Consider the following 288,358-nt stretch of genomic DNA (forward strand, 5'->3'; position numbering starts at 1 on the left):
GCTTATGGCTTTTTGTTCTGAACCAATTGTGACCCTGAACCAGTAATATTTTAGGGGTGTTGATGCTGAACCAGTAATATTTTAGGGGTGTACAGAGCTATTATTCTAGTTCAGTATTATTCTCTCAGAGGAGAACAGAGCAGTCGGCCTTTTGGCCCCTTTTCTACCCTCAAGGTGGAAATTTTAGTTTCCCTTGAAGATGAGTGGGCAAAGTTGCAGCAATATCTCTCAATGCCTTCCTTGGAATCTTCTGTCTACACATTTAGACAGCCTGTACGGACACATACACTATACACAGACAACACACACTTTATAATGCCAACAGTTATTTGGTTCATTTGAAGCTGTCACCAGCAGATTATCATTCTTATAAGCCTCAGATTCTTTATTGAGTTTTATTTCCTCACCCACTTTCACAAATGACATAAATTGGTTATGTCTTTTCTGAAGGAAAACGTTCATAGTACTCTTAGAAATGCCTAGCAGTGTAGGGCTAACATGGTCACGATGCTCCCCCTCCCCCTCTCTGATCAGAGGCCAATTCTTGCCCCTTTGACGTACTTCACAACTGTCTCTACCCACAAAGCTGCCTCATCTCACTTATACTATTCCAAGAAGCCTCCTAACTAGTCTCTCTGATCCATCTTTCATGCAGCTTATACAATTATCTTCCTAAATTACACGTTTGATCATGTGCTCCCCTGGCTAAGAGTATTCACTGGTTCCTCTTGACTCTAGGACTCTATAAGTGGCTTTGTTTAGCATTTAAAGCCACCAACAAACTGGCCCCAGTCATTTCATTTTTCTCCCCTTTACACATTCTAAATGGGCCAGCCAAACTGGCTTATTTACTATTTCCCCTAAATGAAATTCCACTTCCTGGTTTTCTGAGGTCCCTCATGCAGGAAATATCCTCCCCCATCACCTCTGCCTCTTGGAATTCCAAACTTCTTCCAGTTCTTAGCTCCTGGAGAGGGCGATTCCTAATCCTCTCAGTTTTGCCTCCAGTTAATTTGTGCTTACTTTGAATTTATTTGTCTAACTACATGTTGTACCCTGCCCACCAGAATATAAACTTGACTACAGAAGTGATTTCATTTCTTGTCTATTACAGTGCCTGGTATTTAGTAGGTGCTTAATAAAGTGTGATTATTTTGTTAGTTGAATGAGTAAATGAATGACCTACCTCTCCAACATTATCACCTCCTATCGGCAAATGGGTCCACCTGTTTCTGTGATGTAGCAATGCTTATTAAGAGGGACAGCAAACATTTTCTATGGAAAACACATGGGAGTTCTTGGCTCTCCCCTGCCCCCCAACTGCTACCCTTTGCCTATTATTCTAGATATCCTGGGGACACCTGAAAGTTAGGAATTTAGGACATCGACTGAGTCTATGGACCCACAGGAAGCACTGGAACAGGGGAAAGGCACATTATACAAGTGCTGGCGGGCAAAGATCTTCTGACTCCATAATCAGGGTTCTTTACCCTGGGCCACATTCTCTCCCCTTTCTACCAGGAGAAGCTAGTACTCAGGTTTTCCCAACTATGATCCTAATATAGTTCTGTGAAGTAAGTTGAAGCATAATGGTTATTCATTAAAATAGGAAAAAATGCTCCAAATTGCTAATAGAGAAATACAAATGAAAGCAACTCTGAGGTTCCACTTCACACACCTCTCAAATCAACTTTGTAATTCATGATCTGAAAAGAATAAAGGAAGTAGATAAAACAAATTCAGGTGTGCGGGAGAGGAGACCATCCAGGACACTGTCCCTTGGTTAGGGGGGAGACAAAGACTAGGGAAGCAAGCCCATACCGGGTTGCTGTTAAGGGAGGCTGCTTCCTATCAGGGAACAGTATGAGATTGAATCAGGTAGGAGCTCTGTCAAAGAATGGGCCGCTGGAGAAATGGAGGCATTGCCAGCTAGTAGCTTCCTGGTTTAACTATTCTTGCTAACTAGGTGCTATAAGCTTAGTTGTTTTGATGCTGCTGAAAGAATGAAAGAATTGTCAAAATGTAAATGCGACAAATAAAAAAAATACATCCTCGTTTTGAATCGTCATTTAGAAATATTGCACCCTTTACATTTCAGTGCCTGAGGACAGAGCCCCGGGCACTCTATCCTCATTACAACTCTGCCACTCTCTCTTCAGTATTAGAATCATTATTATCTGTGCCATAGTCTTCATTCTGTCTTCCACCGAAGTTCTTAAAATGTCATGGATGCAGCAACTAGGGTTGTACGCTTTTGTTGGCATGATTTATTCATTCAATATTCAGTGCCCACTACATGCACAGCCCTGTGGGAGTAGCAATCAGTTATCAGTCAACAAGAATTTCTTAAGCATTTACTATGTGCCAGGCACTGTGCTAATAGCTTTATAAATATTATCTCACTTGATCCTTTCAATAACCCTGGCAGGTAAGTGCTATTATCCCTATTTTACAGATGAGGAAACCGAGGGAAACAAAGGTTAAGTGACTTGCCCAGGGTCATATGGCTAGTAAATACGAGGCTATGTTTGAACTCAGGTCTTCCTGAGTCCCTAGGCCCAGCACTGTAGCCACTGAGCCACCTAGCTGTTCCCCCATTCTGGAATAACAGAACAATTACTTGTTAGTCCCTAGCAAATAGGGGGTTTCCCCAGTCCATCAAATCAGGAGTTTCCCTGATCACCACTGCTTCAACTGTATAAACACTAATTATTATGTTTAGGGATGGGGCCTAGACCCATGATTCCATTGGCATAGGGAACTCAAAGATAATTATAATTACTCCGCCAACGTGGGTCTGCACCTATTCTGCCAGCTCCTGAAGAGTTGCCTAGGACATCAAGAGATCAAGTGATCACAGAGCCAGTAAGTGTGAGAGGCGGGATTTAAACTGAGGCTAGTTCTCCATCCACTTGGGCCCATCCCACCTTTCCAGTTTTCTTAGACCTCTCTAGATGCATCATTTTCCAATAACGCTGAGCTACTTTCTGTCCCCCCCACACAACACTCCATCCTCCTGTCTGTGCTTTTTGTATTAATTGTGTCTCACACCGGCGATGCTCTTGCCTTCTCATCTTCCCTGGCTTCTTTCAGGGCTGTTCAAATCCCAATCTCCCCAGCTGCTAATGCCTTCTGATCTCAAAGTGTCTCCCCTCTCCTCTGTGCAAATCTTGTATACTACTCCTTCCCCATTAAGCGAGAAAAGAATCCCTCACTACATGCAAATATACTCTGTCAAAACAAATCCTCCTATTGGCCATATATGAAAATACATGCATATATAGTCTGTCAAAACAAATCTCCGTATTGGCCATATCTGAAAATGTATGTCTCTTTACATTTTAGGTTCATCACCTGTATAGCATGAGGTGAGTATCCTATTTCATCTCTATTCTTTTGCACTCATGGTTCATCATTGCATTGATAGGAGTTCTAACATCTTTCAGAGTTATTTTCCTCTCTAATGTTTTCCAAACATTTTCTCATGGATTGTTTTGCTCTTTTTACTCTGCATCAGTTCATAGAAGTCTTTCCAGAATCTTCTGAAACTGTTCATTTTGTCATTTCTTCTGGCAAAAAATAATCTTTTACATTCATATACCACAATTTGTTTAGCCACATCCTTAGTTTTCAGCTTTCGGTTACCATGAAAAGAACTGCTATAAATAGTTTTGTACACATAGGTCCTTTCCTTCTTTCCCTGATTTTTTGGGGATATAGGCCTCGTAGTGATATATCTGGGTTAAAAGGGTATGCAGTTTGGTGTCTTTGCAGGCAAGTTCCAGATCACTTTTTAGAATAGCTGAACGAATTCACAGTTTCACCAACAATGTACTTGTATATCTATTTTCTTACATCTTCTTTGATGCAATTTCTATCATTTCTATGATTTGTTTTTTGACCAACTAGTTCGTTTAGAATTGTATTAGTCTCCAATTTATAGAAATCATCTTTTTATCATATCTATATTTATTGTAGCCTTACCTGACATCATGATTGCTATCCTCTGCTTTTTTCTAGTTCAGCTGAAGCATAATAGATTTTGCTCCAGCCCCTTATTTTAACACTTTGTGATTCTTCGTGTTTCAGTTATGTTTCTTGTAAACAACATAGTCATTCTGTTTTCTATTCCATTCTGTTATCTTCTGCCATTTTATAGGTGAGTTCATCCCATTCACATTCACAGTTATGATTACTAACTGTGCATTTCCGTTCATCTTGTCCTCTGGTCCTTTTCTTTTTCTCTTTGTTTCCACTTCTCCTTTACAAATAAGAAGGTGGTAAAAGAGGAAATTTGTTGGACAACTGTGATGTTACAAGTGAAACAGCTGGTTTCCTCTCAGTCATAGCTTTTCTTTCCACCTTATCCTGTGCTCTTGATCCCAGGTACTCAGTCTTTCTTCCTTTTCTTTTAATCCCCTCTTCTTTGCAACATCTGAGTTTCTTTTGCTTATGACAATTTCTTTACAGATCAGGCACTCCCCGTTAGACCCCTCCCTAACCCTTCCTTGTCCATGTCTTTTTAAAAATTGCCTTTTTCAGTTTAATATATTTGTAGATTGAGGTCTCTCTCTCTCTCTCTCTCTCTCTCTCTCTCTTTCTCTCTGTAATTCTGTTCATTCTCCTTTATCTGATTCAGATGAAAGAGACTTTGATGGTAAGCCCATTCTCTCCCCCCCACCTATATATTCTCCATTTTATATGCCTCTATTATGCAATAGTGATTTCCCTTGTCTTCTTTCTCCTATTTTCTTCAATATAGTTCCCCCATCCCTCATGTTTTTATATTCTGCTAAGACTATTAAAACAGAACAAAACTACCTGCAGAACCTCTACCATTTTTTTTACCTTTCTCTATGATCCTTAATATCTGAGAGGATGTATATTTCTTATCCTTCTGCTAACATATAAACAATTCATCCCCACATATTCCCTTTCAATTAAATAAATGAGCCTTTCTATGTTTCTCTTGGTGTCCGCCTTTCTATTTCAAAAATCTATTCAGTTCTGACTTTTTCATCAGCAATGCTTGGAAATTCTCTATTCCAGGAATCAGCAAACTATAGCCCAGGGGCCAAATCTGGCTCACTGCCTGCTTTTTGTACAGGCTCCAAGCCAAGGGTTGCTTTTACATTTTAAAATACAGGTTTATTATGTTTAAAATGTAAAAATGTAAGAACCATTCTTAGCTTGCAGACCATACAAAAACAGATGGTGGACTGGACTTGGCCCTTGGGTCATAATTTGCCTATCTTTCCTCTGTTCTGTTAAAGATCTATCTTTTCCCCTGTAGGATTATACTTAGTTTTCCAGGATTGGTTATCTTTTATCTTAAACATTTATGGTATTGCAATTCCGAATTACCTTCTCCTTTAAGGGGGCAGATGCTGAATCCTTACTGAGATTCTCAGGGCTTGAAATCCTTTTTTTATTACTACTTGTGGTATTTTTTCTTTGACTTGGCCACTCAGGATTTGGCTATGGTGTTGCTGGAAGTTTTAATTTGAGGGTTTCTTTCCAGAGGTGATCAGTAGATTCTGTTCTCACTTCATGCTCTGGTTCTAATGTCTCTGGGCAATTTCCATTTATAATTTCTTGAAATATTGTATACAGTAGATTTGTAAAACCATGTTTTTTAGATAATTCTTATTACTCCTTGATTTATTTTCTAGATTGCTTTGATACAATGTTTCTTATATTTTCTTTGTTTTTCTTTCAATCTTTCCAGCTATTTCCTGTTACCTTACTGATCCATTGTTTTCTGTTTGGCCCATTCTAATGTACAGGGCATTTAGTTCTTAGATGAAGTTCTTTTATTTTTGGAGGAGGGAAGGCAGGGCAATTGGGGTTAAGTGACTGTTGGATGAAGTTCTTAGCCATCTATTCTAAGACATTAATTTTTCTTGCCTTTCTTTCCTCCCTAGACTTTCCACTTTGTGTCTATATAATTTATCTCAGACACTCTTGCAGTCCCCACGGTCAGGACATTTTTTTTCTCTGAGGCTTAACCTAGACTTACTATTCTCCTTGGGGTCTATCACCCAGATTTTACCAATGCTGACTGAACTTAAAAGTGTACCATGGGAAAACCCAGTTGTTAAACATTTACCAACATATCTTTGGTTAAATCACATATGTAGAAATCCAACCATTTCTTTTTTTTTGTCTTCAGTTTTATGAAGAAGCTTGTATCTTCTTTAAAAATTTTTATTGATAGCTTTTGTTTTTAATCATCTAATTTTTTTCCTGTAGCCTTTCCCTTTCCCCCTCCTGGAGAGCCACCCCATATTAAAAAAGAATATATTTTAAAAGAAAAGAAAATAAAGAGAAAAATCATCAAAATGGATCAATCCACAGGAAACAATTTGAAAATATATGCAATATTCCATTCCCAGGGACATCCTACCTCTCCAAAGGAGTCGTTGGCGGAGGTATTTTCTCATACCTCTTCTTCGGGGCCATGACAAACTTGCTCATTTCTGAGTGGCTCTGTTCAACTGAAAGTTCCCAGAAAACACCTGCTAACTGAATCACTCCTACTGGGCCAGGTAGGTGGAGTAGTGGATAGAGCCCTGAATGGGGAGTTAGGAAGATCTCAGTTCAAATGTGACCTCAGGCTTTCACTGTGTGACAGATCACTTAATCTTTCTCAGTTTTCCCATTTGCAAAATGGGGATAAAAGCACCTATGTCACAGGGTTCTTGTAGGACTCAAAAGAGATAACATATAAATCACTTTGCAAACCTCAAAGCACTATATACATGCTAGCTATTACTATATAGCCTGATAGTTTTTAAACTTAATGAGTTTTCCAAAATTCATTTCAATCTTTTCCCCCACTTGTCTGTGATCCTTAATAAGTTTTTTATTTAAATTTTTTATTTTTAATAAGTTGTTTTGTTAATCTTTAATGTCTTTTTAAATTACTAAGAGGAATTTAAATTCTCCTTTTTAAGAAAAGTCCTGTACCAACCTTGCATCCATAATTAAATAAGCTTATAAAGCTTCCCATATTCAAAACTGGAATACAATGCTTATTTAAGGCTGACAAGTGAGAACAAATTTTGCATCAAGACTAGAGGTTGTCTAGTTTAAGCCCTTCATTTTTATAGACGAGGAGACTGAGCACAAGTTTGAACTGTCAAGTGAGCCAGCCTACCTCTGCCCCATGTCTGAAAGGATGTCACCAGAGCAGGGGGGAGTGCTGGGAGTGGAGGGAAGGGAACTTTAGGTTCTAGGGATCTCAAGCTCTAAGCCTCCATCTTTCCTCTCGGGGTCCCTTCCCTCCCCCAAGACTGATACAGCAAGAGCCCTCAGGAAGAAGCCAGAGGGGAATCAATGTAAGAAAGGAAGGAAATAAAGCCATTGCTACTCAAAGAGATGTCCAAAATCATTGAAGGAGTTCCTTTAATTCCTACTAACTCCCTGTGTATCAAGTGAATGTTGGATGACTTGTATCTAAGAATTTCAGATACAGCTAGAGAAAATCCAAATGGAGTTCAATATATATAGAAGTATACTTGAATGTTTGAAAAATGCATGGGATTTGATTTAATTTGACAAGCATCTAAGTGCTTGCTCTGTGCCAGGCATGGTGTTGGGTGCCAGGGATTCAAAGGAGCACACATCCTATTGCAGGGGGTGGAGGGGGATCTAAGTCAATTTACTGTATATAAAGTAAATGCAAAGTGATTGGGGAAGGGGTGAGGAAGGAGAGCAGCAACAACCTGGTGGGTCTGGAAAGGTCCAGGGACCAGGTGCCTCTTGAACTGAGGCTTGATGGGTGCCAAGAGGCAGAAGTGATCTAGTACAGAGAGCATTCTAGGTAAGAGAAAACAGCTCATGTGGATGCACAGAGGTGAGAGAGACTAAACTCATCACATCCTAACAATATTAAACAGTCTAATACCATTCATTATCTATTTTGAGGGAAATGGATGTCTATGTAGGAATAGCATATATGAAGATATGAACTAATACGGAAATCTCAAAATGACAGGCATGAAATTTGCTGCAGAGACCGTGAAACACAGAAAACTTTCCCAAGGAGGCCAAGTCAAAAATGATGTAGCATCAGAAGCTGAAGTGATTGTTGGACATGCTTTTTAAAAACAAGCCTGATTTTCATTTTCTCTTATCAGTTTGAGCTGATAAAACAACAGGCTCAAAAGATCACAGAGCCGTAAGCATCTCATCTAAGTCTCTGATTTTGCAAATGAAGAAACTGAGGCCCAGGGGTATTAAATGATTTGCACAAACATTTAAGGGAATAGATGGCAGATAATCAAGCTTTTGTAGATAACGTCTAAGGTGGGATAGACCAATTGAGATTTGGAAGATACTCAGGGAGGTGGCTTGGGACAGTGGGTAGATTGCTGGAATTGAACTCAGGAGCCAAACTGCACTTCTAACATTTACTAGCTGTGTGACCATGGGCAGATCAATCAATAAGCATTTATTATGTTCCAGGCACAGTGCTAGGCACAAAAGATACAAATCAAATTGCAATACCACCAACTGCCTTCAAGCAACTTACATTTTTTGGGCAGTGGGAGGAGGAAATGCCATATATGCTTATAAGATTATGGGTTCCTGATTCTTCAGCTGGTAGTGCAGGGCTCTCCCCTTATTTTGTAATAATAATAGCTAACATTTATATAGGGCTTTAAGGTTTCTAAAGTATTTTATATGTTATTTTATTTGATCCTCATGATAATCCTGTGAGATAGGTACTACTATTATCCCCATTTTACAGGTAAGGTTAACTAATCGAAGGTTAAATGAGTTACCCACGGTCATATAGCTAAAAAGTTTTAGCATTTGAACTCAGATCTCCCAGTCCAGTTCACTATTCACTACCACCTAAGTGACTTTCATATACTTGCATGTTCATATCATAGATGTAAAGGGGGCTGTTGCCAGTGAGATGTTAGCAAAGGCTAAAAGACTGTGAGATACCTTCAGATACAAAAGAGACATTTCTCATCATATGCCACAACTTATTTGGTCGTTCCCCCATTGATGGGCATCTCCTCAATTTCCAGCTCTTTGCTACCACAATCCTTATCCCAGAAAGCATGAGAGGTGTGAATACCATAACTGTACATGAAGAGGCTCTGCCTCCAGGGCACAGATGGCATTCATATCTTTGCCCCAGTTACTCATCAACATAATATTCATTTTAAAATTTAAAAATTAAGTTTTATTTTTCCAGTCAATGAAAATTCATCTTCTCTTCCAACACTTTCCTTTGTTTCTTTGAAGAAAGAAAAACAAAATCCCTATGACAGACATGTCAAGCAAAATAAATGCCCACGTCTGCCATGTCCCCCCAGAATGTTTCAATCTGTACTCTGAGTCCATCTATAAGGAGGTGGGTAGCACGAATCCTCTGGAATTGTGATTGGCTATTGCATTGATTAGAATTCCTAGTTCTTAAAAGTTGGATGCTTTTATACTACTGTTGCAATTGCATTAATTATTCTCCTGGCTCCACTTACTTCACTCTGCATAGGTTCATACAAATCTGCCTAGGTTTCTCTGAAACTCCTTCATCATTTCTTATAACACCTAAGTTTTCCATCATATTCTTATACCATATCTCAGTCAGCCATTCTCTAATTGATGGGCCCTCCCTTAGTTTCCAATTCTTTGACACCCCCCAAAAGTTGCTATAAATATTCTTGTATATGTGGGTCATCTTTCTCTTTCTTGGATCTGTTTGGAATATAGACCTAGTAGTGTTATCCCTGTGCCAAAAGGTTTGCACAGTTTAATAACTTTTTTGAGCATAGTTCCAAATTACCTTCCAGAATAGCTGGGCCAATTCACAGCTCCATTAACAGTGCATTAATGTACCTGTTCTTCCACAGCTCCTCCAGCATTTGTCTTTTTCCTATTTTGGTCAACTTTTCCAATCTAATGAATATGACGTGAAACTTGGATTTGTTTTAATGTGCCTTTCTTTAGTTAGTGTTTTAGAGCATTTTTTTCATATTGCTATTGATAGTTTGGATTTCTTCCTCTGAAAACTGCCTGGTTACAGCCTTTGACAATTTTTCAATTTGTGGAATAGCTCTTATTCTTAAAAATCTAAATCAGTTCTCTATATATCTTAGAAATAAGACCTTCATCAGAGAAATTGGCTGTAAAGATTTTCCCCCATTTACCTACTTTTCTTATTTTAGTTGCATTTTTGTTTGAACATTCAGAGTTGTGATCATCAATTTTGTGTTTTCCTCTATTCCATTCTCTTATACTTTTTATTCTCTTTATTTTATACTCTTATTTCCTCTTTATAAAGAAGAGGGTGGTGAGAAAGAAGTATGCTCAGCATAGGGTTCAAGATTTGGTATAATCTGCTTCTGTTTCCTTGCCCCCTTTCCTTCACCCAGAGCCCAATACCAAAGTCTTATATTTTTTTTTCAAACTCCTCTTTCAGATCCTCCCTAATTTGAATTTTTTGCTTAGGACTGATCCTTCCTTTAATCTGCTCTCTTTTTCCTCCCTTTCTCTTCTCCACTTTCCCTTCTGTTTCCCTGTTTAATGAAACCTATTTCTGTCCTCATCTCTCTGTGTGTGTATTTTCCCTCCTTTGACTAGTTCAGATGAGAGTGAGTTTTAAGTGTTTTCTGCTCCCCCCCTCCTCTTTGTATAGAGTTATACTTGCACGCTCCGATTATGTAAAATAATTTCTCCTATCCTTTCTCTCCTTCCCTCCTCTCAAATGTATTTCTCTTCTTTTCCCTTTCTATTCTTTTAAAGATAATCAAAGCATAACAAAACCACTCTCAGGACCTCTGACTGATCAGACTCCCCCTATGATTCCTGATGATAAAACTTTGGGGGGACACAAGTATCATATTCCCATATTAGAATGAAAGCAGTTTGTCCTTGTTTAGCACTTCATGATTCTTCGATTGTGTCTACCTTTTAATATTTTCTTAACTCCCATGTTTGAACTTCAAAGTTTCTAAACAGCTTTAGTCTTTTCATCTGGAATGCTTAAAAGTCCTCTATTTTATTAAAGATCCATTGACCCCTCCCCCCATAGGATTATACTCAGTTTTGCTGGGTAGGTTATTCTTGATTGTAAGTCTATTCTTTTTGCCTCCAGGATATCATATTCCAAGCACTCCACTCCTTTATAATGAGGGCTGCTAAACTGTGTGATCCTGACTGTTGCTCCTCAGTCCTTGAATTCTTTCTTTCTGATTGTTCATGGTATTTTTTTTTAAATCTGGAAGCTCTGGATTTTGTCTCTACTGTTCCTGGGAGTTTTCAATTTGAGGTTTATTTCAGCAAGTGACCAGTTAATTCTTTGATTTCTTTTCTAATTTTTCCTCTTGTGCTCTCATTTCATTTATAAAAAAAAATTTATTTTTTAAAAAGCAACTCTTGTTTCATCCCTACTAGATATTCTAGTTAAACTTGTGCCCAAGCTGTGTTTTTCTTTAAATTTTTTCTTATTTTGGATTCATTCTCTTCTTCTGGGTTTGTGTCTTGACCATCCCTGTCACCATAACAACTCTTTATGGTGGGATTCTTTTTTTTTTCCCCTTTGTTCATTCTTGCAATATCCTGACTTTGTTAGGGTCAGGCTCTATGCACTTCTAGAGGTAATGTCTGGATTGAGCTTTTGAGTGTTGTGTTATTCCAAGATATTAGGGACAGTTCAGACTGGAAATGTATAAGCTAAAGTGCTCCCTCAGTGGTCTGATCCAAGTCTGATCACCACCCTTTTGGTTTGAAGTCTTCCAGCTCCTGAACTTGGTTTGGGTCTGAGAAACATACCTGTGGGCTTGCCCCTGGTTGGAGTTCCAGTAGACTGCTGCTGCCCTTAGTCAACTGGAAAACTTTGTTGGTTCAGTGACAAAACCGTAGGCTTCCTTTTGATCTGGGTTTCCTCCCCTGGTTATTTGATTGCAAGACTCAGACTGCGCTGGAGGCTGAAATTGACATGCTGCTCCACTCCTGGAGTAAAAGCCACACAGTTACTATTTGGTTCTTAATTTGTACCTTGCTTCATCGTTAGCTTATGGAGCATTATGACTCCTTGCCTTGGACCACCATCCCTAGGTACAGGTCCCCTTTTCAGTCCTCCCTGGATCTGTGGTCTGGAACTGGGCAGTAAGCAACAGAGTAGTCAATGAAGAACCCTTGTTCCTGAAGGCTTCACAAGGTCAGGCAGTTCTGGATGGCTCCAAGACCCCTTCTTTTCCTGTGTACAACCCTGGGTTTCTTTTAGTCCCTGAATTGGAATACTTGGTGCAACAGTTTCTAACTATTCTCCATCCCCAGTGTCCATAGATCTCTCTGTTGACCTGTGCTGGAAAAATGATTCACTGAGATCTTTTCTTGTATTTCCCTATTAGGACTTTGGTTCTTTTTCTAGATCTTTGCAGAGGAGTTTAGGGGAGAGCTACATTTTACTTTTTCTCCCTGCACTACTATCTTGGCTCTGTGGAATTAGGGTTAGAAATAGAATTGATAGTATGCAAAGTGAAACTGATTGAACCTAGGCACTCATTTGCCATTGCTAAAGTAAGAGTCATCATCCTAGCTGACAGAGCTTTGTAGGACTCCCAGTCAAAAAGAGACACCTGTGTCCTGACTTAACCCAGTGACTTAACACCCTGCCCAACTCAGAGGATGCTCTTAAAGAGGCTGAACATCCACCAAGTGCCCTGATTGACCCAGCCCAACAAAAGATTGACCCTGCCAGGTGAGACAGGGTGCCCAAAGGGGAGCAGCCCAGCAGAGTGGCTGGTTCATTGGAGATGCTGTACCCTGCAAGAAAATGGCTCTTCAAAGAGCCATCTGAAGTCGAACAACTGTGGAGCAAGTTGAAGGAAACTTTCTTGGTGAGAAAAAGAAAATCCTGGAATTCTGGAGTTGTAAGTGGCTTTGGTTACCCATGGCTCATCACCACCCATCTTTAAGTTCATGCCCATTATTGCCCTTTCCTGGCATGTGGGTGTGTTTGTGGGAGAGCAAGCCCCTGATAATTGGGGAAAATGCTTGTAACTACTGTCCTTGCTGTGCTATTAGAGTAAATGCCTTTGCTGAAGACCAGACTCCATTGGCTAATTAGGGTGACCTCCCTGCTACCGCTGCCACCTCCTCCCCCCTAATCTATCATATAGGAGGACAGCAACCTACAGGGTTACCCTTCAAACTCTGGGAGTAGCAAAGGCCACCCTCCTGGGGACCTACAGCAGTGCTGGTGTGAGTGAACCCTAGGGTGGGGTGTGTGTCATGTAGGGGGTTGGCCCCCCATTGAGAAGTCACTTCAGCTCTGAGATTGAATTAGCTCCTATGTAAAATGAGGAAAATAGGAATAGGGGTAACTACCTCCTCCTCCAACCCTAGGGTTATGGTGAAGGTCAAGCTTATAGTTCTTTCAGATGCTGTGTCCCAAACCTCCCCCCTTTAGAAGGCATCGCTAGTGATTCCATCCCGGGTCACAGACATCCTTTTTGGATAGAAGAGGACCCTCAGATCTAGAGAGGGGAAATGACTTGGTCATGGTCACTCCGCTAATCAGGAGCAGAACCAGGATTCAAACTCTGGTCCTCAGAGGCCTAGATCCAGGGTTCCTTCATGCTATCTGTCACTTGACCCTCATTTGTTTTTCAAGCAAAGATCCCCAAAGTCTCTTTGGGCGTCCCCTTTCCTCTCGCATTCAGACGCTCTTCTGTGTAATCTTAGAGAGTGGAGTTATCTGGTCTGTAAAACCAGGGGGGGGATGAGATGACCTCTGAGGTCCCTGCCAGCTCCAGGCTCTGCTTCTCAGTCACTTTCCCGGCTCTAGGCCTTACTTCCTTCTTCTGTTAAAGGAGAGAGAGGAGCGGGAATGGGACCAAGTGGCCTCTTAAGTCTCTTCCAGCTCTTGGTCTGTGAGTCCTCAGAGGCAAATACTGTCATATGAGGAAGGGGCCTGATTGAGAGTCCCCACCCCGTGGCCTCTTCTTTCTCCGGCTCATTCCTCGTCACCCTTCTCTCCTTAGGTTGCCTCTCCTTCCTGGGGCTGACCCTCCCTGGCGGCCCCCGTCCTCCGCCCCCGCCTCTCTCCTCCAGGCTCGGGGAGCAGATGTGCCCCCTCCCCTCCCCTCTCCTCTTTCCCCCTGCCCTCCCCATCCCTGCCCCTCCTGCCGCTGCCGCCGCGGCCGCTGCAGCTGGTGATGCGATTCGCCATTGGATTAAAAATAGCCTGGTCCCCCTCCCTGCTCTCCCGCGCCCCGCCCCGCCCGGGCTCTGGCCGCCTCGCGCCGCCCGCCTGCCCCCGTCTGCTCGGCCGCCCGGGCCCCGCAGCCCCGCTGCCCTGCCTCCGCCTCCTCCTGCGCCCGTGCCGGTGCCACCGCGGCCGCCGCCTCCTCGTCCTCGTCGTCCTCCTCCCGCCCCCAGCTCCCGCGCCCGGCCCCCGCTCTCGCCCTCCCTCCGGCCCTCCCGCGCGCGCGGAAGCATGCAGCGGGCCGCCCTGTTCGGCAGCCCCGGCGGCGGCCCCGGCGGCGGCAGCGGCCCGGGTCCTGGCCCCGGCCCCGGGAAGATGGCTGCAGGAGACCTCGGGGAGCTGCTGGTCCCTTATATGCCCACCATCCGCGTCCCCAGGTCCGGGGATCGCGTCTACAAGGCAGAGTGCGCCTTCTCCTACGACTCCCCGGTGAGTGTCGACCAGGCGCGGGCTGGGCGGTGGGGGAAAGCGGAAGAGGTGAGGGGTGGGGGGCTCTGCCCGAGAGAGCCATCGATCCCGGCAGCCAGCCCTTGCTAGGAGCCGGGCTGAGGGGACGCCACCCGCCCCCACTTCGGCTGTGCACCCACCGCGCGCGTCCACTTTGGGGAGCTTTGAAACTGAGCACCCGCCCCTCCAAGTCTCCAAGCGGTGGGCTGAGGGAGCCAGGGAGCTGAGGCCGGGAGCTCTCCTTCCGAGCCAGCAACCCTAGTGCCCTTCCTGCAGCTGCCTTTCCAGGCTGAGGTTTGGGGCCCCCCTCACCCGCCTCTCAATCAGGTCCCAAGCTGATGAACCCTCCCAAGTGCACAGTCTGTCCCCCGCCCCCAGGGCTGCAGGCAGTGGATAGCACCCAGACACACACAAGCAGCACCTTCTTTTTCTGGGATTGTCGATTCAGTATAGGGATTCCTAGCCTCTGGACCAGCCTTCCAGAGTTTTGAGTTCTTCTGTGATTTTGGTGGTTCCCCTCCACCCCCCTCCCCTTGCTTCCTTTCTGAATGACAGGAAAAAACAGTGCTTTGGCACAAGTAGTCCTAAGGTTTCGAGTGCATCATGATTACTTTTACTAAACTTCCTTCCCCTCCTTCTCCCCCAATGTGAGGTTTGGGGCTTGAGACACACCAACACAAATTTGAAAAACTTTAGCCCAAATCTTGGCCTCAGTGGCTAGAGGAGGAAGTGAAGGGTAGATTACAGTTATCAGGGCCAAGCATGAGTGGTTGGCTGGTGGCGTTCAGATTTCCATGTTTTTTGTGCGTGTGTAAAATTAAAAAAAGACCCTCCAAAAACAACTGAGTCCTCCTTTGAGGAGTCAGAAAGCACTTCCCAAGTCACTCAGCTGTGTGGCGTTTATCATGTCTTTTTGAGGACTGGTTATTTTTACCCACACCCTTTGGAGCTCATATGTCATCCAGCAGGTCTCCCTCTGGCTGCAGCGGGAGTTGTATTGGGGAGGGGGGTGGGTTGGCTGAATCTCTCCTGCGCTCAGCAACAAAGCACTGACAACCTTTGTCATACAGTGCATCGGGGAGGCAAACCGGCTTGTGGGACACTCCAGAGACATGTCTTACCGTCCTGCTAGACTTTCTTTTTTTTTTTTTTTATTTCAAAGTACTTTTTGCTCCCTGGCTAACTAGGGACATTCATAGGATCACAGCTTAATGATCTTGTAATTTAACCCTCTTATTTTGCAAATGAGAAAAGTGAGGTCGGAAATAGTTTTTATGGATGCTGACAATTTGTGAACTGTTATCTATTTTTCTTCTATGACTTCTGAGTGAGATCACAGGATTATGGCTGATTATAGGGACTGTCTTTGGCCTTTCTTTGTGTCCTTAGTATAGTGCTTGGCACATTGTAGGTGTTTAATAATTGTTTATTGGCTAATGGACTAATGAGCTGCAAGGGACCTAAAACCAGTTTGGTCCAAATGTCCTCATTTTACAGGACAGGAGCCTGACATGTAGAGAGGTGAGGTGGCTTGTCACCTAGTTATTCTCTAGACCTAGAATTCTCTGACTTGAAATCACTTTTCTCCTTCCATCCATATAAGCTGCTCCTTTTATTTTAAACTTGACAAATCTTTCTGAGCCTTTCTAGGACCATCCCTTGAAAACTTGATAGTTGTTCTTTTTTGACCTTTGGGACTCTATTGACCATGATGCCTGAGCCTACTGCCAAGAATGCCATTACAATTTCCTACTATCAACAACATATTTTAAAATAACAGATTTTGTGTCCCATGATTTTGTGTTCCTCACCCTACCTCCTAAAACGGTTGAGATAGATGGTGATGCCCACGAGGCAAAAGCAACTGCTGACGTATTATAAACTACTGAAAAAAACCCAGAATTTTCCGATTTTCTTAGAATATTAACTTGGTGGGAATGTGAATTGGAGGGAGCTGGATTTGGATTCAGAGGCCCTGGGTTCCAATCCTAGCACTGCCACTTCTTACATAAGTGGCCTTGGGTGAATCATTTATTTCTTTGGGATTCACTTTCCTCCTTGTTAAAATGGAGGATTTGAATTAGATGGCCCCTGAGTCTCTTTCCAGCTTTCAATATTCTGTATAATCCAACTTATATATTTAATGTAGAATAGGATGCTCACAAATGAGTGTTTCTTTTAATAAAAGAGTTAGTTAACAAGCATTTATTAAACTCTGCTTTGTGCCAAGACTGTGCTGAGTGCTTAGGATACAAATAAAGACAAAAAAACTCAGGCTGTTCTCTGAAGTAGCTCACGGCCTAATGGGAGAGACAATATGCAACCAACCATGCACAAACAAGATATATTCAGCATAAATTGGAGATTATTTTAGAAGGAAGACATGAGCATTAAAGGGGGGGGTTGGGAAAGGCTTGCTGAAGGTGGGAACTTAGTTGAGACTTCAGGGAATGCAGCAGGGAGGTAAGGAGAGAGAGAGAGAGAGAGAGAGAGAGAGAGAGAGAGAGAGAGAGAGAGAGAGAGAGAGATACTGGCAGGCCAGGCTTGGAGGATAGCCAGTGAAAATGCCCAAGAGATGGAATGTTGTGTGTAAGGAGGCCAATGTCACTGGATTGAAGAGTATGTGGAGAAGTGAAACAGCTTGAAAAGGTAGGAATGGGCGAGGTTATGAAGGGCTTGAAAAGCCAAAGAAGATTTTGTATTTGATCCTGGGGGTGACCAGAAAACTACTGAGGTTTCTTGACTAACAGGATGCCATGGTCAGACTTGAGCTTTAGGAAGATTAGCTTGACAAGTAAATGGAGGCAGGGAGACCAGGCAGCAGTCTGGGCACCAGGCAATGGGGACCTGTCCCCAGGTGGTGATGGTGTCAGAGAAGAGAAGGTAACAGAGGAGATGTTACAGAATCAACTAGAATGATACAATATAGCAAACAGCTGTCTTGGAAATAGGCACTTTAATAATTGTCCTGTTCTGGTTAAAGAGAATATTTACATGAGAAAAACATGTTCAATTCAAACTAACAATTATCTTTCTAGCACCTACTATTTGTGGGACTATCTTGCTGGTGGTAGGGATACAAAGAGACATAAAAATTGGCCCCTGCCCTTAAGGAGTAGAGTGGAACATGTACATAGATAAGTAAATACAAATTGCATGCATTAATTGCCCAGGACGGATGGAGAGGGAGAGAGGGCTAGCCAACTGAAAGGATGAAGAAAGTTCTCCATAGGAGAAGGAAGCTAGGAATCCCAAGATGATGAGGGGAGGAGAGTATTGCTCTACTTTTAGTTCAGAGTATGGGTTAATATCAAGGGTGGCACAGTGGATAGAGCTTCAGACATGGACTCAGGAAAATTTAAGTTCTAATCAGGCACTTACTAGTGGTGTGGATATGGGCAACTCTGCTCTCAACCCCAGGTCCTCATCTGTAAAATGAAGATAATAGCACTGAAGTCATAATAGGGTTGGTGTGAGGATCCCATGAGAGAACATATACAAAGTACTTGGCTAACAGTGAAGCGCTATATAAATGCTAGCTATTGTTGTTCATATGGGCTTGGAGCTAGAAGGGACCTCAGAGGCCATCTACTATAGACCAAGGTAGTAATAGTAGTAGTGGTAGTAATAGCTAACATTTATGTAGTGCCTACTATGTGCCAGGCACTGTGCTAAGCTCTTTAAAATTATTATTTCATCTGATCCTTACATTAACCCTATAAATTTGGTGCTGTTATTATCTCTAGTTTACAGATGAAGAAACTGAGTCAGATAATGGTTAGTGACTTGCCTAGGGTCATACAGCTAGCAAAGTAGTAGAGCTGAGATTTGAACCCACTGCTTCCAATTCCAAATATGGTGATTTTGCCAACATCCCACACTCTCTTCCACTTCCCATCCTTTGACAAGGATGGTGAATCAACATATTTTGTCAATCTGTAGGACAAAGAGAAAGAGAAAGGAGATTTTTGTTGTTAAAGCAGGGGAGGTGTGGGGAAGAGGATTGAGAACTAGATTTTGTTGCTGTTCAGTTGTGTCTGACACTGTGACCTGTGGACCATAGCACTTCAATACTGTCCATGGGGTTTTCTTTGCAAAGATACTGGAGTGGTTTGCCATTTCCTTGTCCAGTGGATTGAGACAAACAGAGGTTAAGTAACTTGTCTAGGGTTACACAACTAGTTAAGTGTCCTAGGCTGTATTTGAATTGGCCTTAGAATTAGACAGATCTAAGGGTACCTCTGAGACAACCTGGCTGTGGGACTCTGGATAAGTGACTTAAGTTCTCAGTGCCCCAGGAAGCTCTTCCAATTCCAAGTTGTAGAGCAGTTACCAGACCTACATTGGTGGAACAAGGTTCCTGACTGGGAATTCCCTATAAATCCCAGTTCAGTTCAAAAAGATGAAAAAAAGAAAGTGACATAGTACCTAAAAATAGTTCAATGTTCGATAAGGTATTTTTTGATAAAGACAGCTTTTTATGATACTCTTCAACTCTAGAGAACTACTTGGAATCATATTTCCCATAAAGATTCCTTGCTCTGAAATGGATTGTTTTTGAGGTTAGATAATAGGCTTTAGTTATGGGAGGGACCTTAAATATGACCTGGTCCAACCCTTTCATTTTTATTGCTGAGGAAACCTAAGCCCGGAGAGATGGCAGGCCTGGTAATAAGTAGCCGAGATTCAAACCCTAGTCTTCTGACTTGAAATTGATCACTCTTTCCTTGACCTCCTGGTACCCTAGAGAATGTGAGTGCTGCAATTTTGGACTGGTCACCCATCGTCCCAAAGAACCGACTATCTCTTGTGTCAAATCATCTTGTGATTTCTTAAATAAGAGCTCGGCTAATCTATTTAAATGTCACTAAGATCAGTAATTTTCATAGCCATATTAAGCTATGGTCTACCCCAACTACCCCTGTTCATTCTCAAGATGTAAATTTGGAATGGCAAATTTGTTTTTATTAAAGGTTGAAGTGTGTGTGTGTGTGTGTGTGTGTGTGTGTGTGTGTGTGTGTGATCTCCAGAGAAAACTTGTGATTTCTTTAAGGTGTGTACAGCTGTTTCTGCTTTCAGATACAACTCTTAATTTTATGCGCTAATAGGAGAGACTTGTGGCATACTACTACTATTATTATTATTATTACTACTGCTGCTGCTACTACTACTACTAGCTAGTATTTATTTATATAACACTTTAAAATTTGCAAAGTGCTTCACAAATATTATCTCATTTTATCCTCACAACAGCCCTGGAAGGTAGGTGCTATTATTATCCTTATTTTACAGATGAGGAAACTGAGGCACAGAGAATTTAAGTGATTTGCCCAGGTGTCACATTGTAAGTGACTGAGACTGGATTTGAACTCAGGACTTCCTGATTCCAAGTCCAAGACTTGACCCTCTGAGCCACCTGAAAGCTATCAAGCCTATAAAACTGTCTGTGTGGCCCTGATGTTGGGAGAGGATGTGATATCAGCTTGATCAGTGGTTGCCATTAAACAAGAGTCCTTCCCACCAAACTTGATTTTTCTAACTTCCTATAGTTCCCCCTTTTCACCCTGCAGATGATTTTTCCTCCTGTCCTAGCCTTCTAAAGATTTTCCCTCTCCATTTAAACACTTAACTGAAATTCCACCTCTTTCTATAAATAATTCTGGGGTTGATCAGAGAACTGATCAATTCTTCATCCCTGTTTTTGGTGGATATGGATGGCTGATATTCCCTCACCCATAATTCCATCAGCAGAATCATAGTATTGGAAAAGGACCTTAGTGGCCATGTCTTACCCAACCCAACCCATGTCTGAAGAAGAATTCCCTATGGGTAGAAGGGAAGGTGCTGACTCTGGAGACAGAAAAGCCCCCTATGGCATGATCTCATGAAGTTTGTCAGTCAGTCAACAGGCTTTTGTTAAGCACCTCCTACCGTGCAAAAATGGTCCCAGCCCTCTGGGAGTTCACAGTCTAATGGGCCCGACAACCTGTGAAGAACTGGGTACATACAAGATCTAACCAGAAAAAATGGCAGGTAATCTCAGAGGGAAAGGTAGGGAAAGACCAGATTATGAAGGGCTTTGAAAACCAAACAGAAGACTTTATATTTGATCTTGAAGGTGATAGAGAGCTGTTGGAGTTGATTGGCTAGTGGGATAACATAGTTAGCCCTGCACTTTAGGAAGATCCCTTTGGTAGCTGAAGGGAGGTTGGACTGGAGTGGGAAGAAACTGGAGGCAGGGAGCTCAACCAGTAAGCCATTACAAATGAGATGGTGAAGGCCTGCACGAAGAGTTGTGGTTGTGTGAGTGTTGAGAATGGCCAGAGTGCAAGAAATGTTGGGAAGGTAGAAATGACAAGATATGACAGATTAGGTATGTGAGGTGGCTGTTGGTCCCTAATCCTTAAAGTTGACTCACCCTTTATATTCAGTGTCTAGGGTAACAATTAAGTAGCTTATATTTCGCAATGGAGTATGAGCTATAATAAATGAAGGGCTTGGAGTCAGGAATCATAAGGTCACAAATTTAGACTAGAAGAGACTTTAAAAGTTATTTCATCCAACCATGTCATTTCCACCCCCGCAACAGTTAAAAAAAGGAGGCTGACTTACCCATAGCAGCATGGGGATGTTCTTTGATGGTACAGTTGATTCAAGTGAACAAAGCTTTCTTGTCTTGATGTTGGTCTATGGCCTACAGTCTGAGAAAAAAGCTCAGGTCTTGGATGCCAATTTCCTCATTTTACAACTGAGGAAACTGAGAGTGATGGAGGTGAAATTATTTGGCTCAGAGTCACTCAACTAGTGCCCAGTTGTTGTTTTTTGGTCTTGTCTGACTCTTTGGAGGTTTTCTTGGTAAAGATGCTGGGGTGGTTTGCCATTTCCTTCTCTAGCTCATTGATTTTTTAAAAACATTTTTATTTGAAGTTTTAAGTTCTAAATTCTATTTCTTCCTCCCTCCAATCTCCCTTCTCTGAGGTGGTAAGAGATCAGATATAGGTTACACATGTGCAATTATGTAAAACATTTCCATATTAGTCATTTTGTACAAGAAGACTCGAATAATAGAAAAAAATGAAAGAAAGTGAAAAATAGCATGCTTCAGTCTGTAGTCAAACAATATCAGTTCTTTCTCTGGAGGTGGATAGTATGCTTCATCATTAGTCCTTTGGGATTGTCCTTGGATCATTGTATTGCTGAGAATAGCTAAGTCATTCACAGTTCATCATCGAACAATATTGGTGTTATTGTGCACAATGTTCTCCTGGTTCTGTTCACTTCACTATGCATCAGTTCATGCAGTTCTTAACAGGTTTTTCTGACATAATCCTGCTTGTCATTTCTTACAGCACAATAATATTCCGTTATGAACCACAACTTGTTTAGCCATTTCCCAGTTGATGGGGATCCTCTTGATTTCCAATTCTTAGCTACCACAAAAGAGCCACTATATATATGTGTATACACATGAACATATACATACTTATATATAGTGTGTATGTGTATACACACATATGTGTGTGTATACACACACACACACATACACACATATATATACATACATATATATATACACATATATATATATATATATACATACATATATATAAACAAATTTTCCCTTTTTTTGGATGTCTTTGAGATATAAACCTAGCAGTAGTATTGCTGTATCAAAGGCTATGGACAGTTTTATAGCCCTTTGGGCATTCTTCCAAATTGCTCTCCGGAATGATTGGGTCAGTTCACAACTCTACCAACAGTGCATTAGTGTCCCAGTTTTCCTATATCCCCTGCAACATCCAACATTTTCCTTTTTTTTGTCACATTAGCCACTCTGATAGATGTGAGGTGGTACCTCAGAGTTATTTTAATTTGCATTTCTGTGATCAATAGTGATTTAAAGCATTTTTTTCCATATGACTACAGATGGTTTTGATTTCTTTGTCTGAAAACTGCTTGTTCATATACTTTGATCATTTATCAATTGGGGAGTGACTTGTATTTTTATAAATTTTACTCAGTTCTCTATGTATTTGGGAGACATTTTTATCAGAGATATTTGTCTCAAAATTCACCCCCGCCCCAGTTTTCTGCTTTCCTTATAATTTGGTTGCATTGATTTTGTTTGTGCAAAAACTTTTTTAATTTTATATAATCAAAATTATCTATTTTACATTTTGTAATGCTCTCTATATCTTGTTTGGTCTTGACATCTTCCCTTATCCATAAATCTGACAGACAAACTATTCCATGCTCTCTTAATTTGCTTATGGTATCACCCTTTGTGTGTAAATCATGTACTCATTTTGACCTTATCTTGGTATACAGTGTGAGATGTTGGTCTATACCTAGTTTCTGCCATACTGTTTCCCAGTTTTCCCAGCAGTTTTTGTCAGATAATGAGTCTTTGGGTTTATCATATATTAGATTACCATGGTTACTTACTATAATGTAATTTGTAACTAATCTTCCACTGATCCACCACTCTATTTCTTAGTCAGTATCAGATTATTTTGATAATTACCACTTTGTGGTAATTATCAAAGTACCAGTTTGAGATCTGGTACTGCTAGACTACCTTTTTTCCCATTTTTTTCCATTGATTCCCTTGATATTCTTGAGCTTTTGTTCTTCCAGATGAATTTTGTTATTATTTTTTCTAGCTCTATAAAATAATTTTGTGATAGCTTGATTGTTATGGCATGGAATAAATAGATTAATTTTAGTAGAATTGTAATTTTTATTATATTGGCTCAGCTTACCCATGAGCAATTAATGTTTTTTCAATTGTTTAGATCTGACTTCACTTGTGTGAAAAAGTGTTTTATGATTTTGTTCATATAGTTCCTGGGTTTGTCTTAGCAGGTAGACTCCCAAGTATTTTATATTGTCTACAGTTATTTTAAATGGAATTTCTCTTTCTGTCTCTTGCTGCTGGACTTTGTTGGTAACATATGGAAATGCTGATTATTTATGTGGGTTTATTTTGTATTCTGCAACTTTGCTGAAGTTGTTAATAATTTCAAGCAGTTTTTAGTTGATTCTCTATGATTTCTAAGCATAACATCATATCATCTGCAAAAAGTAATACTTTTTTCTTTATTGTCTTGTCTAATTCCTTTCATTATTTTTTCTCCTTTTATTGTTGTAGCTAACATTTCTAGTACGATATCAAATAACAGGGGTCATAATGGGCATCTTGCTTCACTCCTGATTGTATTGGGAAAGCTAGCTTATCCTCATTACAGATAGTGCTTGCTGATGACTTTAGATAAATAGAACTTATCATTTTAAGGTAAGCTCCATTTATTCCTATGCTCTCTAGTGTTCTTAATAGGAATGGGTGCTGTATTTTGTCAAAGGCTTTTCCTGCATCTCTTGAGATAACCATGTGATTTCTGTTAGTTATGTTATTAATATGGTCAATCATGCTAATAATTTGCCTAATATTGAACCAGCCCTGCATTCTTGGTATAAATCCTTGGTATGATCCTTGTGATATATTGCTGTAATCTCTTTGCTAGTATTTTATTTAAAATTTTTGCATTGATATTTGTTAGGAAAATTGGTCTATAATTTTCTTTCTCTCTTTTGGATTTTCCTGGTTTGGATATCAATGCCATATTTATATTGTAAAAAGAATTTGTTAGGACTCCTTCTTCACCTATTTTCCCAAATAGTTTATATAGTATTGGACTTAATTGTTCTTTAAATGTTTGGTACAATTTACTTTTGAGTCTGTCTGGTCCTGGGTTTTTTTTAGGAAGTTCATTGATGGCTTTTTCAATTTCTTTTCCTAAGGTTGGGTTAAATGTTTTATTTCTTCTGCTTTTAATTTGGGTAATTTATATTTTTAAGATATTCATCCATTTCATTTAGATTGTCAATTTTGTTGGCATATGATTGGGCAAACAAGCTCCTAACAATTTCTTGATTTCCTCTTTATTGGTGGTGAATTCACCCCTTTCATTTTTAATACTAGTGATTTGGTTTTCTTCTTTCCTTTTTAAAAATAAAATTAACCAATAGTTTATCTATTTTATTAATTTTTTTTTCATAAAACCAGCTTCTACTTTTATTTATTAGTTCAATGGTTATCTTACTTTCAATTTTATTAATTTCTCTTTAGATTTTCATGTTTCCAATTTGGTGTTTAATTGGAGATTTTTAATTTGTTCTTTTTCTATTTTTCTTAGTTGTATCCCCAATTAATTGCTCTGCTTTTTCTCTATTTTGTTGATGAAAGCAATTAGAGATATAAAATTTCCCTCAAGTACTGCTTTGGCTGATCTCATAAATTTTGGCATGTTGTCTCATTGCCATTTTCTTAAATGAAATTATTGATTGTTTCTATAATTTGTTCTTTCACCCATTTGCTTTTTAGGATTAGATTATTACATTTCTAATTAATTTTTAATCTCTCTTTCCATTGTTTGTTATTGAATGTAATTTTTATTGCATTATGATCTGAAAAGGATGTGTTTACTATTTTTGCTTTTCTGCATTTGGTTGTGAGGTTTTTATGTGCTAATACATGGTCAATTTTTGTGTAGGTGCCATGTACTGCTGAGAAAAGGGTACATTCCTTTCTATTCCCATTTAATTTTCTCCAGAGATCTAGCATATCTAACTTTTCCAGAATTTTTTTTTACCTCCTTAACTTCTTTTTTATTTACTTTTATTTAGATTTATCTAGTTCTGAGAGGGGAAAATTGAGGCCCCCAATAGTATAGTTTTATTATTTATTTCCTCCTGTATCTCATTCAGCTTCTTCTTCAAACATTTAGATGCTATACCATTTGATGTATGTATGTTTAGTATTGATATGACTTCATTATCTATGATACCTTGCAGGAAGATATAGTTTCCTTCTTTATCTCTTTTAATTATATCTATTTTTGCTTTTGCTTTGTCTGAGATCATGATTACTACCCCTCCTTTCTTTGCTTCAGCTGTAGCATAATAGATTCTGTTCTAGCCGCTTACCTTTACCTTGTGTATATATCTCTTTGCTTCAAATGTGTTTATTGTAAACAACATATTGTAGGATTATGGTTTTTAATCCATTCTGTTATCTGCTTCCATTTTACAGGTGAGTTGATTCCATTCACACTTATAGTTATTAGGATAACTGTGTATTTCTCTCTATGTCAGTTTTTGCATTTTTATCCCTGCTCTGTCTTTTACTTCCCATCCTTTCCCTCCTCATAAGTGTTTTACTTCTGCTTACCACCTTCCCCAATATTCTCATATTTTATTTTTTTGTATACAAGTCTTACATTTGTATTTATCTTTACTCCTTTCTTGCAGTCAGCAAAATTATCTGGCCTGAAAGATGTGCACCCTTACACTTATAATTGTCAAAACTCCCCAAGATTTATACCAGTTTCTTGTTAATTTCTTTGGATCTTAATTTCATCATAGGTAAAAGGATATGGCTGGCTTTTTTTGCCTTTTAAAAATTTATTTAGTATTTTATTTTCCCCCAATTACACGTAAGAACCATTTTAAACATTTAATTTTAAAACTTTGAGTTCCAAATTCTCCCCCTTCCTCCCTCCCATTGAGAAGGCAAGCAACTTGATATAGATTATAAATGTGTAGTCACGCAAAACCTATCCATAATAGTCATGTTGTGAAAGAAAACATAGACAAAAAAACTCAAGAAAAAGAAAGTAAAAAAAAGTATGCTTCAGTGTGTATTCAGACACCATCATTTGTTTCTCTGGGGATGGATAGCATTTTCCATCCTAAGTCCTTCAGAGTTGTCTTGGATCATTGTATTGCTGGGAATAGCTAAGTCATTCACAGCTGATCATCTTATAATATTACTGTTACTTTGTACACAGTACATTTCACTTTGCATCAGCCCATACTAGTCTTTCCAGGTTTTTCTGAGAGCATTCTGCTCATGATTTCTTATAGTACAATAGTATTCCATCACAATTACATACCACAACTTAGATTAAATGGCCTTTGAATTCTTTTTCAACTCTAAATATATAATCCCTTGAATCACAGAATCTTAGAGTAGAAAGGGCCTTTAAGAGCATCTAACCCAATCCATATCTGAATAAGAAATCTATTCTACGTCTTGTAGAACAACTAGTGGTTGTCCAGCCTTTTCATAAATAGCTTTATTAAGGGGGGACCTGAGGCAGTCCATTCTCTTCTTGGACCCCTCTAATTGTTAATAATAGTTTTCCCTACCATCAAGCCTATGTTTGCTTCTCTACAACTTTCATACATTGCTTCTAGCTCATCCTCTAAAAATGACTTTAAAATAGTGAATCCTAGCCTTTCATGAGTTTTGACACCTTACCACTACTTGATTTCAAGATTCACTTTCTGTTTTTCCCAAACTCCAAAACTTTGATAGACCTAGGATTTCCTTGATGTAGGTAGTCTGTTCAGTGATGCAAATCACAACCCACCCATGCTTGCCATTCCTGGGTAATTCTCCTCCATGTTCTCCAGCAAATCCTCCACTTGGGGGTGCCCCCTCCCCTGTTGGAAGTCACCCTTCTAGTTCACTTGATATTACATAGGTACCAGTGAACACAAAAAGATTACCTATTGTGTATCCTTTACTCTCGCTTTGTGACCCATCGCCTTTTATGGTCCTATACATTTTTCATGATATCTTCTATGCCTCTTTTGATGTACAAATCTAAAATATTTGTATTAATACACATATATAGTCAAAACATTAATTTTATTTCAGCTATTGAGGAATTAAAACAATTGAAATTATGGGCTTTGGAACTCTCTATACAAATACTACTTGGTGAAGATGGAGACAGTGCCATATGGGAATTGATTGAAAAAACTGGGTGATTAACTGGAAAAAAAGAAGAATCAGGGGATATATATATATATATATGAAAGCTATGGTCAAATATTTGAAAAACTGATACATCAAAGCGGGATTTGATTTGTTGTTTGGCCCCAGCATTGAGTGAGGAGCAATGGGTAAATTGTGGAGAGGCAAATTTAGGCTGGCTATTAGGAAAACCTGACACTTTGTTGGCTTGAGCTGTCCAGAGGTGCAATGGGCTACTTTGAGAGGTGGCTGGCTTCTCCACCTTGGAGGTCTTCACATAGAGGCCAAATGACCACTTTTGGGGTATGTTTTAGAGGGAATTTTTGTTCAAGTAGGGGTTGGAAAGGCTAGGCTCCAAGGTTCCCTGAAATTCTGTGACTCTTTCGTTCTGGGCATATCACTTAGAAAGGACATTGATAAACTGGACTTGTGGTATGGTAAAGGGCCTTGGGATCATGGCTTCTGATAATCTGTTAAGTGAACTGGGAATGTTTTACCTAGTAAGGAGAGTTTAAGGGCACATGGTAGCTTTCTTCAAATATCTGCATAACTGTTGTGTGGAAGAGGGATTAATTAATCTCTTCAAAAAAATAAAGTTGATCCTTTCCCCCTTCCCTCTAGCCTAAAATTATCAGTGAATTATTTTAATTAGACAGTTTCTGTCCTCAGAATGGGGCTGCATTTCCAAAGTTAATCATTTCATAGGCTCATACACTTAGTTCTGAGACCTAAAAGTTTGATCATTTTTGGCCTAGAGCACTTGCCCAGGGTCATATGGCCAGTGTGAAAATTAGGTAGATTGCCTTTGTAAGTCATAGATAATTAGATTTTGAACTGGAAGGGCTGTTGAAGTCATTTAGACCAGAGGTGTCAACTGTGGCTCACAACACTCCCGAGTGGGGTGCCAGATTAGAATGTGATTGGGAAATATTTATTTAAATAAATAAATAAAATAATAAATAAACAAAACTAAATAATATAAATGACAAATAAATAAAATAATAGATAAAACAAATAAAATAAATTTTATAAATAAAAAAGATAATAGGTTGCATATAATGTTAATATGTGGTTTTCTAAGGCAATCGGTGGCTTGCAGGGATCCTTCTGTCTGGTTTTAATCACTCTGGTTTCTGTTTGTTTGACATCACTGATCTTGGCCACTTTCCTTATTTTATACGTATGGAAAATGAAACCTGGAGGGAAAAGTGACTTGTTTAGGATTACTCAAGCAGGTTCTTTAACTTCAAAGCTTTTCCACTAAAGCGACCCTTCCTTGAAAGTCTTCAGGCAAAGTCTGGAGGACCCTTGTAAGGCATGTTGGATGTAGAGAGGGGCTTCTTGTCCACATATACATTGGACTAAGTGGCCACCAAGGTATCTTCCAGCTCTGAGATTCTCCTGTTATCTTCTTGTGTTACTAGGTTCCATCTTGAAAGAGATAAAGTAGCTACCTGTGGCTATGTTGTTTGGAAAGTTGGAAGCCTGACCTATGAATGAGTGAATGAAAACATTTGTTAAGGGTTTACAACGTGTTAAGGATACAAATAGAAAGCCAAGACATCCCTTGATCTCAAGGAGCTCTCACTCTAGCTGGGAGAGGAAGCAAATACAAGAGAATTGAGCTGCAGGGTGGATGGCAAGGACCAGGGAATCTGAGACACACTAGCAGGTCAAATGGCAGGGCTTGGAGAACTGGAGGGCTTTTACCTGACTAGAGGGATTGTATTTGGTGACTTCCAGCCTTTCTGAGCAAACATGTCACTCTTGGGCTGCTGGCTGCTTCCCGCTTCCCACATCTGGCATCCCATAAAGTCTGTGGTGCCCTGGTGGGCTAGGGAGGGGTGAATGGAATGGAGAGCCAGGGACCCTTGCCTGGGATATATTTTTTGAAAAATGAATCATGACGTTTCATGGATATTTTTTAGAGTTTAGCGTAATATGTTGCCTAAAATCACTTTGTGGTTCCCAGCTTGCTCCCCTTGCATTCTTGGGGCACAATTACTTGTGTGACTTTAGGCATCTTCCTCTTGTTGGGCTTAGTTTACGCTAGGTGGGGTAGGGGATGAGAGTTAGGAAGATTTCGGTTCAAATCTTGCCTTAGATACCTGTTAGCCATGGTGTGACCCAATGTTAGTCACCTAACCTCTACCTGCTTCTGTTTCCCCATCTGTAAAATGGGGATAATAATAGCACTTATCTCTGAGAGTTATTGTAAGGATCAAATGATATAATATATGTAAAATTCTTTGTAAACCTTAAAGTGCTACACAAATGTGAGCCATGATTATGATGAATATACTAACTATAATAATTATAACAGTTGGCAGAGCATAATATATTACCTATCAATATTATATTTATATAATATTTAATAAATATATTATATAATATTATATGTAACTAAAATATGACATAGTTACTATAATTTAATATTATAACTCTAGCAATAATAAAAACAAAACTGCTAAGATCCTTTCCAGTTTTAAATCCATTGATTCTGTGAAATCTCCTTCTCAGAATCATACTTTTCAACAATATGAATATTTTCCTGGCTGGCCTGCTTTTTTGTCAATAGCATAATAAAAATGTAAATGGGAGTACCTTTTCTTGGTGCATTCTCTCCCAAAAAAACCCTAAAAAATATAGACTTTGAGAGGTACCATGAAGATTTAGGTTCAAATCCAGCCTCAGACACTTGCTAGCTTTGTGACCCTGGGCAAGTCATTTAACTGTTCTGTTCCCCAAGCAGCTCTCTAAGGCTGTGAGATGCAGAGCTGATATTGATCTGCACTGGTAGGGGAATTCTTCATCGGTGGTTTTCTATCACAACGAAATCACAGATCTGTTAAAAAAAAGCCAAATAAACTAGTATATGATCATTGAACATTTATTAAGCACCGGCTGTGTGAGAGGCACTGTGCTAAGCACTTTGGACACAAAGAAAGGCAAGAAACAATCCCTGCCTTGAGATGGGACTAAGGCAGGGGTGGGGTGGGGAGAGACAAGAGGCAAACAAACTACATATAGCATAAATTGGAGATTATCTCCGAGGGAGGGCACTAGATAGAGGCATCAGTGGGAACTTAGATTGTGACTCTCAGCTTCTGTTATTCATGACTATGTTTAGTTGTCAGTGTGTATGCAGAGCAGTACCTATTTTTAGGGGGAGGTATGACAATGGCAAGAATTCAATGAATTTGCACATGTCTGGAGACTAGGGAGGTTGGCCAAACTTCATAATGTCATGGATCAAATGAGATAATGTATGGAGGGTCCTTGTCCAGCCTTAAAGACCTGTATGGATAACAGTCATTATTATAATTATTAATTATTATTATTATTATTGCTCCTCCTCCTCCTATTCCTACTTTAAGTAGCTAACATTTTTATAGCACCTACTATGTGCCAGACACTATATACACTAAGCACTTTACAATTATATTTCATTGGATCCTCATAACAAACCTAGGAGGTAGGTACTATTATTCTCATTTTTTGGGTTATCATTCTGTCATTTCAGTCATGTCTGACTCTTCATGACCCCATTTGAGTTTTTTTTTACAAAGATACTGAGTGGTTTGCCATTGCTTTCTCCAATTCATTTGACAGATAAGGAAACTGAGGCAAACAGGGTTAAGTGACTTGCCTAGGGTCACACAGCCAGTAAGTGTCTGAGGCTAGATTTAAACTCAGGTCTTCCTTACTCTAGGCCTGGCACCATCTAGTCCAGGAGAGCTTAGGTAGGACTTGGAAGTACCCTGAAGGATGGATAGGATTTGGGTAGACTGAGAGAATCTTAAAGCCACAGAATTTTACTGTTGCAAGGGGTCAGAGGCAGCTAGTGTTAGAGTGATCAGGAACGCCCCAATTTCAAATTCTGCCCCTGACACTCCCTGGCTATGAAGCCCTTGACCAAGTCTTTCGGCCTTTCTCACCTTTGGTTTTCTCATGTGTAAAAAGGAGTTAATAATAGCACTTACCTCGTAGAATTATGAAGATCAAATGGGATAATATGTCCGAAGAAGTTTGCAAGCTTTAAAGCGATATATAAATATGGGCTACCACTCCTGCTATCCAGCACCACCATACCTAGAGAAGCACCCTGGCTACAGCATACCCAGATTAGTGGTCATCTATGGTTTGTGTGATTGGCTGACCCGTCTTTTTGTCAATAGCACAAAGGTAGGGGTGTGTGTGTGTGTGTTTGTGTGTGTGTGTGTGTATGTGTGTGTAACAGGAGGGAGAGGGGTGACACCGAGCTTAGAATGGCATTCCAGGTGAGAAAACGGTATAAACAAAGAAGCAGAGATTGCTGGGACATCATGTGTGTATTAGGGGCCATTGGGGTGATTGGCCCAATTGAAATTAAGAGTTTTTGCTGATGTTTCATGGGAAATAATATTGGGTGAGTAACTGTTACCAGGTTATGTAGGCCCTTGGAGGCCAAGACATAAGGGATATTATTTTTAATGCACTAGGCAGTAGGAGAGCATTGTATAATTTGAGGATGGAATGGGCCATACTGAAAGTGGTATTGAAAGACTCCTAGAAAAAATTGTCTATGCTTGTGGCCTCCATCATCTTCTCTCACTCATTCCTTGACCTTTTGCATCTGGCTTTCAATCTCACTGTTCATCTGAAACGACTTTCTCTAAAGTTACCAGTAATTTGTTAACTTCAAAATCTGATGGACTTTTCTCAGCCTTTCCTCATCTTGATGTCTCTGCATGACTTGATGCTGTCAGTTACCATCTTTTCTCCTTGAGTTTTTGTGACCCTGCTCTCTCTCCAGGTTTCCCTTCCCTCTGCCTGACTGCTTCTTACTCTCCATGGCCAGATGATTATTCATGTGTCCCCCAAGGGGGGACCTCTTGGGCCCTCTTCTCCTCTTTCTCTATACTCTCTCCCTTAGTGATCTCTTGAGCTTCCAAGGGTTTAATGATTATCTCTATGCAGATGGCTCCCAGATTCATATATCCAGCCCTTGTCTCCTTTCTGAGCTCTATTCCTGTATCACCAACTGCCTTAGACATTTCAAATTGGATGTCTGTTAGGCGTCTCAAACATAATTCACTCTCTTTTCCCCCAAATTCTACATTCTTCTGAACTTCTTTATTTCTGCAGGAAACACTTCCATCATTCTAGTCACTGAGGTTTGTAAAACACCATGATGTTGTCCTTGACTCCTCCTCACTCTTAGTCACTGCACAAATCTTGTCCATCCCTTCTATCTATGCTCATAGCCACCCTCACCACCTCTCACCTATGGCTGTAGGCTCCTAGCTGGTTTCTAGACCTCATGTCTCCCTTCCCTCTAGCACATCCTCCACACAGCTGCCAAATGGATTTTCCCAAAATCCAAGCCTGGCCTTGTTACTCCTCTCCCCAGTAAACTCCAATGGTGTCCAGTTGACTCCAGGATGAAACACAAACTCTTATTTAGCTTTTAAAGTCCTTCAGTACATGGAACCTAACCTACCTTTCCAACCTCATTGTAATCACTTTCCCTCCAGGGCTCTATGATTCTGAGAAAGTGGTCTCTTTTCCTCACACAGGATGCTCTATTTTCTGCCACCTTGTACATGGCCTTTCTTGATTTCCCCGACTGCGAGGACCTTCCCTCTCATACTATCTTGTAGTCACCAGCTTTGTTTCTATTCTTATATTTGTTATCTGTGTTCCTATATATGTACATGTTGTCTCCACCACGGGAATGCAGGCCCCTTTGTGGTTAGGGATTGATTCATTCTTTGTATCTTCAGCACCTAGCACAGTGCCCAGCACATGGTAGGCATTGGATAAATGATCTGGAACAATGACTACAACATTTTAAATGGAAAAAACATCAACAACAAACCTATCAAAACTGAATACTGTGAAATTATAATGACCAAGCTTGGCCCCAAGGAAGAGATATGAGAAGGCACTTGCCTCCTGTTTTTGTAGAGGCGGGGATAATGGGTGGGGAACACTACAGGTAATGTTAGATTTTTGGGGGATATATTTTTATTTTCTATTTTTACTTGACTGGTCTTTCCCCCTTTGTCTTTTTTGTTCTTTGTTATAAGGAATTGTTCTTTGGAAGGGGAAGGGAGGATACGTTGGGAACTGTAGGGGATATAAAAATAAATGACATCAATGAAACTGAATGATTCCTATTTCTTATTCATGCACTAACCACACTTCTTCTCCTTCTTATACCTCACCCTCTAAAAAAGAAAAAAAGGCACCAAGATTATTACTGAACAAAGCATAGTTTTCTAAATCAAGTTAAATAAACAAATGAATTAACAACAAGGACATAACCTATATGGCTTAAAACCCCCCCCAAAGTAGTACTGGAAGATCCCAAAGTGATTTCTTTGGCAGAAAGGAAGGGAAGAGGAGAAGCACTCCATGGATAATCTCCACTTCTCTTCCTCAGTTAGCTCTCTCAGTAGCTTGGTATGGAATCTTGGCCCGCTGAAGATTTGGATTTTGGCATGACATTCAAAGGCCTTCAAATCAAGTTCCAGGAGTATAAACCTTGGGCAAAGAACAGCAATTAAGTTTGAGGCTTATATCCAAAGTCCTAGATGCAGTTGGGTGATGATAGAAAGTTCTAAGGATTGACCTGGGGCATGGGAGCAAGATTTTTGGTTTTCCAGGAATATCTATTTATTTTTAATATAATATCTGACTCTTTGGCCAGGAGTGACATTTTCTGAGTTATTTCATGGTATTTTTTGAATTATCATATTGGTATTTACACCTGTGATGGCTTGTTGGGCTGTAGAGATGATCCTGGATTCCCTAAGGCTGAACAAATAAAGGGCAAGCCCTGAATGGTCCTTCCAAACTGGAAAGGCTTCAAGTCCTGTCCCCTCTGGTAATACAGTCCAATGATGTGGTAGGGAGGGCTCATTACCCAAAGAGTGGTCACTTGGGATGCCTCTTTGTGTGTGTGTGACCACAACTTTTGACAGTCCTTTTTTTCTACTAAGGCCTGAAGAGGCTGGAATCTACCTGAGACTGGAAGTTAGCAGTGCAATTGGGACAAAAAAGGTAGATTTGAAAATCATCAGCATAGAGGTGGTAATTAAATGCATAGGAGTTGATGAGATCACCAAGTGAAGTAGTACAGAAGAAGAGAAGAGGACCCAGGACAGAAAGGTGTGATCTGGAAGAGGATCCAGCAAAGTAGACAGTGGAATGGTCAGATAGATAAGAGGAGGGGTGGTATTCACAAAACCTAGAGAGAAGAGAGTATCAGGGAAGAGATGGTGATCACTAGTATTAAAGGCTTCAGAGAGGTCAAGGAGAATGAAAATTGAGAAGAGGTCATTGGATTGACAATGAAGAGATCATTAGTAACTTTGGAGAGAAGTGTTTTGGTGGAATCATAAAAAATCAGAAGCAGGATTGTAAGGAGTTAAGAATAGAGTGAAAGAAGAGAAGGTGGAGTCACCTATTGTTGATATCCTTTTCAAAGAATTGTGTTGATCAGTTTGGATATCTTTCAGTGTTATTTTCCTTTACATTGTTGTGGTCTTTGTGGAAATTGTTTTATTGGTTCTGCTTACTTCACTCTGCATCACTTCATGGAAACCTTCCTGAATTTCTTGAATGCTTCCTATTTATTGTTTCTTATGCTGCATTTCAATTCCATTAATATAGCAACTTGTTCAGCCATTTTCCAATCGATAAGTGCCCACTTGGCTTCCAGTTCTTTGCTACCACAAAAAGAACAGCTATAAATATTTTCATACAAATATCTTCCCTATGTCTTTGATGTCCTTGGGATATGTGCCCAGTTGTGGTATCTCTGGGTCAAAGGGCTGCACTTCCTTTACATACAGTTTGGAAATGAAAATAAAACACTTGTCTCTCCTTGGGGTTATATGACAGATAATTTCCCTCTTCCTTCCTCAGTTGCTTTATATATAGCATAAATAGGTTAAAATGAACCAGTCGGTGAGTTGACCCCTTGGGTAGAGGTGATGGAGGCCTTTGTTTAATTGTCAACTAGTTGGTGGCTTGGAGGATAATCCTTGAAAAAAAAATAGAAAGTGATGGAGGTCATCTTCCTCTGTCTCCTTGTTCTAGCCAGAAGAGGGTTCATTAACAAATGGGATGAAAGGCAAGGTCAATGTAAAGGGCCCTGGAATTATGTTTAGGAGAAATTGAGAATTTTTCTAGCTCTGCTACTGACTAGATTATGACTGGTCAGTTTCTTTAACCTCTGGATAACTCAACTTCCCATTGGAAAGGTGATAAATATTTTTCCCTTTATAGCTCTGAAGATTTACTTGGTAATTTCTCTGTAGGGTTTTAAGTGACCATTGAGACTAGCCTTATTGTGTATTCCTGTAAAGGAGTATTCATTCATTCATTCATTCATTCATTCATTCATTCATGTGCTCTCCTTTCCTGAAATACCCTATTTTATGCATGTATATTATGTATTAGATTTTAAAAGCACTTGGCTTGGCATATAGTAGGTGCTTAATAAATGTGTGTTCCCTTCCTCTTTTCTTATACATGTATATGTCTCCCCTGATAGTCAGGATAGAATGTAAGCTACTGGAAAGCAGGGACTATTAGCACCTAGCACAATGTCCGACAGGTAGTAAGTATCTAATAAATGCTTATTGTACCATTGATCAATTCGTATAATATGCAGTATTAAGTATCTAATAAACGCTTATTGTACCATTGATCAATTCATATAATATGTAGTATTAAGTATCTAATAAATGCTTATTGTATCATTGATCAATTCATATAATATATAGTTATTAAGTATCTAATAAATGCTTATTATAGTATCATTGATCAATTCATATAATACGTAGTATTAAGTATCTAATAAATGCTTATTGTACCATTGATCAATTCATATAATACGTAGTTATTAAATGCTTATTATGTGCAAAATGGCAGAGTTCTTAATTTTGGAGAGGTCCTGGACCCCCTTGGCAGAATGGTACGTGCTTTTAGTATTCCTATTTTACAGTTGAGGAAACTGAGGTAGAGGTGAACTTTCCTAGGGTCACACAAATAACATATGCCTGAGGTTGGATTTGAACTCGGGTCTTCCTGACTGTAGGCCCAGTGCTTTGTCCACTTTGCCACCTAGTTAAGAAAGTATTTGGGAAAGATAATAGTTCTGGTTTTGCTAAGTCCATTTTGATATGCCAACAGGAGCCTTGGGTTGGAGATATCTAGCAGTTGGTGATGAAGGACTGGAGTGTTGAAGAGCCACTGTATGTGTCCATTTAAAAATCTTGTTGGTTCAGTTTAAATCTTTTGAAAAGACTTGTTTTGGGGTAGGGTATAATGAGAGGAGGGGTACATAGAGTACCAAAGAGGGGCTTGTCAGAGTCACACCAGAGGGTTGTGGAGAGAGGCCTGGGCTTTGCATGAGAAGGCTTGAACTTGGGTCTGTTCTTTTCTAGTTCTATGACACAGGTGTGTGCATTCTGAGCCTGAGTGTCCTCAAGAGCGCTGCGCTTGATCATAAATCCAGAGAGGGAAAGGACTTTGGAGGTCATATAATCTGATTTCTTCATTTTTTAAATCGGGTCCAAAGTCCCACACGTGGTAAGGGACAAAATCTGGATTTGAACCCGAGTCCATCTCGGGAAGGACCTCTGAGGTTAAGTAGTCCTATTGATTCATTTCACAGATAAGGAAACTCAGGCTGAGAGGTTACCATTCAAAATCCCACCATTCTAAGAGTTGCAGTGCAGCTAAGAAGGAGACAGAGTCAATGTCACCAGGTGACATTCAGGATGTTATTTTATCCTAGAGACAGATAAAGATTTTTGACCAGGGGATAGAGAAGTTCAAGCCTGCGCTTCAGGAAGATTATTTGGAAGCTATGGAGGGGTTGGGGGGTGGGAGGTAAAGAGAGGTGAGTCATAGAGGGGAGGGACTTAGAAGCAAGAAAACCACTTAGGATGCTGTTGTAATCGAGCTTTTTGAGGAAAAGTTTGGTGCTTAAAGCTGCCTAACTTATAGGATTTTTTTTTGTTCCAAAGCTAAATTCACCCAGCTTCTTTAAGGCACAGTGGATAGAGCGCTGGGTCTTTTACATCCAGCCTCAGGTACTTACTGGTGTGTGACTTTGGAAAGTCACTTAACTTCTGTCTACTCAGTTTCCTCAGCTGAAAAATGGGGGTAATAATTGTATTTACATCCCAGGGTTGTAGCTGGAGAAGGACGTGGCAAACCATGCCAGTATCTTTGCCAAGAAATCCCCAAATGGGGTCACAAAGACTTGGACGTGACTGAAACGACCAAATACAACAACTCAGGGTTGTTGTGAGGATCACAATAAGTGCTTAGCACAGTGCCTGGCACATAGAGGGAGCCATATAAAGGCATATAGCCTTCTCATTCCCCTAAAGGAGAAAAAATGCTGTGAAATACTACAATCCTTCTTTATTTCCTTTTTTTCCATTTTCCAAGAGAGAGGCAGTGCGGTGCAGTGGATAGAAGACTTGGGTTCAAGACTTCACTGTGATGTTTCTTAGTGTCTCGTGCTCCCAAATCTCTAACACTTAAAGTTTCAGACAAGTTGCCTCACTGCCTCTGCGGAGGCCTTTTCCACACAGGGAGTTCCCAACTCTGCTGAAATCTAAACTTAGGAACCGTAAGAAAGTGACTTTGTTCTCTTGGGGAGCAGGAGGGGCAGGGTGGGTCCGTATCTAAATCTGACTAAAAATCAATATGCTGGGCCTCTTTGCATGGCCCACATCACATTTCTTTTTGCAGAGATGTCTTTACCATGACAGTTGTTGCCTAGCAACAGTGCTTCCTCTTTGTGTGGCGCTCACTCCCTCACTCCCTCTCCCCTCCTTGCCCTCTGCTTGGAGTCTGGTCTCTAGGAACACAGAACCATAAATAGGGTTCTCCAAATACCTAGTGGTTGACAATGCCTTGTATTTTTATTTAAAGGGAATGTTCACTTGTTGCATTTAAACAGGATGTGACCTTGACCTTTATAATTCTTGCAGTAGGAGACTTTTTTTTGTCAAGATGACAAATATACTCTGGAAAAGCAGGGACTGTCACATCCAGGTCACTTCTGAATAGATATATCTCTAGTTAGAGGTTGTGTAGTGGAAAGACCTGGACCTGGAGTTAGCAGAGACTTGGGTTCTGTTCCCATCGCTGACACTCATTTTGTCACATATGTGACCCTGAGACTTTCTCAGTCTTTCTCCCCATCTACAAAATGAGGATAATATGTTACAAGCTCACCTAATTGTATTGTTATGAAGATCCAATCCAACAACAATTTGTCAATTGTTTACTGTGTGTAGGACGTGCAAGAAAAAAAAAACAGTCCCTACTCTCAAAGAGCTTACATTCTGTTAGGGGATGTAACATGTACACAGGCAAATATATACAGGGTGGTGTGGAGAGGAAGTGGCTAGACAAGAAATCAAGGACTGGAGAGCTGAAGTGATATGTCAAAGGTCACACAGACAAAGCTGAGATTTGAACCTTATTTTAAATTCATTTTTATTTTATTTTCACCTTCAAGTTCTCTCCTTCTTCTTTACCCTTGTGAGAAAGCAAGGAAAACAAAATCCTTTATAAACATGTAGCATCAAGCAAACTGTATTCCCAAATTAGCTGCATCCAAAAAAATTATCTTTACTGAATCAATTACCTCTGTGTATAGAGAGCAGCATGTTTCATCACGAGGCCTCTGGAATTGTTGTTGGTCATTGTGTTGATCAGACCTCCTAAGTTTTTCTTTTTCTATTTTTTTTAGAGGGGGGAAGGCAGGGCAATTGGGGTTAAGTGACTTATCCAAGGTCACACAGCTAGTAAATGTGTCAAGTGTCTGAGGTCACATTTGAACTCAGGTCCACCTGACTCCAGGGCCAGTGCTCTACTCACTGCACCACCTAGCTTCTCCCCTCCTCTAAGTTTTTCAAGATTGTTTGTCTTTACAATATTGTTATTATATACATTGTTCTCCTGGTTCTTCCAACTTCAGTCTGTATCAGTTCATACCAGTCTTCCCAGATTTTTCTGAAACCATTTCCTTCATACTTTTTATTGCAATTTTCCTGTAATAAGGGAATATTGTGATTCCATCACGTTCACATATTATAACTTGTTCAACCATTCCCCAACTGATGGACACTCCCTCAGTTTCTCACTCTTTGCCATTACAAAAAGAGCTGCTATAAATATTTTTGTACATATGGTCCTTCTCTTCTTTCTTTTATCTCTTTGATGTATGGACTCAGTAGTGTTATTGTTGGGCCTTTTTGGGCCTAGTTACAAATTACTTTTCAGAATGGCTGGGCCAATTCACTGCTTCGCCAACAGCACATTAATGTACCAGCTATCCCACAGCCCTGTCAGCCATGCCCTCATTTGTCATTTTCCCTTTTTATCAACTTGGCTGATCAAATAGGTGTGAGGTGGCACTTCAGAGTTGCTTTAATTTACATTTCTCTAGTTATTAGTGATTTAGAACATATTTAAAACTATGGATTTTGATAGCTTGGGTTTCTTCCTTTCTTCCTTCATTTATTTGACCATTTGTCAATTGGAGAATGGCTCTTTTTAAGATTTGAACCAAGGCCCTCTGATGCCAAATTTAGTCCTTTTTTCAACAGTCCTAGCTGGTGAGCTAATATCTATAAAAGGGAAATGTATGGTAGGAAGAGAAGATGGGCTTGTCACCTAGTGAGGGTAAGAGATGACTGTTGGGCAGATGCCCTGCTGGTCTCAGGAGTAATCGAGAATGGCTTCTAGCAAGTTGAGCTTATGGCAGAACGTGACAAGAATCTCACAGGATGGGCTATGATCTACGTCCCCAAATAAATGAATGAATGAAAAAACATTTACTAAGTGCTTATTATGTGGCAAACCCCGTGGTAAATACCAGGAATACAAAGAGAAAAAAAACACTTGTTCTTAAGGATCTCACATTCTAATAGGGAGAGACAATTATATGGGAGTTCCAGTTTAGGAAAGCCCCCATGATTCTTAGGGTTCAGTGGCAAACACATTGGTAATTCATCTTCTTTAGTGTCAATCCTGTTGATAAAACTGTAACTCTTCTGAGAACCATTTGACAAGGACAGTGGTAGTGAGGACTTTCTTTTCTGAGTCTATTTTGACTGGCTGCTGCAGAGGAGACTGGACAGCTCCTGCTCATTGTGTGTGTGTGTGTGTGTGTGTGTGTGTGTAATATTTGTATCAGGATCACTCCCTTGCACTATGCCTGGGAAGTCTGAGATGGAAGCAGGGCTGATTGTTTGGGGAGTGGGGAGGAAAACTGCTATTATGTTTTTTGTTCTATGTTTTATGTGTATAAAGTGTTTTATAAAACTCAAAGTCTTCTCACTTTACATACATATGAATACACATAAATACGTGTATACACATACAAATATATATGCATATGCACATGTACATGCTTTGTATATACATACACACATACACGTGCATGTATATACATGTACATTAAGGATCTGTGATGTCGTTGAGCATGGATTGAAAGCTGGTTTTTGAATCAGGAAGTCTTGGGTTCGGTCCCCCCATCTGGTACATCCTGGCCATGTGACCCTGGGCCCCAGACACTGAGGGGTAGAGCTGGTGTTGACCAACTTTGCTAGGGGCAACTTCCTTCTCTGGGCGTTGCCCATACCAATGAAATTACTGGTACAGTTCCTGTCTCCCTTTTACAAATTAAAGGTGGTTCCTCTCAACCTTGGTACCCACTGGACCTGCTCTTTTCATCTTGTTGGGGTTTGGTTCACAAAATAATTAATATTAGCATCAGGCGATGACATTTTAGGCCATGGCAAGTCATATCACCTCTGAGTCTGTTTTGTCTTCTTTAAAATGGGAACCATGCTTGTGGTTGACATGTGTAAAGGGTTTTTTAAAGGCTATACATGTACAATCATATTAAACATATCTCCAAGTTAGTCATGTTATGAAAGAAGAATCAGAACAAAAGGGAAAAACCACGAGAAAGAAAAGAAAGAGAAAATAGTATGCTTTGATCTGCATTCATTCTTCACAGTGCTTTCTCTGGATGTGGAGAGCATTTCCCCTCATGAGTCTTTTGGAATTGTATTGGATCATTGTATTGTTGAGTAGAGCTAAGCCAACTGGTCATTTCAGGGTTTTGCAAGCCTTAAAACACTGTATAAATGCGAGCTGCTGCTGGCTGCCGATGCCACCACTTAACACTTATTAGGTTGTGAGGAAATGACTTTGTAGAATCTTCAAGTGTTAGAGTAACGTGAGTAACCAATCAATTGAACATTTATGAAGATTAAGTGCCAGGCACTATGATGGGCATGGGAGATTCAGATGCTAAAACAGAACTGTCCTCAGGGAGCTTACATTCCCTACTGGAGGGAAACAGCTTGTAAACAAACAAGTAAAGGTAGAAATATGTTGTGGTAGTTTCTGGGGTTTCTGAGCTAGCCTCTGGTCCAGGGACACTTGAACTGAAATCTTGCCTTTGACACGTACTTGTTATGTGACCCTGGAGAAGTCATCTATCCTATCCCAGAAGGTGCTAACCTGTACTGGTGGAGGGAGCTTTCCTCATCAGTCGTCCCCTCTACAAATGAGCCCACAGGTCCGGTCCCAATCCTTCTACTTACATATGAACATATTGTTAGAATATAAGGTTTTTGAGAGTAGATAGATGGTCAGTAGAGTGTTGGACTTGGAGTCAAGAAGACTTGAGTTCAAAACCTGCCTCAAACACTTACTAGCTTTGTGATCCTGGGCAATTCACTTACTCCCCATTTGCTTCAGTTTCCTTTTCTGTAAAATGAGAGTAGTAATAGCACCTACATCTTATGGATGTTGTGAGAATAAAATGAGATCATATTTGTAAAATGTATATTTAGACTTCCATCTAAATGCTAGATATTATTATAAGGGATTGTGTCCTCCTTTGTGTTTGTACCCCCAACACCCAGCATGGTAATTGGCGTACAGTAGGAGCTTAATAATTGCTGATTGACTGTCCTCTCTCCTTGTTCCTTGGTTTCTGTTTTTATAAAACAACCTTAATCACAGCAGAGGATAAAATCCTGAGAACCTAAATTCTGGGTTTATTTAATCTATGTTACATCTTCCTCCCCCCACATTTCTTTATTGAATTATTCTTTTCTGATGGAAAGGGATGGAGTCATTGCTTTCTCTGCTCATCTTTTTTAATAGCTCATAATGGTTTATTTTTTCCCCTCAAGAACTCTGTCTCCGCAAAGGAACATAATTTTAATTTTTTCCAATTACTTAGAAATACACATATTTTTGAGGTTACTTCTCTGTTCCTGGAACCATTTAGTGTTCCAAGCAGAAACCTTTATAGTATCTCCTAGGAGCAGCCAGGTGGCTCAGTGGATAGAGTGCCAGGCGTGGAGTCAGGAAGACCTGAATTAACAGATCTTTACTAGCTATGTGACCTTGGGCAAGTCACTTAAATGCTATTTGCCTCAGTTTCCTCATCTGTAAAATGGGGATTAATAATAGCACCTACTTCCCAGGGTTGTTGTGAGGTTTAAGTAAAATAACAATTATAAAGCCCAGCATTTGGCATATGGTAAGGTCTATGTAAATGTGAGCCATTATTATCCCGAGTCTCTTTTCATGTCTTGGCTCAGAGAAATGGACTTTTTGATGTGGTTATGTACGACTGTACTGTTCAATGAGCTATCTTGGATGTTTTGAAGGCCTTATTCCTCTGTTTGACATTTAAAAACCTTCACAACTTGGGATGAATGTGCTTTTCTAGTCTCTCCATGACTTGCTTTCACCTGCTTTTTTTGCTTTACAAGCTCTCTCTCAACTCTGCACTTTTGCCCGTAATGCCTTCCATCCTCACCGGGGTCTCTTCAAAGCTCAGCTCCACACTCCCTCCCATGGGAAGCCTGTCTTGATCCTTCCTGGCTGCTAGTTCTTCCCACCATCCCATCCATTACCTTGGATTTAATACATTTTTATAAGCTTATATGTCTAGATGTCGAGTCCCCCTTCAGAACGTAAGCTCCTTGACATCATTTTTAAATTTGCCTCAGTGCTTAGCACATAGTAGGTGCTTAATAAAGGCTCGTTGACTGATATTTGTGGTGCTGTGGAATTCATTGTGCGATATATTCAAATAAAAAATCCAGTGGGCTTTGTAGAAGGCTGTGCCAATGGAGTGTTTTCTTTTGTAGGGGAGTGGGTTGGACGTGGGTACCAAAGTGATTCCCTGTGTGTGGTGGACAGAGGCAAAGAAACTGAGATGGGTGAGATGAGTGAGAGAGCAGGCCTAGGGTGGAGCCTAAACACCTATCTCTGGACAGAAACAACAATAATAGCAAAATGAATCCTTGTAACAAAATCATAGCTTTCTTTGTGTACTTGAGCCCTGGGTCTTTTTACGTGATCTACCAGTTTTTTGAGAGTTCTACACTTTGGTTTAAAGAATCTACTGCAAAAGGAAAACAATGGGGCAAGGGTGCCTAAGCAAAATGAAAAAGACCTGGGGACCTTAGTGGACTGCAAGCTCCATATAAATCAACAGCATGACCTGTCAGCCCCCAAAGCAGATGGAATCTGTAGGTTGCTTTAAGAAGGGCATAATGTCCAGAACATGTGAAGTGTGATTCCTATCGTACTCTGCTCTCTTCAGATCCCATCTGGATTGTTGTGTTCATCGGTATTAGATTCTGGCAAAGACATTTGACAAGTCCCTGAAAAGGGTCAGAAATCATGCTATAGCAATTAGAGTGACTTTCAAAGTGCACCTTTCGGTTGGAGAATAGGCAGCTTGGCGGAGCAATGGATAGAATACTGGACCTGGAGTCAGGAAGCTGTTGTTCAGTTGTGTCTAATGTTGCATGTCTAACGTTACATGACCCTATTTGGGGTTTTCTTGGCAAAGATACTGGAGTGGCTTGCCATTTCCTTCTCCAGGTCATCTGACAGATGAGGAAACTGAGGCAAACAGGGTTAAATGACTTGCCCAGGATCACACAGCTAGTAAATGTCTGAGGAGAGATTTGAATTCAGGAAAATGAGTCAGGAAGACCAAAGTAAAAAAACTGGCTTCAAGCACTTACCTGTGAGATCTTGGGCAAATCGCTTAACCTCTGTTTATCTCAGTTTTCTCAACCATAAAATGGGAATAATCATAGCACTTACCTTACATGGTTGTGAGGGTCAAATGATATATTATTTGTAAAGTGCTTAATGCATAGTAGGCTCCATATCAATTCTAGCTATTATGTTTATTATCATAGGAGACTTGGCAGGAGGGGATGACTTTGAGTGTTTGAAGAGCTGTTAACATGGAAGAACAACCATAGGCTTAAAGGGACCTTAGATGTCACCTGATCCAGCCCCCTCATTTATTATTATGATAGCCAATAATAACAATATTATTAACAGTAGTAAGCAATAGCTAGCATTTATGTAGCACTTTAAGGTTTGCAAGGTGCTCTCTGAACATTATCTCATTCGACCCTCACCACCACCCTGGGAGGCGGATGCTATTATTTTTCCCTTTTTACAGACGAGGACACTGAGGCTGAGAGAGGGAAAGTGATTCACCCGGGGTTATATATTGGCAAAAGGCAGAGCCAGGATTTAACTTGTTCCAGTTAGCTCCAGAGGGCCAAAGTAGGAGTACCAGACAGAAGCTGCCAAAATATTTGAGATATGAGATCTTTATCTGAGAAACTGTCTATAAATATTTTGCGTACCTCATCTGCCCCTCCCCCCCTGCCATGCCAATTTTCTGCTTTCCTTCTGATCTTGGCTAATTGTTTTGTTTGTACAAAAAATCTTAATTTAATGTAATTGAAATTGTCCATTGTATATCTCACACTGTGCTCAATCCCTTGTTCATTCATAAATTGTTCATCTACCCATAAGTCTGATAGGTAATACGTTCCATGTTCTTCAAATTTTCTTGTAATATACAATAACAGAAATATTGTTTTAAGAACAACCTTGAGCAACTAAGTCATTTTGACTATTATAAATACCTGAATGAATGAATGACAAATGATCTATGAAGGACTATCTGCATCCAGAGAAAGAACTGAGAACTAGAAGCATATATAGAATGATTTTACACACACACACACACACACACACACACACACACACACACACACCAGACATATATACACACACATAGTTGTGTCTAATGGTAGCTATCTCTAGGGGAGGGGGAGGGGAGGGAAGAAAAAAAGGAAAAAGAAGTTACGTGATAACTGAGTTACATATTTAAAAGGAATAGCAAGTTATATATAATAGATTTGCAGCTTTATGTGCAATCATCTTTTTTCCTATTCCACTGTGTTATAGATATACTTGATTTATTTCTTAAAACCAGAATAAAAAATATATATACATATATACATATGTGTGTGCATATAGAGAGACAGATAGACAGATAGATAGATATAGCGAGGCAATTGGGGTTAAGTGACTTTCCCACACAGCTAGTAAGTATCAAGTGTCTGAGATGGGATTTTAACTTAAGTCATCCTGACTCCAGGGCCAGTGTTCTATCCACTGTGCCACCTACCTGCCCCCAAAATAAAAAAAAATTTAAAAAAGTTGCCAAAATGCAGATTTGACGTCAGGAGAAGCTGCTTCCTGATTAGGTTTCTAGAAGTGGGATGGGCACTGCCTTGGGAGATAGTGGGCTTCCCTGATCATTAGAGGCTAGTTGACTGCTGGTCAGGGATGTTGTTGGGGGGATTTGGTACAGGTTTTATGGTCATAGATCCAGAACTGGAAAGGACCTTGGCAGCTGTCCAGTTCAACCAACACCTTCATTTTACAGATGAAGAAACTGAGGCCCCAGGAGGTGAAGGCATTGTCTTGTAATTAGCATGAGAGGTGGGGCTTGAACCCCAGCCCTCTGGCACCAGAGCCAGGGCTCTTTCCACTGTAGAAGGGGCACAGGGGTTTTTTTTTTTGGCCGCGCTTTCTTCACTCTTCGTCAGGTTGTTGTAGGAAGTCTCCATATTCGTCATTCTTCATGGCACAGTTATGGTCCATTACACTCATATGCCATAATGTGTTAGGCCATTTGCCAATCTCAAAGCAAACATTTTGTTCCCAGCTTTTTGTTATCACGAAAATTCTATAGGCATTTTTGTGCATATGATTCTTTTCTTATGGTCAAGAACCTCCTTGGGATGTAGTCCCAAGGCTGGAGGAATCTCTGAGTCAAAGGGTATGAACAGTGTATAACTCTTCTTGCATTAATTCCACATCATTTTCTAAGATGGTTGATTCAGTTCCCAGCTTTGCCATCCTGTGTTCCCGAAGCCCCTCCAACAGTGAGTTTTCCTTCTTAGCTCGATAAGTAGGAAGTGATAGATACCTCAGGGGTGTTTAAATCTTCTTTTATCTGATTATTAGTGATTCTGAACATTTTTTAGCTTGTTATTTGATAGTTTATATTTCTTACAAAACTTATTTCTTCATGTCTTTTGACACTGAGTCTCCATTTTGTTTGATTTATTTTTGAAAGCTTTGTTGATGCTTTTGATATTACATTCCTTTTCTTGTATATTCATATGCCATTTATTGAACCATTACTCGTAACACAGCAAACACAATTAACTAATAGTGACTATGCACCATATTTTGTATTTATGCTTTGTGTACATACTATATGTAAAATAAACAGAAAACATGAATAATTCTATATTATTATAAATATATACTTATATTCATTTATAATAACAACATTTATAATGTATATTTATGTAATTGCAATAATATATTTGTACTTGTAAAAATCTGTTGATATTTAAATGATTATATACACATACAATACATGTACATATATAATGTTGTCTTGCCCAATAGAACGTAAGCTCTTTGAGAGAGGACGATTTCATTTTTGTTTTTGTATCCCCATCCTGGCCCTTAGTAGACATGTAATCGATGCTTGTTGATTGATGACTGGTTGATGGCATATACAGTATTCCCTACTTGTAACCTCTTCTTCTGTACTATGAAGAAGGAGGAATATTTCATCATATTTTTTTAGTTTTACCTTTGGGCTTTCCTGCAGCCACTTTTGAAATGCTTAATATTTAAGTTAATCATAGAATAATAGATTTACCTTCAAGGTCATCTAATCTATTCCCTCATTTTATATATTAGGGAAACAGACCTAGAAAAGTGGGGTGACTTGTTCAAGGTCATCCAGGGGCCAAGGTTGTGGATGTTCCATTTTAGAGGGCAAATAGATGAGTCTACAAAGAAAAGGATCAGTCACAGAAGAAAGAAGAAAAACAACTTAAAGCAGGAAAAAAAATTTCAATTTCCTCACCTGAATCATTTTTAACTTTGCTTCTAGTTCAGAGTTCTTAACCTTTTGAGTGTCAGGGATCTCTTTGGCAGTCTGATAGCCCCCTTCTCAGAAGACTATTTTTAAATCAAATATAGAGGATTACAAAGGAAACCAATTATATTGAAATGCAGTTATCAAAATATTAAAAGCAAAACGAACCCTCTCAAATCTATTCTCAGAACCCTTGGGGCTCCATGGGCCCCAGGTTCTAGGGTCCCTTCATCTTTGTTCATATGTCTAGATGGGTAAGTTGGCTTGTCTTTGTCTTTCAGATTTCAGAAGGAGGTCTCTACGTGTGCATGAATACGTTCCTGGCCTTTGGAAGGGAGCATGTAGAAAGGCACTATCGGAAAACTGGGCAGTGTGTGTACATGCATCTGAAAAGACATATAAGAGAGGTAGGTGAGAGCTGGCTTGGCCAGGGTAGTCTTTTATTGGGTCTTGATGAACAAGATGTATGCATGTGATTTTCCATGGATTATCTGACTCTTTTTGGCTAGTTCCAGATTATCTGGTTTGGGGAGCTGAGGATAACCCTGTCATTGAAATCTATTGATAATCCCAAATCTGGATTTCAGCCATTAATTTCACCCTCCCCTCTCTCTAAAGTTTTGAGTGCAGCTGTTTGGTGCCCTCTTAGATCTGAGGATGCATTGACTTACAAGCAATGAAATGTTCCAAAGCTGGATGGATCATGGGAGATAGAAGGAAGAGACTCAAGGGGCCTAAATAGTCTGTAAGTTGAATGGACAGTTCTTTGAAAGACTGAGAGTTGGCTGTATTTTAACATAATTTCCATTCACTAGAGCCCTATTTTTCTATTAAAGCCCTCCTTTCAGGCCTCACTGTGGTGTGGAGACAGAGCTGAGACCTTTGTCATGTCCTGCCATGTTGAAACAGCTTCAAGGATGAAGGTCTGAATGCCTGTCATCCAGCCTTGCTGACTTTGAGCAAGTTCGTTCCCATGGTGGCCATAGGGTGGAAAGGTTTTTGCCCATAACAACTCTCAAAACCCATCTGCTCAATTGTAGGAGGTTGTAATAATCAAAGGCCATTTCCCTGGGGAGGCAGTGAATATGCTTATTTATTTCCAAAGAGCTGAGGGAAAGGGGGAGGAAGTGGAGGAGGAAGAATCAAATATATGATTGATAGCAATCACTGACATTTATATAGTTCTTGAAACTTTGGAAAGTACTTTATGTTTATATCAGATGAGCCTCTCTATATCCCATTGAGATTTATTGTTCCCATTTTCCAGATAAGGAAACCGAAACTGAGAGTGGTAAAGTGACTTGCCCAACATCACACAACTGTCAAATGGCAAAGGGGGGATTTGAACTCAGGCCTTCCTGACTCCCAAGCCCAGCACTCTACCCACTAGGCCACACTGCTTTATGGTTTATGCCACTTGGAAATATAGTTAGTAGGTAAGAGAGCAATATGTTTTGGATAGAAAGCAATATGTTAGATAAACAGTATATTAGAAAACAAGTTTGGTTCTTTAGTGGAGGGTGGTGTGGAATCTTGGCTTTGGTCCATCTTGTTTATTGGGAAACTTTCCAGCAGTTGGAGAAAGCCATTCTGTCTTTGCCTGGGGGGAGGGAGCACCCGCATTAAGCCAATCTCTGTTCTTTGAAATAGTGAAGAAAGAGAACCCCTGTAAACCTTGATCCTTGTGAAGTTCAGATCGGGCCTTTGTGTTTAGGTCAAATACACTGAAATGTGGAAGTGCAAACAGGTTAGAATCACCGAAGTTTTGCATTTTGGAAGGTTAGTGATTTGTTTGAATTATCTTAGTTTTTACAAACGGAGGAGATTAATAAGGCTCAGAGATGTGGTCACTGGTATATGACCTCTGGGACTCATCTAGGTTGGAGCTCCAATTTCTGCCCCTCTTGAGCAAGCAGGGTGTTGGAGCATGGTTCGATTTGGGGTCTGGTTAGCCCTGCTGATTGGCAAAGAACTCAGGGACACTCTTTGGAATAGAGCTGTTCATATTCTTCATCTGAAAGCAAGTATTTGTGATCCCCAAGTTGGGGGTGGGGGGCTTTGTGTGGTGGGCAACCTATGGACTACTCCCTTTCCAATAAGAAGGAGCTCCTCTTGGTCCTCAGAGGTCCATGGCCATTCCGGACACCTGACTTGTGAAGAAGAGGCTGTAGACTTAAGAAGAAATTCTTCTAGCTGTTCTACCAGGGCAACAGGAGAGGGCTTGAGGGTCCCATCAATCCAATCAATAAACATTTATTAAATGCCTCCTATTTGCCAGTCACTGTGCTAAGTTCTTGGGATACAATCCCCAAAATAAAATTTCTTGATTCTTCCTAAGGAACTGTAGGGGGGCAAGTCAGCAAAGTACTTTGATATCCAAGACTGGATCAATACCATTGGATTGGAGGGGAAGGGAATTTGGTTCTAACTTTAGAAGGTGAGGCTTTTAAGCTAGGCAGGCTTGAAGTTTCACATCCCTACATGTGATTCAGTTCAGCGGGTACCTACTGTGTGCTAGACAAAATGAACGAAAGGAAAAAAATGAAGCAGGTCCTACCATTAAGGAACTTGGGAACTGTAAGAGAATTATGAAGATAACAGTCAAACCCCAAAGGAGTTAATCCTTCCATGTTGAATAGTATAAAGCCAAAAGGGGGCTTGAGTCAAGTGAATGGGAAAAGAGAATTAATAACACTTCAGAACTGCCCAAGAGCAGAAGAGAGATGTTGGGGCCGATTTTTATTCCTTGGCCACTGGAAAAGAAGAACAACAGAAATATGCTAATGTCAAGTCCAAAATTTGCTCTTTTTAATGTTTCTAGAAGACAAAATATGTTGGAAATAACATGTGTGATAATCAAGATGATTCCACCACCCCACCCTTCACCAGAAGGTGTCCAGCAAAGACTCGACGGCCCCCCGTTGGCAATGTTGTTGAGGGGATGCTTGTTTGGGTAGCAGCCAGACTAGATGGCCTCTGAAGTCCCTTGTACCTCTGAGAGGCTGAGTTGGATTCCACTTGGGACTGTGTTGGAGGCCAAGAGAAATTTTCAAGTATAAGAGTGGCTTGCTGCTTGGGTCCTAGATCCTAGGGGTCATCTTTCATGTTGCTCTGTCTCTTTCCAAATGGAGAACTGCTGGCTGGCTGTGAACACTGGGGTAGTGACTGATTGATTGACAAAACAGTCTGATGATAAAACTCCAGATGGAATGTAAGAAGATATTCTATAAGGTAGACATGAGTCAGACTGCTTCTATAGATGTGGAGCTCATGGGACTCTGGGGATTAGCCCTGATGGCAACCTTGAACTCTGTAGTCCCCAGAAGCCTAGAGGTCCATTGGCTAATTAAAGGGCAATTGGAGTGGTGGGGGAGGAGGGGTGCTGATATAATTATAGTTAATGGTGGTTAGGGATGGGAATGGTTGGTTGCTTTAATGTACAGCCTATCACTAGACCCAGGTGAATCCCATTGGAGGTGTGGGAACTAGCCACTACACCTGCTGATGTTTGCTTAGAGTTCAGAGATTTTTAAGTTTAGAATTGGAAGGAACTTTCAAGGTCATCTGAAGAGATCTAACCCCTTCCTTTTATAGATTAATTCATTCAAACAATATTTATTAAGTAATATTTATTACTATGTGTCAGAGACCAGAAAGACTAAGACAAAAAAAAACACAGTTCGCTGTCCTCAAGGAACTTATATTCTCTTGGGAGGAGAGTGATATGTATTCAAAATATTATATACAAAGTAGATCCAAAGTAACTTCTGGAGGAAGGCACTGTCATATGGTGGAGTCAAGATGGGCTTCCTGTAAGAGGTAACATTTGAGTTGAGCTTTGAGGCGAACTAGAAGTATTTTGACTTCTGTGAGGCATCAGTGCATTTTAAGACTGGCTGCTTAACGTCAAGGAGCTGGGTGCTGGAGTGTGGTGTCTTAGGAGTAGCAAAGAGTCTGATTTGATTGGAATGTAGATGCATAAAGTGGGATTATGTGGGGTATTGTTAGAAAGCTAGGCTGGAGTTTTCATTTTATCCTCCAGGTAAGAAGGAGCCACTACAGATTCTAGAGAAGGGGAGTGGCTAAGGAATTTGCCCAAAGTCTCATACTTTGCAAGTGGCAGTTGAGATTCAAACTCAAAGTTCTTTGGCTGTCCACAATGGCACACTAATCCAATGACCTCATTTACAGAGGAAATGGCTTGTTTAAGGCTTTACAGCTAGGACCTGGTAGAGTCAGTATTTGAACCCACACCCTGTGACTCCAGAGCCAGCCTTCATTTCCAGTCTAGGCTGTTGCCTTATGTTGATCTTTTCTACCTCTCCCAGTGCCTTCCAAAATAGCATAAAGATAAATAAAAATTAAAAATAAAATAACATAATAGATTCTCTAGTTGTATTATTATTATTTTTAAAAGCCTGTATTTCCCCCTGAGGACCGAAATCTAGTCCAATGTAGTTCTTGTATCTTCAGTTACAATTTTTTGAACTTTTATTGAGTGTTGGGGGAGGGAGCAGGGTTCCAGGAATGAGAGGTGGTGCCTTCTGGTGTCTGTGACTCAGTAGCTACCTCCTAGTGAGTTGCCAGAGGCAGAGACAGAAGAAATCTTGCTCATGTCATGTAGCTAATACTTGTCAGAGTGGGATTTGAACCCAGTTCTTTGCTGACTCCAAGCTCTTTTTTGACTCTTTCCCCCCTACACAGGTGCTGCTGCCTCATGGAGTCTTCGACCTAACAGTATTTGAGATGGTGTAGAGCAAGTTTGGTTGGGTATTGGAGTGTGGCCAGGATTCTTGTCATGAGTCTGTTTTTAATGGAAAACTTTCCCCCAGTTGGTGAAAGCTGACTGTGTCCTCTGGCAGTGATGTTAGCCTTGAACTTGTTAAGATGGGAGCCACCCCCGCTCTGCAGCTTCTTTGCATTCCAGCTGCTGGTAGAAACCATGGGAACTTTCTTAAATCTGACAGATCCTTGGCTAGACTTGATCAAACTTTCTTGTGTTCTGAGTTTGTGTCAATGGCTATAGAGCCGAACTTTTAATCTAAACAGACAAATTTGTCTCCCTAAAATCACTAGAAAGCTCTTATAGTGATTAATTCAATCCAACCCCCCCCAATTTTAACAACTATTTAAGTATCTACTGTGTATTTTGGGAAAGATAAAAAGATAAATGTGACATGGACCTAGTTTTTGTGCAGCTTCATCTAAAATGGGGGACAGGGAGATAGGGACATAAATAACTAAGATACAAGAGAGATTGTGATAAGGAGGAGGCCAGGGGAGAGCCTGAGAGGAATGGGAGGAGGGAGAGATCTCTTTCATCTGGGAAAAGGGGACAGGTCTAAGAAAACTGAATGGGGAAAAGTGGCATCTGAGTTGGGCCTTGAAGGAAGAGAGCATGGTATGGTGGAAAAGAGGTTGTATTTGGAGGCAGAAGACCTAGGTTCATATCCTCGCTAACCCCCTTTGCCACCTTGGGCAAATCACTTCACTTTGGCCCTCTGTTACCTCAACTGTAAAAGGAAAGGGTTGACCTAGGTTACTGCCAATTCCTCTCCTTGCTCCTGAAATTCTTTTAAATTAGTTTTAAATTATTAATATTTATTAAATAATATTTATTATAATAATATTATTATTAATAATTGATTTAAATTTTAAATTAAATTTTTTTAAAAGGATGAGGGAGAAGAGGGATGTTAAAATAGCAAGCAATGCCCTTTCTGGGCCTCAGTTTCTTTATTTGTAAAATAAAAGACTTGGGCTTGATGATCATAAAGTCCTTTCCAGTTCCAGCAATTTCTCTATGTTCTCATCTTAAATTCCTTTAAAAATCCCAAACAAACCAATACTGAAAGTTGTAATTGCCTTTGGAACTATTGCTTTTTTTGTGGAGTGAGGAATTTTAGGGAAAATAGAATACCTTTTTATTTTTGCAGGAAGACATTAATTTTGAGTATGTGATATTGAGGTGTTCTTCAATATCACTGTCCTGGCAATTTGAAATTTTGCCAGGAAAAGCATTACGCTCAAAGTACAATGTGTGGGAAGCAACACTGGACTTTGTACTCGAGCATTTGGGTTGGTATAGGCATAAAAGGCTGGCCTCAGGAAGACCTGAGTTTAAATCTTCCCTCAAACCTTTACCAGCTTGGTAACCTTGGGCCAATCCCTTAGCCAGTGACAGCTTCAGTTTTCTCATTTGTGGAATGAAGGGATTGGACTCAGTGGCTTCTATGGTCCCTTCCAGCCCTCAAGGGGCTGTTAGGATCCTATGAATTCTACCTGCTTGAACTTAGTCAAGTCAAGAGAATTCTCTGAGTCTCCATTTCCCGTTCTATACAATGAGGTGATTAGATTATATAAACTGTAAGGTCCTCACCAGTTCTAAGTTCTAGCATTCTATGATCCTGGGTCAGGCCAGTGAAGTCATCTGCTATGGACCCAGAGCCAGGTCTGTGAAGGTGCCTTGGGGTCATTCCATTGAGGACTACCTTCATCTAGATTTTCACAAGTTTGAGTAACTTAGATGTCCTACTCATCATTCTCCAACCTGCTCATTTAATACTATAGTATAAGATAGTCTAGTGCCCCTGGAGGATACCTGAATGTCTAGCAGTCAGTAGTCTGATGTCTCTGTGAACAGCGGGGGCTGTGGAGTCGGGAAGACCTGAGTTCAAACCTGGTCTCAGACACTTATTAGCTGTATAGCCCTGGGTAAATCACACTGTGCCTCAGTTTCCTTATCTACAAAATGGGGATAATAACAACACCCATCTCCCAGGGTTGTTGAGAGGATAAAATGATATTTATGAAGTGCTTTGCAAACCTCAAAGTGATATATAGATGTTAGCTATTATTATTATTAATACAATAATGATAATAATAATAATAGCTATCAGATCTCAAAGAGCTGCACGTGTCTGAGGAACATCCCAACTCCTCATCTGTCTGCATCTTAGTTACTGTACAACCATGTAGTCATGGGCATGCGTTATCTAGGTCCCGGGTGTCAGCTTTTTCTTTCATCTGTTCCTGTTTTCAGGCAATTGGCTTTTCACTGTCACCATCCCTTCTATCCAACAGCAAGTGGGCTTGTTCTAGAAATTTTTCCATGGGAGAAGAGGTTGCAGCTAAAATGCATTAGCTGTGTATTTCATTTCCCTCTCTCATCCCTGTTCTTGATTTATGAGCTAATTGAGAGATGACTGCAAGTGTAAAGAGCTGAGGAGTCACGATGCTGAGTTTCAGAGGTTGGAGGCTCTTGAGAGGGAATGTGAAAAGAGGGACTGCCCTTCCATCCTACCTAAGATAGGCTTCTTGCTTGGGGTGGGGCAGGGCGGGGTGGGGATCTCTCAAGCTTTCACGTTTTTACTGTCCTAGGCTCCTTTCCCCTTTCCCTTCTGTATCCTTCACTATTCCGGGCTTACTCAGTGCCTCATTGCCCAGCAGATACACTAGACGTGTGCCCAAGTTTAACAAAAATAAGGTGGGTGATAAGCTGAAGCCAATTTGGCTCCTATTTGTGGACACCAAACCCTGCCTAGTATAACTCGGGGCAAACCACTCAGTTTCCTCATCAATCAGGAAGATGAGCCAGATGGCCTCAGAGGTGCTTTCCAGCTTGAGCGCTGTGATCCTATGAAATAAGAAGAATAGTTTCTATTTTACACTGCGCTTTCAGGTTTGCACAGTGTATTGCATGTAGTAGGTGCTTAATGAAGTGCTTTTTGAATGACTATGCTTATCAGAAACCTGAGGCAAGTACTGCAGATATAATTATCCTTATTTTATAAGGAGGAAACTGAGGCCCAGAGAAGTTCAGTGATTTGCCCATGGATGACACTGCAATTGAGTGTCAGAGGCAGGATTTGAACTCAAGTCATCCTGGCTTCAAGGCTGGCCCTCCAGCTTTTTAAACTGGTGCTGCGTGTGTAGGCCGTATTAGAAACTATTTGAGTGTGGCAGCTATGTGGTACAGTGGGTAGATGTGGTGCCTGGAATTAGGAGGACCTGAGTTCAAATCTGGCCTCAGATACTTACTAGCTATATGACCTTGGGCAAGTCACTTAACCCCACTTACCCTCCCCCTTTTCCCCTGAAAAGAGACCATTTGTTTCTGTGCATCAGGCCATAGCATCACATCTTGTGTTTGTGACCTCCCCACTTTCTTTCTGTTTTAGGCTTTCCCAAGTTAAATTTTATGTATAGTTACACACAACATAACTATATGTAATAAGGTAAAATTCTGTTTAAAATAATTTATGTAATGTTAAGGAGATAGTAATCCAAAAGAAATATTTGTATCTAAATATTTCAATCTAAAAAACCCCTGGCTGTCCCAAATTCAATTTTAAGCCATGAAAGCTGTATTTGTAGCATTTTAAAAAAACCCCAAAACAAACCCCAAACCTTTTCTATGTTTGAAATTTATGTGGAAAATATAAGTAGTACTTTGATATATTTGAACCAGTATTTAATAGAATTTATTTGTGGGGGTAGTGTGGCAGGATGGTGATATACCACCTGGTAGATTTGAAGTCAAAGGACCCATGTTCAAATCCTGGCCCTTATTACCAGTGTGATTGAACAAATTACTTTGGCTCTCTAGTCCCCTTTTATAAATCAGAGGTTTGGACTAAATATTCTCCAAGGTTGATTTCCAACTCAAAATCTATGACCTCATATCACCCACTATTTGGGGACATATTGGTTTTAATGTCTTATAACTTTTTTTCTTAAGTATTTTACAGCTGAATGTAGCTGTTATTTTATATATCTTATCAACAAATCAATCAGTCGCATCCATTGCCTGGCACGCAATAAACATTTAATGTGTGCCTGTTGATTGATTGATATGGTTTCCTCTTTTTTTTTTCTATTCCCTTCTTTCTCTTCTGTTGTGTAGTTAGTATGTGAAACTATTATTCACATTTTGGGGGAAAATAGTCTTGTGTCAACATTTTAAAATTTATTTGATAATGGGCTTTTATAAAACAATTCATTTTCCTTGATTGTACATTTATGTTTTCATTCAGATTATAATTGATGAAATTCAGGTAACAGAGCAGAAAGGGAGTAGGATTTGGTATTGGAAAGACCTGGGTTCAAATTCTATTTCTGTTACTGCTTATCTGTGTAATTTTGGAGAAGTCACTTCCTTTTGCTGGCTATCAGTTTCCTGAGGGGATTGAATCAATGGAATCAATACTGAGGGGATTGAATTAGAAGCTATCCCACTCCAAATCCTACACTCCCAGTTTTTGTATTTTCTGAATCCAGTTATTCTTCTATATCAAAATCCTCTGTCTCTGTCTCTCTCTCCTGTCTCTGTGTGTCTCTCTTAATATCTCTCTTTGTCTGTCTCTGTCTCTCTGTTTCTCTCTGTCTCTTTCTCTATGTCTCTCTCAAAATCTGTTCCTCCCTCCCTCCCTCCCTCCCTCCCTCTCTCTCTCTCTCTCTCTCTCTCTCTCTCTCTCTCCCCCCCCCCTCCACCTGCTGTCTCTCTGTCTCTCTCCCTGTTTCTCTCTCTGTCTCTCTCTGTATGGGGGTGGAGGGTAGTATGGATCCGTGATTTCATCAGTGTGGGGTACTCCCTGCTGTAGAGATCAAAGACTCATCAGCAACTCAGTCTTTAAAACTTACAGTCTTAGAGAGTTGGATTATTAATGATTTAAAAGCACTAGACTTGGAGTCAGGAAGACCTATGCTTAAATCCCCCTTCAGACACTAGCTGTGTGAGCCTGGGTAAGTCACTTTTCTGTGTTTCACTTTCCTATTCTGTAAAATGAAGGTGTTAGACTCGATGACCTCTCAGTTCCTTTACAGCTTTTTATTTATGATCCTGGGACTAAGTTTTATATTTTAATATTTACTACTTCTGTGACCTTGGGCAACTCACTAAGTCTCAGTTTCCTTATTGGTAAAAGGAAATGACTGAACTAAACTCTGAGGTCTCTTCTAGCTCTAGATGCATGATACGGTGCTAAAATGTAATTAAAATATACAAAGCAACAATATAATAATAGGAGGAGGAAAGAAGAAAGGAGAAAAAAAATTGTATGTAAATTATATGTACATATATAAATTTATTATATATGTTAATGGAACAGGAAGTTGTACATAATAGATTTTAAGTTTCATGTGCAATCTTTTTTTTATTATACTGTTATAGAAAACAAACTTATCTAAAAATAAAAAAGAAATGGTTTAATACTTAAAAAGAGAGGTGGCAAACCAGGCCTAGTTGGCATTGGAGCCTGCAACATTCTCAAGTGGGGCCCAGACCAGATTAAAATGTAATTGGGAAATATTTAATAAAATAAACAAAAATACAATAGAACATAGTGTTAATATGTGGTTTTCTAATTCAACATACAGCATGAAGGGATCCTTATGTATGGTTTGGTGGCCCTGTTTCTAGTTCAGTAATGCACCACTGCTTTAAAACACTCATATGTTCCTTATGATACTACTAAAAAATTGTCAATTATATGGAAAGGCCCCTAAAACATTAGTGTTTAATGGACTCAATTCCATCATAGGGTTCATTCCTATTTATTAGAGACAGGAAGTCATCTTAGAATTTAAAACCTAGGCAGCTGGAATGCATTAATGGCCCTCTCTTAGGTCCCCAACAGCTTGGTCAAGGGCTGGACTGAGTGGTCTCTTAAATTCCCTTTTGGTTCTAAAATTCTGTGAGTCAGCTCATTCCACTCACTGGCTCAGGATCCTCCATGACCCCTGCAGCCCTCCCTCACCTCTGGAACATCTCGTGTAGTGTAGGTGTTTCTTCCTGGTCTTCTGTAAAGTGTTACGTCTCCCTGAGCTCGTCTGTGTTACTTAAACATTGTTTGAACCATAGGCTGGATTTCAACTGTGTATCTTCTCACTTTTCTTTTTCCCCCCCAGAAAGTAACAGGGGCATCTGGTGGCGTCTTACCCAAAAGGAGGAATCCCAAGCTATTCTTAGGTATTGTAAATGGCTGTTTTCCCATAGTCCTTCTAAGCTGTCTTGTGTGTGCCTTTTATTTGAACTTGTGTTATGGCCATTGCTTTGACATGTATGGAGGAAAGAGGCAAGCTTCATTCTTTCTGCTGATTTGACTCCATTCACCTTTTGGTTCCAATCAGTGGGGAAGGGAGCTTTATGCCATTCTCTCAGTGGAAGTAATAATAATAATAATGATAATAATTATTAATAATAACTCACACTGATAAAGTGCTTTAAGGTTTGCCACGTGCTTTTTGTATTTAATAACAATAACTTGCATTTATATAGAGCTTTAAGGTTTGCAAAACACTATGCACGTGTAATCTCATTTGATAGCATTTAACATTTGCTAAGTATTTAATAATTACTGCTCTGAGAGGGATTTGAGCTGGCCTGGTTACAGTTTGTAACTCCTTTTAAAGAGGGCTCTGGGAGTTGCTACTCACCAGACCTGGTTTCTGATGTGTGTAATCTTGGCCAAATTCAATTTGCTTTAACAGATTTTTTATTTAATACCTCTTCTGTATGAGACACTGCTTAAGCTTTTCCTTCAACTTCTCCCGGTATAGTTTTCCCAGGGCATAAAATGATGAGATGCTTTTCTGTCAGGACTTAACTAGGGTGGGGTGCGTAGGGTTCTGCCCCAGAAGGTGGTGACAGGGTTTTCAACAGTGAATACACAACAATGCTTAGCAACTGGTTGGTAAGGATAATTAATTAAAATCAGAAGCTAGTAGATGATATGCTAGGGTGAGCTCTTTCTTTGCCCTGGCCTGCTTCTTTCTCAAACCAACACATTCCAGCATCTTAGGGGCTCTGATCCCTCCCTGCAGGGCAAGGTTCTGCCCCGCCCCTTCTGACTGAGGGGGCATTTTACGCTTCTTAGCTGGGGTGTGGTTTGTTGTGATTGCTTCAGGTGCAAAAAATGGATAATTATACCTCTATTTGCAGTCTTCTTAGGGCCCGCTGTTTTGGGAACCAGTTAATGTACAAAATACATTTTTTGGACTCTTGTTTGAAAGGCATGGTACCATGAAATTTCAAGGACCTTCACTGGGCACTTTTTTCCCACCAGGGAGATCATTAAGGATCTCATTGTTGAGCCTTACTTTCCCCTACTAATTCATTCTCTTTTCTTCTGATTTTTCAATTCTTAGTTGATGTCTCAATGATAAATGGACGATTCTCCCATGGTACGTTTGCTTTCTGTGGTCTGAAGTCAGCATTTCAGTGTGGGTCAGTTTTCCTCCCCCTCATGTCCCCCACCTCCGTCTCATATCCCTCCATAGATTCCTATCCCCTGACCAGATGTTCTGTATTTGGACTGGTCAAGTAGTGAGAATGAGAGACAAGAGGTGGATACCCCAAGCATTCCATTGGCACCCCTAAGTAGGTAGGAACCAGAGGAGGGCTTTGTAGGAGGATTTACAAAAAAAGAAGTGGATGAGAATAAAATTGAGGAAGGGGGAATGTGGAGGCTGTGATTTGTACCCAAAGTCACAACTAGGGAGGGACACTTTGGATCTTGTGCCAGGACACCAACTTTATGCATAGAAATAACTGGGCTGAGCAGGACCTGATTAATGAGAAGAATTAGTTAAAGTAGGAATCTAGAGATGGTAGTTATCCTTCCTCTCCTTCCCCACCAATCTGTGGCGGTACCGCAACTGAACTCTACCCAAACCTTCAGCAGGGACCACAGGTGTGCTTTGTTATTTTTTCCCCCGAAGTGTCCTGGGAACACCCAGGTTGATAGTAAGATCTTTTAATGTGGTAGGGTAGAAAAAGTGATGGTTCTGTCTCCTTGTTTGTAAAATAAGGGGGTTTAACTAAATTGCCCTAGTTTGTGATTTCCTGCTAAATAGCCCTGAGGGGACCCCGATGCCCAAATGAGCTTGGGAATACCTGTTACTGGGGGTCCCCATTACCACCAATAATGGAAGGTTAGCTTTGCGATATAACCTCAAATCAACTTTTGGACCTGTGACTTACTTCAGATTTGTTATGTGAAATCTAGGACACTGACAGGCTGAATTTGTCCAACTTTTGGACCCACGTTTATCACTTCCCTTGGTTGAATCAGGTCAATCAAGGACCATCAAGTGTAGAAGAGCCTGATGTTCTTTGTGTGGAGTGTCATGGCAGGGGATATTGTTCTGGTGCTCCTGCCTCCATAATATTACAGAACTAAATACTGGGATAAACACCTTATAAAGCCAGTCTCTAGGAGTCATGCTCACTCTGTGCTGGTGGGTCAAGGATGAGCTGCGGTGGAAGCTCAGGAATTGATATTTAAAATGATTGTGCTTATCATTATCATAGACTAGAAGTCAGAGGAAGTTGTGGTCAGCCTAAAGTATAGAATGAAAATGAAACTGCCACTGAGACTTTGTCCTTATATCCTCTTCTGCACACATTTTTTTAAGAACCCTTTGGGCACCAGGGATTGTTTTCTTCCTCTTTTCTGGGCAATACTTTTTATATGATTGTATCTGTATTATTTTTTTCTTTTAAAAATGTATCCACCTATTCCCTCTGTCTCTATATCATGTTTCCTTCCTGGAGAGAGGAAACAAACAAATCCCCCTCCTCACCCACTGAACATTTCCCCATGACCAAAAAAATCAAGCTCAAACATTTAACAGTGCATTCAGCCCTGCACCATTCTCCTGTGAGAATGGAGGCATGTTTCGTGATCATTTTTTTCAAGACAGGATCAGGTTTTATTTTCAGTTACTCAGATTTCAGCTTCCTATTCTCACAAATTATTGTGTGTATTTTTCCTGCTTTTTCGTTCTGCATCAGTTCATATAAGTCTTCCCATGCTTCTCTGAATACTTTAGAGTCATCCTTTTTACTGCACAAAAATATCCCATTACATTCATATGCCGTTGTTTGTTAAGCCCCCCCGCCCCCGTCAACAAACACCCACTTTCTTTCTGATCCTTTGCTAGCACAAAGCACTCAATTCGTTTATTTATATGCCCCTACTGTGGGCAGGCACCATTCTAGGTGTTGGGGGTATAAACATAATAAATGAAACAACAGTCACTCTTAAGAAGGTTATTTTCCATTGGGGAGATAATATACATATATATGTGTGTATGTGTATTATATATATGTACATACACACACATATGTATATATACAGAAACAGAGACAGAGACAGACAGGGACAGAGAGGGAGAGAGAAAGAGGGGAGAGACAGACTGAGAGAATAAATGCAAGACAAATAGATACAGAATTAAATATGAACCAGTCTGGGAGGGCAACAGATGCTGAGGTAAATATTGCTTGGAATATGATGATATATATGTATTTATAGGTATATATTATATATGTACAACTATATTTAGTACACACAATATATATATACACAAATGTATGTATATATACATTTATGTTTCTATATTTGTATGTATTTATATGGCTCTATCTATCTATTTATCTATCTATCTATATCTTTTTTTCTCTTTGATTTTCTTGAGCTACTTTATCGCTCTTTCTACTGTTGATGGCTTTTCCCCCATTCTCCACTTTAATGCCCAGCACTCAGCACCCTCGTGCAGATTCCTGGCTTCCCAAGCCCTTCTGTTGTACCTGACAGGCCTCCCTGAGCTGTGCCTTCTCATTTAGGTCTTTCCCTGGTTCCCTTATCTAAGCATATCTAACTTGTGTCCTTTGCTGAAGGGCTCTGGTACCAGCTAAGCCTTTAAGAGAAAACAAGTGGATTGAGCTAATTAATATTAGGGTATTAGCTGCTGATTCTTTGCCATATGTTTTCATTTTAACTAGGGACAGAGGGGTGGCTCTTTTAAAAAAATAAACAAGTTGGCAGGTTAGTGGGAAGGGACTTTCTGGCATGTTTCACATCAAACCTTATGAAAACATCTAATAGCTTATAACACTGAGTAAGGTTCTTGGAATATTAGAGAAGAATCTGTTCCCCAAACCTACACCATTTTGACAGAGTCATGAGATCACAGAATCTAGTTTTCTCTTGGGACTTTTCTGCAGTCATCCATTTGTGGTCGCAGAGAATGAGGACCAAAGTATTTTCCCTCTCTTGACATGAGTGATGCCATTTTAGAATAAGCTGTCATTTCAGTGTACACGATCACCCACGTTTTGCTTTCTTCTACCTCGGTTCTTATCCAAGGCCACAACAAAGAACAAGGAAAATTTATATAATTTCAGGCTCAGTCAGTCAGTCAACAAACATCTATTAAGCACTTCCTGTATGCTAAGTGTAGAGACTTGAGGCAGCAACAGTTGAGGCAAAACGTTATGAGAACCTGAATTAGGATTATGGTTGTATGAATGGAGAGAAGGGACCATATACAAGAGATGTTGTAAAGGTGGAAAGATTTGGCAATGAATTGGATTGTGTGAGGGTGAGGATTTGCCCAAGGTTACTCAGGCTCGGCCCAAAATGAATAGAGTTAGTATTCGAACTTGGGCTCTTGAATGCCAGATCCGATACTCTTTAGATTGCCCAGTACATAGCCCGATGTCCTGCTAAGATCAAGCAATTAATAATAGCTTTAGTTACAACTGAATCACTACAAAATTTGAAGGACTATTTTCTATTACTTCACAGAACTCTGCTGTTTAGACTTTTAAAAACAAGATACTTATTCAAATCCAAGTTTACACCTTTAGCTATGGAATCCCATGCCTTCATTCTTTGCTGAGTGCTTCAGATCTTCTCGAGGTGCCAGGTATTTGGAACACCATCCTACCAAGGAGAGGCAGTGTGGCACTTTGGTGGGAACACCAAGATGGGCAGAGGATCTGGGTTCCAATCCCGTCTCTATTTCACAGCTTCTCTGGGTTTCATTTAGCTTTCTTAACTGTAAAATGATGGAGTTGGGCTTGATGAACTCCAAGGTCTTTTCCAGCTCTAATAAAATAATTATTCATATTAATAACAATTTTAAATTTCTTTTCTGCTTCCCTCCCAACTGAAAAAAAAAGAATAAACATAGGAAGGCAAAACGAATTCCAGAATTGACCACGCTCAAACACGTACATCTCATTTTGCACCCTGAGTCCATCGTCCCCTGGAATCTTGGTTGGTTGTTATGTTGATCAGGGTTCTTAATTCTTTCAGAGTTGTCTTTACAATGTTGTCAGTATTATCTACATTGTTCTCCTGGTTTTGTTCACTTTGTTCTGCCTTGTCCTAATCATGTATGATTCTAAAGTTTGTCACACAGATACTATGTCCTTTTAACATGACTAACTTTGAAGACATGATCTCCCTCTCTTCTTACATTATTTTAAAAAGATAAACCCAAACAACTGAAGAGATATCTGATGCTTAGTTCAGTTGGCATTATATAAATCATTCTTACCATTCCCCTACTTCTTCTCCCCCAGCCCCCCAGCCATCTTCCCCCACCCAGTTTGCTTTTACCACTGGGTGTGTCACATTAGACTTTAAGCTTTCTCTGAAAAAGTTCTGTTGATTTAAACATCATTGACCTGTTTGGCCTCTCTGTAAAGTCCTCCATCCTTTAGAAAGGTCCGGGCTTTAGTTGTGACTTCTCAAGGCACGGTCCATAGGAGAGTCAAACAGCATTTCCTTGGGGCGAGGCTTGAAGGGTGAAAAAGAAGAGAAGACCATAGTGCCCCCTCAATACTTCAAGTATCTCTGACTTCATCCAGTGGCAGTTCTTGCCTCCGACTTAGGTCTTATCATCTCTGAAACTTAGTAGAAGATCTCCGGGAGTTGGTGGAGTCAAAAGTTTCTGGTCAAGCTAGTACTGAACCTCTCCAAAATTATCTAGACTGGTCACCAAATGCCAGACCTCTAGGCTGTCACTGGGAAGCCATTCTAGTTTGATGGACCCTTCCAGAGGGTGTGTGCTGGTGGCCTAGACTTGGAGAACCTGGCATCATCTCTGGGCCATGATGTGTCCCCAGACATGGACTTCAGTGGAGGACTATGGGTCCTCCTGTGTTCTGGAGAACAAAGCTATCTTCTGAGGCTTTCTCAGTGGCATATCCCCAGGCTATTTACTTTGGATAACAAGATGAAGTGCATTTCTATAGGATCCTAAATGTGGAGCTGGAAGTGACCAGGGACCTCAGAGGCCAGGGAGTTCAACCACTTCATTTAAAGGGGAGGAAACAGGTTCAGGGAGGACGTGACTTACCCAAGGTCACACAGGTAGGAAGTGTAAGAGATGAGATTTGAATCTTGGTTCTCTGACTATAGGGTTGTTTGCTCTTTTCTCAGGACCTCTATGATTGAATTCTCTCCAAGAAGCAGGTGAGATAAAATCTCATAATGTCACATGGCTAGGGAGGCTTTCTCTGGGTATAGAGGGTATTGGTGATCTCTTCCCCCTAAGAAAACTACAGTCTGCCCTGCAACAGTGGGGCAGGGGATTTATTCATCTTCCCTTTGGGGGCTGGTTTAGCTCTTCCTGATAGGATTGTAGTTTTCTTTAGAACTGAGAAAACCACGCACAGCCACCTAGAGAAATAAGCCGTTCTCCACTGAAGCTGATTGGGGATCTGATTACACTCCTGTGGTTACCACTTTCCCTTGGTAACTCCCCAGGCACATCCTGTCAGGTGTTCCATCAGTCTGTCCTTCCTCCTCTTTCCCCTCCTGTCCTTTCAGCTGCTGTTTCTCATCATCTAATAGAAGACACTTTTCTGTAGTGGGGATGGAACAACCTGATGTTCAACCTAATGAAATTTGGAATAATGATAGCTGACATTTTCACAAGCTTTTTAAAACTGGTCAAGTGTTTATCCCCTTTGATCCTCGCAATAACCTGGGGAGGTGGGTGTTGTTCTTATCCCCATTGTATAGGAAATTGAAGCCTATGACAACACACAGGACGTGTGGGGCAGGATTCATACTCGGGTCTTTCTGACTCCAACTGCATCTTTTCTATCATCTGGGCCATGCTACCTCTCATATAAGGAGATAGAAGTTCTTGATTCTTCTAAAAGAAGATGCCCCTGGGCTTCCTTCTCCTCCTCCATGCAGAAGGGAACACTTAATTCTTTGCCCTCCTCTTTTACTTCCTCTGGTGGGGACATTGTATCCAGTGATGCAGACTGCAGCCCATCTGTGTCCTCCCTTCCCATTCTCTTTCTCCCTCCACCCCCCCATCCTGTGTGACTCTTGTCCATGTCATCACATGTTTATTCCTGAGGGGCTATCTCATGTGCTTGCTTCCTCTGGTTTTGACGTCTTGAGCATACAGGCTCTATCTGATAACTGTAGGTGCCCCCTAAGGCTCTACCCTAGGGTCTCTTCTCTTCTCCCTCTATGCTCTTTTACTTGGTGATCTCATTATCTTTTTCCCAAATCTTTGCCTCAGCCTAACTTTACATTACTGTTGAGGGCACCACCGTCCTTCCAGTTCCCTAGGATAGTAGTCTAATTGTTGCCCTCATCTCCTCATTCTTTCTCACCTCCCATATCTGATCTATTGCCAAGTCCTTTTGCTCCTCCCTTCCCAACATCTCTCCTCCATAGCCCTTTCTCTGCTTTGACACAGCCATCCCCTTGGTGCAGGCCCTCATTATCTTAGGCCTGGATTACATCAATTTCCCTGCAACGTCTCTCCCCAACTTGAGTCCATCCTTCACTCAACTGTCAAATGGACCTTCCTAAAGTACAGGTCTGACCATGCTATCCCTAGAGTTAATAAAATCCAATGGCTCACTATTACCTCTAGGATCAAATATAAAGTCCTCTGTTTGATTTTTAAAATCCTTCATAATCTGGCCTCTTCCTACTTTCCAGTTTTCTTTTGCTTTACTCCCTTCTGTGTTCTCTGTGATCCATTGACTCTGGTCTCCTTGCTCTTCCTCGAATGAGATGTTTCATCTTCCAATTGAGTTTTCACTGGCTGTCTCCCATCTCTAGAATTCTCTTCCTCATTATCTCTGCCTTCTGGCTTTACTCCCTCAAGTCTCAGATAAAATTCCATCTTCTGCAAGAAGCACTTATGCATCTTCCCTAATGTTAATCTCTTCTCTTTGAGATTACTTCCAATTTATGCTGTATATATCTTGCTTATACACAGTTGTTTGCATGTTAATTCCCTCTCTTAGATTGTGAACGCCTCCAGGTCAGGGACTATTTTTGTCCTTTTTTTTGTATCCCCGGCACAGTGCCTGGCACATAGTAGATACTTAATAAATACTTGTTGACTTGACTACATGAACTGGCTGTCTATGGGTAATCAGCATAGAACTTCATAAAAAATCCATATCCATAGAAGGCCATTACTTAATCATGGACAGGCCTCTGAATCATCAGTTTTTTGCCCTGGTGCTTAGAGATTATAGCAGTCTTTTAATTTAATTTTCCCAAGATGATCTTAGTCTCCTTTATCCATCTTTTAAGGGAAACCAAGGCCATTAAGTGGGATGAGACAGCTTGTCCAAGGGCATCTGCAGACCCATGAAATAAAGAGGGAGTGAAATCCTCCCTTATGCTAATAGTTCTTATGTGGTCCTCAGGGCTTCCAAGTGGTCCTTGACTTGGCATCTCATCTGTCAAACTCTAGGCTGCTCATGCTTGATATATCATTTGCCATACTGTGGGCTGCTCATGGCATCACGAATTAGTGATCTACAGATATTGTATCTAATAAAGACAATTATCATCTCGTTGGTGTCATTGCCCACAAATTAATCTTTCTGCTCTGATGAGGTTGGTGGGATTTTTCTGTTTCTCTTTCTAAAAAAATAGCTAACGGAGCCGAGAGATTGATCTGAAGACTTTAAAACTTGAGAAACACTGCTCAGGTCACTAATGTTAACTTCTGTTTGGTTTTCATGTACCCTGAAGGCTATTTTCATTTAGTTCTTGGCCTGTAGTTTATGTGAAACAGGTTGAAGCCTAAAATACACCATCAACTTGGCCTTAGTCATGTTCAGAAAATTCAGGAGAGCCCCCCAAATCTCAACGGTTCCTATAAATTGAGCTCTTTTTTCACTATTTGGGAAAATCTTTTTGTGATACTGAAATGGGAGAAAAAACTCAGTTGCCTTAGGCATTGTTCTAGCGCCTGCTCTTTAGATCAATAGAAAATTCCATTTCCCGCTACAAAAATAGCAGGATTTTTGCTTATCTCCAGCCAATTTAACAACTGTTTATCCATAATATGGTTTGTCCAAGTAAGCCCAGAACTGGGAGTCAGAACATGGAAGTACATTTGTGGATCTTTAACCGCATTGTTGCTTTCGGCCAGTTAAATGTTTGGGAAACAGATAGGACAGGACTCCAGTAGGGGAAGTTGTGAGTATTCTTGAGATAAACATTAGAATCATAGAATCTCACAGGATTGTATGGGACCTCAGAGGCCAGAATTGATATTTGAAAAAGAATTTTTTTCCTGATATAACTGCTAAGTCAGTTGTCATCCAGCTATTATTTAAGACACTCTAGTGTCTAGCCTGTTAACCTCCTGAGCAAGCCTGTTCCATTTTGGAGTACATTTTTTTTTTTGGACTGGGCCTATGATTTTGTTGGTTTGGGGAACTCCCTTGGGGAATGTTCTTGACCAATGCTGATTAGCATATGTTGATATTTGTAGTCTAAGTGAGTTGTCTGGGGGCATTGTAGAGGTTAAGTTACCTGTCCAGGGTCACATAATCAGGATGTGTCCGAGGGAGCAGTTGGTCCTTCCCAACTCCAAGGTTCTCCATCTACTCTGCTAAGCTGCCTCCCAGTTCTAGTTCTTGGAAAGGTTTTCCTGATATTACAACTAAGTCTTTGTCATTGCAATGCCCACCTTTTGCTCCCACTTTTAGTCTCTGAAGTATCCTTTTCTGCTTGACATCTCTAGATATGTGAAGGCAAGGTATCAATTCTGCCTGAAGCACAGAGACTAGGACATAGTTCGGACTTAGTAAGAGTATTTTGGATGAATGAATAAAGTCTTCCCTTCTTTAGGTGAAGCACCCTCAGTTTCCTTGCACATAAAAGAAGCACCTTGGAAAAAAGAAGCCTAGAGAGTAGAGCTAGATGTTACTAGCTGTTGGAGTGGCTGGTGGGAGAGATGGTTGTCAGGCTGACATTGGCGCTGTTTCATTGGCATTTGATTTCCCTCTGGCCACCTGGCTCCTCAGCCAACAGTATTTGGCCTCATGGTGGGAATGTATTCTATGAGATTTCTGGGAATTTCAGGGTCCGCCCCAGAATGCTGAACTGACGGGTTCCAGAATTAGCCCCGGTTTGCTATCTGGCTCTGGCTAGCTGAGGGCTAACTGCTGGGCCACATTGAATTTGCAATCCTATCTTTTGATCATTTGAAGTCTCTACTCTCCCCAGCCTGAAATAATTACATATTAGAGACTCTCCAAGTGATGTGCCCATTTCCCCCTGCACACCAGAAGCATTTTGAGGGGTTGCAAACCAGCAGCGCATCAGAGCTGGGCAAGCAAAAGGAGAGACACAAGATGTGTTTTGGTAAATATTAACTTTCAGTAATTTAGGGATCCTGACAGGGTGTTTCTTTCAGGTGGATAGGCTATGAAATTAATCTTGTCTGTAAAATAAAGGGGTTTTAGAAGCAAAATAAAAGAATTAAAGGAAGATGTAGTTTGGAGTTTGGGAAGGAAATTTGAGCTCTCTCTGCATGAAATAGATTAACTTTGCTAATATCCTGTGTAAATGTTCCATCCCTCCTGGAATGACTTTGTGTCCCCTATATGTTTCTATGTTGTGCCCCCCCTAGACTTCAGCACTTTGAGGACTGGGTCCATTTGTAATTTTTGGCTTTGTATCTCAGACACCTGGCATCATGCCTGGCACATAGGAGGCCCTTAATAAATGCTTGTTGACCTGAAGATTTGCCTGTAAAATGAAAGCACTTGGAGGGTTCTTTGCTCACTTTTAAAATAATTGCCTTTATAGTGTGACCCCAGTTCTCAGAATTTTCTTCAGAATATTTTTTCTGATTATATTGTACTCTTTTTTAAAGTGATGTTATATTTTTTCTTGGGCTCATAAAATGATAATGCCTTTCTTAAGTAATAACTCAGATTTATAGAGTGTTTTGCAAAGCACTTTCCCTCAAAACAACCCACTTAGATAGATTATGTAAATATTATAAGCTCCATTTTAGAGATGAGAGAACAGAGGCTCAAAGAGCTCAGGATGGTGTAGTTAAGTGGCAGTGCCAGGACTACCTGTCTACCTGTGTACTTTGGAAAAGTTACTTAACCTCTCTCAGCCTCAGCTTCCTCATCTAGAAAGTGAGTAGGTATGGACTAGATGTCTTCTGAGGTCCCTATTAACTCTAGATCTAGGACCCTATGATTCCTATGTCATTGTCTTTTTACCCTTCATGTCTACACCAAGGTGTCTATAGTGTCCTATAGACCCATCCCATTCATTTTTGAACTTCCCCTGCAGGTTGCAAGGGTGGTGCTGATGTTTGGAGTTGGGAGACTCTAGCAAGTCGGCACTAGAACCCATGCCTTCTGCTTGACCCTGCATGTAAAACAATTTGCCCAAATCTGGTGGGGAGGAGGGATTGTTTAAAATACACAACTCTGTGGCTTATCCCCACCCCTCCTAACATCTAAATATACAAACATGAGTTAGGATGCTGGCATTAAACCTTTCCTCATGTGTGGAAATGAACCTGAGAAGCCCCAGCATTGCCCCATTAAGACTTTTCCATGAGTCCTTTTCTCCTGGCCTGTGCCAGAGATTTGCCAAGGGAAGAGGCTGTGATTTCATAAACAAATAACAAATTAGGCAAGCTCATCTTTCTAACTTGAGAGTTCTCTGAAACATGATGAGAACATGTCTTTCTTATGTTCTGGTGCTTCTTTCTCTAGCCCACTGCCTAAGCTCTCCCCTTTGATTCTAAATGACTCATTGTCTGTTGTGAAAACCATTCCATGCTAATCTCTGTGAAGTTCCTGACAAGTGACTAGCTACTCACTCTCAGCCTCAGTTTCCTCATCTACAAAATGAGAAGATTGAATTAGATGACCTTTAAGGTCCCTCCCAGTCCTATTGTGTGTTCTAACATGTCTCTTAGCTCTAATGTTCTATTTTCAAAGGTCCGATGCAACCTTGCTGTTGTGTCTTCTTAGGTCCTCTCCAACTTCGATATTTTCTGTTCTGAGGATCCTTCCAGACTTCCTGGGGTGTGTGTGTGTGTGTGTGTGTGTGTGTGTGTGTGTGTGTGTGTGTGTGTGAGAGAGAGAGAGAGAGAGAGAGAGAGAGAGAGAGAGAGAGAGTCCCTTCCAGCATCGTATTCTGTCTTCAAAGTTCCCCCTACCCCACATCTGCATCATTCTATTCCGTATGGTAGTCATCCTGTTTCTCATTTTATTCCATAATATTAAAGATGTTTGTTTTCCAGAGATCATAAAACTTTACAATCCAAGTGGTTTTTTTTTGTTTTGCACTTTTTTGTAGCAACTAATTTAATAGACATTTGTAATCTTAGTTATGAAAAATGGGAGGGACTTTTTATTACTGGCTTTGGGCAAGTCGAGGGAAAAGCTATTGGAGGAAAACTTGTTGCACACATCACAAGTAGATAATATTAAGCTGCCATTTATTGTTTGGTCTTTATTGGGATTGTCTTGGCTGAGGGTCCTACTTCCCTAACCTTTTTGTATTTTTTCTTTTCTCAGATCTAGAAATGACTGGAGATTTAAATAGTGATGATTATGAATATGAAGATGAAGCCAAGCTTGTTATATTTCCAGACCACTACGAAATTGCATTGCCAAATATAGAGGAGTTACCTGCACTGGTCAGTGGATGTGGACTGCTGATAGATAGAGATGGCTATGTGTGATTCCGAACTTGAAACTGATCTTTTGGGAGACGTGTGTATGTATGTATGTGTGTTTCAGAGAGAGAAATTTCTGAGTCTTTTTCCTGTAAATTTTATTAAATCCAACAGGCATTTATTAAGTGCCTACTGGATACCAGGCACTTTGCTAGATTCCATGGCTACAAAGACAAAAAACCAAAACAATTCTTGCCCTCAAGGAGCTTATATTTTACTGGGGGGAAATATGGCCCAGAAAAATAGAATAAGATGGAAAAAAGATACTTAAAAATAAATGCAAAATATGCACCTTGTAACTTAAGAGAGGAAGAGAATTAATGAATGGAGGAAGCAGGAAAGGACTTGCATGGAAGGTGACACTTGAGCTGAATCCTAAAGGGAACCAGGGATTTGAAGGAATCCTTAGGAAGGAAGAGTGTTCCAGGTAGGGGAGGTAGCCTGTGCACAGTCATGGAGGTGGCAGATGGAGTGTCACATATGGTGAACCTAGAGTGGACTGGAACTTAGAGTGCATGATGGGTAGTTATGTGAAATACTTTTTTTCCCCTAAAAGGTCTTGGTAGCATCTGAATGTCAGAAGAAGCAAGACTTATCTTTTCACGAATTGTTTCTATTGTGGTACAATAGAAGGAACACTAGCTTTGGAGTCAGAAGACCTGAGTTCAGATTTTGCTTCTGATGCTTGTTCCCTCTGTGACCTTGTGTGAGGCACTGAACTTTGCCATCCCTCAGTTTCCTCATCTGTGAAGTGAGGGGGCTGGGCTGTATGGTATCATTGGACCCTTCTAGCCGTGGAGCTATGATCTGTTGATCTGTTCATTGAGAAGGCATTTTGTTTAGCTTCAGTTTCCTGGTTAAAGAGTCTATCTGAGGACAGACCCTGCCAGTCATTGCTTAGGACTCCCAGGGTTCCAGGTGGAACTATGACCATGCCCACCCACATGCAAGAGGAAAATGAAAGCCGAGGCTTCTGCTCATCTCCCTTTCTTTTCCTTTCCTTTTTCTCCTACATAGGCACAATATGCTTTGCAAACTTTAAAGCGCAGTATAAATGCAAACTATTATCATCATGGTTGGATCCTTTCTCTGGGCATTGCCCTTGACCTAAGTCAGGTTTGAAAATGGAAGCCAACTATGCCTCAGCTTTAATTCCATTTTCCCACATCTGAGCAGTTGTGCTCGGCTCCAAAGAAAAGCTCTTTCAATTTGCTCCCCTCCTTTTCCTCTTCTTCTCTTTCTGTTCCTTTCCTCTTCCTCTTCTCAAGAGGCAGCATGATCCAATCAAAGAGAGCCAGATAGGAAATCATAAAGATCCGAGTTTCAAATCCTGTCACAGGCACTTAGTAGCTGTGTGACCCTGGCCAAGTCAGTTAACCTCTGGCAGCCTTAGTTTCCTCATCTGTAACCCTCACAAGGTTGTTGTGAGGATCAAATGAGATAACATATAAAAAGTCGTATACAATATACAAATGTCAGTTATTATTAACATACTTTCTCCTGCTCTTTGGGTTCTTCCCCTTTCCTCTTTTTCTATCTTCTCTCTCCAAGGCCTAAAGGGGCGGTTGAGGGGTATGGAGGTTGGTGGCAGCACGAAGGAATGTCAGAAGTCCACTGGACTTAGAGTTAACACCTGAATTTGAATCTACCTCAGACTGTTACTAGCTATGTGTAACCCTGGGTCACGGCACCACTCTGTGCCTCAGTTTCCTCATCTGTAAAATGAGGGGATTGGAATTGGTTACCTCTCCGATCCCTTTCAAGTGTGAATCTATGCTCCTGTGATTGAGCCAAATCTTTCTAGTTCTTTTTTTTTCTTTCCCTTCCTTCCTTAGAGTCCTGCTTAACCCAGGGCCATGCCTGCCAGGGCCTAGAGTTTTCTGGACAGCATTTCCCAGCATGCTCAGACACCTGTTTGCTCCCACTTGCCAGGAGGGCAGATTTTGTAAATCTGGGTTTGTTAGAGACTAGGTTGGAGCCGGTCATTCACTTTCTTTTTGCCTTTGACCTACTTGATAAGGAAAACCAGCTCTGGGGAGAGCAAAGTTTGTGTGGTTTGTTTAGTTACTGTTACCAAGCCTTGTTTTCTTTGTTCATTTTCGAATTAGACTGAACCACATATTATCACATATTACCACAGTCTGTCTAAGTACCACATAGTAGGTACTTAAATAAAAGCCTGCCTCAGACATTAGCCCTGTGACTTCCTGGGGCAAGTCCCTTAATGTCCCTTAGCCTCTTTCCTTTTTTTTTTTTTGAAATGAGGTTGTAATTCAAGGGACTTTGTTGTGAATTTTACATGAAATAATGTATCTAAAATGGAATGTAGCTAAATGTATCTAAAAATGGAAACCGTAAAGTGGTACATGATTGTTGGTTATTATTGTAATTGTTGAATTTGTCCTCTGATAATTCAAACCAAAGAATAATAGGCAGCTTTTATATAGAACTTCAAAGTTCGCAGATTGCTTTACAAGTATTATCTTATTGGATCCCACAACAACCCTGTGAAGAAGGTGCTATCATTATCCCTATTTTATAGATAAATAAACTGAGGCAGATGGGGGAAGTGGATGAGCCCGAGGTCAGACAGCTAGTATGTACCTGAGGGTAGATTTGAACTCAGTCTTTCTAACTCTGGGTCTAGCACTCTATTCACCGAACCACCTAGCTGCTTCTGGAAATAGATATCAGAGTTTCATGTACAATCATCTTTTTTTCCTTTCTATTCTACTATGTTATGGAAATGCCTGTTTTGTTACTTAAGTTCAAAATAAAATCAATAAAATAGAAAAAAAATATGTATGTATATGTCAATAACATAAAGAGGAAATTATGTTTGATAAAATGCAAAGATGTGTTTTTGTCTATCTTGGTATCATCTTTTTTTAAAATTTATCTTTTATTTTTATTTTGTAACACTCAGTTCCACAAGTTTTTGAGTTCCGAATTTTCTCTACCTTCTTCTCCTCCCTCCTCCCCCCTCAAGATGCATGTAATCCGATATAGGTTCTACATACACCTTTGCATTAAACTTATCTACACAATAGTCAAGTTGTAAAGAAGAATTACAATATCTTGGTATCATCTTGTGCTTAGCACAGTGCCTGGTATATTTTAGGCACTTAATGCTTGGTGACTCAATTTCTCTGAAGTAACACCAGGGCTCTTACATCATTGCAAGCTTAGTGTAAAATTTCTATGGGCATTCTTTAAAGCAGATTTTAAATATGGATATCTGCCTTTAGAAGAAAGGTGAAATAATATAAATAAATGTTATATTTTCTCTCATGTCTTCCATTAACCTCATATCTACAAGGAAAAACAAATTTGTGAAATTAATTGTGAAAACTTTTTATCCTATTTATATTTTAGGTTTAGATGTGAATTAGTTGTGAAATTAGTTGTGAAAACTTTTTATCCTAATTTATATTTTAGATATAGATCAATATCCAGCAATATGAGCAGCTAGGTGGTGCAGTGGATAGGGTGTTGGGCCTGGAGTCAGGAAGATTTGAGTTTAAACCTGGCTTCAGACACTTACTGGCCTAGGCAAGTCACTTAGCCCTGTTTGCCTCAGTTTCCTCATCTGTAAAATGAGCTGGAGAAGGAAATGGCAAACCATTCCATTATCTTTGCCAAGAAAGCCCCAAATGGGGTCACCAAGAATAAGACATGATTGAAATGACTAAACAGCAATAACAAGATGCAGCAGAAAACCTAAAGTATGAGAAATCATACTAACATCAGGCATGTTGGATAAGTCCCTATCCAATGAGTGATTTCAGACAAATTCTTTTGTATAAAAAGCATACCATAGTCCGGAAAAACTGCTAGTGATTATTTGAAAACTCGGGGACTTTTTGGGGTACAAGGTATGATAAAAGTGGCCCGGGACATTCTGACACATAACTAAGCGCAGGTTTTAGGCTCATCAGGTCATAGACTTCAGGTTGGGAAGAAACTTAGAGGTCCTCAAGTCTGACATTCTACTTTCGCAGATGAGGAAACAGAGGTCAAGGGACATCCAGTGACTTGTCCACTCAAGGTCATACTGTGTATGGCAGAGCTGAGTTTTTAATCCAGGTCCTCTAACGTCATATTAAGAGTATTTTTCTCCTTTTGCAAATGATTATTTGCTGCTTTTGAGGGTTTTGATAAAACTACTTTTGCCATTACAAAAATGAAAATTACTGAGCTTAAAAAGACCTTAACTATCCAACAGGGACTCCTTTATCTCTTGACTTCTCCATCTGGGATGCTTCTATCCTGTTAGACACTTAATGAAATGTAAAACTGAGTTTTTCTTACTGGGATCTGCCTTATGATAACTTAAGGTAGACAAGTATAAGATAATGAACTCTAGGGAAAATAATCCACATTTCCTTTTCAAAGTAATGGCTTAAGGAGCCATCCATTGTGATCTAGGAAAAGGACCAAATGTCGTTTTTCTGTTTTCTTGAAAATATTGGCCTCATATGCCACTATGACCAGGAACATGTTGGCCATCATCAAGAAGTCCATTTGAAGATATTATACCTTATCCTTGAACAAAATTGAGGCAGCAGAGTCTATAAAAAGAACACTGGACTGGGTGCTGGGGGATTTGGGTCCTAGGCAAGTAAAGTGGAAGCTGTTTGCAGACAGGGCCTATTTTCATTTTGGTCTTTGGATCACCAATATCTATCCCAGTGCTTTGAACACAATTGTTATTGAGTAATTTTTCAGTCGTGTCCGACTCTTCACGACCCCATTTGGGGTTTTCTTGGCAGAGATACTAGAGTGGTTGGCCATTTCCTTCTCCTTGAAACACAGTAGGTGATATCTTTTACTTAAAACCTGTGTTGAGACCTCCCCTTACTCAGTTCCTAGCACCCTCCCTATTCTCCTCAATTTAATTTGTATATTTTTTGTATATGCTTATTTATGTACCTATCTCCTCCAGTAGAATGTGAGCAGGGACATTTCCCAGGGACATTGCATTCCCACTGCCAGCTCAGTGTCCAGCACATAGTAGGTGCTTAACAAATTCTTGTTGATTGGTTAATAACTCTTTGTTGAATTGTATTGAGTTGTCAGATCTGCCCATGATACCTATATCTGTCTATCTGTCTGTCTGTCTGTCTATCTATCTATCTATCTACCTATTTACCTATATCTGCACATGAGATGTATAGATACACACACACACACATATATAAAGTGTATACATACATATATATATATATATATATATATATATATTTCAAATGAGATTTACAGATGGGTTTCATTTTTATATTTTAGTCATTGGATTCCACCTTTCCTCCTACCCTCCCCACCCCACTTCCCTCCTAGAATGGAACCTTTCCTTTTTGTCCACAACAATTTAACTGACCACTGCGATGGGGTGGGGGTGGGGAGAAGAGTGTAATATGGTAGGTTGGACTAGAATGATTAGGTCATTCAGTCTGGAAAAATGACAGCTTAGAAATATGTGTATGTATATATGTATATTATATATATGAATACACATGTATATGTGTGTATATTTGTCCATATCCTTTTCTATCTCTCTCTGTCTTTCTAGAAAGCATTTATTAAATATTTACAAGATGTCAGGGACTGTGCTAAGTGCTAGGGATGCAAAGAGAAGCAAATCAGATGGTCTCTGCCCTCTAGGACCTTGCTATCTGATGGGGGAAGACAGTTTATGAAAGGGAGGTGAAAAGCCTGAGGGAGGAAAGGGGAAAGAAGGGAAAACCTTGGGAGGAGGATAGCAAGGTAATTGGTCAAGAAGTCAGGATGGGGAGGATAATGAGTACAGGAAATGTAATCAAAGTGCATTAAATCAAAGATTCATTAATCCAGTGTCCAAGAGTCATATGATCACAGATTTAGAGCGGGGAAGGATGTTAGAAGTTGTAGACTTATGTCATAGGGTACTCTTAGAGACTTGAAAAACAGGAGAAGCAAAAGGAAGGTGGAATTAGTATTAGATGGGCATCTTATGAAATTTCTTATCTCAAGGCGATATAGAAAAAATATAGATATCTTTCAAAAAAAACTCTAAGAATTAATGAATAGCCTATCTATAATGGGTTATTAAGGAAAACGAAGAGGTCCACGTCCAGGGGAATAACCAGTGCAAAGTCGCGGAAACAGAATTTGCAATGTTGTGTGTGTGGAACATAGAATAGGCCATGAGTGTGTGGGTCATAAAAGTGTAAGAAGACTAGAAAAAACAGGAATGGAAAGATTGAGAAGAACTTTCTGTGTCAAAGAGGAGTTGGGGACAGCTAGGTCGCACAGTGGGTGGAGTGCCTGGCCAGGAGTCAAGAAGACTCATCTTCCTGAGTTCAAATCCAGCCTCAGACACTCACTAGCTTTGTGACCCTGGGCAAATCACTTAACCCTGTTTACCTCAGTTTCCTCATCGGTAAAATGAGCTGGAGAAGGAAACGGCAAACCAATCCAGTATCTTTGCCAAGAAAACCCCAAATGGGGTCATAAAGAGTTGGACATGACTGAAACCACTGAACAACAACAACAAAGATGTCCAAGGTAGGGGGAAGGGTTACCCCCTAATACTTGGAGGAAGAGAAGGGAAAACAACTATGCTTTCTGCACAATGGCCTTTTTGGCCTTTGACAGAGGAAGGTGGGAGAAGAGGGAATAAACATTTATAAGGCACCCACTATGTACCAGGAACTATGCTAAGCATATATATGCAAATATTATCTCATTTGATCCTCACCACAACTCTTCAATGTAGGTGCTATTATTATCCCCAATTTTACAAGTAATTTGCCCAGGGTCATACAGATAGTAAGTGTCTGAAGCTGGATTTGAATTCAGTCTTCCTGACTCCAGGGCTAACACTCTGTCCACTGCCTCACAAAGGAAAGATGGATAGAGTCTGGATCTGGGCCAAAATCATAGGTTTTCTCAGTTAGTATTGCTTATCTACAATATCCTCCAATAGCATATAAGCTTCTTTAAAAATCATTTTATTTTATTTATTTTTGAGAGTGGGTCTCCGGCGATCACTCAGACTGATTCCCCTACTGATTGGTGTGGAAGCTTGGACCAGCTTCATCTCTGACCTGGGCTGGTTTGCCCTTTCTTGGGCTACCTGGGGCTCACCATATTGGTGTCAGACTTAGTACAGACCCCTGAGTGGCTTTAGCCCTCCTGCAGTTCAGAACTCCCAAGCTCAATTGTTCCACCAGACTTAGCCTTCCCGGAAGCTGGGATTACAAGTGTGCCCCAATATGCCCAGCAGCATACAAACTTCTTAAGGGTAGGGACTGTTATGATTTTCCTTGAATCCTCAGTGCCTAGCACAGTTGATGCCTTAAATAAAAACTTATTGAATGGAATTTGGTGCTTTAGGGAATACAGGAATACTGGAAGACATGGTCCCTGTTCTCAGGGAATTTAGAGTTTAGTGTTTAGGACCATAGATTTAGTGTTAGAAAGGATATAATTTTCCAGATGAAGAAACTGGAACCCACAATGGGAAAAATAACAATAAAAATAAAAATTGATTCAAATCTAGGTCTTCTACCCCTGAAGTCTGCGCTTTTTGTTGGCAGTCATGAAATAGGAAATGGCATCAGTGCCACATGGTGTGGTGGGAGGCACTCTAGGTGCCATGGGAGTTTAGGAAGGAGATGGATGTTTGAGAGAAATGTAATTATGTTCTTACTGAGGTTTCCAGCTAATTAGAACTTTTGATTTCCTTGATGTAATGAAATTCCTTCAAGGTCCTGTCTGACATATGATGGGAGCTATGATCTGAGAGGTGTCTGTCCTTTTTGGAGCAGTAGAGGCAAAGATCAGAAGCCCAGTGGGTTGGTGCCAAGCCAGCCTTCCCAGGACTGATGATATCAAGCTGCCTAGGGTGTAAAGGGACCAGGGACAAGTGCTTCTATCCAGGGTCACATTTGTACCCATTAATAATTGGAATCGTGGCTGAACATTCGAGTCTCGGTGTGATCGAGAGCATGTGTTGTTCGCTTGGGGCAAGTTTAGGAAACCGTTCTGAATGCTGGAAATAAGATCTAGGTCAGCTGAAAGGGAGGAGCCTGGTTTGCTTGGTAAATCTGAGGACTGCCTGTTTTCCTTTTCACTTTGAGCATTGGTTGTGTTGTGCCTGCTGCCCAGGGCAAAATGTGATGGGGCAAAGACGGCCCTTGAACTTATAAAACGAGGCCAATAGTGAGAACTCACCAACTTGGGCGTGGTATGTGCTGTTCAGCTGAGCCCCCCTCACCTAGGTTCCCTTCTATCCGGTCATACAACCAACACTCTCCTCCTGGCCCTCATCACCTTTCTTCTGGACTATTGCAATAGCCTTCTGAGTGGTCTCTTTACCTCAAGCCTCTCCCCACTCCGATCCATCCCCCACTCAGACGCCACTGATTTTTCTAAAGCTCAACCTGACCAAGTCACCCCCTCTTAGTCAATAAACTCTAGTGCCTTCCTGTTAGATTCAGGATCAAATACACATTCATTCCTCTTTGACCCTGAAAGTTCTTCTCAATCTGGCCCCTTCCTATCTTTTCTAGCCTTCTTACACTTTATGATCTGCACTCTCTTTGATTTAGCAATGCTGGTCTATGCTATGTTTAATGCACACAACACTCCATCTCCTTCTCCGTGCACTGGCTCTCCCCCAAGCCTGGTATGCACTCTCTCCTTAATCTCCACCCACATTTTAGAATCCCTGATTTCCCTCAGGCCTCAATTTAAGAGCAGCTCTTTCTACAGGAAGCTTTCTCTGTTGCCTACAGCTGTTAAGTCCCTCCTTCTCAAGTTACCTTGTATTCATTTTGCATTAAAGACTTAGACAATACAATCCTCATCCATTAGGAAGCAAGCTCCTCTAGGGCAGAGCTTTGTACCCTTAGGGTCCAGCACATTGTGGAGCACAAAGGAAGTGCTTTAATCAGTCATTGTTCATTAATCGCTTCTCAATTAGAGTTTGGCTACTCTAACTTTCCCATTTTATACATTTGAGGAAAGTAAGACCCAGAAGGGTGACTTTTCCAGGATCACACAGCTAGTAAGGATTTTAGGCAAGATTTGAACCTAGGTTTTCCTGAATTAGAGTACAGCACTCTATCTACCGCGCCATCCTGTCTCTTTACAATAAATATAAAGTAATCCCCTGCAAGTCACTTACCCCTGTTTGCCTCAGTTTCCTTATCTGTAAAATGAGCTAGAGAAGGAAATGGCAAACCACTCCAGTATCTCTGCCAAGAAAATCTCAAATGGGCTCCCGAAGAATCAGACACGATTGAAACGATTGAACAACAACTTCTTCGGAATAAGGGGCAGAGGACACCAGTGACTAGGAGAAATAGGGACGACTTCTTGTAGGAGGTGGTCTTTTACTCAGTTGCTTTGGGTTTTTATGGGATCTAAAGGACATTTATCAATAAGATTTTCACTTTCCCTTTTGTAAGTTAATGGTTTTTATAGATCATATCTTGGCTTCTCTTGCAGGTAACAATTGCTTGTGATGCCGTCCTTAATTCAAAATCTCCGTATAGGAAACAGGAGCCGGATTCCTGGGAAAATGAGCTGCAAATCTCCAAACATGCCAATAACCTCATGCAACTGGACAATGGTGTCAGGATTCCTCCCAGGTGAGAGAGCTGCAGGTGGTGGGAGGCAGCAAGGGGAGGCAGGGGAGTTTCTGAGACCACCAGCCTCATAAGGTTGCTAGTCTCCCATTGTAAGGTACAGCAAACTTTCTCTAACTTTCCATAAATTCCACCCCTATCCTCCATTATTTACTTCTCTGTGTACATCTTGTACCTTTCAAAAGAGTGTAATTCCTTGAGGGCAGGGACAATTTTCATTTTTTTGACTTTGTTTCTCCTATCACCTAGCGGAGGGCTTTCAAGATAATAGGAACTTAATAAATGTTTGTTGAATATGAAACAAGTTACATTTGAATTTTTACTTATTATTATGAACAAAGTCTAAGCCTTTTGTTAAAGTTGCATGTAAGAAAGACTTAGGAATTCCCTGTTTTTAACAGAATACAACTCTCTTCAGAATGTTCTCATCCTACCTGATTTAGTACAAAAATTTGGTTCAATGCTTGTTTAGTAAGAGCCTGCCACATCAGCCAGTTTGCTGTATGCGTATAAGGACAAAAAGGAAACATTCCCTTCATCAAGACATTCTTCTTTGGGATACAACTATACATAGTGGCTGGATGTTCATGGTAGCAGTAACCTTGCTACTGATGGATTGCATGAGCTCAGGAGTTCTGAGCTGCAGTGTGCCCTAAATCTGGCACCATTATGGTGAGCCTCCAGGAGTTGGGGGGAGGGGCCACCAGGTTGCCTAAGGAGTAGCTTATTTACATGTATAGTCCCTTTCATGTTGTCTCCCCATTAGATTGTGACCTCCTCAAGTGTAGGAGGTTTGTTTTACGTTTCTTTGTAGCCGTGGCACTCAGCACAGTGCCTGGCACATAATTGGTGCTTAATAAATGTTTATGTTCATTGTAATTTTTAAGAATATTTTATTTCCCCCCAATTACATGTAAAACATTTTTAAAAACATTTTTCCTTTTTTTTTTTAAAGTTTTGAGTTCCAAATTCTATCCTTCCCTCTTTCCCTTCCACCCTCCCTGAGATGGTAAGCAATCTGACATAGGTTATACACATGCAATCATGTAAAACATTTCCATTTAATAAATGTCTATTGATTGACTGATTGCCTAAGGAGAGGTGAATTGGCTCAGGCTTGAAATGGGCCAAAGTTGATCATCAGTGTGCACTGCACCTCTAGCCTGGGCAAGACAGGGAGATCTAGCCACAAAAAACAAAACACCCCTCTCCCCGACACACAGATAAGTAAATACAACAGAATTAGAGGAGCAGTATGTAGATGTCAATAGAGAAATCAATCTGGAGTTAGAAAGATTGGAATGGCAGAAAGAGCCCTGGCTTCAGAGTTGGAGGATGCAGATTCAAATTCTACTCCTGATGCTTACTGCCTGTGTGACCTTGGATAAGTCATTTAATCTACCAGAGCTTTAGTTTCCCGGTATATTAAATTAGGGTGGTGGACTAGATTGCTTCTGAGATTCCTTCTTGCTCTAGATATATGTTCTCAAGACCTGAATTTAAATCCTGCCTCAGACATTTACTAGCTGTGTGACCCTGGGCAAGTCACTTAACCCTGTTTGCCTCAGTTTCCTCATCTATAAAATGAGCCAGAGAAGGAAATAGCAAACCACTCCAGTATCTTTTGCTAAGAAAACCCCAAATGAGATAACAAAGAGGTGGGCACAACTGAAAAACTGAGACCTAGAAGAACAGGTTTTCCTTCTTGCCTTAAAGACCAGGATGTCTTCATGTCCCTGTAAAATGAGGATTAGTTCTTATTATCACTTGATGAGATCAGGAACGAGACTCTTGATCCTTGTTTGGAAAGTTGTAGGACTACACACTGTGACAGGGCCAGCTCAAGAGAGTTCCTTAATGCTAATGTCCCCAGCTCTTCCATCCCTTCCCTAGCCCCCCAACATTCGATCCTTCAGGCATAATCTGTTGAAGAGAATCAGCCAGGGCAACCTTGAAGGGGAAAAAGAGGGAAGGGGAGGGCAGCCTTACTACTGCCTTCGATTTGGTGGCGGGATTTATCAGGTTGTTTGAAAATGGGTATTTATGAGCCTTGTGCCTTTTTAAAATCACTAGCTCTTGAGGGGTCTCCCCCACCTGCTGCTTCTCTGAGTCCTTGGCCAGCTGCCGGTCACTAGGGCACTGCAGGGCAGCAATTTTGGGTTACGGCCCATAACCCACCATGCTTGCTATTATTAAAGCACATTGGCTGAGGTGTCCACAGATCAAAATTAACTGACTACAAGAGCCAAGTGAACTCAACCTCTCTGTCTTGGTTCTTAGCCTAGACTTCAGTGTCACCACGTTTTATGACATTATTCAAAAATAAGGAAAACGTCACTTCCTCTCAGTTATTGAAGAAAGTCAATTGGGATGTCATCAAGAATTAGGAACAACATAGAAGTGAATAAGCATACTTATATGAGACCAGGACACACTGGATTTTTTGCTCCCTAAAATGATGAGGGATCATGACGGAATTCCGGATGGAGTGAGATTTAATTTATTTAAAAAATAAAATGGAAAAAAAATCATTACTTTCATTAGTATTCATTGCAATTCAGCAAACATTTATTAAGCCCCTACTATGAGCCGGGCAATGAACAGGGATCTGGAGATAAAAACACAAAAAATGAAAAGGACCTTGTGTTTATTAAGTACCTACGATGGCCAGGCACTGTACTGGTCCCTGGAGACTCAAAGGCAGGTGTGCGATAGTCTGTGCCTTCAAGGAGATTATATTGTACTGGGGAGACCTAACACACACACAAGCCTAGCACCAGGACAACTCAGGAAGGTGAGAGCCTTGGACTAACAGCGAGGAAGGGGTAGGGGGAATCAGGGAAGGCTTCACCTGAGCTGAGCCTTGATGGGGGACAAAGACTCTTAGTGGAAGAGATGGGGAAAGGGGACCATTTTAGGGATAGGAACAGTTTCTGCAAATTGGAAGAGGAGAGTGTTGGAGTAGATGGAATGGATGCAGCTGGGTAATATAGAGGATAGTCTGCTGTGCCTAGAGTCAGGAACACCTGAGTTCAAATCCAGCCTCGGACACTTCCTAGCTGTGTGACCCTGGGTGAGTCACTTAACCTGTCTGCCTCAGTTTCCTCATCTGTAAACCGGGGATAGTAATAGCACCTACCTTGCATGGTTGTTGTAAGGAAAATGAGGTAATATTTCTTTGTCGTTCACACATGGCACTTCATTCCCCGCCTCCACACCTTTGCACTAGCCATACCCCTGCCTAGAATGCACTTCCTCCTCACTTCCACCTCATAAAGTCTCTCTCTTCCTTCAAGGCATATCTCAAACACCACCTTGTACGTCAGTTCTTTTCCAGTTCTTTCAACTGCTAGTGCCTTCCACCTGAAACTGGTAGTTAATTACTTTGTGTTTATGTGCATTTTGCCTCTTTATACATTTATTCTGCATATACTTCTTTACGTACATATACATGTAATAGATTTGTATTCTCTCTATATTTTTAGGTGTCCTCCCATTTCAATGTAAGCTCCTTGCAAGTAGTTACTGTTTCATTCTTTCTGTTTGTATTCCTAGCACCCAACGGTGTCTGGAACATAGGTAACTAATAAGTGTTTATTGGTTGATGGGAGTAGTGTGGACTAATGCTGGCAGGTCTGGAGGGTGTTAGCCTGCAGAAATCCTTAAATGCCCCACTAGGTGTTTGTATTGGATCCTGGGGAGCAGGGGAGTGACGCGATCAGATTTGGGCCTTAGGAAGAAGTTAAGCATTTTTTTAATGTTAAAAAAAGGATTAAAAAAAACCTTACTCCTAGGTCTTGTTCCATATTTCAAATAACTCATTCCATCTGCTACATCATATGCTTGCAAAGCTTGGAGAGGCTGTGTCCAAATAAAGGTAATCAACCTGATTGTCTTGTTCTGGCTTCCCAAGGCGCACTCACCAGCCAGGGGGAGACAGTCTTCCATATGTTTGTCCTCAATGGTGTCCTTTACTCCTGTTCTTCTTTGGAGTTCCTCCTTGGTTATGCATCGCACCCTGATCGCACCCACCAGCCACGTCTCCATTGCCAACAGTTACATGAATGTCTATTTTACAGATTTCATGTACCACCTCCAGTTTCCAAGGGATAATTCTGTACCTAAACCTCTCTTCCTTGGGATGCTCAAGGAATTCAATTCAACAGATACTTATTGAGTGCCCGTTATGTGCAAGGGAGCCTGGTATGTGCTATATGGAACATCACCGGTTGTCCAGGCTGTCTGGAACAGAGGGTGTATGTACCCGGAAATTGTGGGACAATAGCCACAGTTTCACCTTAAGTGAAAATCCCTTTTGTTTCGACCCTTTTTATATGCTTCTTTATAAAATATATAAGCTGATTTTCCTGAGTTAATAACTAGAATATAATGAATATAAGTCACCTTTCTTTGCCTGAAGAGTAAGTAGTACCTCCCTCTTAATAGGTTTCTTATTTCACACTTCTATAGGTGGTAAAGGAGACTAGGCTAGATTGTAGTGCTCCCAGGCTATACCTTAGAAATTGCCAGTCCCCTGGAGACTGTTTTGAAGCTATTCCTGTGAACAGTTTCTGTCTCTTTCCCTTCATGGGTTATGGTTCTGTTTTATCTCTACAAAGTGGTTCTCTACATCTGCAATGCTCTCCCTCTTCACCTCCACCTTGTAAAATCCTTGGCTCCCTTTAAAGCACCACTTGGATGAAATTGATATACACTTTGTATTTAATTATGTATGTGCAGATTCCCTCAGTGAAGTTCAGATTAATCAAACAGGCCTTTTATTTGCATATGAAACTCTACAGTTATGAAAGTTACATAAAAATAGAGTCACCAAAGCAGCAGCTCTCCGATGGGGGCTCAAAACTGTTCCATCTTTGTCTTTGCATCCCAGCACCACACTGTAGGTGTGTAACAAATTTTTTGTGAATTAGTATCACAGATTTAGAACTGGGAATGATCCCAGAGGCCATCTAGTCTAGAGATTCTTAACCATTTTTATATTATGGCAGCTAGGTAGCACAGTGGATAGAATACTGGGCCTGGAGTCAGGGAGACCTGAGTTCAGATTTGGCTTTGGATACTTATTTATCTGTGAGACCCTGGGCAAATCATTTAACTTTTTAACTGTTTACCTTAGTTTCCTCATATGCAAAAATGAGAATAATAATTGCACCTGTCTCCCAGGGTTGTTGTGAGGATCAAAAAGCTTTGTAAACTTTAGAATGCTATTATTCTGTTATTATTGTACTTGTCATTATGGACCCTGTCTGGTGAAGCCTTTGAACTCCTTAGAATAAAGCTTTTAAATGCATAAAATAAAATGCACAAGATTGCAAAAGAAATTATATTGAAATAGTTATCAAAATAAAAAAAGAGTTTCCAGACCCCAGGTACAAAACCCCTGATAGTCTAACAGGCTTGTTTCAAATGTGAATTGAATACATGTAGAAAAACATGGGTGAGTCAGTTTTATTTCTCAGTGCTGGAAGCAGCTCTGTAAGATCATCAGTTATAGATGACTTGCTGATCTCTGTCGGTGGAAAGGGTTTTCACACTTGGGAATTCTCTACACATGAAATTTTTTTTGAGAAGTCAGGTTTGGAAGATATCCGGGCTCTGCTTAATTAACACATGGTTCTCTATTATCAGTGTTTCAGAACTGCCATTGTTTTGTCTCTAAGGCCTTTAAAACAGATGCTGATTTTATCATCTCTATTTTAAAACTTGACGCAACAGTGCTTGCCCTCAGGCAGCATTTTTGGCCAGTGGCTTTCAGTCTTTTCCACCTAGTCATTCCCCAGAGGACATCCAGGAATGCCCCACATACTATGTCATCTTTCCAAGGAAAGAAAATAAAAACACTCAGGACACCTGGTCTGCGCTCACTTTTCAGAGGGAAAGAATTAGGAGCCATGGAGCTGGCCTTGGGCTTCTAGCAGAGTATTGTAACAAAGAGACAATCCTGCTTGAGGCGAGGGAAAAATTGGACTCTAATTCTCTCCAGTCTTCTGCAATCTCAGATTGAGAAGCCTTGCTTTAAAGTGTTCATGATGGATAGTCTGGCACGGGACTTGGAAGTCAGGAAGACCTTGCTTGATTCAAATCCAGCCACAAATACTCTCTAGCTGTGTGACCCCAGGCTAGTCTCTTTAACCTCTCCGAGACTCAGTTTCCTCATCTGTAAATGGGAGGAATAATAGGACTTATCTCACAGGATTGTTGTGAGGATCAAATGAGGAAATATATGTAAAATGCTTTGCAAACCTCAAAGCACCATAAAAATGTTAGCAATTATTAAAAAATTCATGCTATCTTCTGTTTTCATTATTACGTACATTTCCCAGCGTATCCTCTGCCCTTCCCCTCCCAGAGGGCCAATAAAAAAAGAGAAAAATAAAACTCACCAACATATTGAAAAAGTCTGATTTATATGCATTGTTTCCACATCCATTGTCCCCCCCCCCCCATCTCTGCAAAGAAGGGAGGGAGGTGTCCCCTCATATCTCCTTTTTGGAAACAAGGGTGGTCATTGTATTTCCCAGTATTCTTTTCCCCGATTGTTTTGTGGTTGTTAATGTTCTCTCCATTTATGTTGTTGAGGTCATTGTGTACCTTGCTTTCCTGGTTCTACTTCCTTCCCTGTGCATCAGTTCACTGAAGTCTTCCTGTGCCTCTCAGCATTCATCAGTCCTTACAGTGCAGTAATATTTCATTTCATTAATGTACCACGACCTGTTTAGACAACCTTCCATGCACGTGCATCTAATTTGTTTCTAGTTTCCTACTCACTTTTTACACTTTTTCCTCTTTTGACATGTGTCTTTCTAGCGGCTGGAAGTGTGCCAAGTGTGACTTGCGAGAGAACCTTTGGTTGAATCTGACCGATGGTACCATCCTTTGTGGAAAGTGGTTCTTTGACAACATGGGGGGAAATGGGCATGCACTGGACCATTACAAAGAAATGGGCTACCCTTTGGCAGTGAAGTTAGGAACCATCACTCCTGATGGGGCAGGTGAGTCCTTCAAGCTTTGGGATTTAAGGAATTGGGGGAAGGGGTGATGAAGACAAGGGCAGGGCCTGTAAACCTTTTGGCATCGTGCCATGAGTGTTGGACTTTGGTTTGAGAAGATCTTGGTTCAAGTCTGGCCTCTGATCCTTAACCTGAGTGATGTCAGCCGGTGGCTTAACTTCTCAAAATCCCAAGAAACTCTCTAGGACTATAATTTGCTGGTAAGTTGCTGATCTGTACTAGTATAGGGAATTTGCTCATCAGGAAGTTCCTTACAGAAGTAAAATCATAGCTCTTGTCTAAAAACCATAAATATATATATATATATATATATTATATATATATGTTTAAGAAAAAGTGTGGTGTAGTTGTCCTATGCTGGCCTTGGAACCTATAAGGTCTGGGTTTAAGACCTGGCTGTGAAATATTCTGGCTCTGTGACCCCGGACAAATCACTTAACTTCTGTGTGCCTCTGTTTCTCATCTGTAAAATGGGGATAGATATAGCACTTGCCTCCTAAGGTGGTTGTGCGTACATGGCTCACAGTCTCTTGCTTTACCTGGTGACCTCTTTATTCTTACTGGGAACCCTTCTCAGACCTTGACATCTCCATTCATCAACCTTCTCAATTGCCCTGACTTCCATTCAAGCACTTGAATGACACATTTGTTGTCATCATCATCATCATCATTATCATTATCATCATCACCTCAACTTTTGCATCTCCCAAACCCCAAACTAAGACATTCTCTTCTCTGACCACCTCCTCCTTGCTATTCTATAACATCTCCTCTCTCACTCCTCCCAAACCTACCTTTTGGTTTAGAGTATGAGGCATCATGGACTAATGGGGCATGGTAGTAGATTCAGCATGCCTGGGTTCAGATCCTAACTTTGTGACTTTGGACAAGTCACCCTCTCTGGTGTTTGGGTTCCTTATCAAATGAAGGGCTAGAGCAGCTGACTTCCAAAGGGCCCTTTCCAGCTCTAAATCACTGATCCTGTGTCTTTCCGGTCCTTCGATTCCTTCCTGTTGTCTCAGGCCATCACCCCATTTGGGCTAATATTCTCCTTACCCCAGCCTGACTGATAGAGATTCTCAGAGATTTTGCTAAGCAGTGTCTCAGTCCCTGGCAGATTTTTTTATTTTCACATTTTGGAGAATCCTGTAGCTACTCTGCTTAGAGTGGACAGGCACTTTGTTTCATTCCTAACAATATCCTCAAATGTTGTCCCCCACCCCCAAATAAATTGAGGTATAACCTGAAGTCCTGAAATCAGGTTTTGTTCACTATTAAAATGAAGTGTATTGAATCTAGCCAGGAGAGCCAAATGAGGCCCACAGTCGCACATTCATATTTTGAAAGAGACAGGATCGAGCCGGCTAGATGCCATAGTGGGTAGAGCACCGGCCCTAGAGTCAGGAGAACCTGAGTTCAAATTTGGCCTCAGACACTTGACACTTACTAGCTGTGTGACCTTGAGCAAGTTACTTAACCCCAACTGCCTCTCAAAGAAAAAAAGAAGAGAGACAGGGTTGTCATTTGAGAGGCAGCTTGTTGGGAAGGAGAGAATACTGCCTTTGGAGTTGGCAGATTGTGGTTCAAATCTTAGCTGTACCGCTCATTACCCATGTGACCTTGGGTGGATCACATAAGCTCTCTGGGTCTCAGTTTCCTCATTTATAATATGAAGGGGGTGGACTAGTGGCTTTTGAGGTCCCTTCTTCCTAAGGTTATGGTCCAGTTGGGAATCTTTCCGATAAAAGATTACTGGAATTAGACTCGTTAAAATTTTTTTTTAAATTGTCTAACTTTGTTCTTCCCAAACTCTGGGCTGATTGTTGGGAATTGCAGATGGGAGAATTTAGTTCTTAAACTAATTAGCATACTGACATTTAAATCACTCAATAATAACACATAGTTTAATAGTTTTAAAAAGCCAGGTTTCCGGAATATTAATTTGTGCTTTGTAAAGAACAGGCATGTAATGTTGAATGGAATGCCATCTCTATTTATTGTTACATTTCTGGGACCTTTTGTCCCCAGGAATTCTTTTTTTGGTGTGGAGGAGGGTGAAAGGAAAGGAAGAATTATTTTCACAATGATCCTAATTAAGCTTATTTTTGGCTAGCATTAGTTTTCTTTTTTTGACTAAATCTCTTATTTATTTGGTCTAAGGGACTCCCAGTGAAGAATCTCTCTCTACCAAAGCAGATGGTCATCTTCTTTGTAATAGGACACTGAGGGACACTGATTGAGTGCTTGGGATACTGAGAGGTTAAGTTACTTGCCCATTTTCATACAGCTCAGATATGTCAGGGGTGGGACTTGAACCCAGGTCTCATCCGTTCCAAGGTCACTTCTGAATCCCCTACAACGCACTGTCTCTTGAATTAAACTAAGCTTTGTTTCTTCTTATTTAGAGAGAGTCTAGGAAATATGATTTTCAGTTTGCATAACTGGGAATTTAATATCAGTCAATCAACAAGAATTTGTTAAATGCTCAAGTTGCAGAGCCAGATTTTGAACCCAGGTCCTCTGACTCCAAATTTAGTGCTCTTTCCAGTGTGCCATCTAAGCAGGACGACTTTACTTTGCCTCCCATTGTTGTTTAGTTGTTTCAGTCGTATCCGAACTCGTTTGAGGTTTCCTTGGCAAAGATAGTGAGGTGGTTTGCCATTTCCTTCTCCGGCTCGTTTTACAGATGGGGAAACAGAGGCAAGTAGGATTAAGTGACTTGCCCAGGGTCACACAGCTAGTAAGTGTCCGAGGCCAGATTTGAACTCAGGAAGATGACTCTTCCTGATTCCTGGCCTCACAATCTGTGCACTATGGCACTACCTAGCCAACACTCTCAATTTTTTTCACTAGCTACTCTCTTACCATTATTTATAGTTGAGGGAAGAATCTGACAGGTTTCTACAAATCTTTCTGTTGCCTGAAAATGGTTTGTTCATATTTCAAAGTTACAGACCAGTAAGGGTGGCCAAATTCTAGTGAATTATGTACGTCCTGGATGCCTTGGGAAATTTATAGGTTTAAAATCACAGGCTTGTGAAAAACTATCTCACTTGTAATGACAGCCACCAGCCTGATCAAGGCTATAACCCCATCCTTAGAGCAATGCCTTCAAGGCATCCCACAATCCTATTTCCCTATGTTGTCTTTGAGATTTTAAAGTTTTTTTTATGTCATAAAGTGTACTTATTTCACATTTCTTGGGTCAAAGATTTGTTTTAAATATTGAGCTTATTTCTTAAGGTTTGTCCATTTAAGAATGGGGAATTTTTTCAAGTTAAGGACTTTGCTGATTAGGAAATAGATCAATTATTTTAAAAACCCTGAATTTAGGATGGTTAATTTTTTATTTGTGGATGAAGAAAACTATGATATAAATACTTTACTCATCTAGTTTTAAAATTAAGACCATGGATTGTCAACCTGTCTCATTAATGGAGCATTGACATAATTGGGAGAAAAAGAGTCTTAAGGGAGACATGATAGCTATTTTTTTCCTGTTTTGGGGACTGATCTTGTAATTTCATTGGTATTGGTGTTGTGGTTCAGCCATTTTCAGTCATGTCTAACTCTGTGACTATTTGGGGTTTTCTTGGCAAAGATACTGGAGTGGCTTGCTATTTCCTTCTCCAGCTCATTTTTATAGATGGAGAAACTGAGGCAAACAGGGTTAAGTGAGTTGCCCAGAGTCACACAGCCAGTATGTGTCTGCGCTAGGACTTGAACCCATATCTTTCTGACTCGAAGGCTTCCAATTGCTGTATCTTCCTTGTCATATCTGAAAAGTTGTTATATGGAAGAGGGCTTAGATTTGTTCTGTGTGGTCCCCAAGGTCAAAAGTAGGACAATTACCAGAAGTTGCAAAAAGCCAAAATCTTTCTAACATTGAGAGCTGTCCAAAAGGGCTCCAGCCTGCCTGGAGAGGCAGAGGGCTCCCTTCACTGTATCCAATTGGAGACTGGATGACCACTTATCTCTCGTTTTGGACTAGGGATTCCTTCAGGTGTGGTTGGACCAGATGGCCACTGCCCTCCCAACTCTAAAATTCTGTGAAAAAATAAAAATTTTTCTTTGATCAGAAAAGAAGGGATATTGAGGAAGGGGGAGGAAAAAGGGGGCAGAGGGGAAAAGAAACATGGAAAGGAAAAGCCATTGGGAAAAAGGGGAGGACACAAGATGGAGACAGAGGAGGCCAGCGACCATGTCTTATCTGAACCTCCCACCTCCGTTTTTGCCTTGCAAAGTGCCCTGTATGTAGCTGGCTCTTACTGAATTGAATTCAGGGCATAATAGTTCTTCAGGAGTGTATGGTCCTTCTGTGGGAAGGGAAAAAAGGAAGGGAATAAGCATTTACATCACACCTACTATGTGCCAGTGATTAGTGCTTTTTTTTTCTTAAACGAATGTCTTATTTGATCTTCACAATAACCCTGTAAGGTAGGTGTTATCATTACTCCTGTTTTACAGTTGCAGAAACTGAGGCAGAGGTTAAGTGACTTACCTAGGGTCACACAGCTCATAAGCATCTGAGGCCAGATTTAAATTTATATTTTATTATTTATTTAATATATTCAGTTTTCAGCATTGATTTCCACAAGATTTTGAATTACAAATTTTCTCCCCATTTCTACCCTCCCCCACTGCAAGATGGTATATATTCTGATTTCCCCATTCCCCAGTCAGCCCTCCTTTCTGTCACCCCACTCCTCCCCATCCCCTTTTCCCTTTCTTGTAGGACAAGATAGATTTCTATGCCCCATTGCCTGTATATCTGATTTCCCAATTGCGTGCAAAAACAACTTTTTTTTTGAACATCTGCTCTTGAAACTTTGAGTTCCAAATTCTCTCCCCTCTTCCCTCCCCACCCACCCTCCCTAAGAAGACAAGAAATTCAACATAGGTCACACGTTTATTATTATGCAAAACCCTTCCACAATACCCATGTTACGAAAGACTATATTTTGCTTCCTCCTATCCTGTCCCCCTTTATTTAATTTTCTCCCTTGACCCTGTCCCTTTTTGAAAGTGTTTGCTTTTGATTGCCTCCTTTCCCTATCTGCCCTCTATTCTATCATCCCCCCCCTTTTATTCCCTTCCTCCTTCTTTCCTGTGAGGTAAGATACCCAATTGAGTGTGTATGTTATTCCCTCCTCAAGTCAAATCCGATGAGAGCAAGATTCACTCATCCCCCCCTCACCTGCCCCCTCTTCCCTTCCAATGAACTGCTTTTTCTTGCCACTTTTATGTGAGATAATTTACCCCATTCTATCTCTCCCTTTTCTCTCTCTCAATATATTCCTCTGTCATCCCTTAATTTAATTTTATTTTTTTAGATATCATCCCTTCATATTCAACTTACCCTGTGCCCTCTGTCTATATATATATGCATATTCCCTTCAGCTACCCTAATACTGAGGTCTCACGAATTACACACATCATCTTTCCATGTAGGAATGTAAACAAAACAGTTCAACTTTAGTAAGTCCCTTTTGATTTCTCTTTCTTGTTTACCTTTTCATGCTTCTCTTGATTCTTGTGTTTGAAAGTCCAATTTTCCATTCAGCTCTGGTCTTTTCATAGAGAAAGCTTGAAAGTCCTGTATTTTATTGAAAGTCCATATTTTGCCTTGTAGCATTATACTCAGTTTTGCTGGGTAGGTGATTCTTGGTTTTAATCCTAGCTCCATTGACCTCCAGAATATCATATTCCAAGCCCTTCAATCCCTTAATGTACAAGCTGCTAGATCTTGTGTTATCTTGATTGTGTGTCTACAATACTCAAATTGTTTCTTTCTGGCTGCTTGCAGTATTTTCTCCTTGATCTGGGAACTCTGGAATTTGGCGACAATATTTCTAGGAGTTTTCTTTCTGGGATCTTTTTCAGGAGGCGATGGGTAGATTCTTTCAATTTCTATTTTACCCTCTGACTCTAGACTATCAGAGCAGTTTTCCTTGATAATTTCTTGAAAGATGATATCTAGGCTCTTTTTTTTGGGCAGGGCATTTGGGGTTAAGTGACTTGCCCGAGGTCACACAGCTAGTATATGTGTCAAGTGTCTGAGGCTGGATTTGAACTCAGGTCCTCCTGACTCCAGGGCCGGTGCTCTACTCACTGCTCCACCTAGCTGTCCCCTAGGCCCTTTTTTTGATCATGGCTTTCAGGTAGTCCAATAATTTTTAAATTGTCTCTCCTGGATCTATTTTCCAGGTCAGTGGTTTTTCCAAGGAGATATTTCACATTGTCTTCTATTTTTTCATTTCTTTGGTTCTATTTTATAATATCTTTATTTCTCATAAAGTCACTAGCTTCCACTTGCTGCAATCTAATTTTTAAGGTAGTATTTTGTTCAGTGGTCTTTTGGACCTCCTTTTCCATTTGGCTAATTCTACCTTTCAAGACATTCTTTTCCTCATTGGCTTTTTGGAGCTCTTTTGCCATTTGAGTTAGTCTATTTTTTAAGGTGTCATTTTCTTCAGTATTTTTTTGGTTCTCCTTTAGCAAGTCATTGACTTGTTTTTCATGGTTTTCTCACATCACTCTCATTTCTCTTCCCAATTTTTCCTCTACTTCTCTAACTTGCTTTTCCAAATCCTTTTTGAGCTCTTCCATGGCCTGAGACCAGTTCATGTTTTTCTTGGAGGCTTTTGTTGTAGGCTCTATGACTTTGTTGACTTCTTCTGGCTGTATGTTTTGGTCTTCTTTGTCACCAAAAAAAGATTCCAAAGTCTGAGTCTGAATCTGAGACCATTTTTTCTGCCTGTTCATGTTCCCAGCCAACTACTTGACCCTTGAGCTTTTTGTCGGGGTATGACTGCTTGTAGAGTAGACAGTACTTTGTCCCAAGCTTGAGGGGCTGCACTGCTGTTTTCAGAGCTATTTCTACACAGCAAGCTCTGCCACACCAGTGCTTCTCTTTCCCCAGGAACCACCAACCCTGACTGGACTCAGATCTAAGCAGTCTCTGCACTCCTGCTCTGATCCACCACTTAATTCCTCCCACCAGGTGAACCTGGGGCTGGAATCAACTGCAGCTGTAGCTCTGGAAGCAGCCTCAGAGCTGCACCACCTCTGCTGCCCCAGGGAGGTAGCTGACCGTGAACTCCTTTCACTCTGTCCCAGCAGCTTTTCCCACTAACCTGCTCTGTTGTCTTTGGTGTTTGTGGGTTGAGAAGTCTGGTAACTGCCACAGCTCAATGATTCAGGGTCCTACGGCCTGTTCTATCCGGCTCCTGTTCTGGTTGGTCCTGGCATGGCCCACACTGGCCTCTGCTCTGCTCCCAGCTCCGTGGGATAGACCCTTCCTGGCAACCATCCAGGCTGTTCTGGGCTGGAGCCCTGCTTCCCTCTGCTATTTTGTGGGTTCTGCAACTCTAGAATTTGTTCAGAGCCATTTTTATAGGTGTTTGGAGGGACCTGGGCAAGAGCTTAAGCAAGTCCCTGCTTTCTAGCCGCCATCTTGGTTCTGTCCGGTGAGGCCAGATTTGAACTCAGGTCTTCCTCACTCCAGGTTCAGCACCCCACTGTACTACCACCTGGATTAAATATATGAATATCTACATATACATTGGCAATTTTTAATACTTTTTGTGTGAGGCCTAGGACATACTTCTTAGAGATTTTTTTTTGCCATCAATGAAGATTTCAAGGAAGGCCAGGCATGGACTTGTGATTCTAGTAGCTAGAGAACTTGAGAATGGGAGCTGAGTTTGGGAATTCTGGGCTGCAGTGGGTTAGGCTGCTCTGGCATCCACACTATGTCTGGCATCAATATGGGGAACTCAAAGCAGTGGGGTTCGGGTGGGGATGGCGAAATGAGTAGGGGGGCAACCATATTGGTGAAGGAGCAGCAAACCTGACCAGTTTAGAAACACAGCAAGTCAAAGAGTCTGTGCCAGTCATCAGTGGGTCAAACCTGTGACTATCCCCTGCCCTTCTAACCTGGAAGAGATGGAGAAACTCAGTTTTTTAAAAAAAGTCAAGGAAATTTATCACAGATCCTAATGTTTGTAAATTTCTTTTCTCCTTTGCAGATGTTTATTCCTTCCAAGAAGAGGAGTCTGTTTTAGATCCCAATTTAGCCAAGCACTTAGCACATTTTGGGATTGACATGCTTCAGATGCATTCGGTGAGAATGCCAACCTTTCTTTACACCGGTATAGGGGGTGGGAAGGTGGTGGCAGTGAGATTGTTATATCTAATTTAAATATTTCTTTTCTTATGTGAATATTCATTATGACAAAGTGTGAAGTTTTTATGATTTATGTTTTCAAATCCAGTTATCTAGGGCCAATCTACCCATCAACCTATGAGTATTTTTCAAGTGCTTACTATAGGCTAGGCACCGAGAATATAAGTACAAAGAATAAAAGAATCCCTACCCTCAATGAACTTACCTTCTGATGGAGGAGACAAGAACCCATGTAAATATATACTGAATCATATAAAAGCAATAAATACAAAATAGTTAGATCCAAAGTAGTTGGGTGCTGGGAGAAGCATTTAGCCATTAATGGGGGGAAGGGTTCAAGAAAGGTTTTCTGCAGAAGTTGGTGCTTAAAGCTGGATCGTGGAAGAAGGGAAAGACTCCAAGGTACAGCTGAGGAGGGTGTGTTTTACGGGCATGGGTGACTGAATCTAACTTGTCATTGGATTTAAAGATTAGATTTGTTTATTGTAACATGAACGGAAAATCAGTATCGAATTTTGGAGATGGCCTTTTTTAATTCAATGAGATTGACTCTAGAATTTACCCTTACTGTACTGAGAACCTCATTTCCTGGACAGTTATATAATAATAAGAGTAATAAGAGAATAAATTATGACAAGAGTGATAAGGTAATAAGAAAAGATGACCTTTGCAATTGTCAGCAGCTTCAATCTCAAGAAGAGAGTGAGTTGATTTCACTTAAAATAAAAAGTTAAAATAAGCAGAGATTATAGCTGGATGGAGATAACAAGAAAATACATTGTTGTTAATGGAGAATTCTTGCCTTATTTTTACTCTATGACTGTTCTGTGGATGGTGAAATATCCGCCTTAGACATGAGGTCATATGAATATAGTATTTTCCTTGTGTTCAGACCTCATCTGAGGTCTTTATTCCATTTTTGGCCTTCTGGTTTAGAAGGGCATTGGTAAATGGGAGCATGTACTGAGGATACCAGCATGGTAAAGAGCTTCACATATATCATATGGTGATTGGTTGAACCAAAGAAGTCATTTGGTCTAACCCTTTCCTTTTATTGATGAGGAAGCTGAGCCTTGTACAGGCTAGGTGACTTTAGGTCAATAGTGAGCATCAGAGTTGGCATCTGATCTCAGATCCTATGATTCCAAATCAGATGCTCTTAAGATCATAAGAGGTATCTTGGTGACATGCTTCTGGAATTGCCATTGAGTCGTTTAATCTCTTAATTTAGTATTTCATTTTTCCCCAGTTACATGTAAAAACAATTTTTAACATTCATTTTTAAAACTTTGAGTTCCAGATATCAGCCTTAGTTTCTGCACCTGAAAATGGAAATAATTATAGCACCTCTTTCTCAGGATTGTAAAGATTAAAATGAGACAATAATAGGTAAAGTCCTTTGCTGACCTCAAAGTGCTAGTTCAGTGTGAGCTATTACTAGGAGATGACAGTAATCATTTGTTTTTATGCCTCTGTACCCATTGATTTGGCCATTTCTTCTATTACCCTCCTTCCTCCTCTCCCCCACCTAAAAGGGCAGAAAATTCCAGAAAGACTGAGGGTGTAGATAGATAAGTCCAGGTTCTCATCAGCAATCATTAATGATACCAAATTATGAATTCCATTTAAATTGTCTTTCTTTAATGATTTGACATCTAGACAGAGAATGGCACAAGGGACAATGATGTCAAACCCAGGATCAGTGAGTGGGAAGTCATTCAGGAGTCGGGGATGAAACTGAAGCCCATGTATGGCTCCGGATACACCGGGATGAGGAACCTGGGCAATAGCTGCTATCTCAGTGTGGTCATGCAAGCCATCTTCAGCATCCCTGAATTTCAGAGAATGTAAGTTTTGACACTCCTGAGAATGGGATTTCCGGTGTTGTCTCTTCTACATGGTGTAGTACCCACACTCCATGTCTATCTCTGGTACCTGCTCAAACATGGCAGATTACACTTGGCATGTGTTTCTGAAGCCTGGCAGCAGGGGCTTGAACTATTTTTCTAGAACAATGTTTCTTATAAATTTTGGACAGTTTTCTAAATATGATATACACATGAAGTTCTTTCTCAATATATGTTCTGATTTAAAGAGCTATAACTAGAGATGATCCTTGAAATTAATTTGAGAGTAGAGGGGAGAAGATCGAGTATAGTATCTATGGTCTAGGCATGAGGGGAATGATGCCAGCCTGTCTCTCAGAAGAAAGTCCAGCTCTTTCCCCTGCCCTGCAGGGTTTGGGGTGGAAAGTAGGACCTAGTAGAGAAGCACCAGATAATGGTACCCTGGGGATGATGGCCTGGGGGTACTTGGGCTCTGTGGTGTTATGGAGTAGCAGAGGGCTATAAAGTAAGTTGTGAAGGAGCAATCAGAAATCATTTATTAAACATCTACTCTGTGCCAGGCACTATCTTAAGGCTAAGGCTGGGATATAATATGATATAAAATAATATAATATAACATAACATACTATAACATACTATAACATAACATAACATAACATAACATAACATAACATAACATAACATAACATAACATAACATAACTTAATGACAAACGTGTTATAGTTCTTGCTCTCAAGGGATATTGGTACCCTGGGGCAAAGCCTTGTTCACCCCAGGCTAGTTATATCTATTATTATTGATGCTGTTAGCCTGCTGTTTTTTTATTTTTTCTTTTCTCCATGCAGAGAGAATGGGGAACAAGGACTCTACCTCCCCTTACCTGCCCCCCCCCCCATTGAAATGTCCTTAATTAAAAGCCATATGAAGGGGAAGAGTTTTTTATCTAGTGCATGCTCTGCACAGACATGTTGCTTTTCTGGCTTTCTTGGGCTCTTCTTTAGTGCAGACCATGGAATTGCTGCCTTTGGAACTTAGCTGCCTTCAGGGGTTAGAAAACACTGTCTGTGATGTTCCAGAGGTGAGAGGTTTCTCTTGGGAAATGTTATAGCTTGGAACCACAGAATCACAGAATTGGAGTGTTGGAAAGGACCTCAGAGGCATCTGGTCCAAATTATATCTGAAAGGAATCCCTCTTATAAGTAAGTAAATATACTTACAAATCCCCATCTGTAAGCATATGTACTTACAAATAGTCCAGCCTTGCTGAGGATATCTATATATCTTATCTATCTCCTATATATATAGTATTATCTATCTATCCATCCATCTATCCATCTATGTATCTATGTATCTATCTCTTATATATTACATATCTATCTATGTATCTATCTCCTATGCATATTACATATCTATCTATGTATCTATCTCCTATATATAATATTACATATCTATTTATGTATGTCTCTATCTCCTATATATAATATTACTATCTATCTGTCTATCTATCTGTCTATCTATCTATCTATCTATTTATCTATCTATCTAACCTATTGGTCTGTCTGTCTATTTATCTATGTATCTATCTCCTATATATAATATTACTATCTGTCTGTCTATCTGTCCATCTATGTATCTATGTGTCTATTTCCTATATCCATCTATCTATCTATCTATCTATCTATCTATCTATCTATCTATCTATCTATCTATCTATCTATCTATCTATCTTTCTGTCTGTCTACCTATCTGTATGTCTACCCATCTGTCTGTCTGTCTGTGTATCTATGTATCTATCTATTTCCTTTATATAATATTGTTTGTCTATCTCACTGTCACTGTTGTGGAGCCAAGACTGTCACTGCATTGTTCAGAGTTCACATGTCTTTCAGAGTTGTTTTTATTGTGGTTATCATGTGAATTAATTCTTTTGAAAGCTCACTAAGTGCAGGGACCATTTAATTTTTACCTTTGCACCCCAGTGCCTAGTATAGCATATGGTAGGCACTTAAAAAGTACTTGCTGATTGATTTATTGGCTCTTCTTAGTTCATTTTTCATCTTTTCATGCAAGTCTTCTGAGGTTTCAGTTGCTTGGATTGTCTATTGCTCAGGCAGGAGGAGATAGAGTCTCTCTAGGTCATAGATGATCTTCCAAAGCACCTCTCACCTTTTCTCTTTCACCTTTGGTGACTACTCTGTAAGTCAGACTCTAAGACTTGAAGCTAACTCTAGAGAATGTCCTTGTAAGGACTAAAGCTTAATTATTATTTGACTTAAATAATTATTTAATTTAATCTCAAATAGAAGTAAATGAGGGAGCTGAATTAGAAGACCTCTCTATTTCCTTCTTGGTTCTAAATCTTTGATCCTATGAAATTAGTCTCTTTTGTTGCTAAATAGGATTTGTTTTTAAGAAATTTCAAAACTACACAATTTTTAAGTCTTTTCATACTCAGAAAGGCTGAACAAGAATTTAGTAACTCATACCTTTTGCAATTTTTTTCTTGAGTACATTTTTTATTCCCCTCCCCAAGTTTCACATTCTTCTATTCTTAGTCGAACTTTGTGTTTGGTGAATTTAGACCCAATTAGTTGCTCACCAAAGGCTTTTGAGATCATGGAGTAGGGTGGGAAGAGCCTTGGCTCTGGAGTCAGAAGAGCTGGGTTCAAAACCTAGTGCTGATCCCACTTGTGTGACCTTGGTCATGTGTCTTAATCTCCCTGGCTCTCGGTTTCCTCATATGTAAAATAAGGGGGCTGGACTTCCTGCCCACTGGGGTCCCTTCCAACTCTAGATCTGTGGTTCCATGAACATTGGATAACTACAATCAAAAGCCACCTTACTTTTCTGAATCCCTCCCTGCCACCTTTTCTCCTACATCTCCCAATGCTCTCCAGCCTCTCCCTTCCCCATCTGCCCCCCAGAAATGCCAGCTGAGCAGGGTCTGCCTAGTCCAAGAGCTGCAACTGCATTCTGTAAGTAGAAAGAATGAGTCACAGTAAGATTAGGTGACACAAGCAAAGCCTAGAATGGCAACCTGATTCCTTGACGCTCTGCTTGCCTCTTGACCCAATCGGTTTTTTAATTTCTGATGGGAATCCAATCTGAAGACACAGTCTTACAAAGGGACAACCTCGAAGGTAGATTGTGAATTAGTTAAAATCACTAGAATAATAATATCCGCTAATGTCCTCACAGCGACCCTGTAAGTAGGATAGATGCTATTATTATCCCCATTTTACGTATGAAGAACCTGAGGCACGCAGTGCTTAAGTGACTTACCCAAGGTCACACAGCTAGTAAGTGTCAGAGGCAGGACTTGAATGCAGTCCTTCCTGACTCCCAGTCCATTGTTCTATCCTCTGCACCACCTAGCTGCCTATCGCTACAAATTACATAACACTCAGTGAGGTAGGAGATGGGGACTGAACCTGTGATCTAAATGAGGTGAAGAGGAAATTTCCTCTGCCAATGTAGGTCAGCATCTTCTCTGCAATTTAAAGACAGATCTCAAGAGTATTTTCTAAGTACAAAAACAAAACAAAACAAAGAACCTTTAAAAATTATTTGACCAAAAGTCCTAAATTTTACTTTGACTGCTGGAAAGATACCTATATTCATCTGTAAAATGGAGATAATTATAGCCACGAAAGGCAGCATGGTGCAAGTAGTAGAGACCCAGACAACTCTGCCCCACAGATAGCTGTGTGTTCCTGGGCAAGTTACTTGACCTGTCATCACCTTTAAGCATTTCCAATTTGCCATGGTGGAGGAAATTTCCTCGCTGGGAATTCCCCATGCCACTGAACTGGCATGTCCAGTCTCTACTCCTATTATTGTTACTGTTACAAGTCTGATAAAAAAAAATGGCACCTACTTCACAGAGTTGTTGTGATGATAAGATGAGATGATGTCTCTAAAATGCTTTGTAAACCTTGAACTTACATAGATGATTACAGAGATCAGAGCTGAAATAGATGCTCTAGTTTACCCTGATCAATTTAAAGTTGAGGAAACTGAGGCTGGCCAAACAACTTTCCCAGAGTCAGAGATAATAATATGCAATAGAGGTATAAGTGTCAACTATTTTTATTATTATTACTAAAATGTCTAAAGAGGATATTTACTCCCATGTCCTGTCTGAGAGCTATGTGCTTCTGAATTTGGGATCTGGATCTCTCTCAATTCCAAATCTAATGCCCTTTCAACCCTGCTGAGAGATTTCTACTAGGTCTTTCATACACAGGTTACCAAAAAGGTTTAGACAAGCAGAGAATAATGAACGGCATAAATGTAGTACATGAAGGACAAAATTATCGGGAGAAGTAGCAAGAACATCTTGCAAAGAGTAGATGATAAGAAGATGCCAACATTAGCTCCTTCATGGATATAGAAACTATTTGACCAAGAGGATTCTGGGGTGTTTCAGGACAAGGTGGAAAGAGCAAATAATTTGGAGATGACAGGAACAATATTGGAGTGAGAATTTGTTGGTCAGGGTGTTTGTGATATAAATATTTACCAAAGACTGGAGTGTTGTCCTAGCATTTGGCTGCTTGAGCAGGGCAGCCCAGGAGAAAAAAACAACAACAACCTTTCCATCAGCCCTAGGATTAAGTTTGACAACAGAGCCGGCCATAAGTATCGTGGTGACCCAACTAGGGAAGTATCTCAGAGGTCTTAGTGGGAATGTGTTCCTTTTATTTCGGTTTCCTGTTCCCTCTGCCCAACATTTGTGCTGTTCCCTTCTCATTTCTAGGTATGTGGGAAACTTGGCAAGAATATTTGACTACTCTCCTCTAGACCCAACACAGGATTTCAACACACAGATGTAAGTGCCAGGTCTCCATTGGAGAGGGTAGAAAAGTGCGGAACAGAATTGGAAAAATTCCCTAGCAATCAGAAGTAAATGACTGAAATAAGTTTTTGTCACAGCCCTTGATACCTAGATAATGGGATGGCCATTTTACTGACTGAAATGTCAAATGTAGTGGTAATTTGGGGAGAGGACAGCAACTTGGTGGTTCATTGTTTTGTTTGTTTATTTGTTTCTCTGCTTTATTCCAGGGCTAAGTTAGGACATGGCCTTCTCTCAGGCCAGTATTCCAAACCTCCCATGAAATCTGAGCTCATTGAACAGGTGATGAAAGAAGAACATAAGGTAAGTCCACGTGCAGGCACTTTAACTCTGGTCTGAAGATGCAGGAGCCCCAGAGCTCTGGGAATGAATGTGGTTGGGAAGGTCCTCAGGCCTTTTAACAAAGTATAAAACCAAAAAGTTTCATTCTAGGAGCTGATATTTTTGTTTACACATTTGAAATATTAAGGTCAAGGTTTTTATTTGTAGAGTTGCTTTCTCCATGTTGTTGATTTTTTTAGTCATTACAGTCATGTCTGACTCTTCATGACCCCATTTGAGGTTTTCTTGGCAAAGATATTGGAGTAATTTGCCATTTTCTGCTCCAGTTCATTTTATAGATGAGGAAACTGCAAACAGGTTTAAGTGATTTACACAGGATCACATGACTAGTGTCTGATTTGAACTCAGATCTTCCTGATTCCAGACCAGATACTCCATCCATTGTACCACCTAGCTGCCCTTTACATGGACCTTTATATGGTTAGGTTTATCAGAATAATTCAAAATGTCCTTTTCTGTAAAATGTGCCTGGACTATGAAAATATTCATAGTTTGGTCAGTGTGGGCCCACCTTCTGCCAACCAAGATGGCAGCCCATCTACAACATAGAAGAGAAGAATAGACCAGAACTGGGGAGTTCCTTGGGGCCCAGCGTGGTTAAGGTTTTTAATCAGGAAAGGCCTCATATGTGAGATGCACATGAGCTTAGTTTGGAGGAAACCAGGGTTTTTTCAAGTCTGAAGTGAGAAAGGTGTAGAGCATGTTCTGAGGTGACCATCTCAATTCTCACTCTGAGTGAGTCAGACCCTTTGAGCATGTCTGCTATATCCCCTTAGGGCCCTTGAGGTAGTTTTGAAGGATTGTAAGTTGTCTTCCTTTTTTAAGAAATAAATTTTTATTAATATCTTTTGTTTTTACATCACCAGAATTTCTCCCAGTATTCTTTCTCATCCCTCTTCCAGAGAGCAATCCCATATAACAAGAAAAAAAAGAAAAAGAGAAAAGAAAAAACCCAGTAGAACTAATCAGTATATTGAGAAAGTCTTAAAATATGTGCTTAAAATACTCTTCCCTCTTTGGAAGAGAATGGGGACTGAAGTGTCTTCTCCTACCTCTTCTCTGGGGCCATGCTTGTTCTTTGTAATGCAACATTCATTTTTGATTGTTTTATTATTATTCTTACGATTTACATTGTTGTCATCATTCTGCATATTGTTTTGCTCATCTTACTTCACTCTTCATCAGTTTATGTAATTCTTTCCATGATTCTCTGTATTCATCATTATCATTGTCTCTTACAGCACAATAGTAATTCATTATTACATTCATATACTAGAATTTGTTTAGCCATTGTCCAGTCAATGGGTATCTATGTTTTTTCCAATTTTTTTGCTATCACAAAAAGTGCTACTATAAATATTTTTGTGAGTATGGGAACTTTCTTCTTGTCAATGACCTCCGAGTATTTTTCTATTAGTGAATTCCATTGGTCAAAGGATATGGGCATTTTAGTCATTTTGTTCTACACGATTCCAAAATAATTTTCAAATTGGTTGAACCAATTCACAACTCCACCAGTAATCCATTCATATGTTTATTTTCCCAGAAGGGGGTTGTTTTTCTAATGTTCTATGGCTCACAAGCCCCTACCAGTATGCTTTTGCCACATTTATCAGTTGAGAATCATTTAGTCAGCTTGTATAACATAATTATGACTTTTGACATGTAATTTTTAGAAAGAGGGATTATAGTAAGGATAGTTGGTGCAAAATGTTCCTCCCTCCACCCCCCAAAGTCTGTCTATTTTTGGATTCAAGTCTCTTTTCTCTCCTTCTGTCTCCTTGTTTCTCTTCCCTCCTTTGCCTCTCTGTCTTTCTCTGTCTCTCCCCTCTCTCCTTCTTTGCATCTTGTCTCTTTCTTTCTCTCTCTTTATCTTTCCTTTCTCTTACCTTACCCCTAAGAGATTTTTTCCTTAGCTGTGTCTCTGTCTCCTCTCTACCTACAGACACTTGCTCAATCCCATATGTCTCTGTTTCCTGGACAGATATTTTGCAGCTGATTCCTAGAGCATGACCAGTTTTCTTCAGCCAGTCCAAATACCCTTCCTGTATGATGTCACATAGAGTTTCACAATTAGTTGGGATGCCTTTGATTGATTTGATTCAATTGACATGAATCTCCACCTTGTCAAAGTCCCACCTTGTCAAAGTCACTTTAGGTGCTCTGGGTAAATTTGATTGATTTACTTAATCAACTTTCCATCATTACATGGCACAGGGACAGCCTATACAAAAGCCTGGAGATAGGAGATGGAATTTCCTAGACCCTGGGGAAATAGCACATAGGCCACTGGAATGTAGAGCATGAGAATAGGAATAATACATAATAAGCCTAAAAGGGTAGGCTGGAGCCAGATTGGGAAGAGTTCAAAAAGCCAAACAGCTGAGATTATATTTTCTTCTAGAGGCTCATGTTTTAGGAATATCCCTTAGATTGGAGAAGGGAAAGACCAGTGGCGGGGAACCCAATTAGGAGGCCATTACAGTTGTCTAGATGAGAGGGATGAGGGTCTCTGCCCATATTAGGGGTATCCTTGATGAAAATATGGGAAGGAAACAGGCAGGGCTTCATAGAGGGGTTTGCCTTGGCAAGGAGAAGGGCCACCTCCTCATGAAGATCAGGGATGAAGGAGGAAATAGTTGGGGAAGATGTCTGAGTGATGTGAGGTGAAAAGGGGGGGAGAAGGGGGAGCTCTCATAAGATGGTCTCAAAATATCAAGGGAACCAAAGGACACTGAAAAGATAGTGTGGTGGGCTACAAGCTTCAGCACATTTTCAGTGGTGACTTGCCTCAGTTTCCTCATTTAAAATGAAGTATCTTGATGACTGCTAAGGTCACCACCTCTAAATCTGTGATTCTATTACTCTGTGAGAAGTGGAGTAAAAGACATCCGTACTGAAATGTGGGATCTGAAAAGGAGGAAGGAAGTCATCTAGCTGGTGTAAGAGGTAACATGGTGGGTAGTCTGAGTACTGTACTGGTATCCATGGAATATTAAATGACCAATCAGAGAACCCTGTTGCATCTGGCCAGCTTGAATTAGTAATATAAGTGTTCAGATTCCTTAAGAGTCTGGCCAATATGGTGGATCTTTAATAAACCTTGTTTTTCTTTGGCTGAAAGAAGGCTTGGCTAGAATTCATTTGGGCGGGACTCGTGTGTTGCTATTTTGGGGTCCCAGCACCCCTAAACCTCAACGGCTGCATTACTCAAAAACAGAGTAAAGACCATGCCTTAGCCCAATTCACTCTGGCTGTCATTGATTGGCCAACAATAGGTCCTTGCCAAAGCACTTAATGGTTATTTTTTGGGCCCTCATGGTTCAGAGTCAATGTAAATAGTATTGTTTCTCTTTGGGCCAGTAACCCTGAGGGTCTTCCCTGACCAGTTTGATTTTTTTTAAAGGGGCTATCCCTTGACCTACTTCCTAAATAGGCCTAATCTAATCATTGAATGGGCATTACCTCAGTTGAAGTGAGAACTCAGGAAAGAGCTTAAAAAGTCCAAGGTCTCCCACTGCATCCTGGGCCATCTCCGGTTGTCCTGATGTATATCTGGTCACTGGACCCAGATGACTCTGGAGGAGAAAGTGAGGCTGGTGACTTTGCGCAGCCTCCTTCACTCAAATCTAAGTACTTTTAATGTAGCTTTGTTGTAGCAGCTGGGCAGGGGAGGGAGGGAGCTCGAAGTATAAATCACCACTCACATTCCAACTTCTCCCAGGAATACAGGACTTTGTATTTGGTTGGGCATCTCCTTTGATCTCTGCACCGCCGTAACGCTCTTCTCTTCGGCGTTGTTGCTTCCTTGCTCCTTCATAAGGGTTATTTTAGCAATGGGCCAGGGTTTCCCAGCTTTCTTGTCAATAACTCTTACTATGGTATAATTGACCCCCACTATATGTACACCGTCCAAGTTCCATGGAGGAAATTCCTCATCCTGGTAACAGTTTTCACCGTGCAGTTTGCCACATGGTGTCCTTGATCCTGACCTCCATGAAGGTTTGGCCTTCCTGGGCCCTCCTGGGTGGGAGCCCCCTTTCTGCTGATGCCCAGGGATTCTGGCCTGAGGTTTTCCTTTAGGTCCTCAAATTGTCTGTACCTGTGTTGATGGAGATAAAGGAAGTGCTTTCGAATAACGCTAGACCATCCCAAGCAGAATGGAGGGCTAGCAAGGTTAATTTCTACATCCTTCACAAGCCCATCCTTGGACTTGGTCCAGCTGCTGCCAGAGCATTCTTCTTTCTCTCCCTCACCCTTTAGCCTTTCAAAACATTTTATTTCCAGCTACTGGCTTCCGCCACTTCTCCTGCAGTTTTACTTTAACCCTTTGGCTACTGCAGTGTAAGCAGAGAAGCAGGTACCTAGTTCAGCTGGGTTCAAAACCAACCTCAGATACTCTGTGACTGTCCTTCTTGACTTGGCCCCTTCCTGAGTTTTTGGTTGTCTAGGGCACCTGAGTGATAAAGAGGATAGTGCACAGGATGTGGAGTCAGGAAGACCTGAGTTCGAATCCTGCCTAAACACTTTACTAGCTTTGTCACCTGGGCAGATCCCTTAGCTTCTCTGTGCCTCAGTTTCCTTATCTGTGAAATGGGGATAATAGTAAGGCTTATCTTGCAATGACAGCAATTATTATGGTTATTGTTATATTTTATTCTTCTCCACTCTCTCAATACAGCCATGCTCACTTCCTTGTGGTTCCTCCAACTCAAGCAACTGTCCCTACACCATGCCTGGAATGCTGTGCCTCTGCAACTTTGCCCCTTTCCTTCTAGACTCAACTCCAATGGCATCTGCTGCAGGAGACCTTTGGCAGTCTCCCCCTCTTCTATTGCCCTTCCCTCTCAGATTAGTTTCCATCTGGTGCAGTGCATAGAGCACCAGGCCTGGAGTCAGGAGGATCTGAGTTCAAATCCAGCCTTAGCCACTTACTAGCTGTGTGACCCTGGGCAAGTCACTTAGTTCTTTTTGCCTCTGTTTCCTCACCTGTAAAATGAGACGGAGAAGGAAATGGCAATCCACTCTAGTATCTTTGCCCAGAAAACCCCCAAAAGGGTTCCCAGAGTTAGACATGACTGGACGACAACCCTGTGTATAAAATATACATATGTATCTATATCTTATGTACATTGTTATCTACATGTTGTCTCCCCCATTAGATTGTAAGTTCCTTAAGGGTAAGAACTATGTTTGCCTTTCTTTGCATCCCTATCACTGAGCACAGTGCCTGATACATAGTAGTCTCTTAATAAATGCTACTGATCTCTATCTAGCACATACTCAGTGCTTAGTGAATACTTGTTAACTGACTGGCAAACTCATCTTTACCTTTGTATTGTTGTTCCTGGGGCAGTGCCTGGCACATAGTCAGCACTTAATAATGTTTGTTGACTGACTCTGGTGATGGGGAAGTACCTATGCCAAGCTTAATCTTGGATCTTTAAAAGTATTGAGGTGTGTTTGCATGTGTGTATTTCAACTTCATTCAACAAACATTTGTTAAAGTGAATATTGTGTTCAACACATGTTGTGAACGCAATATTGTGTTTGACATCACTGTTTCAATCAAACAGTGATTGCAAAAACTTAGATCGACAGAAAGAAAAGCAAGTATGGTCTGATCTCAGGGACCAGAGCCAGGAATGCTTGATTTTTACTGTTAGTTTGAATCCTTAATGCTCCAAGAAGTTTTCAAACAATTCCCATCTCTGTGGTTTATTGTCTCCTCAAAGACAGTAATGAGAACACTCATCTTTTAAAGTAAATGAGTGAATATTCGTTAGCTATGAAAATGAAATTGTTCTGCCTCCCTGGTGGAAGGAAGAGTCAGAGCCTGGGGCTCTTCTGTCTGGTGGGGCCCACTTGTGCATTGGGTATTTTCTGTGTTATGGTGCTGATGTGGCAGAAAGGTACATAGCAGCATGTTTTTGACAGGCAGATGGGTCTTGGAAAACATGAGTAAGGAAAAGCAAGAAATTTAGAAGGAGAGTGAAATAATGGGAGGAGGAAAATGAGGAGAGAGAGAGGACAGATAAGAAGGGAAGGGAACGAACATTTATGAAGTTCTTACTTTGTGAAAGTGAATCATAGGATAGATTTGGAAGTCCAAGGGAGGTAATTGAGTCCCTGATTTTACAAATGAGGAAACTGAGACACAGAGAGGTTGCATGTCTAAGGCAGGATTTAAACCCAGGTTTATCTTTACTCCAAGTCTAGTTATCTATCTATCTGGTCTCCTTGGTTTCACATCCTTTTTATCTGCTGGAAAGAGAGATTAAGGGGCCAAGAGGAAATTGACAAAACTGCCAGTAACATGAAAGTGTTAGCTTACCCACCTTTATCTTAGAAATCAGTTTATCTCCCAAGTGCATTCTTGACATTAGCATCAGTCCAGAACAGATCAAGGAAGAATATGTATTGTTAGGTAACTTCAATGGGTCCGCTACAATGTCACCTTCCCTATAACCACTTTTGTTGCCAAGATCTAGAATGCAGAGACTTTTGTTCCTCTTAAATGAATTTCATCTGTAATGTAGTTAAGATATTTCTTGAAGGAAGGAGTAGCTTTTCCCCTACTCCAAACAGAATTCCTTGAAAGTTCTACCATTTACTGAGGCCATGTTCACTTTTGGATGTGAAATATTTAAATCGACATATTTAATCAAACCTCTGGATTGGCGACAAAACAGAATTCTTCAGCACTGTTACTGGTGCTTGTGTAGGATGTGATCCAAAGCAGCAACTTTGCCTCTCATTCATTAATCAATACGTTAATGCCAAATGAAAATGGGCACGTAGCATGTTGTGGTTTTGTTTAGTGAGCCAGGCTGGAAAATTGCCTATGTAAACATTTGAGGGTGATTTTGGATGGTGCAGTCCATTCTAATTTTAGCTGAACTGTTTTGCAAGGTTTAATAGGCAAAGCAAGTACAGTATTCTATAAATATGACCAATTCCTCAAATGCACGTCACTCTGGATAAGACTAGAATACTTAGGCCTTCAATATGGATGCCTGTTTTCTTAATTATAGATTTTCTCTCCCTAGATAGAAAACAACTTCCTAGATTGCAGAAATGCTCAAAGTCTCCCCTCTGCCCCCAAACAGAGCATCGCCAACAGAGAGGTAGTGTTAGCATGATGGATGGTGCATTGGGTCTGCAGTCAGGAAGAACTGGGTTCTTACAATGGCCACTGTGCTAAGCATTAGGGATACAAAGAAAGGTAAAAAACATTCCCTAACCTCAAGGAGCTTATATTTCAATTGGGGAGATAGCACACACATATGTGTGTGTGTGTGTGTGTGTGTGTGTGTGTGTGTGTGTGCGCGCGCGCGCGCGTGTGTATGTATATATGTATATATATAGAGAGAGACAGACAGAGATAGAGACAGACACACACACACAGAGACAGACAGACAGACACACACACACACACAGAGAGAGAGAGAGAGAGAGAGAGAGAGAGAGAGAGAGAGAGGGAGAGAAATCTTCTAAGGGAAGGCATTAGCAATAGGGGCCACTGGAGAAGCCTTCTGCAGAAGGTGCCATTTGAACTCAGTCTTGGGGGAAGGCAGGGAGGCTTAGAGGTGAAGGTGAGGAATGGAATATTACAGGCATGGAGGATAGGCACTATAGTTGGGCCATAGAGTGTGGGCAGGCTAGAAAGGACAGGGCCAAATTGTAAAGGGTTTTACAAGCTAAACAGGGGATTTTTACATTTAATCCTGGAGATAATAGGGAGCTACTAGAATTTATTGAGTGTGGGGTGGTGACATGGTTAGACCTCCACTTTAGGGAGATGATTTTGGCAGCTGAGTGGAAGATGGTCTGGAGTGGGGAGAGAAGCAGGGCTGGGAGACCAACCAGAAGGCTATTGCCATGGTCCAAGGGAGAGGTGATGAGGGTTTGCACTAGAGCAGTGGTTGTGAGTGGATGGAGAGAACGGGACATATACAAAACATGTCACAAAGGTAAAAATGTCGAGATAAGGCCATGGATTGGATATATGGGATGAATGAGAATGAGACAGTGGAGTGAGTGGAAACAGCCCAACTGTCTCACATCACTCTTTCACAGTTGGAAAAATAGCCCCAGACCAAGTGATAATCATTCAAGCCACAGCAAAACTACCATTAAATGCATGTTGCCAGCACAGGTCTGCATGAAGAAACTGCAAGAAAGCTTCAGGCCCTGGGGAGGGGTCTAGACAGAAAAGCCAAGTTACCTGAAAGCTTCCACCTTCCAGATACAGGGGAAACCAGGGAAGTGTGGAGTCTGAAGCCATGTACCATGAGCAGGGAGAGGGGAATCTGGATCAAGGTCTAGCCAATGATACCTAGAGCCTACAACAGTGTCACGGTCACCATAACTAGAAGTCAGAAGCCTGGGGGTCTCAGACCCAGAGGGCAATGAGGAGAGCACACTATAATATGTCTATAGTCCAAGCTCTTTGCTCTCTCCTGGGTCTGTTCCTGAGTCCCTTGAAGAACATCGTACTGTTTACCCTGACCCCAGATAATACTGATCAGGACCAAGGAAGGCCTGACTCATCCTTCTAGAGGTGCACAGATGTTGGCCCTTACATTTTAGGAAGTAAGATTCAAAAAATAAACAGAAGAAAACACCAGTAAAAAAGGAGTGAGGGGTCAAGATGATACTAGGGTTTGTGAAACTGGGTGCCTGAGCCTTCAACAGTATTAAGGATGTCAAGAAGAGAGGAGGATTTTGGGAGAAAGATAATGAATTCTTTTTTTACATTTGTCAAGTATGGGCTGTCTAGGATACATCCAATGGGTATCTGATGGTGTGGGACTATAGATCTGGGCATTATCTGCATTGAAATGATCATTGAGCACGGTGAGCTAACCAGGTGTGCTAGGAAAGAGGGAGAAGGGATGAGTGTTCAGGACAGAGCCAGGCATGTTTGCTGCTTGGTTGATCTTCTGATAACACAGAAGCATCAATGGCCCACAAATCCAGCTTATAGAAAAACTTAAACCCTGGCGTATCTCAGGGTGAGTTAAAAGAGGTTATTGATTGTGAAGACTAAGCAAGGTCCTTAATAGAGAGTACTAGACCTGAAGTCAAGAAGATTTGAGTTCAAATCCTGCCTCAGACACTGTATCTGACCCTGGACAAGTCTTAATCACTTAACTTTTCTCTGCCTCAGTTTCTTTAATAGTAAAATGGTGATGATAACAGCACCTACCTCTCAGGGTTGTTGTGAGGATAAAATAAAATGATAATTGTAAAGAGCTTTGGAAACCTTAAGGCACTTACATAAGTGCCATTATTATCATTATTACTAAGATTAAGGTCCTGTGTTTGCATATATTATGTTTTAAGAACGTATACATGACCTTTTTCCCCCTAAGAAACTGCACATATCACTTTAAAACAATGAACAGCTCTTCAGAGAACAGGGGAAAAAAATGAGTGTAATGGGAGAGGAAATACTTCTCTGTGGGGAGCGAAGGGAGGAAAGACTAGAGATAGAGTGTGGGTAATGGAAATGAATGTTAATTTGTTAACCTCAGACTCCAGAGTCAAACGTCGTGATTCCAAGCCAGCAGGGTTTCCATTATAACTTTCTCCTGCACTCATGTGGGTCTATTCTACTGACGCCATGCTGCAGGAATAGGACTGATTATGACTGAATATTACAGAAGAACTGAATTCTGTGACCATTTTAGGGTGATGATAGCCGCATGTAAGAGACACTGCTGAATCATGTTTTTGGAGAAATGACATTGCCATTCACTTTGTCTTTGAATGAAAAGAGTGATGATTATGCTTGTATCTTTTCCCCATTCAAAAGATGGGAGGGAAATACTTATCTCTTCCTATTGCCACTGTATTATTGAGAAAAGAAGAGGCAGACTGGAGTCTGGTATTTGTTCTTAGACTTATAGTCAGGAAGACCAATCAAATCCTGCCTCCCAACTCCTGCCAATTACATGATCCTGGGTAGTCCCCTTAATTCTCTGTTCCTCAGTTCCCTCTTCAGTAAAATGAGGATGATAATACCTGCAATTTCTTACCTCACAGGTTCAGAGAACTTTAAAAGCACTAATAAATCTAACAGTGAAATGTTGGTAATGTCTGGGTATGGATGTATGCACACATATATACACACATATGTATATATACACATGTATATGTACAGACACATAGGCATACATATGTATATACACATATATACATAGGTGTGTGTATATATGTGTATATATGTATGTGTGCATGTATGTATATATCTCCAGTGCCTGACTCAGTGCCTTACCACATTTATTGGTTTGTAGAATGAATGAATGAATGGAGTGTCTATCTTGGAAGAGAGGAAATGGACACAGGAAAAATTAAATAAACATCAGGAAGTATGTGCTGACTGTCAGTTGAGGAGCTTAAACCAATCAATACAGCAGTTCTTTTTTCTCTCAAATGCTAATATTTTATTTTTCCCAATTATATATAAAAACATTTTTAACTTTTTTTTTTTTACAATTTCTATTCTACTTCTCTCTGCAATTTCTCTTCTTTCCAAATTCTCTCCCTTCCCCCATCATTGAGAGGAAAGAAGTTTGATAAAATTTATACATGTGCAGCCATGCAAAACATATTTTCATATTAGTCATGAAAACACACACAAAAGACAAGAAAAATAAAGAAAAGTAAAATAACAGAGTCATTCCTAGGGTGACAAGCTCATTGAGGGGCAGAGTGGTTGGGACTGCCAAGGGAGGAACCAGTTGAGGAGGGACATGGTCAGAAATCTCAGAAGCTGCAGATTCCTTCTTGTTTCTTAGTAACTTACCTCATCCAGAGATGGTCAGTTTTCCTGATGTCACTTGTCTGTCTCTGCAAACATTTTTACCCATCAGCCTCAGCAGAATGGGATCTCCCCATGCATGTTCAAAGCCTTTGTCAGCAAGAGCCACCCTGAATTCTCCTCCAACAGACAGCAGGATGCTCAAGAGTTTTTCTTGCACCTGGTAAATCTAGTAGAGGTAAGTAATCTCTCTTTAGAAAAAAAAATTACAATTTTTTCAATTAAGAGTGAATATTCTTATTCTAAAAATGCTAAGATGAGTTTTTAAAAACTAGCTCACCCCGTTTCTGCACAGTAGGCTGGGAATGCTCAGCTCATTCTGCTCTGCCTGCCCAATCCCAAAATCTTAGCCTTTTTGAAACCTGGTTTAAAATTTTCACCTTCTCTGACCTACCCCATTTGACCGATTGTGACTTTCTGATCTGCTTATTTCTCATTTGTACTATATTAATTTGTGTTTTACAATATTGTTGCCCAATAGAATATAAGTTCCTTGAGAGAAGGGACTGTTGAGTTTTGGTCTTTGTATTCCCCAGTGCCCAGCACATAGTAGGTGCTTAAATACTTGTTGAATTGAAAGTAAATAAAAACTGAATTATATACTTAATTGAATTAAAAGTGTTCCATTACTCTAACCAGACTACAGGCTCCTTAGGAATGGTGTCCTATTTCCCCTTTCTCCCCCTCCTCCCAACCAATAATGAATCAATGAAAAAGCATTTATTAAGCACTTACTATGTGCCAGACACTATACTAAGAGCTGGGGATACAAAGAAAGGCAAAATCAGTTTCTGTCCTCAAGGAGCTCATAATCTAATAGAGAGAGAGAGAGAGAGAGAGAGAGAGAGAGAGAGAGAGAGAGAGAGAGAGAGAGAGAAAGAGAGAGAAAGAGACAGTGTGTGTGTAGGTGTGTGTGTGAGAGAGATAATACGCAAATAAACTTTGTACGAAGAAGTTATATACAGGATAAATTGGAAGTAATCTTAGAGGGAAGGTATTAGCATTAAGGGCAGAAAAGGCTTCTTATAAAAGGGGATTTTAGCTATTAATTGAAGGAAGTCGGGGAAGCCAGGAGATTGGGAGGTGAGGAGGGAGAAGATTCTAGGCATGGGTTGCAGCCAGTGAAAATGCCTGGAATCGGAAATGGAGCGTCTTGTCTGGGGAACAGCAGGGAGGCCGGTGTCCCTGGACTGTAGAATCCCGTGGAGGGGAGTAAGATAGAAAAAGATTGGAAAGGTAGGAAGGGCCAGGTTACGAATCTGAGCTTGGTTCTTCTTGACTCAGAGTTCAGCTTTCCATCTGTTGTGCCGCCACTGTCTCTATTATTAGTCTGCTGATATTTGAATGCATGAACTTGATCTAATCCATTCCCCAGAGGAACCGAATTGGCTCTGAAAATCCAAGCGACGTTTTCCGGTTTGTGGTGGAAGAACGGATTCAGTGCTGTCAGTCCAGGAAAGTGCGCTACACCGAGAGGGTCGACTATTTGATGCAGTTGCCGGTGGCCATGGAGGCGGCAACCAACAAGGGTAAGACAGACATAAAGACAGGCCCGGGTATGCGTGCACACACGCACACACACAAACAAAAACACAAACATACACGTGCGCGCATCCCTAGAATAGAGATCATTTACTTGCATCCTTACAAGAAAAAACTCTAAAATCTACCACGTGGGAGGCTTTGTGCTAGGTCCTGATGATACAAAGGTGTATTAAAAACAAAACAAAACAAAACAATGCTCAGCCTCCAGGAGGCTGCTTGGAGGATGCATTTCAACCGATAAATCTGCCCCCTTAATCTGGCAAGAAAATCCCCCAAATCTCCATGTACTTTTGCCAAATGATTCTAAAAGTAATTAGGATTCTGAATGAAGGTTCTCCTTCACTGGAGGAGCCGACAACGGCCGTTTCTAAGGTTGCTCATTTGATCTTGGCTGTCTTTCCTCCCCGCTCAGATGAGCTGATTGCCTACGAGTTGACAAGAAGAGAAGCGGAAACATCCAGAAGACCCCTCCCAGAACTGGTCCGAGCCAGGATTCCTTTTAGCGCCTGCCTTCAAGCCTTCTCTGAACCGGATAATGTGGAAGATTTCTGGAGCAGCGCTCTACAAGCAAAGTCTGCCGGTGTGAAGTAAGTGTATGGAATGTGGATATACACGTGTGTGTGTGTGTGTGTGTGTGTGTGTGTGTGTGTGTGTGTGTAAAGCAGAGGTTCTTACCTGGGGTGTGTGCATAGATTGAATGGGGGTGGAGGTGGGTCTGTGATTTTTATTTTCACTAATTCCTAAGTGAAAGCTGGCATTTCCTTCAATTATTGTTAGAAGCTCTCTACCAAATCAAATGCTTCAGTCCTGAGATATTGATGTATTTATCACAATGACTAAAAGCACTGAATGTCCATTCTGTCATTATTTCATTTTGAACCCAGCCTGCAAGGCACCTGCAATAATAATAATAATAAGTAGAATATATTAATAGTAAGCAGAAATATTTTAAAAGTTAATTTATATTGTTATCTTTTTTAATCCCCTAAACTTCTTCCTGTATTGCTCCCCTCCACCCTACCAGAGAGCCATTCTTTATAACAGAGGATTAGACTTTGATTTTACATTATAACATAAGGAGAAAATCCTAAAAATTAGCTTCAGGGAAAATACCCAGTTCATCTCTTTGTTAAGTTAACAAGCGACAATTCTCTACTATTAAAATGTAAGGTCCTGAGGGCAGTGACTCTTTTGTTTGTTTCTGTTTGTATCCCCAGCACAGTGCCTGGCCTAGAGTAAAGCACTTACCTGAAGCTTTGTCTATCTAGCAAACCCCAATGTAGACAACTTTCGCCAGTTAATCAAACAAACTGCTGCTTTTAGGATAGAAGAGTCAACACTGTAGACTTCTGGAATTTGTGGGCAGTTCATGGTCATTAGACCCCACTTGATTCGGAATGGTATTTTATGATTCGTGAATTTGACTTTGTTTCCTTTCACATAAGGGATAATATTCATCACTTCTTCTTTGGAGATACCTCTCCCTTTTCTTGGGGCTCACCTTCCTCAAACGAAAATGGAAGAATTAGATGAGAGGATTTGCTGTTAGGGGACTGCTCTGTAAACCGGCTCTGACATTCTGTGATTTTATGAAACCAGATGAGAAAAAGCATTTATTTTCGAAATTTTGAAGGCTAGGTAGAGTTAATAATAGGTCAATGGTGAATCTTCCCCTTTCCCAGAACTTGCATATGTACTTTGTCACATATAGTTTACTAAATCATCCTTACAAAATGGGTAGTCATTATGACTCTCCTTGGGGAGATTGGGGAAATTGAGTCAATTACATGGTTAAATGACGTGACTGTGACCAGGGTCACATCATTTATATCAATCGTCAGTAGACATTTATTATATGTTTGCTATATGCTAGTCAGCAGCTGGTGACTCAGTGACTAGGGCACTGGGCCTCATGTTAGGAAGACCTGAATTCAAATCTGGCCTCAGACACTTAATAGCAATGTGACTGTGGGCAAGTCGCTTAATCTTGTTTGCCTCAGTTTCTTCATCTCTTAATGAGCCGGAGAAGGAAATAGCAAACCACTCCAGTGTCTTTGTCAAGGAAACCCCAAATGAGGTCATGAACAGCTGGATATGACTGAAATGACCGAACAACAACATATACCAATCAGCCAACTTAAGGTTTACTATATCGGTGTTAGGGATACTAATCAAAGAAGCAAATGATCATTGCTGATAACAGGAGCTGATAACACTGAGCATGATGATGAGAATGTTGATAATAGTTAACAATTCTGTGGGGTCAAGGTTTAAAGTATTATTTTAAGAATTATTTTTTACAACTTTGCTGGGAAGTTCATAAATAACAGCTCAGACAAATCCCAGCTGTGTGACCCTTGGCACATTATTTAACCTTTCAGGTCCCAAAGCAACTCTGGATGTCTATCTTTTGTGAAGAAGGGGCTGCCCTGCATCAGTTGGAAGAGTCCCTCACCAGTGGGTCCTTGCCCTAAATAACAGTCTTATCCCCAGAAACATTTTAAAGAAGTAACAGCTCACATTGACATATCAGTCACAGAGCCTACAGATGAGGAAACTGAGGCCCAGGTTGTGAAGAGGCTTGCATGTTAATGGCAAAGCCAGGGCTTAAATGCAGGTCTTCTGTCTCCAAATCCAATGTTCTTTCTCATACCCATGCCCAATGCAAAGTCCTGATTTTTTTGTCTCACTGCCTCTCCAATGCCTACTTCAGCATGATTTGTCCAGAGTGTTTTGCACCATTATTTATAACTCCATCTGAATTGAGGCAGAGGGCAGCCTTGGGTCAGTTTATGAGGATCTCACGATGGCAGTGTAAGCAGTGGGGTGGCTCTGATGTCGCAGGTTGGTTATCCTCCTCCTTAGAGTTGCCAACCTCCTTCCTTCCCTAGCCCCAACCCACCCAACACAGCTTCCCAGAGGAGGTGGAGGAAAAGACTTGAGAACAAGGCTCCATTTTGAGGACAAAGTCCTCAAATTCAGCGAAGTAGGTGGTTGTTTAATGCAGTGGCCTATTGCTGACATCTTCTCAGGGTCCGGGTCACCAGGCAGCCGTGCATTAGGGGAAACAGTGTTATAATGAGGTCCTCATACTTTCCAGTAATAAGCCCTTGGACGACAGCTGCCATAACCCCTCTTATACCAACTTTCACACTAAATTAGAAGAGTTCCTATTTTCTTAGCAGTTTACAATTTGCAAAGTGCTTTCTTCACAAGAACCCAGTGAGAAGGACAGGGCGAATATTTTCTTCATTTTACAGGTCAGGAAACTGAGGCTGAATGAGGTTAAATGACTAGCCTATGGTCATATCAATCAGAAAACATTGATTAAGCACCATCTGTGTGTCAGGTGCTGTACTAAGCTCTGGGGATTCAAAGGCAAATATGAAACCATTCCTTCCCGCAAAGAGCTTATATTCACATGAAAGTGGGGTTTGGATGCAGAACTCCACACCAAAGTGCATAGTGTCCTATTTGGACTTTTCTATTTATGTAGAGAGTAAGTTTTATGATTGTTCAAAGGTCAGTGGTGATTTTTAAGTGCCTACTAGATGCTAATCTCTGTGCTGAGCTCTGGGGATATAAGACAAAGGGGCAGTAGCCCTTGCCCTCATGAAGCTTACATTCTACTGTCCACATGAGAATGCAAAAAATATAGCAAGTGTATACCAAGTAATTTTGGGGGTGGGCAGGCTGAATAAGCATTTATTAAACACTTACTATGTGCCAGGCATTCTGATAAGTGCTTTACAAATATTATTTCCTTCGATCGGGAAAGGCCTTGTGTAAGAAGTAGAGCTTGAACCTCGAAGGGATCCAGGGATTCCAAGATGCACAGCTGAGGCCGGAGATCATTGTAGGCTAGGGAGGACAGCTCACACTTAGTAGCACGGAGATAGGAGATAGAATTTCCTTTATGGTAAAGAGCCAGATGCTCAGTTTGACTGTAATGTAGAGTGTCCAAGGAAGGAGAAATGTTGAGTTAACCTTGAAAGATAGATTGGAGGCAGACTCTGAAGGGCTTTAAATATCAGCAGGAGGCATTTTTATTTTTTATCCCAGAGGCAATAGTGAGCCATTGACTCTTTGTGATCATCAGGCCTTCTTGTGTTTTAGGAATATTTGTTTGGTGGCTGTGTGGTCAATGGATTGAGGAGGAGAGAGACTGGAGGCATGGAGGATAATGAGAGGTGAGGAAGGCTCCTTCAGAGGAAATAATGTATGGTCACTTAGACTTAGATGATGGCCTTTAATTAGCAGAATTAGCAGAAATTTAAAAACTATACAAGGAATGAGGAGAAAAGAGAAAAGGACAGACAGGAACCTGAGTGACCACAAATAGTGGTTTGGAGTGGGATGCTTGATTTTTCTGTATTTGTTGCTTCTTTCTCAACAGGATGTTACTATGGGAATATAAAAAATGTATTCAGAAAAAGGGGGGGGGAGCAGCCAGGTGGTGCAGTGGATAGAGCACTCACCCTGGAGTCAGGAGGAACTGAGTTCAAATCTGGCCTTAGATTCTTACTAGCTGTGTGACTGTGGATAAGTCACTTAACTGTGATTGCCTCCAAAAAATGTATTCAGGCCAGATATGCTTCATGATATGGTGAAAGGTTCATTGTATTTTGAGTTAGAAGATTCGGTTTCAAGTCTGACTCTGAGGTTCACAGAAAGGTAGCATGTACAACGGACAGACATTTGTTTAGGACTTCAGAGAACCTAGGTTCTGATTCTCTCTCTGTTCCTTACTTTGAACAAGTTGCACAATTTCTCTGGTGGTGTAATATAAGGGAGCTGGACCAGAGGGGCTTCAGAGGCCTTTCCAGGGCCAGATTTAGGGTCCTAGGATTTTGGAATTCTTGAGTGGGTCACCTCTTTTCATCTCAGTTTCCTCATCTCTGAAATGGGGGCAATAACTATATAATCCTATAACAGAGCTGCTCTTGGAGAAGTGCTTTATAAATTTTAAAACACTGTAGAAGTGTGAATTATCATGGAAAGGAGAGGTGGGGACTGGATTGGGACTGGACCTGGTCAGGATCAGCATGAGGCTGTCTTGATTCCAAGGTCAGCTTTCTATCCACTGTCAATCCCACTTCTCACCTTGAGAGTATATGGCAGAAATACCCGATGCCACATATGCTGGAACAGCTAGAATGTCAGCTCGTAGAGGGCAGGGACAGTTTTCCTTTTGACTTTCTGTCTCCCTAGCATGTATTGCCTGGCACATAGTAGGTGATTGATTTAATACTCTTTTTTTTTTAAATCTGAAGGCATCAAACTGAGGGGACATCACCTCTAGGCTGGTTAGGACATAGCCTCAAGGTTTGTGCCAGAGAGGCAGACAGATAATAGAAAGTGTAGGGGTGTGTGTGTGTGTGTGTGTGTGTGTGTGTGTGTGTGTGTGTATGGTCTCCTCTTCCTTCTCATGGATGTACTTGGTTCAGGCCAGTCACTGGGCCTTTTGGCCATGGCTCCCATCAAGTCTGGGCAGCTTCAGAGGTCGTGTTCATGATTCTTGTTGCCTTATGTCATTGATCTAATTCACTTGTGTTTCCCAGAACGTCTCGCTTTGCCTCATTCCCTGAGTACTTGGTAGTACAGATAAAGAAGTTCACTTTTGGTCTTGACTGGGTTCCCAAAAAGTTTGGTAGGTATTTTTTTTTTTGCATTCTTTTGCTTGAAATGTTGGTTTTGAAACATGGCGCATGAATGAGCCTGAGCAGCTTGGGTGGGGAGACGTGGTGTGCCCCAGCTGGAGGAATTGGCTCCATGGAATTCTTTGGATTATATTTTCTTCCTTCCCTTTTTAAGCAAAGTGTGTGTGTGTGTGTGTGAGAGAGAGAGAGAGAGAGATAGAGAGAGAGAGAGATAGTGTGTGTGTATGTGTGTGTGTGTGTGTGTTTGTGCGTGCGCATGCGCATGTGCATGCATGCATGTGAAATGAATGTTAAACATTTGTCCTGAATGTTTTGCTCTATTTCTATTTTGTGGAATGACTGGTCTGAGGAGTGGAAAAAAAGGAAGCCCCCATAGAAAATAGAAACTGCAGTCTCTGGTCTAACTTCTTCTCTACCTTTGAATTTTACCAGGAGAGAAGTTAGCCTAGTTCAATCCATTGTATTTCTTAGGCTTACATGTTTATCTGTTTACATGTTTACCTATTGCCCTCTTCCTCCTCACTTCCCCAGAATTGTAAGGAAGGCCTGGGTTCAAATCCTGACTCAGACATTAATAGCTGTGTAACCCTGGACAAGTCACCTATCTTTCCTATGCCTCAGTTTCTTCATCTGTAAACTGAAGGAGTTGGACTCAGTTACCTTCAAGGTCCTGTTTAGATGTCCAGTTATGATCTTACTAAATTAATTCTATGATCTCCTAAGTCATAGGTGGTTTATGATCTGTATTGGCAGGGAGAGTTCCTCTTGCTGGTGAAATCACAGCCCATACACACAGAGAATACAGATAGGCATCAATTCCAGGTCTTTTTTTTTCTTTTCCTTTCCTTCATTTCTGAGGGAGAAAGAACAAGGGTGGTAGGCATTTTGGATGTTTGGCCATAAATTTTTGTTTTTCCTTAGAGTTGCCTTCACTTCCCTTGGAAGTTAGAATTGAGAGCAGTGTTTAGGCATTTAGCATCAAAATATTAGTCTTCAATACCAGGTAAACAACATCCCACTTAACTTTGCCCTGGCCAGCATCATTTTGTGATCCTCTTGGTAATGCCATATTCTAACAAAATCCCACCAGAACACCATTAAACTCTGCTGTAATGTTTGGTTAGTTGCCATGATATGCAAATCACTCTAGTTGTTCCCATGGTTCTTATGACCCCATGTAACATTATTTTACCTAATTTTTTCCCCTTCTGTAGCCCATACACAAGATTAAGCAGGACACATATTTATTTCACGAATCTGTGGTTTTATTGCTGTTGTTACTCAACCGATGCAGGTTAGCACCTTTTGCTGCCTCCAGAGTTAGTCTCTGGGAGTTTCTCTGGATGGAAAAAACTCATTACCTGCTGGCTAATCTGGTAGTTGGGCTGTTCTCCAAATTAGCTAAGCTGGAACAGAAGCATCTAGTCTCACTAGGTCCATCCTTGATACCTTTCTGGCTTGGTACACCTTGCCAGAGCCATTGGGAAACCAGGGTCAGCTCCATACCACAGTTGGAAGATTTGAGTGGAGAAACCCTCTATCTCTAAGGTTTTATTTTTTTGTTTTTACTACTCAAGAGATCAGTCTTGCTCTAAAATTTAAAGCCAAGTATTTTTCATACTGTAACTTAATAGGTTAAATAATGAAAAGCAGTGTGTCCTAGTGGGCTAAAGGACCAGCTATAGAGTCAGGAAGAGCTGGCTTTGAACCCTGCCACTCACACATACTAACTGGGTGGCTGTGGGCAAGTCCTTTAGTGTTCAAGTCTCTTTCTAAGGCTATAGGTTATGTGTGGATTAACAGCTGATCTGGATTGGTGGAAGGAGTTTTTATACTGGGAATTCCCCACATTGATGAAATGACAGAGCCGTCCAGAAGACTATGGCTCAGTGGAAAGAGTGCTGGGTTTGGAATAAGATAGCCTAGATTCAAATCTTGTTGCCACTTGCTACTGGTGTAACTTAGGGCAAGTCATGGAATTGGAGAGTTGGAAGGGACCTATCAATGGTTATCCCATCCAACCCACAAACAGAAGGGATCATGTGTTTTCTCCAAACCTCAGTTTTTGCATCTTTTAAATGGAAGGGTTGGACTAGATCACCTCAAAGTTCCATCCTGGTGCCATATCTATGATCCTGTGATCTCCCTCCTCCCCTCCTTGGGGGAAAAGTGAAAGAGGAAATAGTGGTGGTTTAGAAAACTGATATGTTTGTGTTAACCACTGCAATAACAACTGATTTGAGAACTTTGAAAACTGGGATTCATTTTTGAAAGATTCCATATCTAAAAGACAAAGACATTTGGTGGTGGTGGGGAGGTCATGAGTTTGAATCCTGCCCCAGACACTTTCTAGCTGTGGGATCCTGGGCAAGTCACTTAACTTTTCTGAACCTCAAGTCCTGTTAAGTGGTGGTGGGGTGTTGGGAGAAGATTGACCTCTAAAGTCCTTCCCCGCTCTGAATCTGTAAATCTATGACCCCATAAGCTACAACTAGTCAATATGCATGCTGAGTTGAGGATGCTCGCTTCACGCTAGGGGTGGATGAGGGCCTTGGGGAAATCCCTAAGTGAATGGTCCTTTTTCTTTTACAGATGTTTCCATTGACATGCCAGACCTCCTTGATATCAATCATCTCAGAGCCACAGGATTACAGCCCGGAGAGGAAGAGCTTCCAGACATTGCTCCTCCAATAGTCATTCCTGATGACCCTAAAGGTACTTCCCACGACCAGGAAGGTGTTCTTTCCCTCCCCTCTTACCTTACATCAGATGTCTCTGGTTCCCTGGCAGCTTGCTTAGGGTAGGGTCATGATTTGTACGTAGAAGGAAATATGAGAGATAGGTAAGGGAAGAGAAGATGCAGATGTGGCGATGGGTGGGCAAGATAAGCTGCTAGTAACATATTAGCCAAAAAAAATAGTCCTTCAGTTGGTTGTGGTGGAGTCCTGTAGCACTGGGAACTGGAGGAGGCTGAGGCTGGGGAATTGCTTGAGTTTGGGAGGTCTGAGTGGCATTCCAGTAAGCCAATCAAGTGTCCTCACTAAGTCTGGCATTATTATGGTGAGTCCCTGGAGAGAGAGAGAGAGAGAGAGAGAGAGAGAGAGAGAGAGAGAGAGAGAGAGAGAGAGAGAGAGAGACAGACGGAGAGAGAGACAGAGAAAGACAGAGACAGAGAGACATAGAGAGACAGAGACAGAGAGACAGAGAGAGACACACTGAGAGAGACAGAGACAGAGAGACAGAGACAGAGAGACACACAAACGCACACACACAGAGAAGAGAGAGAGAGAGAGAGAGTGTGTGTGTGTGTGTGTGTGTGTGTGTTCGTTATGTGTATGTGTGTATGTATTGGTGGGGGGAGCACTGACCAGCACAGAGCAGAAGCAGAGCAGGGCAGGGTCTGCAGGTGGCTGCCACATAGCCAGACCAGGTGAGATAGTCTTATGCCAGTCTCAAAAACAAACAACAAACATAAAAAGCCTTCATTTGTGTTGGTTACCTTCATTTACAGAAGCACATAAGTTCTTTGAGAGCAGAGGATTTGCCATTGTCTTTGTCATTTTCCCTCTACTTCCACTTGATATAATCCTGGGGCTATAGTCTAAGGCAAGGGTGGGGAACCTGCGACCTCAAGGCCACACTCTTGAGGACCTAGAGGGCCACATGTGGCCTCAAGGCCCCAGGTTCCCCACTCAGTCTAAGGAGCATGTATGTGGAGATGTAGAGGAGCTGGTGCCATTCTGAGGAAGGGGGGCGACAGAACTTGTAACTTGAAGTAGGAGGCAATGTGGGACAGTAGAAAGAGCCCTAGATTCAGAGTCAGAGGACCTGGGTTCAAATCCCAGCTCTGCCACATAATGGGACCTTGGGCAAGTCACTTTACCAGTCTAGCCTCAGTTTCCTCATCTGTTAAATCCATTTGGCCACCTTAACATAAGACATGGAACCTGTCTTCCAGGAGTTTGCAATCTAGCTAAGAAGATAAGATGAAGGTCCATATAGAATAATTAGCAAACAAGGTGGTATTCTGTGTAGCAGCATTGTGACCTGACCTACTCCAATGGACCCGTGATTTCATTGATGCGGGTATTACCTTCAGTGATGCAGATCGCAGCCCATGCATGCATGATTGTTCTTTGTAACTGTCATTCATGAAGTTTGCTGTGGAGGTCCACCCAGTGTACTGGGCACTTTATTCATATTTTATCAATATGGTGAGAATATTGTTAGAGCCTTGGGAACTGTCCATCAGCTATCTGTTCTTGCTGTGTGACTTGCCCATATTATTTTTGGGTCATACGTTTCTTTGATGATGCCCTTCGGACTAACTATCCATATAGAAGAAATATCAGACACTTAGCACAGTGCCTGATACATGGTAGGCACTTAGTAAATATTTATTGAATTGTTTGTGGAAGTGAATCAAAGAATGACTATTATCCCAACCATGATATGGATAACTTATAGAACTCAGCCATCAAAGAGTGTAAGTGTGCTTGTGTATGTGCATGCACATATATGTATATATACATACACACATGCAGACATATATACATGCATGTATAACATATTTTGGACATACTCTGCAAATAAACAATGATCTGGGCCCAGAATTCAGCAGCAGGAGGAAAGTGGGTTGGATTGCTTTTGAAAAGCCGTGAAGATTTTTAATGACCTCAGATTTATCCCTAGCACAAAACCTGTCTTGTATTTATTTGAAAACAATTTTTTCAATTAACAAGCATGTATTTTCTCCCCTATCACCTCCCTGCCTGCCACTAGAAAAAAGAAAAGAAAAAGAAAACTTTTGTAATAAATATGCATAGTTAAGCAAAATAATTTCCTGCTTTGGCCACATCCAAAAATGTATGTTGCATTCTGCATCTTGAGTTCAGTACCTCTGTCAGGAGGGGGGGTAGCATTCTCCATCATTGGTCCTTTGGAACGGTGGTTGCTTAGCACATTGATCAGAATTCTTAAATCTTTCAAAATTGTTTGCCTTTATATTGCTTTTGCTCTTGTATAAATTATTTTCCTATTTCTTTTCACATCACTCTGCATTGGTTCCTACAACTCTTCCTAGGTTTTCCTGAACCATCCCTCTCATCATTTCTTATAATACAGTGATGTTTTATTACCTTTGTATACCAGAATTTGCTCAGCTATTGCCCAATTGATGGAATCTCCTTAGTTTCCAGTTCCTTGACATCACAAAAACGAATTGTTACATATATTTTTCTACGTATAAGTCATTTTCCTTTCCCTTTGATGTCTTTTTGTTATCAGCCTAGTAGTGGTATCAATGGGTTAAAGGACATACGCAGTTTAGTACTCTTTTGGTCACAGTTCCAAATGGCTTTCCAGATTTGATGGACTGATGCAACAGCTCCACCAGCCATGTATCAGTATGCCTATTTCTCTGCAAGTCTCACAACACTTTTTTTCCCAATCTAATGGGGGTGAGGTAGAGCCTCAGAGTTACTTTCATTTTACAATTTTCTAATTATTAGTGATATAAAGCATTTTATCATATGGCTGTTAGATTTCTTAGAGGCCTATTTTTGAAACTTCAATATTCTCATGCAATTTTATAGCTGTGAGTGATGGAACACTGCAGTCTCTGCAGAATTTAGGTTGAAAATCACTCAAAAGGTAAATGAGAGATATATGGTTGTCCATGATTGGGCAGTAACACATTGAAAACAAGGATCCTAGATTTTTTTTAAAACATTCTTTATGCAACAAAGATTTAGTTGTATGGTTCTTCAAATGTTGTTAACACGTTCAGACTCTCTCTATCTCCTAACAACTCCAAGTGTGAAATGCAAAAAGAAGGTAGTTTATATTTACAAATATACACAAAATCAAGACAAATTCTACAACTTTATGCACATTTGTTATTTAGTCATTTTCAGGCACATCTGACTGTGACCCCATTAGGGTTTTCTTGGCAGAGATACTGGAGTGGTTTGCCATTTCTTTCTCCAGCTCATTTTACAGATGAGGAAACTGAGGCAAACAGGGTTAAGTTACGTGCCCAGGTAGGGTGTGAGGTCAGATCTGAACTCAGGAAGATGAGTTTTCCTGTCTCCAGGCCTGGTGCTCTAGCTACTTCATCACCTCTTCAAGATCCTTCACAGAATATTTCTGCTGACAATCATGTTTCAATTTGTAATACAGCAATCTAGATCAGAGGCCATCTAGTCTGTCCCCTCCCATCCTTTCATTTTGCAGATGAGGAAAATGAGGCCCAAAGAGGGGTAGAGATAAGATTATAGAATTGTAGATAAAACACGGGAAAGGAACTCAGAAGCTGTCCACTCCAACATTACAGAGAGGGAAACTGAGATCTGTATAGAGGAAAAGACCTGCTTAAGGTCATATAGGTATTAAATGGCAGGTCCAGAATGTGAATTCCAAATCTAGCATACTTAAAATATCTTGATTTTAAGGAAGTTAAATTGTTTAGCTCAAATGAAGTAAAAAGTAGGGCAGGATACAATTGGTTCTGATTATGTGGCAACCACAATCATCACAGGAATTAGAGAAGGAAGAAATCAATACAGGCTTTGGAGATATATAAGGTGGGTTAGCTATTCGTGTCCCTGATGACTATCTCTCCGGTGCTTACAGCAGAAACCTTGGTTCATAATTATGCAGAGTACTTAGAAACACTTAAAAGAGAGAAATTGTTGAGTTCATTAGCTTGTTCCTCTGAACACCGTGTTTGATCTGTTCTAAGTGCCCTAAACTAATTATTCTCACTCATTACCATAATGCCTTTATGTATTACCACGTATTACCATGAGGATTGTATTGTTGTTTGTATAGAATTGTGGAGAACTGTGTGGAAGCTTTAGGGCCTGGGCATTTTAATAAAGAACGTTTTGTTATTGACCTTTTCGTCCTTACACTTATGCATGATGGTGTGATTTGGTCTCATTTTCACCTCCCCTCCCCTCTTAAATTTCAGATCGATTGATGAACCATTATATGGAACGTAAGTATCTCATTTCCGCTCTATAGGGATTAGATATCTTGGCTCTTGAGCCTTATTTCTTTGAATTAGTTGTTAGTGGAATGTCTTGGTACTCATGAATATGTAGCTTTTCTCTTTCAAGGAGTTTTGTATTGCTGCCTCAATTGTATGTTGGGGTAGGTGCAAACTGCCAATCAGAAGTGTTGTACTAGAATATATGTATTTCCTCATGTATAAGACACAGCTTAATTTTGGGACCTGAAATTTGAAAAAAATATATTACATAAAGTTATTGAACTCTAGTTTTATTCATTTGCTCATAGCGTTCAGGCATCTTTTGGGCAAGTCTGGTGTGTGTACGCATGCTTAGTCCATTCCGTTTCATGAACCTGAAGCACCCATTGTGTCCTCCTTTGAAATCAGTAACTTCTTTTTCATCAGGAATTCTTCTTGCCTTGTGCTGAACCATCTTTGTGGACACAGGAATTCCAATCGCCCTTTGCTCTTCAATCCATATCTGCAATTCCCTCTCTAACTCAGGCCATTTTGCCGACTTGCCTCTCATGGCCTTCTGCCGTGGCGTTTTCAGTAGGGTTTCTTCTTCCCGTAGCCAGTCTCGGATTGTTTTCTCAGTTGGAGGAGGACCGAACTTATGTTCAGCAGCACAATTTCCGTTCACTTTTGCTAACTGGATCACTTTTAGCTTGAATTCAGCACTGTACAAAAATCTTTTCTGAGCCATTTCTGGGCAGAACGTGGCAAAATGTAACCTAACATACCGGTAACAAATGTGAAACAATAAGTGCAAAGACAAGAAGCACGAAAAAGATGGAAATGCAAGTAAAAAAATCTATAACAATGAGTGCAAAAACAAGCATGAGAAAGTGGGAAATGCAAGTGAAAAAATCTACAACCACTAGGTAAGACGCACCCAGTTTTTAGACCCCAAATTTTTCGAGAAAGGGTGTGTCTTATACATGGGGAAATACGGTAAGCTCCTTGAAGGCAAGATTATTTCATATTTTATCTTTATATCTCCCTGCCCAGATCAGGACCTGGCACATAGCAGGTACTTAAAAGTTCTTATTGAATTGAACACCTGATACAGCTCTGAACAATATAGAAACTATTTTAGTTTCACCTTTACAAGACCCCTGGCTCTATTGTTTCATCAATATGGTTACTCACCCTGGGGTATGCTGGAGCCAGTTCATACGGGTTTCTAAGGACCAATTTCTATGAACATTTACATTTCAGAAATCAACAAATGCTACAGATCCAGGGCTTGATTTATGGTTTTCTTGGTTGGCTGGAGCAGACATAAGAAAGTGCTGGAGAAAATACAGATTGAACACAAAATGGTATCCCATGCACTTCTTTTGAGAGCCGATTGTTGAACGTTTACTAGCACACCCCTGGTTACTCCTTCCAATGGTATAGCATTTATTAAATGTCTACTATGGGCCAGGCACTGCTAAACCCTGGAGATAGAAAGAAAGAACAAAGACAGTCCCTGCTCTGAAGAAGTTTACATTCAAATACTCATCCTGTCTAACTTATCCATGGTTTACCCATAAATTCTCCACATGGGCCCCACCTATTCTATTCAATAACAAAATTTTTAAAAATCCACGAACATTCATTAAACACTGACTGTATATATAGAGCACTGTGCAGGGTGAGGTACAGAGTTTTGATGACATATAGGCCCTGCCCTCATATAGTTGGTAGTTTAATATTGGAGAACAGAGTCTAGTACTTGATAGAATGGTTGCCCTTCTGTCCATGGGACAGCAAACCGTTTTGGGGTTAAATCTAATTACTGTTGAACAAGGCATGTCTCCAGTTACAAAATCCCTTCTTTGTTGAGGGAAAAATCAGCATATTCCATAGATCTGAGAAAGAGAGTTTCTGCTGAGTCAGTCTCTTTGGCACAACAAAAATTCTGGGTCCCTCTCCCCACAACTTGTTATAACTTATTTTCCCATTTCCGCTCCCTTCCCCCTGGTCATTCTGACTGCTATACATTTGTTGCTTTCTCTGCCCCTGGCGTGAAGCCTGCAAAATTGCGGAAGTCATACTGGTTGTCTACTCACATAAAATGTTGTGTGATTTCTAAATGAAAGGTTTCTATCAATTCTAAACCCCTTTCTTCCCTCACCCTCCACGAGCAGGCCAATTTCCTTTAATAGCATGCGCATAAGTAGGTTAAACACTCCTGGGGTTCCTGGCCATGGAGGGCCTCATGTGTTCTCTGAGCAGCTCAACTCATCAGTAAGGGGCAACTTAGATTCTGGGATCTGATGCCTGATTTATTAAGGATTGGGATAGGGGCTGAGCTTGTGAGTTCATTGGGGTACGGTTTTCCTTGTGAGGAACTAAAACCAGTGCAGGTCTACACTTTCTCCATGACTTCTAGGCTTAGAGTTTCCTAGAGGTTAAGTGCCTGGGGTTACATAGTCAATAGGTATCAGAGGTGGCACTTGAACCCAAAACTTCCTGGCTTTGAGACCAGCTCTCTCTTCACAAAGCCCTGCAATGTCTATATTTTTGCCCAATTCACTAGTTTTTTGAAATATATTGATTCCATTTTTAATATTTGTTAATGCATTCTATTTTTTGGTACCTTAGATGAGCTAATGCTCTTGGGTATTCTAAAAAAGAAATGCTTTAATTAGTCAAAGCATTTATGGTTAATTAGGAAGAGGAGCTGTTATTCACATAGTACTAAGGACTGTTTTTTCCTCTCCCTACAAAGCCACCCTGTGGCGTATAATTGTATGAACTATTTTCATTGCTGATTTAAAGGTCTGGGTGTTTACCACTGCCATCAGTTGAACATATGGACTACATAAGAAATTGGCCATGCAGGACCAAATCATTGCACTGTTTATTTCAGCTCCTTTCTTCTCTTCTCCCTCCCTGGTTTGAGATTTCAGAATTTAAAATGCTCAGAGAAACATTTTACCTGGAAGTTTTTGTTGTTCAGTTGTGTCTGACTCCTTGTGACCCCATGGACCATAGCACGCCAATGCTGCCCATGGGATTTTCTTGGCCAAGATTGGTTTGCCATGTCCTTTTCCAGTGGATTAAGGCAAATAGAGGTTAAGTGGCTTGCCCAGGGTAATACAGCTAGCAAGTATCTGAGGCTGGGTTTGAACTCAGGTATTTCTGACTCCAGGCTCAGTGCTCTATTCACTGAACCACCTAGCTGCCCAGACCTGGGAGTATTTTGATCTTATATTTTGCTACAAAGACAGTGTGACATAATGAATAATAGGTTGATCCTCAAGTCAGGATGATCTGAGTCCAAGTCATACTTTTGACACTCATTGTGTGACTGTGGGCAAATCACTCAACCTTTCTCAGCCTCAGTTTCCTCACCTCTGAAGTGAACAGAATGGGACTAGAAGGCCACTGAGGTATCTTCCAGTTCTAAATCCGCCCTTGCCTTCTTTGTCAAAATGGAAGAAGCTTTATAGATGTTTTCTGAGCCGGACCAGTGATTTCATCACTATCAATGCAGATGGGTGCCTTCTCTGCATTGTATCAGAGAGATGCCTCAAATATTGAGAGGTTAAGTGGCTTGCCCAGAGTCACACAGCCCAGTCCTTGTCAGGGGAAGGACTCAAACTCAGGCTGTCATGACTCTAAGGTCATCTCTTTATCTACTAACCGCATTGCCTTGGGATCACATGGTGAAGATGAAAAACTTCATTTTCAAACAGACGCTGCCAACAGTTCCATTTTACAGACCAGGGTGCAAAGGCTCTTAATGTTTCCTTGTTTGGAAAGGGTTGTTATTTTTTGTTCAAGAGCAGGGTTTGCGGTGGAAAGAATGTAAGTCTTGGAGTCAGGAAGACCACTCAAGTTGGAGTCTGGTCTCACATACTTATTAGCTGTGTGTGACTCTGGAAAAATGATGTAACATCTCTAAGCTTCAGTTTCTTTGTTTGTTTTTTTGGAGGGGAGAAGGGAAGGCAGTTGGGGTTAAGTGACTTGCCCAAGTCACACAGCTAGTAAGTGTGTCAAGAGTCTGAGACTGGATTTGAATTCAGGTCTTCCTGACTCCAGGGCCGGCGCTCTACTCACCGCACCACTTAGCTGCCCCTGAGCTTCAGTTTCTTTAACTATAAGTGTATAAGGAGAGCACCTATCTCATATGGTTGTTGTGAGGGATCTAATGATCATAATGATATGAACTCCCTAAGATTAGGGATTATTTCATTTTTTTTGTATTTGTATTCCTATTGCCTCATATGATGCCTGGAATATAGCTAAGTGTTTAATAAAATCATGTTGACTGACTAATGTAAAGTGCTCTATAAATATGAGCAATTTTTGTTGTTATTCAAAGAATCTCCACAGTTCCCCATTTCATACCAGAGGTATAGATGAGGTCCAAATAGTTCTAATAAGTGGCCAGATTTTTTTAAATTTTCATATTTTATTATTTAATAGTTTTCAACATTGATTTCCATAAGATTTTGAGTTACAAATTTTCTCCCCATTTCTATTCTCCCCCCCACTCCAAGATGGCATATATTCTGATTGCTCTATTCCCCAGTCAGCCCTCCCTTCTCTCGCGCCACTCCCCCCCACCCCCTTTCCCCTTACTTCCTTGTAGGGCAAAATAGATTTCTATACCCCATTGCCTTTATACCTTATTTCCCAGTTGCATGCAAAACAAGTTTTTTTGAGCATCCAGTTTTAGAACTTAGAGTTCCAAATTCTTTCCCTTCTTCCCTCCCCACCCACCCTCCCTAAGAAGGCAAGCAATTCAACATAGGCCATACATGTATCATTATGCAAAACACTTCCACAATAATCATGTTGTAAAAGACTATATTTCCCTCCATCCTATCCTGTCCCCCTTTATTCGATTTTCTCCTTTGACCCTGTCCCTTTTCAAAAGTGTTTGCTTTTGATTACCTCCTATCCCAATCTGCCCTCCCTTCTATCATCTCCCCCTTTCTTATCCCTTTCCCCCTACTTTCCTGTGGGGTAAGATACCGAATTGAGTGTGTATGTTATTCCCTCTTCAAATCAAATCCGATGAGAGCAAGATTCACTCATTCCCCCTCACCTGCCCCCTCTTCTCTTCCAACAGAACTGCTTTTCCTTGCCACTTTTATGTGAGATAATTTACCCGATTCTCTCTCTTTCTCCCTCTCTCAATATATTCCTCTCTCATTCCTTAATTTAATTTTTTAGATATCATCCCTTCACATTCAACTCACCCTGTGCCCTCTGTCTATATATATGTATATTCCCTTCAACTACCCTAATACTGAGAAAGGACTCATGAATTACAAACATCATCTTTCCATGTAGGAATGTAAACAAAACAGTTCAACTTTAGTAAGTCCCTTATGATTTCTCTTTCCTGTTTACCTTTTCATGCTTCTCTTGATTCTTGTATTTGAAAGTCAAATTTTCTATTCAGCTCTGGTCTTTTCATTGAGAAAACTTGAAAGTCCTCTTTTATTGAAAGTCCATGTTTTACCTTGGAGTATTATATTCAGTTTTGCTGGGTAGATGATTCTTGGTTTCAATCCTAGCTCCTTTGACCTCCAGAATATCATATTCCAAGCCCTTCAATCCCTTAATGTAGAAGCTGCTAGATCTTGTATTATCCTGATTGTGTTTCCACAATACTCAAATTGTTTCTTTCTGGCTGCTTGCAGTATTTTCTCTTTGATCTGGGAACTCTGAAATTTGGTGACAATATTCCTAGGAGTTTTCTTTTTGGGATCTTTTTCAAGAATCAATCGGTGGATTCTTTCAATTTCTATTTTACCCTCTGGTTCTAGAATATCAGGGCAGTTTTCCTTGATAATTTCTTGAAAGATGATGTCTAGGCTCTTTTTTGATCATGGCTTTCAGGTAGTCCAATAATTTTTAAATTATCTCTCCTGGATCTGTTTTCCAGGTCAGTGGTTTTTACAATGAAATATTTCACATTGTCTTCCATTTTTCATTCCTTTGGTTCTGTTTTATAATATCTTGATTTCTCATCAAGTCACTAGCTTCCACTTGCTCCAATTTAATTTTTAAGGTGATATTTTCTTCAGTGGTATTTTGGACCTCCTTTTCCATTTGGCTAATTCTGCCTTTCAAGGCATTCTTCTCCTCATTGACGTTTTGGAGCTCTTTTGCCATTTGGGTCAATCTATTTTTTAAGGTGTTATTTCCTTCAGTATTTTTTGGGGTCTCCTTTAGCAAGTCATTGACTTGTTTTTCATGATTTTCTTGCATCAGTGTCATTTCTCTTCCCAATTTTTCTTCTACTTCTCTTATTTGCTTTTCCAAATGTTTTTGAGCTCTTCTATGGCCTGAGACCAATTAATATTTTTCTTGGAGGCTTTTGATGTAGGCTCTTTGACTTTGTGGACTTCTTCTGGCTGTATGTTTTGATCTTCTTTGTCACCAAAAAAGATTAAATAGTCTGCATCCTTTTTTTTGCTGCCTCTTCATGTTCCCAGCCAACTACTTGATTCTTGAGCTTTTTGCCAGGGTATAACTGCTTGTAGAGTAGAGAGTCTTTTGTCCCAAGTTTTAGGGGCTGCACTGCTGTTTTTCAGAGCTACTTCTACTCCAATGTCACCCCAGGCTCTATCACAGCAGTGCTCCTCCTCCCCTAAGAACTGCCAACCAGGACCATGACCCAGATCCAAGCAGGGCAAAGTGCTCCCTCCACTCCTGCTCTGATCTGCTGCTTGATTCCTCCCACTGGGTGAGCCTGGGACTGGAAGCAACCACAGCTGGAGCTCTGGAAGCAGCCACAGGAGCTTTCTATTACTGCTGCTGCTTCACCTCCACTGCCCCTGGGGCTGGGGCTGGACCTGCAATTCTCTCTCCCCAATTCAGCAGTTTTCCCACTAACCTGCTCCATTGTCTTTGGTGTTTATGGGTTGAGAAGTGTAGTAACTGCTACAGGTCAGTGATTCATGGCCCCCAGGCCAGCTCTGCCTGATCTCTTCAGCGCCTGGTCTGTCCTGGTGTGGCCCACACTGGGCTGCGATCTGCTCCGCTCCCAGCACTGTGCGCTAGACCCTTCCCAGTGACTATCCAGGCTGTCCTGGGGTGGAGACCTGCTTCCCTCTGCTATTTTGTGGGTTCTGTAGCTCTAGAATTCATTCAGATCCATTTTTACAGGTGTTTGGAGGGACCTTGGGGAGAGCTTAAGCGAGTCCCTGCTTTCCAACCACCATCTTGGCTGTGCCTTCGAGTGGCCAGATTTTAAAAATTGCCTTTGGGTGGTAGGTAGTTAGGGAGTAGCAGGTGATGAGGTAAAGAAGAGATGCAAAGGGGAGTGAGAAAAGGGAAAAATTCACTCTTCATGCTGGAATAGCATGTGTTTTTTTTTTTTTTTTGGCAGCACCAGACATTGATGAGTCCTCTGTGATGCAGCTGGCAGAGATGGGTTTCCCTCTGGAGGCATGTCGGAAAGCTGTGTACTATACTGGAAACATGGGACCTGAGGTGGCCTTCAACTGGATCATTGGCCATATGGAAGAGCCCGGTAGGTAATTTTAAAATCATGAATAATAACACTGAAACCCATTATTGTGAAGTCTATTGCAAATATAGAGTCATTTTCTCAGAGCAGGAGTGGCTTTCCAATGGTTGATGCCACTTCCTTTCTCTAGATTCTGTTAGGGTTCATCCAAGAATTCCATTGTGGTTTGATACAGGTGAGCTTAGCCTAGGTAGTCAAAGAGAACAATATGTTCTGTGTTTTACCTTTGATTCCTTATGGTACCCCCTACCATAGATTTTGCCGAACCGCTATCCCTGCCTGGTTTTGGAGGAAGTGCTACTATGGGGGCCACTGCTTTTGGTGCTATTGGATTGGATAACCAGCCTCCAGAAGAAATTGTAGCCATCATCACCTCCATGGGCTTCCAGAGGAACCAGGCCATTCAGGCATTAAGGGCCACGGTGAGTAGTTGCATGGTTCTCTTCCTTTAGAGTGACTTGTTGGTCTTTTGGCAGCATTTGAGAATTTTAAGGAACCTAAGAATAATATTCAATAATTCCAAGTTTCCTGTTGGAACTCCTTTACTTCTTTTCTGTGGTCTTCAGTTTAGGAAATTGCAGAGGGAAATCTAATACTAATGAGGCTATTAATGTTAGAAATGTGGAGAATGGAACCAGAGAGGTGGAAGGAATCCAAATCCTCTCCAAGTCAGTTAACATTTATTAGGCATCTCCTATCTGCAAAGCACTGTACTTGACATGAAAGATACAAAGACAAAATAAAAAAGTCTCTGTCCTCAAGGAACTTCCATTCGCCTTTCTCTTGTGTGATACTGGAGAGAGTGAGTGCTCATTTCTGATAACACAATTTAAATAAATATTGAATTTGGAACATCTCACATTGTAGATTCATCTTCCACTAAACAAACACTTATTGATCTCTGGATTGTTAAGGGAATGGAATAAAAATTCTCTTTCCCATGGTTTCCCAGTAGCTGCATATTAAGAAACTATGTGAGAAGAATTTTATCCACTTCAGTTACGATTCTGGTCTTTATTCCTTATGGCAACAGGTGCAAAGGAGATCTGTCTAAGGAACTAGGACTTACTTTTGGGTTTCTAGGAATTCCACATTCCTATCTTCAAGCATTTTAAGGAGTGTTCCATGAAAGAGGGCACAGACTAGATTAAATGCCTAGAAGGACTTGGAGGGGTCCTGTGTGATTCCAAGCCAGAATCAAGAGTAATGGATGGAATGTCACAGAGGCAAATTTGAGCTTTGTGATGAGGAAAATCTTTTTAGCAATTGGAACTGTCCAGCAGTAGTATGGGCTACCTCAGGATGTAGACCTCTGCTTACTGGAGGTCTTCATGTAGAGGCAGGATGACCACTTATTGAGTTTGTTAGAGCAGGGATTCCTTTGCGGGTATGGATTTGACCATGTGGCTGCCAAGGTCCTCTAGCCCTGAAGTTCTATGATGCTTGGTGACTCTCTGCCGCAATACAGTATACTTTTTGGCATATATCTTCTATATATAAACTGTGATCCTATGATCCTTGGCTTGTCCAACTCGTTGCCCAGCTCTGCTGCCAAGTTCAGGGTGGATCTTAGCAGTTGAAGTTCACTGTCTCCTTCCTTAGTAGCAGGAGTAGGAGGAGGAAGAAGAGAAAGAGGAGGAAGAGTTATAGTAGCAGTCATTGTAGTAGTAGTAGTAGTGGTAGTACTAGTTATTGTAGTAGTAGTTGTAGTAGTGGTAGTACTAGTAGATGTGGTAGTGGTTATTGTAGTAGTGATAGTAGTAGTTGTAGTAGTAGTAGTACTAGTTGTAGTGGTAGTACTATTATTATTCCTGGATTCAAGAAGACCTGAACTCAAATCCCTCCTCAGACACTTAATAGCTATGTGATCCTGGACAATTCACCTAACCACTGTCTCCCTCAGTTTCTTCAACTGTAAAATAGGGATAACAACACTAGTTATTTCCCAGGGTTGTGGTGAGGATCAAATGAAAGGATATTTGCACATAGTAGGCATTTAATACAATGCTTGTTTCCTTCCCTCCTCCAGTAGTTCTCTTTACATCTAGGAACAAATATAAACTAATCTGTTTGGCATTTAGAACTCTTCACAGTCTGGAATGAAACATACCTTTTTAGCCTTAATTTACAGTATTTACCATCATGCATTCTACATTCTTGTTAAATAGACTTTCTTGCTCTTTTGAATTTATGACCTCCTCCCCCTCATTTCCTGCATCTGAGCCTTTTTACTATCTCCCATGCCTGGAATTGTCTCCCTCCTCACCTATATCTCTTAAAGTTCCTTCAAGGCTCAGCTGAAGTTCCCCTTCTACATGAAGCCTTCCGTGATCTTTCCCAGTTGCTTGTGACCTCTCCTCTTCTCACCCTGCTCAATCACCTTGTATTTATTTTGTATGTATCTAGAGATGTACATGTTGTTACCCCTGATAAAAGGTAAGCTCCTTGAGGGCAAGGACTATTTAATTTTTGTCTTTATGTGCCCAGTTCTTGCTACATAGTAGGTGTTTAATAAAGGCTATGCTGATTGCTTTCTTGGTCCCCATTAGAGCTTTTGATCATGGAATTTCCTGGGTGGTGATAAATGTATGGTATGGGAAATTGAAAGGAGGTAAAGTCATCACTTCAATAAGAAGCAATCTGCTTAGTTACCCAAGGGTGAATGATGAATGATGGAGGCAGAGATACCTGTCTCCAGCTTCTCTCCCTTCCTTCTAGAACCCAGAGGAGGCTCTTAAAATGCTTAGATGGGACTTACCATCTGTTTCAGTTCAAAGCTTCATGGGGATTTTCAAGGTGCATTGCATGTGATTGTTGGTCTGATTTTACAAAGGGATGAATTTAGGTTAATGCTGTTGTCCTATTGGGCATTCAGCCATCTGTTAGTCAGTATTAACATATACAGTGCTGAACCAAGAATGATGTGGTCATTTCAATGCTGACATGGTGCTGGGACTCATTTAGCAAGGAATCTAATTATAGCTTTGCTCAGGAGACTCACAGAGTGCCTCTTGAACATGCATTCCATATATAGAATCCAACTTATTGCTTGAAAGCACTTAATGCTGATGAGTGCAACCCTTTCACCCTCTGTGGTCATCTTGTCTTTAAAGGTCATGCCTGAAGGTTCAAAGGAGGCAGATGTTATAGTAATATTTCTGTATTTTTTGATAGAACAACAATTTGGAGCGGGCCCTGGATTGGATCTTCAGCCACCCTGAACTGGAAGAGGATAACGAGTTCATTGCCCACATGATGGAGATGGAGAACAATGCCAATGCTAACATTATTTCAGAGTCCAAGCCAGATGGTCCCAGAGTGAGAGATGGATCAGGAAGTAAGTTGATAACAAAATGGAAGAGGATAGCTAGCATATTGGATAACAGTCGAGACCCCAAAAGATCTAGACAGGCTAGAACTTTGGACTGATTCTAATAAGATGACATTTAAAGGGATAAATATAAAGTTTTATGCTTGGGCTCAAGAAATCAACTTACTAAGTATGAGATTGTAGAGGTATGGCTAGAGCGCAATTTTTCTGAAGAAGATCTGCTTAACAGGAGACAAGTGCCTGAAAGGGGAACCAAAAAAAGCTAATGTGACCCTGGACATTAGGAAGGACACTCCTAAGCTGGAAGGGTCTCAGAGAAGGACCTTCCCTTCCTTTTTTTCTCCTCTCCTTCTTTTCTTTCCTTCCTCTCTTCCTTCCTTTTCCTTTCCTTTTTTCCTCCTTCTTTCCCTTTCCTCTCTCCTTCCATTCCTCCTTCCTTCCTTCCTTCCTTCCTCCCTTCCTTCCTTCCTCCCTTCCTTCTTCCCTTCCTTTCTCCCTCCCTTCCTCCCTTCCTTCCTCCCTTCCTTCTTCCCTTCCTTCCTTCCTCCCTCCCTCCTTCCTCCCTTCCTTCTTCTTTCCTTCCTTCCTTCCTCCCTCCCTCCTTCCTTTCTTTCTTCTCTTCTTCTTTTCCCTCCTTTTTGCCTTCCTCCTTTCTTCTTTCTTCTCTCTTTTCCTCCCTTCCTCCTTTCTTTTTTCCTTCCTTCCCTTCTCCCTCCCTATTTCCCTCTCTCCCTCCTCTCTCCCCCACTCCTTCTCATTAGGTTAGGGTGGGACCTGAAACTGCCTTCAAATAATTTAGAAGCTGTCATGTGAAAGAGGCATGAGGCTTGTTCTACTTGTATCCAGAAGGCAAAACCAGGAGCAAACAGGTGATGTTACAAAGAAGCAAATTGAGTCTTATCAGGAAAAGCTTTGTAACTTCAGCTCCTCTCCAGAGGAACGGGGCTGCCTCAGGAAGACTGACTATACTGGCTTTGGGACAATGGACAGTTCACTTACCTTCTTTATGCCCTAAACGGCTTTTTAAAAGTATAATATATTGGGTTACTTTTTCTGTTTTGACGTGTAGATAAATATATACTTTGACATCAGTATAGAAAAAATAGCCATATGCATAATATAAATGGAAAGTAATGTACAGCTAGGGAGGGACAACAGGAAAGGCTTTGTGTAGAAAGTGATGTTTGAACTGCGACTTGAAAGAAGTTGAGGCCGAGTTGAGGAGGAAGTGCCTTCCACTGGAAAATGTGGAGATAGGAGATGGAGTGTAATGTGTGAGAAACAGAAGAAAAAGCCAGTTTGGCTGGATCATAGATTGCAGGAAGGGGAATGATGCATATGGAGTTTGGAAAGATAAGTTGTGGCCCATTAGCTTTAAAAGTCAAATAGGAACCTAAATTAATTTACTTATTTAGTGCTATACCAATCAAACTACCAAAAATTATTTTATAAAGCTAGGTAAAATAATAACAAAATTCATCTGAAAAGAAGGCTCAGAATTTCAAGGGAATTAATGAAAAAAATGCTAGGGAAGGTGACCTAGCCATACTAGATATTACATTGTATTATAAAGCAGCAATCATCAAAACTACTTGGTACAGGCCAAGAAATAGAGTGGATCAGTGGAGTAGGTTAGGTACACAAGATGCAGTAGTCAGTGACTATAGTGATCTACTCTTTGATAAACCCAAAGAGTCCAGTTCCTGGGATAAGAACTCATTATTTCACAAAAACTGCTGGGAAAACTGGAAAATAGCATGGCAGAAACTGAGTGTAGACACCTTACACTGTACATAGACATCTTACACCACATACCAAAATAAAGTCAAAATGGGTTCATGATTTAGGTATAAAGGCTGATACTGTAAGCAATTTGGGAGAGCAAGGAATAGTTTATCTGTTAGATTTATGGAGAAGGGAAGAATTTATGACCAAACAAGAGATAGAGAGTATTGCAAAATGCAAAATGGATAATTTTGATTATGTTAAATTGAAAAATTTTATACAAACAAAGTCAATGTAACCAAGATTAGGAGAGAAGCAGAAAATTGGGAAAGAATTTTTACAACCAGTGTCTCTGATAAAGGCCTCATCTCTAAAATATACAGGGAAATGAGTCAAATATATAAGAATACAAGTCATTCACCAATTGATAAATGGTCAAAGGGTATGAACAGGCAGTTTTCAGAGGAAGAAGTTAAAGATATCTATAGACCTATAAAAATGCTCTAAATCACTATTGATTAGAGAAATGTGAATCAAAACAACTCTTAGGTACCACATCTCTCCTGTCAGATTGGCTAACATGACAAAACAGAAAAATTATAAGTGCTGGAGAAGATGTGGGAAAATTGGAACACTAATGCATTGTTGGTGGAATTGTGAACCGATCCAACCACTCTGGAGAGCAATTTGGAAGTATGCCCAAAAGGCTTTAAAATGCGCATACCCTTTGACCCAACAATACCACTTCTAGGGCTATATCCCAAAGAGATCATACAAGTGTGAAAAGGACACGTATGTACAAAAATATTTATAGCAGCTTTTTGTGGTGGCAAAGAATTGTAAGTACAGGGGATGCCCATCAATTGTGGAATGGCTGAACAAGCTGCGGTATATGAATGTAATGGAATACTTTTGTGCCATAAGAAATGAGGAGCAGACAGACTTCATAATAACCTGGAAAGACTTACATGATCTCATGCAGAGAGAGGAGTGAGGGGAGCGGAATCAGAAGAACATTATACATGACTACAGACACATGGTATCTGTGATGACTAACTTTGATGGACTTGGCTCTTCTCAGCAATGTAAGATTCTAAGACAGCTCCAAAAGACTCATGATGGAAAAAGCAATCCACATCCAGAGAAATAATTATGGAATCTGAATGCAGATTGAAGCAAACTATTTGTTCTCCCCTCCCTTTTTTTCTTTTTTGGTTTTGTTTCTTCTTTCTCATGGTTCATTCCATTGGTTATAATTCTTCTTTACAACTTGACTAGTGTGAAAATAAGTTTAATGTGAAGGTATATGTAGAACCTATATTGGATTATGTGCTGTCTTGGGCGGGGAGCGGGGAGGAGAGAGAGGGGGAGAAAATTTGGAGCTCAAAAACTTATGGAACTGAGTGTTGTAAACTAAAGATAAAAAATAATTTTAAAAAGTCAATAGGAATTTAACTTTGATCCTAGAGGCAATAGGGAGCCACTAGGGATTATTGGGTAGGGGATTGACATGGCAATATCTCTTTGTCAGCTATGTGGAGTATGGACTGGAATGGGCAGAGACTTGAAGGTGGAAGACCAGTTAGAAGGTCATTGAAATATGGAAATAGGAGGTGGCAAGGGCCTAGATTCAATTGCTAGCCATGTGAGTAGAGAGAAGAGTTTATCTATGTGAGAGATGTTATAGACATAGAAATGACAAGGTTTTACAACTGAGTGTCTATGGGTGTGGTCAGCTGGAGGGAAGAGCTGAAGATAATGCTGAGATTATAAACCTCAGGAGATTGGAAAGATAATGGTACTTTGTGATGTAAGAATCTTACTTGAGCCAACATGAATTTTTGATGTAAAGCTGGAAGAAGCCAGGAAATTTGTCTTAAATTGTTTTTATCTATATCTATTTCAATATTGCCTACAGTTTCTTTTGTATGACTCCTGCTCCCCTCCCAGAGAGTCATTCTATATGACAAAGAGGAAATCTCAATCTTCATATGAAATTTGACTTTTTTCTCTGATTGACACAGTTTTGATTCAGTAGTTTTAGACAAGGCTGGGGCATATTCCTACTGAATTCTATGTTCACTTCAGGGCTTTTGTGTTACTCACTGCAAATCATTGGTCCTCCTGCCCTGCTGAAAACCTTAATGGTCAAAGACTTTCCTAATCCATTTTGCTGGATTTATTACATACATTATGGCCCATCAGCCCATTGCTTAATCAATTTTTTCTCTAATGGATTTCCCTTTAGAGATTGGATTTTCTTGAAAGGGATTTAAACTCTTCAAACCACAAGATGGAGCTGCTGTAAAGCAGACAGAAGACGGGAGACAGCTAGAATGCTCTTAGAAGAGTACCCAGTGGGCTACTAAAGTGTTTTATTTCTTCTGAGGATGCCAGATGGCACCAACAAGTCTCCTTCAGGTTTTTAATAGTTGACTTAGGTCAAATTCCACCTTCTGCAAGAGGTCTCACCTAGTTCTCCCCACTGCCTGTGCCTTCCCTCTGCAACCATTTTCCATTTGCACTATATATACCTTATATGTACATAGCTATTTCCTTATTGTCTTTGTATACTCTTTGATGAAAGGGACTGTGTTTTTTTGCCTTTCTTTGTGTCCCCAGTGCTTAGCACAATGCCTAACACATAGTAAATACTTAATAAATGCTTATTGATGGCAATGATTACACCTATACCCTTTCTTTGTGACTTGCTAGACTCATAGCTGTCTGTAGATGGAAAGTGGTGTGGTACAAAAAAGCAGTAGATTTAGATCCAGAAGGATCTGGGTTCAGGATCTGGTGATATCACTTCCTAGCTGAGTGACTCCAGGCAAGGCACTTAACCTCAACTTTACTTATCTATAAAATGGAATAATAATACTTTCTTTGCCCATAGTTGTTATAAAGACCAAGAAAAATAATGTACACAAAGAGCTTTGTAGAATTTAAATGTTGTTGGTGTCCTACTGTGTGCCTCATGTGCTCTACTGAATTGAGAGTTAAGCATTTCAAAAAGCTTCACTAATCTTTTGAGTCCTGATGGTCTTTGTGCCAGAAAGCACCCTGGGTCAAATGCAGGGCACCTACAGCTTTACATTTCCACTCCATTGCAGAGCATTTATTAAATCCTTAGCATGTGCCAAGCACTGTGCTAAAGACATACAATACAAAAGCAAAAACAATTGTTGCCCTTCACCTTACACTCTGATAGAGAATGGGGGACCAGTGCCTTGATAAGAGAATTTTGGTCCAGAACTTTATAGGGATGCCATATGGAGTGGAGTCATTAAGGAATTAGATTAACATACCCTTTCCAGAAGCAGTGGCAGAGATGATTCTCTCTGTGTGTGTGTGTGTGTGTGTGTGTGTGTGTGTGTGTGTGTGTGTGTGTGTAGGGGAGGATTCAACTGGTGAGAAGTTGGCCAGGGGGTAGGGAGTGAAGCAAAGCATAGCTTGGTATTGCCTGAAAGAGTGAGTTGGTGGAAGCAATCAGTAACCAAAATTATGAGAGAATTCCAGGAAGACTCAAAGAAAACACCAAGGTTACAAGCCTTGGAAGCAGATACACTTATCTATTGTGATTAGAGAGCTCTTTCAGCATCATGGCCAGCATTTAGAGTGGGGTTTAGTGGGGTGTGATTTGGTCCTGATGCAACAGGTGGGACCAAGTCACACTCTGCTGAGCAGGAATGTTGAGAGGTGGATGAGGGGACACAATTACTGGGTATTTAAGAGGAAGAAGAGGTGTTCCAGGTCTATGTGTTTACTTAGGTTAGCCTGCTTTGATGTCTTTCATCAGCCTGAATTTATTTTGCAAGAGTAAGACCCAGGTGAGGCTCTGAGTTATGGGATAGGTACCAGTGCATTATTTGGGCTTCTGTAAGAAGAAGATTCTTTGACATGTGTGTACCTTTATGTCTTTCCGCCAGTGAAATGACTAGAAGAGAAATAGCTGGGTGAGAGATTGTGTGTCTGTGTGTTATTCCCTTAGGTATATAGGGTCTTATGACTGGTACTTGGTAGTATCCCAGCATGGGGGGAGGAGGTAGGAAAAGTCAGTAAAGGTAGAGATATACAATTATACAATCATACCAAGACTATGCTTGGGAGCCTAAGAATAACACTACTACTGGCATGCTGTAGAATCTAGCCCTCTTGTTGCCACAGTGGTAGTGAAATGCCCATAAGCTGAAAAGATTCTCCAAGTTGAACTAGCGGTTATTCTTTTTTTGGGGGAGGGGCAGGGCAATTGGGGTTAAGTGACTTGCCCAAGGTCACACAGCTAGTACATGTGTCACATGTCTGAGGCTAGATTTGAACTCAAGTCCTCTAGACTTCAGGGCCGATGCTCTACTCACTGTGCCACCTAGCTGCCCCACTAGCAGTTGTTCTTAAATGAGTCCTTAACACTGGCCATGGTGCTGAAGCATCTCTGATTCTCAAAATGCTAATAGATGTCTCATAAAAGTGACCTCAAATGCTATACTTATTCAATTTTGAATCATATATTTTTATCCTGCCTAGTATAAAGATATCTAATTTTTATGTAAATTTATTAGGCAGAGATATAATAATTCACATAAAATTTTATTAAATTTTACTTATTTAAGAGATTCCTAGGAGAGGAGCAGTACAGACTGGGAGAGGAGGAACTTTGGGACTTGGAGGGCACAGCTAGAGGCCAGGCATTGACAAGGCCTCAGGAGATGAGTTGTACAAGGTGAGATGAGGCTTTTTGCAGCTCAGAGTCAGGGAGATGGGGTCCAGTGTGTTGCAACATACCAGAGAGAAGATTTATGGGGCTGCACAATCCTTGTACTGCTTATTGTGAGTGCCATAATTATTAATCTGGCTTTAATTGTGTAATTGGCAGGGCTGTCCCAGGTAACTCAATAGAATTGCTGTAAGTCAAGGACTGCCCGAATTCCGAACAGTGGGAGACAGAGAAACTCATTCATCACTTCTAGTTTCTTTCATGAGGATCCTGTTTTCTTTAGATGGATGGTTTCTGAGTTACTATGATTTTTTTTTCTTATTGGGGGGTAGTTGTGACTTTTTTTTTGCTAGGGAGGGTAGGGGCTGGCGAAGGATAATTGCTGCTTGCTAACAGAACAAAGAATTGAGAAAAGCTTAGCTAGGGCTCAGCCTTACAGACTGCTCTTCTTGGAATATGAGTGAAGAGTACTCTGAAAAGAGCAAGAACTTAGGTACTTTAATTAGAAAGCCTCTCATAGACAGCAAGGAAAGATGGCATTTATTTCATGAAATTCTTCATTGGAGGGAATTCTCAGTACTAGCTCAAGAAAGTACTGTCAGTATGGACTATCTGTGTGATCACAGGATAGGTCTCCTTGTGAGTACCCCTTTCTGTGATGACATTCATTATGGTGGGATTTTGTATGTGCCCCCTGAGCAAAGGCCTGCCACTTATGCCTGGAGAATACCTTTTGCTTTCAGAGATGGTGGTTTCCTATTTCTTGCTGGAGAGTAGGGGGAAAGGCAGCAGAGAAAGGTCCTTCACTATTCATTGCCATTTTGCACTCATTTTGGGGGCAGCGCCGTAAGTTTCTTATAAGCAACAAGAAAAGGGTGGAAGGGTAGAAAGTGAGACATTCAAGTCTGGCCTTTCAGGGCTTCTGCCATTTGTAAAATGTGTTTCTTTCTTGCACTTAATGCAAGCTTTTTTTTAAAAGAAGGCACTGATTACTAATGCAGTTAAAATGTGATTAGGTTGTGATTAGTCAGAACCCCTCCTATGTTATTCTAGTCACATCTGTGCACTGGTTGTAGACCTTCTTTGTTAAAAGGAGGGCTTTCTAGTAAGGGAGAGGAATGCAGAATTCTTTTGCATAATATAGGAGCCTACTTTCAACAGATACCAGAGATGCAGCTTTTAGGGAGATTGATGGTGGTGGGGGAAGTCAGTTCTGAAATAATGCCAGATCCTGATTCCTATATGCAGAAACGGGGAAAGGAGAAACACCTGACCATTCCAGTATTATAGTACTAGCCTGATTCCTCCTGGCTTCTCATGTGGAGAAGGGCATTTAAAATTCAAAACTGGGGATATGATATTTTTCAATGTTTGGAGTCAGTTTATCAGATTTATTCTGTGAATTTACAATTGATCTTTCAATACTGAGAAGAAAAAGATGCTCTGATGGCTCTGTAATCTCTCATTTTGGGTAGTCACTCTAGTGGTGAAGATTACAATCTATCCATGTCTCTCATCCTATTCAGTTCTTTTCCATGGCCAAATCACCTACCAGGGGTCCACCATGAATGCTGTGGCCCTTTCTCCAAATGTTTTTTCACTGTATAGATATCAGTGTGTGCACAGGCTGTCCGAGAGTTACCTCTTGCTCTTGCTCTATGACTGGTCTGTATTTTTTTCTGGTTGTATGCATGATCATGGGTAATTAATTACTCATTGGTAATATGCTGCATCTTACTCAGTACACCCATTGCCTTTTGGGTGACTAATACCTTTAGTTCCTCAGAGATTGTATTATTCTGTGACTTGTAGAATAGCATTGTTGGAGGAATGTAGTCTATTATTATTACATATTATTTATTACATAATATTTATATGTAACATTCATTATATATTACTATTACTATTTTATTACATAAACCAAATTATCAATATCTTTTGTGTTTATATTATTTATATTTCCTAATATAACCCTCTCCAATATTCCTCTCAGAGACTCATCATATAAAACAAAGAATAAAAAAGAGTTCCACAAAACTAACCAATACATCAACTAAACCAAATGTTGTGAATTAATTAGATTGTGAGCTCCTTGAGGGCAGGGACTGTCTTTTGCCTTTCTTTTTTATCCCCAATGCTGAGCACAGTGCCCAGAACATAACAGGCACTTAGTAAATGCTTATTCACTAACTGACTGTTCCATACCCACAGTGCTCAATCTCACCAAAGAAAGAAGGAAGTTTCTTTTCATATGTGTTCTTTGGGGCCAAATTCATTCATTGTAATTCTATAGCATTGAGTTTGATTTTTGTTGTTAGTCTTTCTATTTATATGCTGTTTATATTGATCATCTGGTTTTACTTCACTTTGTATCAGTTCATGTAAATCTTCTCATACTTCTCTGTAGTTGTCATTTTCATCATACTTTTTGCAGATCTTCCATTTTAAAAATTAACTGTTTTTGATATTCTTAAGTTTTAAGTGGATATTCAATGATTTATAATATTGGTGAAGAGGATTGTCCAAGCTCAGAGACCAGGGTGGTAGTCTTGAGTTTCTGTACTCTAGGCTTTCTGCATGTGACCATAAAAAAGCAATACCCTGGGCAGGTCTTGAAAACATGGGCCCCCATTCTCTTAAAACCAAGTTGGAATAGGGAAGCTTTTATTGGAGAGTTATCCCTGAGAATCTAGACTAAGTGAAATTATGGGGCCAAAAAATCACATTAAGGTGTGACTGATTGATATCTCCTTAGGGGCTTCTGGAGTATTCCACATTTTTAAAGAAGGATCCTTGTTAACTCAATTGAATCTCTCTTTGGTGGAATTTTAGGAAGTCAAACACAAAGCAAAGTGAAAAATAACTCAATGTGAAGGAAGATGCTTTTGAACAAGGGCCAACATATAACAGCAGAACTGTTCTTCCTGACAGTCTGTTCTACCACTCCTGTTTTTTTTGATGGCTTCCTCCACTTATAAGTCCAAATCTTTAAAATTCTAAGTTTTTCCATCAGAGCTTATGGTGTGTGTGTGTGTGTGTGTGTGTGTGTGTGTGTGTGTGTGTGAGAGAGAGAGAGAGAGAGAGAGAGAGAGAGAGAGAAAGAGAGAGAGAGAGAGAGGAATTATGCCATGGCCCAGTAGAGTTGGCATGGCCAGTTGTGTAAGTAGGATCATTTGTGAACCAGGGGTTTAAAAGTCGGGGCTATCTTATTTTGTTTATGTGCCAGCTACAGGGTGTCCCAAAAGACTCAGTGTAGTTTTGAGCTTTAATGGTTATTTTTAAAACTAAGTCTATTTCTAGAACTATTTTAAAGCTTTAATAGCTTAAAATTGCACCAAGGTTTTTGGGACACCCTGTACAAGTGGGAAAGATTAACAAAGTGGAGACATCTCTTTTAAGTGAGGAATATTCCTGTCAAAAGAAATCAATCACAGTGTATGCCCTCCACTTTTTTTTTTCCTAATCCGGATCTGTGATTTTATTGGTGTAGTATTGGGAATTCATCCCAATGTGAAAACTCCCTTTACCAGTGCAGATCAGTAACTGGTCTTAGCAAGTTGTGAGGGACACTAAGAGATAAGCTGACTTGTCCAGGATCACACAGCCAGTATGTGCCATATGTGGGGTTTAAAACAGGTCGTCTTGACTTTTAGTCCCTCTTTCCATCCACTGTGCCTTGCATCTCTGACTTTAAATAGACTAATTTGGAGAGAAAACCTAGATGGGGGAAGGGGAACAGGGAGTCCTCAGTTGTATGTGTGTGTCTGTGTGTGTGTGTGTGTGTGTGTGTGGTGATGCGGCTTCCTTGATTGATCTGTTTTGATTTTCTTTTTGGGCACAGAGGTGCATTAAGATCTCTGGCGCCTGTGAAAGTCTTGGAAATCATCTGAGCTACATTCTCCTTATTGGGGCTGTCTTCTAGCAGGGGGTCTTGAATAATGCATTTGATGGTTGCTGGTATTGATAAACATTGTTAATTTTAATTATATGATTTAGATTTATGCCAAGGAAACATTTTCCTTTTAATTAGTTTGCTTTTATGATTGTCTGAGTGTGCCTGAGGTTTTGAACCAAAAGGGGAGAAAATGCATCTCAGGCTCACTTTTGATGTGCAGTGTTGGGTCTTTTGAGTCTTGACTGGTCTTGGGGCTTATCTGCCTGGCATGTTAGGTGATATTTGGGTTCAGGTGCTCTGCCCCAGAAATGTTGACCCTTCACCATATGCTGTTTGACAGTTCAAATATAATCTTCTGAAGAAGGCCTTTCTTGGTTGCCCTAGCTGTTGGTTCCTCCTCACCCAAGATTGCCTTGTGCCTATTTTGTCTGAATCTTGTATATACCTACTATATGTAAAGCACTATACTAGGCATTCTGGGGGATATAGAAGTATAGTCCAAGACTAAATGGAATCTAATAAAGTAGCTAGACATATACATGTTCTTTACTTTGTTAGAGTTTAAGTTCCCTGAAGGTAGGGGTTATTTCACTTTTTTTTGGTGTCACAAGTCTCCGTCTCCTTCCCTTTCCCTCCCTCCATCTCTCTTTCTTTGTCTCTGTTTCCCTCACTCCATATCTTTGTCTCTCTCTGTCTCTGTCTCTGTCTCTGTGTGTCTGTCTCCATCTCTCTCTCCCTTCTTTCCCCTTTAGAGGCAGCTTGTCACAGGGTATATGTATATACATATTTGCCTATGCAGATATTACTTTTAGTTTGAGCTGTGTCTTGGTGGTTTATGCTACATGTATTTCAATTCGACTACTGTTGAATTACAAATCATTCAGGTTGATTTTTTTGTATTTTGTGGGCATGGTAAGTCAAGTCTGTGGTTCTTTAAGAATTGTAACATCATTACCCTAATTTAAAAAAATAAGGAAATTGAGACTGTGAGAGGTGAAGTGGCTTGTACATTGTCATACAGCTGGAAAGTGCCTAAGTGGGCTTTGAAAACAGATCTCCTAACTGACTCCAGGGCGCTTTCCAATATGCTACACTACCTCTCTTAAGAGAGTGGCGTGGTGGTGGTGGGGCAATGTTGAGTGTCTGTAGAAGCTCATGTGATCTGTTAAGTATTTCATAGTTTGCTGAACATAGCTACAGGTGACTTCTGGGGATGTTGGTCCTTCAATCATGTTTATTCCCACTTGCTTTTTTCACAGGATATGAGCTATTTGGGTTCATCAGCCACATGGGACCGTCCACCATGAGTGGTCATTACGTTTGTCATATCAAAAAGGAAGGCAGGTGAGTCCATCTTGGAAAAGAAAAAAAGGGCTTAGCTCTCAGAAAATCGCTCCTGGCTCAGCCAAATAGCATTCATTATTGGGCAGTGTTGGTTATTTAGTGATGATGGATTTTTAACAACTTTTCTTCTCCATGAGCTTCTTCCATGATGCTTAATGATAATGATGATGATGCTAATACTTATATAGCTTTTTAAGGTTTTTGAAGCATTCTATATACATTCTTTTAACCCTCTGAGGTAGGTGTTATTCCCCATTTTACAATGGGGAAACTGAGGCAGACAGTGATTAAGCGACTTGCCCAGGATCACACAGTTAAGTGCCTGAGACAGGATTTGAAGTCAGGTCTTTCCAACTCATCAGGGCATTAAAATGGGTCTAGAATCTCCAAGGTTTTGCCTGTAGAGCACCAGGTCTGGTGGGTTCTTCCAAGATGGTCAGGTTTCCACGAAGGCCTTACATCAGGCATCCCTGGAATCCAACAACCAGCATGACTAAGTTTGAACATCTTGATCATCAGGTTGGCACTAGGATGACATATTTTTTGGTCACTTCAGCTGTGTAAGGCCAGCTTCTAAGAGCTAGAAGGGTTGTAAGTACCAACTCGTATGGAATCACACATAAAGTCGATCCTACCAGGCCTTGCCTTGTGTGTACCTAAATCCCCTCTCTGCTGTATCAAATAGCCTTAGAGGCTTGGGGCTGGTCTTGGAATGGGGCTGCCTTTTGTAAAGGCAAGGCCGATAGCCTCTTTAGATTGATAGTAAGGACTATGGGGAATTACTCACAGCAGTATGAGTACTATGAGGTTTGCCTCTGACACATACTTGCTTGTCTCTTAATCCTCCCTGAGGATTCCATGAGCATTGGATTAGATGGCTGATGAGGTCCCTCCAAAGCTTGAGAGTGACGATCTTTTCACCTGGGTTCAAATCTTGACTCTGACGTAGGACCCTGGCAAGTCCCCCAATTTTCCTAGACTTCAGTTTCTTCCTCTATGGAATGAAGAGATTGGACAAGGAAGCCTGTGAGGGCTCTTCCAGTTTGAAGTCTGTGCTCATTTTCCCCATTACCTTGTGTCATATAAATGTCGGCTATTATTATTGTGTGAATAATAACTTAATTCTGGGAGGAAAAACGTTCTCCTGATTTGAATCAACTGTAAATGCAATCATTGCTTCTATGTTTTCCTTGCAGATGGGTGATTTACAACGACCATAAAGTGTGTGCCTCAGAAAGGCCCCCCAAAGACCTGGGCTACATGTACTTTTACCACAGGATATCAAGCTAGGCCTCCGATATACTCCTTGCCCAGAAGATGCCATATGCCTTCATAATTTGCCAAAAAATAAAAAAAAAATTAGAAAAAAGAAGAAGAGGAAGAAAGACAAAGGAAAAAAGTTGGAACTGCCAAACACCCAGGAATCCGTGTGGTATTTATAGTTTAATTGAAGAGCCCCTTGGCTTTTTAATGCCTTCTGGAGTAGTAGCCGGCAAATTTCTCTTCTGTCATCCTAGACGACTGATTGTTTTCTTTTGGTAAACATCCAAGGAAATGATGTTCAGAAGCTTCTGGATTGCCAATTGGGCGAGCTACCCAAAAGCCAAAAATATGAAAGGGCTTTGCAGTGAATTCTGAGCCCTCGTTGAGCATTGGGGGCCCAGAATAACCGTTAGAGATCTTCACTGAAGCCAATTCATGTTTCCCACTGGCAGGGCCCTGCTGGATCCTAAGAAAGAGCTCCATATTACCTCATATGGAAAAAATAGAGGTGGTCTCACATTGGCCTTAGATTTGACCCCACCCCCATCGCCGCCTAATCACAGATAATAAATTCTGATCTATCTATATGTAATATATTAGAAGATCTGCCATGAAAATATTTTAAATTAGAGTCAATCCAATATTCATAATGTGTGTGTGTGTGTGTGTGTTTGTGTGTGTATGAGAGAGAGAGAGAGACAGAGAGACAGAGACAGAGACAGAGAGAGAGAGAGAGAGAGAGAGAGAGAGAGAGAGACTGACTATCTTGTACAATCCACTTGAGATTCAATGGATGAGTTACTTTAAATGCTGAACCATTTGGTATTGGGTGTGGCCGAAAGAAGCGTCCAAGCCTTTAAAGGGATCTATACCTCAGGAACAATCAGAATTCAGCTTTCCACTTAGATTTCAAGAGTGAAGAGGGGTGTGTCCATTTAGCTGCTATGAGTAATTCCCCTGAATAAGTGACACCCCAGCTCTCCACCACCATGCATTTGTAGCATGCTCTGGTGCTTCGCCCAAGGTGGTGAATTATCACAAGTCTTGCCAAAAGCATGGGCTTAATTTCCTAGTGAAGTGGCTAATTGATCCTCATCAAAGTTTTCTGGTGCATCCTCATGTGTTAGGTCCCCAAGAGCTTGCAGGGCCAATGGTCACAGCCCTCTCTGCCAGAGTATTTCATCAGCCTTTTCCCCTATGTTTTCTGGGTCCTTCTTCTATTTAATCACTCTCCCTTTCTTTCTCCTGGTTCCCTTTCTCTCCTTATTCATTTTGGCCAGCAGAGATCATGGGAACTTTTGGAAGGCGGAGTGAATTCACTGGCTGCTACATTATGAAAAGATCAGTCTGATTATTTCCGTAGGGCAGTATTTGATTAGCAGCCTGGGATCAGATCAGAACCTTTGGGACTATTGGAATTGGTATTAAAGTCATGTGAAACTTGAACTTCTTCTTATGTTCCCTCTGCCTTGCCCCAAGTTTCCAAGGGTATTTCTTACTTATTCCTCCAAGTGAGTTGGGATTGATTGTTCTGGATAAAACATGAGTCCAACTGCACATGTGCTGAATTAGAAACAGCCTTTTGGTAATCAGGACCCAGATATTCCCAAAGGAGGACAGTAACAGGGTGGATCATAGGATTGCAGATTTAGAACTCAGAGGGACCTTAGAGGTCATCTAGTCCAACATCCTTATTTTGCAGAATGAGAAACTGAGGCCCAGAGAGGCGATATGACGATTCAGGTCACACGGCTCTTAAGTGGCAGTGCCTGGATTTGGCTCCAAATCATCAGACTCCAAGTCCAGTGTTCACCATGCTGCATCAGTATGGTGAAATGAGAAAAGCACACCAGGCAAAATGTTGGGAGCCCCAGACTCTGCCCTGCACTGGCTTGGTGGCCTTGGGCAAATCCCTTCACTCTCCCGCACCTCACTTTTCCTCCTATCTCAAATGAGGAGAAGAATGTTTTCCCTCTCTGTTTTGAGGGAGGATGAGATGAAATGATGCTTATCCTGGTACTTTAAAGGGACAAGCCTCTGCAGATGTTAGGTGGCATTGTTAAATCATGATAGGTCCCCACTCCGTTCTCTCCTTTGGTAGTTTCTTTGACTTGAAAGCTATCAATTAAAATTAGGTAGATGGAGAGGATGCCTTCACTTTTTCTATCTGACTTCTTGGTCCAGAGGGTGGTACAGATCTTTAGCTTGGAGGTAGAGGACACAAGTAAATTGCACTCTTAAAACACTTGAAAGTAATAGGGGTCCCTAGGACTAAGTGAATAGCTTTTTTTTTCTCTCTCTCTCTTTCTTTCTCTCTCTCTTTCTTCCTTTCTCTCTCTCCATTTCTTTCTCTCTCTCTTTCTTCCTTCCTTCCTCTTCCTTCCTTCCTCTTCCTTCCTTCCTTCCTTCCTTCCTTCCTTCCTTCCTTCCTTCCTTCCTTCCTTCCTTTCTTCTCTCTTTCTTCTTCCCTTCCTACCTTCCATTCAAAAAAAATTGGTCCAGAGCTGCGATTTCTTCCGCGTGGGAAACTTCTTCCATCAGCAGAGATCAATAATTCTTACTCTTAGAGAGTTGCTTGGGTCCCCCAGAGGTTAAGTGACTTGTCTGTGGCTACACAATTAGTATGTGTCAGAGGAAGGACTTGAACCCAGGACTTCTTGAGAGATGGCATGGGACAGTGGAAAGTGCTCTGGTTTGGGAGTCAGAGGCCTTGGGTTCAAATCCCTTCTCTGTCACTGACTGTGTGACTTTGGGCTAGGCATTTCTTCACCTGTCAAATGAGGATGCTAGACTGCATGACCCCTAAGGTCCTTTAACAGCTGGAATTTATATAGGGTTTAAGGTTTGCTGAGCACTTTACAGATATCGCATTTGATCCTCATAGTAACGCCAGGAAGTAGGTGCTATTATCATACCTGTTTTATAGATGAGGAAACTGAGGCAGAGGTTAGAGTAATTTGTCCAGGGTCACACAGCTAAGTTAGTGAGATCAGATTTGAACTCAGGTCTTCCTGCCTCCAGGCCCAGGGCTCCATCCACCGTGTCACCAAGCTGCCATCATCTTGGAATTTATCCAATCCAAGCCCTTCCTTTTACAGATGAGGAAAGTGAGCCCCAAGGTCACACGACTGCTTAGCAGTACAGCCAAAACCATGACCCAGGTCTGCTTGACTCCTGACCTCAGCCTTTCCCTCTCCTGACTCCCAGACCATAGGTTTGTAGCTGCAGAGCTGGAAGGGCCTTCGGGCATAATCCCATCATAAGAAGGTTGAGGCCCAGCTAGGTTAGGTGACTTCTCTAATGTCACATAAATAGTAACTGTCAAGGAGGAAATTTGAACTTAGATCCTGACTCTGGAGCCAGGGTTCTTTCTCCTCTGCTACCCTGCATAGAGTGGTAGTTCCTTTATGCAACAAAACATTGAGGGGTTAGATTGATTTGGTAGGGGGGCTAGAGAAAGGGAGCCTGGGGAAACTATGCTTGTGAGCTTTTAAATGACAAATGACAAAACATCCAAACTTTTTTTCAAGGTTGTTGTTGAGGATTGAGGTCGTACAATGTAACCAACATTGGACTTGGAGCCAGAAAAGGTTGATTTGGTTTGAACCCTGGTTCTGCCACTGATTCCATGTAAGACCCTGGTCAAGTCACTTCCTCTTTTTGGGGAAGTTGTCTCATCTTTAAAAGGAAGGAGAGGAGGGGTCTGGATGACTGATGTCTAAGCTCCCTTCCAGTGTGGGCCTTGGGATGGGATTCTAATGTCCAAAAGTCAGCATTTTCTGGGGCATAGAGCCAAAGGCCTTGGAACACAGCATGTATATGTTGAATAAAATAGGACATTATACCGCACTATTCTGTGATGTAAAACTTCTTTTTAAAAGCTGTTGATAATGGGGTATAAGGTAAAAGCAGAAAGATGTTCCTTTTCTGCCTGACCCTGCTATTGGGATGTGAGAGCACAAATATTGCTTTTTATCTGCCTTACAAAACAAAGGGCTGTTTCTACAGAGACAGGCTTTATACCTGTCCACTCCTCCTTCCCCCAGCCAGGTCCCAGGATGTGAAATTCTTGATTAGATCAAATACAAGTGGTTTCCTTTTTAGCCTTTTTAAACAAACAAAAACCAAACAAACCCCTCTTAGAATCATCTGAGAAACATGGCAGCTGTCCCAGGAGTAGACTTGGAATGGGCCATCCAACCTTCCACGTGGATACAAAATGAACTTCAACTGGAAACTGGAATTTTGTGTGAGAGACACTCTTAGCACACTGGAACATTTTATGGGTGAGCAAGCATTCTCATCACATGGCTATTGGAAATCTCTTTATGTAAATACCATTTGCTATCCATCTGTGGGGAGAACCAGAGCTACCAAAGAAGGTGCCTCTTTGGAAGACTTCCACTTTCAAGTCGTTATTCTTGACCTAAGGAGGAGGCAGAGTGGAGAAGTGGGAAGACCACTACATTTGGAGTTTGATGATCTTGATTTGAATCTTGGTTCTGCTAACTCTTACTTCAGTGACCCTGGGCAAGCCTTCCAATCTTTGGGCTTCAGTTTCTGCAGTGCATCATATATTTCACCTTTGCCTCAAGGCAGTGGAAAGAACATTGGGTTTGGAGTTAGAAGACCCATGTTCCAACCTTGTACAAGTCACTTAATTTCTCCAGGCCTCAGTTTCCTCATCTGTAATATGAGGGGGTTGGACTAGATGACCTCTGAGGTCTCTTCTAGCTCCAGATTTTTAATCTCATCTGACTTATAAACCCACAGCAAACTAGGAATCTATTTTGATCTTATGTGATGTATTAATGGTCTCTTTAAAAGAGGGAGGGAAATAGAAAAAAATTCAACAAACATCTATTAAACACCGACTGTGTGCTGAGCAAATAGGTAGATTCCTCTTTTAGTCACTTAATAGGACATCCAAGGTGCTTCATTGTATTAGGTTTTTTAATGAAGATCTGTAATGTGAGACTAAGGCTGGGTGCCATGGGGAAGGGTGGCTATTATTATTGGTTGTTTCCAAGTTCTGGGGCTTGGTGTTTGTTCTTTCCCACTAATAGAATGGAAGCTCCTTGTGGGCAGGGCCTGTTTTATTTTTGGCTTTGTGTCCCCAGTGCCTAGCATAGTGCTTGGCAAAGAGTAGGTGTTTAATAAATATTTGTTGAATTGAAGACATCTCAGCATCTGCCTTATTTACAGGACCTTGTCAGCATACCACTTAACCCTGAAAAAGAGTTTTCCCCACACCCTCTCCCTTCTCCCCCAACTCTCCCAGATCCAAGGAAAAATACCCAGAAAAGTACAGATCCTGCCTCTCGAGCATCAGAAGAATGTCTTAAACTACACTGAGATTTCAAATATTCTATACTAAATCGTGTCTTTGGCATGGAGATGGATGGGTTTTCCATTCAACAGAAAAGTCACTATAAAATCATCAGGGCTGTTGCCATGGATGATTCATGGAGACATGGGAAGTTCACATTCTCCAGAGCCACATGTCATCATGGTGTTCATTGGAATGGGATTCCCTTAAGCTTCACAATCTGGGAGGAAGGGAGAAATTTGACCTGTAGAAACAGAGGCTGCATATCATTTCCCTGAAAGTTTCTTGCCCATTTTTATTCCCTCTTTAAAAATAGAAAGTATATCACCATCCTCAACAATATTAATCATCATAAAGGCAGCATTTGGAACCTACAAAACCTGGATTTGAGTCTCACCTCTGACATCCTGATTTTGAGATTCTGGGCAAGTCACAACTTCCAGTGCCCCCAGGAAACTCTCTAAGATATGGATAGATTTCAGGGCTTCTGTAAACATGGATGAGCCAAAAAATTTACACATTTATTTTCACTAACTTCTAACTAAAATGTAGCATTCACTTCAATTATGGATTAAAAAATTATTCTGAGGAGTCCATAGGCTTCGCCAGACTCCCAAAGGAGTCCATGGCACAAAAAGGTTAAGAACCTCCGTTGTAAAGTCAACAAGCAGGAAGGATGCAAATACAAAGACAGTTCCTGCCCTCGATGAGCTTACATGTTAATAAGGGAGGATAATAGGCAAAAGGAGGTGAAGTGTGAGGGAGATACCCACTCTAGGGCATGGTGAAGTCTGGTGAAGTCCAGAGAGTCAGAAGAAGAGCCTAAGGGAAGAAGCCCTAAGGGAAATGACATATGGCCAACTTGGACCCTTCCTCAAAATGGAGGTTCTGGAAAGAATTCACCAATGGGAAAGAGGGGCTGCAGGGGTGGAAGGATGTTCCAGGGTGAGATGGAAGCTGAGGAATGGTGGTGAAGTCAGGAGACTGGAACTTTTAGTTGTAGAGAGCTAACCTGCATTGGTAGAGGGAATTTTCTCATCTGAAAGTTTCTTATATCAGCAAAATCACAGGTCCAGATCCTATCTCAATAATCATAATTATGCCTTACATTTATATAGCACTTTAAAGTTTGCAAAGCACTGTGCATTTTGTATCTGACTTGATCCTCACACAAATCCTTGTGAGGTGCTGGCAGTCCCATTTTACAGATGAGGAAATGGAGTCTCACCAACTGGAAAATGTTGGAGGTGGAATTTGAGTTGAGGTCTTCCTGATTCTAAATACTGTTCACTCTTCACTATGCTGACTAGAGACCCCTTCTCAGGATAATGTTTGTAAATGAAAAAAATACACAGGATTAAGAAGAAAACCAATTATAATTAAATTATCAAAATATTATGAGCACAAGTTCAAGGGTACCAGGTTAGGGATCCTTTCCAAGGTACAAACTCAAAGAGAAATGCATTGATGGAGAAAGTCCTCATAATAACACTCCCGACAACTGAACAAAAATGACAAATCTTTTCAGTACAAAAATGACAAATCTTTTCAGCATAAATTTTAAAATAAAATGGAAAGCAAACCAAAAATAAAGTCTATACACCACTACAAATCAACCCTCAGCTAAGGCTAGGACCAGCACCTGTTTGTCATAATTTTAAGTATCTTTCATAGGTTGTGGGAGTTTGCCACCTGAGTGCATCTGTTCCCAGGGGCTCCTTTGTGGCTTCCATGCTCAGACAATCTTCTACCAGTTTATTTTCTACTGGATTCAGGGAAACTACCAAGCCCATAGTAGCTGTTTGGGGTATCTGACCAGCCCTTGTGCTAATAAACAGGAGCTCCTTTCTGTTTGATCTTTGCTTGTTGGGGTTTGTGGCTATATTTGGGAAGAGTGGATTCTGTCCAGTACCACTCATAATCATTTGCTTGATATGGCCCCACGGATGTTTTGGAAGTGTTTACTATGATGGAAAGGGATATGTGATCTCTAGTTCAAATGTTTTAAATTAAAAGCTATTCTTACATCTTCATAAGCTTTGGCTGTTTTTCTTTTCTTTCTAAACAATAACTGGCATTTCAGTTACATAGTGCCAGCTAGGTTGGGTGGTGGATTGAGTCAGGATCTGGAGTCAGGAAGACAGTTCAAATTTAGGCTCAGACACTTACTGCCTGTGTGACCTTGGGTGAGTCACTTAACTTCTGCTGGCGCTGTTTCCTCAAATGTAAAATGAGAACACAATAACATTTACCTGCCAGGGTTGTTGTGAGCATCAAATGAGATAATATTTTAAAATCACTTTGCAAACCTTAAAGCACTATATAAATGCCCTTCTTCTTCTTCTTCTTCTTCCTCCTCCTCCTCCTCCTTCTCTCTCTCTTTTTTCTTCCCCTCCTCCTCCTTTTCCTCCCTCTTCCTCTCCTTCTTTTCCTCCTCCTTTTTATCCTCACCTAGGGCATGAGAAAGTTGAATGAAATGGCCCCTTGTGTCCTTTCCAGCTCCAAATGTATGATCCTATGTCACTACGATTAAGACAAAAGATGACAAAGAAATTTAAAAAAGAAAAAGAAAAACAGTCCCTGCCCTCAAGGAATTTATTTTTCTATTGGAGAGGTGACTTCCAAAGGGTGCTTTGGAAAAACTGATTCTGAGGATAGACGTTTATCTTCAGGGGGCCTAGTGTTGCCAGCTAAGTCCCAGCAAGTGTTCTTAGCTTCTACTCACAATGCAAAGTCAGCCCTTTGTAGGTGGTTACCCTTGTGACCATGAACCTATAGATCCAGAACCCCTGAGGACTCTGCCATTGATGTTGAGTTCCATACCAGGGGAGGAGAGCTCTTTCTCAACCTATCCCTGATTCTAGATGCTTTCAGCTCCTGGTGTCTGTCTCCGTGAAGATAGAGGTAGCATCAGCAGTTACTGCTGTAAGAAGTGAAGGGTCTCCAGGGAACAGTGGTTTTTAAAATTATACTATTGGAACCTGTCAGCATTTCCATTGTGAGACACACTCTTCAGGTCATAGGAATGCTGCTATTAGAAATCTAGCATAAACCTAGCAGTCACCCCAGTTAAAAATGTTTCATTCGAAGCAACATTAAATGTCATTATAAACAACTATACTTGATTAATAACTACTTACATTTAAATCGATTATTTTCAGTGTATGAGTTCTCTGTTTTCCCTCTGTCTCTTATTAGGATTCTTTGCCAACTAATGAATCAACAATCAACCGCTATTTACTAAACTCATACTATGTCCCAGACATTAAGCTTTTTCCATTCATTATTTTCCATTTTCCTCATATAATCATGGGTTTAAAGAATTAATTTCATTTTTCTGATTAACAATTTATTTCTTGCTTTTCCTCTTCCCCTTCCCATTGGGAAAAAGAAGAAAACCAAAATATCTGCAGCAAATCTGCAGAATCAAGGAAAGCAAATTTCCAAACTGGCCATAATATGTCTCATATATCCCCAAAATATGTCTCATTCTGCCTTTTGAGTCCATTACCTATCTCTCTATTTGAAGATGGGGAGTGTGCTTCATCATCAGTCCTCTGGTCGGTCATTGCACTGATCAGAGTTCATTAGTCATTCAAAGATGTCTTTAAAATGTTGTTATTTTGTTCACTTTACTCTGCATCAGTTCTTAAGTCTTCCCAGGTTTTTCTGAAACCATCCTTTTTTACTTATATCTCACAGCACAATAGTAACCTGTTACATTCATATACTGTGATTTATTTGTCCATTCCCCATTTGTTGGGCACCCCCTTGGTTTTCAGTTCTTTGCCACCATGAAAAGAGCTGCCTTAGACATTTTTATGCATATTGAATCTTCTCCTTTTCCTGTGATCTTTTTGGGATATAGGTATAGTAGTGGTATCCTGGGTCAAAGGGTTTGCATGGTTTAGTATTTTAGGACAACAGATTTAGAGCTAATTAAAGCCATCCAGCCCCACTTCATTTTATAGGTGAGGAAACTAACACCTAGAGAAGGAAAGTGATTTGTCCAAGGACACACAGGTAGAAAGTGACAGGGGCAGAATCATCTCAGGTACCCCATTCTTCCAGTCCTTTTATCACTTTGCATTATTTCATAAAACTCTTTCCTGATTTTCGGTATTGTTCCTCCTTGTCCAGTTTAATTGCTATATAGAATTCTATTACATTAAGTTTGCCACAATTTATTTAATGATTCTCCTCTCATTGGATATTTAGATTGCTTCCAGGTTTTGTTTTTAATTATCATTATTATTTTAATCTTACAATCACATATAAAGCTGCTTTGAATATCAGTGAACAGATGGCTCTTTCTTTGTTTTGGATAACATGTTCAGGGTATATTCTTTAAATTGGGATTATTGCATCAAAGATGACGATCATTTTTGTAACCTTTAAACAGTCGCCACGAATCAGGATTAAAAAGCCATCCAAAAAGACATGGAGGTAGCTTCAGCATTTCTCCGAGTGCCCAAGGAGGAAATGAGAAAGTGATGTATGGCTTCTGATCTAGCAAACTTTTTTTCCATTTACTTTTTAGGAAACTGTTAGCAAGCCAGCTGTTCCTCATGTTCAGTCACTGCTTTCTACAATGTTTCTTAATTAAGCAAATCAAGACTCCAGCCATGTATATGTGCTCTCTGAGTTGATAGTTTCTATTTCATTTGTTGCTCTGCTGCTGATCTGATATTGGACAAGTTTCATGGGAAATTAACAAGTAGAAATGGGAGCTTATCTTTTCCTTCCTCGCTAGTCTTGGTTTTAAACAGTACTTTTGTTTGCCACCCCTCACTTTTTGTTGTTACTGTTGAGTAAGAAATGTCTCATTGGGATCTATCTCCCACATACATTCATATACATATAGATATGTGGGTGTATATATATACATATATGTATATGTGTGTATATATATAATATATATTTATATAATATATATTTGTATACACACACCAAAGCATTTATTTCAACAATTTTTCTTTCCCACTAACCACATTACAGATGTGCAAACTCATGCCGGAAAATAATAATTTTTCTATAGTGCTTTAATATTAGCAAAAGACTATATGCATTATCTCATTCAATCTTTCTGACAACCCTATGAGGTGGGGACTGCAGGGACTTATTACCATTTTACAAGTGAGGAAAACAAGATCAGAGAGGCTCAGTAATTTGCCCATGGTCACATAGTTAGGAATCACCAGAGGCCGTCAGGGCTTTTTCTATTTGATGCCAATGCTGTTTTCTAACCCTATCAGATTCATACTGGACCCCTTTAATTTCTTCTTAAGGCTGATCAGTGTCTTATCTTTTCCCTTCCCTAACCACTTCCAACCCTCTATCCCTCCCCAGCAGTGGGCATAGTGCTTCACATTCCTCCTTTAACAATCAACTGCTTATGCAGCAGGAAGGATGGACTGAGATCACTGGTAACAAATAGGATGGAAAGAAGAAGCACAATTGGCTTCTAACGCTTTCTGCCCCACCCCCACCCCATGTAGCCTGTCATAGTAATATCTTTAAAACCCTACTTTTTGGGTTACTCACATGGTGAGATCGAGGAATAACAGATGTACCCAAGAGGGCCCCCAGAACATTGGGTAGACCCCTTTCCCCTGATGGATTTATGAGAGGTCATGGAGAAGAGTCTCAGAGGGTAAGTAGGTATGAATTTGTTTCAATCTGTCTTATTTGGACAGATCCATTGGAATAAAGCATTGGCCACTGTCGCACTGCTACTTTCCTGCTCCATACCAGAGATATTCAGTGGTTCCCAACTGCCTACTCCAGTCATTTAAAAGTTCTCTATTCAAACCACTTTCTGGGCTTGTCTCCCGCTACTGCTTTCCCTGAATTTTCTCCTCCAATCAAATTAGTCTGTTTGCCATTTCCAGAACATGCTCATTTTCCTCAGCCTCTGTGCCTGTTCCTAAATTCTCCCTGTGTGCACCAGCTTCCTTATCTCAAGTCCCACTTCCTTCATGAAGCCTTCCCTGATCACCCCAGCTGAAAGTGAGCTTCTCTTACTCCTAGAGTCCCCCAGTCACCCTCCACTGCCCGCTCTTATAGGGAACATTTATTCTTTGTAATGCTGTTTTGGATGTGTGAATGTGTGTTTGTGTATCCATCAACACCCACATACCCATACACCCACTGCCTATGGTATGATTGATTTTTGGGGTGTGAATGTCACTTAAACTCTTACAATCTCTAGGGTTGAAATTCAAGGCCTCTCTAAGCCCTATATCTATCATTCTTCAAAGATATTTTCTTTTGGAGGCAATTGGGAGTAAGTGACTTGCCCAGGGTCACATAGCTAGTAAGTGTCCGAGGTTGGATTTGAACTCACGTCCTCCTGACTCCAAGGGCCAGTGCTCTATCCATTGCACCACCTAGCTGATCCCTTCAAAGGTATTTTCAAATGGACTCTCTGACAGGATGAACTCTGTCCCTTCCCCCCTTGCCCATCTCGATTTCCCTCCTCTGGATGGCATCTGATTGAAAGGGATATTTAATAGTCTGGTATCAGGAAATTATAAAATTGAGGCTGGAAAGAACCTCACAGGTCATGAAGTCCATCTTCTTCCCTTTAATGAAGGGAGAACTGAGGTCCAGAGGGTTGAAGGGAGTCATGGAAGTTAATAAGATCACAGAGTTAGTAGGGAGCAGAGCCAGGATTTGAACCCAGTTCTAAAGACTACAAATCCAACCCATTTTCTTCTGTACTATGCCAAGAGTCCCCATTTTGTAAGCAACAGTTTTGCTTCTCAATCTCTTTCACGAGATCCTCAAACACCACTTGAAGCCACAGATAAAGTTTATTTGAAAACATACTTAAAAATCACACAGATATAAATACCATTTAGTAATGTTGAAAAAAAGAAGAGGAAGGCATGCCTCTGATAATAGTACAAAAATACTACATTAGCATTAGTGCTTTGCAAAGGAATAAATGAAACACATAGATAGAGAAACAGGTCATTTTTTGTGAGTAATTGTATCCTAAAGAGCGGTATTCACTCGCCACAGATCTGGGCTCACCTATGTGATTAATATCTCATGAAATATACAGATGCAGGATCACCTAGGCTGAGGAAGGGGTTGCCTTTAACCCTCCATATTCCTTCAGTTGACTTAGAGATCCCTTAACTGGGGTCCATATTATTGTTAGAAATGGAATGTAAACATTTCAATGTCACTTTTTCTTTGCTATATGTGTGGGCAGAAAACCAGAGCCCAAAGCTGGTACAAGAGGTGTGTTCCCACCCTCTTGAGCATGAGGGAAAAGCAGCAGAGGCAGCAGCATGTCTTTCAAAACTATATATTTGTTGATTAGTCTAGAGAGGCAATATTGATAGATATACAAAATATATTATAAACATCTTGTTCTTTCTAAATGTGTAATAAATGCTTGTTATAGATAGTAAAAAGGTGCCTAAATTGGACAATTGGTTTTCTACCCCCCAACCAATGTAAACAAATTCTGGTGATAGAGAATGAAGAGATTTGGGGTCCTATGGAAAAGGGAGACAAGCGGAAGGAAATCAATGACCCTTTCGGTTCTTTGTGTTTTGTGGCCATTCTTAGTGAGTTCTGTTCCTGCTCTCCAGTATTTGCATGCAGTACAAAACTGTGAGGTTATCCATTCAGAGAACATAAGAGATCTTAGTGATATGTGCTCCCTGGCTCCCATTCCCAAAATGACAAGGTGAGTATGTATATCCCCATTTCTTTTCTCTCCATTATACATTCTTCCCTCTGAATAAAGTAAAGGGGAAGGAAGAAAAATTTTTTTTATATTTGTGATAAAATTTTGTGAAGATTTCTGTAGATGGTCTATTGAGACTTCCAGATTCTTGCTAAGACATGGACTAAAAGCCAAGTTGGTTGGCTTTCTCCCTTGGAGAAGCTCCCTAGGAAACAGTCCTAAGCCAGAAGCACCCTTTTTTCAAAGTAACAGCTCAATTCCGCAAGCATTTATTAAGCACTGTGCCAGGCACTATGCTAGGCACTGGGGATAGAAAGAGGAAAAATAAAAAATGAAATAGATCTTGCCCTCAAGGATCTTATGTTCTATTAGGACATAGGAACTCTTCTTACCCATGTTTCTTCCCATAAGATGTTACCATGCTACCATCAAGAAGATACCGAAAGCTTTGTTTAAAGTAAAGAACCAAAAGATAATTGATTATATACCTCCTGTTTTTCTTAATTTTGTATCTTAATTTTCAATTAAATAGATTAAACCCAATCACAGAAAATTTTAAAAATTAAAAAAACCCTTTTAATCCTTAATTTGGAGGGGGCAACATATTTGGTGGTGGGATGCTTACAAGGCTATGTTCAATATTGAAGTCTTTGAGTTTCCTTTTACTGAGCATTACTGTTTCTGTTTGATAGCTGGAAAATAGCTTGTTTCCTTGCCATTGCAGGGGGCACACTTGGTGGTGCTTTGTATATAAAACAGCTAGGAGTTAACGTGATGAACAGTGTAGAGAGCTCTTGGAGAAGGCCCAATTTTCCTGACCCCTCCTGGAATGCACTGTTTTCAGACATTCTGACAGAAGGTTGCTCACCAGGGGCTCATAGACCCAGCTAATAAGAGCTGACATTTCTAGAATGTGTAAAGGTTTGTAGAGCACCCAACATACATAATCCAGCTTCTATAGCTGCCAGGGCCAGCCCCTGTAATCCATCTGGAAGTCGTCATAGAAATGGAAAGGGCTTGTTATCTGGTGACAGTTTTCATCTGTGGCCCCCAAGCCCCGACCTCTCCACCTGGTGAGGAGTTACATTACTCAGAAAGGCCCTGAGAATGCCACTCTAACAGTACATCACCTCTCAGAAGTGGAAATGGAGTCAGAAATGCCAAGCATGGAGCATTCTGGATTGTGACCGTCAGTGAGCTTGGATATCTGGTAGCATTCAAAGTCATCAGAGCTTCTGGTCTGACATCTGACATTTGTAGAGGTCATTGCCAGAGGTCTGTACACGTTTAAAGCCCCTGTGTTCTTGAGGGCCTGCCTGGCCCTGGATGCAACACAGTGGGAAACCAGATGTGAGGATGACCTATGAAGGGTAGTGTGAGTGAACCATTGTGAGACCATCCAAAGGGTATCCTTACATGGAAAGCAAATGTGGAAGAGAAGACATAGTGTTTGTTTGTACCAATGTCTCCTAATGACCTGGTTTAGGAGTGAGAAAAAAAATGAACTAACCTAGAAGTTGACGTCATGCACTCTGTAAATTTACATTCAGTTCAGTTAAGTTACTTTGCATGCTTTGGTTAATATGTGAGTAGGTTGGTGTGCAAATACTAATGCATGCAATATTTTTGTACCTGAGGTTATATGCTTTATTGTCAAAAATCCCCTTTGTTAGAAACCATATGTCATTGTCCATCTACGAACGTTCTTTAAAAATATAGATTATATATATTTATTAGTTCAAAATGTTAGTTTCATTTTAGCTGGAGTATAAATACTGTGATGACAAGGAAACTGGATCATAGTAAATTTAGGACAAGGGGGTGAAATTGAAAATATTTTACAAAGTTGAAATTATGTTTATATATCTGTGCATGCTTGCACATACGTGTTGTGGTCTATAAAATGAAAGGCCTTCTAAGCAAGAGGACACGAGTCCACCCAGCATTCAGAGTACCCTGTTATCCAAAAGGCTCTAGAATCATTAGGATGTATGCCAAGTAGGAGGGAAAAAATTTACACAGAATTCCATCTGATCCCATGGTGCTGCCCTCAAGGGGGGTGGATATGCAATTAATATGGGAGAAGGGTGAAATCTACTTTGACTCTTCTATTCCTAAAGAAGTGATCGAGGTGTGGCTGGAGAGTCTATTCACCCCATTCTAGCTAGGGCATGGCCAGCCATGATTGCAGTCTGATCTCATTGGTTAGGGATGGTATGCAAAAAAATTTATCTGGCCCCATGGTCCACACATGGCAGCAAGAAACATGATGAGATTTTTCCCTTTCAGAGTGGAAGACAGAACCAAGCAAAATCAGCTAACATTATGAGCCTTCCAGTGAAGCATGATTCAGATGTCACCATGCCTGAAGGAAATCCAGGTATTGCCAGTGGGCCTTTATGAAAAGAGTCCATCAGGATAGAAAACATTGTTCATAGTCTCCTAAAGGAGTTCCATGGTCGCCAAGATTTTGCCTTCCTTTCAGGTGCAACAGGAAACGATCTAGAGAAGAATGTGAGGTGAATGACCAGAGGAGGGGGTTCTTTATATGTCCTCATTCTTCCTTCTCATCTTATTCCTACCCTTCCTCTTCATCCTTTTATTCCTCTTCCTACTTCTAGTCTTCTTTTCCTCTTCCTCTTTTTCTTTTCTCCTCCCCTCATTCTTCTTTCCTCTGAGCCTAATCTTTCTATTCATCCTTCTTTTCCTCCTTTCTCTTTTCTTCTTGTCTTTCTGTTGCTCATTCTTTCTCCTCTTTCTCCTATTCTTCTTTCTCTTATTCTTCCTCCTATTCTCTCTCTTCTTCCTGCTACTACTGTTCTTCTGCTCTCCCTTTTCTTTTCTCAGTCTTGCTTTTCTCTAATTTTTGTTCTCTTCTTCTTCTTTTCTTTTCTTCTTTTTCTTTTTTCTACTCCAACTTTTCCCATTTCTTTGCCTTCTCTTATTCTTACTTCTTGCTTATTTTTGCTCCTTTCTTTCTTCTCACCTTACTCCTCCTCTTGTTCTCCCTCCTGTTCCTATTCCTTTTTCTCCTATTTCATTCTTCTTTTATCCTTGCTATATTATTTTCTTCCTCTTCTTATCCCTCTTTGCTCTGTTCTTTCTTTGTTTTTTTCTTCTTCTTTCCTAATCAATATTATCACAATATTGGTAAATACTTTGAATCATTAAATACTTTAGAAGAGGCAGAAACAGCTCCCATTCCAACTAGAACTAACTCATTTGACTCAGCACACTTTATAAGCATTCTATGCATTTTCTCCTCAAATAACTGACAAATTCAGCACCTGTGAGAAACTACAACAGACTATTCCATGGTCGGGTAGGATGATACCACCAAGTAATACCCCTAAGGGTAAGGTCAACTACTATGCTTAGAAATATAAAGAAATAGCTACACAAACACAGGGTCCTCTTTTCAGAGGCCAAACAATTCCAATTGGAAGGACATTCAGGACCCAAAAACTTGTCTTCAAAAAGAAAAGAAATTTGAATGGCATCCTGCTACCTGATATGGATCTCATGTTGAAGACATTTCTGGTTTAAAAGAAACCTGAATATACATTTTAAAGAGGCTACGCATATAGGTAAGCCCATGGTAATGTCATACTTAATTTTGGGGATTCTGTAAATATCTGCCATATGCTACATGAATTATGTAGAAAATATAATTTGAACATGTGTCTCTCATGTATTTGTATCATCATTCTGGACATGCTAGTAGACACAGTTCTCTAAAATCTCTGTATTTTGTGAACATTGAGTAAATTTAGAACAATTAGACTGGATGTTAATGCAATAGTTAAGCCATTGGTAGGAACAGATCTGTTGATGTCTATGGTCCCTTGCAGGTCTGTGTTTACAATCTCCAAGTCTATAATCTGAATCCATAATCTCTTCAAGTTTAAAACTGTCTTACCTCTGTGCCAAAACACTTCAAGACCTTGAAAAGTCATCCCTACCTCAACTTCCACAAACTTCCACAAATGAAATAAAGCAACAGAAATCTATTCTTCATGGCAATCTTATTGTGAATATGTAGCTCTCAAAGGCTTCACACATGGCATGTAGCAATTATTAGGAATTCAATTTTTTCCCAGATTGAAGAATAGTATTACAAGGAGAGTAATTGTGATGGTAGGCTTCAGCCCGTAAAGTTTTAAGGTGCTTAAATGCCCTTTCTCTTAAAAAAACCAGCACAGTGTGCGGACAGCAATGCTGGATTTGCAGCCAGAGGACCCAGGTCCTGGTTTTGTTACTTATGACTTGATGGACATTGGGAAAGTTACCACATTTGTCTGGGTTAGTTTCCTCATCTATAAAGGATGAGGACTAGCTGGTTTCTATGGTCCCTTCCAATGTTAACAATCTGATTCTACTGCATTATAAAAGGTCTAAATTAGTATGGAGGAAGAGGTTCCTTATCGAATGGATGGACAAACATTGCACTGTGCTAACATAGAAGGTGAGGAAACTTTTTCTCTAGATATTAAAAACGTGCAAATAGATGCTCATCTACGTTGAATGGTGTGATTTTGCCTGGAGAAGGCAGGCGGATTAGTTTAGGACCAGGCAGTCTGTGCACCTGAAGTAACTGTTGGTTGCTTTCTACCATAGGTAGGGCCTTTTCTTCTTTATCTCTTTTCCTCTCTGCAACTTCTTTTACTCTTTTATAATTTCATTCATTTTCTATCTCATCTTCCTTTTTTTCCATCCTTGCCTATGCCACTGGCCTGCCATCATGTTGCTGTGGTTCTGTGTCTGAAATCTGAAATCACAAGTCTGCAGTCACAAACTGCTTACTTATAGGTCATGATGTCTTTGATGGGTTTGCTGCCCTCCATATTTTGCCTTCAGAAAAATGCATGTTGATTTCCACAAAAGCAAACTCTAGGAACTTATAGTTTCATAGATTTCAAGCTGGTAGGGGACTTTGGGATCATGTTCATTAGTGTGCAGGAACTGGTGAACTCTACCCTTCCCCTCATCAGTGAAAAGAGTGATAGATTTGGATTTAGGGAATCTGGGTTCAAATCCTAGCTCTGGTCACTTACAATCAGTATGATCTTGGACAGGTAATTTAACTTCTCTGGGTCTTATCTCAAAATGAAGTGGCTGGATTAGATGACTTTAAAATTCTCTTCCAGCGTTAGAGCTATGATCCCATGATCTGCAGTTTCATATTCACATTAGATCCTTTTTTTTCTCAACCATCTACCCAATCTAAAGTGATATTCACCAGCTAGAGAGGAGGCTTGCTATCTGGGACTGGGGCATGCATTTCTTTTTATCTCTGTATGCTGTATTTGGTATTGGAAGACTTGGGTTTGAATCCCAATTTGCCGTTTACTACAATGGGAACCTGGACGAATGGCTTCCCCTATGTTAGCTGCAGTTTCTTCATATGTAAAACCAGGTGGTTAGACAAAATGGTCCCATGAACTTCAAACTGTGGATTTCTTGAACTGTTTTAAGTATCTCCTTTTGGTGTGATTTGATAACCATGAGCTGAATTTTGCAGAACTGATAAGAAAAAAAACTACCATAGTTTTGGGCTTTTTTTTGGGTTGGTAGTGTGAAGCCAAGGTTAGAGGAAGAGACAAGAAAACTACAGGAAACATGAATATATGCTGTTCTAGAACATTCGCTCCCAAATAAAACAAACAAAAAACTCCAACCAGTCAAGCAGTCAATTGAATGTAATAAGACTTTAGGGGAGCTGAGTGCATTCCAGGATCATGGAACCATAGTGTTTACTAATTAAATGAAACCTCTCCACAGTAAATGAGAAATCTCAGGGACACTTATGAGACTCGGGCAACTTGCCAAAATAAGAGCCAAGGTTAAGAGATGAACGTTCCAAGTTCATCCACTGATTTGGCTGGAAAAGCCTGTGAACTATGTGGGCAAGTTGGCACCACATTTCATTTCAGAATGCACTGTGGGGGCAGGGAGCAGCACCAGCAGGGTGGACCTGAACCAACACTATTGGTTTTAGTCTAAAAAATGTATTTGTCAAGGCTATACCATTTAAAATATCAATAGGCAGAAAGAACCATTGATATGCAGGGAAGTAAAGCAGATCAATGATGTCATTTAGGTAAGTTGTTATGAGAAACAGCATGGCATAATGGATAGAGAGCCAGCCTTGGAGTCAGGAAGACCTGGGTTCGAGTTCAGTCTCTGATTCATACTGGCTATGTAACTCTAGGCAAGTCACTTAACCTCCAAGTACCTCCTAGGCAATTATCTAAGATTCTAAGATGCAGAGCATTGGTAGAAGGAGGTTCCTCACCAGGGAATTCTGTACAGTGATGAAATCATAGGTCTGGCCCAATTCACCCCCCCAACAATTGTGAGTTCAGCAGTAGCGAACCACCTCCTTGCTCCTCAGAGCCATACCCCAGCCAAAGGTACTTGAAGGAATAAAGCTCTGCACATCTGGGTGGTGTATATTTTGAAATTATGTCAGTAAGAAAGTCTATGTTTGAATTGATGCCTTCGGCCTGTTATGTCTGCTTTAAGAAAAACACTTTGTCAAACCCTATACCATGAGAACAATTGTCAAAAATGAATATTTGGTCCACTGAGTGAACAACCGTGGCTGTGTTCTGAAACCTTTCACTCTCAGGTTTAAAAGTGGAGGAACAACCCAAGAGCCCAGCAAGGCATAAATGATGAGATATTAAAGTGCATATGTACAGTTTTACTCCCCCTCCCCTCCCCCTATACCAACCTTTTGCCCCTGCCTCAATCTAGGCTAGGAGCAGAAAAGAAAAAAAAGCTTAGTACAGAAAGCTTGCTTTTGCCTGCAAAGCCAACTCTCTGAAATCAAACAGCAACTGTGAATGCTCTAAAGGAAACCAATCCCAGAGAATGCTGCCTGCCTTTCCCACTCAGCCAACCTACACAGTGTACATGCCCTGTGGTCCAAGCTGGATGGTGTCCTAGGGAAAAGGGATTGTGGGAAACACAGCAAGAGGCCCAGTCTGTATTCCACGGCCCGAGGCAATGCTTTCTTCTGTGTGGGTCTGGTGTCCTAAGGGGAGAGGACCTTGGACGAATGGTCAGCTACCCCAAAGCTGGCATCTATGGCTTACAACACCCTTTTAGTTGGTGACAGCCACTCCTCACTCATTGTCCATCTTCTTTTCATTTGGTCTCATTTCTTTCTAGCTATTTTTTGAATCCAAACTTGACACTATGTACAATGTTTTGTGCTTTTGAACTTGGACGGAAATTGGGCAGCGCTGGGAGGGGTTCCCTTGGGTTGCATATCTGTGGTCTTTTGAACATCTGATTTCTCCTTTTGAAATTCATAATAAAATAGTTTTTGCAATTTTCATGACATCACAATTATTTTTTTCCGGTGGCCTGGGTGGGTGGCGAAATCATCTCTTCCTCATGGATCCAGGTTAAAAGCTCTTAGTAGGACATCCAAGTCCCCAAGGTTAGCTGCCTGAAATAGCTCTGGCTGGTCCATCATGGAGAGAGCAATCCTGAGGGCAGCCCAGATGTTTCCAGAAATGGCCGGATGGGGAACTTGTTGTTGGTTCCTACTCTTTCTTTGCAAACTCAGGGCAGTGAGGAAATTGCTGACTGCCTCCCTAAAGGAGAAGAAAAAACAGACACTGAAAAAGGTAACGTTTTCCCAATAGATTCATTTTATGTTTTGCAGTCAAAGTTCTTGTTATTGAAGCACGAACCACCTCCCTATAGAGCAATAATTTTCTGCAGCTAACATATTGTGTTTTTCCCAAATGTGAGTGTATTTATTGTGCAATCAGAAATGCACCTTTGAAAGACTCTTTCCTTGCTACTTGGAGTGTGGTATGTGACAAAGGGAGAGGAGTAGAAAAGATTTGGCTCAATCATTATGGATGGGACAAATTGCTCTTCCCTCTTCATCCACGGCCACTGTCAGTGGACTCCAATGAATCCTCTCTTAATTAGCTTACGGTGAGGCAGCGGGTGGCACAGGGGACAGAGTATTGAGCCTAGAGTCAGGAAGGCTTGAATTCAAATCCTACCGCAGACATTTAAAAACTGTGCTACCTTGGACAAGTCACTTAACTTCCACCTTCCTCAGTTTTCTTTTCTGCAGAATGGGAAAATAATAGCACCTACCTCACAAGGTTGTTGTGATGATCAAATGAGATATTTTTAAATAGCACGTAGTGCCTAGCACATAGCAGGCACTAGAGAAATGCATATTATTTCTCTTTCCCTTCTTCTCCCTGCTTATGGAGAAAGCAGTGTGGAATAGTGCATAGAGTACTAGGACTGGTATCAGGAAGACCTGAATTTAACCTCACTTCAGGGATTTACTAGCTGAGTGGCCTTGAACAATTAACTTAATTTCCCTCTGCCTCATTTTCTTCATTTGTAGAATATGGAGGTTGGATTAGAAGACCCTTATGGTCCCCCTCCCTTCCTCAAAGCTATGATCCCACTAAGCTAGAGGGCAGAAAGTATGGCAGTTTTTCACTATTGTCTCTCTGGCACCTAGCCTTACACTAATTAGGTCTACAATAAATGTTTATAAAATTGAATTTTAATATTTAATGCCACTAATATTCCCAGAGATGAATATGAATATAAGGTTGGCCTTCTGAGCTTACAGCACATTGCATCAGGAATTTATATGTTTTCTAAGGTCTAACTCCAAACCCCACAATCCCCAGATCATCGAGTCCAACTGCTTCATTTTATAGAAGAGACCTAGAGAGGATAGGTGACTTGGCCAAAGGAATCCAAACTAGAAGCAATTCCTTTATTTTTAGATCAGGCCAAGAGAACGGGAGGAACATGTCTGAGGAAATACAGGGGAATTAGCAGTGAGTTGGGACCAGTAGGATGAGGGTCCTTTCCTTCACAAAATGATTTTTCTCTTTCTTAGTACTGTGAGTCAAGGATTCTAGGATTTCACTCAGATTCACAGAAATTGAAGAACTTTGGTGGGGAGGGAGGGACATAGAGACCAACCAATCCACGCTGCAGCACTGGCATTTCAAGCCCTTCACAACCTGGCTCCAACATCCCTTTCCAGCCTCATTACGTGATGCTTCATACTCTAGGATCCAGTCAAACTGGCCTAGCTGTTCCTTAAACACAATCTCCCACCTCAACACCTCACTGATCATCCTCCATGATTGGTATGCTCTTCCTCCTCACCTCTGACTCTTAGACTCTCTAATTTTCTTCAAAACTTCGAAACCACCTTCTACATGAAGTCTTCCCTGGTTCCCCAAGCCCCCTGCTGCCAGTGTCCCCTCCTCCTAACTAATGAGTATATGTTTTGTATCTACCTGTACAGAGACGGGTTGACTCACCTGGTAGGATCCTCAACAACAGGCATCTTTCACTTTTTGTCTCTTTATCCCTTATCCCCATCATTTTACCTGCTTCTCATCTCTGTCCAAAGGCAGCCCACCCTGGGGCTTATACTTTGGCTTTTACCCATCCAAGATAAAGAAGGAAAGGGTTGGCTCTGAGCACAATAAATGCATGTTGATTGATTGCTGTGATGAGGGAAAGTTCAAAGCTTTAGAGGTATAGCCAAAGATCTTGGGGTTGAGTAGAGTTTCACTCTTGTTTTTAGCCTCTTCAAGGTGGGAAAAGTGGTCCAGTGTCTCATCAAGCCCTGTATCACTTCAAGAGCTATATGCTAGTATCACAGAGTATGGGTTGGTATACCTGGAAAGGCTAATATTAATGCTTGAATCAAGGGAGTGTTGGAACAGCTTGCCACAGCTATGCATGTCTAAGGTCTTAGGCCAATCCACTCCCTGTCTGTCATTGTAGATGACAGTTACAGTAGAAGTAGGGTGTGGGTTACCTTTGGACAGGAATAAGAAGCAACAAGATTTGTAGAGCCATATATTTTATGGACACACACAACAATTACCATCAAAAAATAGTTGTCAAGATGCTTATCAATGCTTTGGAAAATCCAGTTTCAGTTCAATTCATGTTTGTTAAGTGGTGATTTCTTTTGCTTCCTATATGTCCCCAGCATGGAGTATTTCTTTCTTTCAACAATGATCCACACTTTGGGGGCTCTTGTATTTTAAAGAGCAGAGACAATTTCACATAGTGTAGGACTGTGACTCTAAAGTCAGAGGATCTGAGTTCAAATTCCACCTCCAGCTCTTAATGCCTCTATAACTTTGGTCAAGTAACAACCTCCTTGAACTTTCATTTCCTCATGTGTAAAATGAGTGGGTTGGACTAGATGGTGTCTGAGGTTCCTTCTAATTATAGCTCTATGATATTATGTGCTGTACACATTCTTTGGGGACATCTGCTTGACCAAAATTGTGAAAAACTTTATTTCCTAAATATATTTCCTTCATTCCCCTCACCCTACTTTTTCTCCAGGACAGCTAGGTGGCACAATGGGTAGAGTACGGGATATGGAGGCAAGAAGACTCATCTTCCTGAGTTCAAATCTGGTCTCAGACACTAACTAGCCGTATGACCCTGGGCAAGCCACTTAACTGTGTTTGCCTCAGTTTCTTCATCTGGAAAAGGAAACGGCAAACCACTCTATCTTTGCCGAGGAAACTCCAAATTCATTCATGAAGAATTGGATGTGACTGGAAAATGACTGAAAACTCCTCTATGACACTAAAAATTTATGGAATAATGTCTCCAGGGAAATAGGGAGAGGTCCATCATTATGATATCAGAAAATAATCTGGACAAAAAGCACAAACAGCTTTTAGAAATAACAATTTTATAAGAGCAAGCAATGACACTATGACTTACTAGTTTTATTCATTTATTATTCTGTCCAGCAGCCCATGGTATCAACCTTTAGCCCTTAATATTATCTATTATCCATCCATCTATATATCTATCTCTATTTATCACTTGCTATGAAATATATAGTCTTAGCGAATTGGGGAATTAAGTGGTAAAGTGACTTGGTCAAGGTCACACAGTCAGTTGGTAGAAGTTGAACTCATATCAATGATATGAGACTAGCTCTCTATTCACTACATCATTCTCTGTCTCTGTCTCTGTGTCTCTCTGTCTCTGTCTGTCTGTCTGTCTGTCTCTCGTATAACTATACATACACATGTATGTTTTTGGTTCAGATTTGTGACTTCATTGGTCAAGAACTTGGTGTGAAAACTCAATAGATGCTGATAGAAAACTCTCATTCATCTGTAACTTATAATCATAGAAGGTTGCTTAAGAGGAAACAGACAAGTGGCTTCTTTGTTGGGGCAATTGTTTTGCATCAGTTAAACCTCTTTAAGAAATCATGATCATTAAAGACAATGTCCAAGCTTAGGTCTATTATTCATTTTTCAAAGTCAACACCTTGTTTGAATGGGTTGGGATAGAGCTGATATAGTCACATGCTTTGTATTCTTCTTATCTTCATCCATCTAGTTGGTTGCAGATCTTGATCTTTGCTCTAACAAATCAATAGTCTGCCTGAATGCAAATAAATGAGTCTGAAACAATGCCCACATTTTAATAGACTGTTCAGTCCTATTCATGTGCAGTGCCTCTCTATTCTCTTTTTAAAGAAAGTATGCATGATATACAGGGATTGTGCTTCTGAATAGCCTACAAGCCTCTAGTCCCTTCCATACTGTAATCCTGAACTATATTTTCCATCAGAGGTTGCAGGGTGGGGGGTGGGCAGAGGATCAGTCACAAAATCTACAAAATTAGAAGTTTTTAGTTTTAAAGAAGATACTGTATAGTCTCATACTATATAGATAATTATTTTGGGTATCCTCTAGGCCATTACACTGGGAGTTGGTTTGCCCCAGTTGGTAGGTAGGATGAGCATCAGATTCAGCTTTTAACACTAAGTTTGTTTTCATGAGTTACCTGTAAGCTCCCAGGTTGATGCAGCTAATTCCCAAATTGTATCTGGACCGGATAAAACCAGGCTGGATTTCCAGAGCTCGGGTATAGGCTTCAACGGCTTCCTCACTGCGGTCTCCATTGGCCAATGTGGCACCAAGGCGATTCCATAATGAATAATCCTACCAATGAAGTGAGATGCTTCTAATTTTGGTATAAGTCAGAATGATGGAGGAAACCATTCCTTTTTTACCTCTTAGAATAATGAAGATTCATAAAAGTTTATCTAGAACTAGTTGTCATGGACAATAATGATGTGACACAATGGGATCGAGGAAGACTTTGTGAACCTGCTTCCATTCATCAGCCGGTGTTCATAATTTGACATGCACAAATCTGCTTTTCACTGGGAACTTCTTTCAATTAACATTTCTATTTTAGGCATTAAAAATACTCCTTTTCTCCCTCTTTTTTTAGGAATTAAAATATTAACAGCCAAATATCGACCATATTAAACTGTTAAGTATGTGTGTATGTAATGCAATTTCATCAATCAAATTCTTCTTAAGTTCTAGGAACTAGAGCTACGAGTCCATCAACTAACATTTATTAAGCACCTACTATGTGCCAGGAATTGGTATTACAAATATACCAACTAGCATTTATTAAATGCATATTATATGCCAGGAACTCAGATATAAATCAAATAACTAGTATTTATTTAGTACCTACTACGTGCCAGTCACTATACTAGGTACTGGGGACACAAATGTGAAATAGTCCCTGCCTTGGGGGTACGGTGGGCAGAAGGGAAAGCTGGAGATCCAATGAAGAAAAGGAAACAATTATTGTACTTGCCTCAGGCCGAACTGTTAAGGCAGCATTAAATGCATCTATTGCTCGACTGAATTCTCCACTCAGGTGGAATAGCACCCCCAGGCCGGTCTGCAGGTCAGGATCAATCAACTCTCCATTCTGGTGGGCAGCCTCCAGGTACAGTTCTTTAACTCCTTCCAGGACTGAACTGAAGGGGAATCAAACACAAATCACAGGTGCCTTCAGAATGTTCCTCTTTATTCCACATTGTCCCCAGCCAATGAGATAATGTTTGTAAAGTGGTTGGCAGACTTTAGATGCGTATATAAATGTCAGGCATTATTATTATCAGTCACAATGAAAAGTCCTCTGCCTACATCAGACCCACAAAACTGCACAGTTTCATTAGGAAGGTGGTGATAAGCCTTGGAATTTAAGAATTAAGAATTTCCATCTGCTTTTGGACAGCTCTACTCATTAGGAAGCTTTTCTTGTCATCAAGCCTAAATTTAGCTCTTTGTACCTCCCACCCATTGCTCCTGGTTCTGCCCTCTAGGACCAAGCAGATGTGTAATCACCCACAAAACAATCCTTCAGATACTTGAAGACAGTTATCAATGTCAGACTAAATTCAGACTAAGTCTAAATATACCCATTTCATTCAACTGATCCTCATATGTCATGGGCTCAGGGGACTTTACTATCTTGGTTGCCTTCCATTAAACTATTTCTAGTTTATCAATGTCCTTCTTTAAATCTGATGTCCAGAATGGCAATGAGATACTCCAGTTGCAGTCTGACCTTGCTTGGGTCAACTAAGACTATTGCTTCCTTATTCTCATTTTCTCCTGATATCACAAAAGTACAGCAGAGCACTCCACTGTCCATAACAACACTTCACTATTGATAATCAGCCCATCTTCCTTCTGATTCATAAAATAAAACAAGAAAGACATTAAAAAAATCAGAAACTTGGGGATTTATCTCAGTGTTACTTGGAAACAGTAGGAACATTGGCTTCTTCATTAAATGTCTAAAGCCCCTTAACAAGTGGAATTCAGAAAGTAGCTTGTACTGCTGAGTTTTCTTTAAAAGATTCTAGATTGTTCTTAAAGAGACTATACTTATTCGATCTCAGAATTTGACCTTCTGGAGATAAGATCAAAAAAGCAGTAGTTTTCCCTCCAAGAAAATCAGTGGATGGTGTGCAGAATTTAGTCAGTTAAGTTGGAATTCAATTTGTGTCTTGAGAAAATGGGGTCTAGGGCTTTCATTCACATGTGTGCATCAATTTATTCAAACCACAAACCCACTTAGACTGCTGGGTAATACTTCAGTATCTGCCCAGGCTAGATTACAGTGGGAGACAAGGTCACTCTGGAGGAGAAAATGAAAATGTATGGGGAGAATTTTCATCTGTACACAAGATGGCTCTCAAGGAAAATTTTTTTTTAGATTTTGGGCTCCAAGCAATCTTTCTTCTTTTTTTAAAGTATGAGGTGATACCATCACTCTTGATACCCTTGAATATTACAAAACACGTGCTCATTTTCATTCAGACATTTTGCTTCACTTAGATATTGCTCCAAAGGTGAGATCTTTACAAGGACTCTATTTAAAATCACCAAGAGGAATGTGGAGGATTTCAGCACGAAGTTTCCCCATCCTCCCAGTAGCGTATCATTTTGGGTTTTGTGAATGATTGTGAAATATCTCTAAGGAAGCTGAGGTTCCTCAGGGAGGTCCTTTCTGGTTTTGCTGTAATTTGACTCATAGTCCATATAAAAGCTGAGGTGTTGATATTAATTATATTTTGCTTTAGACAAACTGAGGCTTTGGTTTAAGATATGGTGAGCATACAAATGTCTCTTGAGATCGTTCAGTGTGAATCATGTTTTGAAAGCTTTGATTCAATGCAATTTCATCCAGTTAGTACTTATTAAGTGTCTGCTGTGCATTAGGCATTGTGACAGAGGCTAGGGATACAGTGACAATAATGAAAGTTCCTGCCCTTGAGGAGCTTATATTCTAATGGGGGAACAATATGTGCATAGCTAAGCATAGCCCCGGATTTGGAGAGAGAAGAACCAGATTCCAGTAGCCCCTGCTACTTACTATTTATGTGACCTTGGGTAAGTCATTTACCTGTCTGCTCTTCAGGTTCCTTTTATGTAAAACAGGAGGATTGGACTAGAGATAGCCTCTAAGGCCCCTTCCAGCTCTGCAGCTATGATTTATCATAGTCTATAATCTGGAAGTAAATGCAATATGATTTGAGGAGAGACAGACCACTAACAACCATGGGAGTCAGGAAAGGCTTTCCATTGGAAGTGGCACCTGAGTAGAACTTGGAAATTAAAGCTCCTAAGAAATGGAGGCAGAGGTACATGCCAGGGATGGGACACAGTCTATGCAAAGACATAGTGGCAGGAGATGAACTGTAGACCAGACAAGTTTGGCTGAAACATAAGGGCACGAAGGGGAAATAATATGAAATGTCTGGCAAGGGAGTCTGGAGCCAGAGTGTTTAGAGCTTCAGATGGCAAGCTGAGGAGTTTGTATTTCATCATGGCAGTAATAGGCAGCCACTGAAGATTCCTGAGTTGGGCTCATGTTTAGAAATGTTGAGTTCCAATCCAATGATATCTTTTCATTTGCTTATTTGACTCAGAAGATGCTTTTCTGGAAGGACACTTTACTAAAAACCATTCTGGAGCAGTAAGTTGGGAAACCTTCACTCAGCTCCCATGCCACCTTCTACACAAAACCTTTCTGGATCTTCCCTTTCTCCTAGCTCCAACTGCCTCTCTTCTGTCACCCTGTAAAGACTTTTTATCTGCTTGTATATGGAGAGATCGTCTTACTGACAGAGTGTAAGGCCCTGGAGGTCAGGGACTGTTTCAGTTGGCCTTTGTATCCCCAGCTCTTAGCACAGGGCCTGTCACAGAGCAGGCAATTAATAAATGTCTATCGATTGACTGATTGAACTCTAAGGTGAATATAGGCACTTAGTCATTAGGTAAAATGTTGAATAGGATACCTATCAACTGGTGACTTAGACATCCTTCGGGTTGGGCCTGGAGATGCCTTTTTGTTCTTCACTAAGTATTTATATTTGGGATTTTGCTTAATCCAATTCTTCAGAGCGCTGCAAGCATCTTGTTGATGGCCAGTATTGGTGTAACTCACAGCCAAGGCCATCAGAGCCTTCAGGTTGTTGGGTTGTAATTCTAAGCACCTGAGAGAAGGCAAAAAAAGCTATTTTAGAATTCATTTTTTACAAGACAGAGTCTAGCAATTCTTCCAATAATATTCTGATAATCAATCTGAATTACACTACTAAGTTTGACAAGCCTCTGGAGGAATTGTGAGCAGGAGGTGGTATAGGGGAAAGAGCCCTGGCTCTTGAGCCAGAGGATCTGATGCTTACTGTGTGACCTTGGACAAGTCACATAATACCTACTTCCCTTCCAATTCCCTTCCTCCCTCCCTCCCCATCCTGAGACTCTGTTTCCTCATTGGCAGAATGGGGAGAGAAGAGCGGACTGGACAGCCTCTGAGGTTCCTTCTAGCTCTAGAGATGAGGGAGCAGAATGGCCGGAGCATTGCACTTGGAGTTTGAAACCTGCCTCAACTACTTGCTCCCTGTATCACCCTGGGCAATTCACTTATTTCCTTCATCTTCAGTTTCCTCATTTATAAAAGGGGAATAGTAGTCGCACTTCCCCCACATGATCAAATGTGATAACACATGTAAAGTTCTTTACAAACCTTAAAGTGACATAGAAATGCTAGCTATGATTATGATAATTATGATTATATCAGCCTGCAAACCAGATATGCTATTTACTCATATGGAAATTAGGACTTCAGTTTTTTTTAAGTATACTTAACCACAACCTTCTTAATTCCAAGGTGGTTTTCCTCACACTAATCTCTCTCTCTCTCTCTCTGTCTCTCTCCAGCAATCAGGGTTAAGTGACTTGCCCAGGGTCACACAGTTAACCTCATGCTAATCTTAAAAGAGTTTTAAAAATTGGGAGTGAGTTGGGCTGGAGCATGTCCCATCTCCCACTGTCATACTTTATTTTCTCTAGGAGGAAAAGAATGTGGCCATTTAAATTGGTGCCCTGTCACATAAAATCTAAACATACATTTGACTAAATAGAGATACAAGCTTGTGTCTATTCCTGGACAGTTTCTGCCAGGGAGGCTGGGAAATTCCCATTATGCTAGATGCCTAAGTTAAAGTTGGTAGGAATGTCAAGTCACTGATGTTCCTACTGTCTCTCTCTTTTTTTGACCAGACTTATAATTTTATTAGTTTATGGAGTTCCTGGCAAGGAAGCTCCTCTCCCAGTGCAGATCAGCACCTGATTGGCAACTTTCACAGCCTCAGAGAGTCACCTGGGAGTAAGGAGAGGTTAAGTGTTTTCCCAGGACTCTACAGACAGCAGGTGTCAGAAGAGGGACTTGAATCCTGGTCTTCCTGACTCCAAGGCCAGGTCTCTGTCCAGTCTGCTATTTAGTCTATCTTCATTATACCCATCAGTACATGAAGGACTATGTCTGATCACCCTTAGCACAATTCCGACCACCCAGAAACTTGAAAGTATCTAAATAATCATCATGGGACAGTTACTTCAGTCTTGGTGCTATGACCAAACAATCTGTGGCTACATATTAGCACCATGATGCAAAAGCAAGAATTTTTGTTTCTGGACGAGTTCTTTGTTTCTGGATATTATCAGTGTCAACAGCAACAAACATTTCTTGATTCCCAGGGTGGAGGATGGTCGTGTGCGAGGCAGAGGGCAGGCAGATCATATTAAGCTAAATCATTAGCGGATTTGGGGATATATTGCTTTGGCTGTGTAGATAACTAACCTAATCGAATGCGTAGATAACCTAATTAGGGGATTCAGTCTGGGGGTTTATAATGAAAGATAAATGCATTAGGAAGTAGGTTGTAAGTAGCATAAGGCAAATTTGCTGTCTTACCATAAATACTGTATTTATAGATGAGATAATTATACTTCTAAGTTCCTAAAAATCAGATCAGAAAGGACCAAAAGGAGCTAGCATTCAGAGGGAATGAATATAGTTAAGTGCAAACACATATGTCCATACATACTACTATTTCCACCACCCCTTACAATGTATCTATTATGTCTCTATGAGAGACAGAATAGAATGATAAATGAATGGAATGTTGGCCTCAGAATCAGAGACCCGGGTTCATATGCTATCTCTGACACATATTGGCTGTTTGACCTTGGGGGAAATCACTTAACTTATCTGGGCCTCAGTAAAATGAAAGGATTATACCAGGCAACCTGTAAAGGGACTTAACAGCTTTAAATCTATGATCCTAGGTTCTGAAATTATAGACAAATTTCTGACCTGCACTGATCCAGAGAATCTCAATACCAGCTGTTCTCTCTACCTATGAAATCACAGGCCTGGACACACACGATTACACAGCATCATAGGTCTCGAGCTAGAAGGTACCTCAGAGGCTATCTGGTCTAAGGCCCTCTTTCTACAAAGGAGGAAATGGAGGCCCAAGGAGGTTAAGTGACTTATCCAAGGCCCCACAGGCAGCGATCATCAGCGGGGAAATTTGAATCCAGGTTCCTGGATGCCAGAACCAGTTTTCTTCTTTAAAAACTCTAGAAGATGGGAGCCGTGAGACAAGGCTGTATTTTCTCTATGAGGCCTCTTAGGCTGTCATCACACTGACTCCGTTTTTGGGGAAAGGTCTTTGGATCATTCTGTAGGGTATAGAAATATTTCTGTTTCCTACAGAGGTAGGAAATGAAACATTATTTTTGATCTAGCCTTTGGGTGTCAGGTGTAAGTGGCATTTCTACTCTCTACTAAAATATATAATTAAGGAACACTTGAAACAAATCTGAGAGAAACAGGAGGAATGCATTAGCAAGAGCCTGCAGCATCCCTGGGTTTACACTTAGCTTCATCTACCTCTGGAGGGCGACGATAGCAGCTTGCTCATTTTCGTTCTCTGCCTGGGTTACACCCAGAAACTGCCAGGCCTGTGAAAATAAAAATTGATGTCAATGTGGAGTGGGGACCCAGAGGAAGACTGACCCTCCAGTGGTGTGAGTGCTAGTTCAACCTGGGGCACTGAGGGTTTTCCAGCAAGAAGGGAGAGAGATCACACCCATCTCTTGAATTCTTCTGTGGCTGAGATTCATGGAATGTTGGAGTTGACAGGGACCCAGAAAGTCAGCCAGTCTGGCCTCTAACCCATTGCAGGACTGCCTTCCATGACACAGGATCCTAGGGACCTCAGCAGTCAAGTAGTGCCACCTGCCCAGTTTGGAAAGAAAGAATGGAAACCTGGGACTATTAAGTGACTTGCCCAAAGACACACAGGCAGGAAGAATCTGAGGCAAGACTTGGAACCAGTACCTTTGACTTTAGAGCTAGGGTGGAGGAGGTTCTGCTTAGGCAGAAGCCTCTGAGTGCTTTTTCTACCGTACCAAGCTGTCTAAGCGCTACCACAGCCTCTACTCAAACGCTACTGGGTTTCTGCCTGGAAGGACTTACAGATGTCTTCTCTAGTTAGTGTTGCCTATGGCTAAACTCAAGGGAAAGAAGAGCCTTAAATGTTCACTGGAAGATGTAGATACATATTCCGTTATATGACAATATAACATTGTTATAATTACGTATATTTATATATGTATGATATATACGTACTCATATATTCCCTATAAACACACACATATTTTTCTTTTTAGTCTAGACTTAGGATTTCGTCAGGGTAGGTAGGTGGTGCAGTGGTTAGAGCACTGGACCTGGAGTCAGAAGACCTGAGTTCAAATCCGACATCAGACACTTACTTGCTGTGTGACCCTGGACAACTCACTTAACCCTGTGTGCCTCAGTTTCTGCATCTATAAACTGAGCTAGAGAAGGAAATGGTAAATCTCTCTAGTGTCTTTGACAAGAAAACCACAGATTGGGTCAGGAAGATTCAGACATGATTGAAATGACTGAATAAGTGATTTTATCAGGGCAGGGAGTTCCTATTGTGAAACTACCTCCATTAATTAATTTAACCTATACACACACATACATGTATGTATACATATGAATGTGTGTGTATGTATGAGTGTGTGTGTGTGTGTGTGTGTGTGTGTGTGTGTAGTCTGTGTTGCCTGGGCCACTGGGAGGTTGTGACTTTGCTGAGCTCACACAGCTAGTAAATGTCAAAGGTCGACTTCACCTTACTGCGTCTCATATATCCTGTTGACTATAGAATCATAGGGTTGGATGTAATCCCAGGGACAGGATTTAGAGTGAGAAGGAACCTTAGAGAAATTGTCAAATTCTGGTTAATGAAACTGAAGCCCAGTGAGAGGAAATGACTCAGTCATAGTCACTCCCTGAAAGTCGTCAACAAGTTAATGAGCATTTATTAAGCACTTATTGTGTGCCTGATACTGTGCTAAGTGCCAGTGATACAAATACAAGCAAAAAGACAGTCCCTGCCATAAGGAGCTTATAAAGAACAGAACTGGGATTCTAACCCATATTCTTTAATTCCAATATCTAGGATTCAAAAAATCTTTGAAGCTGAATCTCTTTCTTTGCACATGAGGAACCCAAGGCCTAGAAATTTAAAATGACTTGCCCAGGATCACATGATACATTAGGACCAGCCCGATGTCGTCTTCAGGCCTACTGACTCTCACATTCTGGTCACTATAACCTCCCAGAAATCCAAACTGTCTTTGAATCTCTGAAAACTTCAGTTAGGTGCCACCGTGTATAGGAGAAGTACCTGAAATTAGACATTTGGGAGACAAGGTCCCTAAAGGGCACAGATGCTTAGCTAAAGTCTGGTTAAAGTCAGAAAGGGCTCCATCAATAGGTAATAGCAAACCTTCCTGAGTGGCAGTAAGATTTTTTTTGCAGCAGTTTCTTTCCCTCAGTGCTGGCCCAAGAACATACTGATAAACATCTCTTCCAACAAAACCAAGGGGAAAACACTTAGATTTCCACTGAAGTGTAATTACAACTTTATCTTCCTTTCCCTCACAGGTTATTTATTGTATATGCCAGATGGGCTCCAGCATTGTGAATAAAAACTGCTGAGGAGTGGTTTTTTCCCCCTTCAGTCCCCCATCTAGCCTGTCTGTAATTCGCCCTTGTCCTTCTTTTATAAACAGCCTATATATCTGCTTCCATTCTGGCTTCATGGTACAAATGTATTTGGAGGGCCTCTTAAGTTAAGATGGATGTGCAATCCTCTTCCTTCTTTTAGGACATTGTCCAAGGCTTGGGATATGTCTATGTCACATGGCTCCCTTGAAAACTGGCTTTCTTGGAATCATCAGTTTAGAGCTAGCAGGGATGTTAGCCCCTCATTTTACAGATGACTAACCCAAAGTAAGTGGCAGAGCCAGAATCTGGACTTAGATCTTCTGACCTCAGACCCGGTTTTCTTTCCATTGTGCCCTATTCTATTCCTGATGGACAGAGGATTGGGCATGAAATCCCAAATCCCAAATGCTTCTCTTCTGGCCCTGTCACTTACCTTGAGAAGGTCCCTTCATCTCTTGGAACTTCAATTTCCTTATCTATAAAGTGCAGGGGTTAGACTAAGTAACTTCATTGGTTTCTGGGAGATCCAGTATGGTCTAATGAATACAGTGCTAGACTTGGGTCTGGAAGGGCTGGGCTGGAATTCTACATCAGATACTCACTATATCACTACATGACTTTGGGTATGTCACTTAACCCTTGTTTACCTCAGGATGAGGATAACAATTGCAACTACCTCACAGGATTCTTGTGAGGATCGAATGAGACAATGCATGTAAAGGGTTTTATGAACCTTAAAGAGAGGTAGAGAAATGCCAGCTGCTATTATTCTGGTTCTCATGTCTTCACGGACTAGCAGCTTTGCATTATCTATAAGGATTTCGACACAGACAGTGACCTTCTCTGCTCAGATGTTCTAGTTTTCAATTTCATTATTTAGCTTTTTTGGGGGGTGTGCGAAATCAGAATAAAGGCAGAGTCACTGCCCATGGGGATAGTAAATGAGTGTTGGAAGCAGAAAAACAAGGGGTTCAAGACTTGTCTATGACTGATTCAGTGACCTTGCATAAATCACTTTCAGTCCTTAGTGATACAGGCAGTTTTCTAAGGGAACAAGATGAATGGCTAATCTGCATCTGTGGAAGGAGTTTCCACACCAGGAACTCCCCACATCAATAAAATCACAGGGCCACCCTAGCACCCTTCTCCCCTCAACTCCTTCACTACCAACTGGTCCTCAGAAAAAGGTGCCCCTCTGAGAGCTATAATTACCTTTGATCCCTGATGAAATCCTGCCCTTTCGTAAGAATGCAGCAAATAGAATGATTTAAAGCATTTTCCATCTCCATTTCAGACTTTCAATTCCACCTTCTACAGGGAAGAAGTTCTTGGTTCTGTCTGGCTACTCATGGAATGGCCAGGCCTGAGGGCTGTTCACTTGTGATCACTCATTCCTTTTAAGCAATTTCAACACAGATTAACTTAATAGCTCTTGTGCTGGAGCTGTCAGCCCCTTCCATGGCCCTCTAAATGTTTGTGGGGGTATTCTGTGCAATTGGGTATTTCTCTTATTTATCACAGTGCACTGAGAACCACCCTCGGCCTTGAAGGCACAAACAACCTCAACCCTGTGAAGCTGCAGATGCCAAAGCAGGGGACTCCCTCTCAGGAGTCAGACCAGGGTCCAGCCACAGTTCCGCTACTTACTACCTGTGTGACCTTGGGCAAGTCACGTCCTTTCATTAGGCCTCAGTTTCTTCATTTGTAAAATGAGGGAGTTTGTCTCAATGATGACAAAAGTCTCTTCCAACATTAGATCTATTATCCTCCAGATAAAAAGTTCCTCCTATAGCCTGGGAGCTGAGGCTAGTCTGCCACATTGGCAATTTGGATTTTCCCATCCCATTTCCTAATACGACTCTACCCTGACTTAAGAGAAATTTCTGCCTTTGTGTCTTAAAAAGCTCAATGCATCAAAGATCTTCAAGGGGGCAATCCATTCTCCTGAGAGCAGCACCTACCCTTCAACATTCTTACCCTCGGCTTCTTCTTCCCTCCCTCCTTCCCTTTCTTCCCTTCCCCTTCCTTTGTTTCTTCCCTCCCTCCTTCCTTCCCTCCTCTGGACCTGTAATTTCATTGGTGCAAGGGATTCTGGAGGCAGAATTTCTCTCTATCAGTGAAGACCAATACCTACTTTAAAACTGATAGTCTTAGAGAATGACCTGGGTCAGTGAAAGGTTAAGTGACTTGCCCAAGTTCACTATGGATCAGTACATGTCAGAGATGGGACTTGAACCTTGGCTCTCTGATTCCAGTGCTAGATCTCTAGCCACTCTACAATAGCTACATTGCCCACAGCTTTTCCCTGAATAGGAGAGGAGATACCTCAGCATCCCCAGGGTCCTGAAGGATCGCTGCCTCCATGAACAGTATAGTGACAGGCAAGTCCCCTTCCTTCAGCCTTTTCAATCCTTCTTCAAAAGCTCCAGGCCAGTCTTTGAAAGGATTTTCTGTGTGAAAGTAGTACCCCTGTGACACACAGAAGAAAGAAGTAAATGATTTACTCATTCATCTAGTCTGAGAAGAGACCTTAATTCTCTGCATGACTCTTTCAATGATGCTTAACTACGCCTGAAGAAGTCTATTTTTTTAAGAATTTATTTTATCCCTTTGATGATGTGTGGCCAAGAATTATGGAACATCTCACTCTCAGAAAACTCAAAACTACATCTAGCTAAAAGGGCAATGGAGAGAGGCACGGCAGGTGTATGTACCAGTAACGTTCTGCATGTAAAAATTGTCATGAAAGACTTCATCAGGTATATGTAAATTGGACCAGAAAAGGAGGTGGCCTAGACACATTGCAAGAGTGAGGGGTTAATAGATGGGCAGTCCAAGAATTGTGCTCCTTATCAAATAATCAGCTAAAATTTCATAAGTGCCTGCTCTGTGTCAGGAACTCTATTAGGCACTGGGGTCTGGGAAATAAGCAAAGCACCAGAGGAAGACTTCAGCACCTTGGCTAGATCAACTACTAAGATTCTTGAAAACATATTACAGTATTCGAAGGCATGTGATCTGCACTTTAGGATGGACTGCTCATGCCAAAGAGATCATGACTTCCCTGGAATATTAAAATATGTTTACACCTCTTCCAGAGGATGAGTAACATGGCGGGCATGTTAAGGAAACTTGGATCCAAAGTTTTTGGTTTTGTTTTTAAAGTGTTAACTATAGACCTGGGAATTCATGGGTAGTTTGGTTGGCTGTCTGTTCTATTCATTTGTTTCCTGGGAGTTCCTATGAAGAGATTTCTAAGGATTCCCCTGGGGGTTTGACCTTTTCTTTTAATTTTTTTAGGCATAGACAGAACACTTTGACAAGAGAAACTCTGTGACCTACACAAGGTCAAAATGAGGAATGCAGTCCTTATGTCACTTGCCTCCCATCCCCAACCACCTCTCTTTCTAAGTAACTGACAACCTTCTAGGAGCTACCAGTACAGTATCTTGCAGGCAGGACCTGCCTGCCTGATGGGGTTTGGGGGATGAGGACACAAAGACTGTGGAGTTATCTTTATTTTCTGATAACCAAACCTCAAAAGGAACTCAGGGTTTAGAGATCAGCCAGAAGACAGGCTGGCCATACTTTGGCTGCCTCAGTGCCTGTCAGTCAAATAGAAATGAAACAAAAGAGGTGAATTCTGATGTGGCAACCATCATGAATGGGAGTAACTTTTGTGGGCTGTTCCAAGAAAACCACAGTAACAACAACATTCCCTTTAGCTCTGCTTGCTCTGCTGGTTTCCTGTTTAATTCCAGACTTTTCTCCAAAATAGTGGTGATAACTTAGGACATTGACATGTGACCTCTTTTGGAAGACTTTTCTGATCCCCACCACACCCCTTCAATTTTCTCTGTGTTTGAGGACCCATATTCACATTGCATTTCCCAGTAGAATGTACCCTTCCTTAAAGCAAAGTCTGTGCTGGTTTTGTTGTGTACCCAGTACAAAGCCTAGCACAAAGATATATTTATGGAATTGCACTGAATTACATTGAATCAAATGGATGTGCGCTATGAAGGATGAGAAACAAGGATGGTATTGTCCAAATCATGCATCCATTAGTTACCTTCTCACTAGCAGAAATCGTCACTTGATTTTGGGCTTCTTGGTTCTCAGATATCCAGTTTCTTCGAGCCATTTCTTCCCATTCTGCTTGCATCTTATCCCAAAACTCTGTGTCTGACTAGGAAACAGAGAAGATAGAGATATTTTTAAGGAGTTGCTAGAATAGGTTGTTGATTTGCCAGCAAATGTTTTTCCTTTTACCCAGCCTTGTCAGGCACATCTCTCCTGAGATTGCATCTCTCTCCATCCTCCCCTTTCGTTGTGCCCTGATTGTGTCCAATTCTGTTAACATACTGCCCTTACTATTTGACCTGTGCCTTCCCCTAGAAATTGCTTCATTTTTTACTAAATTTTCTAGGTATGTGTTTTTTTTCCCTTAATAAAGGGCATGCACTCTTTTCATTTTGTTTTTGTATTCTCAGTGTCTAGCACAGTACCTGGCATGGAAGAGGTGTTTTATCAAAGTTTGTTGAGATAAAAATTAAAAACTTGTAGAACAAAGTTGAATGATAGCCCTGGTGGAGCTGGGACGGATGCTACACCGAGGCTACTTTCATTGTTCCCGAGATAGAGGAGCATCCTGGTGGGTCATTAACATTACTGCTGTTGCTACTATCATTGCTGTTATTGGTGTGATAGCAATAACAATATTTAGCATTTACATAGGGCCTTAAGCTTTTCAAAGTGCTTCATGCACATCATCTATTTTGATCATTACAACAATCCTGTAAAATTGGTGCTGGTATTATTTCAATTTTACAGATGAAGACATGGAACCTCAAAGAGGCTTAGCGTCTTGTCCTTCATCATACTGGTCTCAGAGGAAGGATTCAAATCCAAGTCCTGATTCTAAGTCCAACTGGATGGCTATACTGTTTGACTACTAAAGACCATTTTATTTAATAGGAAGGCATCCACTACCCAAAGGTCAAGGATTCCATAGAATCTTATTTCTGGGGAGCAGGAAAGGCAGCTGTTGAACACTTGCTATTCTAGAGGACCATGGAAACATAGAATTCTAGAGCTGGAAGGGAGGCTAGAGAAGTATAGTTCAACTCCTCTATTTTGAAGGTAAATGGCTGGCATGGAGTTTCATGGCCATGAAGTGGAAAGGAAGGCCTTGAATTCAGGTAGCCTTCCAATGGTAGAGGGAGGTCTCAGGTGTTGTGGAGTTTTGGAAAGGGACCCCACACCCAAAGCTGTCCCTAGTATATCTAATTGCTTTGATGCCATACCTTGGGAGTGGTCCCAAGTAACTTAGCAAAAGGAGGAAAATCAATATGAAATAATTGCTAGCACTAAAAAAAAGAAGAAGGGATTCCTGAATTGGTTGGGAGATTGGCCCAAAGTTCCTTACAACTCTATGATTTAAATATGTGAGGCTCCTCTATATGCTAGCTGCTTATAAACTGTCCCCCTTTGCCACCACCAAGGCAAAGTCAGTGGGATTGTACTTTGCTTCTCCTTCTGTCTTTCCTTCATCCCATTCTTAGGTACCACTTTGCCCTCAATGCTCATTTTAATCTGATTTAATTTCTATAAAACTGTCTAGGGGAACATATGTGCTTTGCTCTAGGCCACTTGTAAGCCCTGCCTTCAGTCCCCCATTAGCCATACAACATCCTACTTTGCAGTGAGACCCTCTACTCAGTGGCAGCCTGCAGGGCTAACAATTTTATTCTTGTAGAAAGAAGAATCAGAGCTATTGCTAGGATACTGGCCCTCAAGGCAAACAGCATGAAAAGCTCCTTAAAATCAACTTTTAAAAAACAGATTCAGTTAAGTGTGAGGAGGGAGAAGAGAGACTGCAGAAAGAGAGTTAAGGCACAAGGCCCTGTGGGGGAGGGAGAAAGGATTCCTGGATACCAAGGCCTTATAGCTGAGGAGGCCACAGCCGGGAGAGGTAGCAAGAAATTGTCCACCTGGGGCAGAATGACTGGGCTGGGGGAGGGTGGGGTGAAGCCAACCATCTGGTACCTTCCTATTTATTTCTATTTTAAACCAATTGTTACTGCAAATACCTTCTATATATAACCTCCCTGATATTCCAAGTTGCTAGTGCCCTCTCTTCCCTGAAGAACTTACCTTGTAGCCATTTTGCATGTTTTGTACATATTTATTTATGTACATATTTTCTCCCCCTCCCCCAAAAAAGCTCTTTGAGAGCAGGGAATGTTCATTTTTTTCTTTGTATTTCTAGTACCTAGCACAGTAGATAGCATATATATGTATCTATATCTACATCTTTACAAATGCTTGATTGACCTCAGTGCTAAATTATATTGTTTCTGCCTGCTTAATGACAAAAGCTATCCAGGCCCCCAAGATTTCAGCACTCTGGAACCAAACCTCCAATGCCTCGCCCTAGTTCTAGCCCTGGGCAGAATTTATCATAATAACAGATGTTTGAATCCCAAAAGACTCATGATGAAGTATGTTATCTGCCTCCAGAGAAAGAACTGACGTCTGAATACAGACTGAAGCATACTTTCTTCTTCTTCCTTCCTTCCTTCCTTCCTTCCTTCCTTCCTTCCTTCCTTCCTTCCTTCCTTCCTTCCTTCCTCCCTCCCTCCCTCCTTTCCTCCCTTCCTCTCTCTCTTTCTTTCTTTCTTTCTTTCTTTCTTTCTTTCTTTCTTTCTTTCTTTCTTTCTTTCTTTCTTTCTTTCCTTCCTTCCTTCCTTCCTTCCTTCCTTCCTTCCTTCCTTCTTTCCTTCCTTCCTTCCTTCTTTCTTTCTTTCTTTTCTTTCTTTCTTTTTCAAGTCTTCTTGTACAAAATGACTAATATGGAAATGTTTTACATGATTGCACATGTATAACTTATATCAGATTCCTTACCATCTCAGAGGAGAGGATTGGGATGGAGGAATAGAATTTAGAACTCAAATAAAAAAAACACAACAAATGTTAAGAAATTGTTTAAACATGTAATTGAGAAAAATAAAATATAAAAAACTAAAATAGGTCTGGGGTGTTCATAGAACCCCACAACAAGGTTCTCAACATAAAGTGTTGCCTCTGAGATCACTTTCCATTTACTCTGTAGGTATCTTGTGGGAACCTATGGATTTGTATGCTGTTGCCTCAATTCAAATGTAAGCTCCTTGAGGGTAAGGACCATTTTTACCTTTCTTTCTATCTCTAGTACTTAGGAGAGTTAGTGCTTGGTAAATACCTGTTGCATGATTGATTAAATCAAATTTAAAAGACATTGCAAAAAAGTCACTTGCCCCACAGTACAGAGCTTTGATGTTGTTTGGAGAACATTTAAAGTTGGTACCCTTTGACTTTGAAACTTAAACTATGAAATGAGGAAAAATCATAAGAATTAGGTAGAACTGAACATTTTTGGTACCACATTAAAACCCCCCACAAAGTCTTAGTAACCAGAAGGAACATCTTTTCTTGTCTGCTAAAATGAAAATGCGCCAGAAGTTCCAAAAGTCAATCAATGGATCTTGCAATATTTACTGACTTTGAAGAGGCAGCAGCTGGGTAATTTCAAGTAGCTCCCATTCTAAGGTAGTTGCCTTTCAGCTGTGAGATGCTTTGTTATTTACAACAAGTTGGACCCCTTCAGGATGGGAGCCCTCTGAAGGATTCGTACTCAACTGTGCATATAGGCTCAGGAGAGGACATGTTCATTTTTTCACCTGCTGACAACGAGAGCAATTGGCCCGCAAAAGGACCCTGTAAGGCAGACCTGGAGGCTTACCTGAGGCAGGCTGTCAAGCTGCTCCATGAATTGGCCCCATCAGTATTTACTTTTAGCCCTTAAAGTGAGCTACCTCTCACTAATTAAAGTTCGGTGCACAGCTTTCATTTAATTACAGCCGCTTACTCTTACTGCAATCAATTTCAATCCTGTTTTGGAATCTAGACTTCATTCATTGGGGCCCAATCAGCACACATTTCTATTTTTAATCAATTTCAGAGAAAGCTGAACATATTTGAATCTTTTTTAAAAAAAATTCCAGACATGACTGAAAGGAGTTATTTATTGATTCTTTTGACTGTTCTAGGAAACTTCATAGATGTCTTTGACATTTTCTCTATAGGTGACAAACAGTTAAATTTTTTAGAAACCTATTAAGACATAAACACTTTCATTAGTTAACTTTAAATTTGTTCCTCATGACTGCCTCACTCCACCCCTTTGTTTACCTAAATCATTCCCTTCCTTCCATCCTTAGTTCAAATCCCATCTCCTTCTTGAAAACTTCCTTTGTTCCAATATTTATTGGGCAATTATGTGCCAGGCACTGTGCTAAGTACTGGGGACATGAAGCAATGACAAAAAAGAATCTCTGACTTCAAAGAGCTTAAAGCTAATGTATCCATTTTGATGGGACATCTTTCTAGCTTTCGTTTGTACTTCTAGCACTTAGCACAGTACCTGACACATGGTAATCTCTCTCTCTCTCTCTCTCTCTCTCTCTCTCTCTCTCTCTCTCTCTCTCTCTCTCTCTCTCTCTCTCTCTTTCTCTCTCTCTAACTAGGAAGCAGTTTATCCATCCATAGAAATATTGATGTACCCTGGCATCTAGCACAGTGCTTTGCATTCAGTAGGTGCTTAATAAATGTGCATTGTTGGTGATGATGAACTTTGTTCAGCATCTGCGCATCCCAATTCCTCTTATAATAAAAAAAATAGGAGGGCCAAAGTGGACATGATCATGAGCTGTGGAATGTCTCACTACATTGGTTGAAAGCCAGTGTTAAACCAATGCCTATTCGTTGTGTCAGGGTTCTCCTTTTTGTTTCATGGCCTATGGTGACTGGATACCTCAGATCATTTTCCCAGACTCCCAGATTAAAAGGAGGTTGAATTTAAAGATGGGGGCACAAAAACTGTATTAATCTTTGGAATATTTGTCTTATTGTTCCTGGTTGATTTGTCCCCTACAGACTGCAGCCATCTATGTTCTGTTGGAAAGCTAACCTTGAGAGACAGTTTGCTATAGTGGAATGAGGGTTGGGATTGGATTGCTAAGTCATCTGGTTTATATCTTGCCTCTGATTTATTATCTGTGTGACCTTGGAAAATTCACTCAGTCTTTCTGAGTTCGGTTTCTTAACTTGCAAAATGGGGATAATAATATCAGCAGTATTTATCACAGGTTTATAGTTGTGAGGATCAGAGGAGGTCATGTGTATTTGCTTCACAAGCTTTTAAGAGCTATATAAGTTATCATTATTATAATTGTTAATTATTATCACTATAGCGCCTCAAAAGTCAGGTAATATGCAAGGCAAAGCCATTGAAGGCAAACTACTACAAGATCATAGATTGTAGGATCATAGGTATAGAGCTAGAAAGAACTTCAGGGGTCATCCAACTCAACACTGCATTTTACAGATGAAGAAACTGAGGCCCTGCGAGATTAAGTTAACTTACCTAAGGTCACCCAGGTAGTAAGTGCCATAGGTGGATTTGAATCCCGATCCTCTAACTCCAAATACAATATTCTTTCCTTTGTACCATCATGCCCCCTCACTGGCACAGGGTCGGTTATTTTAATTCTGTGTGTGACTTTGGGCAAGTTACTGAAACTCTCTGCATTTTCATCTCCACATCTGCAAGATGAGGACTATAGGATCATAGCTTTGGTGTTGGAAGAAAACTTAGAAGAGTCAAATTCCCCTCATTTTACCAGTGATGATACCAGGGCCCAGAGAAGTTATATAGGTCACCTAAAGCACACATCTATTAGTTAGGAAAGGTGGGATTCAACCCCAGATTGTCTGGCTCCAAATCCAGTGCTCACTTCTTTACATTGTGCTCTAAAGTTCTTTCCAGCTATAAATTTTATGATCTAACTGTTGGGAACACTTGCCATTTATAGATAAGGTCTTTGTCTCAAAGGAGAATTTGGACTTTTTTGGGTGGTGGTTATTAAGTCTGATTAAAAGAACTCTTCATTTCTGTTGCTTGGTTGCATTTCCTGTTTTCTTATATACCAGTGTGTATGTGTGTGTGTGTGTGTGTGTGTGTGTGTGAGAGAGAGAGAGAGAGAGAGAGAGAGAGAGAGAGAGAGAGAGAGAAGTGGGGGGAGAGAGAGACAGAGAAGTGGGGGGAGAGAGAGACAGAGAGACAGACAGACAGACAGACAGACAGACACACACACACACACACAGAGAGAGAGAGAGAGAGAGAGAGAGAGAGAGAGAGAGAGAGAGAGAGAATGAGAATGAAAAACATGATTGAAACACATGCACACACAGAGAAATATGCCAGTAACAAAACTGGAATGGGAGATGACATTTATCTAAAAATCTCATTCTGCAGTGGTTTTGTTTCCCTAATAGCTCTGGGAGGCTCAGAGGAAGGACAAGTCAAGTCTCTGCATTTCAGCACTTGAGGATGCCCTCATGGTTTCCCTGATGCTTGGGAGAAAAAGAATTCCAGGGGAGAAGGTGCAGTCTCAGGTTCCAGGTCGAGGAACCAATGGGCAGCAGAGGTATTTGACGTTGAAGGCTTCTCATGCTGCCTCCTAGCACGCCTGTATGAGCAACTGCTTATTCTTGGTCTGAACTATTCCTGGCTCTTTCATCCCCAGAGATCTTGAGTAAGCCATTTAATGTGGTGATAAGTTGGGTGTAAGAAGGAAACACAGCTCTTTGGCTGCTTGGGTTGGCAAAAAGCTTAAGCATATTTTGGGATGGATTTGTTACACTTAATAATATCTCACACTTACATAGGGCTTTAAAGTTTGCAGAATGCTTTTCTTATTTGAGTCTCAAAATCAGTTATTGCAGGTATTATCATTTCCAATTTACAGATGAGGAAACTGAGGCTCAGAGAGGTGAAATGACATGACCAATGTCAGAGTCAGGAAGTGTAAGAGGCAGGATTTGAACCCAGTCCTTATTTGCTCCACATTGAGCAGTCTTTCTACTATACCACACTACTTCTTAAGTTTTTCTTTCGCACAGATGAGCTCCTGTGCTACTGATTGTTGCAAACACAATTTTCAAGAGACTTTCAACTCTCTGGGTAATTAAGATGGATTTCCTGATTTAAACCTGTATTCTAGCCGAATCATAATATGTGACTGTTCGTTTCTATCAACTGTTTTGCGATGCCATTTTGGAAATGGATCTGTATCTTTTTTTCATATGATATGTTGATTAAGATAACTAAACCAAGAGAAATCAGGACTGAGTTTGGAGACACAAAGAGCCGAAAGTGACCTTTTCTGCTATTTAGCCCAATGCTATTCTTTCTGAGCCTGGGTTTTCATATCTTGCTCAGGCTGGAAGTACAGCGGACACTCATGGGTCTGGTCCCACTGCAGATGGGCACAGAAGCTTTGGCTTGCTCAGAGTCTGACATGGGCTAGTTTACCCCTTCTTAGGGAGCCTTCTGCTCTCCTGGTTTTGTGGCTCACTGTATAGGTGCTGGACTTAGTGCAGACATCTGATAGATGCAGTTCAGAACTCCTGAGCTCAAGCAATCCACCCACCTCCACCTTGCTAGTAGCAGGGAATACAGGCATGAACCACCATACCATGAACCTCCACCACAGACTAAAAATAATGTTCACAGCATGAACAACCATATACGCTTTTGGAGAATTTTCCAGGAAATATCTTAGTTATTTTCCTTCCTTCTTTAGAGGACAAAGCAGGAAATAAAATTCTCTAGAGCCATGCCTGCAGAACTCAAGTATTAAGGAAATCAAGGCACGCAAAATAAGGATGAAAGTTCTAAAAATAGTTTGTCAGTATTTCACCTTATGGAAGCATTTTCTCTTATTCATTGATCACATTCTCTGACTCAGAAATTAAAGAATGGAAGTGGAGGCATGCAAATCCATTAGGATTATAACATTCAAAGGGAGGTCATCTTGACAAACTCAACCCATCTTTAAGACTGGGCTGCCAGAGGATATATTAGAAGATGGTAATATACCAGCACTTGGAGGCAACAAAGTGGCTCAGTGGATTGAGCACTGAGCCCAGAGTCAGGAAGGCCTGCATTCAAATCCAGCCTCAGACATTCTGGACAAGTCACTTGGCCTCTGTCCACCTTAATCCACTGAGGAACGAAATGGCAAACCAGTTTAGTATCTTTGCCAAGAAAACCTTAATGGGGTCATGAAGAGGTGGACGTGACTGAACAATATACCAGCTCTCCTTTAGGTGACTACAGTCTCTTTTTGTTTTAGCTATCTTTGGTTAACATGCCTTGGGGTTTTAGGTGCAAAACATTAAAAAAAACCAACTCATTCTCAAACATATCCCATCTGGATGAGCCAAGAACATATTTTAGATTTGGGATAAAAACTCTGCGCTCTATGTTCCATGGCTCCTTAAACAAAACGATGCACGGATGAATTTAACAATTCATTGCTGATCTTTATTCTGTCTTGGTCAGGCCATTTATGGAATGTTGTATTTAGTTCTGGTCACCATATTTAAGGAAGGATGCTGACAAGCCAGAGAGCATTGATAGGAGGGCAATCAGAATCACGAAGGGCCTGGGGTCCATGCCACATGAGGACTGATTAAAAGAACTAGGGATTATCTGACTGGAGAGAATATTTGGTAGGATGGGGGGCATGAGAGTTGTCTTGAAAGGCTCACTCATACTAAAGAGATTAGACTTGTTCTCTTTGGCCCCAAAGGACAGAAGTAAGAACAGTGAGTAGAAGTTTCAGAGGCTGACTTTGACTCAATGCCAGGAAGAAGTTCCTCACAATTAGAGTAACCAAGAGTGTACCAGACTGCTCTCTGGGGTGGTGGAGGCCCCGTTACTCAAGGTATTTAAATGGAGACTGTTTGACCACTTGTTGAGGATACTGCAGGGAGAATCTCAGTCAGGCACAGGTATACCTAGATAGTCCTGAAGTTCCTTCCAGCCCTGAGATGCTCTGATTCTGTGACTTGTTAATAATACTAAGAGGGCATCAGAAGTGACCTCTCTTAGCACTTCATACCTCTCCTCTGCCACTATCATGTCCTATTGTGTTTTATTTGATACCATTTGTATACTTCTTAAAAATGTCATTGCCTCTATCATGCTGTAAGCTCCTTGAAGGCTGATATTATGTCTTATTCATCTTACCATCTCTGAGCACCTGGCTCTTACACATTACTGGTACTCTGTAAATAACTGCTATATCAATCAACATGTTGGTATTGTGGATAGAGAACTGACCTTGAACTCAGGAATGCCTGAGTTCAAATCACTATGTGTGACCTTGGGACAATAATTTAACCTCTCAGTGCCTCAGACAGCACTCTGAGATATTTTTTTCAAATACATACTCTTCACTGTGCATTGACCAAGTCAGTTTCCTCACTAGAAGTTTTTAAATCACAGGTCCAATCCGAAAGCAATATTGAATGGAACCACCCCTAAATTTACTAAATCATTGGCTTGGAGCTCAAAGGGACTTCAGAGAGACCACCTAGTCCAATGCCCATTCTTTAAAGATGAGATGGGAAAAGTAAGGATCAAAGAGCTTAAGTGATTTACTTAGAGTCATACAGCTAGTAAATGTCAGAGATGGGATGTAAACCCATGTCTCCCAACTCTACTCTATCCATATCTCTTGAAGACATAAACTTTAATCAGCATCACCATTCCTTTTCCTAAATCTAAAGTAAACAATTGTGAAAAATTCAGAAGAAAATCCCAGCATGGTTGTAATACAGACTCTCCAGCTAAACGAATTCCTCAAATGTCCCCCTAGAGAAAGCACAGCTCAAAAATGAAGAATGATAGCAATGATAGCAATGCTTCTGGCTCCTGTTTCTCTCCAAGATTTCCAGTTTCCTCTGGGACAGAGCCACTCACGTCTTTAATTAAGCTGGCCACCACAGGCAGGTGGCTGGGAGATTCACAGACACAACAGCCAGCAGCTCATGCTCAGTGGTATGCCAGCAGATTAACAGTGTTGAAGAAAGGTGGAAGACTATGGAAAAAGGAATAAAGAACAGGCTTAGATATGAGAATAATGATATTGAAGATTTGAGAAGATTTGGAGATGGGGGACCAAAGAGTAGTTTCCTCAAGAGAAAATCCAAGATTGTTCTCTATTGTGCCCTGCCCCATCTTGTTAGGAGTGACTGGGGGAGTGAAAGAATGAATAATGGTTCATAAAGAACTGAAGAATAAAATCTGGTGGCTCATATGGAATTGGGCTCATTTGAAAGTATTGGTTGACCTTTTTTTGCCTCTGTAAAAGATATTTTCCTATAAGCTTAGGTTTGTAGTAATATGAAATGTCTGAGTCAAATCAGTGAAATGCTTCTCCTCCTCCTCCTCCGAATTTTTTTTGGAGTGAAATGCTTTTAAAAATATTGCGGAACTGACTGTACTAGCACCTTGGACAGAGGTTGCCATCTCAGACTGGGCTTCGGGATAGTTGGTAAAGAGTGGGTAGCTTGTATTTTCTATCATAGAATCACAACAATGACACTAACTGACATTTATGTAGTGCCTAAAAGTTTGCACAATGCTTACACAGCATTATCAATGTGCATCTCACAACAACCCTGTCACTATAAGAATTGTGAGGAAACTGAAGCTTAATTCATTAATCAATCAATTAAGCATCTACCATGTGCCAGGCACTGTTAGGCTCTGGGTTTATAAACATAGACGTGAAACAGTATTTTCCCTCAAGAAGCTTGCATTCTACAGTAGGAAACAACACATACATATACATACATGTACACACATACACTTATATACATACATATACATATTCTATATATTCATGTACAAAATACACACAGGTTATGCAGCTTGTCAAGATACACATAGCTAGTCTGTTACTATGTAGATGCTTAATAAATGCCTGTGTTTGAATTGAATTGAATGTTATATAGGGGCCTTCAGAGCATATTCCATTTCCTCCTGGGTGCTCAACCTGCATTTAGCCTAGCCATACCAGGTAATCAATAGTGTCTGGCTATAGCTAAGTTATCTCTCATCTGGTCTTGTATAATAGTCTCCTAATTAGTTTCCTTGCCACAAGTCTCTCCCCACTCCAATCCATCCACCATATAGCTTCAAAATTGATACTCCTAAGCCACAATTCTGACCATGTCACTTTTTCACTCAAGATTCCTTAGTGATGCCCCTTTGTCTCTGGGATGAGATACAAATTCCTTTCTTTGGCATTTAAATCCCTTCACAATCTGGCTGCAGCTTGTCTTTCCAGGATTATTACATATTACTCCCCATTGCACACTCTAAATTCAGCCAAACTGTCCACTGACTCTTCCCTATAGGCAACACTGCATCATGTCTGCACCTTTGTACAGGCTGTTCCCAATGCCTGGAATATTCTCCCTCTTCACCTCAACCTTTTAAAATCCCTAGTGACCTTTCCACCTCATGTCAAGTGCCATCTCTGAAAAAAGGCATATCTTTATTCTCTTAGTGGTTATCGCCTCCTAAAATGACTTTTTTTGGTATAAATTTCTTTATCTGTATACATGTTGTCCTTCCAATAGAATGTAAGCTCTTTGAGGGTGGGGACTAGTTAGTTTTTGCCTTTGTATCCATAGCACTCAGCACAGTATCTGGCACATAGTAGATGTTTAATCAAAGTTTGCTACCTAGAAGACACAAATCTGGTTTTGTTTGTGCTGATAGTGGATAACAATAACTGCTGATTCACAGATTCTAGTCTACAAATGTATTGGATTTCAGGACACAAATAAGATCATGAAAGGTATCCCCAAATACTTTTTGTCTGTGGGGGTAGGGGTGAGTCCACTGAGAAGGCTTCTCATCTAGGAGCCGTTTGGGTTAAAACTTCCCTCAAAGAGCTTACATTTCATTGGAAGACAACATGTATACAGATAGAGAAATACATACCAAAGAAAAGTCATTGTAGGGGTCAATAACCACTGAGAGAATACATGATCTCACTCTTGGAATAACAAACATGCTCAATTCCTTGATAAAAATCTCTCATCAGAGTCAAAATCTCTCGTGAATAAGGTGGAAAGATATGTGCTAGTGGTGTCAAACTCGAATACAAACATGGCCACTAAACCATCCACAAGGCTCCCCACAGGTGGCATATCAATTTAGAAAAAGCCCTTTGGGAGTATTGTTGCCTATGGGCTGCATATTGGTAACCTCTGGCCTAGATGATCACAAGGTTAGGTGGATTTGAAATTGGTGGAATTATCATACACAAAATCCATGTCTGACATTAACTAGCTATGTGACCATGGACAAGTAAGTCACTTTACCTGTATGGGTCTGATCCTCTTCTTTAAAGTAGGGGTGATAATACCCATAGTGTGGGCCTCATAACATTGTTGTGAGATGAAAATGTCTGTAAGTTGCTTGGCAAACTTTGAAATGCTGCATGTAAATTCTGGCTGTTGTTTCTAATATCATTATCATTAATATTATTATATCCATTTGCATAGAGGCCTCTAGTGGAATGCCCCAGAGATCTCTTCTTGGTTCTGAAATGTTTAATATTTTTAACAATGACCTTGATGCCTGCATAGATAGCATGCTTATCAAATTTGCAGATGACATATATGGAAAGGACAATTAAATGTAGATAGCAAATTCAGGATCCATTTCTCCATAAGTTAGAACATTATCCTGGATCTAGTAAAATAAAATTTAATAGGAATAAATGCAAAGTCATACATTTAGGTTCAGAACATCAACTTCAAAAGTAAAAGATGGGAAAGGTATGGCTAAACAACAAGTCATCTGAAGAGAATTTGGGAGGTTTAGTCACCTGAAAGCTACAAATGAATCAATAATGCAAAATGTGAACCAGAAAAGCTAATGCAGCAGTCGTTAGTCATTATTTTTCAGTTGTGTCTGATTCTTCCTGACCCTTTTGGTGTTTTCTTGGCAAGATACTGAAGTAGTTTGCATTTATATCTTCAGCTCATTTTATACATTAGGAAACTGAGGCAAACAGGGCTGAATGACTTGCCCAGGATAACACAGCTAGTGTCTGAGGCCAGATTTGAACTCAGGAAGATGAGTCTTCTAGAATCCCGGTTGGGCACTCTATCCACTGTTGCATCTAATTCATCATTAGATTTCATTAAGGGAGGCATAGTAGTGTCCAGGAATAAGGAAGTAACAGTTTTGCTATCTTCGACTCTGGACAGATCACATCTGACTGATTAGATTAAATTTTGAGTAACAGATTTTAGGAAGGAAACATGATGGTACAGGGCTTCAAGTTCATGCTATAGAGACAGAGCATTAGTTAAACACTTAGAATATGCCAAGTACTTCGCTCAACATTGAGGATGCAAATACCAGCCAGGGAGATAGTCCTTTTCTCAAGGACCTTGAATTCTAATTCCCTACATAAAGGTAGTTGGAAAGAGACATGGCATGGAGCTGGCCAGGAAGGGGTGTGAAGGCCTGGGCTCCAGCAAGATAATGCAAAAACTCACCCATCAGATGTGGGAGACAGAGGACAGACAAAGTACAAGGTTTTGGTGGGGATGAGGTGGAAATAATGGTCAGAGTGGAAAAGCTAAGGTGTAGAGTGGTCTGGGAAGTATATGATTTGTTGAAGGATGTGGGTTTATTTGGTTTGAGACAATGGAGAGAAGATTAATTTTCTTCAAGTACTTCAAAGGCTTTGAGGCAGAAGAGATATTAGCCTTGTTCTGCTTAATCCCAGAGGACAGAACCAGTACTGATAGGTGGAGAATGCAAAGAAGTAAATTGAATTTTGAGTCTAGAAAGATTTGCTATTGATTCATAATATCTAAAAGTAGAATAGGTTGACTCAGGAGGGCACCATCTTTATTTCCTGAAGTCTTTTCTTTCACTGGTTTTCAAAGAAAGGCTGGATGACTATCTGTCAGGATGTTGTAGAGGGAATTTATGTTCAGGCATGCAATAGACTAGATAGCCACTCTCTGATTCTGAGAGTCTGAGCCTCTGTGAAAAGGGATCTATGAATTTAAACCCTGATATGAGCACTAATGTGGATTCCAAGTGGTTAAGAATCTTCATGCCATCTACCATGCTTAAAATGATGGAGAAACTAAAGATACATATGTTGTTTTTCAAAATGGGTCAGTGTTACAAATGTTTTGCCTGGGCACATAGTAAAACCGAAAAACTTTTGAAGTGAATATCTTGGGAGCAACGATGGGAGACTGAGAGTTTTCCAGGGATGGCGTGTCCTCATGTGATCTTTTGCACCCAGAGAAACTTATCTCCAATTAGCCAGAATGGCTCTTTGTACAGCACATTTTCTCTCAGAATCAATGTCACAGTGAGTTTTTTGTGTAGTCTGGGGAAAAGAAAGGAATAGAACTTGGGGGAAGATGAACAGCTCTTTGGGAGAATACAATTTCTGTGTTCCCTTTTGCTTTATAACACTCCAATCCTACTACTCTAAGGATGTGAGATTTCCTAGGTATGGGTATTCTCTTCACTGAATCAGATTTCAATCCTGTTATTTCACAAGTGGCCTTTGAGGGTTACTGCTACTGAAAAATTCAATACTCTGTGGCTAAGGTGAGAAGCTTTCTTGAACTTAGAGAGGCTAGTCCTTAGATGATGGACATAACCATGGTTATCCAAATGGTCTTTCCTATCTTGGTAGGAGCCATCAGAGCCCATGTTCTATTGGAATAGCCTTTGAGAGTCACAGAATCACAAACTCTCAGAGTTGCAGGGCACCTTGGAGAATATCTAGTCCAGGGGTGGGGAACCTGCAGCCTTGAGGTCACGTGTGGCCCTCTAGGTCCTCAAGTGTGGCCCTTTGACCAAATCCAGATTTGTTCTGTGAAGTTTGGATTAGGTCAAAAGGCTGCACTTGAAGATCTAGAGGGCCACATATGGCCTTGAGGCTGTAGGTTCCCCACCCCAGTCTAGTCCAACCCAAACTTGTATGAGGTTCTCCTCAACAACATACCTGATAAAACAAGTGATTATCCAGCCTTTGCTTGCAGACTTCCAGTTAGGGGAGACCCAGCACTTCTCAAGGCAGCCCATTCTGCCTTTACCCTGTTAGTAAGTTTGTCCATAAGTCAAAAAAGTTTGCCTTTTTCTACTTCCATGCATTGGTAGTGATGCTGCCCTTTGGTGCCAAGCAGGATTAGGGGAGAGGGAATGGACCTATGATTTCCTTGGCATAGGAAACTCTGGTGAGGAAACAACTTCTTCAAATAAAGGTTAGCATCTTTTCTGCAACTTCTACTCTTAAATAGCTTCTTGGAGCACTGACATCCCTTGGATCTCATAGTCAGGATGTGTCAGAGGTAGGATTTGGACTCAGGTCTTCCTGTCTTCAAGGATAGCACTATTCACCACACTATGCCAAGTAGAATGTGCCTAATCCATTTTTCCATATGACATCTCTTCAAATATTTGAAGCCACTATAATGTGTGTGCCCACCCTCTTCCACTGCCCTTGCCAAGTTTTCTGTTCTCCAGGCTAAGCAGTTCTGATTCCTTCAGCCAATAGCTATATGACAAGAACTCCAGACCTTCCTCCAATTTGGTTGTCTCTTTGGGAGACTCTTTAGTGGAAGAGCTTTACAATATCAACTGACAAATAACTTTAAAAAGAGGCACTTGAAAAAAACTGACTTCGATTTAAAGTTATTAATTGGTTTATTGGATAATTCTAGCTGGATGGATGATAGCTTGTATTAGGGCCCTGTTTTTGAAGTAATAATAACTGACAATGGGTTTACAAAGAACTTTACATATCTCATCCTAATTTGAGCCTCATAACAAATGTCATGTAAGGGAGAGAGGCACTAACTATAGTATTATCCTCACCTTACAGATGAAGAAACTGAGGTTCAGAAAGTTTAAGTCACTTTTCCTAGGCCACACAGCTCATTGCAGGGCACCTTGTAGGTGCCTGGAAGAGGCAAGTTTTGAATGTGGGCCACCATCACTTCAAGTCCAGCATTCTATCCAGTACACCAGCTAGCATCTCTAACCCAAACATAAATTTAACAAATGCCCCAGAAACTCTTGCAGCATCTGTACTTATATGCTACTTTGAGTTGGGGTAACACGGTGCTCATAGATAAGTACAAGTAAAATATATGGAAAATAAATGCAAAATAATTTTTTGGGGGACCAAGTAATAATTAGGGGAATCTTGAAAGGTATTTTATAGGAGATCTTTAGTCTCTTCAACCAACTGGTTGAAGGAACTTGGGAACTGAGCCCTGGAGGGAGTCAGTATTCCCAAAATGGAGTGAGAAGAGAGGCAAGGGGAATAGTCTGTACAAGGGAATGGAGATGAGAGATAGAGTGTTGCATAGAAGGAACAATAAGTAGCCCGGTTTGGCTAGAATATAGGAGTCTTGAGAGGAGTCATAAGTAATCTGCCTGTAGAGATAGATTAGAGTTAGATTGTAAAGGGTTTTAATTGGCAAACAAAAGAGTCTGTATTTTTCCCTAGAAGCTATAGGGAGCTACCAAAGCTTCTTGAGTATGGGAATGACATGGTCAATCCTGTATTATAGGAGTACCAATATTCTCTTGGCTGACCTAACAGTTACAATGATTGATGAAATGAAAATTTTGGTGAAGACCCAGCTTTGATCCATTTTGTATTACTATGAGTCTTAGCAAGAGAAATAGTTGAAGCTGCTTTCTCTGGCATCAAAACGAAGTAGGCTGACTCAACCACAGAGAAAAGGTTCTGAATAGCATCCAGGAACACAGCAACCCAGAACTTGGGGAGTGTGCCTGAAGTGAAAAAGAAAAGGTGGTTGTGTTACCTTGGGATTAATGTTTGGCTTATTGATGCTATTTGGGCAACTAGGTAACTTCCAAAACACCCACAAATATCTTTGTTTAATTCTCGATAACTAGAAAATTATCTTAGATTCTACTCTAATCCTTGACTTATTGGCTTCCCCCAATGTTAATTTGGAGAGGACTGAAAAATGGCTTTCTTGGCCAAAGCTTGCGGGTAGTAGGAATGTCCCCCACCCCAACCCCAAAAGTTGCATCTCCCACTCAATATTCAACAGCAAAATGGAGAAAGGGAGAAGAGGCAAAATAAAACTTGTAACTTGAATGCCCCGCCAAGGGAGTGGAACAGTGTCAGTTGTCAACAAACATTTATTAAGCACTTACTAGGTATGGTGATGGGAGAAAATTAAAATGACTGAGGAAAACAAAGGTTTGAGCTTCCAAGCATATTGATTTATGCATGTGCATTGCTTAATCAATCAGGACCAGACCCCTTCCTCACCTTAGGGCTGGGCCCCAAATACAGAAGAAGACAGGCTTTTATACATTAAAACAATAATCAAATAAGGCCAATTAATTAAAAGGAAATAATAGATTAGATAATCTGATTTCTAATTGGATGAAAGATTAGGGACTTTCCAAGTTGGGAGGGGAAGAGTGAATAGGTGCAATTCCCCGAATTCAGAAAAAGAGGCGTCCTACTCCCCAAGTATGTGGAAACAATAATCGATTGATCAGTATGGGGCCAGATAAGACATATAGGTTGATTGAGATGTACAATTATGAGAAAACTCCTTGCATGGATATTTGGATCTGAAGGGTTTCCGGTCAGCATAACCCAGGTCCTTGGTTAAGGGTCTCTAAGCAGCATGCAAGGATGGTCCAGCTTCCTAGCCATGCACAGCTAGGTTCAAACAATGTGATTAAGTTTTCTTCCAATTCCTACAATTGAAAAAAGTTTTCTTGTGTGGAATAGGGGATTGTTCATATATCCTGAAGTGTATTTTCAAAGTAGCTATAATCCAAAGGCATATTAAACATTGCATATCTATCTATCTATCTATCTATCTATCTATCTATCTATCTATTATCTATTTTTGGGTCTGTTTATGTACCTCTTGGGGCAGCTAGGTGATATAATGAATAGAGTACTGGACTTAAAGTCAGGAAGACCTGAGTTCCAATCTAACCTCAGACATTTACTAGCTGTATGACCCTGGGCAAGTCACTTAACACTGTTTGCCTCATTATTCTCATTTGTAAAATGAGCTGGTGTAGGAAATGGCAAACCACTCCATTATCTCTGCCAAGAAAACCCTAAATGGGGTCATGAAGAGTCAGACATGACTGAACAATAACATCCAGCTCTCGCCTCTCCACATAAATCCAGTCCTGAATCAGACCAGCTTCCAGGTAGCTATTTCCAGTTTGGTACCCTGTATACCTCAAATTCAACATGTCCAAAACAGAATTTGTTTCCCTCCCCCAGAATCCACCTCTTTCTATCACTTCTCTATTTCTGTCAAGGGCACCACCATCCTTCCAGTTCCTCTGGACTCAGGCATACATGCTCTGGGAGTCATCCACAACTGTTTCCTCTTCTTCCTCTCCCACAGACAACCAGTTACCAAATTTTGGAGATTCTGCCTCCCTAACATCTCTCTCTCTCTCTCTCTCTCTCTCTCTCTCTCTCTCTCTCTCTCTCTCTCTCTCTCTCTCTCTCCATATTGTCACTTGACTGGAATGTAAGCTCCTAAATGGCAGGCACTGTTCTTTACATCCCTAGTGTTTAACACAGTCAACAAGCGGTTAAGTGGCACAGTGTATGGAGAACTGGTCCTGGAGTCAGGAAGACTTGCCTTCCTGAGTTCAAATTAGGTCTCAGACACTAACTAGCTTTGTGACCCTGGGAAAGTCACTTAACCCTATTTGCCTCAGTTTCCTCATCTGTAAAATGAGCTGGAGAAGGAAATGGCAAATAGCTCCAGTATCTCGGCTACAAAAACCTCAAATGGGCTCAGAAAGAATCGGACGCAACTGAACAACAACAACTATTAAGTGTTGGGCCTACAAAGAAACTCGGGATCCCTGCTCTCCAGGGACTAACATTCTAATGGGGAGAGAAAATGCAAGTAACTCTGTACATACAAGATAGATGCAGTACAAGGGGAAAGTAGTCTTAGAGGGGCAGCACAAAGAACTCACTAAAATGTTTGTTGATCAATAATAAAAAGTGCTCTGGTCTGTTTAAAATGAATAAAAACCTTTCGAGATTAGTTTCCACCCTTATCGAACACTGGAAGTTATTTTTGGGAAAGTGAGCATTTTATTTCATGTGGGTGACGTTTGAACAGCTGTTTGTATGTCTTTCTCTCACAATGTGTCATCTGAGTTGATATGGTCTGAGATTGTAGGCAGGAAACATTGCTGGCTAGCAAATGTACACTGTGTCCAGAAGGCTGCCACGACAACAGCCCACTTGATACCCCCTAGAGCTGTAACAGCTGTCCTAGGATGGCTTCCCTGGCAGAAGGAGAGCTTGGCTGCTTCAAGGCTTCCCCACCAGGTGCCCAGAGATGACCGGCAGCAGAGAACCCTCCCTGGTATTGGCCAGAAGATAAAGGAGAAGAAAATAGGAAGGTTTTGGTTGTTCAGTCACGTCTGATTCTTTGTGAACCCATTTGGGATTTTCTTGGTAAAGATACTGGAGTGGTTTGCCTTTTCCTTCTCCAGATCATTTTACAGATGAAGAACTGAGGCAAAACAGGGTTAAGTGACTTGCTCAGGGTTACACAGCCAAGTGTCTGAGATCAGATTTGAACTCAAGTCTTCCTGACTCCAGGTCTGATGCTTTATCCACTGCACCACCTAGCTGCCCCAAGAGTTTGGAGTCAGAGTTAAATCTCAGCTCTGTTACTCACAACCTATATCACCTTGGGCAAATAATTTCTGTTTTTTGGCCTCAGTTTCCTTATTTGTAATATGAAGGAGCTGGACCACATAGTCTACAGTCCTTTGCAAATCTGTCACTTGATTGGCTTCTATCACTTAGCCATTTCTCCTTCTTTGAGGCTTATGCCCTCAGATTATATTGGTTTGTCTCGATTCCTGCTTCTTCTGTCTACCAATCACTTCCAAAGCCCTCTCCAGTTTTCCTCAGTGTCTTTACCACTTTCCTTTGGATCTGCCTGTCCATCCCTAATTCAGGCCTTACCTACAAGGATTTCATTATTCTTGTTTATAATCCACCAAACACATGGGTATTTCAGTTTATCAGTGTTTTCAGCTCCTATGGTCTCCCTCTCCCCTTTACATTAACTACCCACAGAAATGGCCAGGCCTTAAGGCTGACCATTAGCCCACATTGCTCTACCTTCAAGATTCAGAACTCTCGTATTCCTGTAGTGAAAGTCAATTCCTGTCCTATTTGATCCACCAACTCATCCATCCTGTCCTTTCTTTTTTGTGCCCTCCATCCCCTACGCTTCTTCCTGTTCTTCTCGTCTGTCACCCCTGTTCTGGGTTCACGTCCCTCCCATTTCAACAGGAGGCTGTCCCCTGGATTTTAATCCTTTGTCCTCTTGTCTTTTCTCTGTTCACATCCATTCATTCTTTAGTTCAATTATTCCATTTATTAAGTGCCTACTACGCGCTGGACACCTTTAGCTAGATGCTAGAGATACAGAAACAGAAATGAAAAAGTTCCTATCCTCAAGTTGTTTACATTTTATTGCTCAGGAACAATATGAATAAGAACAAAAGTAGGTTCCTCCACTGTTGCTCTCTCTCCCTCTCATCTTCAGTATTTCTTTTTACTGGCTCCATCATCTCTGCTTATAAATATTCTTAAGTCTTTCCTAGTCTTTTTTAAAAAGCTTTTCCCCTGATTCTGTCACTTGCTAAAGCTACTGAGAGGCATTGTGGTTCAATATATGGAGAGCTGGACTTGCAATCTAGATAGGCCTGAGTTCAAATCCTGCCTAAGACACTTATTATATATGTGACTCTAAATGAGACTCTCTGTGCCTCAGTTTACTTATCTGTAAAATGAGAAGGGGTGGACTTAGTGGACCCTGAGGACAATCTCAGTGCTAGATCTATGGGTCCATGATCATTCTGTCTTTCTTCTTCACTGCTGAACTTTTTGAAGGAGCATTTGACTAGCTTTGTGATTTTGGGCAAGCTACTAAACTTTTTTATACACATCTGTAAAATGAAGGGGCTCAGTTAGGTAATTTTGAAGTTCCCTTCCAGCTTCATATCGATGATATTTGAGCCTATGATTCTTTTCAGTCTAGTTTTGATTTCATTGATCTGAAATAGTTCTCTCCTAGGTCCATATTGATCTTCCATTGGCCATGTCCAAAGGGTTTCCACTCAGTACTCACCTTCCTTGGCACCATTTGACCTTGCTGATTTTTCATGCCATACTCTTATCTCTTGTCATTATCTTGACACTCTTCTCTCCTGGTGGTGGATGAAGAATGGCACCAAGGAAAGAGTAATAGATTTGGTGTTGGAGGCCTTGGGTTCAAATTCTGGCTCTATCACTTAATCTTTATGTGACCTTGGGCCAATCACTTCTCTTAGCCTCAGTTTCCTCATCTGTGAAATGGATCTAGACTTGGTTTCTAAAATCTCTTCATCCTCTTAATCTATGATGTTACCATCATCCTCTTTGCCTACCTCTCCATCTCCTTCAAGTCAACAGTTAATTAACAAATGTTGATTACATGCTGCTTTAAGTATTTATACATGTTATCTCTTTGGATCCTAATTTGATTTGACTTATTAGACCCTTACTATTCACCACTCACCATACCGAGTGATGGAGTTTAAAAAAAAGAGTAAGAATAGTCCTTAACGTCATGGAGCTTTTAATCTAATAGGGGAGACAACGTGCAAACAACCAACTAGGTAGATATAAGAGATACACAGAGGAATGAGAACTCTGAGAGGGGAAAGGGCAGCTAAGTGGCACCATGGATAGAGTACTGGGTTTGGAGTCAGGAAGACCTGAGTGCAAATGTTCCCTCAGATGCTTCCTAGCTGTGTGACCCTGGGCAAGTCACTTAACTTCTGTTTGCCTGTAATACAGGAATAATACTATCACCTACGTCCCAGGGCTGTTGTGAGGCTCAAAAATACCTTGTGCATAGTGAGTGCTATGTAAATGTTAGCTATTATTATAATGGCTGGAGGAATGGGGAAAAGGCCTCCAAGAGTGGATAGAATTTGTTCTGATTCTTGAAGGAAGTCAAGGAAACTAAAGGTGGTAAGGGTGAGGAACATTCAAACGTGGGGGAAATGCACTGAGTTGGGAGATGGAGTTTATTAGGATTTCTCCAGTTGAAAATGATCTTGCCTCCCTTAAATTCTCTTCCCACAGGATTTCTGGCTTTCTCCTCTGCCCTACCACATTCTGCCTTCTATCTGGCCTATTTATCTAAGAGCTCCTTGAGGCACAGAGGATAGTTTTTCATATTTGTATCCCCAGGACCAAGAGCTGCATAACTTTATGAATCCTAGACGCCTTTGATCACCCCACCTCTGCCTGATTCTCTAATTTGGGCTTGTTCTTTGGGTTAGGAATCAGCCTCCTGCTTTCTAGGCCAGCCTGCTTTGGGAGGGAAAACAAGTGGAGCACAGTTTCCTTTATGCTTTTAACCTATGTTCTTCTCACATCTAGTTTTTTGAGATGATGCATGTGTCTAGTACTTAGAAATATGAGGCAAGAGAGGTCTTATCCCAGCCTCCTTTCTATTATCTACATCAGTCTTACTCAGGATAAGTATGAACAAATGTCTATCAGCTGTAAAACTCACCCACAGGACCACTTATTTGGAAACAATCTCTTATTTAAAGCAAGTGTCTCCCCTTGCCTCCCCCTCCCTCCCTCCTTCTCTGCCCCCACCCTCCTCTCTCCCCCTCTCTCCCTTCCTTCCCTTGAAAATCTTAAAGCTAGTATTTAATATCCTTCCTTCCTTCCTTCCTTCCTTCCTTCCTTCCTTCCTTCCTTCCTTCCTTCCTTCCTTCCTTCCTTCCTTCCTTCCTTCCTTCTTTCCTTCCTTCCTTCCTTCCTTTGAATATCAGTCTTTATTGTTGGATATACCAATTGGAAAGTAAGTAGGGGCTGACTTCCTTCTCCAACTTCTGTGTCCACAAAGCTTGGATTGAACAATAGTGTTAAAATCCCACAATTAAAAGGACAGTTATTAAGGGTTTTTGTTCTTTTGCAGCAAAGGCTTAAGATTTATTTTTAAAAAAGGATATTTAGAAGCTGAGGAACATTGCTGACTTAAGAAAATTGGAAAGGTCAAGCACTGGGTCTCAGCTCTACTGTAGTGACACTTGGATAATTAAAAAGTCATTCTCCTGGATAATTATAGCAGCAACATTTTAACTAAGTATTGGGAGAAAATGTACCCCAAACACTATATTTGCCTTCGGGCCAGTTCCCTGGAGCTGTAAGAGGGATTGGTTTCCATTTGGAATAATGAGGATCTTAAGGAATTCCAAGCTGAAGCTGTGTGATGAGAGCCTAGGGTGGAGTGTGCAGTTGTGTGAGTAGAGAAGAGACAGATTTCAGAAACATGGAGATAGAATCAACAAGACTTGGAAACTGATTGGATATGGGGCAGTAGTGTCAGGTGAGGAACAACGATGAGTACAGAATAATTTGTGGGTTGTATATATTTTTAGGAACTCAAAAGTTTTCTTGGATATACAAGGTTTGTCTTCTTACAGCTACCTGCATGTAGGTCCCATGTATCTTTCACGAACTAAGAGCTTGTTGAGTTAAGCAAACTCACTGATGCTATGACGGGATTTAAAAATATTTTAAACGAACATTTTCCTTAAAAGGTGCAATGAATGATATTGTAGCACATCACAGTGGATAGTAAACAGGCTTTGTAGTCACGGAGACCAGCTCTGACTCTGACCTCTGCCATATTTAGCTGTGGGACTTGGGGCAAGTGATCTAACTTCCCTGAACCTTCAGGCCATTCTGTCAGACCTGTAAGTTGCTGGGCAATTGGAGATTTCCTAAACCAAGGAGTTCTGGATTCCATCCCCACCCGCAAAAAGGGAAAATATGTGGCCTAAAATCTTTTCTGTATTTTTAAAAATAGCATAGAATGCAGTCTTCTTGAGGGCAGGGGATGTTTTTGTTATTCTTTGTATCCTCAGAATTTAAAATAGTACTGGGAACATGGTAGATACTTTCTAGTTTTTTTTTTTTTGAGGGGGTGGCAGGGCAATTGGGGTTAAGTGACTTGCCCAAGGTCACACAGCTAGTAAATGTGTCAAGTGTCTGAGGCTGGATTTGAACTCAGGTCCTTCTGACTCCAGGGCCAGTGCTCTACTCACGGAACCACCTAGCTGCCCCAATGGTAGATATTTTCTAAATGCTTTTTAAGTGAATAAAAGTAGGAGGATCAATTCATCCCCATTTTCTTTTCTTCCTCTTTTATTTTTTGTTACTTAGGCCCATAGAGTTGCAGTGAAAATGAAGATCCCACCAACAATAGCCAAGCAGCAGCAGACAGGTTTATAATGACAGTCTAGCACCTCAAGTGGACCATTGCTATGACTAGAAGGGTTCCTTGACCATTGCATTTATTCTGACCTAGCATAGTACCTGGCACATAGTAGGTGCTTAATAAACAGTTGTAAATTGATCGAATGTTTGACCATGCCTCTCCCTTGTTCAAGAAGCTACAATGGGTTGCTATTGCTTCCAGGATAAAATACAAATTCCTCCATTTGATATTTAAAGTCCTTCACAACCCGACTCTAGTCTAGCCTTCCAGGCTACTCACATATTACTTTCCGTTACAAATCTTATACACTGGCTAAACTAGCCTTCATGCTGTTTCCCGTGTATGACAGTCTGTCACCCACCTTCATGCCTTTGTACAAATTTCCCTCCACCCAGAATGTTTTCCCTTGAGGGTCTCTTTGGATCCTTGGCAGTACTTCCTGTAATTACTTTGCATGGATTGGTTTTGCGTATATCTTATATTTACTTATCCTCATTCATGTTGTTTTTGTCTAATAGTATATAAGCTCTTTGAGGGCAGGGATTAGCCTTTTTTTGTTTGTGTATTCCAAGAGCATAGTATCTGGCATATAAATGCTCGTCGAGTTGAATTAAATTGATTCCTTCATCATTAATTCACTTATTTCTGATAGGTTGTGTTAAGTTCATTAGGAATTAGAATCCTTGGATTTTAGTATGTGGTCTATCACTCAATATCTATTAATCAAGGAAGCAAGCAACCAGCATTTATTAAGCACCCACTGTATATCAGATGCTGTATTAACTTCTCTGGGCTTCTGTTTCTTTATCTGCCAAATATTTGGATTTCATGATGTCTAAGGTCTCCTCCAGGGGTTATTGATTTTTGACCACAATCAGGCCACAGGTCAGAGGCAGAGTCAGGAGTGGAGTTTTTGGTTCCTCATTCCTGGGTCCGAGTTCAGTTCAGTGAACCATTAATTCCCTCTTTTGTAGAGCTCAGAACTCATTCCTTTGGAGATGAGAAACCTTTTGGGATAATGTTAAAGCTCCAGAGATATAACTGCTCCCCCAGAGAAGCTATTGATATGTCAGAGCAGCAGAAAAAAAACCTGACAAAAAAGTCCAGTTCAACTGCTGTAATGGATCTTTGCCTTCAACACAATTCAATAGAATTATCCCAAACACTCCTATTTCTTTGAAAATCTTAGGGATCCTGCTGCAGCCAGTTTATTTATTAACTTTGAAAAGGTTGAGTGAACTGCAATCATTTTGCAGTGTTTCAGTGCTGCTAAAACCAATTTTTTTTTTTACCATCAAGGCTGAATATCTCTTCCATCTGTCTTTCCTCTTCACTAGCACCACACACATTCTAATTCCGGTTCAACACAAGCAGTGTGGTCTGTGCAAAGTGCAGCAGCTCTGAAGACTGAGGAGCTGGAGTCCAATCCTGGCTCCAACCCTTCTATTTGTATGACTTTGAGTAAACTGCCCCATGCCTCAGTTTCCTCATCTGTAAAATGGTGTGTATGGGGGGGATTAGAACAGATGACCCCTGGGGCTTTTCCAGCTCTAGTTTTAAGATACTGGGATCCTATGATCAGCTGCCATATTGATATTTTTGCAGAATGGATTTGATTATGTCATTCTTTTGCCCAATAAACTTTGGTGGCTCTCTACTGCCTCTGGAATAAAATATAGCTTGGTATATAAAGTCCTTCAGAAGTTGTCTCCAGTCTATCATTACCTGCTAAATTCACATTACCTCTCCTGAGAGATGCTATGTTTAGCCAGACTAATCTACTTGTTCTTCCCTGTAAATAACATTTCATCTTCTGTCTTCATGTTTTTACATAGCTTAGTCACCCGTGGCTGGATTATCTTGTACTTCCTGTTTCCATGTTGTGTCCCTCACCTGACTCTAAATTCCCTGAAGGCAGGGAATGCTTTTAATTTTACTTTTTGTTTCCTGTAATCAGCAAATACCAGGCATCTCATAAATGTTCGCTGAATTTAATAGAATTGCTGAGTCACGTGTGATCTAAATGGCTGAGCCAGGATTTGAACCAGGTCCTCTGCCTCTAGGATCCTTTCCATTACATCATGGGTTCTTAGCACTGGAAACAGTTTTTGGCAAAAAAAATATGTTCTCTGCTAAGGTACAGCTCAGGAATATAAAAACTTTTTTCTTACCATGAAAACCTTGAAAAACGGGAGTTTTGAGGAAAGTCTTAAAGAACGAGACTATTTAGCATATAGGAAAGAAAGTTGAGGGGGTGTCCTAAGCATGCAAAAAATATTTAGCAGGAGATAAAGATGAGCTTTTTGCTTTTTTCTCATCATCACCAAACAAGAGGAAAACAGTTGCAGTTTCTATAGTAAGAACTTAAGATTAGCTATAAGGAAAAAGCCAAACCAACCACACCCAGGTGGTAATGGTTGGGAGACATTGATGTAACTGAGATAGGAAAATTTCTGAATTGTGTTCCCTAGAGATTGCTAAAAATAGGACAGACACTTCAGGCCAGCCTTGGGCAAAACTGAGGTTGGTGAGGTCTGTCCTTGCTGTCTCCTACCTCTTCCTTCGGTCTCCTCCTCCCTCCTGTTCTCAAGCTGTGTTTGGCTACCCAGCGTCCCTTATCTGCCTTCCTATCTGCAGCCCACGTGCCAGACCCTTCTCTGGCCACCTCAAATCTCCCTGCTGTGCATTTCATGGACTGACCATGATTGGGGCTACAAGCTGGAATACAAGAGAGATCAATAGAGAAGTGGTATCAAACACAAATAGAAACATGCCCTCTAAACCATACATAGAGTTTAGTGTACTGATGATTGCCTGTGGTCCCACACCTAGGAAGTGACAGAGTTGGTACTTGAGCTGATTCAGAAGCCCTAAAATCAGTGGGAAGGGTTATCCATAATGGTAAGAATTCTCTTGTCATGGCACCATTCCAAGTTGCTGTCTTTTCTTTCTACAAAGAGAACTGATACCCCTGCTTTTACACACAGTAGGCACTTAATAAATGCTGAATTGAATTGAAGAGGATGACTGAATGAACCCTTTCTGGTGGTTTTAGGTTCAAAACTTCTTTAGGGGCCATGCCTTTGGTCAGGGAGTATGGACATCATGCTGGAATTGCTTAGTACTAAGTTAATGTCATACTCACGGGCTTTGTGGCAGGGGCAAGGGAGAGAAAGTGCTAGATTTTGAGTGGTCAGTATCCCCTTGAGATCCTGATATTGTCTGGTTGGCATAAGTCCTGGTGCTGGTGGAAGAGCTTGCCTGGACATGAACAACATCTACATGGCCAGGCTTGGTAGGCTGTGCAGGACAAACTTCCTCCATTCTTGACCTTATTTTTTCATGGTCACAAGATCCTTAACTCTACTAGACTTCATTGTTTCTCCCTCCTCTGCCCCAGCAAGCCAAGCGGGAATCCTAGTATTTAATGTCATGGTACAATAGAAAGAACATTGAATTTAGAGTCAGAGGACATGAGTTCAAATGACAGCTTTGACACCTATGAGTTGTAAACTTTCTGGGCTTCAGTTTCCTCATCTATAAAGAAAAGGTTGGACTAAATTATCTCTATGGACCCTTCCTGTTCTAAATCTATCATCCTATGGTAGTTTTAAAAATCATTTACCACATTTGGTGGCCGTTGCTGGGCTTTGAGCATCCATAGAACACGCTTTCAACATTGCCAAGGGATTATTCCATCACCCTGGTCCTCACTGGACGGCTTCAAGCAAAGGCTGAATGACTTCCTGTCAGAGATACTAGAAAGAGGCTACTTATTTAAGCTGTGTTCAGCTTGGTGGACACTGGGGTCTCTTCTCCTTGAAGAGTCTGATATTCTCAGCAAATACAAATCCATATAAAGTCACTTAATATCAAACTATCCCCAAAGTTGAAATAAAATGCATTTGATTACTTTTATTCACTTAAACTGTTCTCTATTCATCTCTTATTTACCAGTGATCCTCACTCCCATCACAATCAAATTTTATTTGGCTGAAACAGCTCGAAGTCTAGTCATGTAAGAGCAAAGGAATTTTTACCATGCTCCCCAGGGACGTGTAAAACATTTTATCTCATTGCATCTTTTCAATAATTTAAAAAGTTTCTTCATTGGGAGATATTTTTCTTTAGATGACTTTTCAAGCTTTGGGTAATATGGATCTGAAAAGGGTTAAATTAAAATATTCATCCAGTGATTTTATTCTTTGCCCAAAGGTCTTTTCTGACTTTCCTGAAGGGGAGAAGATTGTTCATTTTAGGATATTATGTATGACTTGAAGATGATTTTGTGTAATACATTCAGCAGGTAACAGGCTTTCAATCCATTAATCCCTTTCTCCTACTTGAAAGAGGTGAAACTTTCAAAGAAAGGAAATGGGAAATAGGCTGAGGATGGGAGGAAGAAATAATCTTCTGGGTAGGTGGGCTCCCAAGTCAGCAGTTTCTTAGTTAATCCAAGATTAAGGATGGGAGCTCTAGAGTCATACACAGCTTCCTCCCAATCTATCTGGTGTGTCTATGGCATCTATCACACTTAGAGTCAGATACTACAAAAATGAATTCAGGGAAAAAGGAAACCTTTGTTTAGAAAGAAAATGCTTCCCTTTGTTGCTGGGGTCCCTTGAACTGTTGTTAGTTGTTCTTTTCATCTACATATGGTGTATCTTAGGTACCTTAAGCAAAAACATAGGAAGGGGCTTCAGAGGCAATCTAGTCCAGCCCCCCCCCCCCATTTTACAGATGAGTAAACTGAGGCCCAGGGAACTAGAGTGATCGGCCAAAGGACACACAACAGATTTAAAAAGTTTCAATTGCATTTTAGGGCTTGCATTCCATGTGAAAATATATATATTACCATTACAATGCTTTTTTTGGGGGAGGCGTACACACATACATATACACACTATTATTTTGTTGTTGTTTTGGATCTGTGATTTCATCTTTGTGGGGAACTCTCTGCATGTAGACTTCCTGGAGTCATATGTTAGCTGTGTGACTCTTCATGAATCACTTAACCTCTGTTTGCCTCAGTTTCCTCAACTGTAAAAGTGGAGATAAGAACAGCACCTATCTGGTTGTGAGGATCAGTGGAGGTAACATTTATAAAAGTTTAACACAGTACCTGGAGTATAGTAGGAGTCATATAAATGCTTATTTCCTGATTTTTCCTCTCCAAAGTGAATGGTCACCAGATGGGTCCAGCATCCTATGGTAGTTTTAAAAATCGTTTACCGCATTTGGTGGCCATTGCTGGGCTTTGAGCACCCATAGCACATGCTTTCAACATTGCCAAGACATTATTCCATCATCCTGGTCCCCACTGGAGGGCTTCAAGCAAAGACTGAATGACTTCCTGTCAGAGATACTAGAAAGAGGCTACTGAAAATGCTGTCCAAATACATACATATATACTCACATACATACACATGTATGTATTATGCACATATACATATATAAACACATACATGAAAATATCTATCTCTAGCTTTCTTCCCAATCTGGACTTGGGATATTATGGATATAGGAACTTAAATGTTTGCTTTAGCTGTGCACAAATTCTATCCCAGCCCTCCCCATCCCCCCATAAGTTCCTTAAGGACAGAAACTGCTTCATTCTGGTCTTCCTGCTTCCAGTGCCAAAGACTGTCCCTGGTATACAGCAGGAACTTAATAAATGCTTGCTGATTAAGTAATTGATTTTAGATTCCCTTGCCTCCCTCAGTAGATATATGCTCCTTAAGGGCAAGTACTATGACATCCTGCCCCTTCTCCAACACCATAACTTGTACATTGTAGGTGCTTAATAAATGTTCATTGATTTCCTTTTGTTGAGTTTTATGACTCACAAGAAGATATATATTCAGCTTGTTTTGCTTGGTCCCAAGGGTAAAACCAGGAGCAACAGAGGAAGCTGCCAAGAGGCAGATTGAGGCTCTCTCTATGTAAGTAAACATTTCCCAACAATTTTAACTGTTCTGGTGGAATAGGCTGTCTCCTGAGGGAGTGAATCCCACCTCCCACCCCACTGGAGTTCTTCAAGCCTAGTAGAAGCTCATCAATTGTATGGCTTGAACTGGATGACCTTTGAGATCTCTTCCAACCCTTTAATTCTCTGAATTGTCTTCTGTGGAAAAGATTTGAAGATTTAAAGAGGATGACAAGCTCAATGTGTGTCAACGACGTGATGAAAGCCCAAAGATGGGCTTGCAGATTGACGCTGTGTTAAAAAGAGTCCTGGTGTCTAGGACCAGGATGTTAAAGGTTTTGCTTTACTCTGCCTTGGAATAGTACTTTCTGTTTTGCGTGCCACATTTTAGGAAGGCTCTTGACACACAGGAATACACCCAGAGGAGAGCAACAAAGATAGGGAAGAGCCTTAAGATTATATGTGATACACATGGAGGAACTGGAGGTGCTTAGCCTGGAAAAGAGAGGACTCTGGAGCAGGGTATTGTTATATTGAAGGGCTTCCATGTGAAAAAGTAATTAGACTTGTTTGACTCACTCCCAAAGGAAAGAATTAAGACAGTAAAGATATTAAGATTTAATAAGAGTTAAGATATTAAAAGAGGAAAATGTAAGTGAGGTAATTCTGAAGAATTAGAGTCACCAGTCAGTATAAACATTTATTAAACATACCATGTACCAGACACTGTGCTAAGCACTGGAGATACAAAGTAAGGTCAAAGAAAGTCCCTGATTTCAAGGAACTCGAAGCCTAATGGGGGCACTGATGTACAAGCAATGATGTATAAACAAGTTATCTGCAGGATAAATTGTAGCTACCCATTAGAAGGAAGGCACTGACATTAAGGATGAGCTTCCTGTACAAGCGGAGGCTTTAGCTGGGACTCCCCAGGAATGAAATGGGCTGCCTTGGGATGTAACTGGTCTTTCCTTCAGGGAAGGTTTTCAAGCAAAGGCTGGATGACCACTTGTGGGCCTCAGAATTCTAATTCAAGTAGAGGTTGGCCTAGATAACCCCAACGGCCCTTAGAAATCTGACTGTGAGATTCTTGGAGTCCTATTACAAGAGAGACACTGCCTTTTCTTCTGCCAACGTGAGTCCTGCTTATTTTCTCTTACTCTATTATTCAGTTAGTTATTTAATTTTTAAATTTGCAGCCTACAGCAAAACTGTCTCAGGGGACAAGTCTAGTAATTAAAACATTAATTAAAATAATAAAACAAACCCAGCAGCAGTCATGGAACTGGCGAGACTGTGACTCTCCCATTCTCAGGCTGGCCCAAGTGTACTTGTAGAGTGATGTTTCACCAGCCTGATGCTGGGCCCTTTTCCCTTTCCTTTCTGTCCTCATGGTGATCTCATCATCTCTGATGGGTTCCATTGTCATCTCTCATCAAATGACTCCCAGATGGGAGTTCAGCTGAACTTTTCTCCAGAGCTCCTGCCTCATATCACCAACAAACTCTTGGACAACTTGAACTGGAGGCCTTGTAGTCATCACGGACTCAACATTTCCAAAACAGAATTTATTATTTTGCCTCCTCCGTTCCCAACCCTCCACTCTGCTGAACCTTCCGAGCCCATTATCCTCCCAGTCCCCTAGTCAAGGTGGCATTCTCATTTACCTTACATACCTAATTTCTTGTGAAATCTTGTCATTTTTTTCTCCACCCTCATCTCCTCTCACCAGGACTATTGGGACAGCTTCCTAATTTCATTTTCCTGCCTCTAGTTTCTTCCAGTCCAGTCTATCCTCCATTCAGTCACCATAGTGATTTTCCTAAAGAACAGGTCTGACCATGTCACCGTCCTAATCAGTGAACTCTAGTAGCTCTCAATGATTTCTAGCATCAGATGTAAACTATTTTGTTTAGCATCTGAAGCTCTCTATGACTTGGTCCTTCTCTTTCTCTTTTTTCACATTTCTCTCCTCCATGTACTCTGAGGTCTAGTCACACTGGCCTGTTAGCCATTCCTCACCTAGGATGTTTCATCTCTTATCTCAGAGCCTTTGCACTGACTGTGTCCCATACCTAAAATGCTCTCCCTCAACATCCCTGCCCCTTAAATGCCTGGTTTCCTTGAAAACTCAGCTCAAATACTACCTTTCTCAGGAGGCCTTTCCCAGACTCACAGTTGCTAATTATTTCTCCTCTAAGGTTACCTTGCATCTATTTTGAATGCATCTTATATATATGTATATATACATATATGTATATACACACATATGTGTGCTCTTTTGCTCATTAGAAAGTAAATTCCTTGAAGGCAAAGACTTTTAAATTTTTATTTCCATGTTAAGGGCTTAGTACAGTGCCTAGCACATAGTAGGTACTTAACATATGTTTGCTGATTGATTTTTGCAAGTCTATAGAAATTATTGCATAGCCTGTTTTAAGAGGATAGAAAAGAAATAATAGATGTTTCCTCCATTGTTTCAATGATGTCCTCATTTATACACTCACCATGCATTTATTAAGCATTTGCTATGTTTCAGATGCTGTACTAAGAACTGGGAGGGAGCATGATACAGTAAGAAGAGTTAAGGTCATAGTTCCTGAGTTTGAACCATATCTTTGCCAATTACAACCCATGTGTCACTGAGCAAGCCAACTGAGTTTTCTGGGCCCCAGTTGGACTGAGTGGTCAGATTCCATGACCTCTAGAGCCTCTTCCTGCTTTAGATCTGTGATCTTCTGCTCTTCTGATGCCAAGACAAAAACACAACTGTCCCTGCTCTCAAGAAGCTTACAATCCATGCAGGTCCTATGAAGTAAGCAGAAGGGTTTTCCAAAGAGATATTGATGGTACAGTTTCCTGTTGTTGTAAGTGGTCAATACGTACCAAACTTCTTTGCACTGGAAAATGGCAAAATCTGGTCTCAATTAGTGTTAACAGAGTCATAATAGCTACCAGTGGCATAGTGCTTTCAGGTTTACAGGGTGCTCATTTAAATGGCTTGCATCTCACAATGACCCTGAGAAGCAGATGCTATCATTATCCCTATTTTTGTGGACGGGAAAACTAAAACAGAGAGAATTTAAGTGACTTGCTCAGTTTCACACAGATAGCATGTCTCAGAGCTGGTCAGAAGTGGCAAAGGAGGCAAATACCGGTTTGATGAAAGGGGAGAAAACTTCCTTAGAATCAGGGCTGTCCCAAAGTGGGCAGGGCCACCTCAGGAGGAAGGTCAATATAGTGCCTAAAGCTCTGACTTGGGAAGAAGAAAGATCTGGGTTTGAATCCTGCCTCAGATGCTGGCTAGCATTTTCCTTCCTGTAAGTCAATTAATCCAATTAATTAAAGAGCCTAGTATGTTAGGCAGTGGTGCCATACTCGAAGAGAAATAGGAGCCACTACTCTGTACATAAGGATCTTATATATTGCCTTAGTTTTAAAGTGCAATATTATCTATATTTTGTTGTATTTTATTTTGCTAAATATGTCACCCAATTACATTTTAATCTGGTTTAAGTGATGCTCAGGAGTGTCACAGGTGTGTTTGACACTTCTGATGTGGGGAACACAAAGACAAAAATGAGACAAAATGAAGGTCACCTAACCTTGTTCAGCCTCAGTTTACCCAGCTATGAAATTGGGATAATAATACCCGTGGCACCTCCCTCCCAGGCTTGTTGTGAAAGTTCTGTGAGATAACATCTGTAAGGTGCTTAGCACAGCTTTAAATCCTATGTAAAGGCCAGTTACTTCGATTCCTGCTCTCCAGAGGTCATTAAGCAAAGGTCAGATGACTGCTCATTGGTCATGCTGAAGAGGAACTTCTGTTTTTAGGACTAGGTTGGACTAGATGGTCCCTGAGATTCCTTCCAACTGGGAGATTCTATGATTTTATGGGATTTGAACTCAGATCTTCCTGACTCCAAGACCAATACACATTCTATTTCGACCATGCATTTGGTTGTGAAGAGTATGTGTACATGTATGTGCATCATAAGTGTGCATTTGTGTTCATGTTTCTCTGCACGTGTGTGCATGTGCATGTTTATGAGTGTGTGTATATGTGTACAGTAAAGCACATTGTCCTCCATGCTGAGGAGGGGATAGAGTCTCTGTTTTTGCTCTCTGGAGCCAGTTTAGGGGGTTTCTAAGGCTATGCAGCAATTCCATGGATCAACCATCCATCATCTCCCCTTTCTTAAGAAAGGAATTTTAGTTGCTGACAGTGTATCAAGGCTGCTGGTTGTGAGCTGAATGTTGGAGATGGGAGGAAAGACAGGCATCTGAGGGCCCCTTCCCTCTGTCCTCAGGGTGTATAAATAAACCCCCAGCATTAGGAGGAAGGTCAAGTTTGCCGTTATTAATCATTTGAATCCTGTGGACCCACACAACCTCTCTGTTTCTAAAGGAAAAAAACCTGATTTCCAGGGAAATAAAACAACTAATAAAATGCTTGGGCATTCAGTCTCAGTCCTATTCTTTTCTGGAATAATATTGTGATGTGTCATGAGACAGGTTTTTTTTTCTACTGGGCATTTTTCTTTTTTGTGATATATTTAAAAATTCCCTTTATTATGCAACATGTCCTGTCTTTGCCATGGTCTCCTGCTTTACAGTTTGGCGCTGAATTCACAAGATTTTGACATATATTCTTTAATGCTTCATCATGAACTCACCAACCACATCTGATATTGAGTGTACTTGGAAAAATAGATTTTTTCCCAAGTCTAGCCTTGGTTATAGCCCATCAGTGTTTAAAAATTTAATTTACTTTTATTTAGAACTTAACACCAAACAGAATCCACATTTCCATATGCAGAGGAGAGCTGACAAAGAGCAAGCTACAGCTCTCTACTGTGCACATGGTGGTTTTTCTCTTTTAAGTATATAGTAAATCAAGAAAATAATAAATTCAACCTTACTTTGGCATTCAAGTTGTCCTGCTTCTTTCTGGTCTTTCTTGGATATTTTTCTAAGCAACTTTCACGTGCTTTTAATCCAGACAATACCAGGGACAGGGGTAATTCATAGGACTGAAAACTCACTGGCCATGCCAGATAAAGAATGACCTTGGAATCCGGAAGATCTGGATTTAAGTCCTCACTCTGATATATACTAATTTAGTCATGTCCAACTATACATGACCCCATTTAGGGTTTTCTTGGCAAAGATACTAGAGTAGTTTGCCATTTCCTTCTCCAGCTCATTTTACAGATGAGACAACAGAGGCAAGTGGGTTAAACTGATTGATCCACGACCACACAGCTAGGACATGTCAGAAGCCAGATTTGAACTCAGGAAGATGATCTTCCTGACTCAGGCCTGTACATGATAAGTGACTTTCCCAGGGTCTCATAGGTAATAAATATATGACAGACATAGATTGTAAACTCCAGGCCACTAACTCCAAACCCTTTTTTCTCCCCATGTTTGGGTTTGATGGGACAGTCTTAAAGGAAGGGAAGAATTCTAGTAGGTAGGGGTGGGTGGACACTATTCCAGGCATAGGGGATGGTTTGTGCATGTAGGTGAAGTGATAGAATGATAAGAATTTGCCCTAGAAGGGACCCAAGAGGCCCCACTCCATCATTTCTACACATGAGAAATTCAAAATCTGGAATCAATTTGCCAAAGGATGCACAGAGAGTTAAGCAAGAGAGCTGATATTGGAACCTAGGTCTTTTGACTCCAAAAGGTCTATCCCTTTTCATTTTGTCTCTGACATTAGTAGTATGACATGAACGAGTCACTTATCTGACTTCAATTTCCTCACATCTGAAATGGGAATAAGAATATTTGTAGAGCTTTCCTTACAGGGGAGTTGTGAGGATCAAATGAGATAGTGTATTAAAGTGTCTTGTTAACTTTAAATGCTATAAAAATGCCTGCTTTTTATGATTATGATCACTACTACCAGCACCAGTACCACCACCAGCACCAGCACCAGCACCACCAGCACCACCAGCACCACCACCATCAGCACCACCAGCACCAGCACCAGCACCAGCACCACCAGCACCAGCACCAGCACCAGCACCACCAGCACCAGCACCACCACCAGCACCACCAGCACTAGCACTACCACCAGCACCACCAGCACCACCACCACCACCACCAGCATCACCAGCACCAGCACTAGCACCACCACCACCAGCTCCACCACCACCGGCACCAGCACCACCGGCACCAGCACCACCAGCACCACCAGCACCAGTACCACCAGCACCAGCACCAGCACCACCAGCACCACCAGCACCAGCACCAGCACCAGCACCAGCACCAGCACCAGCACCACTACTACTACTACACCAAGCTAGAGAGGGTAAGATGCCATTGGAGAACAGTGAACAATCTAGCTTGGCTGGAGTGCAGTGTGTGAAGATCAGTGAAAGACAGTGTGTGAAGACTATGAAATAAGGCTGGAGAGGCAAGTTGTGGAAGGCCTTGTAGGCCAGGCTATGGAGTACAGGTTTTGTTTGGCAGGCAATGGGGACCCATTGAAGGTTGTTGAGTCCAAGAGTGATTTGATCGAGTGGTGACTCAAAACATTTGTTTTGGTAGTGGTGTGAAGAAGGCAACGTGGTCAAAGGGAAAGACAAGAGGAAGATGAAACAGAGGTAGTTTTGATAGTCAAGTGAAACGGGGTGAGTATCTGAACTGGGATAGGGGCTCCTTAATATTAGTTATCTCAAATCTAAACTGTTTTGCTTAGGTCTTCATTCAAGATCTCCATCCAACTCATTCTTCTCCAATATGATACAGGGGATAGGGCATTGGAATAGGGAGATGTGCATTCCAATTCTGCTTTTGACACTATCTGTGATCTCTGGAAAGTCACCTAACTTCTCTGGGCCTCAGTTTCCTTAGATGTAAAATGAAGGGCACTTGGTCTTGATGTTTGTCCTCCAAGGTCCTTTTTAGCTCAAAACCTACAATTCTTTGATTTACGAGCTTAAAAGTCTCACCTCTGGCACATACTAATCAAGTGATCCTCCCTGGATCTCAGAAAAAGGAGGTAAATGTCTGTAAAATGACAGGGTTGGACCTGATCACTCCTGAAGCTCTAGATCAGAGCTCTAAATGTATGATCTGTCTTTTCCACTCTCCCTACACCTCTAGCAACATCTTTCTTTACTCCTCAAAGCAGTCTTTCTGTTCCAGCCAAGTTAATTTGCTTACGATGGAAATCCAACATCCCCCATGACCAATTCTACCTTTCATGCCCTTGCACAGTGCCTATCCAAGGGATTCCTGCATTGAATGGGAGGTTGGATCAGTGCATCTCTAAGGTCCCTACCCACCCTAGCATCTTATGTTCTTTGAGTGTGTACTGTGTTATTTTGTTGGTGACTGATTGTCTTTTTGTGAATGTTTTGTCATCTCGATTATAAGCATTACAAAAGCTAGTCAAAGGCTGTATCTTCTTTTCTTCTTTATGCTGCCTGACATAATGTTCTGAACACAGCAGGAGGTCAATCCTTGTTAGGTAACCCCAGGGTCTGGCAAATCTATGTATAAGCAAAATTGAGGATCATTGCTGCCAGCTCAGGAAATGTGAACAGTCACATGATGGGGACTTGGCTGGTCTCATCCACTGTCAAGAGCACTAAACCCAATTGCAATTTTTTTTAAAAAAAGAAAAAGAAATCAAGATTTAAAAAAAGAAAATTGGGTGGATTGAACTTTAATAAGATGAATTAGTGCTCTCTCTGGGCTTCCTAGGACTGATTGGACACCATGATGGAGCTATCACTCGGAATGGAAAGAATACAAGAAGAGCTAAATGGCAGCTGGTGATTTGATTATGTCTTGAGTGCACTGTTACAGAGAGAATGAATAGAGACCATCATTTTGTCTGACCTCTGATGGTAAGATAGCCCTTGAAATGAACTGCATTCACAGGATAATTATGGCATTCAAGATCTTGAATCAATAATGAAGGCGAGGTCCTCACTAGTTCATACTTTGCTGAAACATATATGCTCCAAACTCATAAACCAACCCAGCTTGGGTACTGGTCAGTATCCCTCTGAGGTTTGAACCAAAAAGAATATTTTCCCCCCATTTGACCATATTCCATTTTCAAGTGGGTTTCTCATGCTTGATCACTCACATGAATCAATTAATAATGTCACACAGTAGCTTTGCATACTTCTAGGGGGTACCTGGAAAAGTCAGTCTGGTGCAAAGCATCCCAACTGTCAATCAATCATCAAACATTTATTAAGGATCTGCTGTATGCCTGGCACTGTGCTAGGTACAAATGTGAACCAGTTCTTGCCCTTGTGATAGACAAATGTGAACCAGTTCTTGCCCTCAATGGACTTACATTTTATACTACTGAGTCCACTGAGGGCATTAAAGGAAAAAATATTTCCTGTCTTGTCAAATTTGTTATGGGAGAAATATCTCCTCTCTTATATGAATGAGTAGCTGGTACCAAATATATATTTACCACAATGTAGAAATTACGGAGGTAAAAACCTAGATCATACTAATTATGCTCAAGAATAGGTCCAGGCCTTAGAAAATCTGAACCCTCATTAGGATTCTAATGAGGTTTCTCATGGGAAAAATTATGTCAGAGAAATAATTCATTTACATATTACAATCCTGTATATTTCTCTTGGGCTATAAAAGCTAAAGAGAAGATATACCCATAATCCTATACTTTCTTCAATGTCATGAAAGTCGAGCAAACTTAGTTAAAGAGAGTCATAATCTCATACAACGCTTAAGGAAATAAACTTTATCAAACAAACTCTTTAGGTAAACCAAGTCAGGTTACAGATTAACCACATTTAGAAGATTCACAAATAGACTATTTAAGGAGGATTTACATGTTGACAAGGAGTCAGAGACCACTGAGATTCTTCCTCTGGCTTCTTATCTAAGAAATTCTTAAGGTTTATAAGTAAATTTTCACATCCCATGGGACAGGCTTTGGTCAGGTTAGGTTAATATTAACCAAAAGATGCAGAAGGAATAAAAGGAAATTAAAAACTCCCACAACAGGGGCATCATCGGGTTTTTAAGCATGGTGATGATGTACAATCTTTGAAGAAGAAATGCAGAGATTACATGATTCAAAGGACACAGAACCTTGTTGTTTGTTTCTATTGGCCCAGGAGATCCCAGTCATCTGTTGTGATGCAGGAGCCTAGCATGGTGGATAAGGCACTGGGCTTCAAATCAGTTAGACCTTGGTTCAAATTCTTCCTCAAACACTTACTAGCACTATGACTCTGCTTAAATCACTCACCCCTTTTATACCTCAATTTCCTTATCTATAAAATGAGGAGGGAGTTGTACTTGATGGTCTTTAAAGTTTTTTCCACCTCTAAATACATGGCTCTGTGGTCTTAGTTTCCAGGCCTGGGACATAACAGGCTATCCAAAGAAAGGCCAGATTTGCTGATATCCAAAGTCTTAAGGGGTCCTTATGGAAGTGACAGGAGTTTCCTTCTCTGTTAGTCCTACTAGGACCAGGATCTCCCCACAGTGTCCTTCTCCAAAGCTGGTCTAGGAATTAGGGAATTTCAGAGTTCAGAGGATCATGGATCTAGTTAGAAGGTCTCTAGGGGACATGTCACACATCTGATCCAGAATCTAGCTGTGCCAAATAGCTGACAAGTGGTCATTTAGCTTTTGCTTAGATACCTCTAGTGAGGAGAATCTATTCTTCCTTGAGGTAGCCTGTTCCACTTTCAGATAGTTCAAATTGTTAAGAAGTGTTTTATTGTCTTATATAACACTTAAATTTGCTTCTTTGCAAATTCCACCCACTGTTCCCAGTTCTGCCTTCTGGGACCAAGCAGATCTTGTGGGGACTTGATTGATAACTGAAGGACAAGACCACAAACTCCATATCCAGGCTCATTCCTTTTGTTGTTGCTTGGTCATTTCAGTCATGTGTGACTCTTCCTGATCCCACTTGGAGGTTTTCTTGCCAAAGATACTGGAGTGGCTTGTCATTTCTTTCCCTAGCTCATTTTACGGATAAGGAAACCAAGAGTTAAGTGACTTGCTCAGGGTTACACAGCCAGTAAGTTCCAGACGCCAGATTTGAACTCAGGAAGATGAGTCTTCCTGATTCTAAGCACAGTGCTCTATCTACTGTACTATTTATGCCCAGCCTCATTCCCAAGGTGCCCTAAAAACATGACAGAATAAAGATGAGCAGTCATGACTGTTTTCTGTAGTTATAAGGATGGGTCATATAGAAAGAGAGAGTGAGAGGGTAACCTATAGATAGCCTGTTTCCTACACTGATCTCCATGCAATGTCAAGAGAATAAGAGGTGGGTCCCCATGTTGAGTGACCCCCTGTTGGAGATTTACATCAGGGGATATTCATGTCTTTGGTGTCAGAGACCCCAGTCTGGTGAAGGCTAGAGATCCATTCTCAAATAAGGATTTTTAAGCAATTGAAGGAAATGCTAAGTTTCAGATAGAGGTTAGTGCAAATAAAGATGTAATTCTTTTCCCCCATCTGAGCTGACAGACCACATTAAATCTGCCGATAGTCACCAAAGATGCTTTGATTTACAGGAAGACATGGATTGATGGTTAAGAACTGTATAGGAGGAGAACATATGGGTGGGTGGCTACCAGCCCCATTGGAGGGAGTACCCACATCAGTAAGTTCCTGGAGCCATTGAATGAAGGATGGTCTGTTTCTTATATATCCTAAAGAGTTTTTGTTTTGAGATTTTGTCTTAGAAAAAACATAGAACAGGAAATCGTACTTGTTAGAAAACTTACCTCCACTGCTGCTTTTGCCCTTTCAAATTCCTCTTCTAACGAGTGGTTTCTGGAGAGCAATGCACTTCCCCAGCGATGTTCTTTGGTCAGGCGAGCCTAAAATAAGCACAAAATAATGACGTTGTAATCAAATGAGTCACAGCTGCCTGACTTTTTCTCCACTTCACTCCATTTGGCCTCCACCAGAACTCAACAGGCACCTACAAGAGACCTAAGCCTTTTGCTTACTACTTAGCAATAGGAATATTTCTCAAAGGGCAGAGGGCCACCTTTTCACGGGACATAGAGAACTGCTCATGGGCCAGGATAGACTTGATAGCAGAGCTAGCCCCATGGAAGATCAAAGGCTCAGCCAAGTAGGAAGGTGGATGCCCATGTCTCTCCTCAGATGCCTCCTACACTCATGGTTCCACATCATGTTCTGCTATTTGCAAATCATGCTGCTTCTTCCATGGCCATGGTCTTCAGCCCCCTCCCACTAGAATTGCCCAGATTCTGCCCTGGCTGTGTCTGATAGATGAGCTCTCACCTTATGTTGCCTTCTTGTCACTCTTCAGCCTTCTCCCTTCTCTTGGACCCCACCCCCGCCTTCATTTTTAGTTCCCCTTTGGGTATTGTCTTTTCCACTTAGAATATAAACTCTTTGAGAAGATCTCTTGGGATTTGTATTGGCATCTCCAGGACTTAGCACAGCGCCTGGCAAATAGTAAGGGCTAAATAAATGCTTTGTACTCCTTCCCTCCCTCCTCCCCTTTCTTCCTGGATGGCTTCTTTCTCTTGGATACCTTCCTCCTTGCAGCCCAGTCCAGCCCATCACAGCATGGCAGGCTATGAACCTTCCCCTGCTTCCTCCCAGCAACAATAATCTAATGGCCTCATCTCATTCCCTTAGAGCCCAGGCTTTGCTAAGGAAGAACAGAGGCTAACAGGCCATACCTAGATAGATGCATTAATCATTGCTGATGTGTCACTTTTTAAAATTAAATGCTAATTTTTCAATTACAAAGCATTTATTTTTTCTCTCTCCTACTTCACTACCCTAGCAGGGGAAAAAGAAAGAAAAGCTAAATTCTAGTAATAAATATGCATAATCAAGCAAAACAAATTCCCCCATCAACCATGTCCAGAAACATGTGTCTCTTTCTGCAGATTGAGTCCATTGTCTTTCTGTCAGGAGGTGGGCAGCATGCTTTATCATTGGTTTAGAGTGAAAATGATTAGTATCAGCAGAACACTTTATACTCCAGCGTGTTAATTTTTACAGGTTGTATAACACCTTCACCCAGTTACATGCACACATCTCCAGAAGGCTCTGAAGGAGTGTCACCAACCATGTGAATTTTGGAGACAGTTGTACGCTCAGATGAGAATTCATTTAGTCCAACCTTTCCAAGCAGGAATCCCTCCTCCAACATCCCCGACCAGAGCCTGGGAATTAGAGAGAGAAAGGATCTTCAAGGTAATTTAGTCCAATCCCTTCAATTTACACATGAGGAAACTGAGGCCCAGAGAAGGTACATCACTGGCCTGAGGTCATATTGTTAGTAAGTAGCAGAATCAGAACTTAAGCCCTGCTTCCTTATGTCCAAATCCAGGATTCCTTCTGGTAATCCACAATGCCTCCATCCAGACCCAGCCAGAGCATTTCAGGGACAATGGGCTGGCTAAATTTTGAGTAGACCTTGCCTTTTTGGACAGCTTGATGATTAAAAAACACTTCTGTATAGGGCAATAGGGATTGGACCTATCTGCCATTTTATTGGTATTGGGAATTCCCTCTTCTAATACAGGTCAGTACCTTCTCTGAAACTTGGAGAATAAGAGGGATAACTAGAGCGCTGATTAAGTGACTTGCCCAAGGTCACATGGCTAGGGCAGGATCTGATTCCTAGCTCCCAGGGCAGTGATCTATCTATCCCACCATGATGTCTCTCTTCATGCTTCTCTATCAAGCTCAAATCTGTCTCCATGTAGCTTCTATCATTCTGCCCTCTGGGGCAACGCCAGATTCCTCTTCCATGGGATAGCTTTTCAGATGTGTGAAGAAAGTCAGTAGGAACAGGATTTTTTAAAAATAGAAACATTTTCTGCCCATGAGGAGCAGGTGGCTACCTATTCTGCCTACCTCTTAGAAAGTGTAGAATTGATGCTGCTTGTCCTATATGTCCTATATATGGTTGTTCTACTGGTTGACATTGGTCAAGTGCATCCCACTTTTTCTCTCTGCATGCTCGTCTCTGTTCCTCCCTGCTCTCACCTCATTCTTTGCTTGACCCTTTGATCAGAGTCAGTCTACTTCTCTCCTCTCTTCCCTTCCCTTTTATAAATAAGAGTGAGAACCTGGCAGTGTCTGGGACACACACACCATAGAAAGGATGCTATTTTCACTCCCCCTTGTCCACAAGCACCTTTATTCCTCTCCTTCTGGTGAATGAGCTCTTTGGCCTAGAACCTGGTCACAGATGCCCCTTAGGACTACATGGCACTAAGAAGCCTGGTGAACCCATGCTTCTAATATCATCTTCTCAGTGCCAACTGCAGAGTTGGGTACTTTCATTCTGCCAAGTCAGCTGTAATTTCATTTAGGGCTTTTGCTTGCAGAGACTGAAGAATCAAACTTTTTAGTGCCAACCCAGAATGCTATACTCAGCACCTGAGTAAAGAATAAATTTGAAACTGGCCAATATTGAAGCCCCACTATCCAATGGGGCTACAGCTTCTTTTTTTCTGCAAGGCAATGTGGGTTAAATGACTTGCCCAGAGTCATGTAGCTAGTGTCAAGTGTCTGAGGTCAGATTTGAACTCAGGTCCTCTTGATTCCAGGGCCAGTGCTCTATCCACTGCACCACCTAGCTGCCCCCACAGCTGCTTCTCTCTTAACTTGTAGATGCTTAATTATTTTAGGGAAGAACAGAGAAAGGGGATCCAGATTGGAATAGAGTCTGCTGGAAGACAAAAGGTGGGACTCCAGGAAATATATTCTTTATCTTGACATGCAGTTGCATAGTGGATAGAGACTCAACCTCGTAGACAAGAAGACCTGGGTTCGAATCCCACTTGGTCACATTTTGGTTGCACATGTGAAGCTGAGTGGGTCACACAACTTTTCAATCTCTAGAGCTAAGGTGCAGAGCAGGCATTGATCTGTGTTGCAAGAGGGAATTTCCTCGCTGGGAACTCCCTACCCAAATGAAATCACAGGTCCCCAAAAAAAGAGGAACTCTTATGTCTTATTCATTTAGAAATACAAGCAATGGAACCCTTCCAGGCATGGTTAAGGATTTCTGTTTATAAATTATATCCTTTTGGCATTAATATTTAGAGTTATAATATTAAAATGAAAAAAATGTCTCCTTTGCCTTAAATTGAACCAGATATTTAAAAAATCTGAGTACTTAGAGGTCACTCAGACCCCCTCTGTGCTTGTCACTTCGATTTTCAGTGATGTATAGGCAATTAATTCGTTTCCTAAATTATGCACATTACTGCCCATTGCAGCAAATCCTCTGCATGCATTGTTCTCCAAGGTTTGTGCACCCTCATTTTCAACAGCATAAGAATTCTGATTCCATTTGGGCTGTTTTCCTTACCAATCACCTTTGGGATTCTGGAGCATTAACAGAATAGTAAAATCAAAAACTACATCAGAAAAGCACTTCTGACCCCCTACCCCCCACCCAAGAAAGACAGAGGGAGACAATATACCTGAAAATAAGATTGTTGGATAGATACATTTTGAGGAGAAACAGAGCCTACACTGTTGTCTGATATCTGCCGCTATTGAACAGACACCAAATAATGGTGCCTTAATTCCTTAATATTTAAAAGTAAAGACTGAGAGATAATGTGGCAGAGTAGATAGAGGGTCTGGCCTCAGAGTCAGGAAGAAGTGGGCTCAAGCCCGGCTTCTGACTCATGTAGTCTGTGTGATTATGGGAAAAAGATGGAATCTCTTGAGGCTTAGTCTTTAAGATTACAAATTATGTATGAGTTGTCAATATGCATTGTTGGAGGGAGCTACACTACAATGATGAAGTCACAGGTTTGGAAGCAGAAGAAGAAGAAGCAGAAGAAGAAGAAGAAGAAGAAGAAGAAGAAGAAGAAGAAGAAGAAGAAGAAGAAGAAGAAGAAGAAGAAGAAGAAGAAGAAGAAGAAGAAGAAGAAGAAGAAGAAGGAGGGGGGGGAGAAGCAGAGGGAGAGGGAGAAGGAGAAGGAGAAGGAGAAGAAGGAGAAGGAGAAGAAAGAGAAGGAGAAGGAGGAGGAGAAGAGATAAACAAGTAACTCACTGAATTCAGGAAAATAACAGAACTTTGCCACTTGGCACTGAAATCATGTTTCCTATGAAGCCTGGAAGTTCTTCCTTGAGCCAAGTTCAGGTCTTGCTTGCTTAAAGTATTTCCTTCAGCTTAACTATTATTTTACAAACATTTCTAGTTATATTCTGACACTTTACCCCACCAATGAGCCCCACATGAAATAATAAATGGTATGCGGCAAACCCATTTTTTGTTCCCTTTCTAGGGATCATGAGTTTGGAAAGGACGTTAGTGGTCATTGAGTCCAAGTCCTTCATTTCGCAGATGAGGAAATAGGTACAAACAAGTTAAGTGATTTGTTCAGAGTTATATGGCTAATCAGTGTTTAAGGCAGGGTTTCAATTCAGGTCCTCGTGACCCTGAGGCCAGTTCTGAGGCTATCTACTACATAGCTGCCAGATGTCCAATTTTGATTTTCTTCATATTTTCAATATTTTTATTCTCCAATGATATGGTGATCATTTATTGCCTATTAGCATATTATTCATAAATTGAACACTAATGAGAACTTCATTTAATCTCCAGTGCTTATGCCATGGCATTATGAGTGGTATCACAACAATCTATCAGGGTTTCTGTAATAAGAGGGGGCGGGGCCAGGCAAAGGTGCTCCTTAAGGTGCCCGGGGATCTGCTCATATATGACTTCAGAGAACACAATTCAAATTTGGAACTGCACTTGGAAACTAAAAGGGAATCAATGCCAAGGGTATCATTTCAGTATGTTTTTAGCACTCTGGAACCCGGCCACTCACAGTGTTCTGCAACAGATGTACTTTCTGGGTGCTTTGTAAGGATAAATCCAAGAATCCCTTTGGAAGTAAATTCATCTAGATAGACAACAGTATACAAGCAGGTCTATGTAAACTTACTTGGAGTTTACAAAATAGGAATCTAGTCTGGAAAGATGGCTGAGAAAGGAGATAATAAAAATATATTAATAATAGTGGGGAGAAGATGAGCATTGGGAAATGTTCAATAAACTCTGGGACTGTTAGGATGAGGCAACACCTCAGGAAGTTTGGATAAGATAGTTTGAGGACAAATAAAGCAAGTCCTACTTTTCATAGGGAACATGATAAACTCTTTTGGATTCAGAGCAATGATTCTTTCACTATAGACTCCTCATTAGTAAATTATGTACAACTTAAAGAGTGTTAAAAAGTCATTTGAAAGGCTGTGACTTGCCTAGCAACACAGAGCTAGTTTTTGTCAGAACCTGAACCAGGATCTTCCTGATTTCAAGCCTGAAACTCTAGCCACCACATGACAGTGCCATGAATGGTGTTTACTGTGACATAAAGAACTGAAAAATATTACAATAATTTTGCAGTAGAGTTTAGTACAGTGCCTAGTACATAGTAAGTACTTTGTAAACTTGCTCTCTCTCTCTCTGTCTTTCTCTCTCTGTCTCTCTCAATCCATATCCATCTATCACCTTTTTTGATCTTTCTTTTTTCTCCTTTCTTCTTTCCCTCTTTCTTCTATCTATTTACTATGTCTATCATCTATCACCTTTGTTTCCATACCTCCCTCCCTTCCTTCCTTGCTTCCCTCCCTCTTTCTTTCTTTCTTTCTTTCTTTCTTTCTTTCCTTCCTTGTCCTCCTTTCTTCTTTTTCTCTTTCATCTATTTATCAATCTATCCTGAGAGCAGGGATGTCTTTTACCTTTCTTTGTATCCCTGGCACAGTGCCTGACACATAGCAGGAACTTAAAAAATTCTTGTTGACTGGCTGATGGTCTATCTGTCTATCTGAAGATAGATGGTACAAGGGAAAGAGATCTGAACTTAAGAGTCAGAAGACCTGGGTTCAAATCCTAGCTCTGCCATTTACTTCCTGTGTGACCTTAGGCAAAGCATGGACCCCTTTGATACCTCAGTTTTCCCAGTTGTAAAAGTGAGAGGGAGTTATATACCTTAATGATGCCTTCTAGCGGTAAATCTAGGATCTTATGATGTGACAGCTAGGTTAGCCAGTGGTGCATTGGATAGAGTATCAGTCCTGGAGTTAGGAAGATTTATCTTTGTGAGTTCAAATCTGTCCTCAGACACTTACTACCTGTGTGAACTTGGTCACTGGGTCACTTACTACCTGTATGAACTGTTTGCCTCAGTTTCCTCATCTGTAAGAGGAGCTGGAGAAGGAAATGGCAAACCACTTTAGTATCTTTGTCAAGAAAACCCCAAATGGGGTCAAGAAGAGTCAGACATGACTGATACGACTGAACAACAAAAATGATGTGCCAGGCAAGATCCCTCTCCCAGGTAGTTGGTCCCTCTGAATCAGTGACTAGTCCTGACAGGCTGCCCTGGAACATTTTCTGAAGGTTGCCTTAGTACAATAAAAGGCCATGTCATGTACTAACATTTCTGTCTGATGCACCTTTCGCCGGTGAAAGATGATCAGCCTTTCGCCAGGCGCACGCCTAACAAGGCTCCATTACTGTGTCTGGCTCCCAGGTCATCAATGTTTCAAGACCAGTCTGGATTATAGATTGCAGGAGGGAAAGGTCACTGTTTAGCAAGAAGAAGAGGTCTCCTAGGATGCTGGGGTTGCAATTTATGTTTTCCTTTTGACTTGAAACTGTAAATGTGACTAGAATCTTATTCTGACTGCCGAATTCTTATTAAGAGGCATGCTTTATAGCTTTTATAGTTCTTAGGCATACTCCTGGTGAGTGTGTTTGCTGATCCCATGCTTCCTGTTGCTGTTGTCTTCCCCCAAAGTATTTGCCTTGTATTTATATTACACATATCTGCTTATGTATGTGTTGTTTCCTCCAAAGAATGTAAACTTCTTGAAAGCAGGTCATTGTGTTCTGGTATCTGGCATTTAACTGACTGATGTAATTGGATTTATCAGTTAGTGTTGGAGAGTAGTTCCTTTGTCAGTTACACTCTCCAGTGCTTAGCCAGACCAAAAAAAAAAAAAACAAATCAAAACCAGTCCCTGGCCTCAAGGGGGTTACAGGGGAGACAGCGTATATTGCTGAGTTGGATGAGTTTATGGGTTGGTCTCTGAGTTTCAAACCTGTTGTGGAGTTCTGTGATTCTATGAAGATAGGAAGCATCTAGCTAACATTTTCTATTTAAAAAAAGGAAGCCCAGTGTGATAGCTAAAATGTTGGACTCTAGAATCTAGAAGACCGGGATTCAAATCTTGCCTCAGATATTTATTAGGTATGTAACTCTGGGACAAATAAATCACTTTACTGCTTCTGTCAGTCTCAGTTTTCTCATCTGTAGAATGAGGAGGTTGGACTGGATGACCTCTAAAGTCTCATCCAACTCGGACTCTATGATCCCATGAATTCTCCTTTTGGTCAGAATGTAGTAAATAATATTCATTGTGTAGCTGAATACTGAATGCAAATGCAGGCAATTTCAAGCCAGCCTCAGCACTCAGAGAAAGGCTTCTGAAACCTTTCAGCAACTCAGCAGTGTGAGTGCCGAAATGCTGGCTCAGGAGTGAGAAGGGAATGGGGATTAGAACACATGGGGAAAAGAAACCTATTCTACTCTTAACCAATGTGCTCTTTAAAAAAAAAGCTTAATTACAGCAGAGGCAGAAAGTGTCTGTGAAACTGGAAGCAGCCATAGAGGTAATGGGATGTTTGGGTTATTATTGCTTAGTCTAGAAATGTCAATTTAGGCTATGCCTTGACTTGCATACCTAGATATGTTGCAGGGAAAACAGCAAAAACAACTGTTCTAATTGTAAGTTTTGGTTTTGACATCTGGCAACTGTAGCTGCCAACGTAGTTGAGTATATACAAACAAATTAATAAATGAATAAATACACCTATGGATATACAAGAATCCACACAGACCTTCATTTAGCCCCTTATTTTGCAGATAAAGAAATTGAGATTCAAGGAGGGGCTAGTGACTTGCCCAAGGTCACATAGGTGGTAGAGAGCAGAGCAGGGATGTGAACTCAGGTCCTCTAAGGTCAAATCCAGCACTTAAAACTCTTATTTTGTGTTTTAATGTGGGACCTAAAGTCAGCCTACTGATAGATACTCCTTGGTAAAAGGCAAACAGAATTTCCTTGATTGGATTATGCTAATTGAATGTGAGGGTATTAAATTCTCCAAAGGAATAAGGACAGAATTTCCTTCCCTCCTCCTGGATGTTAACAACATTGAATAATCAGCACTAGGAGAAGGTTCTTTTAAACTCTGGGATTCTGTAATGTTAACGGAGTTGGAAAGTGAAGGACTATTTAAAGTAGAGAATTTAGGAATGAATTATGTGCTCCTTAGTTCTATTTTTAAAATTCAATTTTATCCTAAGAGAAAAAAATCCTACATTTATTTGTGTCTTATTTCTAAAATAATGCTAACACTGATGAAATTAGATTCACCCTCATTCCCTGAATGTATACAGAGGACTTTACAAGCTTTAAAGTGTTATGTAAATGTCAGCTATTATTATTTTTATTATTAGTACTGCTACTAGTTTTATTAGCTGGGAGATGATTGAGGACAAACAGCCAGGGTTTTTAGGATTATTGGATAATAGAGTCAGATCTGGAAGGGACCTTAGAGGCCACTGTGTCAAACCTCCTTGTTTTCTAGGTGAGAAAACTGAGACAGAGAAGTTAAATGACTTGCCCGTGGCCGCATGGTCCCATTTTCCTGATTCCAAGGCCAGGACTCTTTCCACTACTTCATCCTGCCTTTAGTCTTGTAGCTTCTCCATTAGTACTCATGCTCTGGGAACCTCCAGTTTTGCCTTATTTCTACCTCTCTTCTGGGGGCATTCAGTGCCCTTGTGAACATTAAGCTAATGGAAAGGAATATAAAACAAATTTTTCATATGAAACAGAGAAGACAGAAAGGACTTGTGTCCAAAGTCAAGGATAGTCAAGAAAACTTTACCTGTTGGTGAGTCCTGCCATGATCCACAACTATAAAGTATCCCCTGGGAAAATATTGGTCCTAACATAGGCATTTGTGGCTGGGGGCAGTTGAGAATCACTGAAGGTGCTATACAATCTCCCAAATTTGATCGGATTTGGTTCTGACTTGCTTTTACCATTGGGTCTAGCTCACTGTCCAACAACAGTGCCTAGACAAGATGCAAACACTGATAGACTTATTTCACAATGGGCTACCCATCTGGGTGAATGTCCTAATCTGGGCAACATGCATTTACCATCACTTCCTGGGGGGTATCATAAGTCAATCCCTTTTGAATAAACATGGATCAGAATGAAGAAGCCCTGAAGAACTGAGGGGCTTGATGAAAGCAGGACAATGAACAGCTATAGGGAATCCCTCTTCTGCTTGAACTTTGCAGAAGACAACTTCATTGACACTGGGGAGCACCAGTGGGAAACATGGTTCCTGTTTTCTGCATTTCTAGATATTCATTCTCAAGATTGCTGAAAAGAATTACCTCTTTGGCAGCACCCATCAAGGGCTCTTGTGTGGTCCCATCACATTCACAAAAGAGATCTTGTTGGAGTGGATTTCAAGGCTAGCTCTTATTCTATAGAGAAGACTGTTTTTGAGAATCACCAAACAATAACCACCATGGGCTTTTGTATTCTCAACACCTTCTAGTCAATTGTATGATAGTCAAGATGTGTCATGTAAAATCACCTGGTGATGCCTGTCTGAACCTGTCTTATATTTTCATCATGAATCCCTTGAATTCATTCATAATTATTTTCATAAAGATTGTATAGAAAGGAAGCAGACACATGGAGCAGTAGTAGCTACCGTGTTCTCTTTCACATTTTGTTTGCTGGCAATAGAACAGACTTTGATCTTTTCCATGGTTTTGCAATCTTCCATTCTTCACCATGTCTTGAAGATATCCCCAAGAGCCTTTAAAACTGTTTCACCTTCGGAATGGCTTTCTTATGTATGTATTTCATAAGGTTCAGGTGCTCCTATCTCTAGACAACAGGCTGATTGCAGGGCCATAATTATGATTGAGATATGACACCAGGATGATAAAATTTCAAGAGTACTGACAGCATTCATGCTTCTCTAGCAGACAGAAACAACTAGTCTTAGCAATTTGTCAATCAGTCCATCAGCAAGCATTTATTAAGTGCTTACTATGTGCCAAGTACTGTGTCAAGTACTACTTTGCTTTAAGAAATGATGAGCTCAATGATCTTAGAAAGGCATCAAAAGACTTGCCCAAAATGATGAAGAGTGAAGTGAGCAGAACCAAGAGAACATTGTATACAGTAACAACAGCAATGTTGTTTTAAGAACAACTTTGAGCAAATAAGTTATTTTGACTATTATCAATCACAAATTAAAAATAAAAGCCATATTAAGAAAGCTCTATCTGTATCCAGAGAAAGAACTGATAAATAGAAACATGTATAAAATAATTTTACATATATATCTATTTTTGTCAAATGGTAGCCATCTCTAGGGTAGGGGAGGGAAAAATTTACTTGATAATTTTGCTGTATATTTGGAGGGAATAGAAAGTTTACATGGTAAATTTGCAGTTTCATGAGCAATCATCTTTTTTATTGTACTGTATTATGGAAATGCTTGTTTTGTTCCATGAGTTGAAAATAAAACAAATTTTTAAAAAAGCAAAAAACAAAAACAACAAAATTAAACAAAACAGAATCTGCCCTCAAGGAGTTTATATTATAATGGGAGAGAAAGCATGTATGTAAATACAAGATAAATGCAGAGTAGATGGAAGGTAACCTTAGAGGGACTAACAACAGAAACTGTGAAGGGGACAGTGGGACATAGGAAAGGCCTCCTATAGGAAGTTGTGCTTGAACTTAGTCTGAAGAAAGCTAGTGATGCTAAGAGATTGGGGGTGAGGAGAGAGCTTCCAGGCATGGAGCAGGCCAGGACAAAGAAACAGAGACATGAGATGGATGGGGTATCGTGTGTAAGGAACAGCAAGCTGGCCAGTATGGCTGGATCATAGTGTGTGAAGGAGAGAAGATCAGAAGACTGAAAAGGAAGGAAGGAGCCAGACTATGAAGTTTTAAATGCCAAAGTGTTTTATATTTCATCCTGTGGGTAAGACGGAGCCATGGGGATTTTTTGATTGAGTGGGTGACCTGGGAAGGCTTACCCTCTGGTTGTTGAGTGGGGGATGGGTTGGTGTCATAATATATGGCATTTACTATATCCCAGGCACTGTGCTAAGTACTTCACAATTTCAATCCTCACAACAGCTCTGGAGGTGGGTGCTATCATCACCCTCGTTTTACAGATGAGGAAATTGAAACAAATAGAAGTGGCTTGCCTAGAGTCAAATAGCTAGTAAGTGTCTGAGGCTGGATTTGAACTCAGGTCTTCCTGACACCAGGCCTGGGGTCCTAACTACTGTACCACCTGGCTGTCTCAAGGGAGGACAATTAGAAAGGCATTGCAATAGTCTAGGCCAGAAGTGATAACAGTCTAACCTAGTGTGGTAGCTGTATGAGTGGTGAGAGGTGTTGTAGAGGAAGAAGTGACAAGATTTGGTAATTGATCACACATATGGGGTGAGCAAGAGAGGGAGAAGTAAGGGATGACACAGATTTTGAAACTAAATGACTGGAAGCATAGTGGTGCTTTCAACACTAATAAGTTGAGATGAGGAGAGACTTAGAGGGGAAGGGGGAATATCATGGGTCTTGTTTTGGATAGGTTGAGTCTGGGTGCTTACAGGGCATTAGTTCGAAATGTCCAATAGGCGGATGGTGATGTGGACTGATGCTAAGACCATACAAAAAGATGTGGCAATCATTTGTATAGAGATGATCATCGAACCCAAGAAAGCTGCTAAGGTCACCAGAGGAGAGAGTATAGAATGAAAAGAGAACAGGGCCTGGGATAGAGCCGTGTGGGAAAACCACAGTTACTAGGCATGACATGGTGGAGTAGAGGGAGGTGTCTTCTCATGTGTTTTCTTGGGGGCCAAGTTTTGTCATTCCACAACATTCATTTTGGATTGTTTTGTGATTGTTGCTCTATTAACAATGTTGTAGTCATTGTGTGTGCTGGTCCTTTGGATCTGCTAACTTCACTCTGCATCATTTCATGTAGATTTTTCCTTCTTTGTATTTGTCATATTCATTGTTTCTTATAGCACAGTAATATTTCATTACATTCATGTGCCATAATTTCCTTAGCCATTCCCCAAGTGATGGGCATCTGCTTTGCCTTCAGTTCTTTACTAATACACAAAGTGTTGCTATAAATATTTTGGTGTATGTGGGGACTTTATTTTTTATCAAACACCTCTTTGGGGTATATGCTTGGCAATGGACTCTCTGGGTCAAAGGGTATTAGACTTTTTCATCACTTTATTTGCACAAATCAAACTGCTTTTCAAAATGGCTATACTAATTCATAACTCCACTGACCATATGGATAGAAGATTCCCTTCTGATGCCAACGCTGGCAACCATAATGATACTCAGAACAAAGATGGTGGGGATCATGCTAATAATTAGCAGTAATAGTTTACCTATGGAAAAAAGCCTTCTGCTACAGATTAAGAGACCATAATGTTTCTGGAGTTAAAAAGAAGGTTATTAAAAGGATGAACACATTCTCCCTCTTTTCACGTCACTCATTTGTTAAAAAAACTGCATTTATTTCTTAATTGCTTAATTTGTTCTGAATCTTGTTTACTGCCAACCTGATGGAAATATGATTATGTTAAAATATAGAATTGCTAGAGAAAAGGTGGTGAAATCAGTAGCTGGGATCTCAGTGGCAGAAAATAGGAGACCAAAGAGGTGCTGGCTCCCGTGTGTTCAGGTGGTACTTAGACTCTCAGGGGCATCAGCCTGACTGGTAACTGGTACTCCCAGCCCCCAACATGGGAAATGAAATAACTAAGCATGGATTTGGCTGCTCACTCAAAGTGCTAATTTTATATTTTTAATTCCTATTTCCTCTTCATTTCGACGGAGAAATTCCATGAACTGTTTGACTTTTTTTCATCTCAGAGAGACGGCTTATTTACATAGCCGGTAATTTACATACAAGGCACTGGGATAGAGTACTGGGCATGGAATCAGGAAGACTCATCTTCATGAGTTCAAATCTGGCCTCAAACGCTGGCTAGCTGTGTGACCCTGGGCAAGTCACTGAACCCTGTTTGCCTCAGTTTCCTCATCGGTAAAGTGAGCTAGAGAAGGAAATCGTAAACCACTCCAGTATCTTTGCTGAAAACAAAAATCCAAATGGGGTCGCAAAGAATTGGACATGACTGAAAAGACTGAATAATGATGTTCCACATTATTTTCAAGGTTCCTTACTCTTAATAACCACATCTCCTACTTCTACAGTGTTTTAAGACTTGCAAAACGCTTTCCTCACAATTCTCCATATTATAGCCCCCATTTTAAAGATGAATAAGATGAGTCAAAGGCATTAAATGGCTTGTCGAGGGTCACATAATTGAACTTGTGTCTTTGAATCAAAGCCGAGAACCTTTTTCAAGGGGCGTGCTGGAGCCAGCTCAAACTGGCTGACTGAGGAGAACCAATTGTTAGATTTTTGGAGAGAGTTTACACCTCAGAAAGGGGCAAGTGCTACAAATCACAGTTCGATTGATTGTTTTGCTAATCTTCCAGACTTAAGAAAGTGGGGGTGAAAATGTCAAATACAGAAATTAAACTTAAAACTATGCTATGCCTTTTGGAGTTCCTGTCATCAAACATTTTTATACCCCCGATCTTTCTACTATAACACACTACCTCTCTAAATATGTTATGACTAAATATAAAAATATGGGCTGAAACTATGATTTCATTGAAATAGGGCACCCTCTAACAATGAAAGTCCCTATTCTGATGCAGCTTATAGTCTTAGAGTGTTGATTGGAGATCTCAGCAGATAAGTGACTTGCCCAAGGTCACACAATTATGTTAGAGAAAGGGCCAGATTCTGCCTGACTCTGAGGTCAACTCTCTACTCATTCTACCTCTCACTCTTACATTTGTTAGACTTATATAACAACAATCTCTGTCTAAAATAGCATGGGCTGCCTCAAGAGGTGGCAGCTTTCTCCTCCTTGGTGATCTTTAGGCAGAGGCTGGATGACCATTTGATGGGCATGTTTTAGTGGGGATACTTTTCACTTATGAGTTGAAAAAATGGTCATTGAGATCCCTTTCTACTCTAAATTCTGTGGTCCTGTGAGGCAATAATCTTATGTCAGCCGATTGTTACATACATAAAGATGGAGAAGTCACTTAATCTCTTAGGTCTCCATTTTCCCAACTGTAACATATGGGGGTTGGACTAAATGATCCCTAAAACCTTTTCCTACTCTAAATCCCTGACTTTACAGCTATTAGATGGACTCTGTTATGTGCTTTCAACATAGAAAATGAAGATACTATACTCTGAACACATTTAAAGCACATATTTGGATTTTTAATCCAAAATTTTTATGATTAATCCAAATTACATTTGCAGTGGGACTCTCTGAGGGACTCCTGCGGCTCTTCTTTGGAACTGGTGCCTGAACCCTTGGAGAAGGGAGAAACTTGCCATTCTTTATCATCTTGTTTCTATGAACAGCTAGTATGGTGGCAGTCAATCTGCTATGAGACCATGGAGGGAGATCTGGATCAGAGCCTATGGACACTATGGCCTGAGAGAGGATCAGAGAGTCCGAGAAAGGGGCAGTGGTCCCTGTAGAAAGAAGGAGAGTGGTGAGCAGGCTCAAGAGAGACAAAGAGAACAGTTATGCATCCAGTTGAAGTCCTTCTGAAATCTTTCCCAACTGAGATGAAGATAGGACTCTGAATTAGGAGGAATACTTTTGAAAGCTTGGGGTGAGGAAAAAGACAATGTCTATCTTATCCTCTCTTTTATTCCTATCTTAAATAAACCTGTTCCTTGGAAAATATTTGTGAGCTGTATTTCTTGAAGGAAGTCGCATAGGAAGACAGGAGTAGAAATTTCAGATGTTTCTGAGGACTGGCGCCCAGAGAGGGCACAGGAACTTCACTGAATTATTACTAGATTCCATGTCAGCTTAGAGTTGAGATCTTGAGCCATGGATTTCATGATAATTACAAATTTCCCTGTTTTGAGTAAATTTGCTAAACAAAAAAAATACCAACAAAGAGTTAGATTGGGAAGTGAATACTGACTTAAAAAAGACTCCTAATGCTAGGGCCCAAGCCTCTCTACTACTTCCCATTATCTTGTCTACTTTCTCAGCAGTTGCCTTGCTTCTCCCCACCCCACTTGAGTACTGTTCTCCCTCCCTTTCAGCTCCCCTTTATATGTTGTCTTCCCCTCATTAGAATGTAAGTTCCTTGAGAACAGGAGCTGTCTTGGTTTCTTGATTTGTTTCCCAGAGCTTAGCACAGTACCTAGTACACACTAAGTACTTAATGAATGCTAAATCTTGAGCAACATTTCTACTTTCTCTTTTCATGTATACATCTACTATCTCTTTCTTTATCATTTCTCTCTCTCTCTCTTTCTTTCTTTCTCCTCTCTCTCTGTCTCTGCCTCTCTGTCTCTGTCTTTGTCTTTGTCTCTCTGTCTCTCTGTCTCTGTTTCCCTGTCTGTCTGTCTCTATCTCTTTCTCTCTCTGTGTCTCTGTCGCTCTCCCTCTCCCCTCTCTTTCTCTCTCTCTCCCCAGATTAAAATGGACTGTCTTGGGAGATAGTGGATTCTCTCCTAATGGAGGCTTGGATAGCCACTTGTGGGGAATGGTGGCCTCTGAAGTGATTTTCAACACAGAATTGAATTCATTTATCCATTCAGCAAATATTTATCAGGTGCCAAGAGCTGTACTTGGGTTACAAAGACAAAAAATGAAATAGGCTCTACCTTCCATGAGCATATGTTCACTCTTTTTGTTGTTCAGTCATTTTTCAGTCATTTCTGACTCTTCATGACCCAATTTTGGGGTTTTCTTGGCATGAAATGGCGAACAACTTTGTTGTTGTTATTGTTAAGTCATTTAGTTGTGTATGAGTCCTCATGACAGATGAGGACCTGAGGCAAATGGGGTCAAATGACTTGCCTAGGATCACAAGGCTAGAAACTGTCTGAGGCCAGATTTGAACTCACAAAGTTGAATCTTCTTGATTCCAGGCCCAGCACTCTATTCACTGCACCACCTAGCTGCCCTAGGTTCACCATGGGAATCATTTAAGCAATAGTTTTCTTATGTCTTTAGTATGCATTTCGGATTACAGAAATATGCCTTATGTAACCAGAGAGATACCTGTACCAGGTAGAATGGAGATGGGGTAAGCAGGGATAGAGGCAGCCAGCAGGCAAATCAGTGGTGTATTAGTAAGGCAAGGGAATGTTGTGTTTCTATGGTAACTGATGACCCCAGCTAATCCTCCTCCCCCACAAGGAGGCATATAATGTCCTGCCTCCCACCAAGCCTCCTCTGCTGCTCAAACAAACATTTTATTGCTGCATTAAATTGTCCCAAGGATCCAGGTTTATGTAACGGGCAACACCTACTTCTGCAGAGTGCAAATCTCCAAGGTACCTATGAAGAAACATCTTGATTTGGCTTTAGGAAAAGTTGTCATTTCAAAGGAGGATATATTTAGAAAGAGCACATGGGAAGAAAAGATGTTTTTCATGGTACATTCATTATGCATAAAAAATTACATGCCTTGGAATCTTAAATAAAGAATCTATATTCATGGTTCCAGGGAAGGCTTGGAACAGCAACCTCAGATTTTCCTACTGGGGACCCTGGGGTGGCATCATTGGTAGAATGTAAGCTCCTTGAGGACAAGGCCAGTGTATTTGCCATTCTTTGTATCCCCAGTGTTTAGCACAGTGCTTGGCATATAGTAAATGCTTATTGATTGACTACCTGGTAATGCAACACAGATTTCTAATTACTTGTACCAACTCTTGCCATTTCCCTCTTTTCCTGGGTCTCTAGCCCTGTGGTTGAGTAAGAAGAGAAAGAGTGGTACGGAGAAAGAGGGCTTGGTTGGGGGTCAGCTGACCTGAGATTAAATCCTGTTTCTACCAGTTGCTAACTCTTTGGCTTTGGGCAAACCACTTATCTTCTCTGCCTCATTTGTAAAATCAAAGGGCTGCGGGTCCTTTGAGGTCCCTTACAGCCCTAAATCTATCACTCTATGACCTCGGGCAAGTTGCTCCATCTCCTTGACTTTCTCAGTTGTAAAATGAAAGAACTGGACTAGGGTGGGCTTCTGATGTCCCTTCCACCTCTAAACTGATGAGCCTATAGTAATAATTGATAGCACTTTCATAACACTTTAAAGATGCAAAGCACTTTATGTGAGCTTTGTTTCACATAGTTTAGAAGTGATGAGGGTTTAGCATGATGACATCCACAAAATTTTTTTTTCTTAAATTTTTGTGGCTCAGTACTCTGAGAGATTGTGGGTGACAGGCTTGTCTGTAATGGTGCTCCAATCCCAGTCCAGTCTTTTAATAATGGTATTTTAGGGTCTACACTTACAGTATGGGGATTTGCCATATAGGTTCAAATCCTGCCTCTGATTTATACTGACTGTGTGACTCTGGGCAAGTCACTTAACCTTAAGGTCTCCAGGCAATGCTCTAAGATTCTTATGTTTCAGAAGAGTTGCTTATTTGAGGAAGTGTTGGTTTTTTTTTCTGAAAGTTTCCTACTCAGATGAAATCCCAGGTCTGGACCAAAGAAACAAACAAATAAAAAAACCCCCCAAACCAAAACCAGTTCAGTTATTATATAGTCCCAATGAAAGGAGGTGGATGAGAAAAGAACCAGAATAAGAGAGAAGACTAAGTTTTGGGCAGCTAGGTGGACCAGTGGATAGAGCACCACCATCTAGTCAGGAAGATCGGAGTTCAAATCCAGCCTCAGACACTTGAAACTAGCCATGTGATCCTGGGTGCTCGCTTAACCCCAATTGCCTTACACACAAAAGAGAAATAACATGTTTCAGGATAGTGACAATAACATTTTAGAAATCTCCCTGAGAACAGAGATTATATACTATAAAATCACATACAAATAAATTCCTTTGCACTTGTCTCCTAGGCATGCAATGCTCTCCCTCCTCACTCCTGTCTCTTAGAATCCCAGGCTTCTTTTTAGGTCAATCATTACCTTCTGCAGGAATCCTTTTCTGTCCCACAGCCCAAGTTGATATTGCTCTCTGTTGCACCTCCCCGCCCCCCTTGGCCCCAAGGTTACTTTGTATCTGTTTTCTAAATATGCACACACTGACTTCCCTGTTAGAATGCAACCTCCTTGAAGGCAGGAGCATTTCATTTTTGTCTTTGTATCTCTAGCACCTAGCAGAGTGCTCCAGCACATAGTAGGTGCTTAATAAAAGGCTTGCCAAAGATTTATTGAACTTGTAGTCCTTCCTGAGTATTTCGTTTCAATGAGTTGCATCAAGTACATTCTAGGAGAGACTGAAATGGTTTTCTGGTTCCTGTTCTGGTGAAGGCCAGATCCGTATATGGGGAATGGCACACCTTATGATCCTCAGGTATGACATGCCATGCTGGGATTTTGTCTGATTTTCTTTCACATGACATAGATCTTTGGTTTCTCACTCTGATCTTTGACTGGCTCCTAGTCCTGATGACTTGATCTTATTCAATCTCTTTCTTGGATAGGCACATTTTCTTTAACCCCCTTCCTTTTCTAACTTTTGACCAGGAAAATCTTCCATCTTTTACATTTCATTTGCAAGCCGAAAAAGGACCTCAAATTGTGGCTGATTCACATAAGGCAGAGGTCAATGAGTCATTTTTATCAAAGAAGAGGAAAGCAATAAGTTTTCAAGTGAAATGAGACAAAATAAAGAACCAGTTCTGTCAAAGTCTAAAATTCTTGACAGATTCTTCGTCCCCTTTGGAATCTCCACAAAACTTTCCATCTACATCCATATCCTCCTCTAATTAAAAGTTCTTTTCCTTAAGCATCATCGTTCAAGAAATGATTCTTCTATGCCAAAATGCATTATGAATCCAAACTAATTTATTTACAAGTGAACTATTGAAACCCAACTGGCTTGCTTCCAATTTGAGAACACTTTCTAATATCTTAGAGGCAGTGTGTTGTAGTAGATAGAGAGCTGACCTTACAGCCAAAAACACTTGGGTTCAAGTGTCACCTTTGGCATACAGTGGCTCCGATTCACTTAAGCTCTCTGTGCTCCAAGCAATTTTCTAAGACTATAGATCGCTGAGTGGGAATTGATCTGGAGGTTCCCTTCACCAAGGAAATAACAGGCCCAGATTATGTTCAAACTTACAGGGACTAGATGATATCAAAGGCTTCCTGGAGGAAGAAGCATATGAAATGGGTTCTAGAGCACTGATAGAATTCAGCAGGCAGGGTGGGGGTAGGGAGAAACAACCCCAATATTTCATGCATTGGGCCTATGCCAATTCTATCTATCATAATTTGAAAAATAAAATAAATGAATAGGTATAATTTAAATACTATTTTCACCAAGGGAAGCAGTCTTTAGGCTACAGATGACTGTGTTCACCCCAAAAGTATGAATCCTTATTACAGGAATAAATGACAATTCTCCCTTGAGCTGATCCATAATATAAACCATCAATGGAATTTGTGAAATTTGCTCAGAAAGAAAAAAAAAGTAGAATGAAAAACTTATTATTATTTGTGATTTTTTTACAACCCAGATTGCCATATTAGTTATTTAGCTCTTCTAAATACATGATGCATATCTCACATATAGGGGCACTAAGTGGCACAGTGGATAGAGGTTGAGCCTGGAGTCAGGGAGACTGATCTTTCTGAGTTCAAATCTGGCCTCAGACACTTACTAACTGCGTGACCCTAGACAGGTCACTTAACTCCATTTGCCTCAGTTTCTTCATCTGTAAAATGAGCTGGAGAAGGAAATGGCAAAAAACTCCAGTATCTCTGCCGAGAAAACTCCAAATGGGGTCCTGACTTTTGGACATACCTGAAAATGATCCAACAACAACAACCTCACACACGGCATATATGTCTCATATATGAGATACGTATCATATTTTATGACAGTTAAATATATATGTTTCATACATATGAGACACATATACAAGATACATATCATGAATATCTTTCAAAAGATAGGTAGATAGATAATCTACATTTTTATATCCCCGGTATTGCTTGCTGTAGATCTATGGAACAGTGATTCGATTCAAATAAAAATTCAAATCAAAAAACATTCAAGAAGGAAGGAAGGAACAAAGGATGGAAAAAAGGAAAAGAAAACAAGCATTTTATGTGCTAGGCTTTGTGTTAGTACTTTACCAAGATCTCACTTGATCCTCACAACAGCCCTGAGTGGTAGATGCTTTTATTGTCCCCATTTTACAGTTAAAGAAGCTGAGGCATTAAAAGGTTAAGTGATTTGCTCATGGATAATAAATGTCTGAGGCTGGATTTGAATTCAGGTCTTCCTTCCTTCAGGCCCAGACCTCTATCCATCATGTAATCTAGCTATCCCCAAACACCTTTATTAAATGGCTACTATGTTACATTCACTGCACTAGCCTCTGGGGACATAAACAAAAAAGAGATAGTGATTGCCTTCAAGGACCTTAGGTTCTCCACCTCGGTAAGTGCTTATCAAATTACTGAATAGCAAGGTGAGGTGACCAGCCCAGATCTGTCATCTGTCTTCAGACCACCTTTAGTATCAAAGGTATAGAGATGGTCCAATCACTGCTGAAATGCTGAACCAACTTTTCTTTCCTACTTTCTTTTCACTTCTGCCTGCCAGCTAATGAGCACACTGATTTATAGTACCTTGTGCCAGAGTCAAAATCTGAATGAACACGCCAAATGCAATTTCCTCTTTCTTGTGTTTTGTTACATAAATAGTGGAAATGTTAGAGTAGAACAGATTCTGTATCGCAAAATCACCGAACAGTAAATGGTGGAACAAGGGAAAAAAGTGTGAGGTACACAGTGAATTTCATTAGCACGTTGTTCAGCTAAATATAAAGTCAGTTATTTAAGGCACAGAGAACAAGAAGACCGAGAACCCAATGGAACACAACATACAGGATGCATTTCAAACCTTGTCAATATGATCCAGATAGACTTCATTAACAACTACCTCCTATTTAACAAGAGCACATTTAAAAAAGTTGAATGAGGATTATGGTTGGAAGAGAGGGAAAACTGGTTTCATTACCTGTGCTGGAGGCACTAAGTCTAAATCAGGAGCTGACTCAGAATTGAGGGCACTTTTTCCGCTAGTCAATTCTGGCTGAGATCTACTCTCCGAAGACCTACAAGGGAAGAGTTTAATCAATTTATGTAGCTTGAGAAACACAAAATACAGCTCTCCTACAGATGACCAACCAAGAATCCTAGTTAATTTGCCTTAAATGCTATTCGTTGGTTAATAGAGCTCTCAATGGTATTTTGATGAAGAAGATAGTTATCCGTCCTGTCCACTTGGCTCGGCTTAGTATTTAAGTGACTACAATATGAAGCCCCACTCTCTTGGATAGATCCAGGGTTCTGTCCCATCATGAGTGGAAAATAAACAACAGCCCAACAAGGTCCATACAGAAGCTGTGCTGGCTTATTAAACAAACATTGCTCTTCTTAGGACACTTCTCACCCAATGTTGCAAGTGTTATTTTATCCCTGTACGACACTGAAATGTCATTCTGAGTAGAGATGCATAGGGATAACTGGAGACAGGAACATTTTGTGCTTTGAAAACCTTGAAAATGTTACTGGTTTTCAGTCCTCAACAATGCATCACCATGCTTACCCATTGAATAGTCCTAAAATGTAAATTAATATAAATGAGGATGACCAGTGTGGCCATCAATATCCAAACAACCACAGACCAGCTATCTGAGGCAGAACTATCTGGGCACACCTGACCAATTTAGACAATTTTGTAGTCATTTGCCTACGAACGAACATGGCACCAAATCTCTGGGTGGACCCCTTTTTGGTGTTTTTTGCTGTGACCTGGAATCGTGTGACCCGGTATTTGCAACTGCCTCACACATGGTAGGTCATTACCATATATTTGTTTGTGGAACTAAATGACTTAAATTCTGATATTACCATAAAAGTTCTTTTGATCCAGTCCTGGATGAGGCTGACTTCCTCTCTGCCATGGCATGGACTTTGCTATTTCTGTCTCCATGAAACTTGACTTCATCCCATTTATCCAGTTGTGTTTGAATATCTACCAGGAGAAAAAGATTATTTAGATAATTGAACTTAGAAAAAAGGAACAAACTGTCTCTTTTCTGTTTCCCCTCCTGAATGCATGAAAATTAGAGTAGTATAGAGGTAACAGTGGCTACCATTTCTAGAATATATTAAGGTTTATAAAATACTTCACATCCATACATTAATGGACAGAACATGAAGCTTGAAGTAAGAAAACCTGGGTTCAAATCCTGCCTAGGACACTGGCTCTGTGATGCTGGGCAAGCCACTTAACCTCTCTGAGCCTCAGTTTCTTTATCTGTAAAATGAGGTCTTAAATAATAACAACTTCAGAACAGTGAGGGTCAAATGAGGTCATTTTCAATAGTTGCTTGATAAACCTTAAAGGAGACAAATGAGCTATTATAGGAATAAAGGATTAAACTCTGTTTTTTAAATAGAACAAACAGCAGAAGTTTATAGCTACTAGTCCCTTTCATTTAGGAATTATCTTCAAACTACTGCACTGCCCTCCAAGGATCATTCATTCCCAAATGATAACAGTCTCACTACCTGCATTTATCTCTAACACAGTGGTATACTGAGGCTCTGGGAAACTACTTACTTGACAAGGTAACTGGGCAAGCATAGCAGTGACCTACAAAACTGAAGTGACTTTCCAGAACTTGCAGAGAAAGCCCAAGACAGATCTTCCCACCACACTCACTCCCCTTCCATGAGCCAGCATATACCCACTAGCCTACTCATGAGATATGATTTTGATACAGTGTTCAGAGTTTCCAAATTCCAGGGACCTAGGCAGACACTGCAAAGAAAGGGACAGAGACAGCATGATGGTTGCCTTCAAGCATTGTAAGGCAGTCCTCCAGTAGAAGAGAAATTAGGATTCTTTTGCTTGGTCCCAAAAATCAAACCTAGGAGCAAAGCATGTAAATTGCAGAATGGTGGTTTTAAGTTTGACATAAAGAAAATTACCCTAAAAGCTAGAACCATCCCCAAATACAATAAGATAGAGGTGAACCTCCTTTGCTGGAGTTCTTCAAGAAGAGGTTGGAGGTAAGGGTTGGGCTAGATGTCTTTGGAGGTCTTATGCAACTCAAAGAGCCTAGCATTCAGAGAAATGGAAAGAAGCAGGGCAGGGGTTCTTAATCTTGTGTGTGTGCATCATGGACCTACTTGGTAGTTTGGCGAAGCCCAATACCACTGTAGTTTGTTACCTACATGCATAATGGAAGGGCAGGCTGAATTTCAGCTCAAGGTTAGTGAAAACAAAGGTGAAATTTTTTCCTGATCCAAGTTCATAGACCCCTGAAATCTCTCTATGGGCCCCTTGGGGACCCATGGACCCCAGGTTAAGAGCTCCCTTTGTAGAAGAATGGTGTATCTCTTTGGGGAGCAGCACTGAAAGATGTATTTTGATTACTCCTGGTGGTTTATTTGTTGGCTATCTTCTATGCAACTGTGTCTTCATTGCTTTCTTGTTTAATTACAACTAAGAAATCATATTAGTGTCATAATTGTGATCAGGGAGGTGAGTTGTTGTTTTCCAAGAGCATTGTTATGAGGCCAAAAAAACCCCAACATGAGATTCTTAGGATTTCCTCCCCCAGCTGCTGGCTTCCTGGCTACAGCGAGGAGTAGATCCTTCTTGTTGTCTTTGTTGGCCAGTCCCTCCACTGGAGGAAATTCTGTCTAATAAATTGATGGAAGGGGAGTTAAGACCTGCCATTTTGCTGTCTCTAAGGATGAAGGGATTTGCAAAAGCATACTGGAGACTGAAAGGAGAGAGGCAACCAAGAAGGCTAAGAACACTTAGCAAGTTTATCTGTGGTCTCATTGTTTGAGATAAAGGAAGGTTTTAGCAAGCTGCCTGGCTCCAGGTCCTAACTATGCTAGTTGGGTGGACTTGGACAAATTGACCCTCCTCTCTGGGATTGCTATTTCCTTATCTGTAAAGTACAATGATCATAGATTTTTAATATTAATTTTTTTGTTGTTTTTTAAAATAGCATTTTATTTTATCCAATTACATATAAAGACAATTTTAATGTTCATTTTAAAATACAACTTTGAGTTCCAAATTTTCTCTCTCCCTGCCTCCCCTACCCCTCTTCCCGAGAGAGTAAGCAATTTGATAAAGACTTTATGTGTGCGATTATGTCAAATATATTTCCAATTAGTCATGTTGTTAAAGAAGAAATGTACCAAAAAACTATGAAAAAAATAAAGTCAAAATAGTATGTTTCAATCTACATTCAGACTCTATCAGTTCCTTCTCTGGATGTGTTTAGAATTTTCCAGATGGTCATAGATGTAGAGCTGAAAGGGATCTCTGTAGCCAGCTAGTCTAACCTTCTTTTTTTACATATAAGGAAACTGAGTCCCAGGGAGGTTGAGGCAAGTTATCCTAGGATCACACAGAGAGGAGGCATCTGAGGCAAGATTTGAATGCAAGACCATTGGCTCCAGAATCGGTATTCCTTCCACTACATTAAACTGCTGGATTTGATGGTTGCTCAGGTTCTCTCTACCTCTAACATTTCAGGATGGAAAGAACATTGTAGGATATTTTCTGAGAAGCTCCAGGGTTCTGGTAGGTATTTTTGGTTCATTTAGAATGAACCAAGACAGGAGACAGTGATGGGGATGGAGGTAATGAGGTAGTTATGTCCTATAAGCTGAATAGAGGAGATGGGGAGAAAAGACTGTATGCAGCTACCTTTCAATCAACCCCAGGTGCTTTTGTCCTGGCTTCATTCTTCCTGTTAGGAGACCTTTGGTGCATGTCTGGCTTAATATTTTTGGAAAGTTCCAACCCTTTGCATTTAGTCGATTCAGTATTGTGTTCTCCAGGGAAGAACACAGGTAAATAAAGCCCTCCTGTAGAATTTACTCTAAACACAGTCTTGAATTTGAAAGAGACCAAGAGACAATTTGATAACTCTTTGGTTTTCTGTGAATCCAGGTTGATGGCAGGTAAATTCTCAGCCAAAGTGGATGTCTGAGGGTAGGACGGTGGGGAGAAAGGAGTGAGGAGAGACTGATGGGACTCTTCCCATTTCCCCAATGTTTCTCTGTCTCTGTATACTTCCTTATTCCAAAGCAACAATGCTCTGCTTCCTGCTCCCCCTTCCCCTCCCATGGTCCAGTGCAACACTTGACCTACTAATATCTGATACTATATATGTAATATTAATTATAAACATATATGCTAATATATATTACACATGTGCATACATATACATATACACATATGTGGATGCTTTTGAGGTTTGCAAAACACTTTATGGACATTAGTGAGTTCACTACTACCTTACAAGGAAAGTGCTAATAGAATGTAAGTCTTTGGAAGGGAAGGATTGCTTCCCCCTTTCTTTGTGTCTCCATCACTTAGCACAGTGCCCTGGCACATAATAAATGCTTGTTGACAGATTATTATTATGCCTGTTTTACAGATGCAGAAACTGAGACTCAGGTTAAGTGAATTGCCCGGGGCCACACAACTGATAAGTGTCAGAGGCAGGTCTTCAACCAAGCTCTTCTTGATGTCAAGGCCAGGGCTCTACCCACTATGCCACATTGCCTTTTTCATTCCTTATCACCACCCATAGATCATTTATTAAGGCTGTTTCGCATCTCTCCCCTCTCATCTACCAATCCAGACAATCCCTCTATTTCAGGGAGCGACTTTCATGGTTTTTTCCCCCTTTCTTGTTATAGAACATTTTTGAGCTGGGGAATATGGAGGCAAAAAGCCTTTAATTACTCCTTACAACCAACTTCAGAAATCCCCTCTTGCAGCACCGAACTTGAGGGACATGGAGGCTGCCATGGCCAGCGGAAGCCAAAAACCATCAATGCTACTGCATTAGAGAAATGAGGAAGACAGAAAGTGCAGTGCTCTGGGGTGGGATCCCATTTCTGACACTTCCTAGCATTGTGGCCATGGGTAAGCAACTTCCCTTTCTATAAGCCTCAGTCTCCCCATCTGTAAAATAGTTTGTTGATTCATTCATCTGGCATTTATTAAATGGCCACTATGTGTCAAACATTGTGGTAGGGACTGGGGACACAAATCAATGAACTGATGACCTTTTATTACATGCCTATCATGTTCCTGGATCTGTGCCAGGTACTGGATATACAAAGACAAAAAGAAAACAGTGTCTGCCCTCGAGAAGTTTATAGTTTATAGGGGTGGGAGGGATTATATGACTATTAATGTCTCTTCCAGCACTCAAAGATGATGTGATGATTCTTTGAAGTGAGAATGGTGCATAGGAAAGAATACTACATTTGGAGTCAAAAGACCTGGGTTCAAATCCTGCTTCTGCCTCTTACTTTTTGTGTGACCTTAACTTCTCTGGCTTTCACTTTTCTCACCTGTAGAGGGAGGGAGTGGGAGCAGATGAGGTCTCTTTCATAACTCATTTATAACTCAGCATAACTCAGGTGGTTCTCTGATCAAAATCTATGATACAATGATTGGAACCTTGGTTTCCTAATCTGTAAAATGGGGGCTCTACATTAGACGATCTCTAAAGTTCCTTCCAGCTTTAAAGCTGCGAGACTATGAGATAAGAGTCCTATGGTGGAAAGAGCACTGGATTTGAAATGAAAGGACCTGGATTCAAATCCCAGCACTGTCATATACTTATCCTATGTGACCTTAACCTCTCTTGAGCTCAGTTTCCTCGTCTGTTAAATGAGAGGTTTAGATCAGATGATCTCTAAGGTCCTTTCCAGCTTTAAATCTATGAGCCCATGAAGTGAGTTGTACAGTGGAAAGAGGACTGGATTCAAATCCCAGCGCTGCCATATATTTATCCTATGTGACCTTAATCTCTCTTGGTCTCAGCTTCCTCATCTGTGAAATAAGGGGATGCCCTACATGACATCAGAGGTCCCTTTGGGTTCCTGATGCTCTGATCTGAGCGTCTGGCTTCTCATCTGTTCAATGGAAGTAATAACACCTGTGACACCTGCCTCCCAGGGTTATTGTGAGGTTCAAGTGATATATCGAACATCCAGACCTTCAGGTGCTCTAATTGTCAGTGACTGCTACTGCCTGGGGGTCTTCATTTATAACTCAACCTAACTCAGATGGTTCTTTGAATCTCTATATGAGGTTGCCAGTTACTAACATATCTCTCTCAACCTATGTCATAAAGGATGAGTGAGATCAGCTCAGTCGTACACAGCTGGCTCGCTCTGCTTACCTTGGCTCGTGTTTTTATATTATTTATGTAGCTTCTCCCTTGTTGCATTGGCACTTATGCAATGTTAAGCCATGTGAGGCACATATGGCTGGGGAGCTGTTATCCTCCCTAGCGCTGACTAGGAGGGCCCATCTGTAGGGTGCACTGCTCTGGGGGCCGTGCGAATCAAGTGAAGCAAACATGGTCTGTTGAGCAGTACAGCTGAATGTGGTGGCAGCCAAATCCACAGCTACAGCCCCAGCTGCCTCTGTAGCACATGAATGTGATTAACCTTACCTAAATCTAACGATGATGTCTCTGGGATTCTCAGAGGCTGGCCTCTCTGCTCAGCATCGGTGCTGATAAGGTCAGAACCATCAGCCTTCTTCTTGTGACTTGAGGCCTTTGGCGTAGTCTCTAGCTTCTTGGTTTTGTTTTGGGTTTGTGACACAGGGTCACTCAGGTCCAAGAGATCTAAACCTGTTGATAATACTGTCAGAGACATTAGATATTAAGTTAAACCAATTCATTGTTATTAGACCATACTTACTGCTACTAAGTCCCACTTGCTGCTGTTAAAACCACTACAGTGTTTTCTTTTTCACAAAGGCTTCTGTTGGCTAAGTATTATTGATTTTGAATCTATAATATATATTAGAACCCACCAAATTAAAAGACCTTACATTTAATTATTTTATATAAATTTATAAGGATTGAATCTCTCTGACCAGATAGATACCAAACATGAGTAAAGTGAATAGAGCGTCTGCTTTTGAGGTAGGTTTAAATCTATGAGCCTATGAAATGCGTTGTATGGTGGAAAGAAGACTGGATTCAAATCTCAGCTCTGTCATATACTTATCCTACGTGACCTTAACCTCTCTTGGTCTCAGTTTTCTCATCTGTAAAATGAGAGTTTTAGATCAGATGATCTCAGATCCCTTACAGCTTTAAATCTATGAGCCTATGAAGTGAATTGGAAAGAGGACTGGATTCATGATTCTTGTCTCTGACATCTATTGGCTGTGTGACTGAGCAATGTACCTACCTCTCAGTACCCTGGCAACTCTTTAAGATGAAGCCAAAGAGCAGTGGCTGACCTACAATGGTGAGGGGAGTTTCTACACTTGAAGTTCCTCACACTGATGAAATCATGGGTACTGTCCAAAAGACTCTCTCCCACCCCAACCCCATCCCCCCAACCCAAATGATTTAGGACTCAAGTAGATGAGTCATTTGAGAAATACTCCACTGTTTGGTATGACAGAAAGCAATTAAAACCCAAAGCCAGATGTGACTTTACCATTTCTGAACTTCCAAAAGAAATGAAAAAGTAATAAACTCCAACCTGAGTTATAGGTACTTTTCACCCTTATTATCATCACACTCTGTTCTTTAATGGAGAGCTATTTACGGATTCATTTTTCTTATCTCTCACTGAGGGTTATGTTCTCAAAGGGATATGGTAAAGATTTCTTTATAGGAGTCCCACAGAATTTAATTATCTAAGAACAATTTCCCCTTCCACTCTTCACCTAAGAAATAATACATAATACGATACTGAGCTGGCATACAAGTCATGTAACATCATAGAATCCAGTTAAAAGTTAGAAGGGGCCCTTGAGGTCATTGTCTCATTTCCTACTCAATACATGAATTCCTCTACAACCAGGAGGCATTTCTATAGTGGAAAGATCTCAGAAAGTGATCTCAGGAAGGGCTGGGTTCAAATCCTCTGCTTTATTACTTACTACCTGTGTGACTGGCAACAAATCACTTACCACATCCAGTTCTCATTTTCATATTCTAAAAAATGAATAAGTTGGGTCAGATGGCTTTAGAAAGCCTGTCCAACTTTAGATATATGATCCTATTTGAATTTTCCTGAGAGTCATCTTCCATCTACTATTCCTATCCTTCTAGTCACAGGGAGCTCATTATTAGATCATAAGCTCCTTGAGGACAGAGACACAATCACATGATCTTAACCTCTCTTGTATCAGTTTCCTTATTTGCATAAGGAGAGGTTCAGATTTGCCAGCCTCTGAGACCCCTTCCAGCTCTACAACCATGATCCCATAACCTCTGAAGGTCACTCAGAATTCTCAACAATGGTTTATTGGGGCAAAGGTGGAAATAATGGACAGAAATTGCAGAAGGGAAGACACAGGCTGGTAGTAAGGATAATCAGTCAGTTAACTAGCATTTATTAAGACCTACTATATGCACGGTACTGTACTAAGTACTGAGGATGCAAGGAAAGGCAAAAAATAGCCTCTGCTGGTGAGGAGCTCACGATCTAATAGGAAAGAAAACATGTAAGCAACCATGTACAAACAAGCTGTCTGCAGTATAAAATGGGGGCACTCTCAGAGGGAAGTCATTAAGATTAAGGAGGTCTGGGCAAAGTTTCTTGTAGAAAGTAGGGCTTTAGCTGAGACTTAGTGGAAGCCAGGGAAATTGGAGCTAAAGCTGAGGAGGGAGGCATTCTAGAAACAGGGGGCAATCTGTGAAAATGCTTAGTGTCTGGAGATAGTTTAGGATGGGCCTAGGATAGGATAGGATAGGATAGGTTAGGGTAGTGCCAATTTATCTTGTTTGAGACACAACATATCTAGAGGAGATGGTTTAAAAAAAACTCCACTGTGAAAGCCCTGTAAGATATGAGCAATAAGGAAATACTTGAACAGAGGAGAAAAAGAAGTGGCTTTCAAAATTAGACTGGATAGTTTTTTATACATATGTATGTATATAACACACTCACATATATGTATAATATTATCCAGCATACATGCATAATATGTATGTCAGGTATATAATTATATACATACATGACCTATACATATGTGTGTATATATACACCTGTACCTGTATATATGTGTATACATACATATATTTTGTTGTTCAGTTGTGTGTGACTCTCCATGATCCAATTTGGGGTTTTCTTGGCAAAGATACTTGAGTGGTTTGGCATTTCCTTCTCCAGCTCATTCTACAGATAAGGAAACTGAGGTAAACAGGATTAAGTGAGTTATCCAGGATCACACAACTAGTAAGTGTCTGAGGCCAGATTTGAACTCAAGAAGATAAGTTTACCGGATTCCAAGGCCAGTGCTCTATCCATACACACACACACACACACACACACACACACACACACACACTTCATGCTATTTAGAATCAATAAAAATTCCAGAAGGATTGTGATGACACCAGTATACTGGTAGGATTTCTAGGTCTAAGGAGGGGGACATTGTGGTACAGTGGAAAGACCACTAGCCCTGGAGTGAGAGGACCTGGATTCAAATCTTACCTTTGATGCTTACTAGCTGTATGAGCTTGGGCAGGTCATTTATAGTGGGGATTCTTTTCATATGCAGCTTTGACTAAATGGTACTGAGGGCCCTTACAACTCTCAGATTCTAGGCATCTTTAATGTCCCTGGGCCTCAGTTTCCTTCATTTGTAAAATGAAGAGATTGAACTCCACAATATCTGAGGTCTCTTTTTGTTTGAGATCTTTGATAAGTGGGAGAAACCACACAGTTCACGCAGACTCACAGTGTCTCATTTTAGATCAAAAGCCACAGAACACCACTATAAAATGTTCTTTTTTTCTTTCTAATTTCAAAACAGTTGGGAACTAGTCACTTATCCCTGGCATCCCTTAGTGGCAAATTATATTGAAATACTCTCCTTGAGCACTGGAAGTACATGTGTCATGGTATGGTAATTTGGGAATATTAAATTAATTTCATAGCTCGGTCCCCACCATTCAGAGACGTTAAAACAGTGAAAAAAATGTGTTGGGGGGGGCGGAGAAAATGAGAGCTGTGTCAATCCAAAAAGGGGATTTATAAAAAAAATCCCTTCTTCTTCTCAGCACCACATTGCACTCTCCCTGTGACGCTAGTCCTTTCCCTTTTGTTCTCTTCCAAGAAAATGGGAAACCCAAAGCCTCATAGTCCAAAGAGCTTGTTTGTGACCAAGCCGATGAAGTGGGAGGGAAGGCTCAGTGATTAAGTAAGAACTTTGACCAATTCCCCATGATTCTGATTTCTAAAGCATAGCAGGCTAGACTCAGCCTCTCACTCTTTCAAGACAGGAGAAACAGTGCTCAAGCTTCTTTCCTGTGGATAGCTCCCTTTGGTTAGGACTTAAAATAAGAGCCCGACTGCTCCATAGGTATATCAAAGACCGTATGCCTTGTCAGAGAAGATGGTTATTGTTCTTAACCTGATTTCTAAGGTGCTCACTGGTCTAGCTTTGCTCTCTATCAGGGATGCAAAAATTGGGATTTGATATTCTATATTACATTTATCATTAATCAATCTATAAGCATGTAAGCATTGGGGATTCAAAAAAAAATAGAAATCACTTCCACTCCTCAAGGAGGGAGAAACAACCCAGCTGATGGTGTTGAAAACCCTTAAGTATTTTCTTAATCCTTTCTTGTAAAGCATATAATTGAGAGGGATCACAAGATTGTTTTAGAACTGGAAGGGACTTCAGACACCAAGGAGTTCATCTCTCTCATTTTACAGATGAGGGAGGAAACTGAGGCACAGAGTTATTAAGTGACTTACTCAATTGACTTACTAAGCAAGTGTCTAAGGCGGGATTTGAATCCAGAACTTCTTACTCCAAGGCATTATTCACTATTCCATGTTGCCTCAATTCCTCCTTGGCATCAAGATCTACATTGACATTTAGATGAACATAAATGTGTGTTTGTTTGTATTTCCTGAACGTAGACAGTAGCTGTGCAACATCGGTAAAGAAAGGAAGCTTGGAAAATTCCTTACCAATGCCATATGCAGATATGTGCGTGTGTGCATGCATGCGTGCGTGTGTGCGTGTATGTGTGTGTGTATAGATGGATAGATAGATAGATAGATAGACAGAATGATAGTTTGGTTGGATGAATTTAAGCTTCTTAAGCATAGTCATCAATAGGATATAACCCCTCTTAGGGCAGGCACTCTTTTCCTCCCCCTTTGGGGTCTAGCAGAGTGCCTAGAATATAGAAGATGTTTAATAAACACCTGTTGAATTGAATTCAACTGAACTGAATTCAGTTTTTTTCGGACAAAGGTGGCAACCTTGTTAAATTGACCATTTTTTTCTCCATCTTCCCTCCTCTCCCCTAATGTTAGTGTTTTCTATCTGAGGCCACCTCCCATTTACTTGTATATATCACTATATCTAAATTGATATACAGATATGTATATATATCCAATTTACTTTTGTATATATAGGCATTTGCATGTTAATTTCGCCTGTTAGACCATGAGCTGTTTGAGTACAGGGACCATGTTCTTGCCCTTTTTTGCATCTTTAGCACTTAATGCGACATTTTAGTTTAGTCATTTCAGTCATGTCCTATTCTTTGTGACCCCATTTAGGGTTTTCTTGACAAAGATACTAGCGTGGTTTGTTATTTCCTTCTCCACCTCATTTTACAGATGAGGAAACTGAGGCAAACTGGGTAAAGTGACTTGCCCAGGGTCACACAGCTAGTAAGTGTCTGAGACTGGATTTCAACTCAGGAAGATGAATCTTGCTGCCTCTAGGCTGGCACTTTATTTAACTATTTTGTATTTATTCTCTTTATAATTATTCTCTATATAGTTAGATAACAAGTTAGCCCTTGTTAGAGCCCCTATTCGAACGTAAGCTTGATGCAAATAAGGATGGCTTCATCCTTGGTACTTCTACCCCCAGGAACTGGCACAGCGCCTGGTATGGAGTAGACATTTAATAACTGCTTTTTAATTTGCATTTTTATAATTTTTTATTTTTATAATTTTACTTAATTTTACTTAAACAATAGGCAGCAATAGGCAGCTCAGTGGTACAGTGGTACAGACTTAATCCTGCCTCAGCCATCTTACTAGCTGCATGACCCTGGACAAGTCACTTATCTTCCTTCATCCTCAGTTTTCTTATCTGTAAAATGGCAATAATACTATTACCTAACTCTCAGGGTTTTTGTAAGGATTAAATGAGACAGTACATATATATATATATATATATATATGAATGTATATAATGCTTTGCAGATCTTAAAGTACTCTACAAAGAGCAAACAGGCCTTGTTAATACTTTGAGATTAATTTAATTCAAGACCTCGTCCAAATGAGCTATGGATGCCTTTGGCCTCCTCAAATCTGAGTGATGGACAATAATTTAGCTAATAAGGAATTACCAATATTTCTGATGTCAATGAAAATAAAGCCATGTGTATGAGTGCTTTAAATTTTGTTTTAGTATTTTCATTTTTTTTCAGTTAAGCAATTATTTTCCCTTTCTCCCACACTTGTCTACCAATTGAAAAGAAGAACAAAACCCTCTAAAACATGCTCATTGTAGGCCATGGGGACAGCTTGTACAAATGCACAAAGATGGATATTAAGGTTCTCCTCTGAATCCCCTTCCAGCTCTCCAGGTCCATGAAGCAAGATCTGTATGCCATAGCCTGCTTAGATGAGAGCTGTGCAGAAGACAAATGGGCAGTGTTTCTAAGAAACAGATTTGATTATGAGGCAAGACATTATTTATTTTCATGACTTATTCTTCTTTTCTACATAAGTTGCAGATTCATCCTTTTTTTTGGCTTCCTAGCTGTGGGAAAAACTTCTCACTAGCACTAAGATGCATGGTACTTTGTGGGCATTGTGCCATGGCCCCCTTTTTGCCAGGGCTCTACCTTCCACCTTGAACCTTGGCCCATCCCTTTGCTGTGCTTAATTGACTCAAATCTTGTTTCAAAAAAAACCCCGAACTTCAATGACTTGACAATGCAGAAGACTCTTTCGTTGCATTTAAAAATGAAATCCCCACCTCCAATTTGTCAGGTGATCATGTATCTAAGAGAGCTTATCTGTCAAATGAGCTGGAGAAGGAAATGGCAAACCACTCCAGGATTTTAGGCAAGAAAACCCCAAATGGGGTCAGGAAGAGTCAGACATAACTGGAACAATTCAATGATAAGAATGAAAAGTTAAATACAAGGTAGTTTGGGACAGAGGGTGCTAGCCATTGGGGGGATCAAGAAAATCCTCATGTAGAAGATGGTATTTGAGCTGGCATTTTGAAAGAAGGGAAAGACAGTATGAGGCTCTATGAAGGACTTACAACGTTCTGAGAATGTCTGTAGGGGTGTTCTCAGCCTCTTGAACTGAAAGAACCTTAGAGGCAAGGTATCCCAATAGTAGTTTGAGATTTCCTGTATCCTGGGGTATGGCCACTAAAAATGACCAGAATGAAATAGAACCATTTAGGTGGCTCTGCTTTGATCTTATGGTTATATGAAGGGTGAAAGCTTTAATGCTATGTATTTTCCCAATAATAAACTTGACTTTAATTTCATTTGGTCAAATTGTATTAGCTCGCTCCTAGATGATATGCAATTTGCCTTCATTGTTGAGATAAAGAAAAGGCCAAGATGAATTGGGAATGATGTGGAAAACAATAAAAACTTAGTATTTCTTCCAAGCAGAAAATAACTATCATTTTTTAAAAATGGAAATTAGTAAATGAACCACCATTTTGGTATATCCTTGTAATTTGTGAGTGTCTCATATTATTTTTATGTTGTTATGCTCCAAAACTATATTAATCAGTGTTGGTTTCGGGTTTTTTTTTGGACTCTTGAGAAATTAATTTGTCTTGAGAGGTTATATCTGAAGTAAAACATTTGCCTTCTAAATTGCAAACACGAGGCTTTTTACCGTGAAGAGCCCATAAATAAGATGTATTCAAGAGGTGAAGCTGAGAACACTAAACACAAAAGTCTCCAAACACTCTCATTTAAATAGATTCCTGAGAAGTCATTCCCTGCATGTATTCTCTGTGTTCTTGACCGTGTCCAAGAAATGATACATTTTCTTTGTTTTATCAAACTTTTTTGTGTCTCTCTATTATTTTTTGAAGAGATTATCTGGAAGAATAGAAAGACACATTTCTCAAAGGTTGTTACATTAAATTTTTCATCCTTCCCAAGGGTATCTTTCCAGAGTAACTTGGACAAAGGTGCAACTAGGGTGGGGTGATAGAGCTTAGCTGTTAGTGCTAAATTTTGAGGGTACCAAAGGCTCTCATGGTCCATCACCAAAACCCAACAAAATCCACCACTCAAATAGATTTCTTTATTTTTCCTTTGTGGTCTAGGTTTATTATTTCATTGCTGTAGGGAAGCTCTAACACAATAGATTGGCAACTGTCCTTCAACTTATGAAGTCCTAGAGGATATCCTGGGCCATGTGGAAACTAAGTGACTGGTCTATGGTCACATAGTCATTATATTTCAGAGGCAGGACTTGAATGCAAGGGTCTGAGGCCAGCTCTTTATCCATTAAGCCATACTGTCTCTCAACATCTAGTTTCCAAGAAATGTTGGTAAAAATAGAAGCTACCAGACAATCCATTCGAATTTCTTGGAGTACCTGCCTCAAGGGAATTCTTCTCTGGCCTAACCGGGTTCCGCTCCATCCTCACCTAGCCTGGAGGTGTCCCTTGGTTTCTGTTTATGGGCATGAGGGTACTGTTTTGACTTGAGAGGTCAATCTGAAGACTTGCCTTGGTTGTGTGTAGGTGTCTCCTCTCTGCTCCCCACTTCCCAGGTTCAAAAATTGCCAGTAACAGCTCTGGACTTCTCTGCAATGTCAGCAGGGGTTGGGATGAGCAGAAGGTTCTGAGATCCAGGCCTCAGAAGAACCTGCCCTCTGCAGAAATTTCTGCCTGCTTTAGGACCTTAGAGAAGCTGTGACTTTCTTACTGATAACTGCAATAAGCAATTTAAGTGGTTAGGACAAGCTTAATAAATAAACCTGGGGTAATAACCATGAAATGTATCTTCAAAGAATTTCTTTTAATGACAAAATCAGTTGAGGTGGAAAGAAAGGGGTACAAGGCCCCATAGGAGGGGAGATTGAGCCTCATTTGGTGAATTGTCACAGCAGAGAAAAAGCATGCTATCTGATGGTTATCTATTTTAGCTAGGGCTATCTATGTGGAACAGTGGATAGAGTGCTGGGTCTGGAATTGGAAAGACCCGAGTTAAAATTTGGCTTCAGTCATTTATTAGCTGTGTGACCCTGGGCACATCACTTCACTTAAGTTTCCTCTGATGTCAAAATGGAACCTACTTCCAAGGTTGTTGTGAGGATCAAATGTGATAATATTTGTAAAGCATTAGCATAATGCCCAGCATATAGTAGGTGCTTTATAAATACTTATTTCATTTCCAACCCCTCCCTCCTGAACTCAGTTATTTTTCTGCTACTGAAGCAATGTAAATGCTCTCCTTGCCCATTAAATTTTAATGTCACAGAACAAAATCTAGGTCACCCTACCCTTTGTTTTGACTCTGCTAAGTGTAATTGTGGTTAACATAAGTAAACTTGAATATTTGGGTTACATGCCATCACAAAAACAAGGCACGTCACATGTATGTTTTTTAAAGCGGTAGCGATCACCTTTGGAGTACTTGGTACATCGCTTGATACATTTTTTCTTATTCTTTCTCAAGAATGTCCCTCTAGTTTTATGAATTTTTCTCCTCTTCTTGATAAAACATGTAAGTAAATTTTATCTACTGGAGATGAATCTCAGGGTGGATATTAAAGACGAAGAGAAAATTCTGGTCCCTTCTCACACCTCATATGAAGTTCAGAAATAAAGAATCTTAGCCCACCAAATGGTCTGTAAACCTTTTTTGTGTTGTGGCCCAACACAGACACACTGCCACTTTTCTTAGTTGATAAGATTAAGGACTAGATTTCATTGGTGTAGTGAACTTCCAGATGAACGAGTCCTTCCTACCAATGCAGGTTGGCCCCTTCTCTGCAATTTAAAGTCTTAGAAGGTTGCTTGGAGCCTTGGGAGATTGTGACTTGCCCAGGGAAGCCCAGCCAGCACATATTAGGGCAGGCCTCGAACCAGGTCTACCTGGTTCTGAGGCTAGCTGCCTACTTACCATGCTACATTGTCTCTCTTCTTCATTGATGGCTCCAAAAAAAGGAAAAAAAATCTGATTTGAGAATATGAGACAATTGGTGAGGAAATACTAAATTGCTTTGAAAAAGAAGGTATTAGAAATGAATTTCGTCTGACTTTCTAGTGCAGTATTTTCTCTTGGTACATTTTTTTTTGACTTTTGGTTTTTAGCATTCATTGTCAGAATTTTCTCTTACAGGGTAGATTTTTCAGCATACTAAGAAGCTTAATAAAAGCGCACAGTTAGCCAGAAAGCATGGGCCTCTAGGCTTGAAAGAAGCTGTTTGGAAATGATTTATGGGATGCGTGCATGAATCTGCTTTTTCAGTTAGTAACTCTATGTCATGCACAACTAAAATCACATTTGTGTTTTTATTCAAAACATTTTTCTTATTCTTTCTCAAGAATGTTCCTCTAGTTTTATGAATTTTCTCCTCTTCTTGATAAAGCATGTAAGTAAATTTTATCTACTTGTGATGAAATTATAAGGATGTAATTACTGCTTAAATTAAAATCAAGTTTATTAACTTCTGGTGGACTTGTGAAAATTTGTGCATATGGTGTGTTTGTATGTGTGTGTGTATGCATGACAAGAACAGATTTATGCATAGGAAATTAATTAAGCTTTACATCATTACATCAAACCTCATTTCAATTATCTTAAAGGAAACAACCACATTATTGTATTTATTTTATGAGAAGTTTTTTTTCTATAAAACATGGCTGGAGATAAATGGGCCATCATATTGGCCAAGTAATCTTTCTGATATGAAGAGAACTTTTAAATGCTATCTAGTGCACCTCTCCTTTCTCCCTCCCACCCCATCTTGTGATTTCATCGGTAAAGGAATTCATGGTTTGGAAACTCCTTTCACTGATTTATGGCAATTCATCCAAAATGTATTGTCTTAAAGAGTTTCTGGGGGTACTGAGAAGTCCAGTGACTTGTCCAAGGTCACATAGTTAGTCTGTGTCTGAGGAAGGACTTTGAACCTGGGTCTTGCTTCCTTCAAGACCATCAACCTTTCAAATATATATAGACATGGACATGTGAAGAGAAAGAAAATTTCTCAACCATGTTCACTCTTTCTCCTTCCATCAAATTGGTTTGGGTACATAAATTACAATTTGTTGCACCATGAAAACTGCTTTGCAGGTTTATATCTAACAGCACATATGGTATTATCAAGCTTTGTTCGCTTGGAAAGAATCTTCTCCCTTTTTGGAAGCAAATATGTAAGTACACCATGGAAAGAAAATCTGAATTTCATGACTGCCCAAATTAATTCTATTTGAGATCTAATGAGATCAAGAAAATGAATTACCTGCTGTATTCGATGTAACTGGCCTGGCAATGGCTTCCGCCTTGGTTTCACAGAGAAAGTCATCGATAGAAGGGCTTAGGAGGGGTCTGCTTTCCTGCTGCTCATTCACCAGCTGAGAACAAATGAATACAGGTATCAGAGAGCTTGATTTAGCAGCAGAACCAGACCAATTATGATGCAGCCTTGCAACAAAATGGGAATAGCAAGCCTACCAAAAAAATTAACTAAACAAACAAAAAATGAGCCTTCCAGTGTTATCAAGGTTCTCCCTGTCATACTCTCCCTCCAATGCAGTTATCTTTAATTTAAAAGCTTTTAATTGAAGCTTTTCCCCCACTCTGGAAGGACCATTGAATCATTTTTTTAATTGTCAAAATGCCATTGGGACTCTTGTTCAGCCTCAGTTATTAATAGCCAATCCTTAATTTCTCACAGGCAAACCAAGAAAACAACTCACACTGAGAGTAGCAGGAATGGCTTCTGTTTCACAGTATATGTCTTCTAGTTAAGATGGCCCAATCATAATGTATACTTGAGTTCCTGTGTGCTCATGAGACATCCCAGCACAACATATGTACTTATGTGTGCATATCCTCCCTCTTAATGAACTACAGAAACACCTTAAATTCCTTTGGTTTTGTCTTGTGTTGAATGAAAACACCACTTTATCATGGTGCTATTGAAAAGGGTGTCAATTGTGCAGGTGCTTTGTGTAATAGTCATGTCCCTCAAAAGTCGATGTGTCAATGAAACTTTTGCTAACCCCTGTTGTTTTTCTTTCTAATGTCAAAGATCCTGCTGCTGGTTTCTCATTGGTTTATAACTGGTAGGAGGCTCCTAATGTAAATAGTTTGTGTCTCTGCTCTTGGTGGGGGGTAGCAGCGTTCATTTTTGTCTCTCTAGCTGTATTGCCTAACATAGTGCCTGGCATACAGCAGGCACTTAATAAATGTTTGCTGAATTTAATTGGACACCTTAGTTTGAAGCTGCTCCATGTAACTCTTCCCTTGGCCCTTGCCTGGCCATCTTTGGTTAACAATCTGGAAGGAAACATGGACATTTACAAGGGAAGTCACTTAAAGGAATCCTTTGGGAAACCCATTTGGAAATTGAAATCTTCCTGTGTGATTCAACTACTCACCCTATAAATTCTCTTTTTTTGCAAGATTGGATTATTATTAGTTTTTTGGTTGACTTCTTAAGGTGGATCATGTATTTCTGATTTGTTACTGACTAGGAAATAACAAGATGTTTCACATATATTTAGAAAGCTAAATTGGAAATACATGTTTTAACCTCTAAAGCAGTCAATAGAAGTGGTTTCTCAAGTCCAGGGATGCAGCCTTACTTCGGTTGGTTCCATTTTCTTGTGTCTCTGGCAGAATGACCCAGGTGTGGTAATGTAGACCTGATGTCTGCTGATAACTATGGCTCCTTAATGAATTATGGATTTTTTCCAAATAAGTAAAGGGGAAATAAGTATTTAATGCTTAGAGTATGTAAGATCTATTAGGACAGGGAATGTTTCATTCTATCTTTGTATTTCTACAACCTCGCATGGAGCATGGCACATAGTAGGTTCTTAATGAATGCTTTTTTAATGGATTGGATTATTGGTTGGTTGAATGCTTACTTGGGCATTGACCATATCAGAGGCCCACTTAATTTGATTCATCTGTACCATGAGACTCTACCTCCTTGATGAATCTCTGTCAGTAGCCAGGGTGGGTCATTGGGATTCACAGCCTGCAATCTGTTCCCATAAACCAAAAAGGGATTGAGTTCTAGCATTCCTAAGGTCCTCATTACCAGGATTTTGTGTCCGAATTAAATGAGTTTGAATGTGTTGGGATGATACACTCATGTTTTAGAAAAAAACTAATTCAATTTAGTAGAGCGTGGGCTAGCCTGAGTTTCTGACTGTCAGTTATGATTATGCTTATAGAAAAGGCACCATTGGTAGCCAGAAATAGAATTGAAATATCCCATATAATTTTTTTCCAGAAAATATAAAATTATTCCTTTCCCTCCTCTAGGTTTCTGGTGGTTTGTGCTCTCTGGGAGGCAGTGTGATATAGGGGAAAGACTATTGCTAGGAGTTAGAAGGTTCAAATCCTTGCTCTTCCATTGCTACCTGGGTGACCTTGGACAAGTTAGTCAACTCATCTGGAAAACACTGAGGCTGATCACCATGTCCTCTAATAAGGTTCCTTCAAGCTCTACAGCTTTCATCCTAGGATCCAACACATACCATGACCATTGCTCAATCTTTTGAAGCCTAATGATGCTTTCTATACTTGTCAGTTATCAATCCCTGACAATTCCAAATGAATATAGACTCTGGAGGAGTTATCTTTTCTGAGATTGTCTGCTTCATGGTCACTGGGGCATGGCGTGCTTCTTGCTTCATAGTGGAAGCTACATTTTATGTCATGAAAGGTTAATGACTGCCTATACAAGCTTTAAAGTTTATTGAGCCAGAAAGCTTCAAGAGCTGGAGAAGGGCTCTATTATTATGGTACTACACTAGGCTTGTGAAAGGTGAATGTATAGAGATTACCAAAGAAAGTATCTTGAAGGCAGGGATTGATTCACCTTTGCCCTTATATCTCCAACTTTGACTTTTGTATTCCAAGAACCTGGCTTTAAGACTCAGCTTGAACTTCACCTTCTGCAGAAGACATAATCTCAACTGTCAATGTCAGATAACCTTTCAGATGACCTCATCTATATACTCTGTATGGGGCAGCTAGGTTGTTTTTGAGAATGAAAGACAATCTACAACCATGGGACAGCTAGGTGGCTTAGGAAGCCTGAAGTCAGGAAGACCTGGGTTCAAATCTGGCTTCAGACACTTACTAGCTATGTGACCCTGGGCAAGTCACAAGATTACTGTTTGCCTCAGTTTCCTCATCTGTAAAATGAACTGGAGAAGGCAATGACAAACTACCCCAGTATCTTTACCAAGAAAACCTCAAATGGGGTCACAAAGAGTCAAAAAATGATCGAACAACGTATATTCTATATATATTTCTTTCATGTAACTATATAACTGCATATTGTCTCCTCCATCAGAATTTATGCTCCTTGAGGGCAGAGACTATTTTTTGGCCTTTCTTTGTATTCCTAGTGCCCAGTGCAGTACCTGGCACATAACAAGCATTTTATAAATGTTTGATGACTAATGGACTTAGTGAAATTTCTGACACATTTTAGATATTTAATGAGTGCTGCATAATTGACTGATTTTAGCACTTCTGTTATATCACCCAGATCCATCCCACACTCATTGGCTGCCATGCACTCACTAATAAGAGGAATATGATATTTTAAACCCAAGCTATTATTTTGAGAGTTGGACATTTATGTTAGGAGCAAGTCTAGGATCATACTCAATAACTGTTGGAAACCATTTTTCTTTGTTACTATGATTTAGTTGAAAGAAGACTAAAAGTTAACATCCAGAGAAGGCTAGCCCCATTGGCTATAACTTCAGGATATCTCAAAATGTTAAGACTATTAGGTAAGTATAATTTGCATCACCTTGGAAAGCTTTAGAATTTTTCCTAGAAAATGTACACTAAATTAGACTGTTTTGCAGAAAAAAATCGCTAAACATTCATTGCTTCCCAGAGCAAGAGATCTTTGTTGCCCATGTTGATAAATAGAAGGAATTGGTCTAAACTAACTATATCTTCAGAAGAGCAGAAACCAGTTTCCAGGATGTTAGATTTCTCTAACTTATGCTCAAATATAAGTTATATAGGGCTTGCTGTCAAGGGTAGACGTGAGAAGAAAATGATATTACTATATAGGGGAGAAAATCTGAAAGTAAAAGAAAAAAGGTAGTGGAGTGGTTTGTTTACATAAAAATGTCACATAGGAAACAATCAGGAAATGAGATAACTTGTCTACAGAAAGCCTTGCACATGGGAGGCAATGGATCAGGCAGCCTGGTGAAGTGGATAGACTACTGGGCTTGAAGTTAAGAGAACCTGGGTTTAGCCTGCTTTTGAAACACACTGGCTATGTAGCCCTGTGAAAATCACTTAACCTATCAATCCAATCTGGACTGTATGTGGCAGAGAAGGTGTCAACCCTACTTTTGTAGGAGGAGTTTTCTTCCTGGGAGTTCCTTATACCCATGAAATCACAGGTCTGGTTCAAAAAGCAAAAGGAAGTGGGATGGTTTGTTTACATAAAAAACTTATGTGGGAAGCGATAAGGAAGTGGGATGGTCTGTCCACATAGAGACCTCATTTGGGAAGCAGTAAGGATATTTTTCTCCATAAAATTTCATATAGGAAACATAAGGCAGTAGGGTGGTTTAGCTACACAAAAATCTCATAGGAAACAGCCCTCATAGGAAACTAAGGAAGTGGGTAGGTTTCTTGGCAGGCTTAATGCTTGTAGGCAAATCTGCTGAAAGTTACCAGAAGGGTTTCAGCCTCTCTCTGTTTCATTCAAGCAAGCTCTTCTTGTATTTTTTTTAAATAGAAAGATTGCTTAGCAGGCTCTGACTGTCTTGGTGGTTGAGGGAAACAGAGGACCAGGAAACACAGAATTAAAAAATGAACTTTTCAATGTGAGCGATGCCAATTCTAATCCCTTTCATCTTGATGTTATTCATAGGAAAAGGAAGGTTTCAATTAGGTAACATTAATTTGATTCTTTTAATATCAGTCTCTCCCCACACTGTGGGGACCTCATCTCCTAACATACAGTTGATACCCAGGCTGCTCTAAGCCCACCACCATCCACCTTCCTCCCCTGATTTCCTTAGGCTGACTTTGTTGAACATCCTTCTAAGCATTTTTCTGCTTTCCTGGTCAGTATTTTATTTTTTTTTCTCATTGCAATCCAATTTGGTTCATAAAAGGCGTTGCAGGGTGAGCAGGGTTTCTGAAACAGGGTGCAGAGCCTAGGAAGGAGGTGGAAGAAAGCCAAAAATGAGACCTGGAAAAGTAACTGAGGGTAACCAGGAACAGAAATGAAGGGCAGATGACGCTTTCATTGGTTAGAAGGGAGAGAAGATGGGGGTTACTATGACTAGATTTGGAGCCAGGAAGATCTGGGTTCCAATTCTATTCAGACACTTCCTAGCTATGTGATCTTGTTCTCTCTGGGTTTCAGTTTGGACTTGATGGTTCCTTCCAGGTCTAAATCTATGAGCTTATAAGCCTATGACTTCCTGGGTCCAGAGCAGGTAGGAAGGCCTGATATATTACTGGAGTAGTATAGGACAGTGCTAATGAGGGCCTGAACTTGGGCTGTGGCAGTGTGGTCTGTAGGTATGCACTACCGAAAGAGTGCTAAATGTGGGCCCAGAAAACTGGGTTCAAATCCTGCCTCTGCTACATTTGTCAACTCACATCCTTTCTGTGTCTCACTTTCCTCCTCTGTAAATGAAGGAGTTGCACCAGATGACCTTCAGTTTGGACTAGATGACTTTCTAACTCGACATCAATGATTCCATGATAAATTCTACCCCCGCTCTGAGCTGGATTGCAGATTTGTTCACCTATTCGACAACTGAAAGCATTCCTAGTCTCTGCTATACCTACGTCCAAGCCAATAGTTTTGTTGCAAGGGATGGAGCCTCCCTGTCACTTACCTCCCTGATCTAAATGTCCTTCCCTGATTTCAAAAAAAGAAAACAAGAGACATGGAACATCGGGAGCCATTTTCAAACACAAAGGTGTTGAGGCTTCAAGTTTTTTGATTTTTTTGCTTATGTACATATTTAATATTATGAGTTTACAATTTATCCAAATGTTTACATTTTAATTTGAGGACAAAGGAGATACATGATAACCCTGGATGCTTTAGAATGGATCCCAAACCAAAATGCATTTTAAATAATAATCTAAGAGCCTCCAAGGATAATGGCATGTTCTCCTGAACAATGGATAATCATTTAAGTTTCAGACCAAAGGGCCAGATCGAAGTTTGATTTAAAATGGAATTTTCATTCCTAAATAGGTTAGAGAAAAATATTCATCTGCTTCCATTGAATTGAAAATAAAATGGAGTTAAAAAGCAATACCACTAAAAGCAGGCTGGAAAATGAGGTGTCAAGACTTTTCCCCCTTTTCTGTCAATGCTGATTTTTTAAAAATCCAGTTAAACAACTTGTCTTTTTTTCTTACCATGCATGTGAAACAATTAAACATTCTGAAGGTTTTCTTAATTAGTTTCTACATGAATGGAAAGTGCTCAGATCTGTTTTTAACACAGCGTAGGAGTTTGTGTTTGGAAACTTCCCATATGCTTTTTTTGTTTTTTTTTTTTCCCTTTCCCCTAACATTGTTGATTCAATGCAGGTGTCGCATTCATCAGTTAGGCTCCTACTTGGAGTTCTGCTACTGAGTTACCTGCCTTGGACCAGATGAGTTTTGTTCTCATTTAGAAAAGCATCTCAAACTAAATCACGTGTCAATACACTTGTAAGAGGCTTAATCAACAGAATAAGCAGACCAGTAAAGCTATCAGAAGGTACGTAGGAATCTATTCCCAGCCTAACAGAATTTCAGAGTTTTGAAGGGACCTCAGCTGCCATCTGAGTTTCAGGCCTTACTTTGATGATTTTTGAAAGGCTATACAATGCCTCCTCCTTTGGTTTTCTTGACCTCGGCTCAAGTGGGAGCTAATACCCTGAATGGTTTTGAATGATTCCCATTGGTTCTCTGGATTTGATGAGGGCCTATCAGGCTATAAGTATAGTTAGTAGAGACAAGCACATAGGACATATGTGACAAATGCTTGTTGACTGAACTCAGTTCTTTTGAGACCACATTAAATATCCTCTGGGCAGTTATGGTGCCTATATATAGCAAGACCATGGGGGATTTCTGTAGGGACCCAGAGTCTTTTCAGCATGGAGGAAAATGAGTAATCTTATGAAATGTCCTATACCTTCATTGCAAATGTGAAAATAGGGAGAAGCTCTAGAACCAAGATTAATATAGGGAACTCCCAGGTAAGGAAACTCCCTCTACCAATGCAGTATAATATCTTATAGTTTTAGAGTATTGTGTAGACCAAGAGTATTGAGAAATTAAGTGACTTACTAGGGTGGCATAGCTAGTCTGTGTCTGAGATAAGACTTAAACCCAAGCCTTCCTGGTTCTGGAGCAGGATCCCCACCTATTATACCACACTGACTCTCTATGGACCATTACTGACCAAAAATACTTCCTTCCTAGTAGATATGACTTGTGAAAGAGAATTTTATATATCAGTTACTGTGGGAATTCTAATATATTTTAATTTACTCTAACAAAGGTAGTAGAACTTATTTCAAACAAATGATTAGCATTGGTGATAGAAGCAGAAACAGGGCTCTAATTAATATACTGCCAGACTGGGACTTCATGGTACTGGGCAAGGCAAGAGTGGGCAGTTGCTGGTGTCTGATCAGGAAGCTTCCCTCTATTCCTCTGCTTTTACTACAATGGGGCATCTGTGAAATATACATATACATATACCTGTATATGTGTGTATACTATATATATATATATATGTAATATATCTATATATGGATTATAGTCCAGAGGTGGGATTCAAAAGGATAAGGAAGGGAATGGATGGTTGGTGTATGGTGAAAGGTGATAGATGCCAAGACCTGTCTTGGTGTGGAAACGGTTTGAGTTAGGTAATCAAGTCAGTGGTTATGGGGAACTATAATTAATTGGCATGATAAGAGTTAAGTGAGCACTGGGAAAGAGGAAGAGGGTCTTAGAGGCATAGCAATAGTTGGCCTCCTCCTTGTCACTCCTCAACTCACTAACCTATGGTGGCTCCCTGTTGCCTCCAGGATCATACATAACACACTGTTTGGTTTTTAAAGTCCTTCACAAACTAACCCTTTTTTACCTTTCCAGCCATCTTATGCTTTATTCTCCTCTGAGTTCTCTCTGATCCAGTAACCCTGCTGTTCCTTTTATATCATAGTAATCTCCCAACTCTCGACCATTTCCATGGTTGTCCCCCATGCCTGAAATACTCTTGCTCCTTGTCACCTACTCTCCCCCTACAGCCTTTCCTGCTATTGTACTTAATGAAAAAGTTCATTTAATAAAACTTGATAAACTCTTTATCTTTCCTCCTTCAGAGACTTCATCCAAATATAAAGGATCATGGACTTAGAACAGAAAGAGATCTTGGTGGTCATTTAGACCAAACCCTTCATCTTACAGGTAAGGGAAATGAGGCTTGGAGAAGCTGCCAAAAATCAGAGAATACTAAGTGACAGAGCTGGGATTTGAACCCCTGTCCTCTACCTCTTAGTCCCCAATACTTTTCACTGCTCCATGTTGTCTCTCATTTGTGCAATAACACTACAACTATTTCTTCTTGACTTCTGTACCACATGGCCCCACCTATGTTTCTCTGTGATTTTTGGAATGTGTCAGGCCATGGTCATCTGAACCCTGGCTTGTGTGATGTGCCTGAGTCCTTGTTGGTTCTCAGTCCATGCACTCATAAAGTATGAATGGGTAACAATCACAATCATATAACTTTCTTGGATGCTCAGAAATTACTGAGTTCAGATCTTACATTTAATGCTATCTTTACTTTGTCCATTAGACTAGAGACAAACTCATGGACTGAAGCTGGAGATGGGAATAAGGCTGAAAGGTGAGGTATGGACCACAGGCATCATACCATAGAAACACAGCACGGTAGCATTGGTACTCTAAAGCCTTGTGGTTAGAATTTGGTCTGATGAGTGATCACTGAGCAAACGAAGGGTTGCGTGTTTCATCAACTTAATTCTGAGTAGATCTGGGTAATTTTCCAAGAAACTCAACTTTGTCAGCAAGCAAGCTAGTTAGCTTCCAACCTAGTAGTAACTCATAACATGAAACATCAGCCACCTTCCCCCCACCCCCTGCATAAGACCATGGATAGAGATGATTCTACAAAATGGGGGCATGGGCCATTCACCACATTCTCATGAACAAAGCCCCTCATTGAGGGGCTTGATGTAGAGACACCAGCACAAAAATGCTTCAAGACACTAGTACATTCATACACATAGGCTAAGAGAGCAATAAGATGATATGGGACATAGATTGGATGCTATGGTCACCATGGAAAGTACTCACTTTTCCAGATCATTCTCCTTCTTTTTATTTTTTTGGTTGGTGCACAACACTGGTGCTTAGCAGGGAAGAGTCCACGTGGGTGTATCAAGTAATAAGAGTGTGCATCAACTGAGAAGTAACTAGATAACAGCTGTCACTGAATCAATTTGTTTTAAAAAAAACCTAGCACAACAGGTGCCAAAAATGTTTATGAATAGGTGCTCTTGCATTGCCAATTCATAAACCAGACAGCATGCAACAAGAACAGGATGCATGAAAGAAAGCAGTCTAGAATTCTCATGCAGCAATGCTTTAAACGATTGTCAAAAACATATAGCAACGATAGATGGTAAAGGAGGAAATTGACATACGCTCTTTCCCGAATACAAGAACAGGGCAATCATTGCTTTGGACATAACATTTTGTCAAGATCGTGGGAAGAGTAGTGACTTTGGAAATTTAAAAAGGATAACCGAAAAATCACACAATTGCTTAAGAAAAATCCTTTTTCAGGCAAAAGAGAAAGGGAGTTCAGTTGACGAGTGCATGTCCCGAAACATGACATATGCTGGCCAGATATATTGCTACAGAATAGAACTAGCAACAATCTGCTGGATCAGATATGCCGCTCTACATGGCTCATGGACATCTGAGACCCACCCCCCATGTGTCTATCCAGCCCTGCCGCTCGTGTGGCAGTCTCATGAGCAGCTGGGGATGAAACTGGCTAGATATTTTGGCTGAGATGATTCTGCAAAGGTCATATAGACTCAGAGTAACTTTGCCAGGCATCTAACGGATGCAAAATGGAAAGTGGGTGGAATAACTAAAGTCTAGAAAAGTTGATAAATACCAAGCAACTGCATCAACATGTTCTGTGCGTCATTGAAATGAAGCTTCTCTATTTTGTAGATTAAAACCACACACACACACACACACACACACACACACACACACACACACATACACACAAACCTAACAGCTCTGAAAATATAAAATTCAGCCAAAGTTCCTTGGCTCTCTTTAACAGACATTTTCCTCACCCAAATTGGATGTAACGTGTCATTATAATTTTCATTACTTACAACATAACATTGAGAATAAAACAAAACCACATATGTTTTTAGCAGCTGGAAAAAAGATTTGCTGATGGAGTAAAGTGAGTTGCTAAAACATAGCTTTGGGCATAAATGCCTTCTCTAAGGGTCTACATGGGGCATCTTGACTTCAGACATGCCATGTTAAGTGAACTAAATGATTGTATTGACTGGATTTGGAAAAATGAAATGTGGGACATGATATCATAAGCTATGTTATACATTCAGTGCAAATAAAATTTCAATTTCATTTTAGAAATAAAAACTGGCATGGCAGCACCCCAAACTAAGGGCAGATGACTTTGTATGTTCTTTTTTGTTGGAGGTGGTAGGGGGAATCTAGATAGGTGATTTCATTAGCGTGGAAAACTCCCCATGTGAAAATTTTCTCCAAGGAGGCCAATTGGCACCTGCTTCTCTAATTTGGATCAAAGAATCATGGAATCATAGAGTGAGGGGTGGATGGCACCTTAGGGGTCATCTAGTCCAATCCCCTCATTTTACAGTTGAGGAAACTGAGGTCAAGACATTTTGGTAACTTGCTCAAGGCCATACCTCGGATTTGAAACTAGGTTCTCTGATTCCAAACCCAATGCTCTTTCTACTGTATTGTAGAATCTTAGAGGGTTCTCTGGAAGTTTGGAGAATTTAATGACTTCCCCTTGGTCACACAGCTCGTATATGTCAGAGGCAAGACTTGAACTCAGGTCTCACTGACTTCAAGGCTAGCCCTCTATGTACTACTCCGTGCCACCTCTTATATATACATATATGTATTAATTTTGCAGGGTGATTCAAAAGCCCGGCTGCCTCCCACACATTATCAGAGAGCCCCTGCACATATGCCCAAATTTGCTTCTTATAATTAAGTTCTAACAAATGCAAAAAATGGCCCCCTTGTGCTTATAGATTAAACAGTGCTTATGATATCAAGGTCACCACATAGGCAAAATTTTGCACAAGTAATTTCTGGCAAGTGGTCTTTTGAATCACCCTTCAAAGTTAGTTATCCATAACAATATGTGTATACATATGTTTGCAATGCACATATTCACAACATGGATATATTTAACATTTAAGAAAATCAGTTTAGAAAGTCTACTGGCAAACTGACATATGTCTATGGGCTCTATGTCAAATAACTTTGTAAATTGGAATTTGCATTTAGTTTTCTTTTTATTTAAAAATATTATTAAATGAATAGTTATCCATTTCTCAAAGGTTCTTTTTAATAGTCCTTCATAATGAAGCAACATTTGTTGTATTTGTATGTATACATATATTTAAAAAAAACAACTAAGATTGAGTAAGGAAAATTAATATCCACAATTAAATATTAAATTGTATTTTCTTTTCCTCCCCCCAATTTTCCATCTTATAATTGTTTCAGTGAAAACTGTCTCTATTTTTTTTTGATTGGTTCAAAAGAATGAATGTTTCTCCACTAGTTAAAAACCAGTCTTTGATCAATTAACATATGTCAGCTTCCTACCGGAACCCTATTGGTCTGCCCACCTGTGATGTCATAGTAAGGAGGGGCTTTTCTTCAGCAGACTCCTCCCTCGGTATCTCCTTCATCACCATGGCAACAGCCTTATCGGCTGCCCTAGAGCTTTTCCCCTATAACAGTGAAACCAACAATGACTTGGGTCAGGAGGAAACGTGAACTTGTTATTTGTTACAAGAAATTCTAACTGGTTAAAGAACAATCCACAACATAAATGAAGAGAAGAATGGTAGAAGGAAGTCTTGAGGCTCTTGGCTGAGAACAAAATACACCAAAATACTGGAAAGGAGATATATGAACAACTAGTTAGTGTTTACAACTTTACCACGGACATTATATATGTTATATTTAATCTTAACATCGTGTTTTGTATTTGTCATATACTTTGAATGCAATTTTCATGGCATAAACAATAATTTTGAAATCCCTCACTTATGTCACATCTTCCCTGGTAGAATACAGGCTCTTTGAGGGTTAGGGTTATTTCTGTCATTGAATACCCATTGCCTAGGATAGTACCTGGAACACTGCAGGTACTCAATAAATACTTGTTGATTGAATGATAATGGTACACAATTTGAGGTAAGGAAGAGGATTGAACTTCTCCAGAAGGCACATGTCCAAGGGACCAACTCAGGGACAGCAAACACTCTAATTCACCTTGGGCAGAGTGGAAAATGAGTGGTGGTTTTATAATATTCCTATTTGCTCAGCTTCCTGTGGGGTGGTAGTCTGACCATGGATCTCTTTCTTGACTATCAAGATGTCTGAGACCAAGAAATTTGAACTGAGTTATAAAGATGTTATTCTTAAGGAATGTTGTGAGTTCACACATGAGCCAAAGAATGGTAAATGGGTGAATTAGCAACTACCCTTCCCAAAGACAATACTTGTAGACTAACATATCACAATTCCAGAGAGTGACAGGATGGCAGGATTTCATATCTTCCCCAATATTCTACTGTTGAATTTGAAAAGTTGAAAATGTAATGGGAAACTTAAAAACTCTCAATCTGTTCAAAACTCAATCTGCTAAGAATTTAGATACCTCTCAGGTGATGTGAAAATTAAGTGATCTTTCAAATCTTTTATCGAAAGAAAATGAACTTCACTTTTTAAAGTGTATTTTCAATGTTTATTTTCTCATCACCTTATCTAAACAAGGGTTTTCCTGGGGAAGGGAAATTTGATCCTAAGAATCCATCTAATTGTTTGCTTGTCAGTGTACTGAAAAAACGGGAATGGGGTTCACAGGGATACTGCAGTATCTTGAACATGTTAGATTAATGAACATGGTGCATTTTTCGTGGCCAGTATCTGAAAAGGGAAATACTTGCTAGGGTCAATTTTTATCTGGAAGGCCAAGATTGTTTTGACAACCACAAAACAGCAAAGGGAGATAGAATTCTAGACATTCTTCTACTAGGGTACACATATGGCTTCCAAAGTGTATCTGATTAAACAAGGTCTCCATTTAGAAGGCAACTCCTCCCCCCTCCCTTTTTATTTTAAAGAAACTGCTATCTAATTATCTCACCCTTTCCTTCATAAAATTTAAAAGCTAGTAATTTATTTCTGAGAACAATTATACATTCTCTTCTCCATGAGATTAAATTTTAGAAGGTGTAAAACTGCCTGAAATGCTAGAAATTTTTCTTTAGGAATCTAGAATTCTTAAAGGGAAATGTCCCTTTGTTTTCAGAATCTGAGTATGGGATTTCAGAAATTTCCCCAACCTTCTCAATGCCAGCTATTTTCATAGGCATTCTGATTGCAATGGCACATGGTTCTTGACCTACATAGGGCTAAACATCTGAGTGCATTATCATACAGGAGTTCTTCTAGCTTGGAATAGTATTAATGCTTCACGTAGGACTGCACATAACTCCGTGTTTTGTGAAAAGATTTCTTAGGTCACTACTAAAACCATACATTTCATCACTGATGTGAAAATTAGTTTGCTGACACATTCACCCTAAAAGCATATAGTACCATTAGAGGCCAAAGACATCTACAAGCTAAATACTTGGCATGATACAATCTTTGTAGTTTATATTCCCAAAGAGCATAATCCACCCGTGAAGATTTCTTTCCATGCTCCCAGAAGTTTTGGACAATAGAGGCATGCTCGAGTCTGAATTCCTTTTTCTATCCAAAGAAATAAGACCTACTATAACCAGTGTAATTAAAATAAATCAAATCAAATTAAAAAACTCAAGAGTTTTATTTCTTGGGCTAAGAGAACATAATGTCAATTGGTCAGCATTTCAAAGCTTCTAAGTCTAACCTTCGGAATATATTGCTTATTTGAAATGCTACCAATCCATAAATTTTTTAATTAAAAAATATGTGCAACTGGAGTAGCCGGGATTAGCAACTGACATGCTATTTTACTAAAGAAAAGAAAGAAATAAAAATTAGTCCTTTCATGCTGAACTCTAGAACAAAGCAGTGATCAGCGAGAAAGGATGTATCAGAAACACATGCGGTGCTGTTTATTTCTTGCACAGTAGAAAAAACCCACCAAGGCCAGAGTCAGGTCACTTTTTTGAAGACAGTGCCACTTTTTCTTCAAGGTTACACCTACTACCTGGAAAGAGTCATGACACCCACGTTAGAGCTTATGGTGAACTTCCCCCCCTCTAATAAGCATGTTGAACGGACCCCAAATCTCATTATGTTGGGAAGTGTGGCTACAATCAGAGGACAGAATTGTAAACGCTGCAAAAATGACATCCTGTGGTTCCAGCGAAAGCTCCCATCTCCCATCAGCCACTACCAATTCGAATGGGCTTTACTTGCCCATCAAAGGAAGATTCCCTCCCACCCCTGACTCCAGGGCCTGCCACCTCTACTTGGTGTCTTCAAAATCAGGCGGTGCTCTTTCTGAATCTCCCCTTCATCCCTAACAAGAGTGACTCTAGCCCTCAGAGCCTAGCTGATGACAGCTTAAGGGATTCCTGAGACAGCAGTTGCCCTGTCAGCAATTCTATTGGGCTGTCAGGAACCTGGCCAGTTTTTTTTCTTTAAAAATCAATGAGATATGGGGAGGAACACGCTCATGCCATGACAATGCAGATTTCAAACTCATTTTTCTGAATATAACCACACTTAGAGATGAATATTGCTTAATTCTCTATTGTTTGTATTAGCATGGTGGCAGCAAAATATACATTAAATATATTTTCATGCATGTAAGTGAATTTAGATTCTATAAATTACGCTTCTTTCTACATGTTTTGTTTTACAAGGGAGAACAGGGAGACATGAGAAGTTCATCATCATGTCATGATACTCTTTGGATATTTCAGGCTGTTCTTTCATCATTTATCATTTGAGAAGATTTCAATTCAGTTGAATTCAAGGAATCCTTTTGGATATTTGGACAATGACATCAACAAAAAAATGGGAAAGTTCGATTTTATTCCTTTGGGTTTGTGACCCAAAATCAAAGTTTGATTTTTATAGGAGCTCATGCTTTTCCTGAAGGCCACATTTCAAGTTTATGAGATACTTATGAGGGCAAGTGGATTTATGGGTAATTTGCACACACCCAGACAGCAAATAAATTATGCAAGGCAAGAGCTCTGATAATAAACACTAAGCCTTAGAACAGCTCCTTCCCATCAACTTATGGTTATAATGGCAAACAAATATTAATATGATATAATTTGTACAGAATAAGACATGAAAATCTATCAAGAAAACTATGTCCCCATCTGTTCTTGTCCTGCCCTCTATATAGAATTTGAGCCCAAATAACACAACCTTGTATCCTCTTAGGAGTGAGGCCAAAGCAATCTGATTGGTAGCTCCCATCTGGCCTTCCAGGTCAGAATTATTTGACATAGCTGTTTTCAGGGACCGCTGTTGGCCAAGAGCTAACATCCAGGGGCAGTTTGGTGGTTTGGAGACTTGGAGTCAGAAGGCCTTACAGGTTCAAATCCTGCTTCAGAGGCTTACTAACTGTGTGGCCCTAGGCAAATCACATTACCTCTCAGGATCAGTTTCTTCATCTGTAAATGGGGATACAGCACATACCTCATAGTGTTGTTATGAGGATCAAATGGAAAAAAATCCATATAGAAAATGCCTTGCAAAGCATTCTACAAATGCTATTAATAGTAATAATGATAATGATAAAAGCCACGTGTAGTGCTGATCCACAAGGCATACCACCAGTCACCTAGCCTTATGAGAATGCTCATGTGTCTGCCGCCAATAAATGTTTCTAGTTGTCTATATGATAGCTTTGATGTTTCAGCAGGAAACTTTTTTTTTCAGAATGTCAGAACAGATTGGTTCAAAAGAACTGAAAAACTTTTGAAAAGTGCTTTCTTTGTCCAATCTGATCCCGTCAATAAGCAAATGCCACCCACAATCATATAGACTGGGACATAGCTTATAGTCCTTTTCTTCCTGTCATGGAAAAATTGCTCTAGTATTCCAAACCAGCAAGGTATCCCAGATCATTGGACTTGGAAGGGACCTTGGCACCACCTACCTAGTCCAATTCACACCAATTCATGGTAAAATAAGAATCCCCTCAGGATTCATGCAGCAGGAAAGTCATCTAGCCTTTCTTGAAAATGTAAAAAACAAGAACAACAAAACCTTTCATTTTACAGATGAGGAAACTGAGGCTCAGAGAAGTGAAATAACTTGCTCATAGTCACATCATAGTAAGTCAGAGATGGGATTTGAACCCAGGCTTTCCTGACTCCAAGCCTAGTACTTCATTTACTATGCTGTACTGCCTTTCCTTAAGCTTAAATCTTTTTTGGAAAACTTCTTAAAATTTCTGTAAGATGAATGTTTAATGCATTGGAACTCTTCCTAAAGACTCTACACAAATAAAGATCTCCCGAGGGCCACATGGAATTAGAAAAGGAGCAGGCAGATTTAGAGAGAATTTGCATAAACTGGATAGAATAATCACAGAATCAGGGAATTGGAAGGGGACTCTGAGGCCATTTAGTCCAAATGGTACCTGAACAAGAATCCTCTCTCCAACTTCCCTGACAAATTGTCCCACAGCCTTTGCTTAGAGACCTCTAGGAAAAAAAAGGCACACCAGTTTGGAGTCAGAGATCCTCCCTTTGAATACAAGCCACCTTAGCTAAGCAAGTCCTGCGGCCCCAGCTTCCTTATATAAAAAATGGGGTTAGACCACAGTTTCAAATGACCCTTTTGACCCTACATACTGGATCCTCAGGAATCTTGTGACTTCCCAAGGACTCAGGATAGTTTTTTCTTATATTATGCCTAAATCTGCCTTTTAATTCTCAGGCAATTTCCCAGTTACAGATTTTATTGTTACTTCCATGATGGATGCCATTTCTTAATTTTATATCTATTATAATTTGTCCATGCCTCTCAATTTAACATATCTATATATGCACATATGTATATATGTGTATATAAGAAATATACATATACATATATATGAAATCACAAGTCTAGTCTCTCTCCATCCCTTCCTCTCTTTGTCGCACTCTGTCTTTCTCAGTCTCATCTCATCTCATCTCTCTCTCTCTCCCTCTCCTTTTCCATCCTTCTCCCCCTCCACACACATATACATATACATAGATACATGTGTCCATATTGTCATGAAGTAGGGAGTCAAATTGTGTTATGAAGTAAAGGAGGGGACATCTGAAATCTTTATCAACAACTCATTAATGACTTTGGGACCAGAGTTTGGAGAATCTTTCAATAAACAGTACCTAGACATTTCTAAGGAAAAACAACCTCATGTATGTATATGTTTGCACATATATGTATATGTTCACACATGTACTAAGAGTGTCCATGTACTTTATGAGAGGCAGGTGCAGGTCATTGATAGAGGAGGTCTGACCTTGGAGTCCAGAAGACTTGCTTCTTTCACATACTAGCTTTGTAATTATCAGTGATCAATCAATCAGTCACCATTTATTAAGTACCTACTATGTGCCAGACCCTGTGGTGAGCATTGGGCCCGGGCAGATCCTTTTACCCCTCAGTGCCTCAGGGGATCATAGGAGTTTCTTCTCTGCATGAGTGGAGAAAGTTTCCACTCTGGGTGTTATCCACCCCTGTGAAATCACAGGTCCAGACAAAGGGGAAAAACATATTAAGGCAATGGAAAGGGTATTGGCTTTGGAATCAGAGAGGTGGGTTCAGATTCTGCTTCTACCATTTATTATCTGTGTGACTGCGGATTAGTCATTTTACCTCCTTAACCTCAGTTTCCTCACCTGTACAATGGAGGATGAATGGCCTCTGAGGTCCTGCCCAGTTCTACATTGCTGATTTTAGGTCTACATATACACATAGGCTAATGACATTTGGGGCTAGAAGGAATTTTAAAGAACTTCTACTGACCTGTCTACCCCTTTCTAGAGATAAGGAAACTGAAGCCCTGTAAGTTTAGTGACTAGCCCAAGGTCATCCATTTAGTAAGCAGTAGAATTGTCCTGGTCCTCCGACTCTAAATCCAATATACTTTCCATATTGCCTCTTCAATGTATTTTGATTTTTTTAAAAAA

The 288,358-nt window shown here is 40.6% G+C and overlaps 2 protein-coding genes across 3 annotated transcripts in view; one reads left to right on the forward strand and one right to left on the reverse strand.

Moving 5' to 3' along the window:
• Positions 1 to 14,349: 14,349 nt before the first annotated feature.
• On the forward strand, positions 14,350 to 152,970 carry USP13 (ubiquitin specific peptidase 13). 2 transcript variants are annotated; one of them, XM_036757747.1, is made up of 22 exons: positions 14,389 to 14,662; positions 48,132 to 48,257; positions 58,759 to 58,819; positions 59,998 to 60,033; positions 71,480 to 71,601; positions 81,133 to 81,275; positions 88,101 to 88,285; positions 96,334 to 96,428; positions 98,151 to 98,338; positions 103,098 to 103,169; positions 103,406 to 103,499; positions 114,419 to 114,544; positions 115,742 to 115,895; positions 116,324 to 116,498; positions 121,473 to 121,561; positions 124,164 to 124,286; positions 128,545 to 128,571; positions 135,932 to 136,075; positions 136,328 to 136,494; positions 139,247 to 139,409; positions 150,997 to 151,081; positions 152,278 to 152,970. In XM_036757747.1, the coding sequence occupies exons 1-22, from the start codon at positions 14,465 to 14,467 to the stop codon at positions 152,369 to 152,371; spliced, it is 2,667 nt and encodes an 888-aa protein (XP_036613642.1). In that variant the 5' UTR covers positions 14,389 to 14,464; the 3' UTR covers positions 152,372 to 152,970. The 2 variants fall into 2 exon arrangements, with proteins under 2 accessions (XP_036613643.1, XP_036613642.1); XM_036757748.1 differs by lacking the exon at positions 59,998 to 60,033 and having other exon boundaries at positions 14,350 to 14,662.
• Positions 152,971 to 172,590: 19,620 nt separating this feature from the next.
• The window catches only part of PEX5L (peroxisomal biogenesis factor 5 like), a 189,304-nt gene continuing 73,536 nt past the window's right edge, over positions 172,591 to 288,358 (reverse strand). The window contains exons 2-14 of the mRNA XM_036755383.1: positions 281,837 to 281,941; positions 270,136 to 270,247; positions 259,110 to 259,304; positions 253,504 to 253,627; positions 252,608 to 252,704; positions 231,160 to 231,255; positions 190,232 to 190,348; positions 188,485 to 188,628; positions 184,009 to 184,079; positions 181,064 to 181,261; positions 178,066 to 178,231; positions 177,232 to 177,389; positions 172,591 to 172,985 (exon numbers count right to left, since the gene is read on the reverse strand). Of these exons, the coding sequence (XP_036611278.1) occupies positions 172,781 to 172,985; positions 177,232 to 177,389; positions 178,066 to 178,231; positions 181,064 to 181,261; positions 184,009 to 184,079; positions 188,485 to 188,628; positions 190,232 to 190,348; positions 231,160 to 231,255; positions 252,608 to 252,704; positions 253,504 to 253,627; positions 259,110 to 259,304; positions 270,136 to 270,247; positions 281,837 to 281,905 (1,752 nt within the window). The 5' untranslated portion in view covers positions 281,906 to 281,941 and the 3' untranslated portion in view covers positions 172,591 to 172,780. The remainder of the gene's footprint in view (positions 172,986 to 177,231; positions 177,390 to 178,065; positions 178,232 to 181,063; positions 181,262 to 184,008; positions 184,080 to 188,484; positions 188,629 to 190,231; positions 190,349 to 231,159; positions 231,256 to 252,607; positions 252,705 to 253,503; positions 253,628 to 259,109; positions 259,305 to 270,135; positions 270,248 to 281,836; positions 281,942 to 288,358) is intronic.

This window comes from Trichosurus vulpecula, chromosome 4 (assembly GCF_011100635.1).
Source record: "Trichosurus vulpecula isolate mTriVul1 chromosome 4, mTriVul1.pri, whole genome shotgun sequence".
NCBI classification, from domain to species: Eukaryota; Metazoa; Chordata; class Mammalia; order Diprotodontia; family Phalangeridae; genus Trichosurus; species Trichosurus vulpecula.

Coding starts and splice junctions, on each gene's coding strand:
- USP13 (XM_036757747.1), top strand. CDS start 14,465: ATGCAGCGGGCCGCCCTGTTCGGCAGCCCCGGCGGCGGCCCCGGCGGC. Junction 14,663..48,131: donor CCTTCTCCTACGACTCCCCG/GTGAGTGTCGAC, acceptor TTTGTCTTTCAG/ATTTCAGAAGGAGGTCTCTA. Junction 124,287..128,544: donor CATTCCTGATGACCCTAAAG/GTACTTCCCACG, acceptor CTTAAATTTCAG/ATCGATTGATGAACCATTAT.